This window comes from Mustela putorius, unplaced genomic scaffold (assembly GCF_011764305.1).
Source record: "Mustela putorius furo isolate JIRA1106 unplaced genomic scaffold, ASM1176430v1.1 tig00000561_pilon_pilon_pilon, whole genome shotgun sequence".
Classification (NCBI taxonomy): Eukaryota; Metazoa; Chordata; class Mammalia; order Carnivora; family Mustelidae; genus Mustela; species Mustela putorius.
Window position 1 is genome coordinate 994,436 of NW_025421415.1, and position 288,358 is coordinate 1,282,793.

At 41.6% G+C, this 288,358-nt stretch overlaps 3 protein-coding genes across 3 annotated transcripts; 2 read left to right on the forward strand and 1 right to left on the reverse strand.

Moving 5' to 3' along the window:
* Positions 1–4,808: 4,808 nt before the first annotated feature.
* On the forward strand, positions 4,809–60,903 carry SNX2 (sorting nexin 2). Its single transcript, XM_004761355.3, is given in 15 exon segments — positions 4,809–4,998; positions 25,445–25,562; positions 30,363–30,526; positions 31,863–31,929; positions 32,280–32,323; positions 33,687–33,828; positions 39,886–39,964; positions 47,585–47,660; positions 48,617–48,730; positions 48,985–49,078; positions 50,499–50,704; positions 57,662–57,805; positions 59,228–59,308; positions 59,404–59,475; positions 60,746–60,903. Coding segments are annotated over 15 exon segments (1,560 nt in total). The 5' UTR covers positions 4,809–4,890; the 3' UTR covers positions 60,797–60,903.
* Positions 60,904–78,298: 17,395 nt separating this feature from the next.
* Positions 78,299–236,211, forward strand: SNX24 (sorting nexin 24). The gene is made up of 7 exons (XM_045081416.1): positions 78,299–78,431; positions 162,626–162,709; positions 176,843–176,947; positions 226,917–227,011; positions 228,453–228,485; positions 228,981–229,045; positions 234,683–236,211. The coding sequence occupies exons 1-7, from the start codon at positions 78,372–78,374 to the stop codon at positions 234,748–234,750; spliced, it is 510 nt and encodes a 169-aa protein (XP_044937351.1). The 5' UTR covers positions 78,299–78,371; the 3' UTR covers positions 234,751–236,211.
* Positions 236,212–250,355: 14,144 nt separating this feature from the next.
* PPIC (peptidylprolyl isomerase C) lies at positions 250,356–266,068 on the reverse strand. The gene is made up of 5 exons (XM_004761354.3): positions 265,851–266,068; positions 258,698–258,811; positions 257,893–257,986; positions 255,165–255,349; positions 250,356–251,020 (listed from the first exon to the last, which is right to left on the reverse strand). Exons 1-5 carry the CDS (start codon positions 265,965–265,967, stop codon positions 250,892–250,894), a joined length of 639 nt encoding a protein of 212 aa, XP_004761411.2. The 5' UTR covers positions 265,968–266,068; the 3' UTR covers positions 250,356–250,891.
* Positions 266,069–288,358: the final 22,290 nt, after the last annotated feature.

Below are 288,358 nucleotides of genomic sequence, written 5' to 3' on the forward strand. Positions count from 1 at the left end.
CAGAAAGACACACACACATGTGTGTGTATGTGTATATGTGTGTGTGTGTGTGTGTGTGTATATATATTTATATATATAAAATGGGTAGACCAGCAATCTGGAGACCCAGGGAAAAGCTGCAGTTCAAATTCAAAGACGGTCTGGTGGCATAATTCCTTCTTGCTTAGGGAGGTCAGTCTTTGTTCTATTAAAGCCTTCAACTGATTGGATGAGGCCCACACATATTATACAGGATAATCTGCTTTACTGACAGTCTAGTGATTTAAATGTTAATTTCATCCCAACTACATCTGGGGAAAACCCAGAAGAATGTTTGACCGAGTATCTGGGTACCCATGGTCCGGGCAAGTTGACACATACAATTAACCATCACAATTTGCTATATCCTTTTTTTTTTGTACTCAGCAATGATTCACTCTTTTCAGTTAACATCTTATTAATATACTGAAGGCATTTGATACAACCACACACTCTTTGTTCTTTTACTTCCTTTGTAACCCTTTCTAGACTACAGTCCTAGACTACTGCTTTTCTGTTTTCTTCATAGCACCTCTTCCTTTGCTTGCTTCTTAAGTGGTCTTTAGGGTTGTGCTGCCCCGACTGTCTGGATTCTTGCTGCACTAGTTGCTTTACATACTGTATGTTATATCTTCCACTTAGCTCTCTATTTTGAGTCACATGCTCATTCATTTATTCATCGAAGATATCTATTTTGGGTACTAAACACTATGGCGGTTTATGGCAACCTCTAAAATGGCCACCAATGGGGTGCTTGGGTGGTTCAGTGGGTTGAAGGCTCTGCCTTCAGCTCAGGCCCTGATCCCAGGGTTTTGCGATCAAGCCCCACATCAGGCTCTCTGCTCAGAGGGGGGCCTGCTTCCCTCTCTCTTTCTGCCTACTTGTGATCTCCGTCTATCAAATAAATAAATAAAATCTTTAATATAAAATGAAATAAAATAAAATGGCCACCAAGACCCCTCCCTCCTGTTATTTATACCCTTGTTTTGCCCCTCCCCTTTATCCCACAATAAATAGAATACAGCAAAAGCAAGAATATGCCATTTCTGAGATTTGGTTATAAAAAGACTCTGGCTTCTGTCTCGCTTGCCCACCCTTGCCTTTCTTGGTGCTTCCCCACTCTCTGTCCTAGAGTAGTTGCTCTGGGGAAGGATGCTGAGATATCCGGTGTAGGAGGCCTTATAGAGGGGCTTGTGTGGTGGTGAATTCACATGTCCAGGCAACAGCCAGTAAGAACTTGAGGCCTGCCAAAGTAGGCCTGGAAAGGGAGCTTGGAAAGAGATCCTCTTCCAGTTGAGTGCTGAGGGGACTGCACGCAGCTCTGGTAGTTGCCTTTATCGCAGACTGGTGAGACACCCAAAATCAGAGGCACTCGGCTAAGATGCACTTGGATTTCTGACCCACAGAAATTGTGAGAAAATATACATCTGTGTTTTTAAGTTGTTAAGTTTGGTGTAATTTGTTTTACAGTGATAGATAACTAATACAGGGTTACCCAGGATCCAAAGTGAATTCAAATATAGCCCCTAGATGCAATAATCCTCTAGACTACTAAGGGTGATAGAAAAGAGGCCATGATCACAGTACAATATACTAGGTGTTATAGAAATATACACCCCAGGATGCCTGGGTGGTGCAGTGGGTTACATGTCTGATTCCTGCTTTTGGCTCGGGTTGTGATCTCAGGGTTGTGAGAATGAGCCCCACACTGGGCTCCATGCTTAGCGTGGAGTCTGCTAATGACTCTCTCTCCCTCTCTCTTTGCCCCTAACTCCCCTTAAATACATCAACTAAATAAATAAATAATTTTTAAAATTATTTATCTGATAAAAATGAGGAGAAAAGGTGATAGGACACTTGAGAGAAAGGAAAGTTTTAGAACCTCTTCTGGGAAGAATCACTGAAGGATTTGACAAAGAAACAAATAATGGTATCCAGGCAGTGTGGAGCTGGGATCAAAGATCATGGACTTCAGGACCTCCCGTCAAGATTGGGTTTATGTATCAAATGGTCTTAGCACTATGGATATAAGACTAGAGAAGCTGGTGGTTGAATTTGGGACTTCAGAGAAGATTATACAGAAGAGCCAAAAAGCCAATGAAGAGAAACAGCTGAGAAAAATAGATAATTCTTAGAGTTCTGGCTCACGGAATTCAGGTTGAATAAGGAAAGAGAGATAACCAAAGCTGCTGAGAGTCTGTGGGAAATGCAGCTGATTCTGACCTCCTACCAATCCCTAGGACTAAGGGAGTGGGTGCTATTGGGTTTAAGCCCGGGGCACGCCCTCCATTTCGGAGTTGGAGGAGACTTCCAGCCGAGTGTGGGAAAGGAATGGTTACCAGAAGGAAATGCCATTATGCTACCATGAAGATTGAACCAATGTTTTATAACAGAGACTGCTGGTTCCCTACCAAAATTTCCATTTCTTCCAGAGTATGAGAACCTCTAGTTTTTAGGAAGTGAAGTAACAACTGCCTTTCCTCCTGTGGCTAGGGATAGCCATGTAACTAACTCGCTGCTCAAAGGATGCGGACACAAGTGTGTGTACAACTTCTGGACTTGGCCCTTAAAGGGAAGGGGATAGCGTTCCATTTCCCTTTTATTCCTCTTCCACCAGCTGGAAAGTGATTGTGGGGAGCCAACTTGGACCAGGAGGAAGAGATTACATCCTAGGGAGGACAGGACAACAGAACAAAGCTATAATCCCTGGATGATCTCATAGAGCTTTCATGGTCCTATATAAGGGACAATTAAACTACATTTTTGAAGCTGCTATGTGAACCAGACTAATGCCATCTTGGATAAATCTGCCATGATGACCCCTCTGTGACCTGAAGCCTTTGTGAGCACAGCCCTACCAACACCCACCCCCAACACATTCTTTCTTTTTGTTTAGCCACACCCTTAAGTGTACCCTCAGGGCATATGTCCCCGATCTGCTTTGGAGATATGAATATGACACATGACTATTTTCAAACATTCTCCTCCTGGGTAGTCCCCCAGCAAGTATTCCCCTGCCTCTAAGGCTATAAAAGCAGTTTTATGGGAGGTGGGGCTGCGGAGATCTACAGGTCCTGCTGCCACCGAAGACACGAAGACACGCTTCTGTCTGTAAGTCCCCTTAATAAAAAACCATTTCGTGTCAAGCTGGACTTGTCCGGCCTTTTTCTTTGGTCTTACAGTCCCTTCAGCCTTTGCAGATTGTTCTGCATATACCTTCCTTTTACAAAACAGCTACTTTCTCTGTCACAAGTGGCTGGAACTATATTTCAAGTAATTCAGATGTGCAGTACAAAAAATAATCTGGGTATAGAAATGACCATAGCAGAAAACAGAAAGTAGTAAGCAATAAGCAGAAACAGAGGCAAAAAGTAGGGATGCAGAGAAGCATCACCTCACCCTGGGCTGTGAGCTTTCAGGAGAGGTTGAAGGGTCTGATCAGTGACAAACTCCAGACTAACTGTAAGCTGGTGGGGTGCAGGCCAAGGAATATGCCTCAACAGCATGATTCTTCCAGAAAGGGACGCAGCAATGGTTCTAGGTAAAGCAGTGATGATGGTGGTAAGATGACCCAAGCAATTTTTGAGACTTGGTATACTTACTTAAATGAATCATGGTTTGGGCTAATGCTTCTTGATAATCATCGTGGAAATTTAGAAATGTAGGAGCGAAAGAATTCTTAGCCAAGTAGAAAAACCTGTTGTAATGCAGCTTAAAAAATAAGGCCAGCGATGCTAAGTAAGTTTTGGGCATAGCCGGTAGAAGCTAGACATAATTCGCAGGCCAGTGAGGGCTGAGAATTTGTACTTAATTTGTAAAGAATCCCATCGAAGCTTTTTATTCCTTTGGCAAAGTTATAACCTCAGGTTGCTATTTGTGATGCCCTCTTTTAATTTTCCTTGGGCATACTTTGCATTAACATAGCACTTTTTAGCTTTCAGAATATTTTAACATATTTTTTCATATGATCCTGAGAATAATCCTGGGCAGTGAAGTGTGAGTGGAGAATTAGTAACACTTCCGTTTTGCTGTTGGGGAAGTTGAAGCTGAAAGTCTTCAAGAGATCTTCCCATGATGAAGCACTAGTAACTGGCGGAGGCATTTAAGTATCACGCTCTTGCCAATCATCTGATTTTCCTGTTATTTGCTCAGCCTTTCTCTTCTTTTATGCGGGAAAAGTATGTTGCGGCTCATGATGAAACTGGAGTAAACCTCACACAACAAATTATTCAGGGCATTTTTGTTATCTAGAGCTGCTCTGGGCCAGTAGGTAGCCTCTAGCCCCATGCGGCTATCTAGATTTAAATTAAATAAAATTTAAAACTCAGCTCCTCATAGTCAGGTGAAGGGGTCGGTGGTTACACTTGGCCAGCGGTTACTCTGCTGATACAGAACACTTCCATCACGTCGGAGAGTTCTGTTGGACAACCTAAAGGTGTCTATTTCTCACCAATCCTCCGTCTTGCCCTCAGTGTGTGCATAATCCAAGCCCAAACTCTTCCACTTCCTAAAGCAGATTTGCAAAGTGGTAATCCCCAGTTTTACAACTGGTAACACCGAGAAATCGTCTGACCTCGACGTGCTACGAAAGAAAGGGTAATAAAAGCCCCAAAGCCTTCCACCCAAGTCCCGCCAGCAAGTGGGCGGCGAAAGACAACCCACCCAGACGCAGACGAGGAAGGAGAGGCAAAGGGGCGGAGCCGAGCGCAGCGCGTTCGGGGCGGGCGCCGTCACGAGGCCGGGGCGGGGCCACGAGAGGCAGGCCCGTGGGTGGAGGGGGGAAGCAGGGCGGCCGGCGCGCCAGCACTGCCGTGCGTGCTCACGTGACAGGTCCGCGAGGCCCCGCTCGCGCAGTCGTCTGGACGAGCGAAGATGGCGGCCGAGAGGGAGCCTCCTCCGCTGGGGGACGCGAAGCCCACCGACTTTGAGGAGCTGGAGGACGGAGAAGACCTGTTCACCAGCACTGTGTCCACCCTCGAGGTGAGACCGCGTCGCCGTGGGTGCTGCGTTCCGCTACTGCCGCGCGTCTCACCTTTAGGTGCCTTTCCCCTGCCGGGACTTGTCCCTCCCCACCCCCCCGGGTTTGCAGGGACCTGCTCGGGGCGACACCTGTGACGCGGGTCCCACCTCAGGTACCTGTCAGCGGGCTGGAGCTTGGCCTGGACGGCTAGGCTTCCTCGGGAGACCAGCCCGCGGGCCGGGGGTTGACCAGATCCTCTCTGGGGGGGCAGGGACCGGCCCGAGCATCTCAGCGCCCTTTCCCGGCTCAGCTGGCCTCCCTCCGTGTCACTTGCATCTCTTCTCCAGACCAGAAATGGGCTTGCCCAGAGTCCTGGTAAACCTCACCCCCCTCCCGACGACCTCCGCACCCGCTTCGAAGAGGTGCTTGCTTTCCCCTTCCCAAGGGAGGGTGTGCCCCTGAAAGGAGAGAGCAGTGAACTGAGTGTTGAGTGGCCCTGGCGGTCCAGGGAGCGTGTGGATGCACTTTTCCCAGTTACGACCCTTCGTGGACTGCCGGTTCCCCTTGAGGGAGGTGCCTCAGTATTCGACTGTTAAATGCATTTAACCGGTTTTGTCTTCTTTAGTTCCTAGACTTTTTAAGAATAAGAGTGTTAAAAAAAAAAATGAGTGTTTATAAAATATTAAGTTGAAGGGAGGGTGTAGTCCAGGAAAGTGCTGGTTGGTTGTTGGTTTTTTTGTTGGTTTTGTTCTGTTCTGTGTTAAAGTTATCTCGGAGAAGTAAAAACAGATCCTCACTCCCTTTTTCCTCTTTTCTCGCATGGTCAGCGGTCTCTGAAGTTGAGTGTTCCTGTTTTTGTCAAAGGAAACACTGTTAACTGTATTGGCCTCCTAGATGCATTTCGGGTTTGAATTGCTTTGCATTTGGTGAGGGCGCCCACACCTCATAGCCCAGTTTTATGCGTGTATGTGTATTAAAATGTATGCAGATTACCCAGAAGATTGTTTACCTTGGGCTGTATTTCCTTATAAAGTGCTTTTTAGTATGCATTTTTGGGGGCTTGTGCAGCTAGACACTGAATCAATTGGAAATTACAGTAAAAGACCTTTTATTTGAAAATCATTTACTGGGAACTTACGGGAACCACTTTCCACAGTGACCATACACTGCAAATTGTGTATACAGATTCTCAGTCAGACCCCACCTCCCCTCAGATTATGTGCTTCTTGGGGCTAGGGATAGTACCTTGATCATCTTTGTGTTCCTTCCAGTCCTGAATATTTCCATTTGGTAAATATTTGCTGGATTCATTGTCAAAACATCATCTCCTAACAATTAGTAAAAATTGTCTTGCGTAACAGATTAACCTTTTGGGTTTAGTATCTATTTAGCCCTTTATACTTACTGTATAACTATCTTAAAATGTAATGAGAGTTAGTGTCTGTCCAGGATCCTAAGATCTGTATTTCCTTGAGGGCTGCAGAGGTTTTCCGCCAGCTAGGATCAAAACAAACTATTGACCTAGAGTAAACTTGACACTGTGAACAGTAAGCATTCTGTTTAATTGAGGCTTTTAGGAGTTGAGTAAAAGGAACTATAATCTACCTCCCAATTGGTTGGGTCTTTTTAATAGGGTCTTTGCCTTTATTTATTTATTTTTTTTCCCAATAAGAGTCTGCAGAACTTTTGAGTATGAATCAATTTATCTTGGTTAGTACACAGTGGAAGTTGTAAATTTGATTTTGATAGATCATCTAAACCCTGTTTGTTATAGATTCATTCAGGTTATTAACTTTAAGGTAGTATAACTGAGATTTATAAATTCAGAATGTTTTTTGCTTTCCAAACTCTTACAGGAAGGATATATAGCACTGTTTTTTAGTTTACCAAAAGTGCTGTAAGAGAATTTTCTTTTTCAGTAACTCCACTTTTGTTTTTTAGAAGTGCTTCTCAAACCTCCTGTGTTGGAGAAACCAGGGGATTCTTGTTTGAAATGCAGATGCCCCTAGATCAGTGCTTTTCAGAGTTTATACATAAGTTACCTAGGGATCTTGTTAAAGTGCAAATTATGATTCTGTAGAGCTGGGAAAAGTCTGTTATTATGCATTTCTAACAGACTCCTCATGACATTGCTTCTGGTCCACAGACAGTAATAAATTCCCAAGCCCCAGATAATTCTGATGTAGATCATCTGCTTTGAATAGTTATTATCTAAGCTGTAAATTGAAAGACATATAAATTAATGTCTTTAATTAAAGAAAAAGTAAGTCCGAGTTTTAAAAATTATACATTTATGTAGAAACTTTTTCCTTTGAGGACATTTGGAGGGGAAAAAAATCAATTGAAATCCATATAGGTGAAATAAGATAATAGACATTTTCAGTGTCATCATTGTTAGGCTTGTAATGACCGTACAACTTAGTGTATATTTTTAATATAGTATTAGACTTCTTTCATTTCATAATTAAGAACAGTCACATAAAGCCAAATTCAGTGAATGAAACATATTTAAAACTCTTAGTGTTTGTTATTGTTGTGACTATGAAACAAAAAGTAGGCAGAGCTGGCATAGGGGGCTGGGAAGAGAAAGAGAAGGAGAAAGAATCTAGTGAAACTTGTTCTTTTTGGTACCTGAGAGGCAAGGCTTTAATATTTAAGAATACTGCTTTTTCCTTAAATGATACAGCCCTAAGCTTAAAAGGTACTTGCCCTAGAGCAGTATGGAGTAGTAAGATCACACCTTAAAGAAAATAATAAAGGGGTGTCCGGGTGGCTCAGTTACTTAAGTGTCTTCCTTTGGCTCAGGTCTTGATCCCAGGGTCCTGGATAACGCTGCTCAGGAGGGAGTCTGTCTCTCCCTCTGTTCATTCCCCCCCCTCGTAGAGCGTGCACATGCTCTCTCATGCGTGCTCTCTCAAATAAATAAAATCTTTAATACAAAAATAAAGTTGGGAAATTTATATTATATGCCTTGTTCTCTATCTTAAACAGCTGTATTGAGGTATAATCTACATACCATGCAATTCATTCATTTAATGTGTACAATTTAATGGTTTTCTAGTACAGTCACAGATATGTGCACCCATCACCACAGTTAGTTTTAGAACATTTTCGTCATCTCAAAATGAAACCCCGTACTTTTTAACTATGACCCCCATCCCCATTCCCCAAGCCTCTCTGTCCCAACCTTCAACAACCACTAACTAACTTTCTGTCTCTGTGGACTTCCCTGTTCTGGACTTTGTATGAATGAAATCATATAATATGTGGTTTTTCATGATTGGCTTCTTTCACTTAGCATAATGTTTTCAAAGTCCTTTTTATAGAATGGGATGGAATAATATTTCATTGCGTGGCTGTACCACATTTTGTTTATCCGTTCATCAATTGTTGGACATGTGGATTGTTTCTACATTTTGGCTGCTTTGAGTAATGCTGCAGTAAAAGTTTGTGTACAAGTAGAACTACTGGGTCCTATAGTAACTGTACTACATTTAATCATTTGAATAACAGCCAGACTGGTTTCCCAAAAAAGTGGCCACACTGTTTTACATTTCTACCAGCCATGTGCAAGGGTACCAGTTTCTTCATACCCTCATCAACACCTGTTAATATGACTTTTTTTGGTTCTGTTCATCATAACGAATATGAAGTGGTATCTTAGTGTGGTTTTGATTGCATTTTTTTGATAACTAAAGATATTGCACGTCCTTTCATATGCTTTTTGGCCATTTGTATATCTTCTTTGGAGGTGTGTCTATTCAGATTCTTTGCTTATTTTTTACGTGAGTGGTTTATTAATGAGTTATAAGAATTCTTTATATATTCTAGATACATTCCTTATTACATGCATGATTCATAGATATTTTCTCCCATTCTCTGGGTTTCTTTTCATGTTCTTTTTTTTTTTTTTTTTTTTTTAAGATTTTATTTATTTATTTGACAGAGAGAGACCACAAGTAGGCAGAGAGGCAGGCAGAGAGAGAGAGGAGGAAGCAGGCTCCCTGCTGAGCAGAAAGCCCGATGCGGGACTGGATCCCAGGACCTTGAGATCATGACCTGAGCCGAAGGCAGCGGCATAACCCACTGAGCCACCCAGGCGCCCCTCTTTTCATGTTCTTGATGGTGCCCTTAACAATTTTAAAAATCATTTAGCAAGGTCCAGATTATTTTTAAAATTTTGTTTCTGATGCTTTCATTGTCATGTTTAAGAATCCCCTGCCAAATCCAAGGTCATGAAGATTTACGTGTATGTGTTCTAAAGAGAATTTTTTTATTTGGCTCTTACTTTTGGGTCTTTGATCATTTGAGTTAGTTTTTGTGTATGGCATGAAGTAGGGTCCACCTTTACTCTTTTGCACGTGGCAGTTCAGTTGTCCGAGCACCATTTGTTGAAAAAACTATCCTTTCCCCATTTGAGTGGTTTTGGCACCATTGTTGAAAATCGCTTGACCATAGATGTTCATACCTGGTTCTCATACTAACCTCCAATACAAGGGTCAGTTGAAGTTAAGATGAGGACCACAGTTTGGTCAGTTGTGTCATATGATAGAGATTATAGAGCATTTCATATTCAGTATCTAGATGGTCTTAAAATTCTATAGTGCTCAGAAGACATCTTTTCTCTACTGTGCTCAGAAGACATCTTACTTCATTGACTCCAGCAAATACCTGGGTATTTACTCTCTGCGGTACCATTTAGGTGATAATCGTAGTGCAAATATCAGCGAATTATTGCAAATCTTGGAGGACAAAAAATCTCTAGTGGAGAAGAAAGAGGTGTACGGAAAACTCATACAGGTGTGATTATATGGTGTGAAAATGCATTTGTTTTCAGTGGAAGTACCAATGAAACATTGGGGAGATTCTAATTCCTTTCAGTGTTTCTGATACATAATAGATGAACAGTAAATGCATCTCTTGGCTGGGAGAAGCTCACTGAAGAGGTAATATTTAAGAGAGAACTTGAAGGGGTGATGTAGTTTCAAAGTGGGAGAATAGCAAGTCTCACTCGAGGGTCAGTCCATTTTCTAGGAAACCATAAAAAGTTGTGTGAGTGGCTGAATATGGGGCGTTATATGTTTACTATGGGTGAGATTGTGAAGGGCTTTGGAATTTGTTACGTATGTTGGTGAGATCTATGAAAGATTTTGATGGCTGTTACCATGATCACCTGGGAAGATAAACGTGCTAGCAGTCTGAGAGGTGATTTTGAGTGGAAGGTATTACTGGTAGGTTGATGAGTTGGAGACTATTTTAAGCCTGAAGTTAAAGACCTCAAGAAGGAAAGCACAAATAATAAAGGAGAAAAGGAAATTGATGGAACAGTAGCTAAAAAGTTAGACATCTAAAGACATCATTTATGTCTCCCTCTCTTGAGGTGATTCTTAGACAAAGGAATTTTAAGTTTCATTTCACTGAGGGTTATATTAAACCAATGAGGAGGACGCCAAGCAGTTAGAAATGCTGGATGAGCTAGAAATGTTGATTTAGGAATCTCATGAATTTGTTGAATCATTACATTAAATCAGATTGTGGACATCTAGTCCCTGCCCTAGGGAGTATAGGAAAGGAGTCTGTAATAAACAGCTGTGTGAACAGACACCTGCAATACCAGGTGACACATGTGTAATTGAAATGCGCACATGGCACAAAAATGGTATGGAAGACTGGAGAGACTTAATTGCATAGAAATGATCTTTGATATCCTGAACTTGGGTGAAATTATGAGGAGAGAATAAGTTGAGTAAGACAAGGGACTGTTGATGAAGAGCTACTAAATTAGTATGTACTGTGCTTTTGCAATAGGTAGTAATAGTGCATAAGTTGTTTTCTTAATTCTGTTTTCTGATCTCTGGGTGGGCCTCCAACTTTAAATGTACTCATTTTTTTGAAAATTCCAATGTGAGTTACATCTGTTTCAGAGAAATATTTTATGATCAGGTGTTTAAAGGAGGTGTGCACTGAAAATTACTAAAAATTTTTTGAAGCAGTAGCATTCTAGTTGACCACTTGCCCTTAAAAACCATTAAATTTGAGGATTTTAGAATGAACTATTTTTGTGCCTCTAAAAAATGTTATTAAATGAAGTTGCTTGAGATAGAGTTACTTTTCTGTAGACTTTTTTCTTAAAAAGAATAAAATTGGCCTTTAGTGTAATTTTACAAGTACCCACTTTCCTACGAAATGAAATTGTGTTTTTTGGTTTTGTTTTGGGTTTTTTTGATTTTTGTTTTTGTTTTTTCCCCTCCTGTGATGGTAGTTTTTACTTGGGGCAAAATTAACCTCAATTTAGTAAAATTCACCTTAATCAAGATACAAAATACTTCTATCACCTAAAAAAATTCTCTCACATGGTTAACACTTCCCATTCCTAATCACTGGCAACCACTGTTCAGTTAGATGGAATCATACAGTGTGAAACTTTCTGAGTCTAGCTTCTTTAATTTAGCCTAAAGTATCTGAGACTCAGCTATTGTTTCCTGTTATCAATAGTTCATTACTTTTTTATTGCTGAATTTAGTATTCCATTGTAAGTGTACCACAGTTGTTTGTTGTTGAAGGACTGTTCTGTTGTTTCCAGCTTCAAGCATTAATGAGTAAAGCCAATATAAACATTTTTGTGCAGGTTTTTGTATGAACACAGTTTTCATTTCTTGTGGGTGAATATTTGGAAGTAGGATTGTTGGGTTGTATGGTAAGTACGTTTGAATTTGTAAGAAACTGCTATACTTGTGCCAGAATGATTTGCAATAGGTGAAGTCACTTGCTTTTAGTCCCATAAGTTAATGGCTGTAGTAATAATACAACTCAAGAACATATCCATTAGAACACTGTTGTCCAAGTCTGAGAATCGTTAATCTGTGGTTTTATTTTATACAAAGTATGATGCTTCAATACAAAAGCATGTCACTCTATTTCCTGGTATCGTAAAAGTTATTTTAAAGATTTTTATTTATTTATTTATTTGACAGACAGATCACAAGTAGGCAGAGAGGCAGGCAGAGAGAGAGAGGAGGAAGCAGGCTCCCTGCTGAGCAGAGAGCCCGATGCAGGACTCAATCCCAGGACCCTGAGATCATGACCTGAGCCACCTAGGCACCCCGTAAAAGTTATTTTAATACAGAAATTTTACCCTTATCCAGAGTCATACTTTGTATGTATTATTGAACGTTTGAATATTGAAAGCTTGCCCCAGGGAACCTTTTGTGCATCTAGATTTGTTTTAGTCTCTGGTCAGGTTTCTATCCATTCCATCTTTGAAATCTAATGAAATTATAAAAGATCCAAGGAAGGAAGGGAAAGAAAGCAAAGAAAGAAACTGCCAGACTCTTCCAAATCAGATGTATTATTACATTCCCATAGCAATGAATGAGAATACTAGTTGACATCCTGTGTGCACTTGTTAGTGTCATTTTTGATTTTAGGTAGTGGTAAGCTTTAGGGGGGGATTACATTGTCTTGTAAGAAGTGATTGTTAAACTGTCAAGAATTTGGAAACCGGTTATTAAACATAGCCATTGTTAAAAATAAGTTCCACAAACATATTTAAATGAATTATATTAAAAATGAAGGTGGGTCGCCTGAGTGGCTCAGTTAGTTAAACAGCTGACTATTGATTTTGGCTCAGGTCATGATATCCAGGGTCTTGGGATCAAGCTCAGTGTCAGGCTCTGCACTCAGTGGGGAGTCGGCTTCAAGATTCTCTCTGCTTCTGCCCCTCCCTTCACTCACTGTCTCACTCTCTCTAAATAAATAACGTTGAAGTCTTCTCTCTCAAAAACATGGTCTCTCTCTCTCTCCCTCTCTCAACATTTACCAGCACACCAATGATTTTTAGCCCTCTCACAGGTTTGTAGTGTTAACTCATTATAGTTTTAATATACATTCTGTAATGATGAGTGATGTTGAGGTCTTCATGTGCATATTCACTGTCTGAAAATCATCTTTGGTGATGTCCTTTCACATCTGTTGCCTGTTCAAAAAGTTGGATCTCCTTATTGAGTTTTAAGAATTCCTCATGTATTCTTAGTACAGATCCTTTGCCAGATGTATGTTTTGCAGATATGCTTACCCAAACTGTGGCTTGTCTTTTTATGCTGTTAATACCACCTTTACAGACAGAAAGTTTGTTACTAGATGAAGTGCAAGTTACCCTTTGGTTGTTGATCGTATGTTAGATTTCACTTGTAAAATTCTTTCTTAATGCTAACCCAAGGTTACAAAGGTTTTATGTTTTCTTCTAGAAGCTTTATTAATTTTAGCTTTTACATTTAGGCCTAGGATTCAGTTAATTTACATGTGCATTCAAGTTATGTTTTTTTGCATATAGATATCCAGTTGTTCCAGCCCAATTATTGAAAAATAGTCACCCCGTTAAGGTTTGTTTTATGGATCAAAATCTGGTCTTTGTGGTAAATATTATGTTTGCACTCCAGAAGGTTATATAGAGTCAGATGTGGATGGGTGGAATGTTCTGTAAATGTTATTTCAAGTTGTTTCGTTGTATTTTTCAATTTTTTCAGTATTGTCAATGAATCTCATATGCTTTATGGCAAGTTATGCTAGAATTGAAAAGTTTCTTGATGAGCTGTCTTTGAGCCTTTTTAAAGGTTTTGATTTATTTTGATCTTTTTTAAAGATCAGTTGAGCATATATATGTGTATACATCTGTTTCTGGACTCCATTCTGTTTCACTGATCTACTGACTCTTTACCAGTTGTATGCTGTCTTACTGTAACTGAGTCTTGAAATTAGTAGGGAGTCCATTGACTTTTTTTCTTCTCAAAATTGCTTTCCCATTTCTACTTCTTTTGCCTTTCCATGTAAGTTTAGAATCAATTTATTGAAGTTTAGAATCAACTTATTCTACCAAAACTTCCACCTCATATTTTGATTTGGTATTGTGATGAGTCCATAGATTAGTCTGTGGGGAATTAACATATTAACAGTATTGCGCCATTAAGTCATAGGTTTACTATTTTTTTAAAAAAGATTTTATTTATTTATTTGACAGAGGGAGACACACAGCCAGAGAGGAAACACAAGCGGGGGGGGGGGGTGCAGAGGGAGAGAGAGAAGCAGGTATCCCGCAGAGCAGGGAGCCTGATGCAGGGTTCGATCCCACTCAGATCATGACCTGAGCCAAAGGCACAGACCTAACAACTGAGCCACCCAGGCGCCCCTAAGCCATAGGTTTACTATTTCTTTCCATTTTTCCTTGTTTACTTGATTTTTTTCATCTGTGTTTCAGCATACCAATCTAGCACATACTTAGTTAGTTCATATTTATGGCTTCTTTTTACATTTGTTTGTTGGTGGTATATTGACCCCGTATCCAGCAACTGTACTAAACGCTCATTAGTTCTAGTAGGTTTTTTGGAGAGTCCGTGAGATTTTCATGTATTTAATCCTATTGTTTGTGGTTTGGAGTTTTATTTCTTTGTTTCCTGTATGCCTTAATGTAGTAGCTAAGACCATCAGTATAATATTGGATAGGAGTGGTAGAAGTGGTTCCATTTTCTTCCTTTTTATGAACTTAGGAGGGAAATATTCTCTCTACATATGATGTTATCTGTTAAGTTCTTTTTATTTTTAAAGGTTTTATTTTTAAATAATCTCTTCACCCAACATGGGACTTGAACTCAAAACTGAGATTCAGTGTCCCATGTTCTACCAACTGAGACAGCAAGGTGTCCCTTAGGTTTTTTTGTTTTGTTTTAGTTTGGTTTGGGTTTTGTTTTTGTTTTTGTAGATGTCCTCCAACAGGTTAAAGAAGTTCTATTCTTAGTTTTCTGGTATTTTGTATTCATGAATGGAGGCTGGTAGATACTAGATTCTTTTTCTGTTTATTAAGATGATTGTGTAGTTTTCTTAATGATAACATGGATTATATTGCTTGATTTGAAACACTAAATAAACCTTGACTTCCTGGGATAAGCCCATGACAGTCATAAATGTACTTCTTTTCCTTTCTATATGTTGCTGCATTCAGTTTGTTAGTATTTCGTTTAGGCTTCTATGTCTGTTACAGTAGATATTTGTGTAGTATTTTCTTTTATGTGTAATATCCTTGATTTTGGTACTGGAAATAACTGGTTTCATTAAGGGAATTGGAGAGTGTTCATTCCTCTTCTGTGTACTGGAAGAGGTTGAATGGAATTAGTCTTACTGTCTTCTTTAAAGGTTGATAGGACTCACTAGTGAAATCATCTGAGCACGTACTTTTGTTTTTAGAAGACTTTTAACTTCAAATTCATTATCTTTAATAGATACAAGGTGATTTCTTGTTGAACTTCTGTAGTATGGGTTTTTCAAGTAATTTGCCCATTCAGTCTAAGTTGTGAAGTTTATGGGCATAAAGTTTTTCATGATACTCTTTTTTATCCTGTGACCATGTTTGTGGGGTCTGTGGGTGTTTTCCCTGCCTTTTCACTCCTGGCATTGTCAATGTATGTCTCTGCTTACTTATTTATTCATTTATTTTAGTCTCTCTAGAGAATATCTTGGGATCTTTTCAAAGAATCCACTTTTGCTTGATTTTTTTCTCTTGTTTGTGGAGGCTTAAATCATTGATTTGAAAGTTCGTGTTTTTTTTTTTTTTTTTTTTTTTTTTTGCTTGTTTTGTTTTGTTTTTGAGTATTAGCTATATATTTCTTTGTAAGCACAGCTTTAGCTGTATCCCACGAATTTTAGTGCTGTGTTTGTTTTCATTCAATTTAAACTACACTCTGGTTTCCCTTCTGACGTTCTGTTTGACCTGTGGGTTATTTAGAAATGTGTTAATTTCCAAAATTTGGGGATTTTCTCAATATGTCTCTGTTATTTCTACTCAAATTTGATTATGGTTAGAAAATGTTTTGTGATTTTGGTACTTTTAAATGTGTTAACATTTGTCTCATGGCCCAGAATATGGTCTCTTATGGTGAATATTTTGTATGTTTTTGAAATGAATGTATATAATCTGATGTTATTTTTGAAGTGTTGTATAAATGTTAAGTCAAGTTGGTTAAAAGTTTTTCCAGGTCTGCTCTATCTTGCCTTGCTACCTGTCTATTTTTTTTTTTTTTTTTTTTTTTTTTTTAAGATTTTATTTATTTGTCAGATTGAGAGAGAGAACACACAAGCAGGCAGGGTGGCAGGCAGAGTCAGAGAGAGAAGCAGGCTCCCCGCTGAGCAAGGAGCCCAATGTGGGACTCAATCCCAGGACCCTGGAATCATGATCTGAGCCTAAGACAGTGGCTTAACCAGCTGAGTCACCCAGGCATCACGTTACCTGTCTATTCTATCAATTATTGAGAGAAGAGTGATGAAGTTTCCAAATATAATTGTTGATTTTTGTTATTTAATTACTTTTAGTTCAGTTTCATCTTCATATTGAAGCTCTGTTGTTAGACACAGACTTAACATTGTTATGATTTCTTCATAAATTGGTGATGCTTTTATCATATGATGTCTCTCTTCATTGCTGATAATACTCGTTACTGGAAGTTTATCTGATAATTATGTAGCACTCCATCTCTTTTTTGATTGTTTGCATGACATAGTTTTTCCATTCTTTTACTGTTAACTATCTATGTCTTTAAAGTATGTATTTTGTAGGCAGCATATTGTTCTGTATTGCTATCTTTATATCTAATCTAGCTATGTCTGCCCTCTAATTGGTGTGTTTAATGTAATTATTGGTGTAACTGGATTAGATCTATCATTTTATTTGTTTTCTGTTTTTCCCGTTTCCCCTTTTCTTCCTTCTTTTGTATTAATGTCTGTGTTTAATTTATCTACTGGATTTTTTTGCTTTATCTTCCCTTCCTCTTATAAATATCTATATACTTACATATATTTGTTTATAACATATTTAACTATATTTTAATATATATTTATATATGTATGTGGTTACTGTAGGGATTATAAGATACATACCTAATAATTTATCATCTAATTAGAGTTAAAATTATACTTTACAAATAAAATGTAGATCCTTATAACTATTTACCTCACCTTCCTCTATGTTTTTAGTTTTCACATATATCTCCATACATTGAAAACCTTACCAGACAGTGTTGTAATTATTGGTTTCTTAGTCATACATGTTTTCAATAATGTAAGAGAAGAAAAATGGTCTATTATATTTCTCCAGTTAGTTAATTCTTTTTGTGATTCTCACTGTATTCCTGAAGACCCAAATTTATGTTAACTCTTATCATGTATCTTCAGGCTAAGATTGTCTTTTGGTCCCCACTATTTTTTTTTTTAAACAGCTGGCCTAGTGATGATAGGGCCCTATAGTATTCTTTCATTTGAGAATATCTTTATTCCATCTTTGTTCCTGGAAGATATTTTTGCTGGATATAGGAATTACGTTGACTATTTTTTTTTTAACCTTATAGAGATACTGTGCCACTGTTGTCATCTATAATTTCTCATGAGAAATACAGTCTTTGTAATTGTTTCCCTGAATGTGATTTTTTTTTTCTTTATTAGCTACTTTAAGTTTTTTATTTTTACTCTTTGTTTTTTCAGCTGCTTTTTATGATGTGGCTGGATAGGATTTTGTTTGAAGTCTCAAATCTGTAAATTTAGGTATTTGGGACTTTTAAAAAATTTTATTTGACAGATCACAAGTAGGTGGAGGGGCAGGCAGAGAGCGAGGGGGAAGCAGGCTCTCCGCTGAGCAGAGAGCTCGATGGGATGCAGGACTCGATCCAGGACCCTGGGATTATAACCTGAGCTGAAGGCAAAAGGCTTAACCAGCCACCCAGGTGCCCCAAGGGACTTTTAGCTATCATTTATAGAAATATTTTTGTGTACTTCTACTCCAGGAGTCTTTTGAGGTCAGTGTTAGACTTTTTAAAATTATCTCACACTTCCTGCCTTTGTTTTCCCTCTATTATTCAGATTGGATATTTTCTAATGATTTTTCTTCAAGTTCACTGACTTTTTCTGTTAGGAATTATAGAGTCTGAAATTGTATGTTCCTTCTAAGCTAACAAATTAACTTGGAAGACTTGATTAAGCGCTTTCACTTAAAACATAGCAAGCAGCATGAGTATCATGTTTGTGATAATTTCCCCTATCTCTTTCTTGATGGGGTGGTGTGATAGGAATAGGAGTGGGGAGATTAATATTGCGTCTGCCTTTGGTCTGTGTTGCAGCTATAGAACTTGAGCTTAGGGAACCCAGATCATTAAAAGAGGCAATAAGTGTGCCTATTCTTTGCTCCAGAGGAAACATTGTCTTTATTAGAATGGACACCAAACAAATGAAGTCTTTGGGAAAGAGACATTGACCTCTGTTTTCTAAGGCTATTTCCTAGAAACATGGCTTTCTGTCAGAGTTGTACCTGCCTTCACTGGGCACATACTCTTACTCAGCTTGAGGTCAGTCTTAGGGAAAAGCAGTGAAAGAAAGGAGAGAAGATACTAATGAGGATTTCTGTCCCCCTTCTTCACATTTGTATGTAGGTCCTCTTTTCCTGGTTCAGCTTGCCAGAAAAGTAGATTTTCTCTTGGGATTTTAGCTGTCAGTGCTGTCATCATTGCAGGTTTCGTGAATCTAGCCACTGAATTTAGCCTCAGGGAAGAGCCAGGAAAGAAAATGGGGTAGGAAGAAGAAGAAAAGAAATTTTTCCACTAACATTCTCTTGGTAGCAGGGGCCTTGTGTTATAATTAAAAGATAAAGATTTTTCTCAGAGTGATTGCTGCACACACTACTAGTCTAGTTCTACAGTTGGAGCCATTCTCAGGAAATGCTGAAAGAGATTAAAGAAGGGGGGAGAATCATAAAATTAACCCTCACATTTTGTCTCCTTACCCAATCTATCTGCCGTTATTTAATTTAAGTCTTTGTTTTTTGTATTCTGTTCAGATCTTTTAGTGCTAATCAGTGGGAGAGAAAGGTATGATATACCACCACCAAATGCCGGCAAAAGGAACTCTCATTCACTGCTGGTGGGAATGCAAAATGGTACAGCTAGTTTGGCAGACAGATTGGCAGTTTCTTATAGCTTAACTCTTACATAGTCTGCTAATCACTCACTCTCTTTAGTATTTATCCAGAGAAGCTGAAAATTCATGTACACACAAAAAACAGCACACGATGTTTACAGCAGCTTTATTCAAAACTACCAAAACTTGGAAGCAACCAAGATGTCCTTCCATAGGTTAATGGGTAAGTAAACTGGTGCTTCAAGTCAGTGGAATGTTCTTCAGCACTAAAAAATGAAATGTGTTATCTAGCCATGAAAAGACACAGAAAACTCAAATGTGTATTACTAGTTAAAGCACCCAGTCTAAAAACATTACTTATCATAAGATTCCAACTATATGATATTCTGGAAAATGCAAAACTGTGAAGACAGTAAAAAAAAAAAAAATCAGTAAGTTAGAAGGGAAGGAGGGATGAATTAGCAGAGCACACATGATTTCTGGACAGTGAAACTACCTCGTGTAATAGCACGAGGGTGGATACACATCATGTCATTACACACGTTTCCAAACTCACAGCACATAAAACACCATATACTATAAACTTTGGTAATTACAATATGTCATTGTAGACTCATATATTGTAACAAATATACCATACCACTCAGGTGGAGGAAGTTGGCAATGAGAGATTTTTGAGCGTTCTAATGTGTATAGATACACTATTGTGAGGTGTTGTGGAACCTTTTTAATTTGCATTTTCCCTGATGATAAATGCTGTGGGGCATCTTTTCACTTTTATTCCAGTCTGTGGCTTTTTAAAATTTTCTTGACAATATTTTTCGCAGAAAATTTTAATTTTAATAAAGTTTATCAATTCTTTCTTTAATGGAGTGTGCCTTTGTTAATGTATCTAAAAACTGCCAAATCCAGGGTCATCTAGATTTTTCTCCTGTTACCGTCTAGGGATTTTAAACTTTTGTGTTCAATTTTTAGGTATGTAATCCACTTTGAGTTGATTTCTGTGAAGGGTATAAAGTCTCTGTGCAGATTCATATTTTCGCATGTAAGTGTCTAGTTAGGCCAACACTTTATGCTGAAGAGACTCTTTTTTTCTCTATTGTGCTCTTTGTTTATTTGTCAGAGATCTGTTGACTGTATTTATATGGGTCCATTTGGGGGCTTTTCTATTCGATTCATCTATATTTTCACCAGTACCACATTATGTTGATTACTATAAGGCTGAAGTCAAGTAGCTTCAGTCCTCCAATTTTATTCTTTTTCCTCAGTGTTCTTTTGGCTATTCTGGGTCTTTTGCCTCTCTGAATAAACTTTAGAATTTTATTGATATCCACAAAATAATTTTCTGGAATTATCAAAATTCCATCATCAAATGCATCAGATCTCTATATCAAGTTGGGAAGAACTGACATCTTGAGAGTATTTAGTCTTCCTATTCATGAACATGCAGTATCTCTCCATTTATTTAACTCATTGAGTTCATTCATCAGAGTTTTTTCTCATGTAGATCTTACATATATTTTCTTAGATTATACCTAAGTATTTCATTTTTGGGGGTGCCAATGTAAATGTTACTGTTTTGAACTTGAAATTCTGTTTTCATTGATGCTGTGTAGGAAAGTGATTAACTTTCTGTGTACTAATTTTGTATGCTTTTACACTGCTGTAAGTGCTTAGTAGTTCTGGGAGGATTTTTGTTTGGATTTTCTACTTAGACACTGATATAATTTCTGAACAAAGGCAGTTTTATTTTTTCCTCCCCAATTTGTATACCTTTATTTTCCTTTTCTTGTCTTACAACATTGGGTAGAACTTTCAGTACAGTGTTGAAAAGCAGTGGTGAGGGTTGATGTCCCTGTTTTATTCCTGATCTTAGTGGGAAAGTGTCTAGTTTCTAACCATTAACTTTGATGTAGGGGATGCCTGACTGGTTCAGTGCATAGAGCATGTGACTCTTGATCTCAGGCTTGTGAGTTCAGGCCCCACACTGAGCATGGAGCTTTTTTTTTTCTTTTTTTTAAAAGATTTCTTTCTCTCTTTATCAGAGAGAGAAATCAGGTACACAAAGCAGCGGAAGTGGCAGGCAGAGGAGAAGCAGGCTCAGGACCCTGATGTGGACTCAGCCCTAGGACTCTGGGATTATGACCTGAGCCTAAGGCAGTCACTTAACCCACTGAGCCACCCAGGCATCCTGAGGAACGTACTTTTAAAAAAAAAAAAAAGTTGATGTAGGTTTTTATAGCTATTCTTTCTTAACTTGATAATGTTTCCCTGTATTTTTAGTTTGGTTAGAGTTTTTATCATGCATGGTTGTTGAAATTACTCTGCTCCATTTTCATGTAGATGTATTATAGGCTATTTCAAATTTTTCAGTATTATAGATAATCTCATTGACAAACTTGGGAACAATTATTAGGCATATTCATAATTATTTTCTTGGAATTCAGTTAACAGATAGTCATTGAGTGTTTGTGGCCCAGAACGGAGTAAAAAATTAGTAAACAAAAGATAGTCTCGGGGCACCTGGGTGGCTCAGTGGGTTAAAGCCTCTGCCTTCGGCTCAGGTCTTGATCCCAGGGTTCTGGGATCAAGCCCCGCATTGGGCTCTCTGCTCAGCGGGGAGCCTGCTTCCTCCTCTCTCTCTCTGCCTGCCTCTCCGCCTACTTATGATTTCTGTCTGTCGAATAAATAAATAAAATCTAAAAAAAAAAAAAAAAAGATAGTCTCCTTTCCTTATAGAGTTTATAATTTATAAACAGTTAATAATTACAGTGTGGTAAGAGAAATTATGATAGGGGAAGTAGCTCTAATGTGGGAGCATGTAGGCCATTCTCGTAACCAGACTCAGCTAGAGGTGAGGTTGAGGTTGTCAAGATCTTCCAGAAGAAAAATGTATAAGCTTAGTTATTTTTAAATTTCTTCAAGTGAAATTACTATGGTAAATTAGGAGGCCCACCTTTGTGAGAGTTGGAGACTGTAAGAATGAGGCTCCAAAGAGAAAAAACAAACACCTTTCCTTTAAATTCTATAAAGAATTGAAACTGGAGTGGGTGGCTCAGGTGGTTGAGTGTTGGACTTGGTTTCAGCTTGGGTGTGATCTCCCAGTTGTGAGTTTGAGCCCCACATCGGGCTCTGTGCTCCGCATGAAGTCTGCTTCAAATTCTCTCCCACTTGTACTCTTCTCTCTCTCCCAAATAAATACATAAAATCTTTTTGTTTCAAAAAAAAAAAAAATTGAAACTTTTTGAAAGGTGTTGAGAGGGGCCTGGGTGGTTCAGTTGGTTAAGTGTCTGCCTTCAGCTCAGGTTATGATGTCCTGGGATCAAGCCCTGCATTGGGCTCCCTGCTCGCCGGGAAGCCTACTTCTCCCTCTCCCAACTCCCCCTGCCTGTGTTCCCTCTCTGGCTGTCTCTCTGTCAAATAAATAAAGAAACTATTTTTAAAAAGAGAGAGAGAGAGAGCTATTAAGAAATGTCATTATGCCATAGGGGATAGATTACTTAAAAAGCTTATGAGAAAATCTTAAGAATTAGGAATGACTTCAAAAGAGTATCCTACAGGGCACCTGGGTGGCTCAGTGGGTTAAGTCTCTGCCTTCCGCTCAGGTCATGATCTCAGGGTCTTGGGATCGAGGCCCGCATCGGGCTCTCTGCTCAGTGGGGAGCCTGCTTCCATCTCTCTGCCTACTTGTGACCTCTCTCTCTCTCAAATAAATAAATAAAATCTTAAAAAAAAAAAAAAGAGTATCCTACAAAAAGTTTACTAATCACAAAAAGAAAGATTGATTATTTACTTTAGTAAAATTAAGAATTTCTGTTCATCTAAGTCCACTATTAAGACAGTGGGTTGGGGATGGGCAGCTGGCTGCCTCAGTCAGTGGAGCATGGGACTCTTAATCTCAGGGTTGTAGATTCAAGCCTTACATTGGGCATAGAGATTACTTAAAATTAAAAGTTTTAATTAAAAAAAAAAAAAGTTGAGGGGCGCCTGGGTGGCTCAGTGGGTTAAAGCCTCTCTGCCTTTGGCTCAGGTAATGATTGCAGGGTCCTGCGATCGAGCCCCACATCAGGCTTTCTGCTCAGCGGGGAGCCTGCTTCCTCCTCTCTCTCTCTGCCTGCCTCTCTGCCTACTTGTGATCTCTTTCTCTCTCTGTCAAATAAATAAAAAATAAAACCTTTAAAAAAAAAAAGTTGAAACACAAGCCACTGATTGGGAGAAATTACATATCTCGCAAAGAACTTGGCTCCAGAATACATAAATAATTTGTACAAGTCACTAAGAACTCTAGCAAAATGGGCAAAATACTTGATCAGACTTTTCACAAAAGATGCTTATCAAGGGGTGCCTGGGTGACTTAGCTGGTGAAATGTCCAACTTTTAGTTTTGGCTCAGTTCGTGATCTCAGGGCTGTGGCATTGAGCCCTGCATCAGGCTCTGTGCTCCATGGAGTCTGCTTAAGATCCTCTATCCCTTGCCCCCTCTATCTATATGCATGTGTGATCTCTCTCTAAATAAATGAATAAAACCTTTTTTTAAAAAGGTGATAGTGGGGCACCTTGGTGGCTCAGTGGTTTAGCCTCTGCCTTCGACTCAGGTCATGACTCCCGCATTCTGGGTTCCAGCCCCATATCAGGCTTTCTGCTCAGCAGGGAACCTGCTTCCTCCTCTTTCTGCCTGCCTCTCTGCCTACTTGTGATCTCTATCTGTCAAATAAATAAATAAAATCTTTAAAAAATAATAAATAAAAAAGGGGGGGATAGTTAATCTTTCGGCCATTTGCCATGAGAAATTGTTGAGCATCGTTGTTTGGCAGGGAAATACAGATTGAAACCACTAGATACTCTAAAGTGTACCACCATAATGTCTAAACTGGAAAAGATGGAATATTTTCAAAATGTTGGCAAGGATGTGGAGCAATTGGTATTTTCATATGTTGTTGGTAGGAGTGTAAATATGCAGCCACTTTAGAAGATTGTTTAGTGATATCTTCTAAAGCAAAAATGTTCACCTACCCTGTCATCTAGTTTTTCTACTCATACATACCAAACACAAATTTGTTCACATGTTTATTAAAAGATACATATAATAGGAAGTTTATACAGTGTTGCTGATAGTGGTACAAAACTCAAATAGCCATCAATAATAGAATGGATCGATTGAAGTATATTTACACAATGGAATATTGTGCAGCCACAAGAATATGTGATACATTAGTACACACAACAGTATGGACGTATCTTAAATATATAACATTAAGAACAAAAACAAAATGTATTCTGTATGATTCTACTTTTATGAAGAACAGAAACAGGGAAAACTGATGCATGCTGATAGAAGCTTTGGTGGAGAGAGGATAAAGAATTAGAGTAGAGTTTCTGGGGTTGATGATAATGTTCTTCTGGATCTGGATGCTGGTTACACAGGCATGTTTGGTTTCCGACAAAATTATTATCTTCAAAGGGATGACTGAAAAAGATTTTTTTACTCTTAAGTGACTTTTGTTAAGAAGGAAAATTAATAAAAATGTGGTTTTGGTTTATTCTTACCTTTAGAGGAGATACTATGAGTGGCTGTTCTTGTTCTTTTTTCCCCTTTTTATTAAAAAAAAATCATATAAAAATCCCTAGCTGTATGCTTTTGACATACACACTGTCATTTTTATATGATTTTTTTTTTTAAGGATTGGTTTTAACTATTAGAAGAAAACTATAATAGGAGCGCCTGGGTGGCTCAGTGGGTTAAAGCCTCTGTCTTCGGCTCAGGTCATGATCCCGAGGTCCTGGGATCGAGCCCTGCATCAGGCTTTCTGCTCTGCTCGGCAGAGAGCCTGCTTCCTCCTCTCTCTCTCCCTGCCTCTCTGCCTACTTGTGATCTCTCTTTGTCAGATAAATAAATAAAATCTTAAAAAAAAAAAAATGAAAGAAAAAGAAAACTATAATAAAGCTAAAAGATTCATAGTCTCGTTCTCTTATGTTGGTCATTACACTTTAAAGTTAAGAAGTACAAAAAACAGCCCGAAAGTTCAGTTGAAATGTTAATGTTGGGGAGGAGGGCATTTTTCTTAGTTTTAAACCATGGAAATTTTATAATAGTTTAGTGTTAATTCAACTACTGTTAAACTTTTCAGTTATAGTAAAGGAATACTTTGAACTTCTTATACCTGCAACATGTTTTCAAGATCTGATTTTTTTTTTTTTACTTTTATAAAATAATCAGTGTTATTTTATATGGCTGTAAAGCATTAAATTTTTGTTAATTATAACAACATGACAAAATTATTATCTTCAAAGGGATGACTGAAAAAGATTTTTTTACTCTTAAGTGACTTTTGTTAAGAAGGAAAATTAATAAAAATGTGGTTTTGGTTTATTCTTACCTTTAGAGGAGATACTATGAGTGGCTGTTCTTGTTCTTTTTTCCCCTTTTTATTAAAAGAATTTTCTATTTCTATAATGTATAGAGATGTAATTATAATAGTTAAACATACTAATCCATCATCTGTTACTGTTCTTTTAACAGTCGAGTCCATCATCTCCAGAACCAGCCAGTTTTAATGCAGAAGATGTCAGTACAAACTCTAATGGCCCGAAACCTGCAGCGGTGGTGCTAGATGATGACAGAGAAGACCTTTTTGCCGGTAATTGTGAACATCTTTATTTTTTTAGGAATAGTACACTCTATTCTGTTACAAGATATTTCCCAAAGTAAAACTGAAATTTTGTGTAAGGTGTGAGTGGTAGCTCTTCTTAGCAACTTGGAAGGACAGGAGATTTCCAGTTAGATCACTATGAAAAATATAAACTGTTGAGAGAAGGAAACCCGTGATCCTTTTTGGTTCTAAGCATTTGAAAATAAGTCACATATTATAATTCCATGTTTTGATCAGTACTTACTTTCAAAAAACTAGTGGTTGTGGCATTCATATTTTGAGTAATACCAGGGATTGTAATCTTATTCCTTACAGGTGTCACAAGCAAAATTAAGCTCTGGATTTTTAAATCTGTTAAAATGTCTTTGTTTTAATACAATACTTCAGTATTTATGACCTGTTGTATTTGACTTACTTTTGTGTGAGTAAATTGATGGTTGAGGAATTTATTTTCCTGGGAAGGACTTGGTGTAGTCCTACCTTTTAAAAAAAAAAAAAAAGCATTCTCTTCAAGACAATTACATCTACTTTAACATTAAAACTTAGGTAAAAATTGTTGTTTGGATATTGAAACAAATCTTTTTAGAATTAATGACTCAAAAAATTAAAGTAGTAAATCCTTGTCTGCTTAACAACTTAATTTACCTGAACTGGTTTTCACTGCGTTAAAATTCAGTAGTATGTCTTCAGCTTTTATGGTAGTTGCATATTTGAACCATTCTCTATTTTTTGTATAAATGTGTTTGAAGATATGATTCTCTATCACAAAAGTCCATGTGAGTTCCTGCTTGATTCATTTTATGAGAAGTTTTTACTACAGATGAATTCATGTATTTCACCTTGTCAGAAAAATTAAAATACTGTACAAATACTAATTGTATTTCCCATTTATTTTTTAGTTAGTAGTTACCTAACGACTTATAGTTTAACCAAAGTTATTAAATTCATTTTTGTTTTCTTTTATGGACTTTTTCCCAGGCAGCCCTTAAAAGTTTTTTTATGGCATTTATGTGTTAAACTAAAAGACAACCTGAGTCCTTTCTCTCCTGAGTGGGTACTAATCTAAAATTGTGTACAATCCTATGATAGTATAGAGTAATACGTAGAAGTTTCAGATTATCTATTTCATAAAAGACCCTTTTATCTTGAAGTCTCAGAATTAATATATAAGGAGTATCCTAAAGCTAACAACAGAATGTTGTGAGTGTTTTGTTGTTGATTTCAGTAGCATGCACAAATGTTCAGTTTGCCAAGTGAGTACTATACAAAGATATTTGCCCACTTGGCTTGATTAGAAAAGTCTTCATGTTTTACTCTACCTAGCAGTCTATACTAAATACTGTCATTCAGTTATGGTCAGTTAGTATTTGCTTTAACAAGTGGAGGGGGGCGGTGCGCTTGGTGGCTCAGTGGGTTAAAGCCTCTGGCTTCGGCTCAGGTCATGATCCTAGGGTCCTGGGATCAAGTCCCACATCGGGCTCTCTGCTCAGTGAGGAGCCTGCTTCCCCCTCTCTCTTTGCCTGCCTTTCTGCCTCCTTGTGATCTCTGTCTGTCAAATGAAGAAATAAAATCTTGTAAAAGGGGGGGCGGTTTGCATGGGTGACTCAGTCAGTTAAGCATCCAGCTCTTGGTTTTGATTCAGGTCACAGTCATGATCTCAGGGTCATGAGATTGTACCCCCCATCGGACTCTACACTCAGCAGGGAGTCTACTTGAAGATTTTCTCCCTCTCTCTGCTATTCCTCCCACTCAAGCTCACACTCACTCTCTCACAAATAAATAAAATCTTTAAAAAAAAAAAAAAAGAGAAAAAATAAAATTATTAAAAAATAAACATAGTCATCTGTTTCAGTTTCCTTTGCTGTCTACAAACATAGAAACTTGCTGGGGGTGGGGGGCGGGGGGACTCCATCTTACAACCCTGAGATCATGACCTGAGCTGAAATCAACAGTCAGATGCTTAACCGACAGAGCTACCCAAGCACCTTTTATGCTTGATCTTTTATATTAAACCCAGGTGCATTTCAAAATGACATCTTTAGTAGTTCTAAGACCTAATCTGGTCACTTGTATGTGAATGGATTAATACTACACTTGCCTCTTATTTTAATGCCTTTAAGCAGTTGTATCATTCATCCTCCTGTGGAAGAGTAGGATTCTTAGAAACCAAAATAAAGAGTAGCATATGTTATCAGAAATGGTGAAGACTAATTTTCAGGTAATGAGGACATGTACTTAATTTATTTCCCCTGTATTAGAGGAGAGAATATCAATATCCTCTAAGGATCTAGCCATTTTGGTTTTAAAACCATGAAGAGATTAGATAGAGTATTGGTACATTAGATAGAGTATAGGTAGCATTTCAGAAACTCTTTTGTGAGACATCGTATCAGAAAGAGTTGGCGTGTGACATCTTACTTGGAGAGCCTTAACCACATAAGTAAGCTTGACTACACAGCCCCTCCACTATTTGTTACCTCCTTCACACCAGGCTTTACCGTACACCAAGAAACGACCATAGAGGAGTAAGTGAGGGTGAGCAGACTGCCAGTGTTGAAATTGTTCTGGACTTTTAAACTTGTTTCTGCCAGGGTCCTTAGCTTATTTCACTTACACATTTCAGCAAACAATGCAAATAATAAGTTTAATGAATAGTCCTTTGTTTAAAAAAATTCTTTGGTATCTATGTTATGAGTGAACTATTTCTTCCCTGGCATTGACATCATCAATTTATACTTGTCCTCCAAGTATCTCTTCCCAGGAAAAGTTCATCTTTATAGTTAAAACCTGTGGGGCATCTCCTGGAACTTTCAGGTCTGGTTTAAATTAAGATTTCTGAATTTGTAGTACGTTTACTTAACTAAAAGTTATAAGAAGACTTTAAGGCAGACTGTATATTTGTATGCTAAATCTTAATATCCATTTTCATTTTTTTCTCCAGAGTAGCTTAATTCATATTTAGCTTTTTTTATTTTGAGGTTTCCTACTATTTATGAAACAGCCTATCAGAGCCCTTGCAAAGAACACAAAATCTGGTATCTGAACTAAAATGGGATTGAAAACTTAAAAGTTACATTATCTGTCCTGACACATCAATCAAATTAATATGCCTTTCCCTTTGTCTCTGGGTCTGTTGCCAATAACCGTACCTCTTAGAGAATTTTAGATTTCTTTGTGTTTGCTCCTTGTTGTTTTGCTTGTTTGTAGATAATAGCTTTCACACCTCCTACCTCTGATACGCTGCTTTCTTATTTTATGTTGCTCATTAATTTCATTTCTTTAAAAAACAAACAAATACTTGCCGTCTTAACAGCCTGAAAGCTTTTAGTTTTTTATATTAGGGTCATTTATTGTGTAATTGTCTATTTTATATCTTTCATCTGTTTTTCTTCTCTGGTTACCACAGTTGGAAAGATTTCTGGTTTAGTATAAAAATAAAAAGAGACCTGTGTCAAGTAAGGAGATCTCATTATCATGAGAAAACCAGTAAGAGCGTAGATTGATAAAATGTTGACCTGTTTACATTTAAATGTAAATGTTAACATTATTTACCTTATTTCAGGTAAATATGTTGTTACTGCTATACTTTTTGAGGTATTAAAATGGATCACTGACTGCCATTACTACCTTCCCAAACCTCTGGGAATCTAAGAACCTCAGGTTAGAAACCACCGGTCTGATTCTGTTTCCCTTATAGCCCTGCCTTTCTTTTCCTGTTATCAGTTCTATAATCCTGCAGAACTGTGGTTTTCTTTATGGCCACTGAATGTAATTTTTATTTTTCTGGTTATGCTTTTCATTTGTGCTGTTGTTTCATTTTTCTAGAATTCTTCCTCCATTTTTTGTCTACCCATTCAGATCCTCTCAGATCAGTTTCATAAACTATTGCTGATTTCCCCCAGCCTAAAGTATCGTCTCCCATCTCAAATTGTACTGTTTGTTCTGTAGTTCATAAAGCAGTTAAATGTCTTGTAACATTCTTTTTATTGTTCTCTTGGCTATTATTTGTCTTTTATTATTATTTAACATTCCACATGCTTGTGTCTTATTTTCCCAACTAGATTATAAACTCCCTGAGGGCAGGTATGATATTTTATGTTTCTTTGTGTTTCTCCATTGCATTTAGCAGTGTTACATAGCTTGTAGACGATCAGTTTATTGATTTGATTTCATTTTAAATATGTTTAATACTAAATTTTTCAAGTGGATGAGCATTTTAAATTCAAACTTAAGCAGCTGTTTGCTTTGTGTCATACTCCTGTATTCAACTAATATTAAGGAATATTTAGCAGTTAATTGCTTTATATTACTAACTTTGTGGATTTTCCATAACAGATTTTTAATCCCAACTGGGATAGTTCTGGGCAGCCTATTGCCATAAAATTTGTGTTTGTATGTATAAAATAATCATAATGTTAGCCTGAATAAACAATTTTGAAAGGTAAGTTACCCCAAGCAAAAGATATATTACAAACCCAGCACAAATGAATGTGGAATTATCCACATCATTGCTTTCCTGCTAGCTTTATCCTGACCACTAGTATAGATAATTAAGCTGACTTTCTGTAATTCTTCCTAAAATCAACAGTCCTCACTGTTGGTTTTAAAGTATTGATGAACAACTAAGGAAGGATTCATTAAATTATTTATAGTAATTATTTTTAAATAACATTATTTTGATATTTTTTGTGGGCAGTCTAAAAATATTTTCCATAACTCATTAACTGCAGATAGATTACTGGGGTTTGTTATCAGTATCCTTAACTAACTTGTTTAATTTGTATCTAGAAGCCACAGAAGAAGTTTCTCTGGATAGTCCAGAAAGGGAACCTATCCTGTCTTCAGAACCTTCTCCTGCAGTCACACCTGTGACCCCTACTACAATCATTGCTCCGAGAATTGAATCCAAGAGTATGTCTGCTCCTGTTATCTTCGATAGATCCAGGGAGGAGGTATGGGAAAATGTTTGTTCTAAATTGATATGTAAATAGAAAGCTTTTTGTTCCCCCACCCAGCATCACTCTCCTATTAGTCATCTCTAATCAAAGCCTTTAGACCCTTGGGGGAAAGGTATTGGACTAAGAAGTCAGCTGATTTGGTTTCTAATTTTATCTTCATCACATTTTAACCCAGTGACTTCGGTACATTACCTTTCTCCTTAAATCAAGGATTTTATCATTTGTGATCTCATGATGCTTATTTATGACTCTCAATATTTCTTTTAGTCGAATGAGAAAAATATATGAAAGTTCTTTAAAAACTTTAATAAAGTAACATTTGGAGTAATTTTTTTTGATGAATCATGCAGTAAATATTAGTGGTTATGTTGGCAGGGTATAGGATGGCTTGTGAACAGAGAGGAAGCACAAGAGGGCCTTCCTGTGAATAATGATGGTGTTTGTGAAAGTTACTAAGCTGTATACTTAGGATTTATATAGTTTATGTTATAATTCAAATATGGTTTAGTTTCTTAAAAATCCATACAAGAAAAAGGTTATTTACAAAGAAAAGATTGTGGTTAGAAAAATTCATTTTCTTTTAGGCAGTCGTAGGCTATTAATATTACTCTAAAATAGTTCCAAGTTCTAACAATTTCTTTGCTCTCTTCTTGAAAATAACAAGACTTTCCTGCAGAGCTGCTCCTAGGATTGCTTATTTATAATGGCATTAAAAAGTGCTTCTCTGCAGTCTCATAGGATTATCATTTTTCCTCCTTGCTGCTTTTTTCAATGAACTTTATAATGCTTTCATTGGCTTCAAAAACAGCATGTGCTTATTAGGTTATTGGAGAAATCATGGTGCTAAAGATTCTAAGTGTAGTTATTTCTACAGATATATAGGGTTCTACCAGCAAAAATAATGGCTACCTCCTGGTCATTAAAGAGTAGAGTTACAACTTTGGAATGTTAATATTAAAATTAATGGAGGTGTTAATTTAATGATCTGAATATGAAGACTTGGTTTAGAGAATAGCAACAACAACAAAAAAATTCCTCAGTATTCCTACAGAAAACTAAATTTGAGGAGTTGTGAGAACGCAAGATTTTCTGTAACTTCTCCAGATGATCCTTTTCCTATTGTCTCTTGTCTGTGCGAGTTTTATTTTTGTTTAAATGTTGTCAAGGAAATATGGAAGCTTTATTGTTTTTCAGAAACCGAGTGCTGAGTGTCTTTTTAAATTGTTATGACAGCGACCCTAATAAAAGATAGATGGTAAAATTGAAAATATTAGTGTTATAGCAATTACATAAATTGGAATCTTTAACATAAAAAAATTACCTTTTCTAGATTGAAGAAGAAGCAAATGGAGATGTTTTTGATATAGAAATTGGTGTATCAGATCCAGAGAAAGTTGGTGGGTCAATATTTACTGTATTTTAAATTTGCTTCTTTTTGATAAGTACCTTGTTTGTTAGTATACTGTTTTTCTTTATCAAGTGCAGTGTTAAATATTGAAATAGTTCTTCTGTTTTCAAGCGTTTGGGGCTTTTTTGCTTCTCATTTTCTTTTGTTTTCTTTTTCAGCTTTATTGAGTTTATAATTAAATAATTTTATATATAAGATGCATAGTGTGATGATTTAATAGATGTACACATTATGAATTGACAATCACAAGTCGGTCAGGATATTACTTCACATAGTCGCCTTTTTGAGTGTGTGGTTAAGCTTATTATTTTTAGTAGTATTGTTTGACTTTTCTTATAGGTGATGGCATGAATGCTTACATGGCGTATAGAGTAACAACAAAGGTGAGTCTTTGCTCCTTTAAAAAAATAGTGAGCCCTCACCGTGTGTAGTATGATCTTACAACAGTGATTAAGGTTTAAGGATTTCCTATCTTTACAAAGGTTACCATCCAGTGAGATTTCAAATAAGTAGTTACAGTGAGTTATGAGCAGTTTGTTAAGTGTAAATTCTCTAAAGTAGAGGTAAAGTGTTCTGTGACTGTATGCAGGCAGGGACTTAATATAGACAAAGGTGGGTGAAAGTCATGAGGGGCGGGACAGGGAGAAAGGAGAAGAACGCTACTTCCAGGCAAAAGGGTTTGCTTTTACAAAGTCCAGGAGTCAAGAAATCATTGTGCTTTCCAGGATCTGCAGGAAGTGGTCCCTACTGAAAATTGTTTGGCGGTGGCCTCCCTGTATTATGAACAGCCACATTAAGGAGTCTGGGCTTTATCCTGAATATATTGGAGAGTGTTTGTAGAGATTCAAACAAGAGTGTGGCACAATTGGATTTTTGTTTTAAAGAGATCTTTCTTACTACTAAGTTGGGAATGCAAAATAGAGGTCAGGATTTCCATATAATTCCTTTGCAATTCCTAAAGGATTGTAGGCCTTAGATCTTGAAACGAGAGTGATCTACAGCAGTACAAGCTGCGAGAAGTAATATTTTATACTAAGGAAGGAATGAATAATGGCTTCTTGAGTTGTTTAGGAGGAGGTAGAATCAGTAGGGCTTGGATGTAAGGAGTGAAGCAGAGATGCCTGAGTCACTGATTAGAGGATCTCTGTGGTTGTTAGAGGGATCTCAGAGATAAAGCAGCACAGTTTGGATGGGTGTGAGATTTGTTAATTCATTGAACAGATAGTTATTAAACACTTACCATGGGGTCCAGCTCTGTTCCAAGCACCATGGCTTAGTAGGAAAACAATGTAGACAAGTGCCCTTCCTGCATGGAGGTTATGTTCCAGCAAGAGATGTGGTTGAGTTTGAGGTGGCAGCAAGATTTTAAGTGCAAGTGCACCTTGGGCATTTTGATAACTTGGACTAAAGCTCAGAGGAGATCTGGACCAGAGGAAAAGATTTAAGAGTGATTAACATAAATGTAATTAGAGTTGATGAGATGAGTCAAGGATAGAATCAAGCAAACATTTTGTCCTTGTAAGCTTCTGTTAAAAAAAAAAAACAAAAACAAACAAAAATCAAGGGTACTGTAGGTTTTTTTCAGTTAGAAATATATCAACCACATTAGTGAGCTACTGTACATTCTTTTGCAAAGTAAACCAGAGTGTGAGTGTATATATATATGTATGTTCACAGTTATGTGTGATACTAACTTCTAAAAAATGACAGTATTCAGAGTCTGAAATACCTCTTCTTCACTTGTAGACCTCTCTTTCCATGTTCAGTAAGAGTGAATTTTCAGTGAAAAGAAGATTCAGTGACTTTCTTGGTTTGCATAGCAAGTTAGCAAGCAAGTATTTACATGTTGGTTATATTGTGCCACCAGCTCCAGAAAAGAGTATAGTAGGTAAGTATGAATGACTAAAAGAAACTTGTTACTTAGTTCAAGTTTTACTGTAGTTTAACTATACAGATTAGAATATCATGATCTTTCATTATTGTGATAACTCATAATGTCTAACGATACTGAGTTTAATAAATATTCCATTTATGATAATCGTTCATCAACTAAGGAATGTGTAAGCTAATAGTTTTATTTTCTAACATCGTAGGATTTTGATTTATATAGGATCAATTTAGGATTTGATTTATATAATCTAATGAGGTTAAATATTCGGACAGAATTTATCAAGTTGAAAGCAATTGATGACCCTAACATTTTAGGGACATATTACTACTGAGTAGCACTCAAAAGATATTTAATATCAGTACCATATTAATGTCTAAGGGTTGGAGGTATTTGACTTTCAATTCAGTGTCCAAAAAGAAGATTCCATCCAGTCTGGATCTTCTAAGACCTATCATGTTAGTATATTTCATCTTTAATTTAATGTTTAAAAACATTTCTACTTGTGCAGTGCCTGGCTGGCTCAGTCAGTTTGAGCATGCAGCTCTTGATCTTGGGGTTATAAGTTGGACCCCACATTGGGTGTAAAGATTCCTTAAAAAAGAAAATCTCAAAAAAAAAAAATCTACCTGCACATGTAATAAAGGCTTATTAAGAATTTGCAGAAGGGAGTACCTGGTTGGCTCATTTGGTAGAGCAGGCGATTCTTAATCTCAGGGTCATGAGTTCAAACCCACACTAGGTATAGAGCTTATTTTTTAAAAGGGTGCTGGGTGTGAGGGTACCCCTGGGTGGCTCAGTCGCTTAAGTTCCTATTCTTGGTTTCAACTCGGGTCATGATCTCAAGATCATGAAATGAAGCCCCTAGTCAAGCTGTGTTTTTATTGGGAAGTCTGCTTGAGATTCTCTCCCTCCCTCTCCTTCTGTCCCTTCCCCCAGCTTGTGTGTGCTCGCGCACACACTCTCTCTCTCTAAAAATAAAGAAATAAATCTAAAATTTTTAAAAAGAATGTGCAGAAAATTACAAAAGAGGATGACTTCCATTGTCCCATTAAAAGACATCTGTCATCTCTTAAAATTTTGTAGTTTCTTTCCCAGTGTTTTCTGTTGCAAGTTTTTATTTACTATACTTTGTCTTTATATGTAAGATTATTCAGAAAATATAAAAATGAATTCTGATCATTTAAATGCATTTGTTATATTCTCTGTGTTTTTTTTTTAATTATCAAATACTTTATAGGGGCACTGGCTGGCTCAGTTGGTAGAGCATATGACTCAATCTCAGTTGTGACCTCAAGTCCCACATTGGTGGTAGTTTCCTTAAATTAATTAAATTTTTAAAAAACTTTTTTAAAATGTGAAATAATAATAAACTCAATATTGGTAAGACAAAATAAGTTTAGGAGTGGCTTGCATTTTGTTTTAGTTTTTATAGTTTTCCAAATTTCTAATTTCCAGCTTGATAGAAAATAGGTATGTTCTCATGTGTGTTTCTGTATTCATTCTGTTGTGATATAGTACACATGTTGGTAAATGTCCACTGAGTTCTCATGAAAGAGAGTAAAAAAGACAGTAGTTTAATATTATTATGAAAATAGCCTTTGGTGAACACTTCCCCACACCTGTACAAAAAGGGTCTCAGAAACCTTTCTGGTATTCTGACCATACTTTGAGAACTGCTGACCTAGTTAATAATCTTCTCTCTTCTAAACTTTTGCAGTGGTATCTTTTGATATCCTTCTGTCTGTGTAGGGAACTTAAGTTTCATGTATCACAAATGATTATCTTTTTTCCTTTGACTTTAGTTGTATAACTATTTTTATATAGGAGAGGGAAAAAATATTTTTCTCATTTTGTTAACATGCTAACCTAGTCCTTAAACAGTGAACACCCCCCCCAAAACAGGAAATTGAAAAAAGTAAATTTTAATGCCCATGTTTATTATATTTCAAACTAATATTTTGCCTTAGTCAGCCTTTCACAAATTATTACAATATAATAAGTAGCATGTGTAAAGTTAAAGTAGAAGTGAGAAACTAAATCCTAAGCCCATCCTTTTCTGATACGCTTCAGAGAGTTAATAGGGACAATGACACAATTTTGTTTGAATTACTCACATACATGGCCAAGATAGCCCATTACATTGTAAGGCTATCAATTAAACTATAGGAATAATTAACATTTATTGAGAGTTTACTGTATTATGGTGTGTACTAAATAATTTATGTGCATTCTGTCATTTAATCGTCACAGCAATTTTATGAAGTTAACTTATTGTTATCTTTATTTAATAGGTGTCAGGAAGCTAAATTCATCAAGGTTACATAACATGTCCCATTCCATTCACCTACTAAGAGGTAGAGCCTGAACTTTGAAAACAGGCCATCTTACTCTAGAACTTAACACCTTTAATCACTATTTTGTTCCTCCTCTAATTTTGATATTTTTAAAAATACAGTTATGGTTTGCTTTTATTTTTTATCCCAAATAGAAAACTTTCCAATTTTAAAAAAATAATATAATGCTATGTTATTGTAGACCTGTCTAATGTATACTTAAGGTGGATTGAGTTGTTTCAAAATTATTTTTTGATAGACCACTTTATTGCAGAAAGGATTTGAGGCAACTACATATAGTGCAGTTCAAAAAAAAAAAGAGAGAGAAAAGAAAAAAGAGATCAAAATAAAGAAATTCGCAGGAAAGATAAACGTAGTCAAATAATAAGGTGAAGTCAAGTTTAACATTTTCTTTTCAGTGTATGTATACAGTCTGAACAATTACTAAACGTGGTTAAAAAATGAGCTGTGAACTTCCTGGCAGCCAACCAAATAGAGAAGCAGTCTTTTTTTTGTACTGACCATCAGTTTTTTTTTTTAAATCAAAATGAATAGGTTGTCTAAGAAACTGTTGAAACAAGGGAGGCCTTTTTGATTATGTAGGTAGTGGTTTTCAAGTGACGAACATTTAAAGTGGGATAGCAAAAAAGGAATAGTAAAAGAGTAACTTGCCTTCATTGCTGAAAAGTTTTAACTACCCCTAAAGGAAGAAGACTCTTTCATTAGCTCTCAGTTGTTACCCCTTTATAAGTTTAGTTAATGTAAAAAAACACCATTTCACTAAGTTTTTAGAAAAGAGCAAAAACAAAGTTGAAAAGTTGCAAGAGTTAACTGATCAGAGTGTTTTTTATTTGCCACTTTGGCCTGTATTGGTTACCTGTGGGAAAAGTACCATGAGCACCAGATCCTTAAAGGGAAAAATGCAAAGAACTGCGTGGTGGTAAAATATCTTCAGAGAAATAATATGTGTAATAATTAACACTCCACTTCTTTTGGTCCATTCAGAGTAGATAATTTTAGGTGCTTGGATTTTCTTTTTCAAAGTTGTATTTCAGAAGAACTATGTTAAACAAAACAGTATTGAGTGATACGTTTATTTACCAGGTGTACCAGCCTGAATAAGAATAAAATATGTAATCTTATTTTTAATGGCTTTGTTGCGATATAATCCATATGCCATATAATTTACTCGTTTACAGTGTATGTAATTCGAGGCATCTGGTTGGCTCAGTTGGTAGAGCATGTGACTCTATCTCAGGGTTGTGAGTTCAAGCCCTATGTTGGGTGTAGAGCTTTCTTAAAAAATAATAATAATAACAAAGTGTATATAATTCAGTGTTTTATATAAGGCTTTTAGTATATTCAGAGTTGTGTACACCCTACCACAGTTGGTTTTAGAATACTTTTATTACCTCTTAGACATCATCCTCTGATTTCCCCAAACCCCTAGCCCCATGCAATCACTAATTTACTTTCTCTATTGTTGTGCCTATTCTGAACATTTCATATAAATGGAATTAGACAATGAATGAGCCTTTGTGACAAACTTCTTTCACTTAGCATATTTTTTTTTCCAAAGATTTTATTTATTTATTTATTTGACAGAGAGAGAGATCACAAGTAGGTAGAGAGACAGGCAGAGAGAGAGAGAGGGAAGCAGGCTCCCTGCTGAGCAGAGAGCCCGATATGGGACTCGAGATCATGACCCAAGCCAAAGTCAGCGGCTTAACCCACTGAGCCACCCAGGGGCCCACTTAGCATATTTTTTGAAGATTTTTTAAAAATACAATTTTTTTGCCAGTGTTCTAAAAGTCATTGTTTATGTACCACACCCAGTGTTCCATACCAACCACCAGGCTCACCCAATCCCCCGCCTTCCTCCCCTCCAAAACCTTCGGTTTGTTTCTCAGAGTCCACAGTCTTTCGATTCATCTCCCCCTCCTATTTCCCCCAACTCAGTTTTCCTCTCCATCTCCCAATGTCCTCTGTGTTATTCCTTATGCTCCACAAGTAAGTGAAACCATATAATGATTGATTCTCTGCTTGACTTACTTCACTCAGCATAATCTCCTCCAGTCCCGTCCATGTTGATACAGAAGTTGGGTATTCATCCTTTCTGATGGAGAAAGATGAATGGATAATCTTCCTTATCCATTCATCTGTTGAAGGGCATCTTGGTTCTCTGCACAGTTTCACGGCTGTGGCCATTGCTGCTATGAACATTGGGGTGCAGATGGGCCTTTTTCACTACATCTTTATCTTTGGGGTCAAATACCCAGTAGTGGAATTGCAGGGTCCTAGGGTAGCTCTATGTTTAATTTCTTAAGGAATCTCCACACTGTTTTCCAAAGTGGCTGCACCAACTTGCATTCCCACCCACAGTGTAAGACGGTTCTCCTTTCTCCACATCCTCTCCAACACATGTTGTTTACTGTCTTGTTAATTTTGGCCATTCTAACTGGTGTAAGGTGGTATCTCAGTGTGGTTTTGACTTGAAATCTCCCTGATGGCTAATGATGATGAACGTTTTTTTTGTGGGTCTGTTAGCCAATTTGTATGTCTTCTTTGAAGAAGTGGCTGTTCATGTCTTCTGCCCATTTTTTTACATAATTACCTATTTTGTGTGTGTTGAGTTTGAGGAGTTCTTTATAGATCTTGGATATCAGCCCTTTGTCTGTAGTGTCATTTGCATTTTTAAAATATTTTATTTATTTGAGTGAGAGAGGGCACGAGCACAGGGAGGGCAGAGGGAAAGGGAGGAGACACCACTGAGCAGAGAGATGCAAGGCTTAATCCCAGAACTCTGAGATCATGACTTGAGCTGAAGGCAGATACTTAGCTGACTGAGCCACCCAGGCACACCTCATTTAGCATATTTTTAAGGTTCATTCATGTTGTAGCCTATGTCAGTACTTCATTTCTACAGAATTGATGTTGAAAGAGCAAACAAGGAAAAAAAATCATCTGCATTACAGAAATGATTAACATGATTTTTATTTCTTAAAATATGAAAGCATTTGTTCTTTCAGGTGTCACAGAACCAGCAGTGATTAACAGCTTGTTCTCAGACTCTGCATTGGTGTAACATATACCAAACTCATGGATTACACTTAACTTTTCTAGTCCCCAAATGAAAGAACCTTAATTATTGCTTATAAGAAATGAAGACATTAATACAGGGACGCCTGGGTGGCTCATTTGGTTAAGCATCTATCTGTCTTTGGCTCAGATCATGGTCTCAGAGTTCTGGGATCCTAGGATTGAGCCCCGTATAGGGCTCCTTGCTCAGCGGGGAGCCTTCTCTCTCTACCTCTGCCTGTCCCCCAGTTTGTGCTCTCTCTGTGTCTGTCAGATAAATAAATAAAATATTTAAAAAATATTAATCGAACTTAAATTTGCTAATGTGAATCTCTGTGCATACTGAAATGCAAACACATTTTAATTTACCAAGAGTATAGCAAACAAACAGGTGCGGAACCCAAACGGGTGTAAAGCTCACCCTCCGCTTTATCTAGTTTTGTGTTGTAAGTACTTACCAAGTTGAGATGTTAGTGTATCATGAGTTTTAATTCCTCAGAAGTATGGATACTAGTGATAAATTTAGGAGCATTTTTTGGTCAAGTTCAAATATTAAATATATTTTAAATTATGCCGAAATGACTATAAAAGATGTTTACAATAATATAAAATTATCATGAGTGTCATTCAATTTTTTTCAAAGGCATGACCAAGGTCAAAGTGGGTAAAGAAGATTCTTCATCCACTGAATTTGTGTAGAGAAACGGAGAGCAGCTTGAAAGGTAATTGTGGACAGCTGTGCATTATAACTCATGTTTTTTCTTCAGTAATAGGAGTCTAATTCTATTATATGGCACACTGTATTTTAACGATTAATTTTTTTCACAGTACCATTTCATGACTGTTTACTAAGAGTGCTTTAGACTTTTAAGAAAATTCTTTTAACAACACAATACTATGTTCTGCTTTTATGAATCCTCATAGTGGATTAATATTTAGCAATAGTGTATCTAATAAAATCATACCTATTTTTATATGCTGTGACATAAGCAATAGTGTAAATGCATGAGTTTGTCAGAGATAGAGGTATCATGCGGTGCCTGGCTGGCTCAGTAGAACGTGAAACTCTTGATCTTGGGATTGTCAGTTCAAGCCCCATGTGGGTCTAGAGATTACTTAAAATCTTTTTTTAAAAAAGGAAAGAAAAGAATTTATGTGTCATAGGTGTCATCCACATGAAAAGTAAGAAACTGCCAAGCTTGTAAAAAGATTCACTTGTGAATGGAAAGAAAAGAGTGATAAAATATTTGGATTTTTAATATTTAGTATGATGTAGGTTCTTAGGAAATTCTGCTTGTATTCAAATTCTGTCTTGGATAATTTGGCTTATTATAGGTAATCTAGAGTAATTTTTCTTTTGAATTATTACTTCATGAACATTATTAAACAATGAAAAATTGGGTTTGTGCTCCCTCTAATTTTGTATAATTGTTTGACTTGAGTGCATAGTAGTATTAGTCATCTATTGAGTTGACTGTATACTTAAAATCTGATATATTTGCTCTACCTTCCTTTAGAGTACTTGACACATTTCTGTAGTTTTGAAGACTTGGGTGTCACAGACTAAAAAGAGAAATGAATAGAGGGAACCGAAACCCAGAATCTTAACATTTATTCCTTAATTACTTTGCTGAAAATTGAGAATATAAATTTGAAACTCTCTTTAAGTCCAGCTTTTAGAACATAAGGTGGTAATCACCTAGATATACAAATTTTCTAACTTCATAGGGTTTTTTTGTTTCTTACTTTAGTCAGATTTGTTTATCTTAATTGAATTACTTATTCTTTATTTTCTCTTTCTGCTTAATATCAGTGGGTGTGGTTAGGTCAGACAGATTTTAAGGAGTAGTGTATTTATATCCAGAATACACATTATTTTTTAAACTCTTTAAGGCATCTTATTTCTGGGTTTTAGTTATAATTTGTATACATTTTAAGAAAATGCCACAGAAAAATCAGGTTTGAACAATTTATAATAAGAAAGCTAAATATGCAGCTTACTGTTAGAGAGGACTTAAAAGATGAGATTATTTCTGTGAGGATTGCAGTTACTCAGGAAAAGGACTTAAATTGTATCAAGAGAAGTTTAGGTTAGGCATTAGAATTGTTTATGTTGTGAAAGAGGTCACAAAGACTGAATGTTTTTAAGAGTAAAGGGTAGATAATGTTGCATTTTGATTTTGCTTAGTTCTTCTGAAAGTGTAACCATGACCCTTTGAGAAACCTTTCAAGTCCTATTTTTCTATGAGTAAATTTGAAATATTTCAGATGGCATGCTTGATAAGGAACTTAATGAAGATTTATTGTACCAAGGACATATAATTTGGTTCTACATTCACCTTTCTTGCAACTTGAATGCATTGCATAGTACTTACCATAACATCATGTAGTAGGAAACATTGAGGAGAGTTGTAAGGAAATACTGAGACTTGACCTGCTGGATATTTGAGTAGTTTCTTCAGTTACTTGTTACTTGTTAAATGCCACTTTAGTTGACTTTGCAGGTTAAAAAAAAAAATAATGGGAATGGTGTAATATGAGGGAGAAATTTATTTTACATTAAAAATTATGACTTAAAATGTAAGTGTAAAGGTCTAGAAGCAGAGAGATTGGAATGCTTCTTCTAAAGGCAGTTTTCTGTGGCATATCTTAAAATTTAAAAATTAGAAAACGGGCTTATTTGTGGAATACCCAACCTAGTTGAATCTAGTGGGTCAGGGAAGTATTTCTCTTTGTGTATGCTATACCAGCTTATGTATTCATTTGTTCGTTTCACTCAGAAAATCTAGATGACTGTCTTGAGTGAAAGGATGACCATCTAGTATTAAAATACTGGAAGAGAAGGAATGGTTAAGAAAGTTAGACTTACTAAAGTAACCAGAAACTACTAGGAAGAGTGTCCATAAGATCCCTCTTGGTTTTCTTGAGAGTGCTTCACATTTTACCTTAAGACCATATTGAGTTTATTTCATAGGTGAGGACCCAGTTCTACAGATATATGCAAAGAAGTATAGAGTGGCATGAAAGAGTTGTAGAATCCTTTTCTTGTTGATCCTATACTCCACTACACGCTATACACTATCTGTGTGACTTGGGGCAAGTTACTGAACTTGAATATGTTTTTACTTGTCTTACAATGTATCAGGATTGTGTTCACTGCAAGCATGGAAAAATTCAACTGGCTTGGCTTAAACAGTTAGCATAGGTTAATTAGTCTACTCTTTCATATAAGGAAATATTTAGTATTAGCCAGTTCATCAGGAAGTCTTGTTGCTTCTTTCCACTATCTGTATTACAACCATTTCTCAACCAATACAGTACTAGTCCAAATGCTGGAATTAACTTCAGTGGACTCCTAATTGGCCTCTTTGTTTCCATCCTTGAACCTCTGTTCTTTTAATACAGCAATCAGAGTCATCGTTTTGAAATACAAATCAGATAATATATCGCCCTCCCCATTTCACTCCGTAAAAGCCAGAATCCTTACAATTGCCTATAGAACTTTACGGGGACATGTGACGTGCATTGCTCACTCTGTTACCTCCTTGATCACTCTGCTCCAGGCCATGCTGATGTTTTGCAGCTCCTTAAAGATTCTAGGCATTTTCCCACCTTATTAGTTTTCTCACTGGCCTCTCCCACTGCCAGAAAAGCTTTTGTTCCCAGGTATCTGCATGGCTGATTCCTTTATCTCTTTTAAGTTCAGGTGTTCAAGTATCGTCTTTCCAGTGAAGTCTTTTCTGATGGTTGCCTCCATTCTTAACCTCTTCTCTTTCACTTGCCACCAACCATACCTTATATACTTGATCATATTTGCTCTATTTTTCTATCCTTTTTTTTTCCCACAGCGTTTGCCAACTTGTCACATAGCATATAATTTATGTGTTTATTGTATTTATAGTTTATTATCGGTCTTCTCTTACTAAAATACAGTTTCTGCTGATACACTGAGTGTTCAGGACAGAAAGTGGCATGTAGTAGATGCTTAATAAATATTTGGTGAATGAACAAATGAATGTCATCAAAGATCAGGCTCTTTCTGCCTTTCTGTTATCTCATTGTTAGCACATGTTTCAAGCAGGAGAAATATTTTTAACTTTCTTCCTCTGAATTTTGTATAGCCTGATTTATTTTGTCTTATTTTCACTTTCTGTCCTGAACACTCAGTGTATCAGCAGAAACTGTATTTTAGTAAGAGAAGACCAATAATAAACTGATTACCTCTTGTTGAGTGTGATACTAACATTTCATCAGTTCCTTTATGTCTTCCATTTCTTTCTTCCTCTTCCGCCCCATGCCTCTTTTCATGTGTTCTTCCTGTATTTTCCTCTCTCTGTTCTGCATCCATCCTTTATATATCTATAACCTCTCTGACCTTAATACTGAATTGGTGAGTATTTACAAATACTCATTAATTTGAAAATGTATCTTTTGTGCAGTATCACTCATTACCAGGTAATTGCAGATTAAAACTATAGCGAGATACCACCTCAAACCTGTTAGAATGGCTAAAATAAAAAACACAAGAAACAAGTGTGGACAAGAATGTGAAGAAAAAGGAACACTCTTACACTGTTGGTAGGAATGCAAACTGGTACAACCACTCTGGAAAACAGTGCAAAGTTTCCTCAAAGAGTTAAAAATAGAACTACCCTATGATCTAGGAATTGCACTGTTGAGTGTTTGCCCAAAGAATACAAAAACACTCATTCAGAGGGATGCATGTACCCTTATGTTTATTGCAGCATTATTTACAGTAGCCACATTATGGAATTAGCCCAAGTAACTATGGATAGATGAATGGATAAAGAAGGGATGTGTGTGTGTGTGTGTGTGTGTGTGTGTGTGTGTGTGTGTGTGTGTGTAAAATGGAATATTACTCAGCTATTTAAAAAAAATGAAATCTTGCCATTTGCAGTGATGTGGACTGAACCAGAGAGCATTTCGCTAAGCAAAATAAGTCAGAGAAAGACATGATTTCACTTTATGTGGAACTTAAGAAACAAACGGGGGGAGGAAAAAGAGAGAACTAACTAAGAAACAGATTCTGTAGAGAACAAATTGATGGATACCAGAGGGGTTGTGGGTGGGCTGATGGATTAAATAGGTGATGGAAATCAGGCAGTGCACTAGTCCTGATGAGTATGGAAGTACTGAATCACTGAATTGGATACCTGAGACTGTTGTACTCTGTGTTAACTGATGGTTAGCAGAGTAGGCTGGTAGGTAGGGGAATGGGTGAAACAGGTGATGGAAATTACAGAGGACACTTAACTATGATGAATACTGGGTAATGTAGAGAATTGTCAAATCATTGTATTGTACACCTGTAAGTATTATAACACTGTATGTAAGTAGACTATAATGGAATTAGAATTAACTTAATGAAAAACGTGAAAAGATACACGTAAGTGAAAAAATACACATATGTCATAATATATGAACATAAGGATTATGAAGATAAAGGATAGTTTCATGGCCTGTAAGAAATGCAGAAATTGATAATGATACTAAGATTGATTTGAAGGAAGGAAAAAAAATGCAAATCTCTTCCTTTAATTGTCAGATTTTAAAACACACCACTTTCTAAAGAATTTTAGAATTTTCTTTTTTTTTTTTTTAAGATTTTATTTATTATTTATTTGAGAGAGAGACACAGAGAGAGAGAGAGGGAACACAAGCAGGGGAAGTAGGAGAGGGAGAAACAGGCTTCCCGCCGAGCAGGGAGCCTAATGTGGGATTCAATCCCAGGACCCTGGGATCATGACCTGAGACGAAGGCAGATGCTTAATGACTCAGCCACTGAGGCACCCTAAAAAAGGGAATTTTCATTTAAAATGTGAAATTGAGGAAAGCAAAGTAGACACATTAGGTACAACTGCTTTGAAGACTAAAGTTCCATTGAATGTGACTACTGTCACATTTTGCAGATTATAAGCAAGTAATGGTCATTGTGGTATTAAAAAATAATGACATTATAGTACATTTATATAATAGAATTCATGTGGTAAATGAAAATGGCATTAGAGAACAATATTTAATGCTAAAGAAAGGTATCTACAACATACTGTTTTGTGTAAAAGGATACACAGTTACAAGCATAACTGTAATATTTTTGTGAAAACCAAAGTATCTGAGTTTGTGTGTGTGTAGATAATCACACTCCTAGAAAAAAAATATTAAAAGGTAATTTTCTCTGGAACAAAAATCTTCTATGTTTCTGTTCTTAATTTTGATGTAAATTTAGTACTTTTAAAGAAATGGTTATTTCCTCTTTGTTCTGTGTAACCCTTAAGAAGTAAAATTTTGTCTTTTTTCTAGAATACTATTTTCCAAAATGATTCCTCAGAATACTAGTATGTGGTAGGGTGAAAAAAGGAAACACTGTAGACTGTTGAGTCTTGTTAACATATGGTTTAACAAAGTTAAACCAGGTTTATTTCCTGCAGGACTTCTCACACTACTTAACATGCTACTGTCCAGGGGCACCTGGGTGGCTGGGTCAGTGGGTTAAAGCCTCTGCCTTAGGCTCAGATAATGATCCCAGAGTCCTGGGATTGAGCCCTGCATCTGGCCCTCTGCTCGGCAGGGAGCCTGCCTCCCTTCCTCTCTCTCTCTGCCTGCCTCTCTGCCTACTTGTGATCTCTGTCTATCAAATAAATAAATAAAATCTTAAAAAAAAATGCTACTGTCCATTATAACTCAGAGGGGTATGTATTTAGTATATTCCAGGCTGTCTTGATTGTAGAAACATTGTTTTTCCTGGAATACTGCATAAGACTAGTATTCCACAGAACTCACTTTGGAAAGCTGTTTTAGAATATAAGTCATTTTAGGTAATTACATTTAGGTTTGAAATACTGGGATTGTTCCATGTTTGGGTATGACATGTTTTGTCTTCTACGACAAATAGCTTACACAAACTGCTCTTAGCTGTATGCAGTCTACACAAGTAAATAATAGTACTGGAGAACTTGGGTCTTAAAATTGTAAGTAAAGTTTCAGTGGGAAGATACCAACATTTCTTTAATACAAAATTAGTGTTCCTGTTGCATCTCATTTTTAGTCTGGTAATATAGGTAGTTGTTTATTTTAAGCCCCAGTGTAGTTGTCTTGCACGTATCTATTAAATGCTCTATTTCTGTGATAATGTTTTCATGTGTGGGCTAATGACTTGAAGTTTAATTTATTTAAATATATAAAAACAGAAGTTAACGTGTAAACCGTGATAAAATATTCATCTTAACCATTGTATAGAATTTGACTTTATAGAAGTCAAATGTTTTTCAGAAACTTTAGGCATATTTCATAATCTTACAATGAGATTGAAGAAATTACTGCTTATATTTGTTCCACAGAAAAAAAGGTACATTAAATGAAGTAAAGTACTGTAATTGAAATGTAGTCATTAAGGAAAGAGTGGTATTTTTTGAAAAATAGGATTAGATAAGTAATCAAGAATCATTAAGTGGTGGGCCTTTTTTCTTTTTATGAAAGAATGTTAATTTTTTATGGATGATGGAAATTTGGCCTTTTCCATTTTCTACTATAGGAAAACTACTGAAGTTGGGCTAATAGTGATTAATAATGATGTTTCCCTTATCATTTTTATTTTATGTGGTGTCATATTAAAAAAAGGAGTCAAATTTTTAGCAAAAACCTTTTAAAAGTAGAATATTAAAGAAAATTTAGCCACTGTCAAAAAAGGATGGGGCGCCTGGGTGGCTCAGTGGGTTAAGCCGCTGCCTTCGGCTCAGATCATGATCTCAGGGTCCTGGGATCGAGTCCCGCATCGGGCTCTCTGATCAGCAGGGAGCCTGCTTCCTCCTCTCTATCTCTGCCTGCCTCTCTGCCTACTTGTAATCTCTCTCTGTCAAATAAATAAATAAAATCTTAAAAAAAAAAAAAAAAGGATCAAAGCTGATTTGATAATTTAAGTCTCCTGACAAAAAAATTGGTAGTCTCTTCTGTGTTTGGGTAATAATAAGAATAATCAAAAATAGTTGATTGAAATATGTATAGTGATATGTTTGTTGGAACTCTGAAATAATAGCTGGAAACATGGTGATGCCACTCAAAGATAAAATTATTCAACAAATTCATGTACCCTTTTACAACTCTAATACTTTGCAGTGTGAAGTTTGGTAAGTTAATCACCCTCCTATGTCCCCCACCTCCATGACCTACTGTCTCTTTTTACATAATTACGAATTTGCAAAAGATAAAAAGCTTTTTAATCCTTAAATTGCTTTTAAGAGTCTAAAAATAAATTAATGTGAATGCAGACTGAGGATATTGTTTTACCTAATTTTTATTATTATTTATGTTATTCTTAAATCTAGGTATCTTCAAAGAACAGTAAAGCATCCAACTTTACTACAGGATCCTGATTTAAGGCAATTCCTGGAAAGTTCAGAGGTATTATTTCTACTTTAAATTTTTATATGATATGAATGTTCTCATTATTTGTGTTTGTTATTAACTTTTGTAAAAATATATGTCCAGTAAATAGTTGGATTGGTAAATGGAATAAAATGATTTTTTTTGGCTTAGTATTTTAATTAGCTTTAATTATTTAAATTACTACCAAAATATCTTCTTTGCATTGATAATTGTAGGATGATCAGTTTCTTTTTCAAAAATTTTAAACCACATTTAGAAGAATGACTTATAAGTAGTTTAATTCTCAGTGCCCAAGTTGTTGCTTTAGGCATTAAGTTGAAATAAGTTTATTTGGGCCTTCTTTTAGAGACATTTGAGTGTGTTCATTTGTCTACATTCTAATATTCTTACTGAGGTTCTGAAATGCAGATTTGTGACTTGAAAGAGCTTAAATTATCACTGTGCTTCCCCTTATATTTGAGCTGCTTGGTACATTTGGGGCTTGTCACAGTTTAGAATTTTAATTACTACCCTTTGAATTTAAAAAAAATTTATTTGAATCCCAGAATTTTTGAAAAATACAAAATCACACTGTCCTGACTGAGCCTAAGGAAATTTTTCTCAAGACTTTCTTCTTTTCTTATAAACAAGTTTATTTCTGCAAGCGAACAGGTGGCCAGTGTTAAGGTAGTTGGCAATTTCTTAATATATTTTGACAAACAGAGTGTTGTTCCATCTAAATGTAAACGTGCAGAAGAAAAGCAAATGGAAAGTCTATTTTTTAAGTTTTCCTTTGAGAGTGTACAAGTGGTATATTTGAGAAATTAGATCTCACTATTGAAACGTATGAGAGTGAAGAAAATACAACCGCCTTTTTTCCTTCTCTTTTTTTTTTTTTTTTTTTTGGTGGGGGTGTGCAGTCCCTTTTGTGCCCAGTTAAACCTCCAGCCTTTTAACCGGTTTGTTTGCCCTTATTTGTCATTCAATTCCAGCTGCCTAGAGCAGTTAACACACAGGCTCTGAGTGGAGCAGGAATATTGAGGATGGTGAACAAGGCTGCCGACGCTGTCAACAAAATGACAATCAAGATGAATGAATCGGATGCAGTAAGAGCTGATTTTTCGACTTGAATAATGAGATGAATTAATGAGCCCAACAATTGCATTTTAAAGCTGTACAAGTAGAAAATAGGATATTAATTTGCTTATTGAGTTTAGTTCTCAGCCACATCAGTTGACTACCATGGTTATACATGGTTAATTTGTTGCTTTAAAACAAGGAATGTGCCTTGCTATTGGTAACCTAATTTACAGTGGTTTGTTCTTGCTAAATTAGCTCCATTTTTCATTTTTTTTCTTAGTGGTTTGAAGAAAAGCAGCAACAATTTGAAAATCTGGATCAGCAACTTAGGAAACTTCATGCTAGTGTCGAAGCCTTGGTCTGTCATAGAAAAGGTGTGTTTGCCTTGTTTTTTATGTGTTTAACACTGTAAGTTAATTCAAATATTTTATTTAAATTTTATTAAAAAGAACATTCCAAGGTTTCTATAGAAGAGGGAGAGCAAAAGTTTAAGAGAAGGTTTTCTATTTGAATCTTGTTAATGTTGTTTTTTTTTTTTTTTCTACTTTAGCCTCACTTGTAGTTGAGAAATAGAAAAATCCTGAGCTTGTAAAAATATATTTTGAATTTTAGGTTAAAACTGTTGTTCATTTAACTCTGTTAAGCATACTTAGAGTTTAATGAAGATGTCTTATTAGTAACTGATATAATTAAAAATATCAAATTAAAAAATTGATATTTGAAATTTATCTTTAAAATTTTTTTGTGTACCTGTATTTCATAGAATACTCTGAATTATTTTCTTCGTTTTTGAACAACTATATTGGAAAGTCTGGGGAGGGCAAGTTTGAAAAAACTGATAGAAAATTTAAGTTGTGATTTTATAAATTCTGCCATGAAACGTTTGTTTTTTTAAGAATACAAGGATCTTAATGTTAGGTTTCTAAAATACTTAATAAGTAATTTACTGCCATTACCAGTAATCCATTTTAGTAAAAATAATTAGAGAAATACATCAGTGCACTCATTATTGAAAGTAGTTTATAACAGCTTTTGCCATTTGTACTGTCTCTTAGGGGAATTGCTTTATGGTTCTTAGAGAATTTTATGTAATGCAGAGCAGTTTCTAGGCAATGTCAGTTTCTGAGCAGTGTATTATTAGTCATTGACATTATATATTCTGTAAACATCTGTTTTTCTTTATTCAAAGTGTCTGAAATGATAATGTTCAAAAATCTTGCAGATATTTTTAGTATTTCTACTGAGCATAATGTTTAAGCATTGTTGTACATACAAAAAAAAATAAGATTTCCATGAATTGTATGTATAACTTACCTGGCTTAGTCTTGTTAGCTAAATGATATTTTCATTAAAAATTATAGACATTTTCAATTTCAAATAAATGTTTAAAGACCAAAAAATGTAGTATAAATTGATTGTAAGTGTTCCTGTTGCATTCCATATTAAAAATAAATCTGATCTTTTGCAAGAATACGTAAAAGCAGTGAGCCCTTTAGAAAGAAAGGGGAGGCAGATTGTTATATTAAATTATTAAACATCGTTCCTTCCCTGGGAATATAGGCAGTAGTTCTTCTTAGTTTTTCTTTAATGTTCTTCTTAACTCTAAGTAGAGCTCTGAGCACTTGGCATTTATGCCAAAGGCATTTTAATGACTGGTTGTTTTATGTTAATTATTTTAAAATAATTATTTGAATGATATAGGAACTGATAAAATTTAGGGGAAAGGTGGAAAAACCACAGCAATATTTAAAAACTTTACTAGAGAACACTAAAAGTGAATACTTTCTGTTTCAGAACTTTCAGCCAACACAGCTGCCTTTGCGAAAAGTGCTGCCATGTTAGGTAACTCTGAGGACCACACTGCTTTATCTAGAGCTTTGTCTCAGCTTGCAGAGGTAGAGGAGAAGATAGACCAGTTACATCAAGAACAAGCTTTTGCTGACTTTTACATGTTTTCAGAACTACTTAGTGACTACATTCGTCTTATTGCTGCAGTGAAAGTAAGCTTTATTTGCAATCTTCCCTTGAGTTCTTCTCACTTCTGTGGTTTGGTTAGCTGTAAGGCATGTATTTAAGTGTTTAAGTTCTGTATTCTACCAGTACATATAATGGGTTCAAAATGATGATTCATAGCCAGATGTTTTCTTCTACTATGACTTGGACAGTGTAGTAGATATAATTGATGTTTTTAAGAGATCCAGGAAATGCCAAATAAGATAAAACTGGTAACATTTACTTTCATATTTACATATATAAGTTTACAGCTAGGTGGTAGCATTTATTGTTCATTGTAGCATGAACTGAAACTAGCCATGGGCTCTTAGTAAAGGTATAATAGGAAGCAAAACAAAACCAGAGGTGATTGGTGCACAAGTATGTTTTAATGGTGGCTTTTAGCATGTATTTGGACTATAAGTAGACATTCTATGCATACACGGAAGGGTATAGTTACTGTGTATTTATAGATGGAATGGGACTAGATTAGATAATAAATTGTGTTCTCTAGTGGTAATGTTTAAGAATAAACAGTTTCTGAGAATTGGGAGAGTAATCGAGTTAACTAGTAAAAATTGGTACTTTGTAAGTATCTCCAGCAATCAGACAGTTAAACCAAGTATTACTTTATTCTGTGTTTCAGAAGGTACTTTAAGGTCTTGTTGCATCTTTTAATTATTGTTATGAGCATTAATCATCATTGGGTGGAGGAATTGGGAACTCACCTTTTATTGAAAGTTAATGAGACCTTGTTCTTGCTTTCTTATGCAGAATTTTTTCAACTAAAGTCTGTGATCAAGTTAGTATTCATCTGTAGTCAGAACATTGATACACTGCATATTCATTTATGATCTTTTTCTCAAGCTAATTGTAACAATTATTGTTACAATTGCTAGAGGGTTCTTAGCACTTCAGAATGGTGATACCTTGGGTTTGGTAGATTACCAGTTTTGCCTGTATTTACTGTTAGATGTTACTCTTTATATTCCTGATGGTTAACTTTTCTTTTCAGTTATTTGAAGAAGTTAATATAGAGGTACCTGGGTGGCTCAGTCAGTTAAGCCTCTGCCTTCAAAAAAATCATGATCCCAGGATCCTAGGGTCTAGTCCCACATCTGGCTAGTGGGGAGCCTGCTTCTCCCTCTCCCTCTGTTGCTCCCCCTGCTTGTGCTTCTCTCTCTCTGTCAAGTAAATAAAATATTGTAAAGGAAGAAGTTAATATAGATAACAGTTATTAGATTATACTTGGCTATATATCAGCAGCTTGTGATAAACGAAAATCCAGTTCACAAATAATGGTTCCTGCTTCTCTCCTGCCCGCTCTCAGCCTCATTCCAGAATTTGCACTATCATGAGGGCTGCTGTAAAAAAGTTTGAGTGCCTTTCAAAATAACTGTGGGTCTACAAAGGCAAGCTGAGCAGTGTCTGTGAGAAGTGCCAGCTGAGAAGAGCTAACCTAGGAGGACACTCCATGGTGGGAATGGCCTGCTAGCGTCCTGGGTGGTGAGCCCCGACCTGGGCAGGCCTCGTGCTGCCTAAATCTTGCTGTGTATTTTTACATTTTCTGAAATTACCCTTACCCAGTGTAAGTTTGTCCCTTGGATTTATGTTTCCCAGAGTAACAGTGACACTAAAAGAGGTACCACAATCAACTGAGTTTGGGAGATAATGTACAGTATCCCTGTCTTACTGATTCACAGAGCATTAAAATGCTCAGAACTCTCAGTAAAAAATAAAACATTTAACTTTGTTTAATCTAGAGCCTTCCAAATTCATACAAACAGGAGTTGTTTTCCATTTAATATCTTTTTACATGAATGGAACAGAGTTTAGAAAGACCTGAACTAGTGATTCATTGACTAAAAAAAAAGTTAAAAAGCTGTGCTCAAGCTATACCTTGAGGTTAACTGAGCTCTTTTCATGTTGGCTTTGTGTTTTCTGCTGAAACCAACCCAGGTCAGCTGCACCAAGGAGTTGAGAAGTTACGGAATAGTGTGACAGGGAATTTTTGTGCTCTTTACATTTGGTTTGGTTTTTGTTTTAAACTGATTCGTTTGTGTTTGAAAAAGTGATACATGGACATAATAAATCCAACAGCCCAAAAAGTTCAAGTTCTCTACCCAAGACTGCTAGACTCTCTTTCCTTTGTCAGATGCTGTTACATTCTTGTGTGTCTTTACAGAATTAGCTATGCACGTATGAAGGCTCTTTTTTTCTTCCCATTTCTCTCTTTCTCTTCCTCCCTCCCTCCCTCCATCTCTTCCTTCTTGAAGAAGGAACATACTATATGCACTGTACTTTGCCTACTTTTTTGATCCTTTATATTTTAGAGGTGTCCATGTTGGGATATGTTGAGATGTTAAATTCTTTTTATGTTTACATGGTTTTAGATAGCATATTAAAGTACTTTACATTATTTAATGTCTAGTTGTAAATACTGTTCTTTGAAAATAACTCTTTGGGCATAAAATACCCAGAAGTGGAGTCACTTGGCCAAAGGGTATATGAATTTTAAATTTCAATAGATACTCTCATATTACTGTCCAAAGAGATTATACTTCTTTGTACTCCCATCAGCATACATGTTGCTTCTTCTCTCACCCAATGATGAAGGTATTTTTTTTGTATAAGCATACATTTCTTTGGTTAGTTTGAATTTAAGCATCTGTGTAGATGATAAGCCATTTGTATTTTGTGTGTGTATGTGAACTCTTCATGTCCTTTGTCCAATTTTCTCTTGTGTTTTGTCTTACATATTTCTTAAAGTTCTTTACTACTACTTAGCTCTTTTGTTTTTAATCATATCAAACATACTTTACTTTTTAAAAAAATACTTATTTGCGAGAGCAAGCATATGCCCAAGCATCGGGTGTGGGGGGGTGGTGTGCAGAGGAAGAGGGAGAGAAACTCAGGCAGACTACTCGCTGAGTATAGAGTCTGATGCAGGGCTCGATCTCACAACCTTGTTGAGATGACCTGAGCTGAAACCCAGTCAGATGCTCGACCATCTGCATCATCCACGTATCCAAAAATACTTTTCTGATGATAAATTTGAAACTTAGAGTATTGAGAATTAGAGTATAGGGCCAAAGCGGGGAAGGAACTAAGACCCTTTGAAATTCGGACCCTGAAGAAAGATAAATTTCAGCCATTTACAGTATTACCTAGGCCTGGCCTTATATACAGGAAACACCTATTTTCCTCTTTGTACAGAACATGGCCTCCCATTTCCAGGACTCCATTTTTTTACTAGCACTATTAAATAGTAAATTCGTTGCCTGCATTCTCATGTATTAGCCTTCTGTGAATCACTAAAGTAGGGAGAGGGGTTGACAATAATGGTTTTCAATGTGTTTAGCACTAGAACTCTTGATAAAAAGAATTCTTGCAGGGAATCTGAATTTATAAAATATATCAAATACATTTTTAAACCAACCCTGTAGATGGGTTTCCCAAGAAGTTGAAAAGCCTCATTGTTCAGCTGTAAGTAATCAGCATCCTTTCGGGACTCCAGGAGCCTGAGCAACATACTTTCAGATTCACTGAATTGCAGTGTAATATTAATTAAAATTACAGTCGCAGTGTCTTGATAGGCCAGGGAAAATGTTTCACAACTACAGCCTTGTCTAAACTAGACCAGTTTGTATACAAATGTGTAACATAAATTGGCAGGGGTGGGGGAGGTCCAAAGTGTGTCCTCAGTGTAAGTTTGTCCCTCTTAGAGGAGTGGCTGGGTTCTCTTAGAGCAGACTAGCATCTTGAAATACAGTTATGACTTATTGATCTTTAAGGTAGCATTTTTAGATAAAGTATGCTTTTGATTCTTTTGTATGTGTGTTTATGTGTTCCAAGGGTAGGAAAACAAATGAAAAAGTTATTTCTTACAGAGCTAAGATGAATTTTTTCTTTCTGTAATAACCTGACTTTAGTAATTTTGTCTTTATTTTATAACTCCTACATCTTTGCCATAATAAACATGTGATAATTCTGGAATCTTAGGAGTTACTAAATTGGACAGGGAGCAAATTAGTTTAAATTAGTGTATCACCGGGCGCCTGGGTGGCTCAGTGGGTTAAGCCGCTGCCTTCGGCTCAGGTCATGATCTCAGGGTCCTGGGATCGAGTCCCGCATCGGGCTCTCTGCTCAGCAGGGAGCCTGCTTCCGTCTCTCTCTGCCTGCCTCTCCGACTACTTGTGATTTCTCTCTGTCAAATAAATAAATAAAATCTTTAAAAAAAAAAATAAAAATAAAAATAAATTAGTGTATCACCAAAAAAGCCAGTTTATATATATTGAGAACTTAAGCAGATATTAAAATTAGAGGGCATTATGGTTACCTTTTTGTACTGGTACATATTTTAGTAATCAAATTGTTGTTACAGAGGCGTCTTATAAATGAGGAGCTGATACGGCCCTCTTCCCCTAAAGACTAGGAATTTAAATTATTTTTTGGTGTTGTATATGTGTGTGTGGAAGGGGTGAGGAGTGAGGATTTGTTCTAAATGCGAGTGACTTTCGCAGTCTAGTTATGGTGGCTGTTTTTGTTATGTTTGTGATTTTTGTCCCAAATTAACTTGGCTGAAGCAAAATTAACTTGTAATAAGAAAGGTCTTGAGGAAGATGTTACCTCATGACTATAAGAAAACCAACAAAGGAGACAGTAAGATGTGCTTAGTAATGTGAGAAGAGAAGTTATGTGAGACGACAAATGAAAACTAACAAAGTGGATTTAAGTATCGGTAGATAAAAGTGTTTTGATTTATCAGTTTGACCAGTATATCTTTTTATCATGGTTATTATGAAATATGCACAGTCTTTGGAAAAAAATACTTTTGTTTCTGGTGGATTTGAAGTTTTCAGTGCAGTTGCCTACATTTTTAAAATATGCAATATGATATAAATATGCAGTCTGATACTGTTTTTTATCCATGTTACTAAGCTGTTATTATTTGCACTTTTAATATAAATCTTGAATTTATCAACTCTAATTGATAATGTGTGTGTTTAGAAGTCATCTGTAATAGTACCTGCTAATTATTAAACATCCACTAGATGGATGTTTGGGCATCTGCCTTCGGCTTGGGTTATGATCCCAGGGTCCTGGGATCGACTCCCGCACTGGGCTCCTTGCTCTGTGGGGAGCCTGCTTTTCCCTCTCCCTCTACTGCTTCCCCTGCTTTTGCTCTTTTACTCACTCACTCTCTCTCAAATAAATAAATAAAATCTTTAAAAACAAAAAACAAAACCCACATACAAGATGCATTTCATGTGCTACATTTTTTTCATTTTATTTCGTGGCCACTAATATAGATCTCATTTTCTTCCTTTTTTATGGGAAAACTGTGGCTTATAGAAGTTAATTTATCCATGCTCATAGAGTCACGAAGCTAGGATTTGAATCCAAATTTGATCTGTTCCAAAGTCTACATTGTTTTTAAAGATTTTACTTGTTTCATATGAGAGAGTGAGCAAGCAAGGAAGAGAGAGCAAGAGCATGAGTTGGGGGAGAGGGAGGGAAAAGCAGACCCCTTGCTGAGCAGGGAGCCCAGTGTGAGCAACCCAGGACCCTGAGATCGTGACCTGAGCCAAAGGCAGACGCTTAACCTACTGAGCCACCCAGATGCCCCAAAAACCTGCGTTTTAAAAATAAATTCTCTGCATGCTTTTCTCTTATTAGGACATGTATTTATTTACTGTTTCTTGGTCTAAAAAGTTCTTTTTGGAATAATGAAAATAACTCTGGTGTAGTGCTTTCTGCTTCACCTAGTTTATTAACGCTTGCTTCATGTGTTCAGTTAGCAAATGCTGACAGAACACACATGTATCCCCAGCATCAAATTAGGAAAGGAATTACTATGGGGTTTCTCCCATCCTGTCCATCCCCTTTTCTCCTGAGATTCGAATTACTCTAATGGTCATAATTCATTTCTTAGCTTCCATCAACCTCCTCTTGTGCTACCAAACCCCTTGAAAGCACTGGTGGATTTGGTTGACTTGGTCTGTTATGCTCTTTTTGTCCAATTCTTCATTTGGTCCTGCCTACTAGATAGGGGTGTGTGTGTGTGTACGTGTACACACAGTAAAGCCATGCACAAATACCCCTGCTTGTTTGCCCTGTTTATTTTTGTGTAGGACTATCTCTCCTTTTTTCTTTTCTTTTTTGATTTTCTTTCTTTCTTTCTTTCTTTTTTTTTTTTTTTGAATTGTGTTATACTATTACTTCTTAATTACTTTGCCTTTGTTTTATTTGCTTTTGGTCTTCACTTCCTCTTGTTTATGGGTTTTTCTCATTTTATTTTAATAATTTCTGACTTATTTCCAACATTTAAATCTGCTTTTAGTATTACTAAGTAGGAAAATTTAGAATATAGGTATGATACTGGCTTTTTCTTATTAAAGAAATCTTTGTTGAAAGCATAAAACTCTGTTAGGAATCTTGTTAGTCAAATATAAAACCCAAAAGGCTAGTGAAATGCATCTTGTATATGGGTTTTGTTTTTTGTTTTTAAAGATTTTATTTATTTATTTGAGAGAGAGTGAGTGAGTGAAAGAGCAAAAGCAGGGGAAGCAGTAGAGGGAGAGGGAAAAGCAGGCTCCCCACAGAGCAAGGAGCCCAGTGCGGGAGTCGATCCCAGGACCCCGGGATCACGACCCAAGCCAAAGGCAGATGCCCAAACATCTGAGCCACCCAGGCGCCCCTTATATGTGGTTTTTGTTTGTTTATTCAGAGCTGTTCTGTTTCATCCAGTCATAGGAGCCTTTTTTAATTTTTGTTTTTGAGCAAATGAAAATGGATGTTTCTTTTATATCGGCATGTTTATTTTCATTATCCCAATATCTGAGATTAGTGTGTTAAGTACTTGCTTTTTTGTGTTTGTTTTCAGTAGTATCACAGCACTTCTCGTGTTTTGAAAGTATTTCGGTGTTACTGTCACTTACTAACATTATGTCCTTCACTTACAGGGTGTGTTTGACCATCGAGTGAAGTGCTGGCAGAAATGGGAAGACGCTCAAATTACTTTGCTCAAAAAACGTGAAACTGAGGCAAAAATGATGGTTGCTAACAAACCAGATAAAATACAGCAAGCTAAAAATGAAATAAGAGAGGTGATTAATATAAAATGCTTTACTTACCACTTTACTCAAATTTTTCATGAGTCATTCATATATGCATAATTTTTCATAAATTCTTTTCTGAACCATTCAACACTAGTCATTTTTCCATAATTTAATGAACTGTGTTGGAATTACTTTAACATTTTGATCATCATTAAAATCTCCAGAGCCCTTTGGTATTTCCACATGATTATGGAATGGATAAAGAAGCACACAAGGAAAAGATTTAAATTAACCTTTAATAATTTCTTTTGAGATGGTCAGTTTGATTTCAGTTGCTTATTTTATGTCTAAGAATAGCTTTAGAGCATAGACTTACCCACATTTAGCTTTCCAAGCAACATTATCCCCCATATATATAGTACTATATATGGTATTTTAGTAAATTTATATAAGTTTATTATAATTTATACACTTTTTTTGCCATGCTTCAATAAGGAAATTGAAGAGGTAGGATAACCTTTATATTACTAAAAGTAAATGTACCTGCTCTTTGAAGAGTATGTACCACTGTTTTGGTTACATAGTGGGAAAATATCATTTCATTGCTTTAAGTCTTCAGTTATTTTATTTTAGCTACTCCATTGGTCACTAATCATAATGTTTTGTTGTTTCTGTACTGAACTTAATGTTTACCAGTAGGTCTTCAGACCATAATTCCACGTTTTTTTTTTAATCTGAGCATTTAATATAAAAATTGATTTTAAATGTTTGTTGTACGGTTTTCTTAATTTAAAGTATTTCCATGGGCATATAAATTGTGGTGAACATGTATTCTTGAACTTGGCAGAATGTTGTTGAGACATTATGAAACAATGATTTCAGAAAGAAATGATAAAACTACCCCAACACTGCAAGGTTAATAGTGAATTTTATATTCAAAAATCTTTTCATCTGTCTTAGTCATATTTAATTAAGCTCTGAGGATTGTAATTGATTAAGTACTAGAATATCCTAATCTTGAGTATGTGTCTGACAGTGAAATATTAATGAAAATTAAGCTGATAGGCATTTCTAGTATTGAAAAGTTAGATAAAAGTTTGAATGATCCTGGGGACGCCTGGGTGGCTCAGTTGGTTAAGCAGCTGCCTTCAGCTCAGGTCATGATCCCAGCGTCCTGGGATCGAGTCCCACATCGGGCTCCTTGCTCAACAGGGAGCCTGCTTCTCCCTCTGCCTCTGCCTGCCAGTCTGTCTGCCTGTGCTCGCTCTCTCCCCTTATCTCTCTGATAAATAAATAAAATCTTTAAAAAAAAAAAAAAAAAAGTTTGAATGATCCTGAATTGGGCTTTGCCCTTATGGAGCTTCCTTAGGGTTGACAGAAATTAAATTAAGTGAGTGATCGTGACAGCTAGTTCTATACTATTTTCCTTACAAAAATTAAAAATTGTGCATTTTTGTTTGTTTCTATTAGTGGGAGGCAAAAGTACAACAAGGAGAAAGAGATTTTGAACAGATTTCTAAGACCATTCGAAAAGAAGTGGGAAGATTTGAGGCGAGTATAATGACATGGTCCTAGTGTGCTATGATTTTGTAGTAAAATCAAACTTAGTTTTGTACTGATGGACTTTCTTCTTTATTGTACTGCAGAAAGAACGGGTGAAAGATTTTAAAACTGTTATTATCAAGTACTTAGAATCATTAGTACAAACACAACAACAGGTAAGCTAATTTTTTTATATCTTATTTTATAACATACAAACTTCTTCTAGAACTTACTTTTGGTATACTTTTTCATTTTAAAGATAGCAGTGAAAGAAAGTTTTTAAATTTAATGGAGGAATAAGGAACAGAGTAGAAAAAAAACTGATGACCACAGAGGAAAACATGGTAGTTAAATTGGAAACTTTCAGGTCGTTTTTGCCTTTACTCCTAAACTCCAGTTGAGATACATTTTTCCCAGATTAAGGTGAGGAGAAACTTGCTGAACAGCGTTTCCCTTTTTCAGTCTTCCTAGGTTTTATTTCCCCAGTGATCACACCTGTTTGAGTAAATTCTTATAATAAGTTCTCTTCCATAACAGAACTTAAAAACTGGCTTTTCTTAAGCTTGGGGGTGGGGTTTTTTATTGTTGTGATTTTTATTTTATTTTGTGTGTAGTAGGTGGTAATTGTATGCCACAGATGGTATTTGTTTCCTTAACTAGAGAACAGAAGACCACAGATTTTAATTAAAATCTGTAATAAGATAATATAAATTTGAGTAATCAGATTATTTGATGTCATGAATTGAAGAATTTCTTTATCCAGCTTTAAAATATGTGGATTAGGAAGTTGCTTATATAATATGTAATAGATTGATTTTTAATTGAGAGATGACATTATACCTTAAAATTATATTTAGTCTTTAAATACTTCATAAGATAATTTATGTGAATTCGTTTTTAAAGGAATTGTTTTAAATGTAACTTTACTTTGATTAATTCTGTGGACTACGGAAGAAACTGGCAGCAGATTCCTTTTACTCTCAAACACATGTCTGTTTCTTGCCTAATACTTTTTTCTTCCACCTTTTTGCCATTGTGTTTTGCTAGAGTAACATAAAATGTGAATATCCTCTGAATTAGAATATGTTATCACTTTAAATTGGAAAAGTTCATTGCAGTTTTATTTAAGGTATTCTCACTTAATTTACATTAACAGTCTGCTTACAGAGTTTTGCATAAATTAAGAAGATCTTAAGTTGTGAAGTTTTTTTTAAAAAATTTTATCATTTACATCAAAAACTGAAATTAGCCTTTAGTAATTAACATTTTTAATAATTTATACTTGAATTACATTGACAGACTTCAGAATTAAAAGTTTAAATAATCCCTCATAGAACTAGACTTTAGTAAATGTTATTCATTGTTAGGTTTTTAAAAAAATGCTGTATGGTATATATGCATGTAAGTCACAAAAAGATAATTAGAATATCTGGTTATGATCCGCAGCTGATAAAATACTGGGAGGCATTCCTGCCTGAAGCCAAAGCCATTGCCTAGCAAGAAGATTTCTGTTACGAAGATCTTGGATGTTTGTTCCAGTTATGCTGAATTCCGCAGTGAAATCATTTAAAACCATCTAAATAAACCACTCTATATTTTATGAATTACATGTGGTTTTTTTATATACATATATATGTGTGTATATATATATATATATATATATATATATATACTCTGACATTTTATTACAAGCTGCATGTCCTGACCCTCTTGGAATTAAGCGGACTGTGGCATGACGTTCTGCAGTACTTTGCTGAATTGAACACTATTGTGTCTTAAATACTTGCACTAAAAAGTGCACTGCAAGGCCAGAAAATTTTACAATATTTTTTCTTTACATTCTGTAGTGTGTTCACCCTCTTTATGAAATGAATTATCAATGCATTGATTAATGTTCACTTATACATTCCTGTACAGAAATTATGATTTTGTGATTACAGTAATAAAATGATATTCCTTGTGAATTATTAGTAACAAATTATTTGGGTATGTAAATATGTTAGAAAGCTTTTAAAAGCATTTTTAATCAGGAGAAACTTTTGCTTCTAGATGTACATAGGTGATGCTGTGATCCATTAAGTTTTTCTTAGTTGACAGAAAAAGCTGAACTCTTTCATAAATGATGAAATGAGGGCTAAGTTCTCTTCTGAAATCATCATAAACCAAAGAACTTTTATCTTTTGATTCTGCTCTGGGGAATGCTCTTGTCTTGAGTAAGGGAGAGAATGAATACTTCCTTTGCTTGTTTTACTCCCATCCCTGTTACCAGTGTCCAAGTTAGGAATTAGGAAAAAAATGTATTTCTCTGCTTCTGTTACAAGTTCTGTGATTTTGCTCAACTTCTTATCTTCAAAGTCCTAGACTTTGCGTGTATTTGATTTATTCTTTGCCTTTTCTTTGTTTTTCATTTTAAAGTAGGTAAGATCATCTATGGTCATACCTGACAAAGAATGGTACCATGCTGAAATTCCCCATGATTTGTTGAAAAACAAGGATAACATAAAGTACATTTGAAGTAAAATGAAATTTGCCTTTGGCACCCTTCTTAGTGATTCTGTATCTTGTTCAGATGGCTGTTACCTCATCCTTGATGCTAGGGAAAGCTTTGACTTGTGACTGGCATCACAGTTTTCATTCTTTAGAGTTCTTAAAGATGCCCCTCTTAAGCTTACCAGCTCCATCTCCCTGCTCAGTCAAGTATGGTATGTGGAACTGAGCCCTCTCTAGCACTTTACTGGATACATATGTCAGAGTATTCTCAGGATATGTTTGCTTCCACCTGTTCCAGCTGAAGTTTAAACCCTGCTGTAGACATTACTGATTTTTAGACTCCTGGAACTCAGAAGAGTACTAACACATAATATGTTAATAAGAAAGACTTGATGAACAGGAAACGAAAATCCTAGAAGATGCAAAATTATACATGCTCCCCTAAGAAGAAGAAAATTAAGCAGAAATAGGACTTCTCCTGTTGCTTCTGTTACAAATAACTTAGAAACTTTTGAGAAATGAGCAGTTCATTTTAATCTATATCATAGGCTATCTTGTTGGACCATTAGTACCGAGCAAAATCTACAGTGATGTTCTACTATTGCATCCACCATCACATTACTTCCAAAGGTACAGTTTACATAGTAGGTTAATAACTTAGTTATTCCCGTCAAGATCTTTCATTCTTCCGTGGTATGTTCATTAGAATATTCAGTACCTCCAAATAAAATAATATTCTCATTCTTGATCAAGCTGAAGAGAGTAACAGACCCTGAACCCGTTCCAGACTTCATTTCTCTTAACAGCCTTCGCCAAAAAAAGGAGTCTGTTGGAAATATCAAGTAAATGATACGATCCTCCGGTAGTTACCAACCTTTTTAGTATCTTCAACACTCAGCCCACCTCCACCTATCAATCTCCACATCCATTCATGTGACTAAAATACTTTCACTCCAGTAAATAGAACAAGGGCATTAATATTGCTGATAACATAGTCTTTAGTATAGGTCTGATTTTTTTTTTTCTTAAGCCAGATAAAGAAGGACTAAACCCGTTTAAGTGGGACAAGCTGAACCTGGAGTCAACATACATGTGTACAGTCTTGGTTCTGTCACTTTGTAGCTACGTGATTTTGGCCTTCTCACATAAAACTCATCTATAAAACAAGGGTATAAGACTGATTTTCCTGAAGTGCCTTTCCACTTTAAAATAGTTTGCTTAAAATACCAAACTTCAGTATCAATATTATTCTATTAGGAAATCAAATTTAATTAAAATCACCTATTAATAAAACAAGGCTAGAACAAAAATAACGTCAAAATAAGATTTCTAAAACCAAAAACGATGTTTTCCTGATGGTATTTTGACAAGCTATTTTCAACTATCCAGCTCGTTTTATACATGCATATATATTTATAGTAACCTCAAAATATCCTTGTTTCATTGTTGCTCTTCTTTAAACTTTTAAATTACCTGGATCTAGTAAAGTTTTACAAGTTCCTTGCACAAGTTGTTTCATGATGGTCTTTTAAGAAGCCTTTTAACAAAATCAGGTTTTCTGGAGGAATAGAATCAGATAAATAGGGAGGAGTATGTATATTCTCTTAAAAAATGCTTCTTAATGTCTAAGGGAATTATGAAGACTTACATTTTTCTGTCTTAATGCATATGACTAGTTACAAAGCTGATGGCTACTTCACTTTCCTTGTTGTGTCTCCCTGCTTGGGTATAGTCCGTGACTCACAAGAGTCAAGGATGGACAGCAGAAATTCAGTAATAGTAACTACTACTGATAGGTTGAGCATAAGTCTTCTTGTTTTCAGGGTAGTGAGGAGGAAAGAGAACACGTGTAAAAAGTCAATTATTCACTGGCTTGGGAACTGTGCAGGCATTTTCGTATCCTGTTCCTTAGTCTGGAAATGTGTGTATTTCTCCATGGGACATAGTGTGTGTTTCCAAGTATTGAAAAAAGACTTTGCAAAGAACCACCATTCCCTTCCTTATCTGAAATCTAGAGTCTGATTAAGTATCATTGCTAACTTTCACAGTGAAGGATTTGGTTTCAAGTAATAATGAAGGTAAATGGTTGACCAGACGGAATTAGCAAGAAGAGGGGAATGACGAGAGTGATGTAAATACAAGCTGACCCTTCTCTTTGTTTATAATCAGGGTTATTAAGAGAGGTCACAGTCATCTGTGGATGAGGTCCATAAGAGTTGAGACTTAAAAAAATGCAACGTGAGCCACATAAGTAATTCTGAGTTTTCTCTAGTCAAACTTGAACAAGAAAAAAAAGTTAAATATTTAAACCCAGTAGCTCCAAAATACTATTTCAGCATGTAATCTGGTATATCAAGGATTACTATGATACTTTACCTTCTGGTTTTCATGTTAAATCTTTGATATCCAAAAGTGTTTTACCCTTTCATTACCTCTCCATGCACACTAGCCACATTGTAAGTGATGAGTTGTCACACGTGGCTAGTGGCTAGAATACTGAACAGTACAGGTTTGAACAACGCCTGTGGAGATGGGGGCTAAGTCCCAATAGCTGGTTTATTTACAATCTCATACGCAGTGAAGAATTTGAAGTGAGATAAAAGGGACTAGTCGCTGTTGCTCTCAGGTATGATCTAGGTGCAAGACTTTGCAGCTTAGTTCTTTGCAGATACTGGATACTTGGTATCCACTGTGCATAAATTGTAGCACTGTGTTGCCAGAAGCCACTAAAGACTGTAGTACAACTTCTTTTACTGATGAGCAGATCCAGAGCTTGAATCCTTAGGATTGAGTTGATTTTTCCTGTTTTCCCTCTGTTAACCATCTGTGAACATTCATTCTTGAAAATGTGTGATAAGCTTTTCAAGATTCCTGTTCTAATCATTAACATATATAATTTGAGGAAGTCCTCTGGCATACAGAGAAGTCATTTCTTCAAACTGTTAATTCAGAAGTGGCTAAGAATAGAAGATTGTACAAACAAGAAAGTTGTGGCTTGTTGTCTAATCTTTTAACGTATGCGAAGAAATTAAAAATGCTCACCTTCCTTTCTCTTGTCACATACTTTTTTAAAAAACTTTAAGGATTGAATAATTAAAAGTATTTTTTTTTAACTAACTGGGTCAAGTGGAAACTTTGTAATTAAAGCCAATTAAGGTGAAGCTGCCTGTTAATACATAGGAAGTTTTTTGTTTTTATTAAGGCCAGTTAATGGGATAAACTGCTTTAAGAGGGAGTACTTTGAGAAAAAAGAAGGTTCTATTTTAAATTTATATATATACCTATGTAACTGTTTAATAAAAACTAAAATCAGACAAAATTTAACAAAACTAAACAATAAATTGCCTTATTGCTTCCATAGTCAAGTCTCGAGTTATCTCTTGATTTTAACTTAAATTTTCCAGATTTGGGGGCGCCTGGGTGGCTCAGTGGGTTAAGCCGCTGCCTTCGGCTCAGGTCATGATCTCAGGGTCCTGGGATCAGAGCCCTGCATCGGGCTCTCTTTTCAGCAGGGAGCCTGCTTCCTCCTCTCTCTCTGCCTGCCTCTCTGCCTTCTTGTCATCTCTCTGTCAAATAAATAAATAAAATCTTTAATAAATAAATATTTTAGAAAAATAAATAAATTTTCCAGACTTTTATTTCAAATGTTCTCACTATATAAGTGTGTGTGGATTTGTATGTGTACATAAATATTTGTGTACATGCATCACTGTAGGCTTTTCAAACAACTTAGTTTCTAAATTTCAGTTTAAAATGTTTCCCTGCCTCCTATAGTTGAGACATAAACTTTTTATGCTGTCATTTACGTTGCTTGGTACCATTATTTTACCAAGACCGACTTTAGTTGATTCTGTTTCTGAAATGTATTCCCTTCTTTCTTTTTCTCTCCCAGAGTCCAGATCTTATGACCAGATACCAGAACTGTCTTAAGTCTGTGAAACATACATTCTTTCACTCCCCATATACTGTCAGTCCTGCAATCTGCTACTAAAATTACCTTTCTAAAGAATTCTTGCCACAGTACCATTCACAGAATTCCCCAGTAGACCCCCCCCCCCTTTACAGACTACAGATACAGTTCCAAATGATACAAAACCTGGTCTCAAACTACTGCCTGTCCTGGCCTTATTACCCTTTACCTTTGCTTTAATCGCATGATGCTGCTGTCTTTGTGTGCATGCTCTAAGCTTTCTGGGTCCTTGCTGCTGTTGATGTTACCTTGTCTTGAGTTAAACTTTGCCCCTTGACCAGCAACCATTTAAATCCTATCCATTCTTTAGACTAAGGTCAAATTTTAAAAGTCCACATCTTCCATATATCCTTTTTAGACTCCTAACTAGAAGGACTCTGGGAACACCTTGTGCCTTTCAAACTGTACTAAACTGTTGGCTTTGTTGCATTATAGCATTATAGCTTTGTTGCATTATAGATGGGCTATCTACTTTGATTAGTCTGTGTGCCCCTTGAGGAATGACTATGCCCTTGTTAGTTCTCATAGAACCTACAATGGTACAGTCACAAGATGTGTATAGTGCTGCATCTAGCCCATGAGTTTAAACCCTAGCTCTAGAATCTACGTGATTGACTTTGAGCTCATTATTTTTCTATAAAACCTAGTTTCCATCATCTGTAAGGGGAGAGTACTGATAGTACTTGTTCAGGTGCTCCTTAAGGGGATTAAGATCATTGATGCAACTTTCTCAGCAGTAGCAAGTGCTTAATAAATACTAGCTATTTTATCCAGTAAGTGTTTACTTAATATCTCCATCTGAATGAAGTACCTGCATTTTGGCTATTTGGGGCTTCTATGATAAAATGGGTGTGAACTTGACTAGATAAATGGGTTTACCAGAAGGATTTCCTCGAAGAACACTGCCCTTGAGTGTTGGAGCCCTGGGGCTCTTGGAGATCTGGGGCTGAGAGTTTATCGTGGGGTTGAGGTGGGGGGGGCGCTTCTAGTTAAAATCAATTTGTATTCAGCCAAGAAAAGTTCAGAACTACAAACGGGTCTTGTCAAGAAATGAGCTAGAGAACTTTAAAGGAGCCTGGGGACAAAGAACAGAAGGGTGCCAGAAATGTGGGACTTGCTTAGGGAAAGAAGTTATTTCCACCCACAAGAACTTTGCGGAGAACTTTGTAAGAACTTTGAATATGTTGTAGACTAAAGGAAGTCATAAACAATGAAGAAAAATCACAGAGAATACAAATGTGATCATAGTTGAAGGAACAGGGGTGGGCCAGCCAGGCGTCAGTGAGGGTTTGACCACTCAGTGGAAGAAAGGAGTTAGTCGAAGCAAATGGGAGATATAAGTGGGTAAGTTTCATTCAATAAATATTTGTTCAGTCTCTACTTTGTGTCAGGCCCTGACGCAATGGATTGAGATCAGGAAAATAGAAGGAAATTGCCTACAATGATGCCCAGAGTTTGGACTTTGATGACTTCAGATACTGCTGCTTTGCTTAACCGAGATCTTAGAGGAGATGTAGGTTTGGGGAAAGTGAACTTCTTTGGGGGTGTGTTGTCTTTGAGGTACTTTTGGACATCCAACATGAAAATACGAAAGCAAGTCAGAACTAGATATTGTATCATTATAGAAATGCAAACATGCTCTCCCTTCAAACCATGACTGTTCATGAAAGCGTCAGAGAACAAACAGATTAGTTTGTGAAGGACAAGTCCCGGGTAAAACTAATCTCTCAGGTGAAAATGAAGTTAAGAAGTCTGGTAGATGGAAAGAGTCTCAGTAAGAAGTAAAGATATTTCTGAACGAAAAGGAAGGGAAGGTTGCATGTATTTGGAAATAAAGACTGAAAGCTCTTTTCTTGGGGAAGTAGGAAATTAAGCCCTCGGGGTGTTATCAACAGGAAAGTCAAAGATTGCTGGTCAAGGAAATGGTACATGTTTGGAAAACAAATGCGATGAGTAAGGGGTAATGACTCAAAGTTGGAGATCATGAATTTACAGGGAAGCCAACCAAAGAAAGTATCCATTTTTTCAGCCATGAGGCCTCACACAGATGATTGGATTCATTCAGAACTAGGGATTGTTGACAGGTGTAAGAGAAAGTTAAGGGGCAGGGGCTTTCAAAAATCAGTTTAAAGGACTAGTGAGACAGGCACAAATTGGGAGATACAGATGCGATGATAATGGTAAAAGGAGAAAGTCAAAGAAGGAAGCCTAAGTTACAAAAATGATATTAACTATTAGTAATATTGGCATTAAAGATTTTATTTCTTTATTTGACAGAGATCACAGGCGGAGAAGCAGGCAAAGAGAGAGGGGGAAGCAGGCTCCCCACTGAGCAGAGAGCCCAACACTGGGCTTGATCCCAGGACCCCGAGATGACCTGAGCCAAAGGCAGAGGCTTAACCCACTGAGCCACCCAGGGACCACCTCTGCTGTTTATTTCTAAGTAAATTGCATGTTCTATTTTTCGAGGTGTCAATTTTAGACATCATCTACTCTTTTTTGTGGCAAATGGACATCTTGGCCATCTGTCTTACTCAACCTTTTGCGCAGCCCCCCCTCCCCAGTGTAATTAGGTTAACAATTCCCAGTTAAAACAGTATTTAATACTTGGAATATTGTGCCTATACAAATATTGTTTGTCTACAGAAAGTTGTAGTATATTTAATGATTTTTTTTTCTTTTTTTAAAAAAAAGTTTTTTGGGGATTTGCTTTGTGGTTTTTTGGTTTGATTTAAATTCAAGTTAGTTAAAATATAGTATGTTATTAATTTCGGGGTAGAATTCAGTGATTCATCAGTTGCATGTAACAGTCAGTGCTCATTACGTCATGTGCCCTCCTGAATGCCTATTCCCCAGTTATCCCCATCCCCAGCCCACCTCCCTAAACTTTATTTTTCAGAACAATATTAGATTTATGGAATCTTGTGAAAGTAGTATATATAGAGTTCCCCTCTCCATCTCCTTCACTCATTATTAACATCTTCCATTAATATATACATCGGTTAGAATTAATGTAGTAATTATGCTGTTGTTAAATAGAGTGCATTATCTATTCACATTTCTTAGCTTTTGCCTTAATGTCCTTTTTCTGTTCCAAGATGCAGTCCAGGATGCCACATTACATTTAGTCTTCTTGTCTCCTGCTCTTCTTGGTTGTGACAGCTTCTCAGACTTCCCTTGCTTTCAGTGATTTCCTACTTTTTTCCCGAGGTAAAACATGCCTTGATTTTTTCATTTGGTTGGTGCGTTTCTTAAAATGTATTGCTAATCTTCATGCCTTCAAATAGTCTCTTCGTCCGTCTTCCCGTCTTCCCACATCCAGGTTATCTAGCCTGATTGTTTTCCGTAAGCAAAGTCTCCTGGGACCTTCTGTTTTCCCTGGACCTGTTATCTAATTGGATGTCCCTTGCTTTTGATTTTGGAAGTACCTTTAGCTTTCTCCTGGGGTTTATTTCCTACATCCTGGGTCTTGTGCCTTCCTCTTTCTTCACTTACGCTCCTCTGTTGGTGTAGTATATTTTGCAGTACTTTTGTAGGTTGAAAAGAAGATCTGTTAGAAAACATTGTGAAGACAGCTTTCAAAATGTCTGTTGCTGGAAAGAGGTTGCTCTAGTCTGGACCTTTTCATACCTGGCCCACAGTGGTAATTCTGAGGATTCCCTTTGCTTCTCCCTAGGTTTTACCTCCTGTTCTCGATAGCCCATGCCTTCCTCTTTCTTGGTTGAGCCCTCATTTTGGTGGATATACAGAGTATCCTGGAAATGGATACATAGAAGCCATACTTCGAGACTTTATTTTACCTTAGTTTTTCAATGATAATTTAACTGAGTATATGTTGAAAATCATTTCCTCTAAAATTTCGAAGACGTGGCCTCATTGTCTTCTAGCTTCCAGTGTTGCCGCTGAGAATTCCAAAGCCATTCTGTTTTCTGATCTTTTGCGTGTAAGCTGTTTCCCACCCCCACACTGCCCACCCCTCTGGAATCTGTAGGATCTTTTATCGCCAGTGTTCTGAAATCTTACAGAGATTTGCTGTTGTGTATGTCTGTTTTCATCCAGTGTGGGTGCTTTCAATCTGGAAACATGACATTCAGTTCTGGAAATTTGCTTGAGCTGTTTTGCTCATGATGTCTTCCCTTCTGTATTCGTCTTCTCCTTCTGGAAGACCCATCGTGGATATTGGATGTCCTGGACTAGGGCCATTGTTTTTCTTATATTCTGTCCCTGTCATTTGTTCCTACTCTCTGATTGTACTTTTTAAATTTCTGACCATTTCTATTTTTAAGTCCTCTATCGCTCTGAGAATATTAGTGACAGTTTACTTTTAAAATTATTTTCTTACTTTTCTGTTTTTCTGTTTCCTCAAAATTATTTTCCTATTTTGGTCTCTCTTCCATGTTAGATGGTTTCCTCAGACATCTGTTGATTTTTTGGATATCTCTTCCTGTTTAGCAATGGGAATTGAAAGCTAATTAGATGGTCTGAGCATAGTCATGGGACCTGTGAAATTTGAGAGTCACTGAAGAGTGGTATCATTGGGCTCTTTGTAGGGAACTTCAAATGTGGGTGTCTCCAGGTTTTTCTTCTTGGGCTGCTCAGATTGCCCAGAGAATACCTTTCCTGTGTCCTGCCTGGAAGGTAAAGGTACACAGCTGCAAGCCTCTGTACGCGTTCAGCACTCATCATTCCAGATGTGTATCATCATCAAAGCCCAGACCCCAGCTGTTTGGGGGTAAAAGTTTTCATGCCCTCAGCCAGGCTATCAACTTTCAGTGCAAAGACTCTCTTTTACCCTCTTTTGTGGACATACTCTCCAGAACAGCGTGGAGCTGGGGAGGGGCCTAAGGCATCTTTTGATTCTCAGCTTTCCCTCCATCTCAGCTTTCCCTCCATTTTCCTTATTTTAGCCAGCTACCTCCCATTCTAGAGGTACCCGCTCTTCCCTATTCCTTGTTACTGGGCCTTTTGACTTGTGCTGTGTAAATGAGGTTGGTTTTCAGCTTCCTCATTTAAATTTGGCTTTTTCTTGTTTGCTAAAACAGTTACTTCTCATCCATCTGCTTTCTAGCTTACAAAAATCTTGTTGCTGTTCCCTCTCTTCCTGTTTTCCCTATTTTTATGGGTTTAAAAAAAAAAAAAAGGTAAAGGAAAAGTTCCTTGTCTTATATTGAGGCTGGAGGAAGAAGTGAAATTAGTCATGGATATTCAGTTTGCTATCCTAACTCAGAAATCTCTACATGGGGTTTTTTAACAGCAACATTATATTCATAGTATAGATACACTAACATTTTTAAATCCATAACATGATAGAAACATGATAGAATTTGTTTCCAAATTTTTGCCATCACATTCTTGTACATACCTTTCCTAACCTGCACATAAAGAACTACTTTTAAAAGTGAAATTTCTTTTTTATTTCTTTTCTTTTTTTCTTTATTTTGTGGTGTTGTTATCATCATCATCAACGACATCATCGTCGTAGTCATGTTAAATGCTAAAATAATGCAGAGCACCTTGTGGCTCAGTCAGTTAAGTGTCTGACTTGGTTTCAGCTTAGGTCCTGATCTCCAGGTTGTGAGATGGAGCCCCAGGGAGCCCCAGCAGGGAGTCCAAGATGCTTTCCTTTTCCCTCTCAGTTGGCCCCTCTCCTGGCTCATGTGCACTCTCTCTCTCTATCTCTAAATATAAACAAATAAAATCTTTAAATAAATACTTAAATAATACCTTGTCTTATTTTTTAATTCTTTTTTAAGTTTTTACTTAAATTCTAGTTTGTTAACACAGAAGTGAGATTTCTAGACTGACTGTGTCCCTTTGGAACTGTAATAGCTACTGTCAGCTTGTCGTTGTTCCGAGATGGTCCCAATGTACGGACTTACCAATAGTACTTACTTCCCCACATCTAATAGTACTTACTTCCCCACATCCTTTCCGATACTGGAATAACCTTTGAAATTTTGCCAATCTATAAGTTGCAAAGTGATACCTCATGATTCAATCTGCGTTGCCTTGATTACCACTGGATTTGAGCATCTCTGGTGGCTAGCCTCCGGGATGGCTCCATTTAATTTCCTGCCTCCTGAGACTTAAGCCACTGTATAGTCTCTTCCCTCATGGAATGAAGCCAACCTGGGTAACCAGTAGCATGTTACAAAAACGATGGAGTATGACTTCTGAGGGTAAGCAATAGAAAGTCATGGTGGTCTCTCCCTTGAGCTTGTGCAGATTTCTTGCCTTTGGGGGAAGCCAGCCTCCCTGTCTTCAGGACATTTAGAGAGACTGATGGAGAAGTCCAAGTTGCCAGGGATAGAGGTCTCCCACCAACGACCAACAGTAACTTGCCTGGCATGTGAGTGAACCAACTTGTGGCCTAGTAAGTAGAGTCTGAAAATGACTGAGTCTTGGTGGACATTTTGACAATGGCCTAAGCTGCTCCCAGATTCCTGACCCACAGAAACTGTGGGAGAGAATAAGTATGTATTGCTTTAAGAAGCTAAATTTGGGGTAATTTGTTATGTGTTCATAGATAATTCATGCAGACTTTTGGGTTTATTAGCATTCTTCTGGGAAATACCTGTTCAAACTGTGTCCATTTCTTATTCTTCCCTTAAGAAAATATGTATTCTTTCATATAAAATACACATTAATCCTTTGTTATACATGTTGAAATATTTTTCTCTTTTATTAAATGTTTTTTAAACTTAGCAGTCTTTGGTTTACACTGCAGTTGACCTTTGAACAACGTGTGTTTGAACTGTGCGGGTCCACTACCATGTGGGGTTTTTTTACAGTACCGTATGTGTATTTTCTTTTATGATTGTAACAATATTTTCTCTTCTGGAACTTACTTTATTGTAGGAATAGAGTACATAATACATCTAACATAGAAAGTACGTGTTAATTGAAGGTTTGTGTTTTGGGTAATGCTTCTGGTCAGTTGTAAGCTATTAATAGTAAAGTTTTGGGGGAGTCAAAAGTTATACATGGATTTTCAACTGCAAGGGGGAGGGGGCCAGTGCCTGGACCCCACTTTTATTCAAGTGTCAAGTGTAATTTTAAATCCTTATATAGTCTAAAAGATCTTTCCATTAATGCCTTTGACATTTTGTATATTGCAATTAGAAGACGTTGTCCACATTAAGGTTTTATAGCTTTAGTTTTTCATAGAGATTTTTTACTATATATGGAATTCATTTTTAAAACCCATTTTATTTTTCTTTCAAATGGATAGCCAGTTATCCATAAACTATATATTATACCTTTTATTTAAACACCACTTATTTTTAACATATAATAAAATTTTACAATTTAAACATTTATGAAAACTACATAAACACCATATATTGAATACTTTTTTTTTTTTACCCCCATGAGTTTGAAATAACACAGTTGTTCCATACTATGTTGCCATATAGTCAGGGTTATGCTTCTGCATTAGTTGGTTCCCTTGATCATTTGTCTCATCTGTTCCAGGATCACACTGATTTCATTACAGACTGTCCCTGACTTACAGTGGTTTAACTCGAGATTTTGGGACTTTACAGTGCTGCAAAAGTGGTTCCTACTGCGTAGAAACTATTCTTTAAGTTTTGAATTTGCCTCTTCTTTCCAGTGACGTGACATCCAGTAGCCTGGGTGACGCTGGGCAGCTGCAGGCAATCAGAAGGGTAAACAACTGACACACTTACAACAATCTTTTTTTTTTTTTTTTTTTTACATTCAGTACAATATTCAATAAATTACATGAGATACTCAACAGTTGTTTTCTAAAATGGGCTTTGTGTTTGATGATTTTGCTCTAATAGAGACCAACAGAAGCATGGAGACAACTGAGCGTGTCTGAGGTTGGCTAAGCTAAGCCACGATGTTCAGTAGGTTAGGCTTATGAAGTCCATTTTTTAAAAAATATTTTTTATGTATTTATTTGACAGAGAGATCACAAGTAGGCAGAGAGGCAGGCAGAGAGGGGGAAGCAGGCTCCCTGCCGAGCAGAAAGCCTGATGCGGGCCTAGATCCCAGGACCCTGGGATCGTGACCTGAGCTGAAGGCAGAGGCTTTAACCCACTGAGCCACCCAGACACCCCTATTAAGTCCACTTTTTTACTTCATGTTATTTTCAACTTACAGTGGGTTTATTGGGACAAAACCCCATCATAAGCCAAGGAAGATCTGTATTATGGCTTTATATATTTTGATGTCATATAAATTAACTTATCCCCTCATTCATTTTTCTTCTTGTTCAAACTTGCCCTGACTATTCATTCTTCAAATGAATTTTAGAATGTACTTGTCACTTTTCTTAACCTGTTGGGGTTGTAATTGTATTCTCTTAATAAATCATGTTGGTGAAAACCCCTACCTTTAAAATATTGATTTTTGAGGTACCTGGGTGGCTCAGTGGGTTAAGCCTCTGCCTTTGGCTCAGGTCATGATCCCAGGTTCCTGGGATCGAGCCCCACATTGGGCTCTCTGCTCGGCAGGGAGTCTGCTTCCTCCTCTCTCTCTGCCTGCCTCGCTGCCTACTTGTGATCTCTCTCTCTCTCTCTGTCAAATAAATAAATAAAATCTTTAAAAAAATATATTGATTCTTCCTATCCAGTAATGTGATATAGCTATTTTCAGATCTTCTTTTATGTCCCTTAATGAAGTTTTTTAGGTTTCTTCAGAAGGTCTTGAATGTTTGTCATAAAGTTTATCCTTAGACATTATGAGGCTTAAGTGTTAAAGAAATTGTTCGGTTTTTCATGTTATTTTTTAACTGATAAATGTTGGTGTGTAAGAAGTCTGTTTTATAGGAAATCTATTGAGTAGTATACATTGATTTAGTATATGGCACCTTACAAAACTTTTATTAATTCTAATCATTTTTTAGTTGACTCAGTTCTGTGTAGATCACTTCATCTACAAACAGCTTTAGTATTCTGTCTTCCTACCCAGTATCTGTACCTCTTAGGTCTTTTGCTTGTCCTATTTCACAGGTGAGGGCCTCCAGCAAAATGTGAAAGAATAATTGTGGTTAAGAGGTGCCTGGGTGGCTCAGTTGGCTAAGCATCAGACTTGGTTTTGGCTCAGGTCATGATCTCAGGGTGGTGAGATGGAGCCCCGTGTTGGGCTCAGTGCAGAGTCTGCTTGAGATTCTGTCCCTCTCCTTCTTCCCCTACCCCTTGCTCATGCTCAGTCTCTCTCTAGGAAATAAATAAATAAAATATTTTTTTAAATAGTTGTAATAAAATTATCGGCACTGTTAATAATGTTTTCTCAGAGGAAGCTGAGTAGGATATTTGCTTTGGGATTATGGTAGCTAAACTTTATTAACTTAAAAATGTTTCTTGCTACTTCTAGCCTGCTAAGGATTGCTAGGAAGAGGCAGACTGATGTACTAATGGTTTTTTAGGATTCACTGAGATATTCATTTATTTTTCTAATAGGGCAATGTTGAGAAGTACATGATCAGATCTCCTAATGTTTAGCCATCTTTATATTCCTGGGATAAATTTATTTGGTCATGATGTATTAGTCGTACAATCGAATGTTGAATATGTAATATACATTCCTGACAGATTTTGCTCTGAACTTCTAATATAGGGGCACCTGGGTGGCTTAGTCATAAAGCATGCAACTTTTGATCTCGGGGTTGAAAAGCAATATAAGTTGATATTTAGAGCAATTTATCATTAAATTTGTTGAAATACGTTTGTACCCAATATTAGGTAAATGTGGCATTTTTAGTATAAGGATTTTATACCCAGATTCTAGCAGAATTTTATTATTTTGCTGATGTAAATTTTTTGCTTCTATTAGCAGATACTAACTGTTCAGTGTCTTACATAGGTATTCATCTTGTATTTTTGTTAAGGTTCTGAGAAGAAATCTAGCTAGCTTGTCTCAGAGAGTAGATTCAGTCTAAAAGTTGTATAGGCACAACACAATAATACATTTGCCATGGTCTCTGTAGCACTATTCTTTTCTCCCCTTCTTAGGGGTCACTCACAGAACTTGGATAGAAATTTAGCTCTTCTAACTATTAGGTAGTAATTTCATAGTATTTATTTCCTCTGAGCCTCAATTATGCCTCTGTAATCATTGAAATAATAACAGTCCCACTTATGGCTGAGAGCTTACATAGATTTTCAGCAAGGCGAAAGTAAAGTACACACTGCTATTAGTAGAATACAACAAATATTGTTACTAATACTCACATTAATGCATTTAATTATATATTATGTGATAATAGATAATTTTGTAATAATGTAATTAATATTAGTAGGATCCAAAAATTAGAATGCAACAAACAGGCTTCACTCGGACCATCTGTCAGATCTTCATAGATCCACACATTTCTGCCTTTTAAGTTCAAATAAGTGAGCCATGCCAGACAAAAAGGTATATGCCAAGCTATCAGCAGACTTTGGGGAAAGGAAGGTATAGAAAGCATTTTAAAAGCTCAGTCAGGGGGCAGCTGGGAGGCTCAGTCAGTGAAGCACCTGCCTTCAGCTCAGGTCATGATCCCAGGGTCCTGGGATGGAGCCCAATATCGGGCTCCCTGCTCAGAGGCGAGTCGGCTTCTCCCTTTCTCCTGCCCCTGCTCTCTCTCTTTCTCTCTCCATCACTCTAATAAATAAAATCTTTAAAAAAAAAATAAAAATAAAAGCTAATCAGCAATCACTAGCGAAAGGACTTTATGATTACATAGTCCTGTGTTACATTACCCACTGAGACTTTTTTTTAAAAGACTTTATTTTTAATCTCTGAACACAACATGGGGCTCTGACAATCCCAAGGTCAAGTCATACGCTCCACCGACAGCCAGCCAGGCACACCTAACCACTGAGACTTCTAACAAGTTGTTTCAACCAATCTGGAAATTGTTTTTGGTCTTCTGCCATCAGCAGCCATTACTATTTTATTTTATTTACTTTTTAAACTTTAAGACTCACCATTTTTTAATTTTAATTTTTAAATTTTATTTATTTATTTATTTATTAAAGTAATCTCTGCTCCCAGTGTGAGTTGTGCCCTCTTCTGACCGAGGATTCTTATTCTAACAATAAAATACAGGAGCACTCCTCCTTAGTCCTTTCCAGTCCTACTGCAGGTAACACTTCTTCGTGGGGTTATTAGAAAGCTTCGTACTGAAACATGCTTGTAACAGTATCTGCTACAGTAACTGCTGCATTCTACTGTTTTTGTAAAGATGGAATATTCTAATGCTCCTATAAAGCTTTCAAGAAAAATGTGCAGGCAACAGGCCAAGCAGTGGATTAAAAAAAAAAAAAAGTTTTTTTTTTTTTTTTAAGCTACACGCTGAGCAGTAGAAAAGAGGAAGAGAGGGTCTGGTCACAGAGCACAGCTCTCTGCTGAAGCAAGGAGTTCTGAGTGGCAAATCCTGGAGTTGCAAGTGTGTGGACAGGGAGGATGGCTCTTCAGACGAGGCTAAGGGAAGAAGACTCTGCGGGTCCCCATCAGGCAAGTTCTTAAAGCAAAGGACAGGATTCGTCCTCTTCTCCAGGACTTAGGGACTCGGCGTCAGCTTTAGAGGTGACCAAGTTGCAATGTACCCTGGCTCAAGAGCAAGCTGAGTTAGAAGCAGTTGTACGCCTGCAGCCCTAAAGATCACTGGCCCACAAGTCACCTCCAAGTTTCTGTTCTGCTCCAAGCTCCGACCTAAGGAAGAAACTCAAGAGTTTCCAAAGGTAACCTGATCAAGTTTCCTGAATTGAGACACTTCATCTTTTAGGTTAACTTTCAGGTTATTTGGTCCTGGCCTGACATTTGAAAGAAAAAGAAAACAGGCCTTAAAAATGAATTCCACAGATAGTAAAAAATCTCTGGGAAAAACTAAAGCTATAAAACCTGAATGTGGACAAAGTCTTCTCATTACAGTATACAGTTAACAGTTAAAACACGCAGCTGCTCAGAGGCAGCATTTTTTAAAAACTGGAGCCAGAAGCCAGAGAGTGCGTCTCCGGGACCCGCTGACGTTCGGGTTCTGTATTACAAACACCATTCCCAGCTCCGTCGGCCAACTGAGAACGAGACGCCGACCTTGGACTCAAAGGCAAATAGAAAAAAGTCTTGGTACAAGTTGGAGGGTTCACTGCTGTTAATGCTAGTCCAGAGTTAAAAGACGAAAATCCTAATCTCGGGAAGAGAAGGCGCTCCATGCTTTTCAGCTCCCCGCCGTCCTGCACATCGCTCAGGGTAGCGTCTGGCGAAATGCAAACGCAGCGCCCGCCGGCGCCCGAAGGCCACGGAGCGCCCGGGTGCGGCCGGGCCCCCGGCGACTGGCGCGGAGGCGCGCACACCCCTTTTCTGCAGACTCACAGGTTTTCAGGCCCCGCCTCCTCCGGGCCCAGCTCCGCTCCGCCACCCTGTGGGCCCCGACCCAGGGGTCCCCAGCCCCGCGCCCTCCGCCGTCGCGCCCCCGGCACCCGCCCCGAGCCCCCAGGGAGAGCGGCGCGCGGCGGGGGCGGTGGCGGCGCCTCCGGTCCGCGCGGCGCAGCGTCTGGGTCCCGGGGGCGCAGGGCAGGGAGGCGGGGCGCTCGGCCGGGGGCGGAGCTGCGGCCGCGAGCCCGCCCCCCGCTCGCCCTCCGCCGGCCGGCTGGAGCGGCCATGGAGGTCTACATCCCGTCCTTTCGCTACGAGGAGAGCGACCTGGAGCGGGGATACACGGTAGGCGCGAGCCGCGGCCGGACAGGGCCCCCGAGGCGGGACCGCGGCTGCTGAGCGCGGAGGTGTCCCCGGCCGCCGCCGGCCCTACGCGGGGTGTCCCCTGGCTGCCCTCCCTTCCGCGGGGCCTGAGGCTGGGCTGCGCCCCGGCGCGGTTGTCAGGGAGACGCCCCCACCCCCATCTGCCCCTCGCCCGAGCTCGGCGGCCGCGGGCGCCCGGGGCTCCGCCGGTTCGCTCCCTTCCCCCTCCCGGCCTCGGGGCAGCAGCGGCGGGACTCAAGCCCCGGCTCGCGACGCTCGCCGTTCTCTCCGCCGCCCGCCCTCTGCAGCCCGGGGTGGGCTGCGTCCGCGTCTGGCCCAGCTGCCCCCGCTGCCCAGGCAGGAGTGGCCGCGCCGCGCATAGATGTTGGCTTCCAAGTTCTGTGGGATTCATTCAGATGGAAAACATGCTAATCCAAAAAAAAAAAAAAAAAAAAAAATCATCATTTGCAGCCCTTTATTAGCCAGAGTGAACACATGCGTTGCTTTGAGATGGCTTCCAAAGTTTTTGTTGTTGTTGTTGTTGTTGTTGTTGTTGTTTCCTAGTTCTGGTAGGCCATGAAAGGACATAATCAGCTGCTTATTGCGCACCTGTTCCATACCTAAGCGGGATCCCTGAGAACTAAGAACAGGGCCCCTGATCTCCAGAGTGGAAGAGAGGGTCGGGATGGTGAAGACCAGGGCCTGGGACCTTTGCGCGAGTTAGCAAGTAAACTGTAGGTGGTTGGTTTCCCAGTGAACTTAAGACACCTTCATCTAGACGGTTATTGCCAGAGGGAGACGTGCCTCACCCGGGCGCGACCTCGGAAGAATCTGTTTCCAGTTGTTAAAGACCAGGTAGGAGGAGAAGATTGCAGAGGGCAGACTGAAAGGACTGATGGAATGTTCATTTCGAACTCACTCACTTGCTAAACAGCAGTTCTATTAATTTGGCAGAGTATTTTAACCTTTCTTTTCCCTAACTATTTGTGGGTTTTGGTGACAGCCTGTTTGGAACCTTCCGTGTTTTTATAGGGAGAATTAAATCTCCCTCTCAAGGGAGTTTTTAGAATTAGGAGTGGTGATTGAAAAAAAAAGAAAATCCAGGGAGTATGTGGATTTTTAGGATTAAGTAGACCTCTGGGTTCAAGTGTTCAAGTGTCCTAAGAGAAGTACTGAATGCCTTCCTTTGGGTTGGAGACGGGGGCGGTGGGGGGGGGGGCGGGCAGCTGAGCTCTGTTTGGCCATTATTTATATAAGCTTTATATAAATATCTCTTCCCGATGAATTAATAGTTGGTTAAACATTCTGCATCTTCTTTAAAAAGGGGGGGAATTTAACTTAAATTTGAACCTGTGCGAGGCCTTTTCCTTAAAGCCTTGAAACCTTGCTCGTCTTTCATTAATCCAGGTGTGTCAGCATCAGCAGCCTAGGAAGGCCTGCTGTCTTTGGGGCATTATTTAGGATCTGAAGATTACAGCCTGCTTGTTTAGTCTTTTGATGTGTTTAGATGAAGGTGGTCTCAGTAGTCCAAACTAAAAGTTACTTACCTCCGCAAATAAGGACTTTGAAGTAGATGGGAATTAAGGCTTTTTGGCCATTACTGGTTATTCTTTTCTTACAGGATCTGTGTTTTCCCACACTGTTTTCCAGTATCTTTTGATTACTCGTATTACGACCAGGCGTGTGCTGGCTTGTGACTTAAAATTGATTTGGAAGGAGCCCTTTTCTTGGCAACCGTGGTAGTCTGGAGATTGCTTATATGATGAAAGTTTGTGTGCTTTGTAAAAGCTTACTTTTTAAAAAAAATCCTAACTCATTTAGATTGATAACCACATTGTTGAGATACCTCTGCAAGTGATTTTTTTCCCTATGTGCGTCAATGAAACAGCTGTTGGATACCTTGTTCCCTTTGAGCAGCTGTTTTATCATTGCACAGAATAAGACTATACTTTTGGGGATCATTTCCTTCAGGGATCATTACTATAGTTTGTTATAATTGCACAGCAGTTTTTATTCATTTAGTAAATATTAACTGAGTACCTGCTTGGTGTCTGTATTCTAGGTCCTAGGAATTTAGCGGTGAATAACATTTCATCTTTTTAAAAAACCCTTAGAATTTACAAATATAATCTCAGTTTTCTGTACAAGAAACTGGTGAAATAATGTATACTTCAGAGTAAAAAGCATCTTTTTTCTAAGGTGATTATGTGTATTTAAGAATATGTAAGGAGTATTGCATTAGAGCAAATTCAGTGATTGGAGGATTATAGTAAAGAAGTGTGGTTCTTCCTTGCTTCTAGTCCCATGCCCTCAAAACATAAAACATGGGGTTGCATTCTTAGAGACTTTTTATGCCATGAAAACATATGGGTTTCTTTCTTAGAATAAATTGTAAGATTTGACTATAACTGTCATCCTGCAACATGAATATCTTTCTGTACCGATATGGATAGGTCTGTCTCCTAGCTACTAGCAAGGGGATCCTCCTCCTAAGGAACATGCCATCATTTGTTTACCCAGATCTCTTGTTGCTGGCCACTAACACTTGCTTCTAATTTTTAGCAACTGTGTCAGAGATGTTGAAATGAGACATCCCTATACATGGCTTTTTTTTTTTTTTTTTTTTTTTTTTTTTTTTATGGCTACGGCTAGGATTTTTGTAGAGCCTTAACTAGAGTTGGTACTTCTGGGCCTTTTAAAGTTTTCATGGGTAATGCTCAGTTGTTACTCAAGAAGTTTATACAAAGTTATGCCCAATGTACAAGGTAATTTACCTTTAAAGAGTGAATTTTTGCCTTTTGAACCCTTAAACATTGACTGTGGGCTTGTGGGATGTCAGGTGTGGAATTGAAAGGTAAAGGGATGTTGCTCCTGTCCTTAGAATTCTCAGCCAGCAGGGGCAAGGTAGGGACGCGCTAGGGTGCCCTGGTGTTATCTGGCAATCTTGAGGAGGAAGAGGGCTCTTCTGCACTGCCTTGAGGTCATGTGTGGTGTGGGGTTGGGGGTTGCTTAGGAATGCTGACTTTTGAAATCTGGCTAGGTTTTTGCTGGCACTGTGAATTCTAGAAGGAGGAAGTGTAACACAAAATCTCATCTCAGGGGAAAGGCATTTTAAACTCCCAGATTCATCCGAACTAAAAAAGAAAAAGAAAGAAAGGTGAGGGGGGAACCCTTCTAAATCATCTTAATATAAAGAATCAGGAAAGGATCTGCTACCCAAATTCACATGAACTCAGATGTACTTTGTGGGAAGGTTATTCTCTACCTGCCCTCTGTCCCCATAGCTTGGATGTTAACTGTTTCCCAGCTAGGCTCTAAACTCCTTGAGACTAGCGCAGTGCCAGTTTCTACTGCTGTATTCCAGCGCCAGGGTCTATCCCACAGTAAGAATTCAGCACTTGTGTGATGAATAAATAATGAATGCATGAGTCTTCTAATAGGAGAAGGAAACCCAAAGAGCGGTGATTATGAAGCATGAAGCAGCTCGGTGGGTAGAAAGGGGTCAGGGGGCAGACTGGAGTTTCCGGTAGCAGAAAGGATTGTGCAGGCACTTGACAGAGGAAGGTGGAGAGAGATCCACTCTCCAGCCTGAAGAGCTGGAAAGGAGTATGTATGGACTTCAGCCGCAGACACTGGGTTTGAGGAAGAAAGTTACATGATGAGCTTTGCATTTAGAAAGATGACCCTGGAGTTTTAATCATTTAAGGGATGGTAGCAGAAGGAGAGAGAAGGTGTGAGGCGGAACTAAGGCCACTGTGAAAGGAAGATGACAAGAATCTCCAGGATCTGGTGACCAGACGTGAGGCAGGAATGTGACTCCCCTGGGCGCGAGTGCCGTTGGCCTACTCAGAGCTGAAGCAAGGGGGAGATTTCATGTGGGGACCTGTTGTGTTTTTCGTGATTGGTGAGGCTGTTTGATTTTGAAGCTCAGGATAGAGGTCTGGGCTAGGAATATGGCTCTAGAGGGTCATTCAGCACAAAGGATGAGAAAAGCGTAGCAGTTAATGCTATTCCTAGGAGGAGAATATAGAGTGAAGAAAGATGATGGACTTAAGGTAAAATCCCACAATTTGCCTGAGCAAAGAATTCTCAGCACCGGGTGCTGAGGGAGAGGAGAGAAGGACAATGGATGAAGGACGGGCAGGGGTGAAAAGTGGGAAGACAGAATGGTAGATGCTTTACAGGAAGGAAAGGGCTGGATGTTGCTGAGTGGTCTTGTAAGGTGACGATGGAGAACAGTCCGTTGGATGTGAGAGTAAGCAGGTCTGGGGTGTGAATATAGGCTAGTATTTTCAATTTTCAGATACGTTTTTGGGAAAGAACAAAAATAGAATTACTCCCTAGGTTGCAACAGAAAAGTTTGAATGTATTAGATTTCACTATTTTATAGCTGTAAAAATCAAGGCATTGGATTAGATGGTGTTTCAAGTTCGTTTTAACTGTCTGTGACTCTGTTATGGTTATACAAATATATCTTTTTTTATATTCCGGTCTCTTTGATTTACTTGATGTATCATGCTTTTCACTATGTAGGGCAGCTTCATATTTACATGATCATAATGCTGAGACATATGCAGGGATCATTGCTTTAATATTTTATGGATTAAAATTCAAAAATAGGACAATACAAGGAACCATTTACCAATTCCTTATCTTCAGTCTTTTAAATTGTTACTTCATTTATCACCCCTTATTCTTCCACTTTTTAGGACTATTTTGGGGCACCTGGGTAGCTCAATGGGCAAAAGCCTCTGCCTTCAGCTCAGACCATGATCCCAGAGTCTTGGGATCAAGCCCCATAGTGTCCTGCTCTCTGCTCAGCGGGGAGCCTGCTTCCCTTCCTCTCTCTGCCCGCCTCTCTGCCTACTTGTGATCTCTGTCTGTCAAATAAATAAATAAAATCTTTAAAAAAAATTCTGGAATATTTTGAAACAAACCCAGGACATAATTTCACTGTAGCTTTCACTTTGAATACCTGACAGGCACAGACTTTTAAAAAATAAATAACCAAAATGTCAGTCTTGTCACAAAATTAGCCATGCCTTCAGACCATCCCAAGTCTCACTTGTTTTTGTTGTTCTTAGCGTGACCACAATGTCGACATTTCCTTGGAATTAACAGTGATCTGCAGGAGGTATTTTTAGTGCCATTTTGTATTTGTGAGAATGAGAGGTTGAGTAAGGGCACTTCTCTACCCATGAGGAGCCCTCCTCTTTGCTTTCATCCTCAGAGTGCTCCCATCTGGAGCAAGTTGCAGAGAAAAAATTTGTGTATGTGTGTGCTACAGCTAGCAGAGGAAGAGAGGGCATTTCTTCAGAGTACTGGCCCTGTTTTTACCCAGAAGCTCTGAACAAACCCATGCCCTTTCGTATCTTGTTGTCCCCAATGGGTTTTTCAACCAATCCTGTTGCCAGGGGAATTCTCTGTCCTGATTGGCTGAGGCTGGGGCGTCTGAACCAATCACCGTGGCAAGGACACATTAATTAGATGGAGTTAAAATAATGGGCCTTTCTGGAGCCGGGAGTGAGGTCAGCCTCTTCCTGCCACCTAACCCTGCAGGCACGACAGTGAGACCACAATGTCCGCCACGATGTCTTCAAGTCATCCATTATAAGCATCTATGATGAAGAAGGCCTTTGTGTGACAAGGACATAGCTGCCCCAGGGCTTACTCACAGTAAACTGACAGCATAAGCAAACATTAAATGTGTGTCGCATAATGAAATCAAGCACGTGTAGGGTATGTTCCTTACCCTTAAGGACAGGAAATACAAGTGTGGAAATATATATATTTTTAAATTTTGATTTATTAATTTGAGAAAGAGACAGAGTGAGAGAGCATGAGAGGGGAGGTCAGAGGGAAAAGCAGACTCCCCATGGAGCTGGGAGCCTGATGTGGGACTCGATCCTAGGACTCTGGGATCATGACCTGAGTTGAAGGCAGTCGCTTAACCAGCTGAGCTACCCAGGAGCCCCACAAGTGTGGAAATATTCTTAAAATCCTTCTTAATTCATTTATTTAAGAGAGAGGGAATTCATTTATTTAAGGGAGAGGGGATGAGAAAATGCATGCGTGGGGGCTGTGGCCCCCTGCAAGTAGGGGGAGGGACAGAGGGAGAGAATCTCAAGCAGACTCCCCACTGAGCTCAGACCCCCACCAGAGGCTCCCTCTCAGGCCTCATGAGATTAGGACCTGAGCCAAAACCGAGTCCCAGGCTTAGCCCACCCAGCCACCCAGGCTCCCGAAGTGTGAAAATATTCTTGAACATTAGCCAATAGAATGCTACCTTCACTTAAGAATCAAAATAGGTACCAGGGAATTGAATTTTGCAAGTTCCTTGCTTAGAAATTTAGAGACAGATGTAAGTTTGTTTTCACTGAGCAAGAAATACATTGTAATCTTTTTTTTAGTAGTTTGTACTTTGAAATTTATGTTTTTTAAAATAAACTTTTAATGTAATTTTAGATTTGCAGAAAATTTACAAAGTTAGTAACTGAGAATTCCTGTATAGCCCCCAGCCAGTTTCCCTTGTTGTTTTAACATCATATATTACCATGGTAATGTCAAAACAAGGAAACTAGCATTGGTGCATTACTAAGCTCCAGACTTTATTTGGATTCCACTAATGTCCAATCCAGGATATTGTGTTGCATTTAGTTTTGTCTGTCCTGATGTGAAACTAAGTTAATAGTCCAAATCACAGCACAGTGTCTCAAAAATGAGGCAGGAATGGCATTAGAAATAAAGCCATACAGATCAAATCAGAATTTGTCTATTTTAGATACTTTATGTGTAACTTTTGCCATTTGACAAAAGCCCCTTAGACTGTTATACCCATTTATGACAGAGGCTGGCATAGTCTAAGGGCAGAAGCTCAGGCTATAGATTCATGCTGTCTGCATTCAAATTTTGCCTCCAACATTTAGCTTGAAGTCTGACTTTGGACAAGCCACCCAATCTCCTATGGTTTTTTTCCCCCTCTCAACTGTGAAAAAGGAGAATACTAGTACCTACCTTGTAGAGTGGCTGGGCCATTAAATGACATAATTCTTGCAAAGTGCTAGGAAAGAGGTTTGTGATTTTTTTTTTAAGATTTTATTTATTTATTTGACAGAGACACAGCAAGAGAGGGGAAACATGCTGGGGGGAGTGGGAGAGGGAGAAGCAGGCTTCCTGCTGAGCAGGGAGCCCAGTGCGGGGTTCTCTCCCAGGACCCTGAGATCATGACCTGAGCTGAAGGCAGACACTTAACCACTGAGCCACCCAGGTGCCCGGTGATTTATTCTTATTATTTTGAATAAGGACTGCCTTCAAGTTCTTTTTGTTTTTTTTAAGATTATTTATTTATTTGACCGACAGATCACAAGTAGACAGAGAGACAGAGAGAGAGAGGGAGGAGGAAGCAGGCTGCCCACTGAGCAGAGAGCCTAATGTGGGGCTTGATCCCAGGACCCTGAGATCATGACCTGAGCCGGAAGACAGAAGCTTTAACCTACTGAGCCACCCAGGTGCCCCCTTTTTTAAGCTTTTTAAGTCAGTAGTGTAAACGAAAGTCCAGGAGAAATATTCATGCTGTATAAAATAAATTCTTTGCAAATACTTTGAAGTATTTCAGAAGTAATTCACATGGAATCAACTGGTACTCTTATAACAACTTTCAGTTCAGGTTTAGTTTTGTAGCGTTATTTACTACTTGTGTGTGTTTCTTTTTCCTTCAGGATGCTGAAGGCTACTATATTTATGTAAGTGAGTGGTATATATTACAGAGAGTACCAAGACACCTGCTTCTCACCTCCTGCCATCTCTTCCATCCCCCAGCATCCCTCCAAAACACAGGGACCATCAAGCTCATACCTTGAATTCTTAAGATGGCTTTCCAGGTGTACGTTCAGATTTTTAAAAATAATTTTTGAATAGATTTTATTTATTTGAGAGAGAGAGATCATGAGTGGGATGGAGGGGCAGAGGGAGAGGGATAAGCAGACTCCCCACCAAGCCAGGAGCCCAACATGGGGCTCTATCCCAGGACCCTGAGATCATGACCCAAGCTGAACGCAGAGGCTTCACCGACTTAGTCACCCAGGTGCCCCCACATACTCAGATTTTTAATGGAGTTTTCTGTTATTTTGCTTCATATGTGTCTTTTCTGTTTCAATTTTCTGTTTTCTTGCTCTCCTTCCCTTTTGAAAGTATGTGTTTTGTTATGAAAAATGTCAACATATGGAGAAGTGGAGAGACTGACCCCTTTACTCAGCTTTTAAAATGATGAGCTCTTGGGGCACCTGGGTGGCTCAGTCATTTGAGCATCTGACTCCTGATTTTGGCTCAGGTCACAGGTCCCAATGGAGACCGACTGAACCACCCAGGCATCCCTCCCTATGTCATTTTTAATACTTTTTTCAGTTCCTTATCTTGTATAAAGGTAGAGATTTGATCATTTTCAGGTTTGATTTGCGGTGCCAGCAATCATTGAAGAACACTGCCTAGATTTTTTTCATTCCTTAGTGGTTGCTAAGTATTGATAGTTTAATTTTGTCATTCTTTCTTCATTTATTGGCTTGGATACATGTATACAAAGCAACTTGGCCTTAGTTACTGTGAGGTTTTTAATAGGAAAAGCAGGAGAAGGGCCTGATTCTTTCTTTGGTTATTTACTTTTCAAAACAATGAGTTGGCTGTCTCCAAAGATAAAGATTATCACAGAGGCTCTTTTAAAAAAATCAGTATTGGGGTGCATGGGTGGCTCAGTGGGTTAAGCCTCTGCCTTTGGCTCAGGTCATGGTCTCAGGGTCCTGGGATCGAGTGCCGTATCGGCTCTCTGCTCGGTGGGGAGTCTGCTTCCCTTCTGTCTCTCTGCTGCTTGTGATCTCTCTCTCTCTCTCTGTCGAATAAATAAATTAAAATCTTTTAAAAAAATCAGTATTGTTAGGGATCTGTGGCTATTAGCATATTTGATGTAGTTGGGTCCCTTGCATTTATTATTCTTGGATACTTTCTGTTCTTCTTTGGCCATTTTCGTATTTGGCGTTTTCAAGTTGGGTGCTGTGTCCTTGACATAGCCTTAGTGGTCTTTGGTAACTCCTTGCTTCCTGGCATCACAAGATACATCTTTTACCTTTCCCACCCCAGATCTGGAATTGGGTTTTTCTCTAAAGATCCCTGGTTGCTTTTAGTGGGAAATGAGAGAGACTATGATCTACAGACAAGGTACTTGTGAAGGTTTTGAGATCTTTTCCGTTCTCACCGTGGAGGAATGTTTCTCTTCAGACCAAATACACGGTTATGTTGAGGACAGCAGGAATTTTTGTCTTGTCTTTTATCTTCAGCTCTGTCTTTCTCCTGCCTTGAAAATCTCAAGACTTTAGATGCTGAGATTGGTGGAACATCGTATGGTTAGCGGTTTACTTATCTCCCATCATACCTATCAGTGTGTTTCCATTATAACCAGTACTACCATCAACACCACGATTATTGAATACAGATTAAACATTTTTTTAAGAAGTTCTTTTGTTCTTTGATCCATCCCTCTAGAAGTGGCCAGTCAAATGACTTTCAAAATCACTTGGTTTGGTTCTTCCCTGCTTATAACTCCAAAGAGCTACCCAGGGTCATTTTCTTTTGTGTACTTAGGGATTTTTCTAGAAGTTGATTTTGTTTTATATTGTGTAAAGTATATACTGCGTTAGGTTTATTTGCTGAAATCTAGCTGCTTTTTATATTCCCTTCATTCTGTTTTCTTCCCTTGATGACCATTAAAAAAAAAAAGTTGTGGGGGTGCCTGGGTGGCTCAGTGGTTTAAGCCTCTGCCTTCAGCTCAGGTCATGATCCCAGGGTCCTGGGATTGAGCCCCACATCGGGCTCTCTGACCCTCGGAGAGCCTGCTTCCTCCTCTCTCTCTCCGCCTGCTTCTCTGCCTACTTGTGATCTCTGTCTGTCAAATAAATATATAAAATCTTAAAAAAAAAAAAAGAAAAAAAAAGTTGTGGTTTATCTTTCCATTAAAAAAATAGAAACACGGTGCACCTACCTGTTCAGTCAGAGGAGCGTGCAATCTTGATCTTGGGGTTGTGAGTTTGAACCCCTCCCCATGTTGCATGTAGAGTTTATTTAAATGAAAACTTAAAACAAAAAGAAACAAATATGGTACATTTGTGCCCTTGGATTAAACAGTAGTCTAAAATTAAACAGTAGTATATGAAAACATTTTCTTCCACCTGTTTTGTGGGTTTTTTTGTTTGTTTGTTTTTTTCAGATTATTTTTACTTTACAGTGCATCCTGTTGTTCACTCCCAGGGGCCTATAACAAGATGCAGACTCCTTTCCTATAGCTTAATTCTTTTGCATTGTTGTCTGCAGTCACTAGCCTTGTGTGTCTGGTTCTTGCATTTTTGTCAGGGTATCTTTAGAATAGATTCTTAGCCGTGGCTTACTGGATCAAAAGGTACATGCATACATACTTAATTTTGCCAGATATTGTCAGATCCCTTCCTGTGGGATTGTGCTACTTTGTATTCCCATAGCAGTTTATGAGAGTGTGTATTTCCTCACAAGCTTGCCAACTGAGCGTGTTGTCAGGCCTTTCGGTTTGTGCCGATCTGATGAGGGGAGCAGTGGTGTCTCCTTGTAGATCCATTGTAATTTGCTAGCTCAGTTCTGAGGACTAGCTTCCACATTTTTGAAACATGCTAGTGTCCCTTGTAGTTGTGTTGCATTGCTTTGCTTTTTTCTTTTCTTCTCGTCCCTCCTCCTCCTCCTCCTTCTTCTCCTCTTCCTTTTTTTTTTTGGAAGTAGGTAGTGGGTAGGTGAGTATTTGAAATACTCAAGTATCCTCTTGTTGATTTTTCTTAAAAAGGCAAATGACGGAGAGGAGGAGTCAAGAGGGCGGAGGAGCAGGAGGCTGAGACGACATCAGGGAGCAGGAGATCAGCTAGATAGTTATCAAACCATTCCGAGCACCTACAGATCCAACAGGAGATCGAAGAGAAGAAGAGCAGCGGTTCTAGAAACAGAAAATCGATCACTTTCTGAAAGGAAACAACTGAACCAGAGAATAGTCTTGGGGACCTTGGACACACGAAGTGCCATTCATGGAACAACATCACTTCCTGATCTTTAAGAGTCTTAAAGTATTTTGTAAATTTTGAAACTTCCTATTTTTTTTTTTCTGCTGACTGAATATCCCCACTGTGCTAAGGCAGGTAAAGCAAGCGTTCATTCGTGTGATTAAGTCTTATGGGCTTATGGGCTTACCTATCCCATAGGATAGGACCAATACAGTCACTGTATTGGTATTGTGGGCTTCAGGCTGGCTCACAAGGAAGCTTGCTCTGGAAGGATGAATGAAAGTTAGCCAGTTTATGAAAGGGAAGAATATTTCATTGATAGCCTACAACTTCAATACTATGATATAAACATTAACAGTGCTTAAATTCTATGATATAAATACATGATAAGGTGATAAGAGAAGAAAGAAAAAGATATGTATATGTATATATAGGTATATATATACCTATATACATATATACCTATATACATACATATATGTATGTATATGTATATAATATGTATATGTATATATATATGTGCCTGGGTGGCTCAGTGGGTTAAGCCTCTGCCTTTGGCTTGGGTCATGGTCTCGGGGTCCTGGGATTGAGCCCCGCATCAGGCTCTCTGCTCAGCGGGGAGCCTGCTTCTCCCCTCTCTTCTGCTTGCCTCTCTGCCTGCTTGTGATCTCTCTCTCTCTGTGTCAAATAAATAAATAAAATCTTTTTAAAAAACCATGAATATGTTAATAGAGATGCACATAAACATACGAGAGACAAAGTAAGGGAATACTTGGCACAATTACAGTCCTCACTCCTGTAACTCGTCACATGGTCAAGGCTGGTATTTATAACTTCCTTCTTTTACTACTTACTTGTATTCCCTTTGCCTTCAGCAAGTACTTCCCTGGTTGTGGATCTTTGCCATGTAGGGTGACTCGAGCCATTAGAATCTTTGAATTGGGTTGTGGGAGCTTTCTGTTGACTTTAATCACAGGGCATCTTACACTAAGAGACACCGTCAGGGCTCTTCTGTGGTGTAGACAATCTTCCTTGCCCCCTCTGTGCTTTCGCAGTCCACTTTACCCTTGCTAGGCAGGATCCATCATACCAGCCAGCACACTCATTCTCTTTCTAGCTGTGTGGATTCAGAGACACAAGGAGCTGAAAGTGGCCAGTTGACAGTCTTGACTTTGAGTTCACTGAAATTCCTGCTGTGTCTCCTGGTGGAAGTGTTCATCCTTTTGGAACTAAGACCTCTAGACCAACAGAGCATCAAGTCACAGAGACTGGAAGCAAAAAATTGGGCCGGTGGGCCACTAGGGGTAACAGTGAATGATGTCATTCCCATTTCCACCCCTTGATTATTTGGCCTATGAAGTCTGGGTATGGGGACACAGCATCATGTTGCCCTCCAGAGGGTCATGTACCTGAGTCTACAGAAGGCCGTTCCACTGTTCTGTCAATCTAGGTGCTGGAGGATGGTGGGGAGCTTGGTGAGACCAGTGAATCCATTTTTGTGGATCCACTGCATCATTTCATTTACCGTGAAGTGAGACGCTTGATCAGAATCAGTGCTGTGTGGAATACCGTGGCAGTGGGAAGGCATTCCGTAAGTCGATGAATGGTAGTTGTAGGGGTGTAGCATGCAGGGAAAGCAAATCTCTATCCAGAGTACGTGTCTATTCTAGTAAGAACAAAACACTGTCCCTTCCACAACGGAAGTGGTCCAGTGTAATCCACCTGCTCCCAGGGAGCTGGCTAATCACTTCACAGAATGGTGCCATATTGGGGGTTCGGAATTGGTCTCTGCTGTTGGCCGACTGGGCCAACAATCAATGTTGGTCAGAGCCAGATGGGCCTCAGTAAGTGGAAATCTGTGTTGCTGGACACTGGCATTACCTACATCCCTCTCACTGTGGTCACTTTGTGAGCCTGCTGGGCGATGACAGGAGTGGCTGGGGAAAGAGGCTGAGCAGGTCATCCTATCCTCTTGATTAGTAAAATCGCCCTTAGCTGCAGTCACTCTTTGATGAGCATTCACATGAGACACAAATGGCTTCACTTTCTTCTCTTTCTCCTTCTCCTCCTCCTTGTGCCTATTCAGAGAGGTCTACTTACGTACCTCATCTTCACCTTTCCACAGAGCCAATTTTCCAACCATGTTCTTTTCCATTTCCCCAACCATCCACCCAAACCATGGACCATAGCTGGTGCCTTGGTATCTAATCTCACATCTGGCCACTTCTCCTTTTAAGCAAAGTGAACAAGGTGCATTGCTTGAAATCTGATCCCAGAGAAGATTTCTGTTGACTGTTGTCTTTCACAGCTGTCCCAGAGAGAGAATAGCATGGTACAGGTGCACCCTCACAGGTGGTGTTTGCTTATGTTGCAGACTCATCTGCAAACCAGGTCCAAGTCTTCCCTTCCTCTGTCAGCTAATTCTAGGGAATGCCTCATGAGGCCACAGGTGCAGGCTGGAGAGAGTAAGTAGTATAGCATGGGCCACTTCTTTTTTTTTTAGAATGTAACTTTTTTAAAAATTTAAATTCTGTTTTTGCGTATAACACCCAGTGCTCATCACATCACATGCCCTCCTTGATTGGGCCACTTCTTCATGCAACTTACTTGTGCCTTCAGGGCCTGCTTGGGCCCAATCACATGTATGCCAATTCCATTTGGTAACCAAGTGTTGCTGTCCCCAGCTGTGTAGCTTGGTGGGTCAGATAACACCTAGTTCATGATGTGCAGCTCAGGTCACCTGATAACTTGATAGTCTCTGGTCAAATGTCCAGCCCTGCTAAGGTGCAGTAGCAAGCCAAGAACTCTTTCTCGAAAGAAAAATAGCTATCCACGGAGGATGGTGGGGCTTTGCTCTGAGGTCCTAAGGACCTGCCCTGCCCTTCACCCGTGGAGGCCTGCCAAAGTTTCAGACAACATCGCTATGTATTTCTGTCACTTCATGCATTATTGGATCTGGTGGATCATAGCCCAAGTGGCAAGGCAGCTTGGACCTGTTGCAGAGCCTTCTCTTGGTCTGGACCCCACTCAAAAGTCATAGCTTTTTAGGTCCTTTGGTAAAAGGGTGGGAATAACCTACCTGGACCGTTTGCCTCCAGAATCAAGAGAACCACCACATTATGGAGGGCAAACTGCTTTGCTCCGTCAATCGGTTTAAATATTAATCTCACCCAAAACCACTTCACAGAAACACCCAGAACATTTGACCAAATATCTGGCCACCCCACTGTAAAATTCACCAACATATTTCCTTCTAAAATCGCAATCCACACTTCATTCGCCAATCAACCTTGTGGTATTTTTCTCCCTTTTGTAGATAACATGAGAAAATATGTTTTTCTATTTTAGTATCCACTGTTTATTGTAAACGAGGTTTAGTCCTCCTGGCAGTTGGAAGTATTTGGTTTGTTTGTTTTTTTCCTTCAGATGCATGCCCACCCATGGAAAGTTTGCATCTCCGTTTTGCAAACGTGATCAAAGTGCAGGGAATAAAAGTTTACAGAAAAGGTCTGTTTTCCTTGTTTATTATTAGTGGACAATTAGATCTCGTTGTCAGTAATAATTGATGGCTGCAGCTTCCAAATTATTGAGCCTGTGCTAATAAATGCAACAGTTGTTCATAATTTGGTGGTAAATGACCTTTAAATGTAGATGTTTACGGAGGCAGTCCTTGGGGAACAATTTAACTTCCAAATGACACCCATGAGTCCTTGTTATCATTTAAATATGCTTCCTTTTGTCAATAACAGAATAACAAATACTGGTTAGATTTCTAATGTTGATTCAGATACCAGGGAACCTGCTGAATAAATTAGTGTACATTTGATTCATATTGACCAAAATTTTTTACATTGCTGTGTTACAGGTCAAGGTGACATGCATTTAAATGCATTGTAGCGCAGAGGTCATGCTTGACTGACAAGAATGCTTACACGGTTTTTAATTAACTTTTAAATATTATCCTAAAATTCCTTCTCAAATACCAACTAAATGATTAGGAACAGGACTGAAATTAACTTAGTAGAGAGAAACCTTATTTTGAAAGTCAATAATCTTGATCTTTCCCATAAAAATTATTGGAGTAAATCATTGCTACATTTTTATCTTACAATTTGTGAGGAAATCAGATCTGCTTTTTCCGTGGTAGACTCTGAATTCATTATCTGTGGGTTTTCCATGGTTAATTTAGCAGAAATAACCCGAGATAGTACTGAAACAAATTTGTGAAATACTCAGCAGTCTTACCTAGTGCAGGAAGTACTTTATCAAAGGAATGCATTTTCTTAGTGCTATGAACTTTTTCACTGATCTTATTGTTATGTATGTGGAAGGAGGATGCTTTGCAGGGCGAAGGTGTGAATTAATTTCGTCAGCCACTCATTAGTAGTCCAAAGTAGTATATGTTTTAGGGAAGCTTTAATCAACACCTCATTTGCCCTTTAAGAGAATATCTTCACAATCAATGTTGCTTCTTTCGCACATAAATATTATTAGCTAAAAAGCATTTTGCTATCAGTGTAAAATTTATTTCATGTGTGACCCATGCAGGGAGGTTTACCTAGTTAAAAAGTTTTGAACCAAAATGCACAAAGGTTTTTGTTCTTTTTTTTTTTAAATCATGAAGATCTTTGTAGTTAAGCAAAAAGTGTGTTTTGGGAATTTAAGATAACCTTCTGAGCTTTGTTTCTGGGGGAGCTGCGTGTGATCAAAAGGCAGCACAGAGCTCCTCTCCTTTAAAACTTTGCATCCATCTGAACTTTTTCATGTAAAAAGAGCTCCCCTCCATGGGCTTCTGGGTGGCTCAGTGGGTTAAAGCCTCTGCCTTCAGGTCGGGTCATGATTTCAGGGTTCTGCGATCGAGCCCACATCAGGCTCTCTGCTCCGCAGAAGGCTTGCTTCCCCTTCTGTCTCTCTGCCTGCCTCTCTGCCTACTTGTGACCTTTCTGTCAAGTAAATAGATAAAATCTTTAAAAAAAAAAAAAAAAAGAAAGAAAAAGAAAAGAAAAGAAAGAGAGAGAGAGCTCCCCTCCAAAGCCAGAAAGGACATCATCTCAGCCTGCCTGCAGCTAATGGTATCCGTCCAGCCTGGATACCATTATCCAGGTATCCTTAGATTGGAGCTTTGTTCCTTGGCCTGGAGCTTTGTCCCTCAGTTTCTTGTACCCAGAACAGCATTAATCCCAGCTTGTCCAGAACAGCAAAAACCGTAACAGTGTGGAAAATAATAATAAGAGAGACAAAGAAGTGGACATTGGAAAATTGAAAGTGGCGAGAGAATGACAAATGTTGCTTGTGCACAGGGCATGAATCATTTATTCAGAAGTAGGAATGCTTCTGAATGACAGAGGGAGAGTCCTGTAGCATTCCTCTTAAGTGGGCATGCACTGGGAGCGCCTGGGAGGCTCAGTGGGTTAAAGCCTCTGCCTTCAGCTTGGATCATGATCCCAGGGTCCTGGGATCGAGCCCCACATCAGACTCTCTGCTCAGCAGGGAGCCTGCTTCCCCTTCTCTCAATACCTGCCTCTCTGCCTACTTGAGATCTCTCTCTCTCTCTGTCAAATAAATAAAATCTTAAAAAAAAAAAAGGTGGGCATGTACTGAAGAAGCGATTGGCGAACGGAAAGGCTTCTGGGTGTCAGCCTGATGCTGAGAGAGGAGGCATGGCATTGGAGAAAACTGGCTATCAATGTGATGATGCCATTGGTAGATGCACCTGGTGGATAGGATGTTGGAACTCCATCCAGAGGAGGGTGGCTTCTGATGCAAATACCCAGCTGCCAAGGCTCTGGTGCCCGGCCTATGCTGCGTGCTAGGGATCGTCACAAAGTGCCAGTGTCTGGGTCCCACCCTTGGGGAGTCTGATGGTTCTGGCTTATGCATTGAGCTTGAGAACTTTCAAAAGGCTCCTGGATGAGTCTAATGAGTAGCAGCAATAGAGCCCTGCCATGAAAATGTCCCCAAGATGGTTGTTCAGCTCTTTAAGGCAGCTTACTTGCCCCAGTACATCTTAATTGGATAAGTCATTGCTTCTTGGGAGTGATTAAATATACAAATTTTCAGGCTCTCTGCCCGAAGATTCTCATGTCACTGGGGCTTATGCTCTGGGATGGTTTGAAAGTTCTCATGTTGATTTTACTTTGTAGCCCAGCCTGCAACTTATAGAGTAGGTGACTTACCCTCTTTTGAAAAAGGCACCGAACAGAGTGCACAGTTAGCATGAAGGAGAATGTCAGTGTTGTTTTAAAGCTTTAAAGGACTAGTTCACATTCTCATTCAGCGGAAGAGCATTGAGGACCTAGGACCTGAACCATGAACCACTCTTGAGTCTTTGAAGTCATAAACCAAATGAACTGAGGCTTTTCTTCCTGTCCCCCAAGGCCCCCCAAAGATTTCTTTTTTAAAGCCATCTCTACACCTAATGTGGGGCTCAAACCCCGAGATTAGAGTCACATCCTCTACCAACTGAGCTAGCCTCGTGTCTAACTTTCCTGACCTCCACGAGTTTGAGCAACTTCTAAAGAGGGTCATTACTAAGCTTTGGAGCCAGACAGACCTGGTTCCACATTCTGGGTTTGTTACTCACTAGTGAGGGCATTTGTGCAAGTCATAAACCTCCCCCAGTCTCATTTCCCTAAAATGCTTACTTCATTTTTCTCTCAAGCCTCCCCTGTTCCAGGCACATGGTAGGAAGTCACCACATGTACAGCTCTCGTGATTGCTAGTACTTGTAATTAAGTTTTTGCCAGTACAGACTAATACATCATGATGTATTTTACCTTCCTTTCATCTAATAGGAGAATTTTCCTTTCTCACTTTTGAATAAACTGCACATTGAACGCTTTAAATGCATTCTTTTTAAAAGAGTAATATCAGCAGATCCTTGCAATGCTTTCACATTAGGGGGTGACATCTGAAGTGTCCCAGTCACCTTGTCTAGAAGAACACAGGAAGGACGTTGATAATGTGATGAAATGACCAATTGTGAAAAACTGCTGTTTCTCCATCACAGAACCCCTAGGTGACATTCCAACCACTCTGCTTTGCTTTAAATGCTTAACAGTGTTCTCAGGTAAAACTTTGAAGTGGTTTTCTACATTCTTGAAATATAAAGTCTTCCCTTAGAAGAGGCCAGACAATCAAATTTCTGTTTGTAAGTGTTTGAGTATATCGTGTCAGCTTGGTAATGGAAGTGAGGTGGTTCTTTGCTCTGAGCAGGAAGTAGAACTTTTTCTTTTAGGATTTTACTTATTCATGAGAAAGAGAGAGAGAGCACGCAGGGGAGGGGCAGAGAGAGAGAGGGAGAAGCAGACCTCCCACCAAGCAGGGAGCCCCTTGAGGGACTTGGTCTCAGGACCCTGGGATCATGACCTGAGCCAAAGGCAGAAGCTTAGCTGACTGAGCCACCCAGGTGCCCCAGCAAATAGAACTTTCATCTTATCACTCATCTGAGTTTAGCTTGAGGCAGATTCAGGTAAGGCCAGCTTTAACCTGGAGTTTTGTTTTTGAAGTTGTGTTTTGTAGTCAGGATTTGCTTCTTGGGTGAGCTCTGGGTCTAGGAAAGTTCTGTGGTGCCCACTCTCTGTGGCCCAGAGGATTCTGAAATGTGCAGCAGGGCAGGTTAGCAGTCTCTTTAATGGGAAGTTGAGTTCTAGTCAACGTGACCTGCCGGGAGTACATTTGAGCACTGGGTACCATGTGTGGTCTGAAGAGGAAACTGTCTAGGAGAGCCAGGTAGAAAGGCCAAGCAGGAGCTGTTAAGAGGTGGTGGTGGAGTTAGAATGGCCCAAATTAACAAGACAGGAAACAACATGTGTTGGAGGGAATGTGGAGAAAGGGGAACCCTCTTCCACTGTTGGTGGGAATGCAAGTTGGTGCAGCCACTTTGGAGAACAGCGTGGAGATTCCTCAAGAAATTAAAAATAGAGCTTCCCTATGACCCTGCAATTGCACTCCTGGGTATTTACCCCAAAGATACAGATGTAATGAAAAGAAGGGCCATCTGTACCACAATGTTTATAGCAGCAATGGCCACGGTTACCAAACTGTGGAAAGAACCAATATGCCCTTCAGTGGACGAATGGATAAGGAAGATGTGGTCCATATACACTATGGAGTATTATGCCTCCATCAGAAAGGATGAATACCCAACTTTTGTAGCAACATGGACGGGACTGGAAGAGATTATGCTGAATGAAATAAGTCAAACAGAGAGAGTCAATTATCATATGGTTTCACTTATTTGTGGAGCATAACAAATATCATGGAGGACATGGGGAGTTGGAGAGGAGAAGGGGGTTGGGGGAAATTGGAAGGGGAGGTGAACCATGAGAGACTATGGACTCTGAAAAACAATCTGAGGGGTTTGAATTGACAGATGGGTGGGAGGTTGGGGTACCAGGTGGTGGGTATTAGAGAGGGCCAAGATTGCATGGAGCACTGGGTGTGGTACAAAAACAATGAATACTGTTACGCTGAAAATTAAAAAAAAAAAAAAAGAGGTGGCAGTTGGTGAGGGCTGGGGAGAGGCAGTGATGTGGTGTGGGACACAATTTTATCAGTCCTAGTATTTACTTACATTCATTTATTCAGCCCGTGGCTCTTGAAGACCTGTAGTCCCCCAAGCTCCGTGCTGGGCCCTAGGGATGCCATAATCTCCCTCCTTTTCTCTCCAAGACCCTCAGGACATTCTGAAACTCTTTCCCAAAGGGATTCTTCCCATGTCTGAAAACAGGATATGCTAGAGCTGGGGTAAATGAGTCCTGTATTGCTCCATGAGGAGCTGAATGTGTGAATACAGTTCTATTAACATGCTTAAATAGGAACACATGGTCAGCCTTCACTTCCTTGTCTTCAGAATGGGCTAACAGTACTCCCTAACCCCGTGGTCATTGCCGAGTGCCTGCAGGGTCATAGCCAAGGTGACGTGAAGCAGCACGTGTGAGATGCCTGGCAAGGGGTCCGCCTCCGACGACAGGTAGCTTTTTTTCCCTGCAGGCCAGGCACTAACGCACAGTCTGGAAACCTGTGTGAAAGACTGGAGGGCGTCTGGGAGAGGTGTGTGGCACTGGGAGAGCAGGGCTGGAGCAGGAAGTAGGAGAGCTTGTTCAGCCTCAGTGGGCTTTGCTGCATTTGCTGCTGAAGCGTTTGGCCTCGGTGCCAGCTCTGGCGAACCAGGCGGGAGCTGAGGTTGCTCTTGGGGAAGCTGTTCTCTGGGAAGGGAAGTAGCATTGTGGTTGAAAAATGCACCTGGGAGCTGATCACCCCTGACCCCTCCCTAACCCTGTGTTTAATGTCACCATTGCTCAAATGCTGAGCCTCGACTCCTTAAATAATACCTGCTTCGTAACCAATAGGGGATGTTAAAGCAAATGAAATAATAGATGTAAAGCCCTTAACACGTAGGGTTAGTGCTGTAGTACTTCTTGTTGGCATTTATTTCTGAAAACTGAAATCCTTACATTGGTTTCTTTTTTTTTTTTTTTTTAAAGATTTTATTTATTTATTTGACAGAGAGAGATCACAAGTAGATGGAGAGGCAGGCAGAGAGAGAGAGAGAGGGAAGCAGGCTCCCTGCTGAGCAGAGAGCCCGATGCGGGACTCGATCCCAGGACCCTGAGATCATGACCTGAGCCGAAGGCAGCGGCTTAACCCACTGAGCCACCCAGGCGCCCCTTACATTGGTTTCTATAGAGAGTTGCCCCACTGAGGGTTGTGTGGGATTTCTGACTGGAGTACCGTTGAAACTGTAAATTCAACTCCTGCTCCTTTGCTTTTCCACCAAAGTGAAACAGAAACACCAAAAGAAATCTGATAGAAGTTTCAGTATGACAAAGAGATTTGGGATTCATGAAGTTGAGTAGAGTTTGGCCTATGTTGATTTTTTTTTTTAAAGATTTTATTTATTTATTTGCCAGAGAGAGACAGAGCAAGTGGGGGAGAAGCGTGCTTGCCACTGAGCAAGAACTCTGACTCGGGGCTCGAACCCAGGACCCTGGGATCGTTGACCTGAGCTGAAGGCAGAGGCTGAACCCACTGAGCCACCCAGGTGTGCCATGGCCCATGTTGATTTTATCCATAAACTGTGTAGAACTGTTCCTTGTGTCCAGTAGACACACCTGATCAAAACCAATTAATGATAAGAGTTGTAACAGATGAAATATACAGTACATAGAAAGAGATGACAGAGGACATCAGGGAACTCACATATTAAGCTTTCATTTTTATTGGGGGAAAAGGGCACAAGACGTCTTCTCTTTGAATTTTTGCCATCCCTTGCTTGAGGCTTATGCCGTCTACTGGGAGAACCTCAGAGCAGAAAGTGCCTGGGCTTGACCTGACTTCTCACCTTGGCTCCCCTTCTCAGGCTTCATTCTCCTTATCCGTGAGATGGGGGTGGTGGGGCATTGCTAGCATGGAGAGCCTCGGGGATAAAAGAGGAATGCAGATAACAAATGACTAGCTCCTCTACAGGGTGAGGCGTGGTCAGAAAGGTAATTGCTGTTCCTGTCCCAGACCTGCAACAGGTAGGAGAGTGGTGGTTTCTCCTGACTGCAAGCAGGCCATGAAACCGGTCATTTCACTTTCTTGGTGGCAGCTCTGTCTCCAACCTGGACATCCCTGCTCTGCTCCCAGCCACTTGCTCTGGGGCTCGCAAGTCTCATGGGTTTATGCTGCGTGGCAGTGGGGGGAGTGGGGGAGCTGTTGAGCCTGCTAGACCTATTGCACGTGGTGGACTGTGTGCTCTGGAGATTGCTGTGATTCTGGGGGCTGTGCAGGGTTTCTCTGGACAGAAGAGCCAGCAACCCCAGAGACCAGGATCCCACTGGACCTGTCTGGGTCTGGAGGGCTCTGGTGTTGCTGGTGCCTGAGTGGTTCTGAGGGGAAGGTTGTGCCAGTGCCTGATGGAGGGTGTCCCTAGGTAGCCCAGAAACCGATTCGGGGGTCAGATTTGAAACATCCAGCCGGTTCATTAAGAGTTAACTTCAGCGATCAAAGAGAATTTTCCAGTCTTGTCATTAAGCTCTAAAGAGGACCTTAACCCAGAAACTCAGTCCGAAGGCTGACCCATGGTACAGTGGTTTTGAGAAATTTGACAAAGTGTTCTGCAACGTGAAATGTCCAATGATGTATAGAGTTAAAATATAGGAAACATTTTTATATAAAAAATGAATATAGAACCAAATGCCAAGAACTGGCTCATTAAATAATAATGGCCCAAAAGGATTTTATATTGATATGGACTTTAGCACTTCTCTTATTTGATTTGCCCCGTTTTTGCTTCCTTCGGCTGCCCTGGGTCTGTTCGAGAGCAGCTCCGTGTAGGACGGAGCCCTGTAGGACTACAAACTTGCCTCTGAACTTCCCGTGTACTGTTTTGTGTCGAAGCCTTCATACACAGTTCCGCTGGTTTTCTTCAAGTGATGTACAGACTGTTATTAAATGAGTGTGGGTGGACACTGGGTTCTTAAGTTGACTATAGTGCTGTCGGCATCATTGCCTTCTTCTTCCTCTGCCTCTTCCTCCTCCTCTTCCTTTTTTTTTTTTTTAAAGATTTTATTTATTTATTTGAGAGAGAGCATGAGAGGCGAGAAGGTCAGAGAGAGAAGCAGACTCCCCATGGAGTTGGGAGCCCGATGCGGGACTCGATCCTGGGACTCCGGGACAGTGACCGTGACCTGAGCCGAAGGCAGTTGCTTAACCAACTGAGCCACCCAGGCGCCCCATCCTCTTCATTTTTTAAGCGAGGCTCCGTGCACAATGTGGAGCCCAATGCGGGGCTTGAACTCATGACCCTGAGATCAATACCTGAACAGAGATCAGGAGAGTCTGACACAACCACCTGAACCACCCAGGTGGTGGTGAAAGGGTATATTTATTTTACATGTGTTTTTTTTCTTTTGTTTTGTTTTTAGGTTTGGAGGGTTTTTTTTTTTTTCTTTTTTTGAAGCAACATTTGTTTTATGTTACAGATGCATTCATTTTTGTAGGCCACTGATAACAGCATCAGGTTATAAAAATGAAGAAATACTCATCTTTGAAGGCACCATAATGTATTTCGAACTGATCATTTCCTTAATTAATATATTTGTCATGTTCCCTAAGAGATGGATGGGGAATTAGAGATTATCAGTGCCTCTTAAATTCTATGCTGTTAGTGTCAACATACAGTGGAAGCAAAGCCTTTCTCTGTTACAAAGAAGGATAATTAACAATATAACTTACTAGATCAAGTATCTGAATGCCTGCTTGGGGCCGAACACCTGTATGCGGACAACTGTTAGGGCCTGATTCTAGCCCATCAAAGCCTTTGCAGTTAGACACTCGCACCCACAGACACAGTGTTTATGAGGCAGGAATGAATGCTCTTTGGTAACAAATACCAAATAGTAAACTGCTATTGAATGGAGATTTTGAGAATGAGATCAGAGGAGTAAATACCTTCAAGAAATCATGCTTAAGCTGCATGAGTAGGACTTAGATAAGCAGCTGGAAAGGATAAGGCTTGCTCCAAGCACCACCCCCCTCCGCCTGCCCAGTGGGAGAATATAAATGAACATTATATGATGGGGGTTGGGAAGGAAGCCATGTCCTGTGTGCAGGGGTCGGTGGTGGGAAGAGAATGAACGTCTTTTGGACACATGGGACAGAGCCACATGCAGAAGTCCCCGGGGGTGATTATTTTTGTTCTCTGTGTTCCTGGAGGCTAAGCATTGACCAGGATGGAAGGTGTCCAGATCCCTTCCACTTATGATCAGGAGTGGGGAGAGTGGGTGCATTCTAGTCGGAGAAGTGTCTTTGTTGTTCTGAAGGGAGAGGTGCAGAGGAGAGAATGTCCTTCCCTGGCATCAGACGAGAGTGGGGTCAGAAACTCTGAAATCTGTGCACTCTGTGCAGAAATAAGCAGGGCTGCATGGTGCGTTTCTGAAGAGCCAAGCCAGACGGAAGTGAGGCCATCAGGCTGATCACACTTAGCTTGGTGTACAGACTGTTTCCAAAGGGGGTTGTTGATGTCCCCTGGGGGACTGTTGCTGTGGCCTAGGCTAGGCTTGGGGATTGGAAGGAGGGTGGGTGCAGATGACCAGGATGGAGGGCTGGCCTGGGCCAGTGGCACGGGGTGGACCTGAAGGATTCTGAAGAGCATGCCAGTGGGCTTGGGAAACTGTCTGGAATTGGCAGCTAAAAGAAAATTTTCATTTGTTTTATGAAAAATAAAATGTAATGGCCTCTGTCTCACCTCTTCACTCCCCACCCACGCACACAGCTGAACTGCTCCTCCCTCCCCTTAGTTCCTGGAGGTCCAGGCCATTCCTGTCCCCCTGAGGGCCAGAAGCCTCTCCCACTGGCCCCATCCTGCCCTTGATTAGCTGTGTTTTCCCTTCCAGAACCAGTTCTGGTTTCTCTTACTTCCTCCAGGCAGTGCTGCAATTTTCACTTTTGCCCAGAACCTTTCTTCTTACTTCCTTGTCTTCAAGCCTATAAACCAATGAGCCACACATAATTCTCCGAGAGAGCCCCCTGGCTGTGCTTGAGCGTCTTCCTAAGTCCATCTTTTCCTAGCGGGAAGGGCAGCGGGGAGGGAGAGCACGCTGCAGAAGCAGGGCTGAGCAGGGACGGTCTGTGACCAGCACAGCTGCAGTGAGCTACATCTGCCTGGAGCAGGAATTCCCAGATAATGAGAGAACATCCTGCTCTGGACCAGGGATGGGAGAATGGGGTGGGGAAATGGGTGTCCCTTCCGGATGCCTGGGTAATAGTGCAGGGAGGCACAGGGTAGCTGAGACCCCTGTGTGCTCAGGGGGTTCCTGAGAGGACAGAGCGTTGGAACCAGATGAAAAAGGAACCTGTGTAGGAGATGGGGGGCCTTGGAGGAGCAGCAGGAAGGGAATCAATCCATCAGGTAAAGGCTTTTTCTCAGAAGAGCGCAGTCAGTGTTTTAAGGTCATGAAGAGGCAGGGGTATGAGAAAGGAGAAAGGAGAGGGAGGGAGTGGGAACACGGCTGAGCAGGACGGGGCCAGTGGCAGCTTGTGGAGTTGCTTTTCCTGTCCGGGTACAGATTTTGTGTTGAGGATTCTGCCCATGTCAAGTTGTGTTTCAGGGATGAGTTTCAAACAGCATTGTCCAGAAATACAATGCGAGCCACACAAGAATTTTATATTTTCTTGTAGACATGTTTTGCCTTATTGTGTTTTTTTTTTTTTGAAGATTTTACTTGAGAGAGAGAGTGAGTGTGATTTGTATGTCCAGTCAACCTGAGTACACTCAAGGCTCTTGATTTCAGCTTGGATGAGGTATATTGTGCCTGTGGTTGACCCGCACACAAATAGGTAGGGACGTGGAACTGGGAAGCAGTACTGAAGGGGGTTCAATTCCCAGCCCCGCTGTTTTCCAGCCGTGAGTTACTGTGCACCTTAGGTACTTTTCTGTGCCTCAGTTTCCTGGTCTTTAAAAGTAATAACATAGTAATAGCACACCTTATTGGAAATTCTATACCTATGTTAGGGTTGTTGTGAGAATTATGTGGAGGGCTGACCCAGTTAAGGCTTAACAAATAAGTTTCAGAAGAAGAAGTTTAGATTTGTTAATCTGAGTCCGTGTTCCTCATCATTATAGATCAAAACAAAAACCAAAAACCAAACAAACAAAACCCAAAAAACCAAAACCAAAAATCTTATGTAGGGACTGTAACTTTATGAAGTGTTATTTGAGTTTGGATTTTATTTTATTTTATTTATTTTTAAATGAGCCATTTATTTTTTCATATGATATGAAAAATATGAAAAAATATGATAAAAAGCCACATTTTTCATATGATACACATTTTTTAAAAATTTATTTGACAGACAGAGATCACAAGTAGGCAGAGAGGCAGGCAGAGAGAGAGAGAGGGAAGCAGGCTCCCTGCTGAGCAGAGAGCCCAATGCGGGGCTCGATCCCAGGACCCTGGGATCATGCCCTGAGCCGAAGGCAGAGGCTTCAACCCACTGAGCCACCCAGGCGCCCCTACACATTTTTTTTTAAATAGTCCATTCACTTATTATGGAGAGAGAAAGAGCCCAAGCAGGAGGTGGGGCAGAGAAAGAGGGAGAAGCAGACTCCCCGCTGAGCAGGGAGCCCTATGGGGCACTCTGTCACAGGACCCTGGGATCATGACCTGAGCTGAAGGCAGATGCTTAACCGACTGAGCCACCCAGGTGCCCCTGGGGTTGGATTTTAAACAAAAAACTGCCTCCTTTAAAACATGCATTTTCACATCTAGCAAATTAAAATACATGGAGCAACAATCGGCATGTTATTCTTAGGAGCTGCCCTAGGGTGGGTGATAGGTTCTTTACAGTCTTCCACAAATGGAGTAGCAGTCTTGAATCTGAGACTGGGGTTTTGGAGAAATGTGCCATGGAAACAACACGGCTTGGTTCTCAGGGCATCCCAGGTTAGAAAAACGTTTTCATTAAGAATATCTGATGGGGGCACCTGGGTGGCTCAGTAGGTTAAAGCCTCTGCCTTCGGCTCAGGTCATGGTCCCAGGGGCCTGGGATTGAGTCCCGCATCGGGCTCTCTGCTCAGCAGGGAGCCTGCTTTCCCCTCTCTCTCTCTGCCTGCCTCTCTGCCTACTTGTGATCTCTGTCAAATTAAAAAAAAAAAAACAAAATCTGATGGAAAAGGCTGATAGAATGGAGTTGGGGATGAGGGGAAGGGAACAGAGGAGTTACTGCAAAAACCTACAGGGCCACAGCCCATGTGCCCTTTATCTGTCAGTCAATGTCCCATTTCTCAGATGAGCTTTTCCAGTAACTGCAGGGCTGGACCACATCCCTACGCGAGGAGGCAGGAGCCTGCCTGCCTGCCTGCTTATGTCCAGCTCGAGCCTTCCACCTGAGCCCACAGCTGACTTTTTGCCTCTAAAAAAGTGGAAAATGGGCCTGACAAAAATGTTGAGTCTGCAGAGCCTCGTTTTATTTATCATATCAGGAAAGAACAATGTTTTGTTGTGTCGTGGTCAACATGGAAGCCGACCTTGCTTGTTCACACAAGCTCCACTCCTGGAGATAAGGGGGGCAAAATAATAGAGTACAACAGAAAGAGTGGAGTGCAATTATTTGTAGCTTGTCAAGTGAAGCCCTTTCAAGCCCCGAGTGATTCAGATCTGGGAACTCTGCGCGATTCTGCAAGCGAAGCGCAGCCGGCATCAGAGAGATCTCCCCCGGCCCACAGACAGCCCTGAAATTGCTTCAGTTTGTCAGCCTCACACAATATCATTTGGTTGCAAATGGGCCTGCCCCCAAAGCCCCGCAACGCATTCTCTGGTATCTGACTCTTGGCCTGCGATTCGTCATGTCCCGGCTGCTATCAGTGTCCCGTAATTTTAATAGATTCTGATGGTTTCCTTGTCGAAGCACAGGGTGCGTCTGGTTTGGGCCTCGGACGGTGGGAGAGAATCCCGCTGAAGACGACAGGGGCGTGTGCAGAACCAGAGATGCATTTTCTTTCGTTAAGAACTGGTTTTAGGGTGGTGTGATTGAAATTAAAAAAAAAAAGAAAGAAAGAAAGAAAGAAAGAAAGAAAAAAGTGATTTCCCTGCCCAGTTGAATAGCTGTAAGACCATACTGCATTTTTTAAAATTTTATTTATTTGACAGACAGAGATCACAAGCAGGCAGAGAGGCAGGCTGAGAGGGGTGGGGAGAAGCAAGCTCCCCGCTGAGCAGAGAGCCTGTTGCTGGGCTCGATCCCAGGACCCTGAGATCATGACCCAAGCCAAAGCAGAGGCTTTAACCCACTGAGCCACCCAGGCACTCCCATACTGCATGTTTTTATCCATAAAGCAGTTCCCTCCTTAGGAATGGGCAGCTGGCATCCGTCTGGGTGTTCAGAAGTCACAGTGTACATGTGGAAGCCGTTGCATGTCATGGTTGCCAGAGCCCCTTGCTCCTCAGGGCGAGGTCCAAGGATGAGGAGGCCGTGTTGGGAGCCTGTTGGAATGCAGGCTCGCAGGCCCCAGGCCAGACCTACCCGAACCTGGGAATCTGCGTTGTCATGAGATCCCCGGGGCATACGCATTAAAGTGTGAGAGGATGAGAAATTCAGGCACAGAGCACAGGCTTTGGATTCTGAGAGATCTGTGGTTAAAGCCTATCTTTCTGACTTCGTTATGTTTGTTTGACTTTCTGTCCATTGTTGGTTCTCATCTAAGTGGGGATTGCATGACCACATCCTACAGTTCCTTTGGTGATTAAACTACAGATAGATGGAGATAGAAAGATCTCTTCCTATACCTCTCCAATTTTTTGTAAGATTTTATTTATTTATTTGAGAGAGAGAGAGAGAGAGAGCATGAGAGAGAGCACAAGCAGAAGGAGGGAAGAAGGAGAAGCAGGATTCTTGCCGACCAAGGAGCTGGATGCTGGGCTCGATCCCAGGGCCCTGGGATCATGACCTGAGCTGAAGGCAGACGCTTAACCAACTGAGCCACCCGGGTGTCCACGTCTACCTATTTGTATATACACAGAGGTTGACATGGGAAAAGTATTCAATAAAGGGAAAGAGGTATGATGCTACCTCCCAGAACTTTACCTTAAGTACATGAAACGTCCACTTGTGAAATAATTCACCTGCAGATAATTTCCACAGTCCAGGGATGGTGAATTTTACAGACGAACTGTAGCTGAGTATTGATACATTCGGTGACCCTTCACACATTACCACGTATCTCGTTAACCTTTGTCCCACAGCCTCATCCCATCACGATCAGAGTATGTAATAGAGCCATGGACAGTGCCAGCTCTTGGAGGCTGGGCTCAGTACCATCACAGCTTCCATGGGTTCTGGTTTTAGAGCCCTCCCCTGGCCATGGAAGAAACTCCTGCCCTTGTCCCCGTGTGCAGTGTTGTGGTCCCACACTGGGTGCTCAGGGTTCTCTCTGTTCCTGAAACCCCCTGATTGCCACAGACACTTTTTCCTAGTTTTGACCTCAGGGGAGAAATACAGAGACAAAATTAACAGATTTAATGGGACTTTTTTTTTTTCTTAAAAAGCACACTTTTCCCCTTCTTTCCTCTCTGTTTTTTTTTTTCTCATCATAAATCTCTCTCTTTTTTAAGATTTTATTTATTTATGTAAGAGAGTGGATGAAAGGGAGGAAAGGAAGAAGCAGGCTCTCCGCTGAGCAGGGAGCCTGATGCGAGGCCGATCCCAGGACTCCAGATCATGACCTGCGCCTAAGGCAGACGCTTAACCCACTGAGACCCTCAGGCACCCCTTCATGATAAATCTCTTAATATCTGTCAGTAGATGTAAAATTTTCAGCTTACCGACGTATAAAATTAGGAATAACAACATGAAAATTCAGTTTGTTGAGCCACTCAAAAATAGGATTTATTTCCATATCTGGAACAGTTAAGGAATTGGAAGTGGGAGAATATCTACAGAGAACCGGGGGTGGGCCAGGAACTGGGAAAAGCAGGGCTGAGCAACAGAGGGATGGGAAGTAGGAATAGAGGTTGCAGATCAAGGTCAAGGGGAACAGGAGAAGGTGAAATGGAGTCCAGAGCCTGGGATTGTACGGGCTGAGAAGAGGAATCAGCTCAGCTACTAAGGTTTGTTCGTAAGAATCAACTAGCTCATCAGTGTTTCAAAGATAGGAGTTAAGTTCTTCAACACAGGTTCCTCATCTTGTGATTGCATGGGAAATTTTTTTTAATTTTTAATTTTTTAAAATATTTTATTTATTTATTCATAAGAGACACAGAGAGAGGCAGAGGTAGAAGAAGAAGCAAGCTCCCCGTGGAGCAGAGAGCCCAATACGGTGCTCGATCCCAGGACCCTGGGATCATGACCTGAGCCAAAGGCAGATGCTTAACAGACTGAGCCACCCAGGCACCCTGCATGGGAAATCTTGCGTGAATGTATGTTTCCACGGAGATCCCAGATTCTCAGATCTGTAATGCCAAGAAGGTTTGAAAGTCCAAATCACAGGTGCGAATGACCTTCCTGTGAAAGATGAAACTGTTCTCTGAGTTGTATTTCTGTGTATTTAAGGATTTCCTTATTTGATAAGCACTGTTACTAATGCGGTAACACCTTTCTGTATTTGCTCATTGGTTAGTATCTGGCAAAATCTCCTAATGTGTCTTAAAGTGAACAAGGGGCATATATTCCTGAATATTACATATTTTTCTTTAGAGATTTTAAGCTACCGTGATTAATGGGTTGCTTTAGTGATGGTTTGCTTCTGCCATTACTCTGTGAACTTCTATTAATGTTTATGCATTGCATTAAAGTGTTAATGCATCCAGTAAGCTTTCAGAACTGTCAGAAATGTATTACTCAAGAATGTCACATCATTGATTCTTAACGTTCAGACTTCACTTGGATGGATTGATAAATATTTTCTGTGGTAATGTCATTGGTTCTGGAGAAGAAGCAAATTTAGTGTCAGAGCGTTAATGAACAGTACTTGATTTATTCAGCTGAATATATAAATGTCCATTTTAACTTATGAAATTAGAGTTCGGACGTGTTAGATAGGAAACACATTTTCTAACTTTTCCTTGGGTTCCTGTAGGAATAAGTTGGTGTGGAATGAATTATGGATTGTCTCTCTACTTATTATTGCTCTATCGAATTACCCTCGGTTTTTTCTTTATCTGACAAAACATATGTCAGACAGCTCTTCTCTCTCTCAGTCAAGTCTGTATTCAGTAATTACAGCCCCAACAGTGCTTGACTCACCTTAAACTTAATAAAGAATATGCAGTGGAGACGGTAGAGGTTGTCAGGTGAGGGTTAAAAAGCAGGTTCTGACTGAAGGGGGGCGGGGAGGTATGAGGTTGAAGAACCCATGTCAAGGAGTTAGGGAGCTGCATGGTGACCGGGAGCCAAGAGCATGTCCCTGCTGAGGGGTCTGTGTTCCAGTGGAAGGGACGGAGCCTCTCTGAGTGGAGAGCTTAAGATTTACACCCAGCCTCTCAGAAAAATACATCCACTGCAGACAGTGAAATTGTTTTTGCTCTAACCCTTCTGCTACTGACAATGGTAGCAAGTGACACACATCTTCTTACAACTGCATTGGCCATTGCAGAAGCATTTCTGCTTCCCCCCCCTCCCCAGCCCTGGAAAAGGACATATTTGAAATGGGAGTCATATAAACAGTTTAGAAGTGAACAGGTCAAAGAGTTCAGTTTTTAAAAGGCACAAGCAAAGGTCTGGCTTTGAATAGTGGGAGGGTCTCCCTTTGTGAGAAGAAAAGGAAAAGATGCTCCAGGGCTGGGTGGGGTATGCCAATAGCCAGCCCACTGTCCTGTGGGGGCTCCCCGTTTTTCTTGGGTGTCACTGCCTTCCTGACTGTCCCCTGCCTCCTCTTCTCAGGCTTATTGTCTGTGTGCCCACTGGGGCAGACATCTGTTGCTCACAGCCTGGCCCAAGATGGCCAGGGCCCCAGACTCCCTCCTGTTCCAGGGTCTTCTGCCTCTGGCCTTTGAGTCTCTTGCCACCCCTCTCCAGTTTTATATCCTCCTGTTTCGTGTATGCTCTGAGAACCATGGTTTTCTCCTTCCTTCTTTGTAATGGTATTATCTGTGACAGATGTTGGCCTGTTGAGAGTACCTGTTCTTGTTTTCTACCATGGGTATGGATTTGTCATTCTAAAATCCATCTCTAATGTCATTTCCAGGAATTCAGGGCAGAGGCGGAGCCCACAGCCTATGGTCACTGAGCCCACCCATGTAACCCTGTACCGAGCAGGTCCTCCTTCACTTGGCGCCCTGGCGTTCATGGATGAGCAGGCAGTTAAGGAATCCATGGCATTTGAGGATGGAGTGTTTGGAGGATTCTGGGTTTGAGCAAAGTAAGAGCAAAGGCGCTGTAGTAGAACTGGATGTAGTGTGTGCCAGAGAATGGGAAGGGAGGTACTCAGTGAAGGATAGACCTCAGAAGTGTCAGGAGTGTGGTTGTAGGTAGGAAGAGTGCAAGGAGCTGCTGGAAGCTTAGATTTGATTTAGAGTAGACTAAAAGATAGTTAATTGATGATTGACATGGGGATAGCCCTGCTTTCTAGTAATTTACAAACGTCTTTGTAGAAGAAAATCAACATTGAGTTGATCTCAGTCGACTTATAGAGTTCTCCCTTTACTTTGATCTTTTTTTAAAGATTTTATTTATTTATTTGACAGAGATCACAAGTAGGCAGGGAGGCAGGCAGAGAGAGAGAAGGAAACAGGTTCCCTGCTGAGCAGAGAGCCTGATGCGGGGCCCGATCCCAGGACCCCGGAACCATGACCCGAGCCGAAGGCAGAGGCCCAACCCACTGAGCCACCCAGGCGCCCCCATTTCCATCTTTTTAACTTGTGTTTTCTGCTCATTAAGCTTCATTCCCGCCCCTTTCTCTCCTTTCCTGTCTCTTATTGGATGGGTAGTTTTCTTTTTCTCTCCTTTATGTGCACCTCCCAGATATTTTGCAAACTATAGATTTTAGAATATTTAATATTAAAGCTAACGTTTATCCTTTGTCTTACATATTTCCAATAAAATTAAAAATTTCCTATTTTTGGGGCACCTGGTTAGTGCAGTCGGTTGATTTCAGCCCAGGTCGTGATCTGGGGGTCCTGGGATCAAGCCTGCACTGGGCTCCTCGCTCAGCCTGAAGATTCTGTTTCCCTTTGCCCCTACCCTGACTCATATTCTTTTTTCCTCTAAAAGAAATAAATCTTCAAAAGACAAATACCTCATTTTTCTCCTGAGCAAGGGAAGAAACTTCAGCATCCTTCACACCTGTACCCCCCCATCCTATTTCCCTTTATATTCCAGGGAGGAGGAGGGAATCTAGAATTTTTGTTCCAATTTTTTTTTTTTTACATTTCTTTCTCTCTCTCTCTCTCTCTTTTTCTCTCTCTCTCTCCCTTCCTTCCTTTCTTTCTAGAATTTTATATATTTGAGAGAGAGAGAAAAAAAAGAAGTATGAGCTGGGGGTAGGGGCAGAAGGAGAGGGAGAAGCAGGCTCCCCACTGAGCATAGAGCCCAATGCAGGACTCCATCCCAGGACCCTGAGATACTGACTTGGACCGAAGGCAGAGGCTTAACCGACTGAGCCACCCAGGCCCCTGTCTGTTCCAATTTTTAAACAAAATTATTTTAACATTTTATCAATCTCTGTACTCAGTCTTTTTTCTTGCATCCTAGTTTTTCCCTCTGAGTTTCCATTTTATTTGCTGTGAAGTGTAGTTCATTTAATTTTATTTCTGGATGGTACACATTAATAAAACTAAAATAATAAAAAGAGGTCTTAATTTTGCTGGTACTCTTGGATGACAGTTTAGTTCCATTCACAAGTCTATTTTATCTGCATCTGGGATATATTCCTTGGTTATCTTTTGCATTTTTGTTGCTGATAAAGTCTGCAGTCAGCCTAATTGTCATTTAGCTATAAATCTGATTTTCTCTCTAATGGTTTGTGAGACTTTCTCTTTATCTTTGCCACTTGCATTTTCACTACACTATGTCCAAGACAGAGTTTATTTTTATATATTCTTCTTAGACTTTGTACTTTTTTCATTCTGAGCATTCATATCTTCATTTAATTCTGGAAAATTCTTTGCCCTGGGAACAACTTTTAGATGTCATAAGGGCTTCTCAATCTCTCCTTCACACCCTTTCGTTACTGTCTCAAACTTTTATGTCATTATCTTCCTGGCTGGGATCCGATTTCTCTGTGAGGTCACCCGTTCTCTTTACATTGTTGCCTAATGTGTTATTAAGCTGATGCACCGAGTTCTTAATTTCAGTGACTGCATTTTTTATATGTGGAATTCACATTTGGTCCTTTTTCTTGCTTACCTGTGTACCTTTGGTTTGATGTGCTTTTATTTTTTAATTCCATTGTGCTTTTGTGTTAAAAATTTTTTATCTTTTCTAATGGTTATTGTTCCTCCCTTTCTCCATTTATTCCGTTAAGCATATTAAGTGTTGTTTAAATTTTGGGGGTTCTTTTGTTTGCATTTTCCCCCCAGTCATGGTTTATTGGTTTCCCTCACATGTTTTAGAGTTTAGTCCTCAAACTTACTTGGAGAGAGGGCCCACCTTCCCTTCTACTATCCAAGTGTCATGGTTTGGGGGACTCCTATCCCCTCTGCCCTGCCCCATCATCTCAGTTTCCAGTTCACTCCAGGCTGCTATCATTTAGTGAGAAACAGTGTAGCACAGAAACACGCTAGAGCTTCACTTGTCTGGAGCCGGACATCCTGAGTTCAAATCCCGGTACTAATGATTACTCATGTATTATCTTGGGGGCTATTATTCAACATTTCTGTACCTCAGTTCCTCATCTGTCAAATGAGGATAATGCTAGTATCCATGTAAAACGGTCCTCTTGAGAGGAGCATCTGACACATAGTATACGCTCAGTAAATGTTCTCATGTATTGGGAATGTTGGATATCCAGAGAAAGCCAACAGGACTTTTCCCAGTGGTTTGCTTGACTGCCCCCGTTATCTCCTGCTACTTTGGATATAGAGCTTTGTTCAAGCTGTAGCTCTGGGTGGTAGTAGTAATGATCTTCAGCTGCAAGCAGTGAGTGATCCTCGTTTCCCTGTTTTCTCATTATGGGCTTCTGATCCCCATTACGTCACAGGAAAGGAGCCATCAGCCGCCCCATGTACCTGCCTCTGCTCTCGGCATTCAACAAGTAGATCTGAGGGGACCAGTCAGAAAATACTTTTTTTTTTTTTTTGTAAAGATTTTATTTATTTATTTGACACAGAGAGAGATCATAAGCAGGCAGAGAGGCAGGCAGAGAGAGAGAGAGAAGAGGAAGCAGGCTCCCTGCTGAGCAGAGAGCCCGATGCGGGGCTCGATCCCAAGACCCTGAGATCATGACCTGAGCCAAAGGCAGAGGCTCAACCCACTGAGCCACCCAGGCGCCCCAGAAAATACTTTGAACTGTATTCTGAAATAATTTCAAGTGTACAAAAAAGTTGCTGAATAATACAAAGAATGCTCATTTCTGTGTGACCGGATTCATCGTTTTTAATGTTCTGCTGCTTTTGCTTTTTCCTTCTTCCCTCTGCCCTCTGTCGTGTGTATGTAATTTATTTTCTGAACCATTTGAGAGTAGGTTTTATGCGTGCTACTTCTTTACCCCTCATGATTTCAGTCTGTATGAGACAAAAATCTTCTTTTCACCACAGTAAAATGGTCTAAACTGGAAATTGAGCATTTTGTAGTTTATATCCCAGATTAGTCACGTGTCCCAATAATGTTCTTTATGGCATTTTTCCCCCTCCTGGCATAGGACCCCAGGTGCACATTGCATGTAGTTTGTGAGGTCGTTTGGTACCCTTTAATCTGAACTGTCATTCTTTCTTTGCCTTCCGTGACATTGGGATTTGGCGTAACAGATAGGGCACTATTTCAGACTGTCCTTCAATTTGGCTTTTTCCTGTGGTTCCTGATAGATAGATTCAGGTCATGGGTTTGGGGCTGGGAAACTCCATTCGGGTTACTGTGTTCTCCTAGGGAATCTCATCCAGAGGTTGTCTGCTTGCCTGTAATTGGTGACGCTAATTTTGACCCCTTGGTTAGGTTTGGGTGGTTTTCGTTATTGTGTATCTACTATTTTTTTCTTTTTGTAATTCGTAAGTTACATTTGGAGAGACACTATAGGATGATGTAAATACTCTCTTCCTCATTAAATGTTTCCTCCTTGATTCAGCATCCACTGATGATTCTTGCTAAGTTTTTACTGTGATGCTGGCCAAGTGGAGATTTTTGAACTCTATCACTCCTTTTCTGTTAAGGAAGTTTTACTTCAGAGAGGGCTTTTTCTTTTTCACCCTTCCCAAAGAGGATTTTAAACGCCTGAGTTTACCGCCAGGTCTTGGCCATTGAGCCCCCGAGGGTGACCCTTTCTTTGACTATCATTGCTTATTTTTAAGGAAATGAGCCTTAGATGAGCAGTGAGTTTAATCCTGTTCCTTTTTGTACCTATCAGAGACATTCATTATCAGTTGAAACCTTTATCCCTTCAATAACTTTCTGTAAAAATGAGAAAATAAAACTTAAATAATATAGAAGTTTGTGAAATAAAAACTCAAAGCCCCTTTTCTTCCCCTTCTCTTATTTCTCTGGGGTAATAGTTGGGTATATGCCCTTCCAGACAAACGTATAGTCATGACATAATTACTATTCTGCAGATTGTTGTGTTTTTTTGTTTTTTTTTTAATTAAAAAATTATTTGAGTGCGCCTGGGTGGCTCAGTGGGTTAAGCCACTGCCTTCGGCTCAGGTCATGATCCCAGGGTCCTGGGATCAAGCCCCACATCGGGCTCTCTGCCCAGCAGGGAGCCTGCTTCCCCCCCTCTCTCTGCCTGCCTCTCTGCCTACTTGTGATCTCTCTCTGTCAAATAAATAAAATCTTTAAAAAAAATTATTTAAAGAGAGAGAGTATGAGTGAAAGTGTGAGAATGCAAGTGGGGGTTGGTGGGGGAGAGGGAGAAGCAGACTCCCTGCTGATCAGGGAGTCTGATGTGGGGCTTGATCCCAGGACCCTGAGAGCATGGCCTGAGCTGAAAGCAGATGCTTAATAGACCGAACCACCCAGGCACCCCACAAATCATTATTTATTTATTTATTTTTAAATATTTTATTTATTTATTTGACAGAGAGAAATTACAAGTGCACTGAGAGGCAGGCAGAGAGAGAGAGAGAGAGAGAGAGAGAGAAGGAAGCAGGCTCCCTGCTGAGCAGAGAGCCCGATGCGGGACTCGATCCCAGGACCCTGAGATCATGACCTGAGCCGAAGGCAGCGGCTTAACCCACTGAGCCACCCAGGCGCCCCATAATTTTTTAAATGGAGAATTATGTATCACATATCTTGACTTAGATATTTTTTCCTGGTTAAAATTGTTTTAGAGTGTTGACTTGAAATGCTTATTTTATTTGTTCTAATATTAATATTTTTGTCAAAATACTGATTGGTAGGTAACTTAAAAAACTCTCTAAGGCGGGGTGCCTGGGTGACTCGGTCGGTTAAGCACCTGCCTTTTCGTTGAGGTCATGATCTCAGCATCCCGGGATCCAGTCCTGATTGGAGCTCCCTGCTCAGTCGGGAGCCTGCTTGCACCCCTGCTTGTGCTATTCCCCCCTTCTCTCTCTGCTGCTCCCCTGCTTGTGCTTCCCTGCCCTTTTCTCTCAAGTAAATAAATAAAAAAAAATCTTCAAACAAAACAACTGTCTAAGGCAAACTGTAAAATAGAAAAAAAAGCCAGTTACCAAATGCTGTATACCGTGTGAGTCTAGTCGTGGGGAAAAGTACTGAATCAGCTTTCTCTCTGCGGGTGGGCACACACCAAGTTGACAGTCAGGTTTGCCTCTAGGGAACATATTCTTTTAGGGGAAGGAAGATGTGAGCATTTGAATGTCATTTGGTTTGCAGTTTTTGTAGTGGTAATTTATCCATATTCAAAAAAATACAGGGGCATCTGGGTGGCTCAGTTGATTGAGCATCTGACTCTTGGTCTCAGCGCAGGTTATGATCTCGGGGTCGTGATCTAGAGCCCCATGTTGGGCTCCACGCTCAGCGCAGAGTCCGCTGGAGAGTCTCTCCACCTTCTCCACCTCCCTCCGCCCCTCCCCCGTTGGTGCGAATGTGCTCTGTCTCTGGAATAAATAAACCTTTAAAAAAAAATACAGTCCATTTTTTGAGAGTATAAGTTTGGGTTTATTACCTGAAGTTCTCCGTTGTGTCCTACCACCCTTATTGGTATTCCAGCAACAATGCATCTCCCCCCAAAATGCCTCTCATTATTCTGGAAGAGTAGTACACCATACTCAAGTTTGATCACATTACACTGGGTCTGAGTCATCTCTGTAGAATGCGTTGCTTCGTTCAGCAGTGTTCTTTTTTGAGTAGCCTTTTTGGGCCAGCCCGGAAAATTGATTCTGTGCAAAAGTGTGTGTTGCGTGTTACTTATTGACTTTGGAGCAGACTTGTGCAGGGCGGAGACTGTCCAGTAAGCAAAATGGCACTTCTGTCGGTGAGATAGGAATGGTACGTGTAGGAATAGAGGTGTGTCATGAGGTCAGAGGTGTAGGTCTGTGTGCCGTTGTTAGCTCGTTCTTCCTGCAGACTTCTCTTTGTTTTTTTCCCAGTGATTAGTTTTGAAAAAATTTCAATCTACAGGACTGTTGAAAGCCAAATACAAGGGATACATTTATTCACTCAAGTTCACCACTTGTCACATTTTGTCACTTGTGCTTTATATATTCTCTGTGCCTCTTTGTCTTTTTTTTTTCACATACGCCCTTTATTTTTCTTGGATGAATCCTTTGAAAGTACTTTCACCCTTAAAATACAACATTTCATTCCTTTGACTCACTGGTTACCCAGAGTAATGATCATTGCCTGAAGAAGGTACTATGTTGTTAGTTGCAAAATGGTGGTTTTCTAATTTTATCATTTTTTCCACATCTGTTATTTGGCATTCTTTTGTCAGGAAGAGCTTCTTATTCTGCTTCTTCACTATAGACTCATGGCTTTTCTTTTTTTAATTAAAAGTTTTTTTCTGGTAATGTCATTATTCTTCTTAATGCCAGATTGTCACACATTTGTCCCACGGAACCTCCTTCAGTTTGATTCTTTTTTTTTTTTTTTCTGTTTAGAGTTTATTTATTTATTTGACAGACAGAGATCACAAGTAGGCAGAGAGGCAGACAGGGGGGTGAAACAGGCTCCCTGCTGAGCAGAAAGTCCGATATGGGGCTTGATCCCAGGACCCTGAGATCATGACCTGAGCTGAAGGCAGAGGCTTAACACTCTGAGCCACCCAGGCACCCTCTTCAGTTTGATTCTTATGTCCTTTTGACATGACCCTGTTTGTCTTTGATCAACATTTCTTTCTGTCCAATGAGACATGCGGGCTCAGTTCCTACTTTCCCAATTCTGGGCTTTTCCAAGGACCCTGCTTCCTTTTAGTAGGGAATGGTATTCAGAGCTAAGTGTGCTGCTGGATCCTTCCAGTAGGTAGAAGTGGGAAAGAGATATATTGACATGTGAGCATATACACATTTTAAATTAGGACTGCATTATTAGGACTGCATTTTTTGGTATGGTTCTTCTTCATACCTAAAAATTGTGGCTTCTTAAGACCAACATTTTTCTAACAGTAAACTTAATAAATTGTAAGGCTTTGACGCAAGTCTTTATGTCTTATAGACTATTTCCCTTTATGTTTGTGTCAGTACTATTTTTTTTTTAAGATTTTATTTATTTATTTGACAGAGATCACAAGTAGGCAGAGAGACAGGCAGAGAAAGAGGAGGAAGCAGGCTCCCTGCTGAGCAGAGAGCCCGATTCGAGGCTCAATCCCAGGACCCTGGGATCATGACCTGAGCTGAAGACAGAGGCTTAACCCACTGAGCCACCCAGGCGCCCCTGTGTCAGTACTATTTTTATAAGGTATTTATTATACATCCTGTGCTCCTCTTCTGTACACGCTCACACACTTATCTCTAAATATCTCCACCTCTTATTATATCTCTGTTCCTTACTTTCCCTTTCATAACAGCTAGTATCATGCTAAGTATGATCTTTCTTCCATGATTATTTTTTAGTCCATATATCCTGGAAAACACTCCATCTGCGTTTGTAAGAAACCTTCTTTATCATGGCTGCATGGTACTTCCTTGTTGGGGGTACTGTATTTGACCCACCCGGTCTCCTGTTGGTTGCGGATTTGGGGTTTGCTTTTACAGATAATACTTCCATAGCAAATGTGTTAGGAGCAACTACTGCAGACAAGGCATTGTCTGAGTATGGCTTGGTGACATTAGTGAAAAGTGAGGTGTATTTTCTGCCCTGGAAATGCTCACAGTCTTAGTGGAGGGAAATTGTCCTAAGTGTGCTAGCCAGGAGAATGGGCCATATTGAATAGCCGAATATGATTTAAATGTTATCAGTAATTTGGAGTCTCTGCCTACCCATGCTCATAAAAGCAGGATGAAACAGATACATGGGAGTATATCCTATGCTGGAATCTGGCTTCCAAGGAAAAAATAAAAAGAGACCTTTTTTAAGTAGGCTCCATGGCCAGTGTGGAGCCCAACATGGGGCTTGAGCTCATGACCCTGAAGTCAACACCTGAGCTGAGATCAAGAGTTGAATGCCACCCAGGCAGTCCTTATAGAGCCGACTTCTAAAAAAAATTTTATTAACATATAATGTATTATTAGCCCCAGGGGTACATGTCTGTGAATCCCCAGGTTTACACGTTTCACAGCACTCACCATAGCACATACCCTCCCCAATGTCCATCACCAAACCACCCTCTCCCTACCCCCTACCCCCAGCAACCCTCAGTTTGTTTTGTGAGATTAAGAGTCTCTTATGGTTTGTCTCCCTCCCAATCCCATCTTGTTTCATTTTTTTCCTTCCCTACCCCCCCAAGCCCCCACGTTTCCTCTCAAATTCTTCATATCAGGGAGATCATATGATAGTTGTCTTTCTCTGATTAATGTATCTCGCTAAGCATAATACCCTCTAGTTCCATCCATGTTGTCGCAAATGGCAAGATTTCATTTCTTTTGATGGCTGCATAGTATTCCATTGTGTATATATACCAGTTTTTCTTTATCTGTTCATCTGTTGATGGACATCTAGGTTCTTTCCATAGTTTGACTATTGTGGATATTGCCTATAAAGCAGCCTTTTAAGCAGGGTAAATAGTCTTCACTAAATCAGTGTTTCATAGCTCCAACTGCTAGGTTTCATTAAGTCACTTCATTTTAATAGCACTTTCTAAAGGTAAATAGTGTTAGGGGAACGTTTCTCTTACTGGTATTATCTAGCTAAAATACTAAGTCTGTTTTATTGATTTTATCTTTTTTTTTTTTAATATCTACTTTTTACTTCCGCCAAGTAAAAACAAATATCATTCCACAGCCCATTCATGGTTCTGGGGCACCTAGTTACCCTGGTTTTCAGACAGCTTGTTTGATTTTGTTTTAGAGTCCCCACGTGTAATGCGCGCTCTATCAGGATTCCTTTTTCGTTCCATGCAGTTATTGTATGGTGTTGTAGAATATTTAATGTAGGCGTAGAAACATGTAATGAATATGTCGGCTTTGTTACATTCATTGCAAATTATGTTTGTTATCCGTATATGATGATTACAATTTTGGGGTTTTGGTTTGTGGTTATACCTGAACTATATACATCAGGGTTCAGGATTGAGCACAGGGACTCACGTGGCCTTGATGACCATTTTCTAACAGACTTGAGCAGCATTTGGCCTCTTGCTTTTTACGATCCCCTGCCTCATTGTGTAGGTTTGTTCCACCTTGGAAATGCCCATTGACTATATTCCCACCTTGACGTTCATTCTGCTGTGGTCAGCCCCCTAAAACCTGCAGGTAGTCATTTTCCGAGAAAGTTTCAGATGAACACTTACTATATCTAAAGGACAGTTTTGTAAATTTTTAAAGTTTGTCTCAAGGATAGCTTACATTTTATTCTAAGTAAGCCCCCCAAAATATCCCACAACCCCCCCCCCAAGCCCCACGTTATGACAAAGCTAAGAGTTTATACAGTTTTTAATAATTGTGCAAGAAATGGTCATCTTTTGTTTCATCACATATTAATATGTTTTCCCTGCACTGCTTTCTCGTAATTCTTTTTGTAATACTGTCTTGCCTTTATGGTACTTAATCTTTTAGTATATTTTTAAAAGATTTTATTTATTTATTTGACAGACAGAGATCACAGGTAGGCAGAGAGGTAGGCAGAGAGAGAGGAGGAAGCAGGCTCCCTGCTGAGCAGAGAGCCAGACCAGGAACCCGATCCCAGGACCCTGAGATCATGACCTGAGCTGAAGGCAGAGGCTTAACCCACTGAATCACCCAGGCGGGGCTCAATCCCAGGACCCTGGGATCATGACCTGAGCTGAAGGCAGAGGCTTTAACCCACTGAGTCACCCAGGCACTCCGGTACTTAATCTTTTAAATGGTTTGTGTAAATCTGGCATGCTACTCTGTTTTCCATACATCTCATTTCAAAACATTGCAAACCCTGCTGATTGGTTTTCAGCTTTCAGAATCACTGTATGGATGAATGCAGACTTGCTGGTGGTGGTAAAATATCAATGTTAAGAATTTCTGAGACTATGAAACAGTAGCTGTGGGTGACAGATAAGGAGAAGTTCAGGGGAAAGTTTGAAAGTACTGATGAGTTTGGAGTTATTTAAAGTTACAAAAGTAACCAGCAGAAGAACTAGAAATAAAATAACTTTCTGACACTGGGGAGGGATAAGCAAAGTGGGGAGTAATGTCATGTCATGTCATGTCATGTCCTCATCTTTCATAAAGAGGTCATTAGATGCTTTTTAAGGTTGGCAAATCAAAAAGGAGAACCAGATGCCTCTTGGTCCACCTCCAGAGGTAACTACCAGAGTACCTAAAAGTAGAAACCTTTAAAAGTTGTCTCTTGCTGGAGTAGCGAGCTTTTGCTTTCCCTCACAGTGCCTGGTTTACACATTTGTGTGCTACTATGTATACCAGTTACTTTACTAAAAAACAAACAAACAAACAAACAAAAAAACCCTAGATATTTATAATAGGCTCTAAAACAGAAATATACAGAGGAGAAAATAACCTAGAGGACAGGTTTAGCTGCTAACTTATCCGTGATTAACTTATTCCATTTTCATTAATTTTAAGTAAAACACGTTTTCCTTGTAACATGATGTCATCTCTAACTCATGGGATATTTTGCACGCAGGCTTAGAGGCCAAGCAACATGCTGGTGGCAAGTTCATTGACATTGAGATTTAGGACTCCGTACTGCTGAGGCAGCTTTCGGCCATCTCATGTCCTGCACCAGGGTGCAGGTGTCTTTGCTGTCTGGTGACCAGACACAAAGCCTCGCCTGTGTTGTGTGTGGCGTTAAATGCCCTCCACAGAGGGGCCACCTGTCACTCTGGTAGAGGACACTTCTGTGGAGTGTGTCTCATGAGCACCCCCCAAACCCTCCCTCTCCTGGTTAATGTGCCCACTTCATCCCTGCCACCCTCCCTGTGCCTCTCCAGCCAGCCAAGGACAACCTCCCCTGCCGATTTCAGCCCAGGTAGGGGCTGTTTTCACAATCAATTTCCCTGAGAAACAAAGGGAAAGGCCAAATGCACAAGCAAAAAATGCAACAGGATGGAAATGGCTGAGGTTATGAAACACAGCTCTTTGTTTTTAATCTTAGGATAATGAGGTTACAGATCTTTGGCACGCATGGTGTCCTTTCCCTCTCCCTACCCACGACAGATGTGGCTGATTGATCCCAGCACTCATTCTGGTGACTCAGCCTTGGAAACCTTAGCAGTACTGTGGACAAGATCTAAGTCAGTCAGATTTGGCATGGGGGGTGTGTCTCCTATTGTTAAGATGGTTACATTCTGTCAGCAAGTAGACTTTGTGGAACTTCGCCCGCCCAAATCCATGGCATTCTGTCTGGTTCCACCGGGTCTACCCTCCCTCGTACCTTGGTGTCTCTGGGACAGCCACCGTCCTGTATTCTCGGCAACCTCCTGTCCTGTCCCAAACCCTTCTCTTTCTAAAGATTTTTTTTTTTAAGATTTTATTTATTTATTTGACAGAGAGAGATCACAAGTAGGCAGAGAGGCAGGCAGAGAGAGAGGAGGAAGCAAGCTCCCCGCTGAGCAGAGAGCCCGATGCGGGACTCGATCCCAGGACCCCGAGATCATGACCTGAGCTGAAGGCAGAGACCCAACCCACTGAGCCACCCAGGCACCCCCAAACCCTTCTCTTTCTGTTTTAAAGTTAGACCACCTATAATTTACCAGATAATTGATGGGCACTCTGCTCACTTGTCCATATTTTTTCTACCGGATTTCTCTTGAGCTTTCCTTATAACTAACACTTGCCCTTCTATAGTCTGGGGGAAAAAAAGTCTTATAAGTCTGGTCTTGTTTCTGTGATAGACTATAGCTTATTTATAAAAGGACACCGTTTATTTATCATGGGCCCCACCTTGTTTATACAGCAGCTAATGCCTCCCAGCTACGACTTTCTTGGTTTATATGATTTTTTAAAATTATCACGTTCTGTGACTCCTCTCAACCAAACATACCGACTTTAGTGAGGTCTGAGGTTTAACTCTAACCACCAAAAATATCTGCTTATGGCTTTTGGAAAATATGAACTGAATGGTGAAGGAAAGCCTCCAAGTCCTGTGTGTGTCTTTTTCCCGTGGTGCTCCCCAGCCTGAAACTGAACACCAGGAGTGTAGGCTTTCCTGGAGCTTACTTCCATCTTAGTTCGATACAGTGTTTCAGAATAGTATACTTAACTCAGTGTCATTTAACATAAGATGTGTCAACATAGTATCTCGGGGGCCCCTGCCTGTGTGTGACTTTTCAGATCTTGTCTGCTTTGCCTCATCATTATGCCAGTAGGTGTCACTGTATACATTAAATGGAAATTGAAGATGTCATTAGTGAGAAGTTTCCAAAAGTATCATTACAGGTCTTTCCCAGAGCGCTCAATACTAAGCAAGAATGTATTTTCCCCCTTCCTATTTTTATGTTTGAAAATTGCCCTCTTAGGCTATTTTAAGAAAACATGACTGTGTTCTTTCTTTGCTCCATCCGCTACCTTACAACCTTGCATACAGGTAAAAATATCTGGTTGGGATGAATTTGCAAGACTCAGATGACAGTAGATAGTCATATTAATGGAAAGAGTGAAATGTTTTGCACGTGTATGTCACTCTTAGAGCTTTATTGCTAAGAACTTTTTTGGCAGGGGAGGGGCAGGATTTCTTCCCTCCAAATATTTGATCATCACCATATAAGAGTATCCTGTAAATAACTGCAGTGATAAATCTTGTTTGCCACCTGAAGATTTTCTTATCAAGTTATTTTTAATACTGTGTAGATTAATTGGGGTTCTCTTCAGATTTCTTAATTTTTCCATAGCAACAACAACAACAACAAAAAAAAAAAACCTGTTTCGTGATGATGTATCATATAATATTAGTGAAACTTAATTATGTAAATGTTTGAGGCTCTCTTGTTCTTCTACTTATCCCTTCAAAAAAAGAGAAAGTATTTGACTTTGTGTCTTCTGTTGATTTGGGGGGAGAAAAGAAAGATAATCATTATTCATTTATAAGTCTTTGATGTTAAGATCAGCAGTATCATAGAATATATTCTTCATTTCAGTCCTACAAATTGAGACTCTACAAGTGTTTAGGAAGTTATGTGTGTGAGTAGGGGGGTACGTGGGGGTGTGTGTGTGTATATGCACATGCGTGTGTGAATTTACTGGGGTCCGTTGTCAGAAATACTTCACTGTGACTTTTGCATTCTGAAGAAAGTGGATGTTATTTTCGGGCAGTGTCTTAGAGAAGATTCATGGTGACTCAGGGTACCTATGTGAAACTTGAAGGCATAGGCGTGTTGCTGTAGTGTCAGTCTTAAATCATCTTCAGCCTAATTGTCCCCCTTGTACGTAATACAAATAGAGGTGTGTTCTGTCTGAAGGCAAGGGGGAAATTGACTGCTAGACATAATATATACACATTTAAAACACAGTGCAGCTTATTCAAGATTCCTTTTCATTTATAATTTTATAAATTAATAATTAAAGTCCGAGTCTCTGTAGGCAGTGTGGTGCTGAGCAGGGAGCTGTGTGCTGGGGGCAGGGGCATGGAGTTCAGACCAGTCTTTAAGCGCTCGCCATTGTCTGTTGATGGGCAGAAAAGGGGAACAAGTGTTGTGAAGGTTAAATGTGGGTTGTAGGACACCTGGGTGGCTCAGTCGGTTAAGCATCTGCCTTCGGCTCAGGTCATGATCCCAGACTCCTGGGATCCAGGCCCATGTCTGGCTCCTGCTCAGCAGGGAGCCTGCTTCTTCCTCTGCCTTTGACACCCCCTGCTTGTGCGCTCTGTCCCTCTCTCTGATAAATAAATGAATAAAATCTTTTAAAAAAAAATGTGGGTTGTAGCTGAATCAATGATACATCATTTCTTAAAAGACAAAGTGAAATCAAAGTAAATATGAAAAAATATAAACATCTGTTAAATCTTGATACTGGGTAGATGTATCTCTTTGTACAGCTTTCTACCCACAGACTGATCTAATCGGTCTGGTTGGGGGTGTGGACATTGATCTCTTCGAACCATTCTGCAGGTAAGCATTGTGCAGCCAGGAGGGGAAGCAGTTGGTGTCCAGAGCTTCATATTATAAGCGGGTAGGCCAGACGTGGTTGATGGAGCCGTTCCCACATCAGAGTCCACGAACTGGATTCAAAGAACCTGTGTTTCCCATCCTTTGGTGAACATCACATATTCTTTGTTGGCGAGAGGCTTGCCGTGTATATACACTGGGGTGGTGGGAGGGGGGCTGTCGGGGCCATTTTTTGAGAGTTGCTTTCTCCTGATGCTGTTGTCCTTGACTTGAAAACTTTGCTCTTTGCCATTTGCACTGAAATAGCTTTCACCGCCTGCTGCCAGCCCTCACCTGGACATCTCTGCCCCACCAGAAGGAGCACAGGCTTCTCTGCTCTCCTGCTGCTAGTGTTCACAACCACCTGGCTGGGAGTTGTGTCACTTTGGAGCTAGAGGAGTAAATCCCTTGCCATCCCTGGCAACAGAGGTTCTAAGTAGAGGGTGGGCACTAGCTATAGCAACAGTAGCTTGATGGACCTTATTTTTGTAGCTATCATAAAGCGAATGGAAATTTGCCATTTGCACCGGAAAAATATGTGTCTGTCCGTGATGCTTCTGTTGACTAGTATAAATTTCCTTCAACACTTACTTGGGCATTGACTTTGCTAGGCGCTTTCTACAGTGATGAAGGAATTCAGTGAGATCTCGGTTTTAAGGACAGCATATGCTCCTAGCATAATTCTCATGGTCGCATGAGAATTGGTTTTAAACCAATGATTCACTCACAGGTAGAAAAACCGTTGGCCTTAGTAGAAGCAGTTTTTAAACTGTTAAATACAAGAACTTTTTTTTAAAAGATTTTTATTTACTTATTTGACAGAGAGAGAGATCACAAATAGACAGAGCAGCAGGCGGTGGGGTGGGGCGGGGGAGCAGACTCCCTGCTTAGCAGAGAGCCTGATGTGTGGCTCAATCCTAGGACCCTGAGATCATAACCTGAGCTGAAGGCAGAGGCTTACCACACTGAGCAACCCAGGCACCTCTATAAGACCTTCTTTAAAAAATTAAGAGCATGGGGTGCCTGGGTGGCTCAGTCAATTAAGTGTCCTACTTGGTTTTAGCTCAGGTCATGATCTCAGGGTCATGAGGTTGAGCCCTTATTGGGCATCCATGCTCAATGGGGAGGGGTCTGGTTGAGACTCTCTTTCTCTGCCCCTTCCCCCCACACATGCACTCTCTCTCTTTCGGGAGATACATAAATCCATCTTTTAAAAAATTAAGAACTGAGACCGTGCAAATATATGCATTAGAAAGTATGTTCAAATTTAATTCTGTGTTGCCATATGGAAATGGGTATTGTGTGGTGTTAGAAAGTATAACTGGAGAAGGGTAAAATCTTATCTGTCAAAGACCCGAGAGCATGATTTTATTCCTTTGCTAATAAAAGTATTGCTCCTTTATTTTTTTTAAAGATTTTGTTTATTTATTTCTCAGAAAGAGAGAGAGAGAGTGTGCGCGCACATGCTGGGGGGAGGGGGCGGCAAGCAGAGGGAGAAGCAGGCTCCCTGAGCAGGGAGCTGGACGTGGGACTCCATCTTGGGACCCCAGGATCATGACTTGAGCCAAAGGCAGACACTTAACCAACAGGTATCCCATGCTGCTCCTTAATTTGGGGGGGAAGTGATCTAGATATTTTACAAAGACAAAATACTGCTAATATGTGTTATGAGGGGTTATTCCATGTTACCTTGGTTTTGGATTGCTTGAAATTGGGCTTGTTTTCTTTTCATTGAGCGAGATTCTCTTAGGTCCTCACTGTCTGCCGTGTGCTGTGGGTAACACTGAGGGGGGTGTCAAAGATATATAAAATGCAGTTTCTTTCCCACAAGCATATAGGCTGTTTGAAGAGATTACAGTTGCAACAATGAAAACTAGCTTATGGCTGGGACTAAAATACAAAGAGATAATACGGGGTCTTGGAATTTAGGGAAGACCAGCCTGAGGCAGAGGGGCTGGCGTGGAGTAAGTAGGTGTTTGGGCATTCTGGCCCCATTACTGCCCAAATCCTGGGCCTCATTCCTCCTGCTGTGTCTTTCACATACTCTTACTCCACACTCAAGGTTTCCCTGACCTCTGACTCGTTCTCCTGTCACTGCTCTTTGGAGTTCATAAATTTATCTTCCAGAATCTTGACCCTCTGCCCTTTCCCTTGGAGCATCTTGGGCTCCTGTTCTATCTGACCTCAGCCTCTGGAGGTAATGACAGAGGCCAGCTGATGCCTGATCCAGGACTCTCCCCTGTAGGGGCTCATTTGGAATCATCCTGTCCTGTCTTCCTCTTACTCCCTGCCTGCCTCTGGGTATCTTTCCAGTCTCCGTTCAGGATGTCCTCCATGCATTTCATTATATCCATTCTCTCTCTCTCTCTCTTTTTTTTTTTTAAAGATTTTATTTATTTATTTGAGAGAGAGACAGGGAGAGAGAGCATGAGAGAGGAGAAGGTCAGAGAGAGAAGCAGACTCCCCCTGGAGCTGGGAGCCCGATGCAGGACTCGATCCCGGGACTCCAGGATCATGACCTGAGCTGAAGGCAGTCGTCCAACCAACTGTCCCTGTCCATTCTCTCTTTATCTCTTCCAAAAACAAACCAAAAAAATGTTCTTTTGCTTTCTATATCTCTGAGTCTAGGCACCATCGTCTGCTCGGGCGCAGCATAAAACAGGAGGATAATCATTGTCTTTCCATGTGAGCCCTGTATATGGAGAACCATTGTCCAGCTCACAGACTTGCTCCTTTGAATCTCCTGCCTCCCTCCCCCCGATGGAGTTGGTTGCACTCACCTCTGTGCTTTTCATGTTCCCTGCTTATGTCTCTCTCCTACCAACTCTTGCACTGTTGTGACAATCACTGAACAAGCCTGTCCGCCACTGGTCTGCGAGCTGGGACCTGCAGACTGTGCTTTATGCATCGCGAGCCGAAGGCAGAGGCTTTAACCCACTGAGCCAGCCAAGTGCCCCCAGAGTTCATTTTGTAAACAGCATGTTGAATTGGATTAAATACACGAAGCTGGGTTATCTGATGACTATGTAAATCACTAGTAATTTAAGAGTCTATAACACAGAGACAAAAGTATAACTTTAAGATCATTTTTTCAAGCCAAGAAGCATATAATTTTAGATTTATAAAAAGGCATGAAAACATTTTGTAACCTGGGGCACCTGGGTGGCTCAGTTCGTTGAGCGTTGGATCCTTGGTTTCCACTCAGGTTGTGATCTCAAAGTCGTGGGACGGAACTGTCTGTGGGGCTCTATGCTCAGCAGGGAGGGTATCTGAGTTCTACCCTCCAATCCCGAGCTCTCCCTCCCTCTCTCTCTCTCAAATAAAGAAATAAAGGAGCACCTGGGCGTCTCAGTCAGTTAAGCATCAGACTCTTGATTTTGGCTCAAGTCATGATCTCAGGGTCATGGGATTGAGCCCTCAGTCATCTCCTTGCTCAGCACCCAATCTGTTTCAGCTTCTCTCCATCTGTCCCTCCCCCGACTCATGCGTGCACACTCTCTTTCTCTCAAATAAATAAACCTTTAAAAACATGTAATAACCTTAAAAAATTAAGAAACAGACCCATATTTTTTAATGATGGGATGGAATTTAATGATTCCATTTGGAAATTGTGTGATTTCAACAACCTATCATTCTCAAGCTTTTCTTGCTCTAGTTTTTAAAACTACGTTACACCTGGGACATCTGACTAACTCCATAAGGAGCATGTGACTCTTGATCTGAGAGGGGTGAGTTTAAGCCCCACACTGGAAACAAAACTTAATTAAATTTTTTTTTAAAGTTAAAACTATTTTAGATTTAACCCATGTAACTCAAGAATTTAGGATGCAAAAACCAAACATAGTATTTCCTGTCCCTACTATACTATTTAACTCTAGGACCAACTAGATACAATATTCATAAATTCTTGTTTTTAATTTAATATACATTATATTTATACATCTTTTAATGTAGTTATTGGAAAGTACTGTATACCTAGGAAAAGAAGAAAACCAGAACATACCTGCAGAGAAAATGGAGCATATTAATTATAAAAAAGAGTCCACCAAATCGATTGATGCCACAAATGCAGGAGGTTATCAAAAGCATAAAAATTTAGAAACATTCTCTCTTCAAACAGATTCACAGAAAAATAATGTTTTTAATTATAGAACATGGGACAGATATACTATGGTGCACCAAAATGTAAGGATCATTAAGAAATAAAATTCAACATTAAACATATGGACAAAAACTTCCTGGGTTTGAAAATTCTATTCAGGATAAAAAAAGATGTGAGATATATATATATATATATATATATATATATATATATATATATTGGAATACTATGCAGCCATCAAAAGAGATGAAATCTAGCCATTTGCAACAACATGGATGGAACTAGAGGGTATTATGCTAAGTGAAGTAAGTCAACCAGAGAAGGACAATTATCATATGATCTCCCTGATATGAGGAAGTTGAGAGGCAATGTGGGGGCGTAGGAAAGGAATAAATGAAACAAGATGGGATTGGGAGGGAGACAAACCATAAGAGACTGTTAATCTCACAAAACAAACTGAGGGTTGGGGGCACCTGGGTGGCTCAGTGGGTTAAAGCCTCTGCCTTCGGCTCAGGTCATGATCCCAGGGTCCTAGGATCGAGCCCCTCATCAGACTTTCTGCTCAGCAGAAAGCCTGCTTCCTCCTCTCTCTCTGCCTGCCTCTCTGCCTACTTGTAATCTCTGTCTGTCAAATAAATAAATAAATAAATATTTTTAAAAATTAAAAAATTAAAAAAAAAAATGAACTCTGTAAGGTGCCTGGCTGGCTCCCTTGGAATATCATGCATGAGTCTGAGCTCCACATTGAGCATAGAGCTTACTTTAAAAAAAATGAAATGAGGGGCGCCTGGGTGGCTCAGTGGGTTAAAGCCTCTGCCTTCAGCTCAGGTCATGATTCCAGGGTCCTGGAATCGAGCCCTGCATCGGGCTCTCTGCTCGGTGGGGAGCCTGCTTCCTCCTCTCTCTCTGTCTGCCTCTCTGCCTACTTGTGATCTTTGTCTGTCAAATGAATGAATAAAATCTTTAAAAAAAAAAAAAGAAATGAAATGAAATGAAATGAAAAACAGTACAATACTTTGTGGCCAAGGGAACATAATTAAGAATGCTAAATGTTTTTTCATCGATATTAAATCTGAGGTTTGTTTTTTGTTTGACTTTGACTTAAACTGCCTGGAGTTTCATTGGGAAAAATGCCTCTGCTTTAGCGGTTTGTATATGTTGAAGACATCCCAGTGCCCCGGGCACACTCCCAGTGGCCATCAGCATCTACACCACATCCCCCACCCCCAACTCTCACCAGTCACACAGTCAGCTCTTAGAGGCCTGGGGAGGGTATTAGCTCCCAGGAGGCATTTTAAGAAAGTGTGGAAGAACAGAGATGTTTCAGTTCAGACAACTTCCAAGTCCTGAATGTCCTCTGTGGAACTGTATGCTAGAACACACAGTGTATATATAGCCCCATTCTGGCCGTATGGATGTAAAACAGGACTACCATAGACAAGTTTGATTTCAGGATTAGTTGGCTTATTTTAATAGGTAAGAATCCTGATCTCATCTTGAGGGCATCTGCAAGGACTGGAAAATGGAAGGAGATGGGGGACTGGCAGGTCAGTGCCTTAGTTCCTGACATTTGGGTTCATGGTGCCAGTGCCCATGAGAAGCCCGTGATTCTGGATCTTCACTGTGTTGGTTAGGGTTTGCCCTGAATCAGCTACTCATTCAGGAGTTTGGTAAATACAGGTACTTCCGGTTAACTGCATCCAAAAATCTTTATAATAGAACATCACAGCTTGGCCCTGGAAACACCTGCTTGGAGATCTGTCCGGGTTTTCTGAGCACAAGTTTACTGTTCTCATTTTCCAGCTCAGATGTTACTCCTGTCTGTCTGTACGATTATGTGTGTAATTATGGTTTTCAGGTTCCGGGACATTCCTTCAGATTTCAAATGTAGATGAATTTCACCTGACCATTCTTTTTGCCTTTTTTTTTTTTTAAACATTTTATTTATTTATTTTGTTAACAGAGATCACAAGTAGGCAGAGAGAGAGAGGAGGAAGCAGGCTCCCCGCTGAGCAGAGAGCCCAATGTGGGGCTCCATCCCAGGATCCTGGGATCATGACCTGAGCCAAAGGCAGAGGCTTTAACCCACTGAGCCACCCACGCGCCCCCTCTGTTTTCCTTGTTAAACTCAGACCCATCATCTGGTCCACAGAGTTGTAGATGTCTCAGGATTAATCATTCAGCCGCAATTAAGTAGCTACTCTGTGGCAAGGCCTCTGTTATGCCCTGGAGAGAGAATCGGAGTAACGGTTAAGCGTCAGGGAGTGGATGTGTATATAAAGTCAAATGCACGTCAGGCAGGGAGTCCCAAAAACAGCATGTATCTATGAAGAGCTCTAAGCACGGGGTGGCGTTCTTCTCCGTGGTTAGGTGACCACATAACTTACCATCTAAAGTGACGTACTTTTGGAAGTAAAAGGTGGCAGCACGGATCATTGTGTTGGGTTAGTAGTGGAAAATCGGGGGCGGGGAAGATGGGGTACATGGTCACTCTGCCCACTTATCACCCCACGCCTGGCTTGCCCTGCCTTCCACCATGCTGGCTATGTCTATCGTCTGTCATCATGCCCGTTCCACGGTTATAACCTCCAGTTGTTTTGTACCGTAATCATTGTGAGTACAGCGAAACGGATTTGATTTGAGTCCATTTTTTGTTTCCATTCAGGCTTAGGTCACAGTGTGCGTGAGGCAAGAGTGTTTGGAAAATAACATGTGGTCTGTGGTTCGGAAGCCCTGAGTTTACACGTACCTTAAGGCGTATGCTTTGGCGTGGGTGATTGAGAAGGAAGATTTTCTGCTTGTGATCTCACTGTACAGAAGAATGCAGCTGAAGCATTTTATATGGTGTGATTTATGAAATGGCAAAGCTTAGACTATTTCTTGAAACGTTTAGCATGTTTGAAATAAACACCCTTCACCCTTTTCTGCTTTTCTGTTGACTTTTTCTCCTGAAGGAAGCTGATACTGTAAGTACAAAGTCAGCTATAGTGGAAAGTCCCTTGTCCAGACCCCTGTAACTTCCCCGCTGGAGTCCTGGTGGTGCGGGCTTGGGTTTGGGCGGGGGATTGGTCGGTGTGCGATCACCCAGCCAGCTCTGCTCTGTGCATGCTGGCCGGGCAGTGTGTCTCCAGCCAGGCTCAGGTCTGAGGGGGAGGCCCCTGCACAAAGCAGGTCACAGTTTGAATGGAGTGTTACTGGAGGCCAGAGGAGAGCAGTGGCCTTTGCCTGGAAGAAAAAAGAGAAAGAAAAAAAAAGGGAGAAAGAAAGAAAGAGAGAGAAAGGGGAACAGAAGGGCCAGAGGGAGGGATGGAGCTTGGTAAGGGGACAATGGGAAGCTGGTGCAGTATGTCAGAAGACCCTCCTATCGCTCAGACTCCATTTTTTGGTTAGTCTATGGGGTTTTCTTTGCTTTTCTCTTCACTTCTTTCTTTTCTTCCTGTGCTCTATGCCTTGAGATTCTTTTGCTCTCTACCCTAAGGGGGAAAAAAAATTTTTTTTAGAGATTTTATTTATTTGTCAGAGAGGGAGAAGGAGAGAGCACAAGCCGGGAAAGTGACAAGCAGGCTTCCCGCTGAGCAAGGAGCCCAATGGTGGGACTCCATCCCAGGACCCCGAGATCATGACCTGAGCCAAAGGCAGAGGCTTAACAGATTGAGCCACCCAGGCATCCCTAAGAAAATGCTTTTAACTGAAAGTCTCTGTAAGGAGATAGGAAGGAATAGACCATAGTGATTTAACATTTATTAACCACTTTCTTAGGGTCGGAAAAGATGGGAGGTACTTTATATGCATGATCTCATTTATTTCCAAAAGCCATTCTTTAAGGTTCATCTGCTCTCAGCATCTCCTTTTATAGATGAGAGGCGAGTAGGGCAGTCCGTGGAGGCTAAACAACTTGGCTAGGGTCACACAGTAAGTGGGACGGACAGGATTCGAACCTACGGCCAGCCGTGGGCACCTGCCCATTCTTTGTCCTACAGCTGCCTTCCCAGCACTTGGATACAGGCCGCTGGTGCTACAGGCAGAGATCGGTGGGGTCTGTGTTTTAAATCATACTGATTTGTAAGCAAGAAAGTTACTCTTTCTCATGTAACTTTTCATCCTATACTGTGTCCTCTAGTCCCCTAGAAAATTCTCCAGAAGCTTTAACTTGGCTTCACTTTCAGCCAGTCTCTCTATAAGGAAAAGAGCTGGCTTCAGCCTCAGAACGTTCAGCAAGAAACACACCTTAAAAATGAATATTTCTTGGGGCGCCTGGGTGGTTCAGTGGGTTACAGCCTCTGCCTTTGGCTCCGGTGATGATCCCAGGGTCCTGGGCTCGAGTCCCACATCCGGCTCTCTGCTCAGCAGGGAGCCTGCTCCCCACCCCCCTCCGCCTGCCTCTCTGCCTACTTGTGATCTCTGCCTGTCAAATAAATAAATAAAATCTTTAAAAAATATATATTTCTTTTCATACTCATCTTAAAGTTATTTTTACATTTTATTGAACTAGAAAAGCGACTTATGGAAAAATAAGTCCAAAGAGGATGCAGATGTGTCCTGGTTGGGAGGCGCGCGGTGTCTGGGAATTCGTATATCGGGAGACCACTCCCAACTCAAAGGAGGAATTAAAAAGGAATGATAAGGGCCAGACAACTCTCAGGGTGAAATTTTCTTTTTTTTTTCCCCCTAGAAGTCCGGGAGGACTGGTAATTTTGTCCCTTGTGGTGTTTTCCTTTTCCTGTGTGTATGACAAAATATTGGGAGTTTGGCTTAATGACCCCTATCCCAGACATGTACTGATTTAAATTTCACACTCATCTGTCTTCAATGCCGTGGAAATAGCAGGTAGTTACAACCGTTCTCTTCAGAACTGAAAGGAACAATTTGTATGCAGAGGGCCTTAATCTGGTATTTTAGTTCTTAGAAATTCCTATATTCTCTGGTTTATAAGTTTTAAGTGTTTTTCAAGGTACCCATTTTTTCCCCCTGACAGTGTAACAAGCATCAAAGAAACACCCATTTAAACTTCTTTACCCGGTGGCATAAAAGTTTTCCACTGAGCAGTTACAGCTCACTAAGTGGTAATTCCATTTTTCTTTTGGAAAGGACAGCACAATTAGATTTTAGTAAGATTGAGATTTCAGTGTCTCTTGGTGCATTTATCAGGACAGATTCACAAGTAGTTTGCAAGTGTTCATGGACAAATCAGCTTAGGAATCCATTGATACCAGCACAAATAGATTGTCCTCATCACCACGTAGACAAAACAGTCAGGAGATGGGGTTGGGGCGGTAAGTACTAGTGGCAGGATATAATGAAGTTGTATTCCATTAAGCTCTTGTGTACGGGGGGCAAAATGTCATCACCTGAATGTGGCTGCATTTCTGTGATACAACCTCATCTGTTCCGTCAACTAGTTTTGCTCTGATCAATAAGCAGTTTTCTGTGGCCTTTCACTGCTGTCAGATGTCATTGAGTGATGTAAATGCACGTCAGAAACTAGAAACTTGACAGCTCACCCGGAGTGGGAAGGGAGAGAGAAGAGGGAAATTGCTGCGCGAGACGTGGTTGACAGCTGACATCTCGGGGTAACTGATTGGATGCCAGCAGCCGGCCCTTTTCCCGTATACACACGAAGGAAAATGATCCTGGGACATGTAAAATGCAGAACAGATGTTTTAAAATAATTGAAGGGAGAAATTATTATTGTAAACGATAGCATAGTGCTTGTGTAGATTGTTTATATGAGTTCTACCAAGAATAATTGGTTGCTGTTAGTTTTTGACTAAGAACAATGAAGTCAAGTGAAAATAGGGTATTTCTGTCCATGTTCTCCATCACCTACTGCCAAAACTATAATTAGGAAACTTTGTGTCGGTCCAGAAAGAGATGTAGCCAAAAAGACATTTATTGTAACAGTACCCACGCAATGGGCTATTAGGGAGCAGGAGAAGGAGGGAAAGTATATGTCCTCACACGGAGAGACTGCCGAGGACCACTGCTAAGTTAAAAAGCAAGAGAGAGATGAATGTGGAATGTGGGCCTTTTGTGTAGAAGGGAAGCACGTAAGACTGACTCGGTTCACAAATGCACGTAGCTGGGCTGGAAGGACTGTTCGTGGTCAGTACCCAGAGACAGAGTGACACGTGTGATTTGGTCGAAGCGTGATCCGGGTTTCAAGGGAGATGTCACTGTTTAGCATTTCATATCTTTTTTTTTTTTTAAGCTTTTAAAATCAAAAGAATGTATTACCTGTGTGAGATACTGAATTACTAAGACATTTATTTATTTCACGTTGAAAATTGTCTTCAATGCTCCAAAAGAAAGGCAGTCATTACCCTATGAACCAAGCACATTCAAAGAGCACCCTGGGTACGTTCTTCATTAACAAAGCTAAAGAAGGGCATTCGGGTATATTAGAATGAGAGGTTGTTAAATACTAGCTTATATCATTTTAATATCATTGACTAAAACTCAGGGACACTCAGGTGATAAAGTCATGACCTATTATTTGCTGAGCGCTTACCATGTGCTAGACACAGTACTGAGTACTTTATAAACATTATCTTATTCAAATCCTCACAAGGAAAATGCTATCTCTATTTAACAGGTGGAAAAACTGATGTACGGTGAGCTTAAATAATTTACAGTGGACACATGGCCAGTAAATGGGAAAGGTGGGATTTGAACCCACGTCTTTGGTCTCCTGAGAGAAGTGTGGCATGAGTATCAGAGTGGAGAGAGCTATAAACCACAGGGCTGTGTGTATCCTATGGGGATGGTTGCCTTAAGCTGGTGCCTGCCTGCATCAGTAAAGTGCAGTGTGAAATCTCTGGGTGTCCTTCACTGTCCCCAACAGGCTGGTTTCCTTTGTAAGATGACATTGACATGGAGCACACTCCTTCCAGCTCCCACTCCCACCTTAGTCTTGTACTTACCATGGGTTAATCTCTTTGTTTGCTCTGAATTCCGTGGTGGAAAGACCAGGCCTCTTTCGCTGCCCCCTGTGTTCAGCTCAGAGTCTGGCTCATAAAAATATTTAATAAATATAGCTGAGTCTTGAACACCACAGGGGTTCAGGATGCCGGCTTCTCCCACACAGTTGAAAAGCCACCTATATCTTTCAACTCCCCAGAACTGAACTCCCAACTTGCCTGTTGAAGACCCAAAGTCTTACCGGTAACAGTCAACTAACATATTTTGTCTGCTCTATGTATGACATAGTATATTATTACAATAAAGGAAGCTAGAGAAGACTTTAAAGAAAATCATAAGGAAGAGCAAATAAATTTATTGTGCTGTATTTGAAAAAAATCCACAGGTAGGTGGACATGTGCAGACCAAACCCGTGTTGTTCCAAGGTCAACTGTACTTGCGGGGTGGGGGGTGGGGAATGACTTATATTCAGAGGCAGACCCTATAGTAGTCACGAGATTACACTGGGGTGGTTATCTTGTGCAAACTACCTAATGGAATAATTCTTTCTAGGGCATGCCTTTTTCCCTAATGAGGAATGCAGCATTGAGGCCAGAATGGACTGAGAGCTTGTAGGTTCAAGGCTAAAAGATATCAGTTTATCCTATAAATAGTCGACCATCACTTCACTCTTAGGAATAACAGCTGTAAAGGCAGAAGATTAGGAAGTTAAGAAAATCACCAGAGATAAGGTTTACTTTGACGATGGGAAACTTAATTGAAAAAATCCAGCAGAACAAAGTTGCTTTAAGACATTAATCCTGCCATTGTGACGTTCAGGATTTGAGATACTCTGCCTAGTGTCTGAGTGCCTTGAGACCTTCCCCTTCTGGGCTACAGGCCAGGCTGTTCTGTTCGTGTCCACTCCATTTCTCCTCTTGTGTATTTTCGTTTTTACTTTTGAGATTCTTTTCCTCTTAATTTCAAGACCAAGGTTGTAAGAATATGGGAAGAGATTCCAAATTAGGGCCATCCCCACTACTTCTCCATCCTGGAATCTGACAGGCTTTGATGAGCAAGAGGATGGGGGTAAGGGGTTTAGGTAGGGGCAGCTCTAGTGAGGATAGAGACAGGGTGGGCAATCCTGACCATGTTCCCCTTCAATCAGATTTCAGTGGAAGTGGGGTTGGGGGGGAAGCCGCTAACACACACATGGGAAACCGCTTTGGTTATTATATTCAGTCTGCTCCCTGCCGGTCCCCTTTCCTACGACTGGCCTCCGAACCTTCTCCGTGCTTTGAGGCAGTTTCTACAATGCATGAATAGGCTGCAGATACGTTTGCTGAATCTCCACAACCACGTCACCTTCTCCCAGCTTGGAACCGGGATCTTGGTTGGAACTCCCCTCTTAGGCACTGGAGGCCTGTCACCAGCCTCGTCATTGCAAAGTTTTGACTGGAATCCAAAGTTGAACATTGTAACATGTAATCCCTGTCACTAATAGATGACATTGCTTTAGCCTGATGAACCCTAACTTGGAGATTATAGATTATGGCCCATCTCTATATAGAGCCCTATTGTTAGATTAGCCTGTGGAGTTAATCTGGGGACATCACTGTTCTCCCGCACAGTATCTTTCATGGGACAACTCAGATAGTTCCCCTCATTCACAATTCTGCTCCCTCAGTGGGTTAACCTCGCTGGTGATTCTGGCATTGCTGTGTCCATTTGCTTTGATGAGGCAAATGGTGATTGTCCCTCTGCCTTTCCTCTTCCTTGTTCCCGCTCTCGCGCTCCTAGGTTTTCTTGATGTTTCCTCTGTGAACACCTGCAGGCAGCTGAGTTGCATTGCTTCTGTTGCCCAGGAGGGGGCTCCACACCTAGCGGGTGAGCTGGAGGACCCCTAGCTCCCTCGCCTCCCCTCCTCAGACTGGAGCCCACAGACCTAGAGTGGTTTGCTCTGTCCTTTCCTCGTAACTGCAGAGCAGCCTTCTCTCCGTCTTTCATGGATGAGGAAGGGAGAGAAGGCTTTGACGAGAAGGCTCTTAAAACGTCCTCCAGACGTCATTTTAAAAATATCTAGTTATCTAGTTGGTTTGTTTTGTTTTTCAAACTTTTAAAAGCCCAGGGTTTTTTTTTTTTTAAGATTTATTTATTTATTTGAGAGAGCGAGCACAAGCAGGGGGAGCTGCAGGCAGTGGGAGAGGCAGGTTCCCCACTACGTAGGGAACCTGATGTGGGGCTTGATCCAGGGACCCTGGATCATGACCTGAGCCAAAGGCATATGATTAATCGACTGAGCCACCCAGATGCCCTAAGGGCCCAGTTTTAAACTTGTTGTATGACTGAGTCCATTTTTAATTCACCATGGTGTAATTACTAAGTGCTTACATGAACAAGTTAAGAAATATTAACTTTTTGATGTGGACCTTTGGAAAAGACATCAACACCTTCATACTCCATCTCCTCCATCTCTCCGAACTTCTTAGAATCCATTATTTTGCAGTCAGAGGGATTCTTGTGGGTCATCTCAGCCAGGCAGCTCCTGCTCATTTGGTAAAGGTCAGGGGGTCATTAATGTGGCCCAAGAGGCCCAGCATGATCTGGCCCCTGCCTCCCTACGGGCTGCTCTCGGTCCTTCCACCCCGGGTCCCAGTTGCTCAAGTGCATCTGCTACTTTTGTTAAATGAACCTTCCCCTCAGACTCAGCTCCCCCTTAGGTCTCTGGTCTTTTTGGCTTTCTCAGAAACTGAGGCCTATCTGGCTGTGGTGTTAGATGCTCTCTTGGCCATCTGCCCTTGCCTTAGGAGCTTTTGTAAGACTGCGTGTCGTGCTGTTAGTTCTGTGTCCCCAGCATCTAGCCCATGGTGACACGCAGAAGTGATCCATACGTTCTTACTGAGTAAGTAAACTGTAGCCAGAAGTGAAGGCAAGTGATGTGTCTCTTATCTATGGCTACTTAATATTGGAATTAAGACAAAACTCACAGAACTTTCCACTGTCTGGGTTTTGTTTCTTTATTAGTAGTCTGTGTCCACGCATGTGACTTGCTCATTCTGATTGCCTGAGGAAAATGTGCTCCCGACATTCCTTCCAGGGAGACCTGGATCTCTGTGTTCTGTCTCCTGCTCCTCTGTGGGATTGGTTCCTTCTGGCACATTCCTCGTGCCCTTTTTTAGGGATCATCCAAAGCCCTTCTCTGCTGTCTTGGTGTTTAAGGCTAGAAGTTAATGTTGACCCATTTGTCTTAATTCTCTCAAGCGACTCTTTCAGGTTCCGTGTTTATAATTGCTAGTGCTTTTGTATCTTAGGAGCTTTTACGCTGAGTCCCAATCTCGGTGCTTCCTTGTAAAATGCTTTTGTTTTGAATAATAGATGTGGGGCCTTGACTCTATCCATCTCAGTTTCTACGTTGGGTGTTCCTATGGCTTAATGACACGCCTGCCCTGGTTGACTCACTTTAAAGGAAGAGGCTGTTTACTTAACAGTGGCATGTCGTCTGTTTTCCCAAAATACAATCTCTGGCCAGAAACTGGGTTGAATTGTAATCCCTCCTTACATAAGCTGCCTAGAAACTGTCAGTTCAGCCTTATCTGGTGGGTGATTTGGGATGCTGGGTCATTATGCTTGCATGGCAAACTCCAAGTCATGATTCTTTTTCTTGGTCCTAGACTGTACAGAAAATTTACTGGCTGGTCTTAATTTTGTTATTGGGATCGACAAAACTTCACAGCAATCCCTTCTCATTTGCTCTACAAATACTTACAGTCCACTCCCCCTGGGCTAAACATACCTCCTTGCTCCTCAGGTGCCATAGGGATAAACCTCAGGCCTTGTGGTGGCTTCTCCACAGAAAAGACTGTCTCATGTGACAATGACATTCTGAAACTGTGGCATCCAGACCCAGCACAGTACACCTTTAGATGGGTGACTCAGTACGGACCTGGTATACAGGTTTTCAATTTCATTATAGAATTAAGGAAGAAACATATTGTTGGCTTGCTTGCTTCTGTTTTTAGTTTTTTTTTCCAGTGGTTCCACACTTTCTTTCTTTTTTTTTTTTTAAGATTTTATTTATTTATTTGACAGAGAGATCACAAGTAGGCAGAGAGGCAAGCAGAGAGAGAGGGGGAAGCAGGCTCCATGCTGAGCAGAGAGCCCAATGTGGGGCTCGATCCCAGGACCCTGAGATCACGACCTGAGCCCAAGGCAGAGGCTTTATCCACTGAGCTACCTAGATGCCCAGCTCTGCACTTTCTTGTCCCACCTTAATGGAGAAGGATTTGAAGAAACCACTGCAGGCTGGCTTTCAGTTTGCAGATAATGGTGGTAGTGAGAACACTCATCATCACTTTCCAGTCCTTGATGTTGGATTCTGTCCAAAATCCATCAGCCTACATTCTAGAAATCATGAAGTGAAGTTCTTTACGTATCATTGAAATTGATCTAAAATTTAGAATGGTTGCTGCCACTGTATGGTGTTCAAGGTAAATAATCAGCACTATTTTGAATGATGCCGACAAACCAAAATGTTAAGAACAATGAAGATTTTTCCAGAAAGTGGAAAAAGTCGCAGGGACAAGGACTCCTATGGCTTTATTCAATAATTAATTTTGCAAAAAGGCTACCCATGATGGTATTGTGGAGAGCAGACTGCTGCATGGTTATGAGGCTTTTGAAAAGTCATTTATTTTTCTGATCCTTAGTCTTCTTTTCTGCAAAATGATGACATTCACCTGCTCCTTGTGCCACTCGTGAATTATTAAATAATATCACCATAGTGAGATAAGGACAATTAACTGATTGGTATGTGACTGTTCAATGTCTCAGAGGCATTTTAGCTTGGGGATGGTGGTACCATTCACAGAATTTGTTGTTTGCCCAAGACCAGTGTTAACTGACCCATAGTGAAAGCTCCACTATTTGCCGATAAATGGAAAGCCAAAGTCTGTAATTTGGATGACTCCCAAAGAAGTTGTATCCCCCATTTTATATCTACAGCTATTGCTTAATAGGCATTTTGGAAAATTTGGTTTATATCATTGGGTTAACAGTTCCATATATTGGTTTATATTAATTATATCTTTCTTCTTGTATCAATTTTAAGCCTTAGAAGTCCTGTCCTGTGTGTGTTACTGAACTTAGTAGGAATTAGGAATTTAATAAATTTAATAATTATAATAATTAAATTAATAAATTTAATAAATATTTCGTAATAAATATTTCATAGAGCTGGAAGAATACTTGTTGGCCGTCTAGTTTAACATTCTCACATATTTACAGATGGAGGGAAAAAGGAAATCCAGGAAATGAAGTGGTTTACCAAAGTCACAGAGTCCTGAAGAAAGAGCAGAGGGACATTTCGGAAATGTCATTTCTTCCTCTTTAGAACTTCCTCTTTAGCACTGCCTTTGAATAAAGTTTAAACAAGGATGAAGACGTGCATTTTAAGAGAGCACACTTTATATGCTATTTTAAATAGGTCTCTCCACGTAGAAATCCAAGGGTCCCTATGTCTAATCTGTAGAAAAATTTATTTTATGCTCTAGGTGCAGTTACAACTTTTTGCCACTTATTAAGACTTCAGAGATACAAACCAGTAGCTCAGTAATTGCTTTCTTGAATCTGCCTGTAATAATTACATTTAGTAAAGCTGTATCGAAAATTAGAAAGGCAGAGACTAATGGAAAACTAGATTTTTCACTGAATTAGAAAGCAAGACAATCCATATATTGACAACACTTCAAGTTGAAACAGATCAGGAAAACTGTTTTGGACTGTTTGTGCAAAGCGGCAAACCCAGGCCTGATGGGCAGTGGCATCTGCATTTTATGGAAGCAGAGAAACTCCAAGAGATCTCATGTAAATCAGCATGTTGCAAGGAGAGAGTCCAGGTCTGATTTAGATACAAGTCTTTTGAATCCTTTAAAGCCTGGAATTTCCCCCTTGGTACTAACCAAGAAGTAAAAAATGAAGAATTGTGTTAATGAAGTAAGAATACCTTCAAATTAAAAACAAAACTCACTTGGGGGTCCTATCTTGCAATCAGGAAGATTACCTGGACAGGAAAATGGCGGACGGGCTTCCCATGGCTTGCTTCTGTGGTGGTTGGTGTTGTGTTTTGACTTAGTGGCCAGAAAAACTAGTCATTTTAGTTTCACTGCATTTGAGAAACCATATTAAAGATTTTATTTATTTATTTGACAGGCAGAGATCACAAGTAGGCAGAGAGGCAGGCAGAGAGGAGGAAGCAGGCTCCCCGAGGAGCAGAGAGCCCGATGTGGGGCTCAATCCCAGGACCGTGAGATCATGACCTGAGCTGAAGGCAGAGGCTTTAACCCACTGAGCCGCCCAGGTGCCCCTGAGAAACAATATTAAAGAGATCCCAACAGGATATCAACTCAGAATGGTTTAGATATCAGGGAAAAAATTACAGCTGAGATACAATATGTTAACTAAAAAAAGCAAAACAAAATTGATAACTCTTTTTCAACTGTGAGGTGGACAGAACGTATTTGCACAGTAGCCAAGACAGGGTCCCAGTGGCCTCGGATGCTTCACCTCCCCACCTGGCACCAGAACGGCCACGGGCAGCAGGTCATTGAGCCCCTGTACTGTGGAGGTACAAAGTTATGAGAGCCTTAGAAGGGCTAAAGGGCTTGCTTGATGCTACATGCCACACTATCTCTATCACTAGGTGAGTCCCTCTGATAAGGAACTGATGGTCACGTCCATCCCGTCCTGAGAATGAATGCATGTGTTTGTTTGCTCACAACCTGTGGCAGTGGGTTGTGTCTCATTACCATAAGAAGAAACCTCTAGAAACTAGGGAATTCGGGCAAATAGTCATATACAGATGATAGCATTTGCTTTCAGACCAAGGAAGAAAGACGGGTGAGCATTTTGTAGAAGGAAAGGTAGCCGGTGGAACCTGAAACTGGCTAGAAGGCGTGTGTTCTAGTCTCTTTGAAAACCACAATCTGGTCCAGATCAACCCGGAGCTTCCATTTCATGGTCCCCTGATTTCAGAGCCAGAAGCTGTGCACAAGGTGGAGGAGGAGTAGGGGAGGAGCAAGGTTGTCTGCTTTGAGAACTGATTTGCTGTTTGGTTAAGGGAGAGGTCATGGAAGGCAATTCACTGAACAGAATCTGATCCTGAAGATAGTGGTTTTGAACAGTGAGGTGAGCATGCCCGGTTAGTTGCAGATAAGTTACCATTTGTGGGCCCTCATCAGCGTGTAAAGCATGGCATGGAAATGTGCACATTGTACAGGCTTTGCCTCAGAGCACATTTGGAGAAAAACACCTCTGCAAGCAATACGCAGGGGCCATACATAAGAAAAATAGTATGCATGGGATTGAGCTGAGAAACGACTTTCCTGTCTCTTTGGCTGATCAATGCCAGAGAAGGACTTGGAACCCAAGACATTTGTTTTACAATTTTTTGTTTCTCGTTTAAGACATTTTCACTCAGAGGGCGCCTGGGTGGCTCAGTGGGTTAAGCCGCTGCCTTCGGCTCAGGTCATGATCTCAGGGTCCTGGGATCGAGTCCCGCATCGGGCTCTCTGCTCGGCAGGGAGCCTGCTTCCTTCTCTCTCTCTCTCTGCCTGCCTCTCAGTGTGCTTGTAATTTCTCTCTCTGTCAAATAAATAAATAAAATCTTTAAAAAAAAAAAAAAAAAAAAAAGACATTTTCACTCAGAATTTTAGAGAAGGCTGTGAAATACCCATCTTCAGTGAGGAAAAATTGCTAGGGGAAAAAACCCTGAAAAGTGAACAAAAAAACTTTATCTGTTCCTTGAAGACATCTGGGTATTTTTTTTCCCCATCTTTTTTTGGTACATATGTACATACATTGTTATGATCATGTATTTACTTTTTTTGTTTTGTTTTGTATTGTTTTTATTTAAGTAATCCCTCCACCCAGTGTGGGGCTTGAAGTCAGAACCCTTCAAGTCATATGCTCCTCTGACTGGGCCAGCTAGGTGAGTCTTTCAAAACGCAAAACACTGTACTCTTTTATAGGCAACTCATGAATCACTGAACTCTACCTCTGAAACTGACAATACATGCTATATTAATTAATTGAATTTAAATAAAATAAAAATTTTTAAAAAGTGTACTCTTTGTAGCCTATGCTTGTTTAAAAATTTTAACAAGGTTAACAATACCATGTTGTGTTAATAAATCTGAGACATGATATGAATGTGCTGTCATGTATCATCCCTTTAAATACTGGGTCGTTATAGTTGTTTCTAATTACAAATATGTGTTTTTCACTTTTTTAAAAAAAGTAATCTCTGTACCCAATGTGGGGTTCAAACTCACCACCCTGAGATTGAGAGTCACATGCTCTACCCACTGAGCCAGCCAGGTGTCCCTTACTTTTTCACTTTTAAAAGTCATATTTTGGGGGCACCTGGGTGGCTCAGTCATTAAGTATCTGCTTTCGGCTCAGGTTATAATCCCAGGGTTCTGGGATCAAGTGCTGCATCAGGCTCCTTGGTCACTGGGGAGCTTACTTCTCCCTCTGCCTGCCTCTCCCCCTACTTGTGCCCTCTCTCTCTTTCTCTCTGACAAATAAAATCTTTTAAAAAATAAAAAATAAATAAAAGTCATATTCCAATTTCAGTTTGGTGCTGGTATGTTGAGCAAATAATTCATATCAGTATGTGTTCATATATTTGTTGAGAAATAATCTTCCTTGTGCATTTTTTTATTCTCTTTCCACTCTCCGTGTGTATCTTTTCAGATCAGTTTACTTTTGCAGTAGAGCTCATGAAAAGTTATTTAATGGAACTAAAATAACTCTTCTTTCCTTCTGCCCAGGATATTTAAGTTGGGTGTACTATTTATCTCTGATGGCCAACCAGCTCACCTGTCTGGAAATGTTTTCACGTGCTCAGATTTCATTGCTTTTATAAATTTTAGTCTGTAAAGGAGTAACCTTGGCAAGAGCCATGGCAAGGAATAATGGAGACTTTGTGAATATTTGGTTTGTAGCAAGTGAATATTTGCTTTCCGAAATGAAGCTAATGAACTAATCATGTTTGGAGGTATTAGTTCCCTATCTTGTGCACTTTTTTTTTTCTGTCCAACATCCGGAAGTTGTCTTTAAATCTGTGTGTTGTGCCGTGTAGGAAATACCTGGCAGAAAGTTTGGGGTTGCACTGGCGCTTTGTGCATGCAAACTAGGACTGTGGAGAGAGAAAAATTGCTCATGTATAGGTGATGTGGGTGATTTCATAGTGCATGTCTAATGCACTAAACCTTGGAGAGGTAAAGTGTGCAGAAAAGCATTATCCTTGCTACTCTTTGGAGGAGTGTTACAAGTCTTAAGGTGTAGATTTAGCACAGGCTTTCGGGATCAGCGAGAATTAAGAGTTAACCTTTTTCATTCTCTACAGACACCACATAGGGAAAATGGCCCATACCGGCCACAGAAAACCTACAAAATGATTGTATTTTTGGCAAGTCAACACTTTTTCTTCAATTCATTTTTCTTTCTTTCCCTTTCTTTCTTCTTTCTTTTAAAGATGCTGTTTATTTATTTGACACAGAGAGAGACAGCGAGAGAGGGAACACAAGCAGGGGGAGGGGGAGAGGGAGAAGCGGCTTCCCACCGATCAGGGAGCTCCATGCGGAGCTTGATCCCAGGACCCTGGGATCATGGCCTGAGCTGAAGGCAGAGGCTTAAGGACTGAGCCACCCAAGTGCCCCACTGTTCCATCTTTAAAGGACTCAACAAATTAAGTGATTATGATATATCCTGTAACTAGAAGAATCTCTTTGTTACGGGTAAATGAAATCAATAGGAGAAGCTCTTGGAATGGCCTTCCCCCACCCCCTCCTCTTCAGCAGCTCCTTAAGTATGGGCTTAGAAAAGCTGATTCTTCATGAAGAATGTCCATGATGATACATGCAGAGGCCCAGGCTCGTTAGACTCCAGACTTCTCCTGGAGTGTCTTTGGCACTGGTGTGTGTATGTTCTATAGATTTAGAAAAGATGGCGATTGGTTAAATACAGAAATTTAGCTATACATTTTTCATGAGATAGACTTAGTTTGTAAACATTAGTGTGCCAGTACATTTTAAAAAGTGGGTTAACTTAAATTTAAGATAAACAAGAAATTAAAAAAAAAAAGATAAACAAGAAATAAAAGATACTACTGAGTTAAGTGCTTTGATACAACTTCAATGTCTGGATTTCCATCTTCTCAGTGATGCCAAGTCTGACCATTTTATTTAACATTGCAACTTAAAAAAAAAAAAAAAGATTGTATTTATTTATTTGACAGAGATCACAAGTAGGCAGAGAGGCAGATAGGGCGGGGGGAGGGGGAGCACGCTCCCTGCTGAGCAGAGAGCCCTATGCAGGCTAGGCTAAGATCTCAGGGTCCTGGGATCATGACCTGAGCCAAAGGCAGAGGCTTTAACCAACTGAGCCACCCAGGCCCTCCAGCATTGCAACTTACATGCAGCATTCCCAGTGCTTTTTCCTGGCTCTGTCGCCACCCTCCCCACACCAGATAATCACTTTCTAAAACACACAGTATCTGTTGTTTTGTATCTTTTGTTATCCATCTCCCCTGCTGGAATGAATGTTTCTTGAGGGCAGAGCTCTTTGTCACTTTACTTCACTTATAGACTTCAGACACCTTGAACAGGGCTTAGCACACACTAAGTCCTCAATAAATACGTGGATAAAGAAGACCACCATCATCATTGTCTTTACAGTGTGACAGCTTTATTTTTTTTTAAAGATTTAATTTATTTATTTGACAGAGATAACAAGTAGGCAGAGAAGCAGGCAGAGAGAGAGGGGTGGGGTGCGGGGGGGGGGAGCAGGCTCCCTTCTGAGCAGAGAGCCCGATGCAGGCTCGATCCCAGGACTCTGGGATCATGACCTGAGCCAAAGGCAGAGGCTTTAACCCACTCAGCCACCCAGGCACCCAACAGCTTTATTTATTTCAGAGAGAGAGAGAAAGAGAGCACAAATAGGGTCAGGGAGAGGGGGAAGCAGGCTCCCCACTGAACAAGGAGCCTGACACAGGGATGTCCCAGGACCTTGGGATCATGACTTGAGCTGATGGCAAACGCGTAACTGACTGAGCCACCCAGGCACCCCAAGTGTGACAGTTTTAAACCAAGCTTATATTGGGACAATAAAACACTTGATAAATATATTTTTTCTTAAGAAGAACTGAAATTCTGAGCTTGGAAAGAAGGCTGAGAGTTCTAAAATCTTTAAGAGCTTGCTTGCTTCTTGTAGGAGGGCATTTCAAAAATATGGACAGATCCTCTCTAACACCTGTCAGTAGAACAGAAGCCTCTTTGCCCTCAACAGGAACAACAGGGTGTCTTTTTAGGATCTTCAGTTGTAGAGTTGACAAAATGGTCTGCACCCTTTCATGGCCATAGATTTCATCCATCTCCACCTCCTCTCCACCCATATTTCAGTGCCAAGCGGCAGAGCTTTGAAGCTGGCACGCATATTGCAGACTGCCTGTGGCCAAGCAGCCTTCCCTTTCTGAGGTCTAATAAATATATTCAGTATTGAGAGAACTTAGGAGAATCTCATCTTCTTGGTGCCTATAAAAATATGGAACCCCACTCATCTTAATGAGACCAGTAATTCTCAACCGCTCGAGCTTACTCTTTACACCTTTTTTGGTTAAAAAATTCTCTCTCTCCATATATATATAGAATGCTTTAAAGTTTTTGATCTTTTGAATCATGCAAATTTTTTTTTTTTAAGAATATGTTTTTAAGAAATAAGCCTAAGGGTGCCTGGGTGGCTCGGCGGGTTAAAGCCTCTGCCTTCGGCTCAGGTTATGATCTCAGGGTCCTGGAATCGAGCCCCGCATCAGGTTCTCTGCTCAGGAGGGAGCCTGCTTCCCCCTCTCTGCCTGCCTTTCTGCCTACCTGTGATCTCTGTCTGTCAAATAAATAAATAAAATCTTAAAAAAGAGAAAGAAAGAAAGAAGCCTAGTGCATCATGGTACTTCATGGTGTGTTAGAGAAACAAAGGCAATTAATAGGCTCAAATTCCATTTAGATTTGTAAGAAACCCAATGATATTCAGGAAGATACTGGAATGTATGGGGTACCAACCATATGCCAGGCTGGGTGCTAAGTGCTTTATATGTTTTATCTTATTTATTTACTCCATCACCAGCCCCAAGCAGTAGGTATTATCTTCTTTATATTACAGATGAGGAGATTAAGGCTTGAAGTGGATAAGCAACATCTATAAGGAAACACAGCTAGCACGTGAATATTTGCTTTCCCTCCCACTTCCCTGCAAGTGGCAGGTCTGGATGTCAGGTATGTCTGACTCCGGATTGTTCTAGCTGCCATATCGTGTAGCTTCTACAAATGGTAGTCATTATTAATGTATTATATATTAATGTATTAAGTAAAATACAAACTAGAAATACAAACTAGAAAAAAAAGGCTACCAGTTTCTTATAATAAAAGAGCTCTATTTCAAAACTATTTTCATCGCTTTCAGATCCTCATGAACAGTATGCTTTTGACCATCTACAACCAATTTTCTGTAAGAAACCATCTTATTCTGCACAGTCTGACTCTGTCATGTCTAACTTACTGATTGTTCTTCCTAACAAAAATAACCCATCTTACTTTTTTTGCCATAAGACTGCTGAGTTGGCCTAAGGTGTAGTCATGTTCATCCTAGTGTGTTGTCCTCCTGTGGATGACTTGTTCCCTTTTTCTTTCTCTCTTTCCTTCCTCATTTACATCGTAGACTCAACCTGTTCTGTTGCCAGGTGCTGTTGAAGGCAGTGGGGCTCTAACAGTGAACAAAACAGGTGAGGCACCTGTCCTTATAGAGCTTGTGATTATTGTGGAAGAACAGACCGTAAACCAACCCCAGCAACATGTATGTATGTGTGTGCGCGCGCACGCTGACCCATAGTATGTGCAAAGTGGAAAAGTGAGGCCAGGTCTGAGGATCAAGAACGGGGAGGGGCAGGACTAGAGTCCCTGATTCAGATGGAGTCGTTAGATAAGACAGACCCCTCAAAGAAGATGGCCGGGAACAGCAGTTGGAAAAAGTGAGGGGGCATCTTTTAGGTAGAAGCACTTCAGATCCTAGAGTTGGGAACATGCTCCATACGTCTGATAGTCAACAAGGAGGCTGGCACAGCCGGACCAGGGGGAGGAAGAGGGCTTGTGCTAGAGGAATGGAGGAGAGGGACGGGCCCCGGAGCTAGGTGGTGTGGAGTCTGGCAGTGCAAAGGTAAGGACCTGAATTCTGTTCTAGGAGTGATGGATGTCCACCGGAAAGATGTCAGCAGGGGAGTAGTGTGGTCTGATGGAGGATGGCCAAGGGCCGCTTTGGCTGCTCTGAAACAGATTGTTAGAGGGCAAGCGTGGGGCAGAGAGAGCGGCTGGCAGGTTGGGAGGTGAGATCTCGGGCCAGGATGGAGGAAAGCACTTCACATTTGTGGAAGACCCAAAGCTTCGTGACGACAGTGGCTCATGATGTGGATGACAGAATTGGTTTTTAGAAAAATTATGCCATCCTCGTACTGTGGTTTCTCAGTGAGCGTTGACAAAGGAGGGCGTGGAAGCCCACCACCGCGTGTATACACCGCAGGGTGTACCAGCTCTGGTGAAGGAGAAGAGAGCCCCTCTTACCTGTAGGGACGGATGGATATAGTCAGCGAGGTGATCTCACGTAGGATCATCTTTTCCCCCTTTCCGTCCTGCAAGAGGTCTCCCTTTCCCCGTGTGGATAGAGAAACACTTGTAGCCGTGACTACATGTTGATACTGACTTCAGGAGGTGACACTCTTGTTTGGATTCCTGCAGAATGCCAGACAGTGGGGCAAATTATATTCCTGGATCATCACATTTCATCCTTATAGTAAACCTGTCTGAAAGGTACCTTTGGAAGCTCTGTGTTGTAACTGAGGAACTTGAGATGGGGACATGTTAAATAACTTTCCCCAAATCATGGAATGTTTGTAGAGCCCAATGGAGAGCAAGAGAAAACACAGGATTCAAACCCAGGCAGTTTGACTGAAGACCTAGAACCTTTAACCACTGTGTTATACTGCAAATCTGATGAGCAAAATAATAATGTTAGTATTGTAATTTATGCAAATTATGGGCTACTTATGGAGGGTTTTTTTTTTCTTTTTTTTAATGGGTTGGAACCTTTTGGACTTATTCTATAAGAAAAATCCTGCTGAGTTTTATACCGCTTCAACTATGGACTTTGGAGATGCAATCCATTCATTAATTGGGGAATATCTGTATTTCCTTACATCCTGGATTCAACATTTTAGAAGAAACAATGCCAAACTGTGTTTTTTTTTTTTAAACACTTTATTTATTTGACAGACAGAGATCACAAGTAGCAGAGAGGAAGGCAGAGAGAGAGGGGGAAGCAGGCTCCCTGCTGAGCAGAGAGCCCGAGGTAGGGCTCGATCCCAAGATCCTGAGATCATGACCTGAGCCGAAGGCAGAGGCTTAACCCACTGAGCCACCCAGGCGCCCCCAAACTGTGTTTTGTCCAAAAGGTGGTCGAGGTGCCAGACCTGAGCAGCAGGTCGTCTGAAGGACAGTTCCATGAGCTGGAGAAGTTTAATTTGGAAGAAGGCTTTTAAAATGCACCAGAGGCTAAAATGCTAAAATGGTAAAACCATAAATCCCATTATGATCTTGACACCCCTAGATAAACATCCTACATGTTCAGATCAGGTCTTGTGGCTTTAAATTGCATTCACAGGGCGCCTGGGTGGCTCAGTGGGTTAAAGCCTCTGCCTTCGGCTCGGGTCATGATCCGAGGGTCCTGGGATCGAGCCCCGTATTGGGCTCTCTGCTCAGCAGGGAACCTGCTTCCCCCTCTCTCTCTTTGCCTGCCTCTCTGCCTACTTGTAATCTCTTTCTTTCAGATAAATAAATAAAATCTTTTAAAAAATAAATAAAAAATAAATTGCATTCACACTCTGATGACTTCCAAATTTCTATCTCTGACTAAGACTCAGACTCCACATTCATCGCTGCTCTGCATCTTCCCTTGGTGTCTCACAGGCATCTCGAACTCACCGTGGCCGGTACCGAACTCCCTTCTGCTGCTGTAGATTGGCTAACGCCCAGTCTTCCCAGCTCAGGATGGCACCACCGTCCGTCCACTTGCTCAGACCCCAGACCTCCCTGTTATATTTGATTCCTCATTTGGTAAACAGACTCCGTGTTCGGTTATCAGTCTGTCCTCCTGTGTCTGCTTTTACTCACCGCTCCACACCACTACTCAGATCTCTCTAACTAACTCTCCTCCCTCCTGATCGCTCTAGGCACGCAGATATGGCAGGTATTTACAGGGACCCCCTCTGCCCACCCTAGAGAGTCTCACTTCAGACCTCCAAAAATGTCTACACCCTGGTCCCCAGACCTAGGAATCTGTCATCTTCTGTGCAAAAGGGACATCATAGATGTGGTTAAGGTTAAGGACCTTGAGTCACAGAGCCTATTTTGGATGATCTGGCTGAGTCCAGCATCATCATGGGAGTCCTTCAATGTGGAAGAAGATGCACACAAGCAGATCAGAGAACACCTAGAAGGATTGCTGCTGTTGGCTTTGGAGATGGAGAAAGGGGGCCCCAAGACAAAGAATGCAGGCACCTTCTAAAAGCTGGGAGATGTGTACTCTGCTAACAGCCAGCAAGGAAATGGGGCCCCCAGTCCTGTAACCATGAGGAAATGGAAACCTTTTCTCCCAATGAACCCCCAAAGGAAACACAACCCCATCAGTACCTTGATTTTAGCCCCATGAGACTTGAAGTAGAGAAACCACCCAGGCACACTGGACTCCTCACCCTGACAAATGTGAGAGAAGAAATGGAGCATTATGTTTGTACAGCAGGAAGAGAAAACTAATACAAGGTCTCTGCTCAAATAGGACTTGATCTGTAAGACTTTGCCTGACCACCCCACATGATGCTTTCATCCAGTCCCTCTCTGTCCTCATTACCCAGTTCTGTTTTCCTTGGTAGCACTTACCAGCTAACCTGCATTTACCTGTGTGATTGTCTGTGTCCCTCTTCAGTGTTTTAAATGGAATCTTACGGTCCATCACTGTTGCGTCTCCAGGGACTAGAACGAAGCCTGGCACGTGGTTGGTAATTATCCTTGTTGAGCCACTGAATGGAGCTTGCTATTTGTCTGCCATCTAGTGTCTTACAGAGATGTTGTCTTTCTAGGCTGGCTGCACTTACACTCAGCTGCTCCCTCCTGTATCTGCTACCTCAGGCCCTTTGCACTTGCTCTGCCTCGTGCGTGCCCTTCATCTTTGCCTACCTACACTCTAGGTCTGTTCAGAAACATCGGCTCTTGAAAGAAAGCTTCCTAGATTCTGGAGAGCAAATCCTATTTTCCCTTAATGCAAACAGATTTTTTAAAATATGTATTTTATATTGAATATAGCTCAGTTAGCTTTTTATTACCTTTATGAATTGTATCATACATCAGAATTATACATTGTTTTGGCTACTTTAAATTGCTCTCTTTCTAATGTGTAGGCACCATAAAGGCTAGGATGATGGGTTTGCTAACCACCGTTTCTATAGTAGTTGATGGGGGACTGCGGAACCAGACTATGTGAGTTTATAAATCCACTCCTAGTTCTGTGTCTAGGTTATGGGTCTCTGTATGGTTTGATTTCCTCACATTTTGAGTGGGAGTAATAATAGTACCTACTCATAGGGTCTCATGTGGGTCAAGCCATTTAATAAATGAAAGTGCCTTGAACACTGCTTAGTATGTAGGAAGCACTCAAAAAGCAAGCATCTCAGAATGCACCAAGACATTAATTATCCCACAAACTGAAATCATGTGACATGCTTTTATCATTCGTATTTTAGGAATGGAGATACTCTGACTCTGAGATGTTTAGAGATTTGCCTAAATTAGTAAGTAGTGCAGATAAAAATTAATCTCTTCTCCTGCTTTCAAAGCAGGATATAAAAGAGAATAGTAAAGCTCATTAAACATCTGTCTTTCACACTGCTTCATTGTTTAACATACTGTTTGATGTATTGTCACAACAGGTAAGCAAAGAACCACAACTATTCACTTTCTACAGAAAGTCTGAGCCAAAGTTATATGATACTGAAATTAATGAAAAACTGTGTTAGCCCATCAACATGTATGACCTGATGTATTTGAGTGCATTTTTCCCCTCACCCTGAATTGATTGATTGAATTTGTGTCATATAGATGCAGCTTAAGAGGAAAAGAAAAATGAAGACTTCATAATCAAATAATCAGTCAGAGAGCTGCAGCTAAAATTAGTACTAGGGTTTAGACTGAAAACCTGTAATTTTATAAATATCACTGAACTCAGGAAAATTTTCCCTTTATAACAGGAGAGATTTAAAACTAAAACATTTAGCAGAGACAATGCCATTATTAGGACTTCTGAAAAATTATATCTATATACACACACACATATATATGTGGAAAAATTTCTAATACTACATAAACATGTAAAAGGGAAAACAAAATATATCTAACACATTCTAGAATCATAAGTGAGTTGAAACCTTGCTGATTTAAGCACCCAGACTCTAAATAGTACATCCAAAGCTCTGTTTCTTGACGTCTGAATCTTGGAAAACCCTTAGTGTCCCTCAACTTTTAATTAGAAACTGAGTTTACGCACCCCTGTCCTATATTACCTCCCCTCCATACTCGGTTCCCACTATGCATATGATTTCAATTTCGTCATTAAAAATGAACATCGTGGCTTTATATTTAGCACACTGTAACTTGAAGCACTTTCCTGACCGATTTTTAGCGGCATTCTTTGCCTTCTCGTTCTATAAGATGAAAACAATTTGTACCTCGTTTGGTTTCTTTCCCCACTCACCCCCTGTTTTCTGCTAGTTACTTCATTACCTTTTATACCGACAAAAAAATGTTTACAAGCTGTTCTGTGAAAAGAATTGTCTTAGGTTGTGTAGATTGATTCTAAAACCCGAGTACAATAGTTAGTGTTCCCAATAGTATAATTATAGGTCTGTGTATGTATGTTTACGTATATTTTCACTGTGTAATCAAGTGTTTGGAAATGTGGAGGATGAAATGTCTTCTTATAAATTATGAAATCTGCTCAGTGGAAACTGTTCCCAGCGCTATCTTAAACAGCCACTCTTTTTTTCTTCTCTGGACCATACCAAATATTGTTTCATTTATTTTGCTTTATATTTGGAATTGTATCCATTTTGTTTGGTTGGTTTTCTTGGACTCTTTAAGCAGCTTTTTTTTTTTTTTCCTTCACAGACCATCACTAAAGGCTTATTTTCTGAAATTCCTATTTCTATTAATTTCTATAATTCTATTTCTATAATCAATATTAATCATATCAGTTTTCTTCAGCATGCTTCTTGGAACCCTTTGGCTTCTTATTCTAATTTGAATATTGTTCAGGCTACCAAGCTGCCATTTTAGGATTTTTCTAGCATTTTCATTCATGGTTAGGGGCACAGTTTTTTGGCTTCTTCTTTACATTCTTTTTTTTTTTTTTTCAAGATTTTATTTATGTATTTGACAGACAGCGATCGCAAGTAGGCAGAGAGGCAGGCAGAGAGCCAATGGGAAGTAGGCTCCCCGCTGAGCAGGGAGCCTGATGCGGGGCTCGATCCCAGGACCCTGAGATCATGACCTGAGCCGAAGGCAGAGGCTTTAACCCTCTGAGCCACCCAGGCACCCCTTACATTCCATTTTTAAGAAGTAACTTCAGAGAATATTTCACCAGAGTCTACATAATCCATAAAATGATCCTGCGTATCTGGAAAGAGCCCTTTACCTTCTTGGTTTGCCTGGGTGGGGGGAGGGTCCTTTTGGTGTCATGAATTTTCTTTGCAAAGAAGCATCGTTTTTAAAAAAACACATTTATTAGTGCCCAGTTCTTAGAGAGCTGTTCTCTAGTGATGATTACTTATAGAACTGTTCTTGTTCCTTAAGCAGTGGTTTATTTGAAACAGTCTTTTTTTAAAAATATTTTAAAATTCATGAAATTTACATGTTTTCTAAGGCATGAAGAAAGCTCTTAGCAGTTTCTCTGCAACCAAGTATAATAAAATTAATAATGTCTCTCAACTGACCCGTGTGGCATCTTGGATTAGAAGAAATATGATTTAAGCCTCAGAATAAGAACAAATTAAATTTTTACACTAGTTTTATTGAACTGTATACCTAGTCATTGAATATCATAATAATTTATAATGAGAGGATTTCTTACCATGTTTCCCTCCTAAAAGAACTGTCCTATGAATTCATACATGTTAAGAGCCTGGCTCCCTTGGAGACCCCTGAGTGGCTCAGTTGGTTAAGTTACTGCCTTTGGCTCAGGTCATGATCCTGGAGTCCTGGGATGGAGTCCTGGGATAGAGTCCCACATCAGGCTCCCTGCTCAGCAGGGAGTCTGCTTCTCCCTCTGACCCTCCCCCTTCTCATGCTCTCTTTCTCTCATTCTCTCTCTCTCTCTCATATAAATAAATGAAATCTTTAAAAAAAAAAAAAGCCTGGCTCCCAACAGGCACACAGTAAATGGCTCTTTTAGAGGTGTAGCTTTTTATAAGTGAAATAACAATCTTTTAAATTTTATTTTATCTTTCTTGTTTGTTCCAAGTCAAGAAAGAGAGTATTTCAAGCCCAGAGTTGATTTTAAGCCTAGAGTTAATATTCAGGGCATGTTGTTCTAATTGAGCAAGTATTAAAACATAAATAAGAAAAGTCATATTTGAAGCTGGTAGTTGTCCTTTGTGGGTATTTCATGTTCTGAGCATAACAGTTTTGTGACCCAAAGTACTTGGAGCTCTGGACTTTAAGCTTTATTTGTTTTGTGTGTGTGTGTGTGCTTTTAAAGATTTTATTTATTTATTTGACAGAGAGAGAGAGAGACAGAGAGCCTAAGCTGGGGAATGGCAGGGAGAGGGAAAAGCAGACTGCCTGCTGAGCAAGAAGTGTGGCATGGGACTAGATCCCAGGACCCTGGGATCATGACCTGAGCTAAAGGCAGATGCTTAACTGACTGAGCCACCCAGGCACCCCCAGCTTTATTTGTATATAGAATCCCCACCGATAGTTGGAAGGCATTTAAATTATTTATTAGATATTTTTAGCCTGTTACAGGAAAAAATTTGTTTTTGGTTTGCTTAGAAGTGAGTAACTTTGTAAAGTATGAGCTTCTGAAGTCAGGAGGCTGTTCTGCCTGGAATATGAGTTAATTCCTTCGTTAGCTTAAGTTTATTTTATCTCTTAAAACACATTTCTGGAAAATTGGGTGTAGACCCAAATTTTGAAATATTTTATTATGGACTTCCAGATCGCAGAGATACTATCACAAAGGAAAAAAAAAAAGTGGCTCTAATGTTTAATGAAAACTACAATTAGGAAAGGAAATCTTGTCTTTAATGTATCTCTTTTCCTTTTCAACTAAAATGTAATGACTTAATAATGTTCCCAGGACTGTGGCTAGAATTTAGTCACATGAACAATATAATTTGTGTATGTGTTCTTTTTTTTTTAAGCAAACCTAAATGGAAATCTTATTATGTTTTTTTTAGTTACATGAAGTCTTCCTTGCTTTATCCAGAGGGATTTCTGGAAATCTTTGAGGACAAGGATATCTCCAAGAATAGAGGGTTAGACAGGGAGGTGGGACCTCTGTGTGATTTTATGTGAGATAGTTGGAATGGAAACTTGTGCCACTCTACACACTGGTTAAAATACATACAACTAATTCTCATTGCACTCTTCAGCTTGCCAAAGTGACCAATAGCCAGTGTTGGTTAGGATGGGCCAGACATTCCATATCCTGTTAGCTGTTGTGTAACTTTGTGAATTGCAGGGGGGCTGGTAAATTGGCAAAGTTTTTGGTAATTTATCCTGTGTGTGTGTGTGTGTGTGTGTGTGTGTGTAAGTATGTGTACAGAAACAAAGATGTCTATAATTATATATAAATAAAATGCATAAACATATACAGTTGGCTATTGAACAGTGTGGGTTTGAACTCTGTGGGTCTACTTTTATGTGGATTTTTTTTTCAATAAGTATAGTACAGTACTCTAAATGTATTCTTTATGATTTTCTTAACATTCTTTTCTCTAGCTTACTTTATTGTAAGAATACAGTATACAATACATGTAACATATAAATAATGTTAATCAACTGTTTATGTTAACAGGAAGGCTTCCAGTCAACTGTAGGCTAGTTTTGTAGCCAAGTTTTGGGGGGGTCAAAAGTTATATATGGGTTTTTGGTTACATGTTGTTCATGCATCAACTATATAAACATCCATATATACTTGAGTGTGTATGGTACAAAAAATTACAGTGACTTCATATCTACCTTAGGGTCCTAATTAATTAAAGTTTGGTAACAAATATACATAGGAGTACTAGGTAGCCATTAAAGAATTGGGCATTGCAAAATGTGCTGATAAGATGTTCAACATGTACTAAATAAATAAAATAAGGTAAAAAATAAAATTCATAGAAGTGAAGTAGTAGGAGCCTATGATATGGCTACAGTTAGTGTAAGAAAGTAACAACTTATGTATACATGTGTACATAGAGCGCTTATATGTCTGGGGACAATTTGTGAAAGAATTCTTAAGATCCCTCTTGAGTTGGCACGGACTACACAAGTCTCTATGTAAGAAACTTAAACTTTTAAGTTTACAGTCTTTGGAATTTTTGAAACCTTTTTTGATAAGTCCATACTATTTTTTTTTTTAAGTGAAAGCCATACAAGTTAACATTTGGAACCACATTATAAGGAGATTGAGGGGGTAGTGTGGGCACAGATCCTCACAAGAGGAGGTAATATAAAAAAGTATCCTTCTACTCTACAGAGTTGTATGCTTTTTATAGGGATTATTGGTCTGGTTCCATTGAAAGGGTCACAGCCTCCAAAGATTTGAGAATAAAGACCTCATGACACCATGAGCCCTGTCCTTGCCAGGTGTCTTATGCTCCTCAGAAGCCCATCTAGGGGACAGAACCTCCAGGGAGGAATGAATGGAAGGTGTTATCCTAACTCCAGAACATTTCCTCCAAGAAATGGGACTATCTAAACTCTGCTCATTGAGAGTCAGTATTATGCAGTGGTTAGAAGGGCAGGTTCAGAAACCAAATTGCTGGGTTCAAAATGCAGCCCTGTTATGGTCAAGTTACTTAATCCTTGCCTCAGTTTCCTGACATGTAAAATGGGGATAATACTACCTATTCCATTTGGAGTGGTGAGAACCAAATGAGTGGTTATTATGAGTAAAGAGCTCAAAGCTGTGGCTGCTCATAAGTACTAGAAAAATCCTTGTTGTTCTTGTCCCCTTGTTATTACTATTTGACTGGGCAGAAGTACTGAAATGCTTTAAAAATAATGATTAAAAATTTGGCCTTAACTTTTACATTTTATTTTACATAAGCTGCATTACACAGAACATATTGCTATGACAGTAAAACATAAGTGGAATATATATGCATTGACTCACTCTTATACACTTACTTATTTATGAAAGTATTGAAGAAATATGGTATCCAACTTACCTTTGTTTCTTTTCTCCTTAATGTCTCTTTTTTCCCTGGCTGCTTTTCAGATTTTTCTCTTTCTTACTGGTTTTAAAGAATTTGGTTGTGATTTGCCTAGGATTATGGGGTTTTTTTTCCCACCATGTCTCTTGTATTTGGATCCATTGGGTTTTTTCAGATCTGTGGTGTTATAGTTTTCCATCAAATTTGGAAAAATTTTGGTCATGATTTCTTTAAGTATATTTGTCTTTTCTGCCAGCCCCAGTCCCCTGTCTCTGCTCTCCTGTGGGGACTCCAATTATACATATATTCTTCTCTTTCAAGTTGTCCCATAGTTTACTGATGCTCTGTTTAGCTATTTTTTAGTTTTTGTTCCCTTTTTTTTTTCATTTGGGACAATTTCTGTTTCTGCATCTTTAAGCTCACTTAGCTTTTCTTCTGCAGTGTCTAATCTGTTTAAACCCCATCCAGTGTATTTGTTTTAATTATCGATGTTGTTGATTTCATCAGTGGGACCCAGACTTCCTGTGTGTCTCTTTAGTATCTCCCATCATCATGGTCACGCTTTCCTCTGGATTTCTATATAGAAGAAATTGCCTTGTAATAGTGATTTTAATGCTTTTGTCTATTGATTTTATCATCTGTGTGATTTCTGGATCAGTGTCTATTGACTGGTTTTTCTTCTTATTGTGAGTTGTATTTTCCTGCCTCTTTTTTTTTTTTTTAATTTTAGGATTGTCTTTATTATTTATTTTTTATTAACATATTTTATTAACATTTTTTATTAACATATTCTTTGCTTCAAGGGTACAGTTCTGTGAATCATCAGTCTTACACAATTCATAGCACTTACCATAGTACATACCCTCCCCGATGTCCATTCCCCAGCCACCCCATCTCTCCCACTGCCCCCTTTCCCTTCTTCTTTTTGATGGGATGCCAGACCCTGTGAACTTTATCTTGTTAGGTACTAGATATTTTTATATTCCTAAAAATATTCTTGAACTTTGTCCTGGCATGTGGTTAAGTTACTTGGAAATAGTTTATATTCTTTAGGTCTTGTTTAAAGCATATATATATATATATATATATATATATATATATATATACATACTGGACTAAAAGGGCCATTAGTCTACTGTTAATTTTGTCCTACTACTGGGGCAAAACCTTTTTGAGAACTCTAACTAATGTTTCATGAATTATTAGGTTTTCTACCCTGGCATTTGGTAACAGGCTGTATGCCCAGTTATCTGTGAGCTCTGAGCACTCTTCTCGCTAAGGTCTTCTTGTCCTTGGGTAAGTTTCTCCAATGCCATGTGTTGACAAGGGTTCAGCTAAATGCTGGAGGGAGACCTCTGGCAGGTCGCTGAAGTCATATCTGTGTGCAGCTCACTCTGGCCCAGTACCCTGTCCCATGGAACTGGCTTCCCCTCACTTCCCCTCAGGGCTCTGATTGCGTAACCATAGGGCTCAACTTCATTTCTTTTGTCTCTCACTCTTCTTCATTTCCTCATGTCTGGTGTCTTGAGAGCCATCTTTCCCACATATTTTGAATTGTTTCTGGTGGGAGAGTGAATATGCTCCCTGTCACACCATCTTGACCAGACTTGGAAATCACCCTGCGCTAGGCTTTAATTTTCAAAAAAAATCTGTAAACAGAAATTAAAAAAAAAAAAAAAAAAAAGTCCTTGTCCACCTACTCCCAGTCTGAAATTCCAGAGGAAGCTACATTCAACTCTTCCAGGCATTTGTGTCCACATGTTGCACCTCTCACTGCCACTCTGCCTGGGGAGACGTTCTCTGACACTATGCTGTCTGAAACAACACCCTCGTTCAGCTCTGTGCCATTACCCTGCTGCCTTGTTCTCCCCAGGGCTTTTTATTTCCCGACTTCATTGTATTCATTCATATATTTATAGTCGACCTCCCTCACCAGGTGGGATAGATGCACCTGGAAGCCAGAGCTCTTGCCTCTGTTGTTCACTGCTGAATCCCCAGCAGCAACCCCTGAGTGCTTTGCAGCCCCTCAGTAAATATCTGCTAAATAAATGAATGAACGAATGAATGAATGAATACCAGATACTGTGTTGCATGCTTTCCCAGCATTTCTTGTGCTATCCCTACCTTAGAGGTAGGTAATAGCTACTCAGAGTTTGCCAAAAGAATAAAGCAGGAGAAAGATTTTCCAGGGAGCAGAGACAACATGTATCAGAAACTTACTAAAACAAAAACAAAACAAAAAACCCCAACAACAACCACAGAAAGAAACTATGGCTATGGAATTCAGGAAAATAAGATTTATTACATTGGTTCCATTTCTTCCTTCACTTTGTCCTGGAAATTCTGATTAACCAACTTCCTTCTTTTAAGAAGTCTGAACAATATAAGGGATATGGTACATTTTTGAAGTAGCAACAAAATAAAAATATTAGCATGAAAACGTACCACGCAGGTACGTGTGGTGTGTGTGTGTGTCCAAATTGTCCCCCCACCCCCCATAAACTGAGTGACTGAAGAGTAACTGTGGAACTGGGTAATGGAGCCATCTGGTCGATAGAAGGGATGACATTCCATGAGGCAGCTGCTGTGTAATGTGTCTCATCCCTGGCCTTCAAGAGGGTGACCCGGTAGGTTGAGCCTTTCCGAGTCTTCAGCTTTCTACTTCTGTTGGCTTCTGCCACAAACGTGCCAATTAAAGTGGTGGGTTTTATGATGACACCTCCCGTAACTGGACTCGGAGCATAACTTCATTTCTTTCCCGCTGTTCTGCAGATGGAAAGTACTTCTCCTGCTCCCACATTGTCCTGATTTAACTCTGGGGCCTGACGCTAAAAAGGCACTCTGTGTCCTATTAACCAAGCCTGTGTGTTGAAGCTGATCTTCTCATGTCCGTGTTTCTCAGGGTGTTTCTCTCCTCCTCTTCCCGGCAGCGTCTTGGAGGGAGAGGAATTTTCTTTGGTGAATTAGTGAACAGAATATTTTTCTTAAAAATGGTAGACAGACATTCGAGACTGGGAAGCATATGGATCTGTTTTTAGAAGAGAGTATTTTCACAAATTGACCAAAGGAAAGTATTTTTTAAGGAGGTTTCTTAAAAAAACCAAATGTTAGTATAAGATACTGATTGAACTGGTAAATATTTACCAATTGTTTTAATAAAAGCAGGTTTCTGCAGCTGAGTCATAGGACACAAGATTTTGTTTCTGATTCAAAAAAGTACCAATCTACAAATATATTATGCGTTTGATGATATAATTTTGTCTTTTCAAGAAAAGTCAGACGAGTCAGGGAAGAAGGTAGAGCCACAGGGAATGGAATGTCTTTTCATAATGTCAGTGTATGCCCTTGTGTTTCATGAGCTAACTTAAGTTTTCTTTAGAATTAAAGTCAGCATGCTTCTAATACTTTCTGCTGTCCTGTGACCTCAACTCTGGCTTTTTCCAGAAGAGCAACTGAAACAAGAAATTAGGCTTACGAACCCGTTGAACAATATCCATCATCTTGGCGTCGTCCACAACTTGCTCAGCAAAACAGGAGTCAAAGACACCCTCTTGAAAATAACAGATCACCTTCTCTTCCATTCTCACCCAGCGTCCTGCCCTTACCCCAGCTGAACATTGTGTTTTCATCAGCATTTCACAATGCTTCTCATCCCTTGCTCCCAGTCTTGACCCGCTGACCTAAGAAGCAAGAAAATGTCATGTTAGTGCCTACTAATTAGCACACTCAGAGAGCCTTTTCTTCTGGCCTTTCAACCTCCTGTCACTGGCATCATGCCGGGAAAATGAGCCTTTACTACATTTTCCCTGTTTTGCAAACAGCAGAATAAGACCCAGCTGAGACTAGAGATGAATATGCAGGTTAGGAAGGAATTAACCTAAAATGCACTGCCGTTTGCCTGATTGTCTTAGAGATGACACAGCACGGCCGTCATCGTCCTCATACCTGAAATGCTGGGGCCCGTCCCTTCTCCCAGGCTCTCATTCTTGTCCGAATGCTTTATTTTGATACCATCATACCCATTTGATGAAACAATCGTAAAGGGAGGAATGCGCTCTGATTAGGACGTTAAGGAGTCCGTGAACGCGTTTCGGTTTCTGTTAGACACGTTAAGGGGATACTTCAGTTTGTACTAACTAAAGCATTTGGCCTGAGCACTCATTAATCAGTGCTGTTGGCCCAGGGTCTCCTGAGCCTTCTGGGTTTTGGGGGATCAGCTACTGTAATTAAAGGGATGAAATATATCATGGTCACAAACTTACCACATCAGACGATTGAGGGTTTTGAACGGGTGGAATTAATCTTTTTTTATTTTTTTTTCTTCCTTAGGTGTTTAAGATAGAAGTGCTAATGAATGGAAGAAAACACTTTGTTGAAAAAAGGTACAGCGAATTTCATGCCTTGCACAAAAAGGTAACTTCCCCCCCCCCTTTTTCCTTATACGGTAGATGCTGTACGGTTAAAACTGCTTTCTTTATTTTCTGAGAGCACGAATAGTTCTTGGCACAGTAGGATTTCTTTGATCGTGGATTAAGTTTTCTTTTCAATTATTTAGTCCCCTAAAAGTGTGCTTCCTGAGGAGGTGGGTTTTCTGTTCAGATCTTTTACATAAATCAATGAGATTTACAAGCTTTTGCAGGAATTTGAGAGGTTCACAGAGAATCAGACTCAGACCTGACTCTTTCCATCAAGTAGACCTCAACGTGCTTTACAAGAAGGAGAGAAGGAAGCAGATGGTGATTGTATGGGGAGAAATTTATTAAAAGCAATGGACACTTACACGTTCCTGGAAAAGATAACATGTGGCGCGTATATTCAAGGACTCTTTGGTGAATATGTGTAAGGAGAACATATATCATTCTTTTGCATTGTAAAGACTTGACAAGATGGGTGTTCGAGTTCTTGGATTCATATTGTTACAAGTCTTAGAGAAAAGATACAAGAATACAGGAAGAGTGGCTGAGTTTGGGGAGAAAGAGTAAAGAATAGAAGGGTGAATATTTTTTTGTTTTCTACCAAAATTTAATGTTTTGCAGGTTAGGAATTATTACTGAGGGGCTGACATTATCTTGATAACTGGACCTAGTTCATGAATATGTATACAAGTGTAAGTGTGTGCACGCACATGTAAATGTATGCCCTGATTCATTTTCTTCACTTCTGTCACTTTATTAGGTAAGAAGTTAGAAGGGAAGAAACTAAGTAAATATGTTAAGAAAGATAGTCTATTCTTTTAATTTCATTGAAGACCTCTTAAAGTTTCTGGGAACTGTTAGCACATAAATGACATGACAATGTGCTTATTCTGTACTAAAAGTTTTTTAGTGTTTCTTTAAAAATTAGATTTCCCACTTTTTTTTTTTTCTTTAAGTCAGGAGAGTGGAATATTGAGTATAAACTTTAACAGGATATTACAGAGAAATTAGTGAAACTCTTTCCCTCTGTATACTTTTTTCTTATGATGGCAAGGGGTAATATACATGTCATTCTTCCGTTAAAATTTTGTTAAATCCAGCTTTGCTTCCAAAAGAAACAGTGCAGGTGGATATGGATTTAGACCAGATGTTGCCGTTAGCCTTTATAAAACTCCTACCCGGGGGTCTTAAAGGGGAACAAACTTGGAATCTGGGTCTCCATGCCTTCTTGAGGGATTGTTTTTGCTTGCTTGTGTTTCAAGGAACAGATTCTAGGGAGGTTTCTGCAGGGTACTGCATGAACTAAATTCCTACACTAAGATTAAAACCAGAGCCGCAACCCCTGCTCAGCCTTTCAAGAGCCAAGAATGGACCAAGGGGCCTGTCAAAGGCAGGCTCCCTTCCTCACCTCCCAAATCACCATGACCTTGACACAACCTTGCGGTCCCCACCAGATACTCCTCCACCAACTCCACACCCTGCACAGCAGGTGACTGACAGTTAGGCCCACTGTGCAGCAGAGACTCCCATGCCACTCACCCCTGCAGGGTCCTTCCTCCTGTTCTCTAACGGGATTTTATTTTCTGCCCAAGATTGATAGGCAGTTCTCAGAAAATCAGAGTCAGAAAAAATTTCTAGGTTGTCTCAGACTCTTCCCTCAAATTCTGCAGTTCCTGTTAATAATTTTAGCTATTCCTGTAATCATATCGGTAGGCCTATCAGAGTTGAGAGTAGAAATTCTCAAATTTCTCAATTTTGCATGTTTAAAACATCCTGACAGCCTGGTGATGGGTATTGAGGAGGGCACGTATTACATGGAGCACTGAGTGTGGTGCATAAACAATGAGTCCTGGGACACTGAAAAATAAAATAAAATTAAAACATAAGATATAAAAATAAAAATAAAACATCCCGAAAAAGATGTAGAGATAAAAATAGCTTCATAAGTAGAGATAAAAATAGCTTCATAAGGCGGAGTCGTAGTTATGTGTTTACTTACTTCTACATTGTAGCACAGAAAGCAGCTGCCAGATGTCTCCTTTCCTTGTCCCAGTGCAATTGTATGTGGTCTGGCTTAAAGGTGACTATAGAAGATAGCTAAGTATAAATCATGGCAGGATGTGAAAAAAGCAGAAATCTGTAGCCTTGACTGGAAAACTGTGTTACGGATGAAAATCAGCAAAAAATTTGCTCAGGTTTTATTGCTTGCTACCATGATATGTATAGTTTGACTGTTTTATGACCATTTGGATACTCCTGTTTACATATTTGAATTTTGTGATGTGTTTCAAGTGTTATATTTTTATATGTTTATGTTATTTTTTATATATGTATATTTCCTTTTTACATTCAGTCAAATCTCTTATTTAATCTTCCGGAAATACTCACCCTTTTTGGCAGTCTGTGCTGTTTGCTGGGTGGTCAGCGTCCTGGTCTTTCTGACATTTTACATTGTATTTCTTACTTGGTAAGCGTGTTTGGCCTATGTCCCCATGTTAATTTGAAAATGATGCATGAGTTCTTTACCAAGCGCTTTGCATCTTTAGAATAATGGGCACATAGCTCTTCTCCATACTCTAGAGGCAGACAAGTGTGCCTCCTGGCTTCTTGTCAGACTAATTTTGAGGCAGAAACTAAGACCGTTAACCCATTTCACAGTTCGTGTGGTCATCTAAGGAAAGTTCTAAATGATTATTACTTCCCCCCAATTTTTATAATTGTTGATATTAAAATACAAAGATAATATCCCAGTTGTTTACACATTTCTTAGGATTTCTTTCTATTTGTTGAAAACATTCAAGAGGTGGTTTTTTGTTTTTTGTTTTTCCTTTCCAATAAATTTTAGACTATAAACCTAAACTTTGCAAAAAGTTTGGGGTCAGGGAAGTTATCCATTGTTACTGACACATATTTCTACTATCCTACTATATATAATTCCTCTTTTCCTTTGTTTCTTGAAATTTTATTTTAAGATTTTATTTTTAAGGCTAAAATTAACAACTCAGGGAATGACAGATGCTGGCGAGGATGCAGAGAAAGGGGAACCCTCCTACACTATTGGTGGGAATGCAAGCTAGTGCAACCACTCTGGAAAACAGCATGGAGGTTCCTCAAAACTTGAAAATAGAGCTACCCTATGACCCAGCAATTGCACTACTGGGTATTTACCCTAAAGATACAAACATAGTGATCCGAAAGGCCAAGTGCTCCCGAATGTTTATAGCAACAATGCTCACAATAGCCAAACTATGGAAAGAACCTAGATGTCCATCAACAGATGAATAGATAAAGAAGATGTGGTATATATACACAATGGAATACTATGCAGCCATCAAAAGAAATGAAATCTTGCCATTTGCGATGACATGGATGGAACTAGAGGGTATCATGCTTAGCGAAATAAGTCAATTGGGGAAAGACAACTATCATATGATCTCCCTGATATGAGGAAATGGATAGGCAACGTGGGAGGTTTGGGGGGAGGAAAAGAATAAATAAAACAAGATGGGATCAGGAGGGAGACAAACCATAACAGACTCTTAATCTCACCAAACAAACTGAGGGTTACTGGGGGGAGGGGGGCGAGGGGTGGGGTTATGGACACTGGGGAGGGTATATGCTGGGGTGAGTGCTGTGAAGTGTGTAAACCTGGCGATTCACAGACCTGTACCCCTGGGGCTAATAATACATTGTATGTTTATAAAAAAATTATTTTAAAAAATCATCACAAGGAAAAAAAAAGATTTTATTTTTAAGCAATCTCTACACCCAACCTAAGGCTCAAAATTGCAACCCTGAGATTAAGTCAGTTACTCCACTGACTGAGCCAGCCAGATGCCCCTCTTTTCTTGAATCTTTTCTATTAGTAAAGTAAATGCTTCTGTACTAACCGTGTTCCGGCATGGTGATAATTCTAGTGCAGAAGTTCAGTGTGTAGTTCTTTAGAGCCAGAATGTTCCTGAGCCTGCCTTTACCTCTTCCTGGATCTTAAGTCCTTGGAGCAAATTGCATGGTCTTCCTAAGTGCATGTGTAGGATAGGAATAATGACAGTACTAACTTCATAGGGTTACTGTATGAGCTAAAGGCGATTGTATGCATCACCTGGTTCATTTTCAATCATTTTTAAAAGATATTTATTTGAGAGAGAGAGAGTAAGAATAAGAGAGCACACGCAGGGGGAGCGGCAGAGGGAAGAGCAGGCTTCCCCGCTAAGCGGGGAGCCTGATGCGGGGCTCTATTCCAGGACCCTGAGATGATGACCCAGCCAAAGGCAGACACTTAACCAACTGAGCCACCCAGGCTCCCTGGTAAATTTCCAGTTCTTGATAGCCTTCATAAGATCTAATCTTTTCTGTACTCGGGATGGTTTCCTCACACTCCATGATAAAAAGAAGCATTCTCTATCAAAGGGTTTGCATGTTTTTATAGCCCCTGATGTATATTGCCAAATGATGCTTCAAAATGGTTATAGCAGATTTATATTGCAACTGGCATATTTGAAAGTATCACAAAATCTTACCAGGTTTGAATATTACCCTCCCCCACCCCCGAAATTATATTGTGTATGTAGCCTTGCTGCTGTTTTCCTTGGTAGGTCTTCAGGTTGTTGATTAGACATTGTCCGCCCTCGTTTGGAATTGTCTTTCTGCGGCGGTCTCCTTTGTTCTTGCCCATTCGTTTGCGTGGCTTGTTAATAAAACATTCGCCATTGGCTGAAAGTAGTTTTCATGCAGGACCTCGTGGCTATGACATTTATTTTAACTTACAAAAGCTTTAAATTGGTATGCTATCTGTTAGGTCAGTTCTCCCTCTCTGCGATTTTGGGTCACATCAGTCATCCAGAGCTATGAGGAGTATTTGATTCCTTTTTCTTTGAGCTTTTCCTGGTGGGTGTGTTTCATGGCAGGCGCTTTGAACCCCCGGAATCAGCACAGCATTGACGGACGTGCAGATTCTGGGTATTACCCAGCCAAGCCCAGTTGTCTGCCTGTTCAACCAGCATCCCACATGACGAGGCATCCCAGTGCCTCTTGAAGTCTGACAGGTCCTATTGTGTGGTTCTATTTTTAGTCGCTTCTCTTCAACAACCCTCCGCACCCACCCTCTCCCCATTACAGGCACTGAAGCCACAAGGTCTGAAACCCTGAGGTGTCTCTCACGCCTTTCTCTTACCTCCTGTATTCACAGGGTCATCAAGTCCCATTGATTGAGTCCCCTGAGTCCTCAAAATTTGTATACTATGCACCGTTTAACTTATCCCTTTCTCCTCTGCCCTCCCAAGCCAATGTCTTACCATTTTATAAGCATTGCTCTGTTTCTGATCCTTGTCTTCTGATTCACCCTTTGGTGCAGATCAGTTTCCCCAAAGCACCATTTCATTCCATTCTTCATTCTTTCCTTCTTCATTCCCAAATACATTGCAGTGGGTCTGTGTTGTCAACCATATCATGGACCTTGACCCTCAAGGCCAGTAATCTTAGACTCTCTATATTAGTTTCCTAATTAGTTCCTCCTGGGAGGCTCTGGAAGAGAATTGTTTCCCTGCCTTTTCCAGCTTCTGGAAGCTGCTCAGTCTGCGGTTTGTGGCCTCTTCCGTCTCGAAAGCCAGCAGTCAGTCCCCTGCAGGTTCTGTTTCTGTCTTCTTCTGTCCCGTCCTCACATCTCCCCTCTCTGACGGGGACACTTCAGCCTCTCCCTTGAGGTTACCTTGGCCGTACCTGCATAATCCCAGATAATGTCTCCATCTCAAGAGGCTTGATTTAATCCCACCCTTCAGCCACATACTGTGACACGGTGTCAGGTTCCGAGGACCCAGAGTGGACATCTTTGGGGAGAGCCATTATTGTGTCAACCACAATCCTGTTTTCTGGTCGACCTTATTTCCCACTTTCTCATAAGAAGACAGCAATGGCCACCAAGGCAATCTCCCCATTCACTCCAGTGTATGAAAATCACTTTTTCTGCCTTTGCTATGCCGTGTGGCAAAGAGGTCATTAAAACTTGGTTGTCCCTAAGTCTTGTCCAACTAGAAGACTCATTTTTTATAAAAGGAACCACATCTTATCTTTTGTATCTTCCTCACTGCCTGCTAGTGTTGGGCTCTTATTGGGCAGTATTTGGCAAATGGGATGTTTGGAGGATATTATGCATATTTATGAATTACTGGAGGAATAATTGGGGTGAAAATCCTGGTGACACGGAGAGCCTTCAGCTTGCACATGCTTCCCCTGTGCCCCTGCGACCTCAGCCCACATCCCCTAGAGACAGGCAGTTGGAGTGGCGGTCCTTGAGAACAGCTCGACCTCCTTTAGCTCCCTAAGCCTACCATCATGGGAGTGGGGAGACCAGCCTCGCCGGCAGGACCAGCTGCTGAGTCTGTGCCTCCCCGGCTGTTGGCTCTCAGCTCCAAGCCTGGAGGTCTCATGGAAATAGGGAGCTGGTTCATTTCTAAATAAACTGCCCTCTTTCTTGCCTCCTTTTGGCTTGAATAAAATGTTACATTCTTGTATTCGAATTAACGAAGTACACATTTCAGAGGAACCCCAGAGCTGCCTTATGGGGTTAAACCAGGAGCATGACACCATGGCTTGTGTTTCTAGAGGGAACTCTAGGGGCAGAGGGAGGCCAAGGTGGAGTGAAAGATTGACTTTTACCCTAAAGGCTCCCCCCTCTTCCCTTTTTTGTTCCATTTCCATCTTTTTATTCATGTGCTCTGGAAAGTATCTGTGTTCCTTTCTGGAAAATGGTCACTCTTGGTGTGCCTGGGTGGCCCAGTCCATTGAGCACCCCACTCTTGGTTTTGGCTCAGATCATGATCTCAGGTCCTGGGATCCAGCCACACGACCGGCTTGGAGCTCAGCAAGGAGTCTGCTTGAGATTCCTTTGCGCTCCTGGTTCTTCTGCTCCTCCTCAACACTCATGCACTCTCTCTCTCTCTCTCTCTCTCTCTCTCTCAAATGAATAAATAAATAAAATCTTAAAAAAAAAGAAGAAAGAAAGAAAACGGTCACTATCACCAGTGTGTAAATGGCACATCTGCGTGGAGTAAGTTCTGTGTATTCTCTTCTCATGGTATGAAAAAGAAAGAGAGGGACGCCTGGCTGACCGGCTTGGTCTATGGAGCCGACAGCTCTTGATCCCCGGGTTGTGAGTTCAAGCCCCACGCCGGGTGTAGAGATGACTTGAAAATAAATAAATATATAAAATCTTCACACACACACACACACAAAAACCCCAAAAAAATACAAAGGAAAGGGAGTGATCGCCCCACGTGAAGGCGACAGCTTGCTGTATTGTGGAATTTGGGGACTGTTGTTGAGGACCAGAAAGGCCACGTGGCCGGACGCAGCCTGGCCGAAACAGTAAATCATCGGAGGGAGTGGCAGACGAGTATTTATCTTACGAGCAGCTGAGCCCTGCTGGAAACATATTGTCTTGGGTTTGTCTCTCCTCATCTAAAGCCATTCATTACTCACCTACAAATGCTGTCACAGGTCCCCGCAGCTACGATGATCGGTTTCCTGCACACTCCTGACGTAAATAAAAAGGAAAAGTGTTTTCAGGACTGTATCTTCAAGATTTTTTTAAAAAAGAGAGAGAGGGAGAGACAGATAATGGAGTTGATTTTCTATTTTACAGTGTAAGCCATGTCATGATTCAGTAGTTCTAAAGGCAGTTTCCTTTAGCTTTACCCTGGAACGGAATAAGCTTATTACCACAGAATAATTGAGCATTTTGGGCTTTGTTCCTGTTTGAGAAATACCTCAAATGGTAGAGAGGTGAGAGAAGTATTTATTTCCTTACAGACAGTCATAAATTGTTTCTCTCTCCTCTGTTCCTCCTTCTCCCCCCCCTTCCCCTCTTACCTCAATATTGGATCAGTCTCATCAGTAAATGAACATGGCATAGGATTTTCTATTTAACACAATAAAACCCACCTTTGAGGGGCACCTGGGTGGCTCAGTGGTTTAACGCCTCTGCCTTCAGCTCGGCTCAGCGGGGAGCCTGCTTCCCCCCCCCCTGGAAGGCAGCTATGCTCACCACTATACCACCAACGCCCACCCCCCCCCGCCTGCCTCTCTGCCTACTTGTGATCTCTCTCTCTCTGCCAAATAAATAAAATCTTTAAAAAAAAAATTTAAAAATAGAAAACCCCACCTTTGACTCCACACTTCTCTCCCATGTTGCCCCCCATTACTCTCCTTTCTTGGCAGAATTCCTTGACAGAGGAGGCTCTGGTTTCCCACTTCTTACTCGCTCTTTACCCTCGCTGGGTGCAGCCTGACCGTGCCCACTTCTTGGAACACTTTGCTGCCCAAACCTGTGGTTTCCACCCCTGCTCCGTGAGGGACTGCCTGCTTTTCCACCCTGCCCCTCGACGTTGGGGGCTCTCAGCCCTTGGATCAGTGCCCCATTGGAGTGGAACAGATCACCACACACTCAGCAACATAAAGCAAGATGACTGTATCCGCTCGGAGTTTCTTTGGGTCAGGAGTCTGCAGTGCAGGTTTATTGGGTTCTCTGCTTAGGGCCTCATCATGCCGACATCTGGTGTCGTCGAGGCTTTGTTCCCATCTGGGCTCAGGGTCCTCTCCCAAGCTCATTTTGGGGAGACTCTGTTTCTTGCTGTTGTGGGACTGAGGCCCCTTTTTGCTTGCTGACTATTGGCCAGGGGTAGCTCTCAGCTCTTTGAGGCGACCCCCAAGTCAAAGCCATGGGGCTATAATATGGCAAAGCCTGAGGTCTGCTAGGACTGCATCTCATAAAAGGTAACCTGCTCAAGGGAGTGACTATCCCCCACCACATTCACAGATGCTGTCTGAACCCAAGGGAAGGGATACTATAGCACATGGACCAAGAGACAGGGGTCTGGGGGGTTGTTCTTGTATTCTGCCATTGCTATAATTTTTTTTCTGTCTGTGCCAATGGAGAAATTCACACTGTCATCTAGTTCCATGGTTCTGGATTCCACTTAGAGATCCAGTGCCCAGATCTATGAACCATGAAAGACTATGGACTCTGAAAAACAATCTGAGGGTTTTGAAGGGGTGGGGGAGTAGGAGGTTGGGTGAGCTTGATGGTGGGTATTATGGAGGGCATGTAGTACATGGAGCACTGGGTGTGGTGCATAAACAATGAATTCTGGTACACTGAAAAGAAATTTTAAAAATTAAAAATTAAAAAATAAAAAAAGAAGAGTAGAAAAGTAAATCTGTCTTGTTTTTTATCTACCTGCCTACCAGTTCTCTCTATTTGTGTGCCGGTGGGCCTCCTGTTAAAATCACCAGAAGCAAACAATGGATTCCTTTATGCCAAGATTATTTTTGGTTGGATCTATCAGAAAGTTGACTAGGTTTCTTAAACAAGTGAGAGATGATTCTCATCCAGCAACAAAACTAAAAGCAGGCAGGTCAAGTTGATGTAGTAATTCCGCAGTATCCATGTTCCAAGCTCCTTTTTTTTCTTTTTTAACCTTTGCACCTGCTTTGCATCCTTCTGGTTATAATGTAGCTGCTGTCCCTCCAACCTTGTTTCTGCATTTCTGTCAGGATGAAGGGCCATTTTCTTTTTTTCTTTTCTGTCTTTCCTTTTTTTTTTTTTCTTTTCCTCTTCTTTTTTCTTTTCTTTGTTCTGAGCATCTTTTCTTTCTCCCTACCCCTACAGAGCCTCTACTTGTCCTATTTCCACTGTCAGAACCATAGATAGCATAGATAGCCTAAATCACCCTGGTCTTTTGCCTGGATTTCTTCAGCAGAAGCTTCTGACCGGTCTCCCCACATTGACTTCTGCCCTTTTACAGTGCATCTTGCTTATGAAATCTAGCATGACCTCCTTAAAGTAAATTTCTATGAGGTCATTCCCTTGTTGAAGACATTGACTAAGCTTCCCATACAAAATGAACACAATTTCCTACGTAACCTCCAAGGCCCTACAGTGTGCAGTGCTGCCGCCTCCCTGGACCCGTCTCCTCCTGGCTGTGTCCCGAATACCAGGCTTGGCCCCTGCTTCCCATTGCTCCATCTGCTGTAACGTTCCTTCGCCAGCTCTTTGCCTGGCTCCCCACCTGCGTGATTCCCATCACTCCTCAGACATTCCCACCTCACACAGTCCTTCCGCTCCCACCCCTTTCTGTTACTATCTGCGCCCACCCTGTTTTATTACCTCATGTATTGTTTCTCGTCTTTTCCTGGTATGTGAGCCCCACACGCACCAGGAGTGTCTCTAGCACTGGACTGACATGGAGGAGAGGCTCAGTGTCTTCTGCTCCATGACTGCCTTCAAGGGCTCTTGCTCCCCCCTGGAACTGATCTTTTCTAATAGAGGATTATCTCTTTGATCATTCGTCTTCCCCGTATTATCTACTGCACGAAAGCAACCTTCTCCCAGAAAGTCCTCTCTCCAAATCTGCTGTCCGGCGATTCCCTTCCTCACACGGATGGGGCAGAGCTTTGAGTCCTGATCCTCTTCTTTTTCTTCTTTGCTTTCAGCTGTTTTCGGGAGTTACAGCCTCAGCGTCCTTTGTATAGAAGAAGCCGTAGAAGGTCAAGGTGCCCAGTGGGTTCTTAATCTGAAGATCTGTATGAAGTCACATGATTCTTCCATCATTTCTTTGAGAATTTCTTTTCTCCTTTATGGAATGCTTATTGATTTTTTAAAAATTAAACTTCCTGGATTAATCCTCATGGTGTTTTTCTTTTCACCTAACTTTGCTCTCACTCTCTTTTGTTGTACGGTTTGAGAGACGTCCATGATTGTATGTTCTACCCCTTTTAATTTTTTACGTCCATCTCGTGTTTTTTTAATTTTCTAAAAAAAAACTCATTCTTTTTTTTTTTTGTAATAGCAACCCCTTCTTGTTTTATAGAAGCAATATCTTCTCAAAAAAAATAAATAAATAAATAAAAAAGAAGCAATATCTTCTCAAATCTCCCTGCAGGTACTAAGTAGATATCAAAGATCTCCTCTGTTACTTGTTTTCTGTGGAGTTCATTGTTCCACTTGTTTTTCTTGTTCTTTCTTCTTTGTAGTGCTGTCTTTGCTGAAATAGCTAGCCTCAGTTGCCCATCCAACTAGAGGAATTATTCTTGGTCTTTGTCACTGGTACCTCTGCCTTGGGTATGCTTGCCTGGTCCCTCTGTAGGGTGTGTTAGCTGGAGGGGCGTCATCATAGGGAGTGAGAGGAGAGAGCCAGCTGTTAGAGTGGGGTCCCCACGGCAGGAGGAGTAGAATGGGATGCCATCATTCTGCCCGTATCTTTCATTTGTTTTCCTGAGGGACACTGCCCCTTTTTTATGGGGTAGGGGTATGAGTACTAGAGATGCAGCCTGGTTGCTAGCCCCTTGCTTATGGAGGGTAATGGTAGAGTGTCCATTGGCACAAACCATGATGTTGTGTCATCCCAGTTCTTGGCTCTGCCCTCCTCTTACACCAGTCCCGAGCACAAATCTCTCAAGTCTGCTGAGCAAGGGTCTCCACTCTTTGCGATTCCTTTCTTGAGGTGGCCTGGCCAGGGGCTTCCTCCCCTCTGTTTTCTTCATTGACATACTCCTGCTTTCTGTCTTGTAGAAAGTTCTTAATCTCCTGGTAATTACTTCTTCTCTGCCCCTTTGCTTTCATTCTTCTATGTCCCATTACCTTTGGCTTTTTGCCTTTTTTTTTTTTCCTTTCTTTTTTGGAAGTCTATCAGAATTAAATTCAGGTACATAAAACAGAAAGTCCAAATACCAGTACCCCTCCCTTGCTTCTAGGACCTGTAATAAATCTTGTGACTCTGTGTCCCTTCTGTGGGTATAATGAAACTGTACCTTTAGTCAAAATAAGCCTGTGGGGTTCATTTCCCCATTGTAGGAGCTCAGATGCTTAGGGCTTGTGCCCCTCCCTCAGCAGGTCATAAGCTATATATTCTTTTTTTTTAAGGTTTTCTTTTCTTTTCTTTTTTAATAAGATTTTATTTATTTAAGCATGTGTGAGAGAGAGAGAGCAAACACAAGCAGACAGAGAGACAGGCAGAGGCAGACAGAGAGAGAAGCAGGCTCCCTGCTGAGCCGAAAGCCTAATATGGGACTCCAACCCAGAACCCTGGGATCATGACCTGAGCTGAAGACAATGGCTTAACTGACTGAGCCACTCAGGCATCCCTAATCTGTATATTCTTTTTTTTTTTTTTTTTTTTTTTTAAGAGAGATCACAAGTAGGCAGAGAGGCAGGCAGAGAGAGAGAGAGAGAGGGAAATAGGCTCCCTGCTGAGCAGACAACCCTATGCGGGGCTCCATCCCAGGACCCTGAGACTATGACCTGAGCTGAAGGCAGAGGCTTAACCCACTGAGCCACCCAGGCGCCCCACTAATCTGTATATTCTTAATCAGCTCTGGCTTCTCACTGCAGTCTCAGTAAGTTTTCCAAGTTTTTAATTAGAACATTAAACTTCATTCTGCTTTAGTGTATCAGTTTCAATATTGCTGCTGTAACATATTAACATAATCTTAGTGGCTTAAAACAAGACAGATTTACTTTTCTACTCTTCTTTTTTTTTTTTTTTAATTTTTAATTTTTAAAATTTCTTTTCAGTGTACCAGAATTCATTGTTTATGTACCACACCCAGTGCTCCATGCACTACGTGCCCTCCATAATACCCACCACCAGGCTCACCCAACCTTCCACCCCCGCCCCTTCAAAACCCTCAGATTGTTTTTCAGAGTCCATAGTCTTTCATGGTTCATCTCCCACTCCAATTTCCCTCAACTCCCTTCTCCTCTCCATCTCTCTATGTCCTCCGTGTTATTCCTTATGCTCCACAAATAAGTGAAACCATATGATGATTGACTCTCTCTGCTTGACTTATTTGACTCAGCATAATCTCCTCCAGTCCCGTCCATGTTGATACAAAAGTTAGGATGTTTATCCTTCTTGAGGTCAAAAGTCTGAAATGAGTTTCACTGGGCTAAAATCAAGGCATCACGAGACTGAAGGGAAGCATTCGTTCCCCTTCCTTTCCAGCTACTAGAGGTCACCGGGGCTCTGGACCCTTCCTCTGGGTGGAAGCCAGCCATGTGGCATCTTCCAGACTCTCCCTGACTCTGACCTCCTGCTTCCGCCTTACAAGGAATTTTACTATTACACTGAGCCCACCTGGATCATCTAGGAGAGTCACTCCATTTTAAGACCCCTAATTTAATCACCTCTGCGAAGTGGCTGGCCTTGTAAAATAAAGTAACATTCACAGATTAGGGTGTCAATGTCGTAGACAGGCTGTGCCTACCACAGGCAGCTCTAACTCAAGTCCCAAAAGAACTTTCCTTTTTTATGTGGTTCCTTCAGACTGCTGCCCAGAAAGGCTTAGCAGAGAACCATGATTTTTCTTGAACAGATTTTGGACCTAATTCTTAGGAGCATTGGAAGCATCAGTCTTTCTCTTTTAAAAAGCTAAAGTTCATTCTGTTCCAGACTTTTGAGAAACTTTCCAAATGGTGTGGTCTAGTTTGCATGGCATTTCCAGCAGGATGGTTATAAACATTGCATTTTATTTGACTTTTTACATGAACTTATATGTAGAAAGTCTTTTCATCAGAAAAGTATTTCTTCTGAGCAAAATTTCTTTCTATTAATTGATTTTGGAAATTCTAAACTACTTTACCTCCATATTGATGCACTCACTAAACTTTTCTTTTTTTGCATTTACTGAACATAAAATTTTTCAGAAAAAAATAATTCTAGTGTGAAATACTAGATGATACCCAACCATAACTACTACCAGAAACCCCAAACTCTTATTCTGAAACCAGAACATTTAGGATAGCTAAATAATTTTTTTAAAGATTTATTTTATTTTATTTTATTTTATTTGAGAGAGAAAGAGACTCTCCGGCAGGCTCTGCTGAGCAGGGAGCATGACACAGAGCTTGATCCCTGGATCCTGAGATCAACCTGAGCTGAAACCAGGAGTCAGACCCTCAACCAATTGAGCCACCCAGGCGCTGCTGAGAACTTTTTAACAAAATTTAAATATAATTACATTTTCTTCTGTCTTTTTATTGGAGATAGTAGTGGTTCATTTTCTTTTATTGGTCTTCCCCCCTCAAAGAATGTGTTTATAGCTGAGACATTTTTTTCCCCTGTTTCTGTCTTTATAGCTGAAGAAATGTATAAAAACTCCAGAAATCCCTTCTAAACATGTTAGGAACTGGGTCCCAAAGGTATTGGAACAACGGCGACAAGGTTTGGAAACATACTTACAGGTAAGACGTGTTTAGATCTTCAGTTAATACAATGTAGCTTAAATAAACTTGTATCTCAATATTCTCACAACTTATGGTGAGATGCTAAGTACATCAAGCAGTCAAACATTCTCGATTAAAATAAGAAAGGCTTAAAATTATAAATATGTTGTTGGTTCTTTTAGCTTTAATCAGCTTCTAATTGTAATAATGTGAATGGAGGAAGTGAAAAGTGTGTGTCACTGTAAAAACCAATGGAGAGAGGGTCTGTCCATTTTTTCAGTTCAACTCTACACATTACTGTGTCTTTGGGGTTTTGTTTTGTTGTTTTGTTTTGTTTTCTCTCCAAGAATTGTTGCTTTCTCCTAGCATTTGCCGAGCTATGGGGTTTGGGTTGCTGGGGACATAGAGAAACTGAATTTTCATTGGGTCTGGCTAGTCCATCTGTGGAATCATGTTGAGAATTGAAGTATAAAAATTGCCTCTGATGAAGGACCAACCTTGAAAATTAGAATGTGTGCTTTTAAAAGAATGTGTTCACGTGAGAGGAGCAAGCAGAACTATGGAAGTTGGAGGATAAGACAACAACTTGTCTGGAGTAAAAAGGAAAAGCAAAAGGAAGGTTAGAACAATGTCATCTTCACTGTTTTGCTTTTTTTTTTTTTTTTAAGATTTTATTTCTTTATTTGATGGAAAGAGAGAAAGAGCAAGCACAAGGGGAACACAGGCAGGGGCAGTGGCAAGCAGAGGGAGAAGCAGGCTCCCCGCTGAGCAGGGAGCCTGATGCGGGACTCGATTCCAGGACCCTGGGATCATGACCTGAGCCGAAGGGAGAGTGTTAACTGATGGAGCCACCCAGGCACCCCTGTTCGTTTCTCGGCTTTAAAATACAAAGGGCAGGGGCACCTGGGTGGCTCAGTGGATTAAAGCCTCTGCCTTCAGCTCGGGTCATGATCCCAGGGTCCTCGGATCGAGCCCCGCATTGGGCTCTCTGCTCAGCAGGGAGACTGCTTCCTTTCCTCTCTCTCGGCCTGCCTCTCTGCCTTCCTGTGATCTCTGTCAAATGAATAAATGAAAAAAAAAATCTTAAAAAAAAATAAAATACAAAGGGCAGAGGCTTAGTATGAATATTCTATGTCCTAGTTGATCCGCAGAGCACCACAGAGGGCAGGTGCTGGGACGGCTCAGGCCAGGTGCTCAGCCACGACACTGATCCCCTGAGAGAGATGTGTGGGACCCAGTGAGTGTGACCGAGGGGATGAGGAAGAGAAGAGCTGGACCTCACCCAAGGATTACGGCTTAGCCATGATGATCTCTCCCTCTGAGACATGTGATGTCGCAGAAACAGCAGCTCATACTGTGCTTTCCACGAATAATACCGCGCGACCCCTTTAAACTTTCACGCCAGAATAGATGCTGTGTAGACCGGTCACTGTTGGCTCTGGGAAGCCAGCACATGGTGCACGTGACAGACCTTCTGGGCGGTTGTGCCTGAATCGCTCTCTGTTAGAAGTTGTGGAGAAGCTGGCCCCGCAGGCTTGTACTCGGTGGTAAATTCAGATGACTCTCTCCCAGTACAAAGATGCCAGGAGTCTCTTGGTGGCCTTGTCTAGTCTTCCTGTCTTGACAGCGTTCAGCAAGGAAAGCTGACGCGCTGAAGGCCTGGCGAGCATCTGAGGAGGGTTGTCTGTACTGTTCTTGTGCTGCTTTGGGGCGCTGTGGATAGACCCTTCCATGTGTCTCTCTGGAAGCGGGAGAAGAAAGGAGACAGGGCCACAGATGACAGGACCGTGTGTGGCGGCATTTTTGAGGCTGTGTATACGGGGCTGTGAGACTTCCAGAGATCCTGGCAACACTGTCGGGCAAAACCAAACCCAAAGAACCACGAGACTTTAGATGTTGTATGCAAAGGGTAAGAATTCATGTTCTCTGTAATTAAACGAAATAGGTAAACAATGCATGCTTATAGGCCACATTTTCCACAGATATTGTATATCTTCAGGCTTTCGCTGTGAAGCGTGCTCCTCTTTTTCGTCCCGCTGAATTTGACACATGACTTCCATTACCCCTCAGTGTAAACAGTTTAAGTTTGTACTTTGGATGTAAATATGCAGATAAAATCATCTGGCACAGAGAGGAGTTTACAATGACTCTCAAATTGAGCTTAGAATTTTCTATTCTCAGAAATAGGGCTTGAAAGATGTGGTTGGGGACCGAGAGGGCTTGCTTCCTGTCGTGCATTTAATATTCATTTTCTTGTCGCTCGGGTCCCCGAGGAGGTCTAAGGAGCTCTCTCGTCTCCCTTCTCTTCCTGATTCCGTTTGCGGGCAGTGGGCGTTGGATGGAAGTTGTTGCAAAGATGAGTGGGAATGCTTTATCAATGTCAAATGAGATGAAAACCCTGGGTCGCATGTCAGTTTGGGATACCTTTTGATGTCCAAGTCTCTGTAGGAGTAAGACAGTCTCGGCGTGCGCTGGACAGGATGGCCCTGTTCTGGCCTGTAAAACTGAGAAGGTGTTCACACCCCACTGCCGTAGCACCTAAAGCTCCCGGTGACGTTAGAATGTTTTCTGTTCCATGGGGCGCCTGGGTGGCTCAGTGGGTTAAAGCCTCTGCCTTCGGCTCAGGTCATGATCCCAGGGTCCTAGGATGGAGCCCCGCATCGGGCTCTCTGCTCAGCAGGGAGCCTGCTTCCCCCTCTCTCTCTGCCTACTTGTGATCTCTGTCTGTCAAATAAATAAATAAAATCTTATTTAAAAAAAAAAAAAAGAAAAAGAATGTTTTCTAGTCCAGTCTGCCTCTTGCCCCTTATGCTCAGGATTATCCTTCTGGCCTCAGTTTCCCAACGATAGAACAGGCAGACTAGCACTTGAGAGGGCCACAGAAAACAACTGTGCCCCTTGTCCAAAGATTGGCTAGTACCTTCAGGACCACGGGGGAGTGTGACAGCATTCCCTAAGGTTGCCCACACTGATCTTCTATTTTAGCGATGGAAAAACTGAGCTCTGGTGTGGTTACGAAACATGCCTCGCTCCCTGGAGTTCATCAGTTAAAGGCTGGACTGAAATTTTAGTTTCCTAACTCCCTAGAGGCTCTTTTCATTCTGCATTGTGAATTTCCTAATGTCTCAGCCTTGACATAGTTTCACGTAAGGATATATTTATTAATAATCATAAAAGAAAAGGCCATATAATCATAAACGGTCACAATTTAATTAACTGCCCCTCGACTCCTTTGATAGATTGGTGATTTTTTTATTTTTTGTTTCTGTTTTGTTTTGTTTTTATTTTGATTGGTATTTTTTAAATCTGTAACTTGAATATGTAGAATCCTGTGAAAACTGTCAGCATACATGTTTTCCCTGTTAAGTCATCTGCAGAGAAACCCACATCTTAAGAAGAATATATTACATGGGGGGGGTGGTTCCAAAGTGATTTGGCCCTCGGGCATGGTTTATAGAATACATCCTGCTTGTTTTTTGTTTTTTGTTTTTTTTAGGATTTTATTTATTTGATAGAGAGAGCACAAGCAGGGGGAGTGGCAGGCAGAGGGAGAGAGAGAAGCAAGCTTCCTGCCAAACAAGGAGCCCATTGTGGGGCTCAATCCCAAGACCTCTGGGATCATGACGTGAAGCCGATTCCTAACCAGCGGAGCCATCCCAGAATATATCCTGCTTTGAGATGACTTCCCATTTTTCTTGAGACCCCCTCTGAAATAAAAGTACAAAAACTCCACAAGGAAGAACCTCCACAGGTCCATGCATGGATAGGCAGGGGGGAAATGGATCAGCATAGGACAAAAAATCTTTAACAACTTTCCAGAAGATGGAATGTTCCGCTGGTGCGTGAATGGATACAGCAGAGAGCAGAAAGCAGCAGCCCTGAGAGCCTGTGGTAGAGGCAGGAGGCTACCTGCCCGTGGCTTTGCTGGAGAATTTCTAGATTCAGAATTGGCAGGTGCAACTGAGAATCAGTGGGGCCATTCAGAGTGTACACATGGGACAGGTGGCCTGGCCACTTGTTCTCTATAGAATATAGGCAGCTTGATGTTGGTGACTGAACAAAAAATATTTTCAAAGACTTTTCTGTGCAAAACAAAACAATACACCGAGATATTAAGTAGAATGACCATGGAAAGCTAAGGCTTCTCGTATAGATAGTAGGGCCCCCAGTTCACAACCCTGTCTCTGCCAACGGAGCCGGGAGGACAGCTGACCACGTTGCACGCTCCGCCCACACTGTTGTTCCACATGGAAGGAGGTCCGACAGAGCCACAGAGGAAAACCCACACACGCCCCGCCCCCCACTGCTTTCTTCAGGGAGATCTGACAACCGGGGATCACCAGGCCTTTGAAGAACAAAAAAGACTGAGATGAACTGAACCACTGGCTTGTCAGCATAGAGATAATTCACAACACAAAACATGTCCGCAGAATTGGTTTAATAAATCTAGAGAGCTGCCCCAAAGCCTTCCATCCAAAAGATGACACTAGGAAATTATAAGTCGAGCGGGCGGGGACACAGAGGAGTTCTTGGGATTTGTTGTGTGCTCCCACTGGCACTATTACATAGCTGCCCTCCATGTGGGAAGCCATTCCCAAAAGTACAGCTACAAAATCTCTCCATCAAAAGAAAAGACGCTGCGGATCTATCCAGGTCTAACATCCTGGAGTCCTAGAAAGAAAGAAGAGGGGAAACTACCCAAGTAGAGGAGGTGATAATCAAAGAAAAATCGTTGACCATTTCCCCAAGCTTGGGGGCTGGGAGCTTTTAACGGAGACAAGGTGCAGAGCATCAGGAATGATGGAAACCCACCAAAGCTTGGACACATTGGCAAAATATCAGTATGTCGGAGATGAAGATCCATCCATACTCTTCCAGAAAAGGAAAACAAAGTGTGGGCGAGGTTGAGGTTCATTGGTGGTTCCATTTCCTTCTCCGAGGCTGGCTTCCTAGGCGGATCCTTCTCTGTTCTTCCGTAGCAACGTGAAATTGCTAGCTGGCTTGGTTTTTAGACAGCCATGGTCTGTGGGAAGTTTGCGTTCAGACCGTGTTGCATCTGTTGCAATACTGAGAGATTTATGTTTCTGAGAAAGGGACCCACGTCGTAGGTCACTTCCTTGAGAACAGCAGAGGCTTATGTTTTCCTCTTTTTCCTAAGGAGGGAACCACAGTTAAATACACAGGGAGGGGCAGCTGGGTGGTTCAGTCAGTTAAGCGTCTGACTTCAGCTCAAGTCCTGGCATCGCCCCTGTCGGGGCGCCCTGCTCAGCGGGAATTCTGCTTCTCCCTCCCCCCCCCTCCTCCCCCACTCATGCTCGCTCTCTCAAATAAATAAAGTCTTTAAATATATATATATACAGGAAGTGTTGGGAGGTAGAGTGAAGTGGCTCGTAGAAATCGTGATTGAGGATGATCTAAGCTAAAAAAAAAATAAAATAAAAGCCTTAAAATTCACTGGAAGAAGACATTTGCCCAGCTGGTGTGGGGCGTGTTATCTAGTTCATGCAGACTGCAGTCTTCAGAAGACCTGACTACCTAGCTAGCCTGCCCCTCATGTGTTTTTAAAATCATGCAAGACGGTATACTGTTCAGTTGAGCCAGGAGTCTGCCGTGGACCAGAGTTTTGGTGGTTTTTTGTTTTTGTTGTTTTTTGTTGTTTTTTTAAACTGGGCCAGTAGTACACAGAGCATTTATTAAAATTGACGCTATGGGCTTGACAGTATGTCCTTACTAATTCTTGAGGCAATGAGCTAGAAGTTCTATATAAGTGAGCTATATGAAGTTTGCTAAGCACGCTAATCAATCAGACTTGGTTGCTGATCTCTAAGAAGAAAGGTGTGTTAAAATGTCCCACTTCCATTTCTGTGATTGCTCCTATGATAGAGCAAAGGGCAACCATCCCTGCTTTCTCTTGGCCCCTCTCTTCCTGAGTTTTTGCTTTTCTTGCCTGCTATTGGATTGGTGGCAGATTCCCCACCACCCAACCCCACCTTTTTCTCTTTCCATTTTCTCTCCTCTGTTAGTTTGTATCTGTTCTTGTTCAAGTTACCTGTTTTCTTTAGTCTCCTCCTGAACATGACAAGGACCTTGGGATGTTTCAAGTCTGATCAGTCTAGATACGGGATGCTAGGCTGACAGCCTTTTTTTTTTTTCCCTTTAGCACTTGGAAACTATTGTGCTGCTCCCTTCTGGTTTCTGTGCCTTCTTAAAAAAAAAAAAAAAAAAATTCCCCGGCCATATTATTGTTTCCCCTCTCTATGTAAGATGCTGTTTAAAGATGTTTGTTTTCAAGATTTTGTCTTTGTCATTGGAAGCTTAATTATGGTGTGTTTCCGTGCATATTGCTTTAGGTTTTTCTTGTTTGGAGTTCTCTTCTTTCTTTCCCCTTCCTGCTCTCTCCTCTCCCTCCACGACTGTGATAATAGGAATACGTGGCTTTTTGCTCAGGTCCCACAGAGACCTGGGTCTTCTCTGTGGTTTTGTTTCAGACTTTTTCTCTCCATTGGTCAGATAAGGTCACTGATGTTTTTTCTGTCTTTCCATTTGCTGTCTTTTTCCTCCGCTCCTTCCATCCTGCTATTGAACCTGGTCCACGGGGCTTTTTATTTTGGTCACTGTATTTTTCAGTTCTAAAATTCCCACCAATTCTTTTTTATAGCTTTTATTTCTTTGCTGACCCTTTATATTTCTTTTTTTTTTTTTTTTTTTTTTTAAGATTTTACTTATTTATTTAACAGAGCATGCACAAGCAGTGGGCGGGGCAGAGGGAGGGCGAGAAGCTGACTGCCAGTTGAGGAGGGAGCCCGACACGGGGCTTGACCCCAGGCCCCTGGGACCATGGCCTGAGCCGAAGGCAGATGCTTAATAACTGAGCCACCCAGGTGCTCCCCTTTATGTTTCTTTGTTGAGTTTTCATATTGTTTCTTTTGTTTCAGACGTGTTCATAATTACACACTGAAACATTGTTACCAAAGCTTCTCTACAGTCACTATCAGATAGTTCTAACATCTTTGTCTTCTCAGTGTTGGCATCTATTGATTGTCTTTTTCATTCAGTTTGAGATCTTCCTGGTTTTGATATGATGAATGGCTTCCCTTGATTCCTGGACATTTTTGCATTATGTTACGAACTCCGGCTCTTCTTTAAACCTCCTGTCTTGGGGCTCCTGGGTGGCTCAGTTGGTTAAGCATCTGTCTTTGGCTCAGGTTACGATCTCAGCAACCTGGAATCGAGTCCCACACTGGGCTTCCCTACTCGTCAGGGAGCCTGCTTCTCCCTCTTCCTCTGCTCCTCCCCCTTCTTGTGTTCTCTTTCCCTCTCTCTCTGACAAAATAAAATCTTAAAAAAACATATTAAAAACTCCTGGGTTAGTTGCTTTTCTAATGACACTGCTCAGTCCAGAGAAGGTGGGATCTGGAGGACTCTGGCTTCTTTTGGCTAGGTAAAGACCAGATTCCCCGTCGTTGACTTCTGGGCTGGGCGGGGTGTCTTTCATGACTGCTAAGAGGACGGGAGTTCTGGCTCCCCACTGTATATTCAATGACCCTTGGATAGAGCACATTACCAGCTTGGGCAGGGGATGAGAGTCTTGGCTTCTTGGCTCCCTACTTGACATCTCCGATACCACCCTAGGATTGAGTGCCTTGTTGCAGCTTTATGAGGATGGAAAGCTGGGCTTCCCACTGGGCTTCAGCTTCCGACTAAACCATCCCAGCACCCCCCGGCTTGAGTGGCAGTGGACCAACAGTCTTTTCTGTGTTGCTTGTGTTGAGTAGAGTGGTCAGTGTCTTAAGGTTTTCTGCCTTGCTAGGTAGGCTGTCTCTTTTCCAGGCTTTTCGCTAGAGGAAATGGGCTCTTATCGAGGCTTGACCTGTCTGCCTCTCTTGGTATTGACTGGCTTCTGGCTTTTTCTGCTCCAAGTCAAGATACATGAGGCAAAAGGAAAACCCAGGAAAGAGAAAAACTCACCACTGTGTCATTCATTAGGTGCTGCAGATTTCATTTCTTCCCTCAACCTTAGATATAACATCCAGTATAATGCGTGAGTTATATTTGGTAGGAAGAGTGTGAAAAGTGTATCTCTTCCATGATAATAGAACTAGAAGTCTATCCTTTGACTTTTAAGGGTTTTTTTTTTTTTTTCCCTATAGGGGTGCCTGAGTGGCTCAGTGGGTTAAAGCCTCTGCCTTTGGTTCAGGTCATGATCCCAGGGTCCTGGGATCGAGCCCCGCATCAGGGTCTCTGCTCAGCGGGGAGCCCGCTTCCTCCTCTCTCTCTGCCCGCCTCTCTGCCTACTTGTGATCTCTGCCTGTCAAATAAATAAATAAATAATTTTTAAAAATAAATAAATAAATAAATAAATAAAGATGTATTTATTTGACAGAGAGAGATATCATAAGTAGGCAGAGAGGCAGGGTGAGAGAGGGGGGAAGCAGGCTCCTTGCTGACTGGGAGCCCAATGCGGAACTTGATCCCAGGACCCTGAGATCATGACCTGAGCTGAAAGCAGAGGCTTAACCCACTGAGCCACCCAGGTGCCCCATCTTTTAAGTTTTAATATTGTGCTTTTTTGCTTGAGAAATTCTCTTTGCTTTATCCGCCCCCCACCCCCGCCTGCCAAATCTGCTGGATGTTTGTGTAGGGGTCAGTCTAATCTTTTTGAGCATATTAACTCTCAATTTTTCATGAGAAAAATGGTAATCACCATTTGTTATTTGAATCCAGTGGTCCATTTTTAGTGTTTTTATAATTTTAAGATTTTTTAATGAATAATTTATGGAAATTCAAATAAGGAGAAAAGTGGAAGACAACGTCACTAGAATTTTGATTGGAATTTCAACATGGCAAACTCAAAGTCTTAGTTTCCTCTTTTTTAAATGGGCAGCAACATCCTTCAAACAGTATACTTAACTGATGAATGGGTCATGAATTGTTACACATGAACCTGAAACATAAATCATCTTGTAAGCACTGTAAAATCTTCAGATTTCACATATATCTCTAATTTATATATACAGATTATGTGTGTGTGTGTGTGTGTTTATAAAATATGTTCCAGTTTATCATTTCTTCTGGTTCTTTTTCTTAGTCATGATTGTTGAAATCCATATCTTTGGAAACCTTGGTGGTTAGTAGATTTGTTGAAGAGACATATCTTTGCTGCATTTTTGCAAAATACTTTCCTTTTTCGTTTTACAGTCACAACTAAAATGACTAAACTGTTTTTTAAAATCTCTTCACTAGTGTTTCCTTCTATCTACCTTTGTATATGCTTTTGTCAAATAAAAAAAGCATTTGTTAAATAAATCTTGGTACACAAACACCACAAAAAGTGGAAAAAATAGTGTTCCACATCCTTTTAGCAAAATGAAATGGTCCAGGTTCTTGATGCAAAATAATGTATGGTAAGGTTCTTCCTTTTGAATGAACAGCTCCAAGAGAATACTGGATTTCCTTTTTCATCATTGATCCCTAAGTATGAGAAAATTCGTCTGAGATCGCATCTGAAATCTCACGATCTGTGATTTTACCTATGAAAGGAATTTTGCTATATATCATGGAAAAAACTAGTCACATGTGGCTAAAGAACATTTGCACATTTGAAATGTAGCTGGTCTGAATCAAGATGTTCTACACAATAAACACAGATTCCAAAAACTTAGTACAAAAAAGAATGTAAGATATCCCAATAGTTTTTATTTTTGAAGTCATATTTTAAAGTCATATTTAAAATAATATTTTGTATTTATTGGGTGAAACAAAATATATTTACTTGTTTCATTTTACTTTTTTCTTGTGACTACTAGAAAATTTAAATATTAAATATATATTTAAAATTATTATAAGGTATATATGTAGTTTATAGTGTACTACTTATGGACTGTGGTGCTCTCGAGTATTCCTGTCTCTGTTGTCATTGTCTGAGTCTCCTAACAACTGGAAAACACTTTCCTCTGTCAATTTTTTTTCTTTCCTATTTTGAGTATAAAAATTAAAATTTGAATATTTAACTGTGCTCATTGAAAACTTTGCCAGTAACTTCAAAGATAATGTTTCCAGGACACCTGGGTGTCTCAATCAGGTAAGCGTCTGCCTTCGGTTCAGGTCATGATCCCAAGGGCCTTGGGATTGAGTCCCACATGACGTGGGGTGTGGGGGGGGATTGGGAGGGGGTCCCTGCTCAGCAGGGAGCCTGCTTATTTGTCTCCCTTTGTCTTTCCCCCTGCTTATGCTCTCTTCTTTCAAATAAATAAAATTTTAGAAAAAAAATGATGTTCTAGACACTGAAAGATGTTGAGTATTTTGGCAACATAGTGAGAAAGCTCAAGTGTGTTATAATGTTTCAGTCACTCTGTGAGAAGTGTAGGATAGGCAGAATTGAGCTGAGAGCAACAGAGTAAGTGAAACTGAACTGAGATTCAAGTCTCTTGTTTTCAAAATTTCACTTACCAGAGAGGGGCTCCCTCTTGCTTTATCTCAGCAAAATTGCAGAGCACTACAAATCGTAACCTACTGGGATTGTGAGTGGTCAGAACGGGAAAGGTGAAGTTTAGAACAGGTTTCTGTTCAAGATCTGAGCATTATCATTAAGTCAGTTTTACTTCGTAAGCGGTTTTCTCGTCATTATTCTCATTTATATAATCATCAATATTTACAAAGATGAAAATTGTCTTCTGTAAAATATTTTCTTTTTTTTTTTTTTTAAGATTTTATTTATTTATTTGTCAGAGAGAGAGAGCGCGCGTGCGCACACGCTGGCAGAGTGGCAGACAGAGGCAGAGAGAGAAGGAGGCTTCCCACTGAGCAAGGAGCACAGTGCGGGACTCGGTCTCAGGACCCTGGAATTAGGACCTGAGCCAACAGCAGCTTAACCAACTGAGCCACCCAGATGTCCCAACTTCTGTAAAATATTTTCATCCTTTCTTATTCCCCACCTCTCACTTGGGCGCTTTTTTTTCTTCCCCCCCTTTTTTTTTAAAGATTTTATCTATTTGAGAGGGGGAGAGAGTGAGTGAGAGAAAACATGAGCAGGGAGAGGAACAGAGAGAGAGGGAGAAGGAGATTCCCCACCACTCCCCACCAAGCAGGGGCTTGATCCCAGATACCTGACAGAGGGCTCGATCCTGGGACTCTGGAATCATGACCTGAGCCGAAGGCAGACACTGAACCAACTAAGCCACCCAGGCTCCCCCACTTTGGTACTTTTAAGTTATTCACATGTATCTCTTCCTAGCCATCCAGCGCTGAGGAGTAATTGAAAATTTCTGTTTTCATCTACCCGTGACAACAGGGTAATGTTTTAATGAAGGTGTGTGATGTTAGAGTGTCGCACAGAAGCCCTATGCTGTGCCCACGACTACCCCACATCCTAGAGCTTAGGTCCTTAGAGCTTTGAGTTTCATTCACAAATGAAGAAGTGGTATAATGGCAGTTTGGGTTCTTACGAAGGCGTTCCTTTAAAATGCAACTGAAGTGAAGAACAAGATCTTACGTCTTGGAGGTGTGTGGGGGGTGCACTCGTGAAGAGGGATGTACAGTTGGAACTTGGCAAAATCGCCGGAAAAGCCTATAGAAGTAACAGTATCTATGAAGGTCCTGCTTATAACATGAGACACACTGTTCTTTGTTCTCGTTAAAGATTGTGAGCGGTGTGTTAAATAATATTAATGGCTGGAATTGTCAGTACTTAACAGTACTTTCCCTGTACAAGTGATTTTATTGATCGATACCGACTCAATGTAACGGGGGCAGATTATTTTTACTGATTTTATTGAAACCTTAACCAAGTTTGTTAGTGCGCCACATATCTTTAAATAGATCTAGATGATGATGTAGATTAAGAAAAGCAAACCACCATCCATCTCCTTTTGATCTGTTAATAACTGAAATCCATCATTGCTAGAGAGTGCTTTTAGATTGTCTTGCGCATACGTTTCTGTGGTGCCTGCTTAGAAATCCTGGAACCCTGTTTCAGCGGTTGGTTGCTCGTACAGGAAAACCCTAACCAGAATGTGGCAGACAGGTTCGTCATCATAATTGGTGAAATAAAAGACAAAACGGGGAGAAGAAAAAACTTCGCAAGTCTATTTCCTAAATTTCGTTTTTGTGTACAGTGACCTATAGATTCTTGGGCTTTGTGATAGTTCTTTAAGACTTTTTTTGTGTTAAGCTGAAGAAACTGTGAAAGCTGTAAATACTTAGCACAGTATATGCTATTTCTTCTCATATGATTTAAAGATTTGCATTTTAATTATAGAGAGTTCTGGTACTTATTCTCAATTGTGTTTTATTTTTCTCCGTGATTTGCTTGCTTCCCCTGATCTCAACATGACATGGACTCCATTTAAAATAATTCTTAGTACAGAGAAATTTTTTAAATTTTTGTATATATTAATTCTTTAAAGAAAGCAGTACCCTTTACATTTGATGGAATAAATTAAACCGTTATTTTAAAATTTTTTATTAATTTTTAATAAATATTTTATTTTTAATAAAGTTAATTAAATGTTTAAAATTTTTTATTTATTTGAAATAAGGCATTCTTGCTTCCTTTGGGTGGGTAAGCCTGCAGAGAAGTGTGATTTTTCACGCTCTTAGTGAGCTATGGATAATGAGCTTTAGAGGTAATATAGGTCAGTGGACTTAAGGTCAGTAATGGCAACTTGAGAAGCTCTTGGAACCTCAAGAAACGTCCATGGAGAGGAATCTGTGTAGAAGGGAATGGATTGGAAATAAAGCACTCCAGTGTACTGGGGACCCAAAGCTTGATCAGGCTTAAAACTTAAAACTTTGGGAAGTTTAAAACTATGAATTATCAAATTTTGATTAAATATTTTATTGACTATTATTCAATATAATACAATACAAAGATGATATAATTAAAACTTATTAAATATTTTAAAAAATCCAACGTCTCAATGGTCTTAAAGTTGGGTTTAGTGCCCTAACCTAGAGTTCTGGGTTAACAAGGTGACTGTTTGCAGCTCAGTCCTCAGTAGTGATGTCTGGGCTTCTTGGCAGGTTCACGGCTGCATGTTTTTTCTAGAAAGGGGGCAGGGGAGATGTGGAGGTATTATCACACAGACTTGGACTCGTTTCTGGAAAGCCAGCTCAAAGCATAGTCACTGATGTCATTTCCTGTGTATGGACACAAAGCCATATACTGCTTTTTCTTCACATTCAAACTTCCACGAAAATGCGGATGCTTTTTTTCTGATAAAAAAAAATAATAATCATAACACCCTGAGCTAGCATTCTGTTTCTGTGAGTATTAGTTCTTTTAAGATGGCTGCAGTGGGCTTGAATCCCTCTTTGGTACTACAGTTTTTCATTCGCAGAAGGTTTTGGGAAAGCTCACATTATTTTTGAGACTTTTCTGGTTTTTATTTTATCAAATGTGTGTGTGATGGACTCCTGAGTTTTAAAAGAACTGGCTTTTTTAGTGAGGTTCACTTTTAGCTTGAGGACTCCACCTTAATCAAAGAAAGATCACTACCTCTCTGTTCCACAGTAATTTATTTTCTGATATAAATCATCTTTTTCTTCACAGACATCAAGAGTTCTCCCCTTGCAGATGAATATATTTTTACTATGTCAATATTTTTGTTATTGTTCTGATTTATATATGTGTGCCTATTCAAAAGCTTGGAAAAATGTAAAGAATAAAAATAAAAATAGGGATGACTGGGTGTCTGCCTTCTGCTCAGGTCATGATCCCAGGGACCTGGGATTAGGCTCCCTGCTTGGTGAACAGCTCGCTTCTCCCTCTCCCTCACCTTCTTCCCCTGCTTGTGCGCTCTCTCTCTCTCTCAGTCTGTCAAATAAATAAATAAAATCTTTAAAAATAAATAAATAAAATAGAAATAATTGTCTGTAGTTCTTCTCCTCAGACCACTGTTAAGGAACCTGGGGCAGTTTTTCTTCATAGAGGACATTAGATGATATGTACAGATAATTTGGGTTTTCAGAATTTGAGGATGGGGTGCTCATAGCTTCTGGAGGGTAGAGTCAGGGATGCTGCTAGAAATCTTACAGTGCAAAGGACAGCCCTCAACAAATAGTCGTTTGGTTCAGAACGTTCATAGTGGCATGGCTGAGAAGCCCTGATAGAAACATCTCAAAATCAGAATGTGCTTCCTTTGCCTTTTTTCTGTGTGTATTTGTAATCCTATATTTTAATATATTTGGTATGTCACCTCTAATGCTTGATAAGTTCTTCTCTTAAAAACCTGTCACAAATCTGCAGTGAGGAGAAAAACAGAAACATAAAACCATATCATAGGCATTTACCGTAACTGTGTTAAGTATTCCCCTAAGACAAGGCTTTTAAAAATATCTTAACTTTTTTATTGCCAAAAATTCTCAACATATAAAAAATAGGATAATATAATAAAATTCCAGATACTCATCATCTGTCTTTAATAATTATCAATTCAGGGACAGTCTTACATATATTCCCAAACATACCCCACCTTCCCATATTATTTTGAAAAAAACTCACAGATGTCTTTTATCTATAAATATTTCAGTATGTATTTCTAATGGATAAAGGTTCTTATAAAAAACTATTTTAATAAAGGCTCCATAATATTCCATCCTATGGATGCATTATAATTTGTTTAAGAGCCAGCTCTTAAATTTTTGAATTGTCTTTAATTTTCAAACTGGAGTGTTTGGGGTTTGTTGTTGTAGCTCTCCATATGGCATATTCTCCTTGTTCTACAGGTGAGGTAGAAAGTGTGCAGACTAAGCAAGGGAAGAATGAGCGCGAGACCCTTAATTTCATTAAACACTGTGTAACTGGTAAAGATTAATGTCCATATCTCTTGCTAATTCTTTCCAATTACTTAGTTCATATAAATTCCCAGGCCTGGTTAATTATGCTGAAGTCAGGTAGTAATTTTGAACAGTGTTCCGACAACAAGGGAATTTTCCTGGTCTAACCTTGCCCTCTCCCACAGACTCTCAGCAGATTAGGCCCTCAGCCCGGAGTCCATTCATTTTCTGCTCAGGCCTAATTGCGGCCGACTGGCTGCCACAGGTTCCTGGATATCCGCATGGAGGCAGGCAGGACTTCGGAGAACAAATAAGGAAAGATTAATTGTTTGTTTGGGTTCCTCCCAAGAGAAATGTGGGTGCTTAATCAAGAAAAATAATTTCTTCTGTTGATTTGGCTTATTTGGAGAAAAGATAATTGTGTAAAGGTAGGTGCAAAATGATGCCTTTTCTAAGAGGTATTGCCACTTACCTACACAAGAGACAAGGGTACAGGGAAATAAATGTAAGACACGGACAAAATGGATAAGGATGGCCCACATTTCTCATAGTAAGTAATCTGGCTGTTGGGGTTTCATTTGGACCAATAGTGCTTGCTAGAATTGTCATTTGTTTTCTCTGGATCTTTGGAAAACTAATCAGGGAGACAATAGTGGGGGGAAAAAAATCAACAACCCTTTTCCAAATTGTTCTTAATTGCCGGAGTACAAAGTGAGCTAAATGCTGTGATGTTTCTAATTAAGGAACCTGTTTCAAGCAAGCACTATTAAATCTATCTTTCCCAGTCTGATAAATAAGCAATCAAAGAGGGGAGGAGATTAATTGAGAGCAATTAGTTCCGGATTCCTTAAAACAGGGGATGTGAACCAGCGTTAGTAATGGTTTTTGACAATTTTGGATATGTTAACAGTCTCACGTCTTCTAGCCAATCAAAAAAGGAAATTGATGAAATGTTATATTGTTTACTATTTTTAGTGTCAAAAACCGTTTACTTTCCCAAATCTCAAATTATGTGAGAAAGACTTTTGATACGTTCTAAATCATTAAACTGACCCTTGAATTTAGTGAATGCATTGAAAGAGAAATGTATATTGTCCCTCTGACAGGAAGAAGTGAGTTGTAAACACCAGAGGGTCTACACTAGGCGGAAGTCAGCATAATTCTTCTTTGAAAGACCAGCTGGTAAATATTTTAAGTCATTCAGGCCATACAGTCTTTTTCACAGCTACCCACCTCTGTCATTGTAGTGTAAAGGCCTCCATAAGATGTTACTAGAGGGTACTTAACAAAGGAGAGGGCCTATGTTCTAATAAAACTTTATTTAGAAAAGCATGCAGCCCATCACATTTGGCCCTTGGGCTGTGGTTGATCCTTGCCTTTAGAGGCCAGTGCAGATTGGGGCACATGGCCAACAAGAGAGGGCTGGAATACAAGAGCAAGGCCTGGCATCAGGGGGATGTGGGTTCAGGTCCTAAATCGCCGCTCACTCCTGTCTCATCTAGGAATGCAACTGAACCTCTCTGGTCATGGGTCACCTAAAAAGGCAGACCTTGTAGAGTTGTTCAAGAGGACCACATGAGCTAATAGACACACATAGCACCATCCTTAGGACGACGTGGGGTGTTGTCACTAGGAAGTTCTAGTGGAGGTCTTTTATCCATTCGCTCACTTACTCATCGATTCATAAAATAAACAGCTTTGAAGGACCTGTCCTTGGCCACATACTCTACATGGTGCTTTGCATGTATCCCTTCCACGTCTTTACTACCAACCTAGCTGAACAGCATCCTCTGGTATTGAAGTCATTCTTTTTTTTATTTTTTTCTTTTCAGCGTAACAGTATTCATTGTTTTTTGCACCACACCCAGTGCTCCATGCAATCCATGCCCTCTCTAATACCCACCACCTGGTTATTGAAGTCGTTCTGCCTAAATATGGACCGTTTTGTATATGCTCACATGCACTAAGCCTGTGTGTAAAGCGCCTCTGATTTCCTCCATTGACCAAGTAGTAGCAAGTCAATCAGGTAAATCGGTTTGAACCTTTCTCACAACCTGCTGGTCAAGGGGAGATAATTCGAAGAGTGCCTGTGTAGGGGTCTCATCCCTGAGGGGCCAATGTGTGCAGCCCTCTTCCCAGCAAGTGTCCAAGGCCACGTGTGCATGGTCACCCCCACTTGAATGTGGAAAGCAGTTGTGAAACTTGCAATTCTTTTTATTTTCTGTATGGCAGGGAAGTGAAGTGGGCTTTATTAATATTGCTGTTCATACAACTTCCTGCTCTTTCACGAGTCCAGGGGTCAGACAACTTGGAGTCCAGCACCAGGAGCCTCCCATGGGTGCCCTGGTGTGTGTGTTCACGATAGCCTCTCGTACTCCGAGGTGCCTGATGAGGTGGTATTAGCTAATTCCCACTAAACCCAATGGGTTGCATGACCTTCTTCCACTGAGACCTCTCCGAAGGTACGAGTCACTTAAAAAGATGCCTTGCAAAGGAACTATGGACTGAAGACAAAACTGGAAGAACGGCAGGAAGGGGGCAGCCTTGGTGTCCGTGCCCACCGCCCCCCCCCGACCCAGACTCCCCCCAGCTGGCCTGGCTATAGCTCTTGGCCTGGCCCACCCCCTCCCCCCTGCCCGCTGAAAGCCCTGAGAACCCCAAGTGAGAAAGTCAGTGACTTTTTGAGAGAACACAAGCTTAGGAGAGAACATTCTGGAAGTGGATGTTTGACAAAGTTTCTGTCATTATGGGATTTGGTTGCCAGGATTAATGTGTGTAACCTAAAATACTCTCTACTTCCCTGAAAACTTGGAAACAGAATTTTCTAGCCTGTTCAAAAACCTTTCACAAGAAGAGTTTCAGTGGGTCTTGGGTCCAGATTTTTCTAAATGCAACATTTTCCACTTGTTCTCCAAGAACAACTGTGTGACATCAGGCAAGAAGGGAATTTCATGGCCAAACCTCATTAAAATGTCTTTGTGTTACTGGAGATCGGAATTGGAAAATTTGGTGTTATAACTTCGTAAGTGCAGCTGCTGGGTCTACCTGTGTTTGTGAGATAACTGTTTTTGACAGAAGCAGTTCTTGACACTGAATATTTGTGAAATAAACTTCTCAGTCACTCTTGAATACCATGGAGAACAGTCACTGTGTCCCACCTTTAAACAGCTTACTCAGGGGCACCTGGGTTGCTCAGTGGGTTAAGCTGCTGCCTTCGGCTCAGGTCATGATCTCAGGGTCCTGGGATTGAGTCCTGCATCGGGCTCTCTGCTCAGCAGGGAGCCTGCTTCCCTCTCTCTCTCTCTCTGCCTGCCTCTCTGCCTACTTGTGATCTCTGTCTGTCAAATAAATAAATAAAATCTTTAAAAACAAAAACAAAAACAGCTTACTCAGTCACGCTGCTCTCCTGTTAAAGTGTCATTATTCATAATTTTATATAAAAAACATTCTATCATGGATAAGCACAATAAAATAAAATTTGTTTTAAATCTTATTTTGTGTTTCTATTACTTTAAATTTTCCTTTTGGATATGTTTTATATAGCACTTTTTTTTTTTTTTTTAAGTAGGCTCCATACCCAGCTTGGAGCCCAACATGGGTCTTGAACTCATGACCCTGAGATCAAAACCTGAGCTGAGATCAAGAGTCGGACACTTAACCAACTGAGCTTCCCAGGCGCCCCTACATAGCACATAATTAAAGCCGTGATAGCTTTATATGGTGTGTGATTAAGTAAACACATGTATTTCAGGGTAAGGGCTGAGCTCTTTTTCATTTGGGAGGCGTATGGTGAAAAATGTTTGGGAGACACTGCTCCCTCTTTAGCACATCCTCTGTTCCATCCATGCCAAAGTGTTTTAAGTAAGTAAACGCATGTCATTACAGTGTGTTTAGAACTTTCAAAATAGATGTATAGTCTTTCTGTAGGACTTACTTGTAATTTATTAAACAAAGTGCTCTGTTTCCCACAATAAATTTTTTTTTTAAAGGCCTTTCCCAATTCAGAGCTTGGCCAACTCCCATCTTGCTTTTGGACTATGAGCAGTGGGTTATTTTCAGGCTAGACGAAGAGCCTTGCCGCCACATCCCTGCATCCTGAGTTCTAGTCGTGGCAACATGTTAAGTCTAAAGAATGTCTAATACTTTCAAAGCCATTCCCTGGCTTTGCCTTCTCTTGTCCTCGTTTTCAGAAGGGGCAGTGTCTTGTCTTGTTCTTAATTTTACCTTTTCCAAAAAGGATGTTTGCTTCTGTGGTGGGGATTGTGGCTTTTATCCCCATTTTCTGTATTTCCCAACCCGCATAGTGGTTGGAGAAGACTTGTCATTGTCTCTTGCCCTGGAGTGCCTTTCATGTAGCAGATACAAAAATATATTGATTTTTCTCCCTCATCCACCTGGGCAGGAAGGTAGGTCAGTGGCATCTGAGCAGAGGGTATGTGGTTGGAACGAACTCTCCCTCTCTGGCTCTGTCGCTGTTCCAAACCATTCACTGCAGGAAACTCACCATGGATGCCTCATACTCGGCTGAGACCTTTTTCCTATTCCAGATCCACAGCCAAATTCAGCACCATTATATCCAGGATTATCTGGCTTATTTCCAATATTACTCATCATTGCCTTGTCACCCCCTTGGTGGAGACTTTCTCTACAGAGCCTCTCTCATCCTGTTTACAGAAAAATCTGGGCCATTCTGGGCCATTCAGAGGTTCCTTTGCAAAAATCATTCTTTTCATTAGTAATAGTTCCATGACTGTGTCCGGCAGGCTCCTCAGAATTAGAGAAGTACTTTCCTCGGTTGTCATTGCCAAGCCGTTGTCACGGTTCACAGCTCTGTTCCCTTTCTCCAAGATCGTCATTGTAGTTTCCTCATTAGCTTGAGCTCCTTGAGTTCACCCTGAGGTAGATATTCCTACTCAAGTTCATCTCTGGCCATGATGCCCGCCTGCCAAACTGTAGTTCCAGGGTTTCTGGTCAGGGACCAGACTGTGCTGTTCCTGGGCCAGGTGTCCAGAATTCTAGCCTTACTCTGCCTGTCTCTAATGTGCCAGCCACACTGGCTTACTTGCCTGCCCCCTCGTCTTGGTCCTCATGTTTTTCATACCCCGGGCACATCCCTTTTTCTTGTGTCTGTTTACCAGAACGCCCCGAAAAGCTCATTCACAGCACCCCCTCTTTCATGAGACCTTTCTCAATTCTCCATACCCAGATGTGATCTTCTAAAGCCCTCGGGTACCTTAGCTGACTGAGATGCCAGCATATCTTACGTTCTGTTACAGCTCCTAGGGTACTGGCCTTACTCCCCCTCTCCCCCAGATTTCCAGGCCTGTCTGCCCTGCAACAGCCCGCCGCCCCCCCAGCATCTTCCAGGTTCAGCTCAGTCCACCCTGACTGCTCTCCGAGCCTGCTGGAGGGATAGTTTGTTTTAATGATACCTGATACTATTCTAATCCTTTCTTTTGTTTGGGGTTTTTTTTCTTTCTTTCTCTGATAGGAAGATAATCTTATATTGAAATAAAAGTATCCCCACTTTCTTCATGCAATATTATATTGCATTATGTTCTCTGGGATGATAGTGGTATTTCTGTGTTATTGGGTATGTGCAACCTTTAAAATTGGGCTGTGTGGAAACTTTAAATTGTATACAGCAAAGAAGTCACCACGAATTCAAGTTATAAAACAAAATGACTGAAAAAATAGGCACCATACATAAGACAAAAGTCCAATTTCTGCAGTATGCAAAGAGCTTTTAAAAATCACTAAGAGGAAGATAATCCACTAGGACAGTGGACAGAATTCATTCATTTAAAAAAAATTTGAAAATGCTCAGGAAACAAGAGAAAAGGATACCTCATTATTAGTTACAGAGTAGTAAATTAAAATGAGATATTTACTTATGGAACTACGAAGATTAAAACAAAGCATTTGTAGTCAGCATTGGTAAGGAATAAACGTTTCCGTGTACCTTTAAGGCGACTGGCAGCTGTGGCAGCCTTTTGGAAAAGCAGTTTGGCAGTTCCCTCTCTATGATTTGATACTACAGTATTCCTGCCTAATTGGGCTACGCTGTATATAAGACATGTATTTCACTGCAACGTAGTTATAAAAATTGCCCAGGAAGGTGGGAGTTGTTTAAAAACCTATTGGCCTATCCATACATTAGAAAGCTAGACAAAGGGCGCCTGGGTGGCTCAGTGGTTTAAGCCGCTGCCTTCGGTTCAGGTCACGATCTCAGGGTCCTGGGATCAAGTCCCATATCGGGCTCTCTGCTCAGCAGGGCGCCTGCTTCCCTCTCTCTCTCTCTGCCTGCCTCTCTCTCCATCTACTTGTCATCTCTCTCTGTCAAATAAATAAATAAAATCTTTAAAAAAAAAAAAAAAAGCTAGACAAAATACTCCATAACTGTTCAAAAGCATGTTGTAACTGTCTGTATATAGTGACAGGGAAAGATGTGTAAGACTTATTGATAAGAAATAAGGAAGGGTTTCCAGAGACAGGAATTTTTTAATGCTTTGTCTTAAGATGGGTCACATTCACCCTTTAAAGTCCTGTGAAGACCAAAACACAGGAAGATCTTGTCATCGGTGGGAGTCAGAGACAACAGACAAGTGGAAGATCTTATCCTCTTGTGGTTGAAGTTTTTAAAAAGCCTTCGTTAAGCGTAAGAAATCATGATACTTAATTTATTCTGAGAACCACCAGTTTCTCTTGCTATTCTTACCGGCAAGACAGAGCGCGTGAGCTTCGTATCCTGCCGTAAGACACCAGCTGAATAGGAAAATTTGCTGTAGACGTGCAAGGCTGACAGTCAGTCTTCTGGCTGGATGCTATTTCTTTTTCATTGGCACAGAAGAGGGAGTTGAGCATCCCCTGGTCAGCTTCTGCCAGGCCTCTGAAGCCGTAATTGCATTGTTCCACGTCTTTATCAAGGCATCCCTTGCCAGTAAGTTTTTGGGAGGGACGAGTGTCAAGAATGAGAAGCCACAATGAAGTCCTCGAGACGGAGCAAAGATGACACTGCTCAGGTCATTCTACAGAACTTGTCAGTTTGCTGCCCAAATAAATGCGTAGAGTGCGTAGAACATGGAGCGGAGTGACCCCAGGAAGAAAAATCAATTGCAATTCATAGTTCATACATCTATAATTGCTTGTGAAGGCATGGCACTGGTTTGTTTGCAAGGCAGCTTTGCCTCTCCTGTTGTTTCTTTCCTCATCTAATGGACAGGTCTCTCCCTGTATGCTCTGATTTTCAGTGAAGCAAAATTTGGGGCCCTTTTATTTTTTATTTTTTTCCCTCGGCCGCATTACCATCCTTATTACCGGCGCCCAGCCCTGCATTTGATCCGTGCACTGAACTGTAGACAGACAGAGCCCATGCACTAGACATGGCTCTTTTGATGGGAGGTTGTTGAAGGTTTGGGTGCTTTTATTATTTGTGGATTCATTTTGCCTGGAGGTCGGGGCCGGGGGAGCAGGGGGTGGTGCAGGATGGGGAGCTGCTGTTAAAGAAATCATCGTTTGTTAGGAGATGTGTTCATCTGTTAGGATTTTAAGCATCCCAATTGGATTTTTGGGTGTGTGCTTTCTTATCAGGGCAGGGGCCCCAGAACACTTGCTAATTTTGAAAACCACCCAGTCTGTCCCGTCAACCCGCTCCTGCTCCCGTCTCCCCCCAGCCCAAGTCCTTCTCGTGGGCTGCTCCTTTTGGATTCGTAGCCCTTCTGTGGACTGAGATGTCATAGGCATGGAGAAAATGCTGCTCACTTTATGGATTACTGTTAGGTCAACAAAACTTTGGCAGCATTGATTAACTTGACAGTGAGTAGAGCAGTACATTTATCACTTATGGCTGTGCTGTAGAAAATCTAATAAGAGGCAAACAATTCCCTTTAGAGCAATAACAGGTTCACTGTGGCTAACGGTGCATGCACTGGAAATTTCTGCCTCTAAATTATACCCTTGCCGCTGGTTGGGTCATTGACTCGAGCTACTACACTTCTAGAGTCATGCTGTTGTTATTAATTGCATCACTGTGATCTGACTTAAATAAATATTTAAATGGTTCTGCATACGTGGTGTTTGGAAAATGCGTGGATGTATTCGATACAGTTCTAGAATGATGATTTTAAAGTAATGGCTAGAAACAGTCCTGGGGTATGAAACAAGAGGCATGACAAGGAACAGTACTTTCCGCCATCGGTGCCACGTAACTTTAGTTTGTCTCATAATGGAGAACTTTGGGGACCGGTTAGCCTCACCTAAATACTTCGTCAAGAAAAGTCTTTGTGAACTAGTAGTCTTCAGTGTGGGTCTAGGACAAACCCATACCGACAGAAATTTGGTGGGATTTTTCTTTGTTCTTTTTTTCATGTGAAAGATACACCATTAAGGCTTTTCATATGTATCTTCCTTCTACCTATTAAACAGCATTAGTCATTTCCCTCATATATCACTTGGATTTTTAACGGTGTGCTTCAGTGTACATGGGAAAAATAGGACACAATTATGTTTATTGGGTTGCACACATTCTCTCCAGTGATCAGAGTGCTATGTATAAAGTGCAATGAGTTCAGTAGATCGCAGTAAGTAAGAAAAGGGTTAGGTATTTAAACTGTTGCCGTAGTTATCTGGATGACATCATTTGACCGATGGGTAGCTTGTCACTTTCATGGTACAGTATACAGAAAATCCGAAAACATGGTGAAAACAAAGCCACCTTCTAGGGCGTTTCTTATTTACATGACAGTGCTTTTCTGTCTCTTAAACTGCTTTTTTAACTTTCTGGAAATCTGTCCAATTTGTCTTCATTTTTTTCTTCTTCCCCATGCTATGCTGAAATTCATAATTCAGCTGGAGAGACCTGGTGGAAATGGCAAAAAAGCAAATCCAGCTTTTTGTTTTGTTTTGTTTTAGTGCTTTGTGTTTTGCAAGCAAACTGTCTTGAATGGAGGGCTTTTACATGGTAGCATCTGTGAGATGATATAGTTTTCTTTGTTGAGAGAAAAGTCTTCTGCCTGAATCAATTGTCAAGAGGTTTAATATAATAAGGCAGCTTGTGGTATGACTAAAAGAAATACCGCACACAAGAAATTCCCACGGCAGTTTGTTTTTAGAAGAAAAACTGAGCTCCGGGGAAACATGAATACATTGAAAAGCAGGACTTAATAAGACAGACCTTAAGAAGGAGTGGAAAGGGTTGCTGTCCAAAGGTCCGTGTCAGTGATCTCATCCAATATTTGTCTCTGAGATCCTGAAAGACATACAAACCCACATCACTTTTTTTTGAGCTTTGAGAAGGCCTGGCTTTGAATCAGTAACATTCAAGCCTGTTGATGTTAGTGTTTTGATTTAATTCCACGAGGCTGCGTTCTCCTGCTTAATCTAGAGGGTAAATGTAACGTATCTCCCTTCCAAAAACCGTCTTCTCAGGAAGAGCCCCGTCTACCGCTGTGGATTTCACAGGTTACAATAGGCGTCCCCCCGCCGCTTGCCCTAGTGAACAGAGGCCGGGTATTGATTAACTATCACGCTGGCATCAGAACTACTCTTAGGATTCAATTTTTTTGTTGTTTTGCATATTTTATTGATCACGGTGGTAAATGAGCATCAAGCGTGCAAGAAGACGATGAATTGTTTACTTGCATAAAATAACCTTTCAATAAGGGAAGATGCATGGCTTACGCTTTGGTTCTGTTCTGCGGCCCGAAGCAGATGGCATTCAGCTGTTATTGATCTGCTCCCATAGTTAAGGAGCAGCCTGTAACCCTGCATGCCCACCGCATTGTGAAAAGGGGTGTCGGTTCCGGGACCAGGATGGAAGCCAAGAAGGACTGACTTGCCCTCCCTAAAAACCTACAGAAGGAAAAAAAAAAAATCGTACTTGAAAAACCACGAACAGCCACTTAAAGGGAAACTTGAATTAACGTAATCCGATGTGTGCTGGTGTCCTTAGAGAAAGAACATTTGCGGTCATCACTTATGCAGATGTCTACAGCGGATAACAAATTGGGAAATAATCAGAGAGTACTCATTGTAAGCTGCTTGTATCTCAAGAAAACTGAATAACATCTCTCCTCCTGCCTTTGGGGTAGAACGAGGTGATCTTCAGATAGATCACGTCATGTCACATCCACGGCTGGCACGTCCAGTAGGTTGTGCCGGCCGGCCATGTCTTCTTGACCAGTTGTGCTTGTCTCTCTTTATGCCAGAGTCCAGCCAGACCCTGGGTCGGCCATCACATTTGCTTTTGAAATGTCTTTCTATAATAGGTGGTTACAGATGTTGAATTTCTAAATATGTTCCTTGCAGCCGCATCCAACAATGACTTTACGTCTCAAAAACTAAGGACAGGCAAACCTACCCAGGGTGGCATTTTTTTTTCCCCTTCCAGACTTGCGAAATACTGAAAACCATTTGTCGAAAACAATATGAGCCATAGCAAATATGTTTACAGAATAAAACATGTCAGATGACTGACGAGCTAAATAACTAATTTTTTTTGTAATTTATAATTTTAAAAATAAGTGAAATACCCACAACAAAAATTTATAACAAAGCTACTTGCCCATAAAAGCAGAATTTTGCAGATTTACTTTGCTGGGTTCTTTCTCATAAATAAACTGTTATTACAAATGACAGTTCTGAAAGCATGCCCATAAGTGTTATTCTGTATCATGGAAACCTTTGATTATGGACTGTTTGTGGGGGGAAGGGCAAGTTCATTTAGTTTGTGGGGAGAGGGGAAGTTCACCTCGATGGTCCCAGGGGAGTCTTGAATGAACACAATCTCCCTCCTCCAGCCTCTCCTCTACCTTGGGCATGAAAGTTTGGGGGAGGTGAATTTTATTCGCTTCTGTAACAAGGAGCATTTATTCTTTACATTTCTTTCTCTTTTTCTCGTGTGAGAAGCGCCACCCTAGAGAATAGGAGAGTTTAGGGGGAGAGAGGTGTTTGTGCCGTGCTGGTGTGTTGACTGAGTAATGTGTCCTGATGTGTCATCTGCACATTTTACTTACTCCGAGTCCCTTCCACTGTCCAGTATGAGGCAGACAATACCTGCTCGGTGCTTCTTGCTTGAAAAATATGCCACAGTCATGATCTCAGGTCATGAGATCGTGTCCCACGCCTTTGGGCTCCATGTTCAGCCGGGAGTCTGCTTGAGATTCTCTCTCTCCCTGGGCCCCTCCCTCCTGCACATACTCTCTCTAAAATAAATACGTGAATCTTAAAAAGAAAAAAAAAAAACATTGTGAAGCTTAGGATTGATAGACTCTCTTAGGCAGTTAGACAATAAGTTATTAAAATCCGCTACAAGTTTCTCGTTTTGGACTTGTCCTAATTTGAGGAAAACCTGTAATGTGGACCAATTTAGTATATTTGTATTAGGTAAGTACTCTTTCTTTCAGACATACAGTTATGTATACAAAAAGTGATGTGTTTGATTCGTCTTTCGTTGGAGAAACAAGTGCTTCCCTATTCACTCGGCAACAGCTATCTACCATATTTAACAGTCTTTCTGCTGACCCAAGGAAGACTTGGTTAGCATACAGTACTTTTTTAGCCAAATCAGCTGACAGACACACTCTTGAATATCACCTGCTGGAGAGTGAAAAGACAGAAAACACGTCCTTTTTAATGACCTTACTGAGGGAGGTATCTACTGCATACTATGAAACACACATAATTTATGTGAACAGTCATTTTTTAGTAAACTGACTGAATTGTGTGACCGCCAGCACAATCCATTTCTTAGGACACTTTTCTCACCCCCCAGATTTCCTTCATGCCCACCGGGTCTTTTTTGTTTCCTCCACAACTCGAGCAACTTTTATTTTAAATTTGGAAAATTCGAATGCATGTTAACAGTTGGTGCTGCCCGCCTTTTCTCACTCAGTCCTCCAAATCTCCACTCGGTGGTCTGCTTCAAGTTCAGAATGTGACTTGTCTTCACAGGGGAGGTGGGAAGGTTGTAGCTGCATCTTGAAATGCAGCTGTTGGAACTTGTACTCTGGAGACAGAAGGTAGGAAAGTTGGGCAAAGGAAAGATAGGTTGAAAATCGTAGAGCTTTTCTTTTATTTGTGTCTTGGTCATTTCCTGTGGCACACACGTGTGTTTTCCAGGGAAGAATGGCTGGTAGCTAGTAGAGACCTCTTCCGTGTTTATTTCCTCCCTGATTCCTCACTCCCCCAAGTCCCCCCACCTCGCCCAGTCCCAGCCTAGTGGTTGGAGCAGGAAAGGGAAGGGGAACTTACTGCTGTGTTTCAAGGACTCCGGTAGCTTCCTACATGTGGGATTGACCTGAAGGAGCCCTTGTGTCCTACCCATCCCCTCACCAGCTCCTTACCCCGGTGGTGAAGATTGCTGTCCCCTTCCTTTTGAGCTATTCTTTCAGCTCATCTTTGATCATCTTTAGTGTGCCTAATGTCGTGTTCGGCAAGTTAAACTGGTTTAGGTATGACAGATCTTTAGAATTATAGGCAACTTAATTATTTGTGCTTCTGAAAAGAAAGAAGACCTAGGGTCATCTACAATAGAACTGATAACAGAAATGTTGCTCATGGCATGAATTTTGTAGTTATCTAGGTAGTACATTGTCAACGACTGGGAAGAAGTTGCTAGTGTCAGTAGATATTTATTGAGTGCCTATTGTGGGAGCTGCCTGGCACAGAGCACATTATTAGCACAAAATCCTTGTCTTTGAGAAGTTTGGCTTGGCCATTCGGATTGCTAAACAGGTAGCACAATGTAATATGTGTGTTTGCACTGAGGGTTGCTGGGGAGAGGGGGTTGGGAGAGGGGGGTGGGATTATGGACATTGGGGAGGGTGTGTGCTTTGGTGAGTGCTGTGAAGTGTGTAAACCTGGTGATTCACAGACCTGTACCCTTGGGGATAAAAATATATGTTTATAAAAAATAAAAAATTAAAAAAAATATGTGTGTTTGCAGGAAATGTGTACGGTACTACACAGATACTACAAGGAGATCATTTTGGTTTCTTTTGTGGGTGGTTCAGAGAAGTTACTTGGCTTTCAACAAAGGATCTTAGTAGGCAAAAACTGGTATTAGATTTAAAAGTAAGATTAAGGGACGCCTGGGTGGCTCAGTGGGTTAAAGCCTCTGCCTTCGACTCAGGTCATGATCTGAGGGTCCTGGGATTGAGCCCTGCATTGGGCTCTCTGCTCAGCAGGGAGCCTGCTTCCTCCTCCCTCTCTTGTCTGCCTCTCTGCCTGCTTGTGATCTCTGTCAAATAAATAAATAAAATCTTTTTAAAAAAATAATAAAAGTAAGATTAAAAAGATTAAGTCTATCCACAGGACATTATCTTATATTACCCACAATGGGTATATAATCTTCATTAGATGTGTCAACTTGGAAAACTGTTAACTTTTTCTTTTAAAGCTATTTCAGTAATAACAGTAGTATCGACGATGATGATGATACAGGGTATCACTCGTTACTCATCTGCTTCCTCAAATAAAATTTTCATTATCTACTTCTAAAATTTGCCCATCAGCTTCACTTAGAAATTGAGGAAATCAGACTAAGGGAAGGATGTATTTTCTTTTTTTTCAAAAGATTTTATTTATTTATTTGACAGACAGAAATCACAAGTAGGCAGAGAGGCAGGCAGAGAGAGAGGAGGAAGCAGGATCCCTGCTGAGCAAAGAGCCCAATGTGGGGCTCAATCCCAGGACCCTGAGATCATGACTTGAGCCGAAGGCAGAGGCTTTAAACCACTGAGCCACCCAGGCACCCCAGAAGGATGTATTTTCAATAAGTAATATTTTCCTCTCAATCTTTAAAAGAGTCCCAGAGACAGAAATAAAAAAAACTCATATCCATTCTCAATAAGGAGCTCAAGTGAATATTGGTTACGTTACTGTTTACAAGTGCAATAATTTAGGTTGTATTTTGATCATTCTTTCACTTCCCCTCCCTGTTTCCTCTTAAGTGGAATAGTATTTATTTATCTGAGGAAGAGAAAGAGAGAGAGAGTAGAAGATGGGGAGAGGGAGAGAGAGAATCCTAAGCAGGCTCCGTGCCCAGTGCAGAGCCCACTCAGGGCTCCATCTCCCAACCCTGAGATCAAGACCTGAGCCAAAATCCAGAGTTGGACTCTTAACCGAATGAGCCACCCAAGAGCTTCTTAAATGGAATAGTAATTAAATTTCGTCTCTCCTCTTGACTTTTGCGTAACTAAAAGGCATCTTATAGTTAATCTTCTCTTCTTCTTTGACTCCCTTCGGGCAACTAAAACCTGTGACGTTCTAGCATTCTTGAATGGTTCGCTCTACCATATACCATATACATAAAGTATAAATGATTTTCTTTAGATTCTGTTTGTTTTAGTCAAATCCACTTAAGTCACTGATCAGGGCAAACTTTCAAGCCGAGACCAGGAATTAGCTTATAGTGTTAGCATAAGCATAGTAGCGTAGCTACTCAGATTTCAATCCATCCAGAGCTTTCAAATACAAGCCAGCACAATAACAAGCAATTACGTGACAACTATTTTCATATCGCTTGTGTTTTTATGTTTCGTGAGGTTGATATATTTGAAAGGGGTACTTTTGGGTACATATTTTTAATATGAACAATATTCATGTGAATTGTGATAGTCAGTCCTCATATCAATAACAGAAGACCACTGAGAAATCATGGAGATCATTGGTTTGCAGTGGCATCAGTGTCATTAGTTTTTGTTGTTGTTATTGTTGTTGTTTTTCCAGAGTAATCCCTGTTCTGCATTAATTAGTGAAGAAATGCCTATCAAAAATGTCGTATCAAAACTGGGTTTACTTGTAGAGACTTTACACACAGGTGTGGGTCTATCACCCTTCTGTGTCACCCTTACCCTGTGACGTCTGTAGGATCATCACAGCAATCTGTTGAAAGACTTTAACTTGAAAGGTAGTTTTTTTTTTCCCCCTGAAAATATAATTAGCCAATTTGTTTTGACGCCCTTAAACCTATCAGAGTGGATTTTAAGAGCAGCTACTGCACACCCCCCAAAATTGCATTTTATCATTTTTTAATTTCAATATATCAGATTGATCCTTCTTTGCTCTCTACACAAATGACACAGTTAGTGGAATTGGGGATATCTAAAGAGGATCCTAAAAAATGAGAGCATTAACCCCGAGTGCACTGAATTCCCTGAACGTCTCGCATTCTCCTGCTCACACTTGAAGTGGGCACCTGCTGTTTAATGTAATTAGTTTCAGAGGGAATATGTCAGATCAATCCTCAGGAGTTTACTCTGACCCGAAAACCATCGTAAGAAAACATCAGGGAGACAAAACAAGAAAAGTTAGCACAGTTGGGAAGCTGCTTCCCACCACGTCATTCGTTATTTGGGGGCATGTTTTAAAAGATTCCTATTTGCTGTCTGGCTCCGTTATTTTCTGGTTGCAAAATTGTGCTCAAGATTGCTGTAGCAAGAAGCTGTTTTCCTTTGCCCAAAATGAGGACACGGTTGGCTGTGTTTAAAAAAAAAAAAAAGAAAAGAAAAGAAAGAAAATTAGAAAATATTAGGAACTGCAATGATAGTTTTTTTGCACTTGTCTGCTAGATTAAAAAAATTAAAGACACATTAAGCTTGTTCATTTTCAACCTGCCCTTTCCCATTAAAACGTGTACTGAACAAGACTGTTTCCCATTTCCCTTTTTATCCCTATTGATGTTTGGCTTATAATGAGCTGTAATAAAGGGTCAAAAAGAGTCTCATTTGAGTAGCAGGGTAAATCTGAAACAGTCCATGGCAGCATCCCTGGTCTGTTTGGCTTCTTTTTCACAGGTGAGCGGTTGCTTATTTTGTTGGTAGTTTGTAAGGCATCTCATCCAGTCCTGAGAACATCCTTTGTGTTTTTTTTGTTGTTGTTGTTGTTCCCTCTGTCATTCTCCTTGGTTGAATATTGCTTATATATTCAGCCACACTGTGACTGTGCTCCAGAGCTTAAGGGAGGGGCTCTGGGCCCATCTCTAGCCAGAGGCTGAAGGGGGAGCCACTGACCCCCGCAGGATCAGACAATTGTGGACGAACTCCAAGAACCCTTAAAAGAGAACACAGCTGGGAGTTAGTGCAAGACCTGGATCCTTGCCTCTCCAGCTCCGGGGGGCCGACTGTCCACGTTGGAGGATCTGGGCAGGTGCTGCTGAGAAGGGAAGCAAGTCATTTAACATCTCGGTTAGCTTTCTCATTCACAAATACTTGCGATCTGGGCGCCTGGGTGGCTCAGTGGGTTAAGCTGCTGCCTTCGGCTCAGGTCATGATCTCAGGGTCCTGGGATCGAGTCCCGCATCGGGCTCTCTGCTCAGTGGGGAGCCTGCTTCCTCCTCTCTCTCTCTGCCTGCCTCTCTGCCTACTTGTGATCTCCCTCTGTCAAATAAATAAATAAAATCTTTAAAAAAAAAAAAAACAAATACTTGCGATCTGTCGACCTCAGATGTGGTAGTGAGGATTAAGTGACCTGGATATGTGGAGCCCCTCGGCAAGCCGTAAAACCTTATGCAAATATTAGATTTTTTTGTTTTTTCTTGACAAGTGCCTTATTTCATTCCATCCTATTGATAAATCCTCGCTGCAGCCTTCTGCAGCAAGTGGACCTCCAGCGGCTGTCGGTGACAGAGCAGCTGCCAAGGTGCAGGTTTCCTCCAGCAGGCACAGTTCCCGGCTGGTTTTAGCCGCAGAGTTTTCCTTTATATTGAGCCGAAGTTTGCCGTCTCCATATCTACCTTTGCTGACTCACACTGGGTGTGTGGAATGACCCTCATGCAGCCAAAGCTAGGTCCTGGATGGAGAGATAGAAGATGGATGAATGACCCAGTCTGCCCCTTTGGAGCTGGAGTGGATTGGGCAAAAGCCAAATAAACCTTTAAATGAACTCCTTGCGAGTGCTGTGCACGGAAGGAGGCAGAAGAAAGTTATCAGAGACTGAGAGGGAGTGCTTGGCCCCAGGAGCACCCCTCCAGGGGGGCTTCAGGCTGAGCAGTGTTGGGACGCCTGGGTGGCCCTGTTGCTCAAGCAAGCCCTGGTGATTTCAGAGTGGTGGGACCAAGCCCCATGTTTGTGCACAGTCTGCTTGAGACTCTCTCCCTCTTCCTCTCCCCTCAAAAAAAAATAAACAAGTCTTTAAAAAAAAGAAAAGAAAAAAGACAAGACTGAGGCGCGTGTTCATCTTGTTGAGCATGCAGAGAAGGCCAAGGGAACAGTGCAGGGAGGGGCGGTGGGAGGAAGGGGCAGAGGCACATTTGTGGCTCTGGTGACCCCGGTGGCTACAGTTTTCTGAGTGAGTGGCGCAGGAGCTCCAGAGGGTGCTAATGAAAGTCTGAACGTGGAGCTGAGGGAAAGGAAGCTTTTAGCTTCGGCAGCCGGGTGGATGGTGCTGTCACGTGCCGAGATGAGGAAGGGGATGGAGGAGAGGGTGGCAGCTGGGGGTGGGGTTTTTTGGGGGGGCTTTTTTGTTATTTATTTATTTTTAAAGGAAATACCAACTTCTGCTTTGGACCTTTTGAGTTGAGGATGTCTGTTAAGAAATTCAAGCAGAACTGTTAAGAAGGTATTTATTTCCAGAAGAGAGGGCCAGCCTGGAGCGGTGAATTTGTACCTCACCACCATAACGGTCTTAAAATCCATGGCAGCTGGGAGAGTGTGGGGAAAACAGAGCCTGCTGGCTAAGCTCTGAAACATCCCAACATTTCAAGGTCAGGTAGAAAAGGAAGAAACAACAAAAGAGGGTAAAAATAAGATAGGAGAAACAGCGGAGGAGTTGCAGAAACAAAGAAAAGTGGGTGAATGGTTGTCTGGTGGAGAGCTGGCTGCCCAGAAGTTGAGTGGGGTCGGGATAAAAGTGGCCGTTGGATTTAACAACAGGGAAGAGATCTGTGATCTTGACCAGTGGAGAGTGGTGGAAGCCAAAGACAGTTTGTAGAGGGTGGAGTCGTGGATGACTGAGATAAGAAAGGGAAGCAACATCTGCAGAACATTCTTGAGAACTTTGGCCACGAAAAGAGGCAGAGAAATAAGCTATAATCTCTGAGGGGGGAATTTGAGGTTTGTTTTGTTCTGTTGTTTCAAAATGAGATACTAGAGTATGTTTATATGCAGATAGCAGTGGTTCAGTAGAGATGATAGAAGGATGGATGGATTCATGGGTGGATGGATGGATGGATGGATGTTTGGTTGGATGGATGGAATTAGATCCCGAATACGCAGAGGAGAGAAGGACTGTAATTAAAGAAGCAAATGCTTGGGAAAATCAAGAAATGGATTGAGAGCCAGAGCATAAATAGAGGAATTGATCTCTGATTTAAGAAGGGACACTTTTTCCACAAACACAGAGAAAGAGAGTTTGATGGAAGAGGGATGTAGGTGGGGTGAAGATAAGACACATCAACTCCTCACACAAGCTTTGATGGCAATTCAGAAACCATCAGAGTTGATGGAAGAGTTTGACTCTGCCTCTGAGAGGGAGGGTGGAGGAAGGGCTCAAGAAGATTCAAAGAAAAGAGAAGGTATGAAATGGGTACAGGTGGTTCGTCTATAGCAGTGGTTCTCAAAGTCCTGTTTCTGGCTGGCAGGGTCCACATCACCCGGAAGTATGGAAGCTTTTTTGAAATTCCAATTCTGAGTGCTCACCCCCAAACCCACTGGATCAGACAGTCTGGAAGTGAGACCCAGCACTCTGTGTTTTAACAAGGCTTCGAGGGCATTCTGCTGCTGGCTGAAATTTGGGAACCACTGTTCTAGTGAAAGGTGGCAAGATCATATTCTGTGGGTTAGAGCTTGAATTTAGAGTGAAAACAACTTGTTGGTATTGAATGGTTTTCTTGCAGTGTTTAGCACCTGGGTTGAGGGATGGGTAAGAGATGCTAGGATTTAGCCACAACTGTGGTGTCCCAAGTACAACAGAAGGAAGGGGAGTCCTGGTGTTGGAGGTGTTTTAGGGAACTGATTATGATGGTAGATTATGGAATCCTAAGCTGGATAAGGAGGGCAGAAAAGTCAGAGGGGTCTGATGGAAGTGAGAAAGCCCCAGATCCATGCATTAGAGGTCTCATACGTAGTAGAGGGGCGACACCATGGCCAGGAAGGGCTCTACATAGCAGCTCAAGGTCGTGTGTGAGCTTCCTGGCCCATGGAGGTAATACTTTGAAGATCTGACTAAATGAGTTCTGCATAGAAATCATAGAAATTCCTTAGAACAAAAGTTGGCCCGTGTGCATGCTTGCATTAAGAGGCCAGGAAATTACAACATAGCTGGATTACATACAAAGCAAAAGCTTTTTAAAATAATAACACAATTAAAACCATGTAAGAAAATGCTTCCTTTCTTTAAATCCACGATTTCAATTATTTAGCTTCTGCGAGGGTCTTTTAGAGTTCCCAGGTCGAGTTCCATCATGAGGGTGGGGGTTCTTGCCACACACAACACTGAGGAATTCTCAGATACCAGCAGGGCACTCTACAGTTCAGCTCAGTTCTGAAACTACCTCTGCAGGGATATGTCAGATCCCACAGGGTAAGGATTCCGTCCTACAAGATGGATCCCCACCACATACTTCAGACATCAGTTATAAAGCTTCAGGCTCTTACCTGTACTTCGGAGTGACTGGCTATGGATTGGAGGTTCCAGCGACCTCCTCCTTAAGTTCACTTAATTTGCTAGAGTGGTTCAGGGAACTCAGGGAAACACTTACAGTTCCTGGCTTATTGAAGGGTATGACAAAGTCTACCTATCAGCAGTCAGATGAAGAGGGATGTAGGGCGAGGTCTCAAAGAAGCTTCTGTCCTCTTGGGTTTTTTGGGAGCTTCATGACATAGTCATAATGGACTAAGTCATTGGCTGTTGGCTGATTCGGCCTCCAGCCTTTCCTCCCACCCTAGAGGTTGGGGCGTGGGACTGAAAGTGCCAACCCTCTGATCATAAGGTTGGTCTTCCCGCAACCAGCCCCTGACCTTGGGTGGATCCAAAATTCACCTTCATTAATAACAAGACACCCATTTCAACTTTATGTTTATGGCTCTGAAGCATTTTCAGGAACTATGAATAAAAACCAAATATTATCTAAGAAATATATATTTGGTCTTCTGAAGTAGAAGTATGTGATGAATGTAGATATAATGTATATATTAAATCTATATTTCTTATAAATCATTATAGCACCAATTGGTTTTGCTCATCTTATACTCCTACTACTACTAAGGAAAATAATAATAAATATTAATTTTTATTTATTATGCTATATCAGGTACTGCAGCAGTTTCTTTATGGGCATGAGTCGTATTTCATCATGACTACAAGGTCTGAGACAGATGGTTTTTTGTTTTTGTTTTGTTTTGTTTTGTTTTAGTTTCCAAACCTGTTTTATTTATTTTATTGACATATAAGGTATTATTTGTTTCAGGGATACAAGTCTGTGAATCATTAGTCCTCCATAATTCACAACACTCCCCATAGCACATGCCTTCCCCAGTGTCATCACTATCCCTCCCACCCCCCTTCCCTTCCAGCAACCCTCAGTTTGTCTCCTGAGATTAAGAGTCTCTTAATGGTTTGTCTCCCTCTCTGGTTTCATCTTGTTTCATTTTTTTCTCCCTTCCCCTGTGATCCTCTGTCTTATTTCTCAAATTCCTTGTATCAGTGAGATCATACAATAATTATCTTTCTCTGATTGACTTATTTCACTTAGCATAATACCCTCTAATTCCATCCACATAGTTGCAAATGGCAAGATTTCATTTCTTTTGATGGCTGCATAGTATTCTATTGTGTGTGTGTGTGTATCACATTTTCTTTATCCATTCATCTGTTAATAGACATTTAGGTTTTTTCTATAGTTTGGCTATTGTGGACATTGCTGCTATAAACATTCGGGTGCATGTGTCCCTTCAGATCACTACATTTGTAACTTTAAGGTAAATACCCAGTAGTGCAGTTGCTGCATCGTAGGGCAGCTCTATTTTCAAATTTTGAGGAACCTCCGTGCTGTTTTCCAGAATGGTTGCACCAGCTTGCATTCCCACCAAGAGTGTAGGAGGGTTCCCCTTTCTCCGCATCCTTGCCAACATCTGTTGTTTCCTGACTTGTTAATTTTAGTCATTCTGACTGGTGTGAGGTGGTATCTCATTGTGGTTTTGATTTGTAATTTCCCTGATGCTGAGTGATGTGGAGCACTTTTTCATGTGTCTGTTGGCCATCTGGATGTCTTCTTTGCAGAAATGTCTGTTCATGTCCTCTGCCCATTTCTTGATTGGATTATTTGTTCTTTGGGTGTTGAGTTTGATAGTTCCTCATAGATTTTGGATACTAGCCCTTTATCTGATATGTCATTTGTGAATATCTTCTCCCATTCTGTCAGTTGTCCTTTGGTTTTGTTAACAGTTTCCTTTGCTGTGCAAAAAAAGCCTTTGATCTTGATAAAATCCCAGGATTCATTTTTGCCCTTGCTTCCCTTGCCTTTGGTGATGTTTCTAGGAAGAAGTTGCTGCGGCTGAGGTCGAAGAGATTAATGCCTTTGTTGAGACAGATACTTTTTTTTTTTTTTTTAAAGATTTTATTTATTTATTTGACAGAGAGAACACAAGTAGGCAGAGAGGTGGGCGGGGAGGGAGCAGGCTCCCCGCTGAGCACAGAGCCCAATGCAGGGCTCAATCCCAGGACCCTGGGATCATGGCCTGAGCTGAAGGCAGAGGTTTTAACCCACTGAGCCACCCAGGCACCCCGAGACAGATACTGTTATTGACCCTCTTGAAGCACAGAGAACCCAAGAAACTTACCTAATCTGAATTGTAAACAATTCACATACATGTTTAGAAGTGCATACAGTCCTCGTAAACTGAAACTACCTCATTCTCACCTCTCAGGAGCATCTGTTAAATTATGGGTGTAGTTTTCCCTTGATCATCGGCTGTCCCCAGGTGATCACACCTAGCTGAACCTTGTGGAAACACACCCAAAAGATTTTTTTACAGAAAAATGGAAGCTTTCCTGTCAGCTACTCCCAGATACCTCCCTGGCTCCTTTTTCGGGGCACCTATGGGACAGTCTGGGGGTGAGGGTTGTGGAGTAGACCACAGCCTGGGATGGTTGGTCAACTTGGCTAGTGTGCTTAGTGCATAGGACAGAGAAGGTATCTAGGTTGTCTCCATCAGTCCCTCTGTTTTATTTGCCACCACCCACCCCGTGTTGCATTTCTCCTCCTGCATTTCCACCTACCCCACTTATGTCTGCCTCCTTCCTTAGGCACGTCTGTATCAGGGACAAGCCATGGGCAGCGAGAAGAAACGAATGCAAAAGTGTTATCTTTGGACACAGAAAAATAACTGTCAGCCTCTTCTTCCCTCAAACTTAGCTAAGATCTGGAAGATACCAACTGCTTGAAGATGTATGTGGTCATTTCAACCTGCTAGAGTATTAGTGTAAATCATTACTATCTCCCTTTAATTGCTCTTAATAGAAAGCTGTTAAAAGATCATAAACTTTGTGATTAAAAGGACATGTTTACATAGAATTGTATTTTCCTCCACCAGCCGATGCTAAATTATTCCCTCTGGCTCATTCTACAGTGATTTGGACAGTCCTTTGTAAAATAAGTTTAATGAAACACTTTCCATTTCCACAGGCATGGTGCCTATGATTTGTTTAATAGACCCAATTTGGTAGGATATTTTTCTGGATAATCAGCTTACGTTTTTCTTTGTTTAGGTTCATCTCATTAGGTATATGCTTGATTTCTTCCCTGTTCCATAATATGTGTACTTGGCACCTGCTGGGTTAGGCAGACAAGTTTTTCATATATTGGTCCATTTCTTGCATTTTATAGATTGTGCAATATATGTGTGAGCCTAATTGCTTTTTCATTTTTCATAGGCTGTTCTTCATGGTATAGACTTCTCTAAAGTCGTAAGTTAAAAATAGAATATCGGGTTCACTTGGCCGTCTCTTCTCCCTTTCTTCTTCCCTTCCTTTCCTACTCAGTACTGAAGTAATAAATTAAAGGTAGCATAGCAGAGTTGGGTTTTTTCTTTTCTTCTGTCTTCCCTTTAAAGTATTCTACCCAGGACTCTGTTCTCTGGGCCAAAAATAGGGCTTTATGATCTGCAGAAGCAAGAGGCTTATATCAGCAAGAGCTTGTATTCTACCTCAGATATCAGCCCAAATAAAAGGGCTGAACTAAAAGTAGGGTTTATCTTTCTCAAGCATATTATTTCTCAAGCACTACCCATGGTAGATAATTGTGGGTTTGGGTTCAGTGGCTCAAGATTATCAGGGGTTGAAAGGACCAAGATGCCCTTCAACGGACGAACGGATAAGGAAAATGTGGTCCATATACACTATGGAGTATTATGCCTCCATCAGAAGGATGAATACCCAACTTTTGTAGCAACGTGGACGGGACTGGAAGAGATTATGCTGAGTGAAATAAGTCAAGCAGAGAGAGTCAATTATCATATGGTTTCACTTATTTGTGGAGCATAACAAATAGCATGGAGGACAAGGAGTGTTAGAGAGGAGAAGGGAGTTGGGGTAAATTGGAAGGGGAGGTGAACCATGAGAGACTATGGACTCTGAAAAACAATCTGAGAGGTTTGAAGGGGCGGGGGGTGGGAGGTTGGGGTACCAGGTGGTGGGTATTATGGAGGGCACGGATTGCATGGAGCACTGGGTGTGGTGAAAAAATAATGAATACTGTTTTTCTGAAAATAAATAAATTAATTTTTAAAAAAAGATTATCAGGGATTGGATCTCTTTAATTCTTTTGGTGTCTCCCTCATGAGAATCAGAGGGCAGCTGAGCTCAGAGCTCATGCTCGTGTTTCAGAAGAAGATGGAGAAAGCGGGTGAAGAGATGAGCAGAAAGCTGAGGGAGAGCCAGCAGAGCCTGACCATTCCCTTTTGGGCAAGTTTTTGGATCTTTCCCAACCAACAACTTCCACGGGCATCTTCGTGGCTCTGTCTTTGTCTCCTGCCAAGGGACTTCGGAAAATGTTGAGGGGCAGGGCTGTTGTGATGGTTTTTTTGTTATTGTTGTTTGCTTTTTTAACCTTGGCTAATTGTCACCTGCCCCCCTCCCCCACCGCCCCAAACTGACATTGCATTAATAAGGAAGAAGGGAAGAGTGGATCTTGGGTAGCAACTGGCAGTCTGAACCATGGCCTCCAGGGGCAGAAGACTGAGCAGAGATTTTGTGTTTCTGCCTAAGGGTAGAGGAGCTTTCCATGCAATCATTCCGTTCTTGCTTTCTGGGGATGCCTGGGAGTTTATCAGAAAACACCTGCTGTAATGTGAAAATCTACAGGAATGGGTCTGTGTTTTTTGTGGAGTGTGAGTCCCTGAATGCACATCTGTAATTTAGTTCCAAGATATGGGAACATTTCTCTCGGTGTCAGATTTGGGAGAAGGGCTAGAGTAGAGAAGTTCTTTCCATGGACGCTGAGACCGGGGTCTTACTGGGACATCCTGTGAATGATTAACAGCCATGTCCACAGAGGTCTCCTTTCTCCTGCTCTTGCTATTGTATTCCGTCTTCCTTGGTGTGGTCCTGCTGGGCTTCTGTTAACCCACCAGTGTGTTTTCGGTGAACAGCTTTATTGACTGCATTTTTGTTGTTGTAGCCAAGAGGTCAAGGGCCTCTTTCCCCCTGTCTTTATTATTTGCTGCCTAGATGTGTTTTTAACTTTGGACCTTGGAGCTGTGTCCACGAGGGCCACTTTCCATTGTTGGTATCGGTTCTCTGAGGACCCGTTCCTGCATCTCAGAGCAGTCTCTGCTCAAGCTCTCGCCGCTTCCACGCAGGCTTCCCGCTCAGTCCCATGCATCACATGTTGTGCTCATCCACGGGTCTGAAATTCCCGTTAAACACTCAGTGTAACACAGTAACTGTAGCATTTAAGCAGGAGATTCAATGCAGTATACTATTTGACAGATACATGATCAGATTAGGAGTCTTCATGTAGATATACAAACCAAAAAAAAAAGATACTTGCCCGGTACCCTATGTCTGAACTACTATGCCTGCTGTAGGAACGTTGAGATCTAGGAATCCCTCATCGATCTGACTCCACCACCTGAAAACCCCAGTGCTGGAGCGGCTCAGAGTGTACAGTACGTGACGAAGGAGAATGCTGAATAAACCAGAGGGATAAACTAGGTAGTGGGAGGAACATTGAAGGGACTTGAGAGAGCAGATTGTTTTCAAGCTCTTTAAACACTTTAAAAACATCAATTCATCAACATGCAGAGGCTATGCTAATTGTAAATCTTTCATTAAAAACCAGTCTCCTGAGGCTGTCTCCAGCCAACATCTTACAAGCCCAGTTCTGATTACTACTTCTTCCTTAAAGTAGTAAGATCACCTTTCCATAAGCATATCCTCTGATTTGTATTTAAATGAGTGTTGTACCCCCGCGTCCCCATTATTTGAATTCCTAAATCCATTTTGGTTTGCTTTGTAATAAGCTGTTTTGTTCAAATGTGTTCATAACTTCTGTGGTCTTAACTTTGGCCTTAGAGGCAAGAAGTTAATTTATAACAGCTTTTAGAATTTGTTTTATTTGTTTGTTTTGTTTTGTTTTTATTGGATCATCAGGGAAATGCCTGATAAAATTCTGTTGTTATCTGTAGTCTATTATTGAGTCAAATTATTATTCAACATTTAACTAGGTAGTTGGATCAGAAGTACATAAAATGTGGCTTTAAAGTCTTTCAACAGTCAAAAAAGAATGGAGTTGGTCAGAGATTGTCAAATAGATTTGGAAGTGTTATGAGGCCAGATCCTTTTGAAGTATGCTTTTGTTTTTCTTTTTTTTTTTTTTTTAGGTTTTGTTGTTGTTTAAATATAGGGAAGAGATTTGATGGAATTTATTGCCTTTCTTTGAGTTTTTGTATACTTTTAAGACTTAGTTGAGATGTTAAGATACATGTAAAATCCAAGGAAAATTGGGAATGTATTTTAAAGGAGTCAATTTCATAGGCACCTTTAAATTTATCTGTGGGATAAATTAAATTTATAAATACAGTGGGAAGATATATATTGGGAAAAACTAGGATTCTGGTTGAATTCACTAAAGAAAAAAAATCACTAGGAAAAGAACAGCACAGTGCTGTTGCGTATGCTGTAAATATCAGTAAATACTTATGGAATGAATAAATGAATGAATGAATGAATGGAGACTTCAGTTGAGCAGTAGTTTTGGAGCTAGAGAGCTGATCCTGACTGCCCTCTGCCCTCTGAGAAAATTTGCACAGGTATTTAGCCTTTGCGAGCTCCCAATTTTTCCATCGATAGAATTTGGTCAATGATAGCCTCTCACAGTATTGTGAAAATCACCTAAGATAAGGAACTTGGCACAGAGTAGGCATTAAATAAATATTATTGTAGTTTTAAGCCATTTCCCTATTTGGTAGGTTAAAATTCTTGGAAGTTAGTATGACTCAGTCCACTATTAATCATCAACAGCGCATGAAATGATTCTGTTTTTTCCACGAAGATAACTTAGCCCATACCGAGGGTTTGGGGAACATTTCCTAAGGGAGGTAATGCTGGAGCTGTGACTTGAAGGCCAGGTAGGAGTTGCCCAGTTGAAACGAGGTAGGAAGGGCATTTCCAGTAATGGAGCCATACCCTTAGGGAAAGATAAGCTCAGTAGACTACTTCAGAAGTGTTGCTTGGAGAGATTATGTCTCACCCTCTCTTACAAGCTCTACTTGCTACAGTTGGGGGCAGGGTCCCCTGGCCCAGGATCCTTATCAGAAAAATATTTGAGGGGCGCCTGGGTGGCTCAATCATTAAGTGTCTGCCTTCAGCTTGGGTCATGATCCCAGGGTCCTGGGATCGAGCCCTGTATTGTGCTCTCTGCGTGACAGGGAGCTTGCTTCTCCCTATACCTCTCTCTCTCTCTCTCTCTCTGACAAATTAAAATTATATATATATATATATATATATATATATATATATATATATATTTGAGCGTAATGCTCCCATATATGCACATTTAATAATGACTTCTATACCCATGCTCCTTTATGAATCCATCCATCAAAAATTAGAAAAGATGAATCTGTTTATTTGTTAAGTGAAAATAAACAGAAAGTCTGATACCTGTTTTCCTGGATCATAGTTGATGATCTTCCTTAATTTCACACATGCCTCTCACCTACTTTAGAGACTGCTGGCCTAAGAAGAATATACTGGGCGTTGGCACAAGTTTTCCTCATGCTTCCCAATCATGTTTTATGAGAGTTTAAGGTTTATATTTTCAGTATCTGCTGGGTCTCATAACTTCCATTCTAAAAAGTTAACGTAATCATTGGCTCCCTGCTGAGTATATCCCAGGGATCCCAGTCAGGGATCTGTTTCCTAGGAGCAGAAACAGAACTACTCAGAAAGGATGTACCTTGAACCTGGGCTGACCTGTCCCACAGGTGAGCTCAAGAACCAAAACTACAGAACACAGAAGGAAATAAACAGCTGTGACTGAGAGTCAGCACACACATAACAGCAGGATTAAACCCCAAGAATTTGAAGGAAAGGACAATTTGATGAAAACCAAAAATTAAAATGGTGACATAATTGAAGGCATAGGGAAAGAGCTAGCATCAAAGGAAAACAGATGAGGCAGACGTGGAAAAGTACCAGTAGAAATGAAAACAGTCATTGACATTACCTCCACAGCTTGACTAAGAAGTGGTTTAGACATAGCCGGAGAGCAGATTTAATACGTGGTCACTGGTCATGGTGGGGGGAGGGGGCACTATTGCTATTTCAGTCGTGGTCAACATACCATTCAGATCATGTCACGTGTACCCAGGTTCCCCCACCTACCGCTTACCACTAACACCACTCACTGCCCCTAAATCCATGGAGGAGCAAGAGCCAAATCCTTGACATGACCCAGAAGCCCAGCCCAGCCTCTCCGGACCTGCTTTTTTATCTTCTCAGGCACAGCCACACCAGCCATGGGATTTTTGATACCATCAATGGTTCCACCATTCAGTTTCCTGGGCTTTGCGTCTGAACTATATGTCATTCCCTCTACGCATCATCTCGCTTGTCCTCCAGTTCCAGGATCACCTTGCCAGGGAAGCATTCCTTCTCCTAACGGGTTCATACAGTGCTTCCTTACGAACGTTTGAAAAAACAGCTAGTTATGTCCCCGCGAAGTCCTGATTTCAGTTTGTAACCCCACATTTATGACTGTGGTTATTTGAACACCGTTCATTTTCCTCACTGGACCCCACATCCTGAGTGGGCAGGACCATGTTTCTTTGGCCAACCACCGCGCCAGTGGTTGGACCTAGGAGGTGTTAGATAAATGTTCCAGCAATACACAGAACATAAACTTTGATGTTAAAATAGCTCAAAAGATGGTTGATGTTTCTGTTTCTCTTGTTCCATAATTAGTTTTGTCTTTTTAGTTATATTATCAGAAACGGTATTTCTTCTTTCAAATCTATCTTGAGCCGTATGACAGTATTTCTTTGCACAGACTTTTTTTTTTTTTTGCCATTTTATATAGGCCCTTGTCAGCATTCAGCTTTTGGTGCAGGTCTTCAGATTCCTTGCAAGATAGACCATAAAACCCTAAGAAACCACAGCAGCTGAATTCGTTGAATAGTGCAGTTTTTTCCAGGCACAGAATTAGGTGCATCTTAACAATGGTGTCACCTACACACGGAAGGAAAGAACGGGGCATTCTTCAGATCCACCTATGATTTGGACTTTTTAGGTGGCCATCTGACTTTTTAAAAGTATTCCTTTGATAACCTTACTGTGGCTCATTTGGTGAGATTGTGAGCGAGGGCAGGGGCCGGGGGTTGAGCAGGAGCCTGCAGACTGTGAAGGCTCTGTGCACCGGGAGCCTTCCGTCCCTGAGGACAGGGACACCACCGCCCACTTACTTCAGTGAGGAGGCATTGATTTTCTCGCTCTCTGTTCTTCACTGCACCTCTGAAGCAGGTGTGCTAGGAAGCAGCTTTCCTGGTGGGCAGAGGAAAAACCGTCATGAACTTTGTCACCCCCGCGATCGGGCATTTCAAACCCAACTAGGTAGAAGAGGAACAAGGCTTTAAAGACTCCTGAAAAACCTCCCAACTTGCTTCAGCGTTCTGGGCCGTTGTGACAGAGAGGTTCCCCACAGTTTGCAACAATCCTTGATAGACAATGGGACAGAAATGTGTGTTTTTTTTTTCTTCTTTCCTATTTTGAGGAGAGAATAAAAGGATCAAATCGGTGAAAACAATGCAGCTTTGCCCAGCAGTCTGGGAAGGTTAGCAAAGTGGTCTTGTCCAAGTTTCCAACAAGATGTTCCGTTCCTGTTATAATTGGCTGCTGGGTAGGTTTGGACCTAACTAGAATGCCAGCGTTCGATTTTACCGTGTCCTCGGTGGACACGTGTCACCGTTTATGCTCGCCTTAGTGACAATTTTCTAAAATGGAAACTCGTGGGAAATCATTACAGTGTTTATATGTCTCCCTTGTCGGACGGCGTTATCCTGTGATATTTTACCAGTGTTTTCCACTGCATGATGGCATCTAGCGAAGGTTAAGGCAGAACAGGTCCCTCTGTAATTTTGTGACTGCATTTTACTTACTGAAGAAGAAAAGATAACTGACAATTAAGTATTTGGGATGTCACAGAAAGAACATGTGCAACTAATCAATGGTATCCTTTGGGAACATGATTTTATAAAGCTGATAAGGTAGAAAAATCGGGATTTTGTGATTTGTGTTACATGATGATAATTGCACCTTTTCAATAAAAAAGACATTTCTCCTCGAGTAAACATTGAGCTTGCAGTGGATGCCGGTAGAAATGCTCTTGTTTTTCTGCCCCCATCCAGGCAATTTTTTTGGAAATGTTGTTGTAGACCAGAAGATTTTTTTCAACATTCTTTTAGAGTGATGTTTCTGAAGGAATATCTGGTGTGTTTTTAAGGAAAGTCATTTATTATCTTGAAAGCAAGTAACACTATATGAAGAATGATAATTATTTTTTGCTTAGTACAAGGTACGGTTTCCTAGTTTTAATGTTTATCAGAGTTGGATACAGTAATAACAGCCTGTTATATAGTATATCACACACTTGTTACAGTTCTTTATTTAACCCCATTTCTCATGTGCATCTTAATAATAATAATAATAACCTGGTTTTTAGTCTTCATTACTCCCAAGGGATAAACATGGAAATTTCTTTGATGCATTCTTCCGTTTGTTCTTTTGCTTCTCCCATGTGCATGTGTATCAAAGAGCAACTAAAAGACATTCAGAACCCAGGCTTTTTTTTTCTTCCTCTTCTTCTTCTTTTTTAAGATTTTATGTATTTATTTGACAGAGAGAGACAACAGCAAGAGAGGAAACACAAGCAGGGGGAATGGGAGAAGGAGAAGCAGGCTTCCAACTGAGCAGAGAGCCCAATGCGGGGCTCGATCCCAGGACCCTGGGATCATGACCTGAGCTGAAGGCAGATGCTTAACAACTGAGCCAGTCAGGTGCCCCGGAACCCAGGCTTTTCTAGAAGCTCTTGCAATGCAGGTTTTCCCATGCGTGGGAGACTTTCTCTTGTTTTTTGCAATGGCTTCAGTTAGATATAGACACCTTCTTTGCTGGCTAAGACATTCCTAAGTTACTGTCCCAACAACTTGGAAAATCTCCACTCTCCTTAAAAAACATTAGTTAACTAAAAGACCATGCTCCTGGGCCCTGGAACACCTCATTCCATGCTCAGTACCTGCTGTTGGGGTGACCTCTTCTAATAGAAATGATTTTGAATCTTTTCATTTTCATTGCTCCCCTGTAGGCCATACTGCATTTATTCTTATTTCTCTTTCTTTGGGGGCCAGATAATATTGCATTAAGTGCAGCAAGAGGATTGCTCAGCTCATTTTTCTATACCTTCCAGAAGCAACACTTTTGCTGACCTACCGCTTGAGACCAACAACACTTGTATACAAACAGCTACTTTTCATCTCACACCTGGGTACTTAATTCTGCCTCATGTAGTATTTGACTCAGGACTTAACACCTGTAAAATATATATTTTTTTAAAGATTTTATTTATTTATTTGACAGAGATCACAAGTAGGCATAGAGGCAGGCAGAGAGAGAGAAAGGAGGAAGCAGGCTCCCTGCTGAGCAGAGAACCTGATGCGGGACTCGATCACAGGACCCTGAGATCATGACTGAGCTGAAGGCAGCAGCTTAACCCACTGAGCCACCCAGGTGCCCTGTAAAATTTAATTTAATGGGATTTTTTTTCTGATTTTTTTTTCTCGAATTGGTCATATTCATTTTGAATTCTGATGTTTTACTATATAAATTAGTTGTCCAGCCATGGGTCCAAAGTTGTATCTAGTGTCGGAACTCTACCATTAATTGATTAGACAGTCTGGGACCCATCACTGCCCTGTGTTTCAGAATGCTCTTCTCCTAATAAATGTAGGGTACTTGTGCCTCCTTGGCTGGACTCTGACCTGGCAGTGATAGACTTTATTTATTTTTTTTAAAGATTTTATTTATTTGAGAGAGAGATAAAGAGAATGAGAGGGTGAAGGTCAGAGGGAGAAGCAGATCCCCACTGAGCAAGGAGCCCGATGTGGACTCGATCCCGGGACTCTAGGATCATGACCTGAGCCGAAGACAGTTGCTCAACCACCTGAGCCACCCAGGGGCCCCCCTGGCAGTGATAGAGTTTAAATAATATTTTCTCCATGTTTTGCTAACTTTGGGAACCATCAACAGTAGCCATGAATATGATTGACTGTCTAAATTCAATGCAGTTGTAGATTTTTGACCTACCTGAAAGAATCCTGCAGCCGGGTACCCTCCGGCCAGACACGTATTTTCAACCACAGCCCGGGGCTGAAAACACTAATGAATTCCAGTCACAAGGCACCACACACTCCAGTGGGGTCGTAATTGACAAGAAAGGTAGAAATCTACAACGGGTAGGGTTTGGGGGGCTGGCTGGCATCCAGCACAGGCCCAGCAGTGAGGACTTCAGGCGCCAGGCAAAGCAAAGAGGGTGCCCAGCAGTGTTGCTGCCGCACTGAAGCCGAAAGCAGGTGTCCTTGGCGGGGCTGTAAGGGCTCTTGAACCCTCTGCCACCATCAGCACAATTATGTATGGATGCATATTTTTCAGCCAGCAAGATTCTCAGCTTTTATCCATTTTCCAAAGGGATCCATGAATCATAGAGAATTAGGAAGCCCTGTTTGCTGGATGGACAATAATCCAAACTTCCAAAACCGATAAAATAGGCTGTTGAGGATTGATAGAACAAAGAGATTGTAAGGAAACACTGAACATTTATTGAATGCTAAGTGTGCACCAGAGACTCTTGCGGACATTGTCTTACCCTCACAGTGACCCCACGAGGTGGCCGGGGGTGTGGGAACCCAGCTCTGGCTCTAGAGCCCTGTACTTCCTACCACACCATCATGCCTCTAAAAAATGGAAATGACTAACGAGTGAAGGTTAATAAAAAATCATGGTACGCAAGCTAGGACAAAAGGGAAATAGGATTTGACATTCAAAATATAATTTATATATATTTGTATTTATTATATTTATTTATATAAATTTTAATTTGTTTGTTTATTATATGTTTATATTTATTTACCTGTTGGATAAAGTTGGGCAATTAGACCAGACCAGGGTCCCAAGAAGATGGAGTGGACCAGGGTGCAGCTTTAAGAGGGAGGGATCTTCTTGAGGGAAAGCTTCTCAAGAAACAGGAGAAGATGGGGCGCCTGGGTGGCTTAGTCAGTTAAGTGTCTGCCATCAGCTCAGGTCACAAACCCAGGTTCCTGGGATCGAGCCCCAGGGCAGGCTTCCTGCTCAGTGGGGATCCTGCTTTTCCCTCTCACCACACAGCTTGTGCTCTCTCTATCTCTGTCTCTCTCTCTCAAATAAATAAATATAGTCGAACTGTAAATCCTGAAATCCATATTGGTGACTTTCTTATGAAAAATATTTGAGAATTTTCAGGGAACATTCAATGAAAATTCTCACAAATTTCTGGAGTTATATATATATATATTTTTTTTTTCTTTTCTTTTCTTTTTTCCCCCAGTATGTCTTACCTAAAAAAATGTGATCATCTCTTTGGAGTGTTTCGTTCGGGGAGGCTGGACAGGATTAATTCCCGTCCTGGTGTTGCAGTGTAAACAGCTTTTTGCCTGTCTTTTGTCATTAATGATCATGCTGTAGATGTAGCCAGTGCATTGTAAGCCGATCTGTCAAGGCAAATAAACAATTCACCTTGTTAAAATTCCCTAAATCTTGCATTAATAAAACCAAACTAACCCCCTGAACACTCAAGAGATGTCTTCCTCCATACTGCGGTGATGGATGACATGTCTAAGGATCCTGGAAATTAAGTAGTTCAGGTCATTAAAAGTGTCCCACACTTGTTATTGATTTAATTTATTTTAAAAGGTGGGGGTGGAGATAAGAGTGTTACCCCCCCATTATTTTATTTTTTTTTTTAATCTGAAAGCCACTTGTACACATAATGAAAACTATTGCCTAGGTGAACAGCTCTGTTTTTGTTACAACATTAAGCTTTATTATTCAAATAGGTGTTGTGTCATTCTCCTAAACAATGTCAAGAAACATGGAGATAATCATTACAACTTACTTTATGGCAAAAATTCCCTGGAGCTTCATATATACAGTGATTCTTACAATCCTTGAGTTGTGGGCACTGAAATAATGACCTTATGGGCACCCCCTCAAATTTCTCTGAGTAGATGGAAATTCAGAAGGTCAGTGAAAATAGTAATGAAAGCATGCCTCTAGGAAGAAGAGCTTTTTTCTATTTTAATGCACTTTTTTTGTTTCCCTACCTTCTATTGCCTTTCCTTAAGCCTCAGTGGGTACCATCAGCTAGGTAAGGAATAGGAAGAGACTGAGACAGAGCTGGGTTTTCAGATGACTCCTCTCCAGAAACTGAACATCAGGAGGCTTGAGCGCTGGTGTAGCTTGGGGCTCAGCCTGCCTCCCTCAGTCCATTCACATGTCCCGAACTGGGTCACTATTTTAAAACTCCGCCAGAGAGGGGACCACGCAGTATGTAAATTATGACAGAAAGCAATAGGCTATATAGAATCGCGTATTTCAGAATATCCATAATTTGACCTTTTGTCCTTGGTGCCTCATGCATCACATTGCATAGCTGTGCCTGATCACGGTGTGGGTGACGCCTCAGCATCCCTTCTCATCGTTCTTTAAACCACACGTGGGAGGAGGGCCACGGTAAATGATAAAAATGACCTTTGAAAATAATTCTCTTACTTTCCGAGACTATCATGCAATCTTTGATGTTTTTTCCATGGTCTTCATAAAAATAATAATAAAAAAAAACTGGGGGAGAGTGGTGGGAGAGGGGGGCGACTGTTTAATCAGAACATACACTGGGGCTCTCTTTTTTGAAAACAGATGCCCATGAAAATGCACTTGCACTTGCGTGACTCGGAGAGCCAAGAGCAGGCATGGTTATAACATTGTCCCAGCTCTTTAACAGAGCTCCCTAAATGGAAGAACCGTATAGATTTTTTTTTTTAAGTATATACACTGATTTACACTTAGGGGTAGAGTTATTACTGACCCTTTAAGTGGAGCTGTCCAAAGGGCCATAAATGTCACTTGATCCAAATGCCGAAAGCGGTGATAGCCAAGGGATCTTGGCTAAATCTTCCAGTTAAAAAAGCCATGTGTAGTATTTTCTAAACAATGTGGTCTCTTGTAGACACACACACACACACACACACACACACACACACCACCCCTACCCCCGACCACTTAATCATCCAGTAAGGAAAATTTGATGCACGTTTCTTAGCAGTATTATTGATGCTCCCAGGTTTTTAAAATCCTCTCCTCAGAACCTCCACGAAGGCAAGAATTCTGTCTACCCGGTGGCCAGCTGCCTTTCCTCCTAGTCAGCATCTGATGTGTGCTAGATGATCCACAAATGCTGGTTGGATGAGAGGGTAGATAAAAAAGAGTATTTGGGAACACTGAAGAGTGTGCCTGTCTCCTGAATTCTTGGTGGATGAGATGGGGACCACCTCCTCCCCCACCCACCCTTACAGACTGTGATAATGATGCTGCGAAGAACTGAGATGGGTGTTCATGACTTCTGACATAGTTCATTTGATGATTGGTTGCTTAGTAAATTTCGCTTTCCGGATTCTCTTTTCTCCTTTCACAGGCTGTCATTTTGGAAAATGAAGAGCTTCCCAAACTGTTCCTTGATTTCCTAAACGTGCGACACTTGCCCTCGCTACCAAAGGCAGAGAGTTGTGGGTAAGAGGCGTTGTTCCCCTATCGGACGTGTATCTGAAACTACCCTACAGTTGCTAGTTGGCCTAACCAATAACCACTGCCCCCCACCCTTGGGTGGTGCTGGAAGGGCCAGCCTGGTCACATCGGTTCTCTCCGCTGGGACAGCACTCCCTCGCCCCCTGCCTGTGGTCAAAGGAATTCCTCTGTGGTCTTCGCCGGTATACTGCGGCCCACCGGCAGGCTCAGGTTTAGACTTAAGGAATTGACTTATTAAAATATGCTGCTTCCTGGAGTGATGTTACATGGTGGGAATTTTGAATCTAGATAGCCTATGGAGGGACTAATAGGTTTTTTTGTGGGTACTCGAGCAAAGTCTACATGCCTGTGCATGTGCGGTTACATCATCTAAGAGCTGTGAATGACCTTGGAGGTGATATTAGCCAACTCCCTTATTGTTGACCTGAGCAAGCTGGGACACAGGAATGAAGTGTCTTTCCCCAAATCTCTCATCTTGTAGCTGGCAGAGCCCAGGCTTTCCCACGTGAGCTCTTTTCCCTGCTGTCTTTCTGCCTCTCCCACAGGACCTTCTCATGTGGGGCTGTAGCTCCCAGTCCCCGTGTCCCAAGAACCAGACATTTGCTATCACCATCAGTTGGGAAGTGTTCTTCTGAAGAATGAACTCTGAAACAAGCCCCTTGCCCAGCTCTGGGCACCTGGCTCAGGTTGAGCTGGCCTCTGAAGGCCATCAGCATCACCCCTGACATATCCAATCCATTTATGGGGAAACACATCATTACAAAGACTCTGCAAACCCACGCAGGGGAGGGGGTTTTGTTCATCCTCCTGCCACCTCCAGAGCCCCCCGAAGGACGCACACTAACTACAAGATGGTCATGGGGACCACACCCAGCATCGGGTTAAAACCCGGCTGTCTGCGGGAGGAAAGGCTACAGACCCTCAGCCCTCCACCCCGCCCCCCACCCTGGCAGTGTTGCTCAAGGCCCCTTTCCACTCACCCCACAGCAAGAATTATATACTGAGCTCACCAAATAATAGGCATTGTCCATGTGGCCTGTTCTGACTGAGTGCATTTGCTAGGACCTTGGGGAATGTTTTTAAGAAGAGATTTTAGGAATGACAGAATGAAATCTTAACTCTATTATAGAAGCCTGAAAGTAAAACCATAGGGTTTGTAAGTGATCCTCAAGAAAACTGAAGTTCAAGAATATGGCGGTCTTAGATTCTTTAGAACGAGGCATCACAATCACTTCTCGGCCTTTTGGCTAAGATCAAGTGTAGAATGTAGTCATCAGTCATGCTGTGGCTTTGTCAAGGCACCTCTCTTTTCCTAATGTTTCCCAATTTAGAACTTTAAGAATACAGACTTTTTTCCTTGGTTTGCAACAACATTTACCCAACTGACATGGTCTTCCTCTTCTTCTTTTAAAAAAAAAAATTCTAGATCTTTTGATGAGACGGAATCTGAAGAATCAAGGTAAGAACTAATACTAGTCAATCAAGAGTTACATGAAACCAGAAACAGGACCGTGGTTTTGCTAAGTGGTGAATTACTGTGGCGTAAGTGTATCCCGTCACAATCTTCTTGATAATATGTGTTAGGCAGTTGATTTACAAATATGTGATAGAAAGTGAGAGAAGTCACCAGTTATATTGAACCCTACATTGTTTTATGCCAGTCCTAAGAATACTATTTTATCAATCATTGTGCTCTGAAATGGTGCACTTTTCATCAGTGATTTGTCAAATAGATGGTATACCCATTTCAGATTCCTCAAAGAGATGTTGAGAAGGTGAACGCAGGGCTGGTTTGTTCCCTGTAACTCTGCTCACTATTATTCACCCACGCGGTGAGATACATAGACCTTGAGATGTCCCCACACAGCAGTTTGATCCCCTCAAAGCTAGTTTGTAGTGTTTTCTGTTTACCGTCGTCCCCTGATGCTGACATGCCTGTTCTTGACCTTTCCAGCAAACTGTCCCACCAGCCCGTGCTGCTCTTCCTCAGGGATCCATTCGTCTTGCCTACAGCCAGCGGTAATCAAACCTGTCATCTGCTAACAGCTCTTTACTGATCTGACCCTGCACCACATAAACCACGTTTTTAATACAGGTCTAACAGAGTGACATTGGTCCAGGGCTTAATAATCTGCCAATAAACCGGCGCTCTTGGTGTCGGAGACATTCAGAATTTTAATTGGGGCAGGCCTTTCTGCACGAAATGTGATTTTTCTTTCTACCTGACCAGGCAGTTTTGAATGAGAGTAATAAAGAGGAAAGATATTTATTGGCTTTTCTTTTCTTTTTGTTTTTGTTTCTGGTGGTGTTATGTTTTGGTCTCTGCTTGTTTTTTATCCAGATGATAAGGTTTGAGTCTAAGGCTCTGGTTCTTGTTTTTTTTTTTTTTAATGCTTTTTCCCCAAAGCGGTGTATCTATATTACATGTATATCTTTACTTCTGTTTAGGTTATAGCATCTTAGATGGTCAGCTGTGCATTTTTAGAAGTTATATACTAAAATAGAATGAATTTATGCACACATGTAATCAATATTTTATTTTTAAAGATTTTATTTATTTATTTGACAGATCACAAGCAAGCAGAGAGGCAGGCAGGCTCCCTACTGAGCAGAGAGCCCATTGTGGGCTCGATCCCAGGACCCTGGGATCATGACCTGAGCCGAAGGCAGAGGCTTTAACCCACTGAGCCACCCAGGTGCCCCTGTAATCAATATTTTAGCCTGGGTCCTCTCTTTATGCCAAGAAATTTGAATTCTTCAGAGTTCCTCTCAAAATGGCCTGCTCTACACCTCCTCATGAGTGCCTTCTCAGACGTTACTCCTTTAGTTTTATAATAGCCTCATAAAATAGGCAAGGTGGGTATCCTCATTGGCTAATAAGAGAGTTGGAACCCCAGGAGGTCCCCAACTTGCCTGGTGTCACATGGCTGATGGGCAGACCCCCTTGGTGCTTAATTTCTTTACGTTAATTGAACATTCAGCCCTTATTAGTAGGAGTAACTAAATAGCAGAGCAACTCAATGGCAGTAGATAAGTGATTTGTTGAAACCGTACCTACATTCTGACAATAAAACCCTATCACCAGCAAGAGAGAGGGGACCATTCTGTGGCAATGGCGCGTGCACGGAGATCAGTGACTTAGCTGGCAGCGTGAAGAAGGCAGGCCAGGACCCAGCCCAGCTCCGTGGAGGGACCATTCTTAGCACCCTGATCTGAGAGAGCTGACATTCCTTTGCAATATGGGAATATGCTCTCAGAGTATGTTCCCTGTACAGCCCTTTCCGTAAGACATAATTGCCTTTCTCTAGCATTTGCTTCCTGTGTTTTAAAAAAAAAAAAAAAAAAAAAAAAAAAGGCATATTATATCAGTTGACTTTAGGTCAACAACATGTTGCCTCACGTAAGCTAGGCTAGATGAAATGGGCGATGTTCTGTAAAGCATTCTGTTTCTCTTCGGAGCATGGTTCTACTAGTGCCCTGTACGGTATAGTACTCTGTGCAGGTATGACGGACGGTCAGAAGTTTCCGGCATGGGCCCGACGCTCCTGTGGAGGTGGGGGAGCACGGGCTGATCGCTGTGAAGCCTAGTGGCCAGGGTGCTCAGGGGTCAAGGAAGGCGTTTTATGATCCTTGAGTCCGCATCGTCCCGCCGACTGAGCTGCGTGTGCTGTGCCCCTGGTGGGCAGCAAAGAACAGGAGGCACTCAGGGTCGAACTCCAGGGGCAGATACCTGGAGCAAGAAAGGGCAAAAGTAGGGATCCTTGGTAGAACATTGGCGTGGACGGAGGACTCGCGCAAATGGGGGATAGCAGTTCAGAGAGGACACAGGAATCACGGGTTTTATGGACAGGATGGCCCCAGGCGGGGGAGGGGCGGGCACCAGATCCGGTTTTGGTGCAGTTTGGCTAACCCACCTTCCTGAGTCGGATCCCCGTTGTCTTACAGGCGTGACGCAGCTGATAGGCTCTTGCAGATCTTAAGCTTTTAATCGAGAGGTCAGTTTTACTGGCATCGCATTTCTGGGTTATTTAGGCCTCTTAGCAAAACGTGGGGATACTCTTCCAGAGGATTCTGACTGTGGAAATACCATCGCAGGTGACCTGACAGTCAGACGCTATCCTCCTATAAAATGTTAATCATCAGTCTTCTCTGAACATAGGCTCTTTGGCCTGAGTTTTAATTTCTCAGGGGAATTCGGAACAGCTCTCGCGCTGGTCCCCAGCATCATCTCTGGCACAGCCACACTCCAGATATTTCTCCATCAGCTTTCATCAGACCTCCCATCATCTTTGGCCACCATTGACCGCTCTCTCCCCTGGGCTTTCCCACTCTCTTACTTTTCTGCCCATCCCGGGCAGCCTACCGGCGGGCTCTCATAGACCCTCTTGTCTTCTCCTGGGCTTTCTTTCAGATCAACTCCTTGCTTGTGGTCTTGATGGCCTTGTGTATGTGTAGCTGGGACACCGTCTTGGGTTTCCAGCCCCACTTTCTCTCTGAGTTGGACTCTACCAGGCTCTCATAGCCCTTCTAAGAGGACTCCCTCCTGTGCTCTGCCGACTTCTTTCTGGGTCTCCTAGGTGTGCACTCCGTTCCCCCTCAGGGCACTGCTGTTTCCCCCCCCCCACCCCCCGGAGCCCTCTTCTCGTCCCCACACGGGCACTGCCTCCGCACCTTCCAGGAGGAGCTTGAGAGAGCCTTTGCCCGCTCTGCTCTCAGGGGGCTCTCAGGAGTCTCCCCGCCCCAATCCCATTCCTTTTTTTTTTTTTAGAAGGTCCACGTAAGCATTTACCAGCATAAATGAGAACCAACAAAAGACGACAAGTAAATCTTTCCTCAGTCACATTCCTTGTCATCCCCTCTCAATGGGAAAGAAAGGCCAGGGCAGTCTTCAAGTAACAGCGGACGTGGAATTAAAATCACACGTATGACAAGACCAAAATCCAAAGTGTAGCATGGAGTGGAACAGATCAGGGAGAAAGTGACCTCTGATAATCAGCTCGTTGGCCGCCAGTCGGTGGACCTGGTCATAAAACACCTCTGTTCCATTCACGTGGATCATTTCCTTCCTTTCCTGTCGTGATGACCCACACGGTTCCCTTATTCTCTCTCTGTCATGTTCACCTTCTGAATCTCCGGCCTCTGCTAGTTGCTCAGCACTTGCTGGACGGTAAACACACAGCGCCTTGGTCGGCCATCTTCCCTCTACCGGGGATGCCCGTCGCCCGGACACCCTCGCACGTGGCCACCGCACCCTCCTTCCCCTGGTATCTGCTCGCAGAGGTCTTTCCTCACCTTCCCGTCTCCTCACCCTCGAGCCTCGCGCCCTGCTTCAGTTTTCCCCTTTATTTATCCTTCTGTAGACTTATTTCTTTATTTGGGAGACAGAGGGAAAGAGAGCAGGCTCAAGCAGGGGGAGGGGCAGAGAGAGAATCTCAAGCAGAGTCTGTGCAGAGCGTAGACCCTGATGCAGGGCTCCATGTCACGACCTCAGGAGGGCGACCTGAGCCGACATCAAGAGTCGGACGCTTAACTGCCTGAGCCACCCCGGCACCCCTCGCCTTGCGCTTAAACTACTGCTTGACCTATTCAGGTGGTATAGCATTACTCAGAGTAATTAATGGTATTTTCTCCTCTTCATCCTTTTCCCCCAAACTTACTTAAATTCCTTTAAGCTGAACATGCTGATGATGTCATCACACTAACCTTCAAACAAACTGTTATGTTTTGGCTGGCAGAGAATAAATACCCACCTGCTAAGCACGTCAATGTGTTCTCTTTGGGCAAATAATTGAAAATTGATCAATATCTCCACTGACGGCTCTTGGTTTCAGTACACTTCTGTGGGGGAGGAATTCTTTTAAAATTCAAAGGAACTGGGGCACCTGGGTGGCTCAGTGGGTTAAAGCCTCTGCCTTCAGCTCAGGTCATGATCCCAGGGTCCTGGGATTGAGCCCCGCATCAGACTCTCTGCTCAGCAGGGAGCCTGCTTCCTCCTCTCTCTCTTCCTGCCTCTCTGCCCGCTTGTGATCTCTGCCTGTCAAATAAATAAATAAAATCTTTTAAAAAAAAAAAAATTGAAAGGAACTTTGGAAAATCATTGTTCTTGATTGGGATGAAAAAATATATAGGTTTAAGTCCTACTACAGATTATTAAAGATATGTTGCATGGAAAATTATGTTGTTTCATGCTGGATTAAAGCAAACACTAAGAAATCGAGTGTCATCACCCAGAAGTCATTGAGCTGCTTGTGTACTGAAGATATGTTTTAGGCATAGCTCATGGGTGTGTTCATTTGCTTGTGTCCCTCCTAGCGTGGAAATCCCATGGTATGGGCAGGGACTATTACTTACTTCTCTTCCCAGTGATTATACCATACTTGGTACGTGATGGTAGCAGGTACTAACCATGTGCCCAGCACAGGTTCAAGTGCTTTGCTTCACCCTCCAATTTGTACAACAACCTTTCAGGCAGGTACTGTTAGGAAACCCCTTTACTCCTCAAAGGGAACCCACCACCACTTTGAACTTGTCCCTCTGTATTCTGAATGGCAGCCAGAGCCATCTTTGCCAAACAGGATTTAGTTCTGTCACTTTGCTTAAAATCCTTGCGGGGGTAGGGGGTGGGGGTGTTGCTGGTGGTTCTCCCTGCTTTTTAGACAAAGCCAGAATTTCTGGGCTTGCATGCCCCAGGCTTCCTCTCTCACTCTCTTATCAACACTAACCTCCATTCTAGTCTTTGAACTTTCCTGACTCCCTCCTCCCTCAGACTGGTCACCTGCCTTGCCCCCCCACCAATCTTTCTGCCCTCCCTTTGCACATGGCTTTATGTAGTAGGTACTGTACAGAGGTTGGGTTCATAAGTGAGTGTCCTAGTTTCTGTCTGCAAGTATTGGACCAACTAATTTCCTTGCATAATAGCGATATTTATTGAAAGTGGTGGGCTTTCATGTAAATCCTAGATATAATTAATTACCTGCAGATTGAAGTTAAGAAATTGAACTTCTGGGTCATGTGATGGTTGGGGTTGGCCCCATGCAAAGTATCCTTTCATATTTTACCTCCCCTGATAACTGGAACGTGCCCCATTGGACGCACGCCTCCTCTAAAAACGTGGCTCGTTTTTTCCTGACGGGATGGCTTTCTTCAAAAGGTGCCCTTTTCAGTTAGGAAGACCGCCCCTGTTCCTCCTGCTCCCTGGATGCGTGCGCCACGGAATGACCGTCCTCAGGACAGCTTGGACTGAACGCTGCTGTAAACCACAATGGAAAAACTGCAGCCAAGTATTCCCAGTAGAAATCTTGGAATTCCTTCAAGTATATTGAGATTTTGTTAGAAATTGAATTGCCAGTGTAATCCATCTTCCTTGTGAGAAAACATTCAGATAAAGAGCTGGGGCCTAGCAGCATTAACCATTAGAACATCCCCTAAATCAATAAGCTACAAATCTGGCCGTGCATTCCTGCAGAGCCTGGTCGCGCACCCAAGCGGCTTTCGGCCGCGGCGACATGACAGATAGCGTGTCCTCAGCGAGAGCAGGCTGCAGGGTGACTCGGGTCCCCGAGTTGCTGGGGGCCTCGCCTTGTACCGGTCTGCAGAATGCAGTCGTTGCTTTTTACTGCTGTGCCTAAGAAAAGCCGTTTTCCTTTTGTTTTTCAGATTTTCCAAATGTGGTTATTGAAGGGGTCCTCCATGGGGTATTTTACCCCCATCTACAGCCCAGGTAGAAATCCTCCATGGCTAGAAGAAGCTGAAGCGGGTTTCACGGAAATCAATATCTGCCAAATTAACCTAAACTCTATGACATAACAGCTCTAGCTAGCAGTCAAATTCACAGCCCCAGCTTAAGGCAGGGCAGGGACATTTCCATTAGAATGGTGCTTTTAAAAATAGAACCTGAACCTGGGCGGTGCTGAGGTTAAGGCCAAGTGTTTGAGACATAGAAGGTAACTGCCAGTTTCGAAAACTGTAGGTGGTGGCGGGGAGGGGCAAGTGTAACAAAACAGAAGTTACTCTGTGCTTTAGTTGCACTGTTTGCTGATTGAACATCTTATCGGGAAGCATGGCTGAGACCTATCTGCGTTGGTAGCTTTTTTTGTTGTTCAGATTTTAGGATGCCGGTCTTTTCATCATGAGATTTTCTCGGTCAGTGATAGGTACATTCCATGCGAGGGTCACAGAAACAGCCTGTGCTCGATGTGAGGACGGACCTAACTGGAAATTAAACTATGCTGACGATGTTAGGGCATTTTTAAGACTCTTGTCTTTGCGATTCACACGGCAGTGGAGTTGCTTCATACCCAGGGCTTAGCTTCTAGTGTCAGGACCTAAGATGAAATGGAACGTGGAGAGCGCCTCCTTGACAGCCGTTTCAAAAGGCGCCTTATGGGAAATCTGCGCATCCAACACAACCAGGTTTTCCTCCGGTGTTGGAAGAAAGGACAGTTTCTTCCATTGAAGACCATTTGACATTGTCGGTGTTCGTTTAGGGCAATGTTGCATAGAACCGCATACCTTTCAACACTAGAATCAGTCACCCTGCGCTCTCCAGGATGCTTGTCTTCTGAGAGACCGACGTGAACTGACTTTACCTGAGGAGAAGCCACAGTGGTAGCGCTTGGTTTCCTCAAGGTTCTTCAACCCTCATCAGGGATTACTCTTTCATTCAACTGGTGAGATTTTCATGGGATTCATTGTTATTTTCCTTATTGTTTCCTTTTCGCTGACCTCCTATATGGAATTGATGTAAGTTCAACGAATGAGCTGACCCCACTGTACATCTCACTGACATTCATATTTTGAGTAGTAAAGGACAAAAGCATATATACAGACTTTATGTATGTGCTGGATGGGGGCATTTCGTCGAAAACTGATTAATAGCTAGCCTATTTATGGTTATTCATTTTACTAAGCATCTGTGTGGGAGAAAAATATTTGGGTTCAAAATGAATAACTAAATCATGGTTTTTGGTTAGGATCTAAATATACGGGTTTCAAGCCTGCTGCGGACTTTGAGAGATAATGTTTATGATAGATGTGTTACTTCATGCTAGAAACAGGCAAGGACTCTGTAATCTAGTGTCATGAATCAAAAATAACTGAATACTCATGTGTGGGAGATATTTTTTAAATGTTTTGTTGTTAGCTATTTTGAGTTAAATAAAAACAAAGAATAAGAAGTGTTTGAATTTGTCTTCTAGGATTTTACTGGAAACACAAATTGTGTCTTGTCTTTTTATACACACACACACAACTTCTCACATACTCATAGGAGCTTATTTCTAATCTAAGTATTAAGTTACCTCATCTTTAAGCCAATAAGTACTCATTCAATAGGTGATGACTTACAAAGAGGGCAGGATTTTTTAAAAGATTTTATTTATGTATTTGATAGAGAGGGAGAGAGAGAGCACAAACAGGAAGAGCAGCAGGCAGAGGGAGAAGCAGGCTCCCCGCTGAGCAGGGAGCCCGACAAGGGACTTGATCCCAGGACCCAGAGATCATGACCTGAGCCCAAGGCAGTTACTCTGAGCGACCCAGGCTCCCCAGGAATTTTTTTAAATATAAAAACCAAGCATTTTTGGTGGCACACTGCTCAGGAAATCTCTTCTGAGGATTTTTTTTTAGCGATGACTTTTATTTATTATTTAATAATTTTTAATATGTAATTTCATATTCCATTTCACTTCCATTATAAGAAATAGAGGCCACAGTAGGTATTTCAAGCAGAGTGGACTAATAAGAAACTGGATGCTCGTAGAATCTTTTGGAAGGATGAGGAGAGTGAACTCCTAGGAGATAATCCAGGAGTGACTTCTGGAATCCTCCAGCAACATCTGGTACTCTACCTGCCAGGAGAGCTACAGCCTCTGCCTTAAGTAGGAATTCAGGGAGGCTGAATTCAGGAGGAATTAGGAGGCTGCTCCTGGAGCTGCTGAGGTAAAGAAAAAAAAAAACACCACTGCACCTATGATCCAGCTACCAACAAGTTCAGGAAGTCACTGGGACCACCTTAAATGCCTCATAGCAGTACCCAGGAAGCTGGGGCCTGGGCCTGGAACAGTGTCCAGCTGATTGCACCTACACCACCATTGCCTCTGAACCCCCATGGCCCTGCTTGCCCACAACTACAGCCTATGCAGTGGGAAGATGGTGTTCACCCACTTCCATCTTCTACTCTTATCTCATGAACGCACATCCATTAGAATCTTGTATCGATGCCCAGCTTCAAGGGAGTCTGGAAGGGGCTGGAACTTCCTGGTCGCTGAAGTTCGGGAATGGACATTGGAAAGACGATGGACTATATTTCCACAGCTGAACATGTAGTAGCATATGAAAGGATCTATAGAAAAGGAAAATCTCCCACCCTGTCTCCTGTATTCCCACTCCCGCTCTCGCCACAAGCAGCTGCTGTGCTTAGTTTAGGTGTGTGTTTGCAGAGAGAGTTCAACCACATGTAAACAAATAATGGATATTTAGTGTACGTGTTCCAACCCCCTCCCACCCCCCACTTTTTTAATAGAACGTGGATTTTTCAAAGCACGGATTCATAGACAATAGAGCAGTAAAGGGTAGAGGGACATAAACAGAAAAAAGAGAAGGAAAAGAAACCCCATTGCCACTGGAGGTAGGATGTGGGGACAGCATATCTGCTGTGCTCCTCCACAGTGCATTTGGTGGTGTGCCTGGGCTTGGTCTTTGATTCCCCCAGGGCTTCATGCAGAACCCTTCTTTGGCCTCGCCTCCACCACACGGCCATTTCTGGACCAGCACCCCTGGTGTCCTTTCTCCCTCAACCCAATGTTTCAAACAACTGACCATCTCTACAACCCCGATAATGCTGACCATCCCAACCTGGGAAGTCTGCAGTCTCATTTCACTTCGAAAAGCATAGAAATCTCATGATCACAGTTCAGAAAGAACAAATGGCTTTCATCTCCTTGGTAATGGTAATGGCCACACAACGTGTTTGGCCAAGGATGCCGGATGCCGGCACAGGCATTAGGGTGGCAACTCTCAAAAGCAGCCAATGACAAGTGTCGGCGAAGATGTGGACACCGCAAAGCCCTCCTTGCTGGCAACGGTGTAAAATGGTGCATCCTCTGCAGAACGGTCTAGCAGTTCTTCCAAAGATGACCCTGTGAGCCAGCAGGTCCCCCTTCTGGGTGTATACCCGAAGGGAGCCAAGTCAAGGGACTTGAACAGATCATTTGCACACCCCAGTTCTTAGCATTGTTCACGAACACCAACAGGTGGAAACAATGCAAGTGTCCATCCGTAGATGAATGGCCAAACAGAATGTGGTCTGTGCTTGGAATGGGATGTTACTCAGTGCCCAAAAGGAAGGAAGTTCTCACACATGCTATAGCTTGGGTCAAAGTGAAAGGACCACTCCTGTGCGATTCTACTACTATGAGATACCTACAATAGTCCAGCTCCTAGAGACAGAAAGTAGAACGGTGGTTGTCAGTGACTGGCGGAAGGGGGAAATACACACTGATTCAGCAGGGGAAGATGAGAAGGTTCTGGAGATGGGGGAGACAGGGATGCTTGGATGATAGTGTGACTGTACTTTACGCCACTGAGCTATACTCTTTGTAACGGTCAAAATGGTAAATGTCGTGTCATGCATGTTTACCAAAAAGCTTTCCAAGTTTTACTTTTTAAAGGATTTTAAGTGAGTATGGATGTAATACACTAAAATGATATCTGCCGGGGAGCAGGAGGGATTTGGACACACATCCTGGGTGCCATGCTCCTCTCCCTCACAGCCTCTCCAACAGCAGTTCTCCCTCAGGGCTACGCCGGGTCTCTGAATCACTAAATCTGGGGTGGGTAGGGGCCTTTCTCTGGGTACTTCAAAAAACAACCGAGTTGATGCCGATAATGCACATATGGTAGGAACCCCTTTTGGGGGGATGTGAGGCTGTAAGACGCTTTACAAACTACTCTTCTTTCACGGCTGCTGACTTTCCTACCTCCTGCAGGACCCGCTGTGAAGAGAACATCCTTCGACTCCCGCAGGAGGCCACAGGGAGGTAGGTGTACCTCATAGTCCTTTAGAGTGTGTAACACACGCACTGCAGACTGGGCGACTTGTGAACGGCCTGATCCATTTCTCATGGTTCTGGAGGCTGGGAAGTCCAAGCTAGGGCCCATGCACATTGAGGGTCTGGTGTGGGGTGATCTTTCCTATGTCCTCACATGGTAGGAAAGGGGTGAGGAATTCTCTGGAGCCTCTTAGAAAGGCACCCATCCCTTACTATCTCCTAAAGGTCCTACCTCCAAACACCACCACACTGAGGATTGCGTTTCAACGTACGAATTTGGGGCTGGTGGGAGGGACACCGACATTCAGACAGCAGGACTCTGCAGAAGCAGCAAGAGCGACAGGCACCTGTGAGTCGTGGTCTCACTGATGCTCTTGTTGAACATGTATTCAGTTCCTCCTCCATGCCTCCGAGCTCCCTCACCGGATTAAGGCACTGTGTCAGGCATCTAAAGAACAGAGACAGAATCATTGCTTTTTTTGGAATTTGGGACCATTTACTAGAGTGTCTTTCTGTTTAATTGCATTGGTTATGAAGTTCAGGGAGTAAGGCTGTCTTCTCCAGCCTCTCCATAGACACAAATTTGAAGCTGTCCTTTTCATCCCGGCTTTGTTGCGGTTTTCATCCTTGATGATAATTACAGATTTTGAATTCTGCAGCGGAAACCCAGGGAAGAAGCAAACACTAACTCAAAACTGATATTTCTGCAACATTTGTGTTTCCTGCCCCGGGAGCATGTGTAGTGAAAGTCTGAACTCTGGTGAGGATGAAGAGACATTCATTTTCGTATGAGGGGGAGCAGGGTACATTGAAATGGTAAACCTCTAAAGTCCCTAGAATTAGGTAGAGAAGAATCTGGTTTTATATCCTAAGAGTAGAACTGTTAAGTATGACCTCTAGAATGTGAAACGTTTTCTGTCTTCAGGACTCTCCCGTCATCAGTCAGAGAGACACCACAACAGTGTCTCCAGCTTTGACCCTCTATTTGGATACTCCTGTGTGCTGAGCTCCTACTGAGTGCTACATAGAGTTGGATAGGGTTTTTTTCAGACCTCATCCCAGTATAACTTCACAAACTTTTTATGAGCTTTCATTGAAAAAGAAAGTAAAGTTCAGAGGGATTGGTAAGTAGCTACTACGTCTGAGTGCCACTTTGGGTGCCGAGAGGTACTAGGCTAAATTCTTTCCATAGATTGTCCCACTGAAGACTCACGACATCTTTATGAGGTCTGTATTCTTACCGTTCCACTTTTACAGAGAGAAATGAAAGCTAGAAAGACAAAAGACCTTTGCCAAGGCTACCAGTTAATAAAAGAGATCACATTTTGAAACCTTTATCCCCCAAATTTAGGCTCATGCACTCCCCCATCAGTTTCCCAGTACAGTGGTTCATATTTATGTACATATTTGAGCCACACGTGAGTACTCTAGTGGGAAAGAGCTGGGCGTATAGTGGTTGCTGATCTTTCTACAGGACGTTGCAAATTACCAGGCGCTTTCCCCTACCACGTGATGAAACCAGGCTCTGTGTGCCCAGCTGCAGCTCCTCCTGCATCTCCCTGTGTCCACTGTCACTGCAGGCTGATCGGCACACCAGAGCCACAGGTGTCTTTTTCAAGTGTCCATCAGATCCTGTCACCTGCTGCCGATCTTCCAGGAGCTTCCATTCCCCACGTAAAGCTGAAATTCCCGCCACCCTCTCCAAGTTCCTCCTTCAGATATTCATCCCATGGTGACACTGGTGTTTCCGTCCCCAGAACTTGCCAACCCTAGTCCTTCCTCAGGACCTGCTGGTCTCTGGCTGAAATAGACATTCTCCCTTGGGAAGATGGTCATTCTCAAACCTGCTAGGTCTCCGCTTGTACCTCCCCTCCCCCAAAGAACCCCTCTTTGGTCACGCCAGTCTGCACCATGATTTTTAAACATCCCTCGCACTGAAGTAGAGTTGACACACACTAGTTTCCAGTGTGCAACATGATTGAACAATTACCCAGTCCTCACCATTTGTGCAGTCACCATCTGCCACTGTACAACCTTATTACAACATTGTTGACGCTATGCCCTGTGCTGTACTTTTCATCTCCGTGACTTACTTATTGTGTAACTGGAAGTTTGTATCTCTGAATCCCCATTACCTACTTAGCCCATCTCCCCACCCCCTCCCCTCTGGCAACCGCCAGTTTGTATCTGTGAGTCTGCTTGTGTGTCCGTTCATTTGTTTTTTGGTTGCACATGTAAGTGAAATCATGTGGTGTTTGTCTCTCTCTGACTTCTTGTGCATCAGAGCAAACTATTACTTCATAGCAGTTTTCATCATCTGTAATTATCCTGTTTGTTTATTTGTTGACTTTCTTTCCCCTGCAAAGAACTTGAACTCTGTGAGAGCAGGGGCATCTCCTGACTTGTTTCTGCTCCTCCTTCAGTGCGGGGGGGTCAGTAGATCTCAGGAGACACTGTTGAAGGAGTAGGTGCCCAGTGCCCGTGTTCCCAGTGCCCAGCTCAAGGGCAGGAGAACCTTCATAAATGCATGTGGAGTCAGTGACCGTGAATGAGGATTTGCGAACATCTTCCCCAGTTCCTGTAACATTTCATTACGTCCTGATCTGAAAACAATGATTTCCTACAATTGCTCACTAATTTGATTGGGTTAGGTAACTACACACTTGGGTGATTTCTTAAACTATCCTACTTAATAAATGATGAAGCTAATTCAGTGGTTAGAAGCCATGTTTGGGAGATGCCCTAGGGCAGTGATTTTCAAAGTTTGGACCTGGAACCAGCAGTACTGGTATAACCCAAGAACTTGTTGGAGTATTATTTCTTAGGTCCTGCCCTAGATATACAGACTTCGGTCACTGCTCTGAGTGTGGGGCCTGGAGATCTGGTAAGCCCTTCAGGTGATTCTCAGGCACAAGGAAGTCTGAGAACCACACTAGGACATTTCAAATTGTTTTCGTAATTTTTTTTGTTGCCTTCTATTTTTAAAAAAATATTTTATTTTTAAATGTTTTTTTTTAATATTTAAACTTTAAAAAAATGTTTTTAATTAAAAAAATAACCTCACTATTTCTAGGGGGAGCAGACACAGAGTCAAACATTGTCAGTCTGGCTACAACAGAAGGCTGATGATACCTTTAGGACAACAGTCCAACCCAACAGCATCTCCACAAAACTGATAAGGTATTTTAAATGTAGTAAAAGATAAGAGCTGTCACACTTCGAAATTATCTTCTATCATATGAACTTTTATATCTGTTATTATGGTAATTTTTCTTCATAGAAGGCAACAAAATGTTTTTCTAAACCCTTGGTATCTTTCTAAATTTCAATCTGAATTTGAATGTGACTTTATGGAACTTACAGAATATTATGCTATTGGATAGATAAAAATCCCTGAAATTTGTCATTATGAAGTGTGTTCATTGCTATGAGGAAAAAATGAAAATTGACTTAAATTGCAAGGAAGCTACCTAATTTAGATCAGGGCAGGGCAGAAAACTCCTCTGAGGAAGTGGCATTGAACTTGAGACCTTAAGAGTACTGGAGGAATAGACAAAGAAAGGGGGAGAGGAGTATATAGAGGAGAGACGAGCGGGTTCCCTGATCAGGAGAGAACTGTATCAAGACTTGTAAATAAGTCTTCACAGAAAGCCAGTGAGTGTGGAGGACAATGAGGGGCTGATGCCATATTCCACAGCACTCCCCTTGAGAGGTGGCATTCAAGTCTTTGACTCCTAGCCTATGTGTGATCAGAAGCCATGGATGGGTTTTACACAAAAGAAATATGATCTATTTTATTTTCCTTTATTCAGCTGATGGACAATCTTAATTTTTACATTGATTTCATTTTTGATCAGTCATGAGACATTTTAAAATTTTTTTCAAGTTGTTTTATTATTTAGTTTGTCTCTACTCCCCACATGGAACTTGAACTCATGACCCAGAGATCGAGAGTGTCACTCTCCTCCCACTGAGCCAGCCAGCTGCCCCAGCATGAGACATTTTAAACCACGAACTTAAAAAAAAAAAAAAATCCTTCAGACAGCTTGTAAATATCAACAAACAATACACCACTTAGGGTAATACCCATGATGAATCACACTTGAGCCAATTTATTTTTAAAAGATCCTTCTGGGGGGGCTCCTGGGGGGCTCAGTGGGTTAAAGCCCCTGCCTTTGGCTCAGATCATGATCTCAGGGTCCTGGGGTCGAGCCCCACATCGGGCTCTCTCCTCGGCGGGGAGCCTGCCTCCACCTCTCTCGCTGCCTGCCTTGCTGCCTACTTGTGATCTCTCTCTCTCTGTCTAATAAATAAGTAAAAATCTTTAAAAGATCCCTCTGGCTGCTGATGAGGAATGGCCTGGCCAGGATCTGAAGCAGAGAGACTGTTAGGGAACCCCTTGAATAATCTGGGTGAGCAATGACCCTTTGTGGGAGGGTGGTGGCTCTAAAGAGGATGAGATGTGGATACCAAGATGTTTCACACAGCTTACTCATATTCTTAATGATGAACTTGGATGTAGTACGTAAAAGGAAGGGAGAAAGAAGTCAAGGATGGGTTTTGGGCTTGCAAAGCAGGGGAGTGGGGGTGCCATTCATTGACTGGGGCTGGGAGTGGGAGGTTGGGACCTGCTTTCTACTAAATGTTTGCCCCCACCCCCACTCACATTTATATGTTGAGACCTACTCCCCAGTGTGATGGTATTTGGAAGTGGGCTTTTAGGAGGTGGTTAGGTCATGCGAGCAGGGAATTCCCTTGCTCTGTCCACCAGGCAAGGACACCACAAAAAGACGGCAGTCCATGAAACAGGAAGAGGACCCTCCCCAGTACCCTCTTTGGCCACCAGCCTCTAAAAGGGTGTTTACAAACCACTCAGTCTGTGGTACTTTGCTGTAGCAGCCTGAATGAGAACAGAACCCCTATCCCCAGGGAGCTCCAGGTTTTTGGATAAACCCTTTTCCATCTTGGTCTCTTCTCCAGAGCATACACAGTGACCCCTCCTTCGTGAGTTACAGCTGCAGCAGGCATGAAAAGAAGACTAGGTGCATCACTGAGCCACCAGCAGAAGGAAACTAATCTGGATTGTTCCCATTGTGGTGGTAGTTGGGAGCTGAATTCTTCCCCACTTTTTGCACTAGGGTCTGTAAGATGCTGTGTACCCAGGAGCAGAGCAGAGCCCTGAGAGCAAACCTGTGACGCTAATGGCCAAGGGCACGATATCGATACCTGCCTGAGTTTCCAGGTGGTGTGTGGTGGGATCATAGACACTTTTCTCATGGGCCACCCCCACCCCCTGCACCATGCATGCCACAGGAATCCCCCAACAGATGAGGGTTCAAACGGGAGCCTTTCTAGGGTGGACGACCCGACTTCCATAGTATTTACGACTAGAGAGAGTATTTTCTCATCGCCTCTCAGGTCGAACCCAAACAGCTCGGCTCAAGGCTGAGCCTCCGCCAGCTGCCAACAGTCGGCCATGCTCTCAACCAAGGAATGACTTGGAAGTCAGCTAACACTGCCGCTTAAATCTTATCACCACCTGACCTTTCCTTTGACTGCTGTGCGCCCACCTCATCTTTGTCGATCTACTTCTACCCTACCCTTCAAACCTCAACTCAGAAGATATGTATTTTTTTAAAGGCAACAGTCTTTGAAAAAGCAGAATGAGTCAAAAGATGAATGCCAATGTTGAATGATCTTTATAGTCCTGGGAGATTTTAAGTACCTCATGGTATTACATGGTACATGTATGTTATACCTTATGGTATAACATGTTGTTTCTGGTTACTGGTTCTGAACACACTTACTAAGCATCAATTATGTGTAAAACACCAGGGGTGGGTGTTACAGTGAAGATGTAATCCTTGCCTTAGAGGAGCCTCCAGTCCCAGAGGGGATGGGAGACATCTAGAAGTGAGCAGTTAGAATCCCAGCTGAGGAAGTTTCCAGTGAAGGCTCACAGACGGAGCCTCATACTGAGTCCTGAAGAATCACGGGGAGCTGAAGAGGTGAGGGAGACTTGCAAGGCAGAGCATGTACAAGGTTTGGAAGCACCTCGGAAGTTCTGAGATCTTTGTAAGAGAACTATCCTTCCCAGCTGGTGGGGATAAATGAAGTCTTGAATCTGTTTGCTCCACGCTGGTTGGTTCTCAATCCTGTCCTCATGATATCCTGTCGCAGTGTGGCTCCCGGTGCTCAGAAGAGGCTCAGGGAGCAGACCCATCTCCGTGTCCAGGTTGGAAGAAAAGATTGTGGTTTTCAAATGGAAGTATCTATCCAAATTACAGGACCTGCTACTTAGCACCTGGGACGGAAGGAGACCAGAGTTTTCACAGCACTTTACATGCCCAGTGTGCTTGGAGAAGAAAGTCCTTCCCCCTCTCTGAAAAAAGTAATGGATGTGGGAACAGATGACTCCTAAGAAAACCTCAGAAGTGGGCGTCAGGGGGATATTGGCATGTTGGGTTCTCTCCCTATGCTCCAAATCCTGACTCCTGAGCATTCTGTGGGAACTAGTGATGGGATAAAAATTCCATGTATGGATTTTGTGATGCATGTGGTCTTGGCTTGAGTATTTGTCAGATGGACCTTTTTTTTCCTCTCTCTCTTCCAGAGACTCCTGTGACTCGTCACTGTTGTTCTGTGTTAGTGCCAAGTGCTTTTCCATCACTCAAGAATATCAGTAACACCAGCAAACCTTCAGGCAGGTGATGTTATATTACACCTAAAACCTATGCTTGGCCGAAATGGCAAGTCCACAAGATGAAGGACAGACTTCAGTAAAAGCCCTTATGTATTTAACAGCACAAAAATTTTCCATTACAAATACTGTTTTTACTCTTTCTTAATTAAAAAAAAAAAAATGCCTTGGGGGGCTTTGAATTTCCAAGCCTTCCAGATCAAAGATTTCTTCAGCTGTCTGAATTATAGGAATGTTGAAAAACAAAAACAAATCCTTTTCCTGCTATAAAATCCTTGCCATGTTTTTGTCTTTATGTAACTCAAAACGGCTGAACTTTTCAAAAAAGGAGTTTGGTGAGTTCTGCTCAAAACCCCAAAACTCATCAGAAATGAAGTAATGAATGCTTTTTCAAGTATCAGTCTGTCCCAGGAATAAATGTTACTAAAGTTTATCTTGTTGGACGATCCCCAGAATTGCTAAACAGCACTTGGAATAAAACAGCTCAGGGCTCAGGATACCAAAATATTTTCAATTGCTTATTGAAGCGATTCAGGACCAAATTTTAATAATAGGGGCACGGTGGTGGTGGTGGCCAGGATAATTTTCCTCTGCTTCTGCACATGTGTCTATGTGTCTTTCTCACAGCATGATTGCCCAAAGAGCAAACTGTTGGCTTCAAACACTTTTGCAGAAAGCATAGGCTTTTTGCAGAGCAGTAATTGATAGCTGTGACTTTGTGGATACTTTTGGTCTAAGGCGTGACCCTCTATGTTTGAGACACAAACAGCTCTGAGCAGGAGGTGTGTCGTTGAGGTCATTGGCTATCTGCTAGAACACACAGCCTGGCTGTTTTACTCCCTGGCGCGAAGTGCTCTCAGAGTTTCCACACTTCGAAAATGAACCCCTTTTTGCTTTGTCACTAGGGGAAGGTCATGATGCTCATACTAATTTAAAAAAGCAAAAACAAACAAACAAAACAACCCGAACTACATGGCCAAAGTCCATTTCCCCATGCACACCGGGAGCAGCGGCTCACATGTCCGCTTTCTGACACTGAGATTTGTGGCACTTTGTTGCGTCTTACACGTTTTTGTTTCCAATTTCTTCCCATGTTACCTTAAAAACATTTTTAAATACTTTTCTTCTAATTATTAATAAGAAATGCACCTTAGAGGAGAATTGGAAGACCAAAACAAGCAAAAATATACATACGTGTATGTATTTATATATATACTTAAGAGCTTAAAAATCCCACCATTTGCATTTGCTTTATGATAATTTATATTTTGCTACATTTGCCTAGTGAGAATGTATTTACCTGCTTGAGATCATGCTGCACAGAGAATTCCTACTTTTTTCTTGAAAAGGGCCATTTTCTTATGTTGCTCTAAGTTTTGTATCATTTGTCTTAATGAATGCATGCTAGTCTATTATGGGATGTATGACTTATAACCATTTTGGGAACATTCAGGTTGCTTCAGTATCTTGTTAGCATAAATAATTCTGCAATTCACATCTTTTCTTTTTTTTTTTTTAAACTTTAACTCTACTCCCAACATGGGGCTCAAACTCATGATCCCGAGATCAAGAGTCACATGCTTTACCAACGGAACCAGCCAGGTGTCCCTGCAATTCACATTTTTGTACATAAAACTTTTCAGTATTGCTCTGTTAAACAAAGACTTTCAGTTCCAAGTCACAAACATTCAATTTGCCCTGGCTCAAGCGGAAAAAAAGGGAATGTTTTAGCTTACAGAGCTAAAGAGTTCAGGGTAGAGATGTGCTTCAGGCATGGCTGGACTCAGGAGCTCATTGGCGTCTTCGGGAATATAGCTTTCTGTTTCCTGGATCGGCTTCCCTTTGTGAGTGTTTCATTCTCAGGCTTGCTCCTTTACAGCCTCTGAGAAGCAAGATAGTGACTCCTTCCCAATATTTCCATTGACAGTCCCACAATTAAGATTCACTACCATGATTCAGGTCAAATGCCGTTCCCTGAGCCAGTCACCAGGCCCAGGAGGACATCCTTCAGGACATTCCTCTTCCACCTCACTTCCCTACCACCCTTGCTCTGCACACCTGGACCCTGATCTTTCTTGAAACCACCAGCCCAACCATCACCCAGGGCCATGGCCTCACATACTCTTCGCTCCATGTCCCAGTGGCTAACTGCCCCCTCACTTCCTTCAGCCTACACTCAGGACTTCCCAGATCACCTCTTGACTCTGTTCTTTCTCCCTGCTGTTTCTCTTCAGAGACTATTACTACCTGATGTCCTGTTACATATTCATGTGGCAGATGTTTGAATCATTTGTCTTCCTTCATGGGGACCACAATGGCTGCCCCTGTTAGCAGCTCTACTCAGCACTCAATAAATAATTATCAAGCAAGCTAATGAGTTTTCCAGTACACGTATGTACCCATCCATAGGGTCTGCCTCCCCTACCAATAAGAAGTACTTGAGGGAATGCTCTGATTGCCTGAAGAAAATGGGTGGCCATCCCCAGGCCATGGGGACTGGATGCTAGACTGACCAAACAGCGAAGCCCATGACAATTTGACTTCACTTTCCAGAGCAACGTCCCAGGAATAGAACTTCAAAGGATGTGAATGTTTTGAGTTTCTGGATGTGTATGCTAGCTCCCCTATAAAAATCCTCCTTGTAGAAGAAATAGTAGTGATTCTTTTTTTTTTTTTTAAGATTTTATTTATTTATTTGACAGACAGAGATCACAAGTAGGCAGAGAGGCAGGCAGAGAGAGAGGAGGAAGCAGGCTCCCCACTGAGCAGAGAGCCCGATGTGGGGCTTGATCCCAGGACCCTGAGATCATGACCTGAGCTGAAGGCAGAGGCTTAACCCACTGAGCCACCCAGGTGCCCCCGAAGCAGTCTTTCTTAAATGAGGACCAACTCGTGCCCTTCCCCAACTTCACACTGATAGCTTCCCACTGTACTGTGCGTCAAGGAAGAACTCAAACCTGGCACTTAGGCCCAGAACCGTCCAGTCTCAGCCTGGGCCCTCTGACCTCTCAGGCCCCACTCCTTCTCACCTCAGGACCCTTCTGACTTCAGCTTCCCTTTCGGCCAGGTAGGCCCACAGTGCCGCGCTCCTGCTCTCTACTCTCTCAGCCCCTCAGGAGGCCTGCCCAGACCCCTCACCCAGCATTCCCTTCCCAGTCGCCCCGGCACACATGGGCATGCCTTCTTCATACCCTCGGCATGCTTTCTGTCCCCTTATTTATTCTGTCTCCACATCTAGAATGTAGGTTCCCTCAGGTCTTTTTCTCACCGTCCCCTGCCAGATTCCAAAATTAAAAACTGGTACCCGGCGTATCTAAGGCCTTCAGTAAATTTGCTAAAAATTTGCTAAAAATTGCTAAGAAGGTTGTAGTAAGGGGCTCCTGGGTGGCTCAGTGGTTTAAGCCTCTGCCTTCAGCTCAGGTCATGATCTCAGGGTCCTGGGATCAAGCCCCGCATTGGGCTCTCTGCTCATCAGGCTCCTGTCTTTCTGTCTCTGCCTGCCTCTCTGCCTACTTGTGATCTATGTCAAATAAATAAAATATTTTAAAAAAAGGAAGGTTGTAGTGATTAACTGAGACTGCCCATTTCATCTCATCTCCTGCTAAAACAGTTTTCTTAAAATACAGCTCAAGAGATGGAATTTTCCTTTTAAGATCTGAGAGAGTGAGTGAGAGAAAGAGAGTGCTCATGGCGTGGGGGGGGGGGGGGGGGGGGAGGGAGAAACAGACTCCCTGCTGAGCAGGGAGCCAGATGTGGGGCTCAATGCTAGGGCCCTGGGATCATCATCTGAGCCAAAGGCAGACACTCAACTGACTGAGCCGCCCAGGTGCCCCATGGAGATGGAATTTTTTTTTAAAAGGTAGTTGTCGGGGCACCTGGGTGGCTCAGTGGGTTAAGCCTCTACCTTCGGCTCAGGTCATGGTCTCAGAGTCCTGGGATCAAGCCCCACATGGGGGGGGTGTCTCTGCTCAGTAGGGAGCCAGCCTGCTTCCTACTCTCTCTTCCTTCTTATGATCTCTCGCTGTCAAATAAATAAATAAAATCTTAAAAAAAAAAAAAAGGTAGTTGTCAAAATTTATTTACTTCTTATTTCTTCTTTTTTTATTGACGAGATGGAATTCTGGGGGTCCTCACTCACTCCACAGGTCCTAGAGGAGAAGCAACGGGGCTGTTTTCAAAGATATCACTCCCACTGAACAGAGATCAGGCACTCTGTTCCAGCCAGGTATGTTACAGCAAGACAGTGGGGTTCTACTTTCCCATCTAGTTTAAGTACAGTCCAAATCTTCATGCTCCTTGTGTTAAAAAAAAAAAAAAAAATGCCCTTTTGTTGCAACTCGATTCAAGGGAACTTTGTATAAATGTTACAGTGAGTAAAAATTAGCAAATTAATCTGCTCAGGTATTTGGGATATGGTTAGACATCATTTCTGTGCCTTCCTATCCCAAATTATCCAGTTATGTTAGCATTCTGATTTATAGAACCCTCTCTAATCAGTTCATTGCTAGCATTACAGTACATATATTTTTGTCATCAATTTTTTTAAGAAATTTAACTTAAAAAAAGACTTGCAAAAAGAGAGTTGACCTATATAAAAAGCATTTAATAGGACACAAAAGCACCTTTTACCAGGTAAAAGTCCCTATGACATATCTCAGATTACAGATTACACTCATCAAATCTCCCTTTACCTGCAAAGAATTTGTTTGAGTACAAAATAGCAAACATCACTGTCTCCACCTTCTTCAGATGAATCTTCAGCATCCTCGATGTAATTCGAGTCCCCAACTTTGGGGATTACAATTAACTCAGCAAGATAATGACTGTGTTCTCCAAACAAAAATAGACAATACAAAGTTTTCTAGTTTAAAAACAGCACCGTTGGAGGAAGGGGCGAGGTCTTTGAAGTGCCAAGTCCCTAAACACAAGTGATTTACCAAAATTCATGCAAACTAATCTCTGAGTGGTTGATGTTTTGAACTTTTCTGTGATTGGGAGTGAAACACAGAGGTAAGAAAACAGAGCAAAACAGTAACTTTGGAAACTCAAAAGACACACATGAGCATGCGCACACACACACATCCCTGCCACAGTGTTTCTTGTTTTCCGCCTGTTGTATCACCAGTCAGAGATCTCAACCACAAAGGGGGTCTTCACGTCTATCTTGCCGCTGTTGACAATGGAGCAGTCAGTGAGCGGACGGTCGTGCCCATCAGTTGCCTGAAGTTCTATGGAGTGGACCACGGTCTGGGAAGAGAAAAGCAGATTCTGGGTTCACATCTCGCCAGCAACTATGACGATCGCAGGTGAAATCAGTGCCCAGTCTGAAAGGCCAGGTAGAAAACCGGGTTTGTGGCTGTTGTTGTTGTTGGTATGGTACAAAAATCATGTAAGCCAACTATGGAAAACTTAAAATATTCAGGAAATGTATAGATAACAGAACAAAATTTACCCACTGCCTGGCTACTGAAAGAACATACTTGTGTATTTTCTCACTTCTTTTAATTAGCATTTTATATTCTGGGGCGCCTGGGTGGCTCAGTCGGTTAAGCCTCTGCCTACAGCTCAGGTCATGATCCCAGGGTCCTGGGATCGAGCCCCGCATCGGGCTCTCTGCTCAGTGGGGAGCCTGCTTCCTCCTCTCTCTCTGCCTGCCTCTCCGCCTACTTGTGATCTCTCTCTGTCAAATAAATAAAATGTTTTAAGAATTAGCATTTTATATTCTAAAAATAATATTTTCATAAACACAGAGCTCTAATCAAAGGTATTTCTACCCACTTTCTACCCCAGTATAACAGTCAACATGGAATATGAGTCAGTTTCAACAATACCCTGTAAATGGTGTGGGCATAAGAAACTGGGTCAGAAGGCAGATTTAGAAGTGGACCTAGTTCTGTGTTTGCCCATTTTATTTTATTTAATTTATTTTTTTAAAGATTTTATTTATTTATTTGACAGAGATCACAAGTAGGCAGAGAGGCAGACGGAGAGAGGGGGGGAAGCAGGCTCCCCGTGGAGCAGACAGTCCAATGCGGGGCTCGATCCCAGGACCCTGGGATCATGACCTGAGTCGAAGGCAGAGGCTTTAACCCACTGAGCCACCCAGGCGCCCCTGGGTTTGCCCATTTTAAAGCTGACCCACGCCCAACAAGTGGAGTGAGAGACCCCAACCCCACAGTGATATGAAGGCCCGTTCTCTACCCTGGAGGACTACACATCTGAGGAAACCACCTTGAGCTTCACAAGGGAAGAGGGAGAACTGGTCCAGGACCAGGGACAGTAGCTTATGACCAGCTTCCCAAATGGGTCTGAGACAAAAATAGCAACAAAGCAACTCATTGCCTTAGACACGGTGCCACCTAACCCAGTCGCTGGCCAGTTTAGGTTAACTTAAGATAAAAGACCAGCATTCTTCTAATAATAATGATATATATTTCTAAACATTGTGTCTACGCAAACATGTGTACACATGTCTGCCTCAAGCAGTGGGTCCCCATCTGATGACTTGTGGAACATTTTAAAAAATGCTCATTTAGAGTTAAAATAGAAATTTCTATGTATATTTTCTCACAGTTTTTAAAAATGCTTATTTGTGGGGCCACCTGTGGACACTGTGATTCTGTGAGTCTGAGGGGAGCTCAAGAAAAGTGTAGCGTGGGGCACCTGGGTGACTCAGTGGGTTAAAGCCTCTGCCTTCGGCTCAGGTCATGATCCCAGGGTCCTGGGATTGAGCCCTGCATCAGGGTCTCTGCTCAACAGGGAGCCTGCTTCTTCCTTCTCTCTCTCTGCCTGCCTCTCTGCCTACTTGTGGTCTCTGTCTGTCAAATAAATAAATAAAATCTTTTAAAAAAAGGAAAGAAAAAAAGAAAAGTGTAGCGTTCACAAAGCAAGCCAGATGATCTCTGGGTTAGAATTCAGGAGATTCTGAAGATTCCTTGGAATGGTATAAAACACACACATACACACACAGAATCTTTTTTTCCACCTGGAGAGAAAACCTATAGTTTTCATTACTATCTCAAAGCAGTCTAGGACTCCTAACATGTTAAGGACTGTTCCTCTAAGACCAGGCAGCGGGTCTCCCAGGACGCACCCTAACGGGTGGAAGGAAGTTGGTACAGTCGGGTAGGGCGTGAAGACAGAGGATCTAGAGGGCGAGAAGAAAAACCATGACCGGAAGACAGCATAACACTTGCACTCTTCATTTCTCTTACATGTTTGTTAGTATGATATATTCACATATATGCATATATGCAAATATATGCATGAATGTTTGAACTCCATTACATTAAAAAAAATTTTTTTAAAGATTTTATTTATTTATTTGACAGAGATCACAAGTAGGCAGAGAGGAGGAAGCAGGCTCCCTGCGGAGCAGAGAGCCCAATGTGGGGCTCGATCCCAGGACTCTGGGATCATGAACTGAGCCGAAGGCAGGGGCTTTAACCCACTGAGCCACCCAGGCACCCCACATTTAAAATTTTTTAAACCCTGGTTAGGCCCACCGATCAAAAACGCAAACTGGTGGAGCACAGGCATATGGACGTTTAGCTCACTTCAAGGGCGTCATTCTGTGTGAGACTTGAGGGGTGCTGGCATTCATTACTGTGTGAGAATAGATGCCTTGAGGGGTGCCTAGGTGGCTCAGTCTGTTAACCGTCTGCCTTCAGCTCAGGTCATGATCCCAGGGTCTTGGGACTGAGCCCCACGTCAGGCTCCCTGCTCAGCGAGGAGTCTGCTTCTCTGTCTCCCTCTGCCTGCTGCTCCCCTACTTGTGTGCTCTCTCTCTGTCAAATACATAAATGAAATCTTTAAAATAAATAAAATAAGTAGGTGCCTCAAAGGAAGTTATGGCTCGTGAGAATATAGGTCTGTCCTTTATTGTGATAGGATGGACAGTGATCTATGAAGTGATATGTGTCTGCCCTCTTTCTCTCTCATTCCACTTGCCAATGAGAACCCTATCTTTGGCGGCTCAGGCTGAACACTTCCTTGCCTTGTGAGAGAGGTTCTTAATGGGTCAACTCAGTTCCTGGCTTTTCAATGGGTAGAATCAGGATGGGGGTAGAAGCTGTGGAAGAATTGTCACAAGTGAGCTTGGTTCACTTGCATTTGGATGGAACAGACAGAACAGCTCACGTGAAAATGATACAAAATCGGGCGCCTGGGTGGCTCCGTTGGTTAACCGTCTGCCTTCAGCTCAGGTTGTGATCTCAGGGTCCTGGGATCGAGCCCCACATTAGGCTCCTTGCTCAGCAGCAAGCCTGCTTCTCCCTCTCCCTCTGCTCATGCTCACTCATTCTGTTTCTCTCTGCCTCTCTCTCCCTCAAATAAATAAATAAAACCACTTTTCAAAAAAAGAAAGGAAAACAAAAGAAAAGGAAACCAAATCAAATATGGAAGAGGATGGGGGCTGTTCCGGAGTGGTCCAGGATTGGGTTGGGCAGACTTTCCATCTTCTAGTTTAGGAGCTGGGAGAGATTCTGTGAGCAGATGCTAAGGAGGGAAACTGTTGGGAGTGGAGGAGAATGAGGATTTTTAAGAAGTGTTTCTCTGGATTATGAACTGGACCCTTGAGATACTCTTTGAGACAGGTTATGCCTGCAGGAATTTAAATTCCCTTTAGCAACTGTCATCACTCTACTGACTATGTCTTTGGAGGGGACTTGTTACTGCACAGAACCATGTGGTCTTCAAGGGATTTTTAAAAATATTTTGTTTTCAACCGTGGTAAAAGAACCTAACATAAAATGCACCACCTTATCTATTTCAAAGTGTACGGTGCCATAGTCTTAAGTATATTCCCATTATACTGTGCAACTATTATTCCCATTATGTGCAACGCTTCTGCAGAACTTTTTTCCTCTTGCAGAAGTGCAGCTCTGTGCCCAGAGAACACTCCCCATTTCTTCCTCCCTGCCGGACCCTGGCAACCACCATTCTACCTCATTTTACATGTATCTGACTCCTTTAGATACCTTTTAAAAGTGGAATCGTATGGTCTTTTGTGACTGGCTTATTTTACTCAACATATTCAAGGTTCATCCATGTTGTACCATGTGACGGGATTTCCTTCCTTTTTCAGGTGGCATAAAACCTAATATATGCACGTAGGGGACCCGGGTTTTACTTGGTTATGTTAAAAAAGAGTTTCCATTTATATCAAGTAGCGAGATAAAGGAAGCCCTTAATTTTTCCACGTCAAGGCTCCATCTTCTGCCCCGGTAAGCCTCACAGTTAAAATACCACATGCAATTCACCTTTAAAGAGGCAAGTCAGCATGGAATGATGGATCTCTAACAAGCACATTTTAAGATTAAAATAAATCACTGAAAGTACTCTCGCTGTAAATATAAAGCTCTGAACGGGGCATAATAACCTATCACATTACCATTCCATCAAGGACTTTTCCAAATACCACATGTTTGCCATCCAGCCAGGTGGGCTTGGTCAAGGTGATGAAGAACTGAGAGCCGTTGGTATCAGGTCCAGCATTGGCCATGCTTACCCACCCAATGCCATAATGCTTCAGCTTGAAGTTCTCATCTGGAAATGTTTCACCATAAATGCTTATACCTGGGTGAGACAAAATTAAAAAAAGAAAAAAGAAAAAGAGGAGAATCACCAGATGTTATATGAAAGCAAATTCTTCAAAGGGAACCATAAGGTTTTAATAAAACTGGGGACATGGGGATGGGAAAAGATGGTCAAGCATAAGGAGAAACAAAGGAAGTGGTAGAATTCACTCCTTTGGGAATCAGGGCATCAGAGACCCAGATAAACACACAAAAACCTTAAAGATGGCACCATCCTCTGACCTCAAAGCAAGACCCCAAACAAGCAAGTCAACGATTTAGCTCTGAAATGAGAAGGAAGGGCAGGATGACACTGTTACGCCAATGTGGAAACCTGGGCTATCTTACTGGCACCATGTCTGTCCTGAGCTTCAAGTGGTCGCTCCGGCTTCAGCACCCAACCCTGGCACAATCAGCACTTGATATACACCCTCCGCTAATCCTCATGACCTTACAGAACAGGTCTTCTCAATCCCACTTGAAATGAAGAAACAGAGGTTACAGAGCTTGAAAACTGCATAGCAGAACCCGGCGCTCACGTGACATCCTGACCCTCCAGCGGCGGCTCTTGCCCGCCCCCGTGCTGGAGCCACGGCAGCCAGCCTGCACGTACGTAATGAGGCACAACGCCTTCCAGGCTCACCAGGCTACGGAAGGGGTGTCAAACGGGAGCACCCCGTGATCTGACCTTGAGCGGAAGAACTGGAAGCAGCCATGGGGACTGAGCTCCAGCCCAGCAGCAAGGAGGGCAGAACCCGTTGCTCCCCTAAGAGAAGGGTACACACCATGAGAAGTGTCTGCTCTATCCTCCAACACCTTGAGTGCATGTCATGCCCACCTCCTCCCTTTCTGCAGGGCTCTACCTCCACTGGCTGCCAACCTCGAGATCCTGGCTTGGCTGCATGGACCAGAAGTGGCTATCCAAGGCAGGCAATTGAGAGCTGATTGGTCAGTGGCCTGGAAGGAAAGCTCTGCTCATGGAGAGGTCTAGGCCAAAGGTAAGTGATCCAAAAGGTCTTTCCTCCAAAACTCAAGAGAATTTCGACTCAAGACCTATGTCCGCACACTTCCACATGGGTGCGTGCACACGCGCACACACACGGCAGGGAAGGCAAAGAGAGAGAGACGAGTCAGGAAAGAGGACACAGTGAAGCTCAGCTGTTCCTGCTGGGCTCCAGGATGGGAGAGTGGGACACCAGTTTCAAGGGCACTGCTACAGGGAGCTGCACACTCTTCCAGCTCTGCACCAGCAAGGGAGGGAGGACTGCTCTCCTGCGCATCTTCCCCCCACCAGCCCGCTGACCCAGTGTGTTTCTGAATGTGTTTCTCGGCTCCATTCTCCATCCCTGAACCCTTACATTTTTGTAAGGACTAAAAGTAATGCTCCCGAAGACCCTGGCAAATCCAAGGGTTTAACGGTAGCCATTTTCTTATAAAGAAATCATTGTAATCAACCTAAAATTAGCAGTAGTGCATGAAAAGTGGGCCTAAGGGTTTCTCCAAAAAGTTAGCCATTTCGTACCCATCAGAACACGTATTTGCTGAATTAAAAATCTTAAATCTGAAGTAAATTTACATCCTAATGTAGCTAGCTCTATTATGTGCATTCGGGAAAAGGACTCATGACACTTCTGAGCCCAGAGAGCTTGGGTACGTGCAGTCCCCAGGGAGGAACAATCAGCTCTGGTGTATGTGACAGTCCATAAATTTAATTATTTGTGCTTCACAGCCCTCTATCTTGGCTTATAAAAACATATAATATGGGGTGCCTGGGTAGCTCAGTGGGTTAAGCCTCTGCCTTCAGCTCAGGTCATGATCTCAGGGTCCCAGGATCAAGCCCCGCATTGGGCTCTCTGCTTAGCAGGGAGCCTGCTTCCTCCCCTCTCTCTCTGTCTGCCTCTCTGCCTGCTTGTGATCTCTCTCTCTCTCTCTGTCAAATAAATAAAATCTTAAAAAAAAAAACACCATGTAATATGGACAAGTCATTGATTACTTACTATTATTGGAAAAGCCGACAACAAAGTAAAAGAATTTGAAAAAGAAAAGGGGGGGGTAAATCCCCCCTGCAACCCCACCACCTCAACCCTGGTCTCTCCCTTCAGTGGTGCTGCCCCCAGCCCTCCTGCACCACATCCGTGTCTGGGGCCGGCTGCTCCCCCCCCACACACCAGCGTGTGCACGCTTTCTCATTCGACCTTTCCTTCCCTTGTGGGCCTCTTTCTCGACCACTGCCTACTGGGATTCTAGCATGTTAGTAACTGCAGAGCCATCTCCTGGATGAATGAATGTATCTCCACTATGGAAAGCTAACGAGCCAGAGCACTACTGTTTCCCGTGAAGGGGGCCTCACTCGTTTGTACGTGTGACTAGATTTGAGGAGCTGAGGCCCCCCTGCCAAACCCTGTCCTTCTGAAGATTAGTTTGGTGGTCGTGAGCAGTTCATTTCTTATGTCTGGGAATTCAGTTCAGGGGGGTAAATGCACGGACTTGATCTTGGGTTTCAGTGTGGTATAGAGAAAGGAGAAATATAAAAGACATGATTACCACCGGTGCCGTCCCCACTCGTGAAGTCTCCTCCTTGAATCATGAAATCTTTGATGACGCGATGAAATTTGCTTCCTTTATAGCCGTATCCTTTCTAAAGAGATTACGTCAGTTGAATATACAAGTAGATAGAACCTGTACTGCAAGGTGAACCCCACCGTTTTTAGTACATGAACTGCCGTAGTGAGCACTGAACCCCGCTGTTTATCGGGACATGACCCAATGAGAAAATGACACAAACTCTCTGTAGAATTAGGTCCCTGTGATGATGTACGTAGAAACACATCGAAGGACCCAAAACAAAGAAATAAATCAACCGTGGAAGTAGGGTATTAAGGTCAATAAGTCAAAAGAGTGCCCATCTGTATTCTCACGTGGTAACTGCTTCCCCTCGATTTCTAGGGCCCCAAGGACACGGAGCACCAGAACAGTAAGATTTTGTAGGAAAATAAAGTAAAATATTGTAAGAATGTCTCGGGTTCACCGGACCTGCCCAATCCACGCCCATTTTCCCAGCAGACAACTTTATGCTGGGCTTAAAAGAAAGAAGACCCCGGGGCGCCTGGGTGGCTCAGTGGGTTAAGCCGCTGCCTTCGGCTCAGGTCATGATCCCAGGGTCCTGGGTTCGAGGCCCGCGTCAGGCTCTCTGCTCAGCGGGGAGCCTGCTTCCCCCTCTCTCTCTGCCTGCCTCTCTGCCTGCTTGCGATCTCTCTGTCTCTCTGTCAAATAAATAAATGGAAAAAAAAGAAGAAGAAGGAAGACCCCCCTCCTGGGCGCATTTAAGGGAACCCAGACTGACACTGACCTCCCCTGTTGCGAGCGCGACAAAATTTTCCACAGTCTTGGGCACAACCTTGCCGAAGAGGCCAATCACAATTCTGCCGACATCTTTGTCTCCAATCCTCACATCGAAGAAGACCTGCGTTGTGAGGGAACGGCAGAGCAGAGGGTTACAACGGGAAGAGAAAGGTACAGTCTGAGAAGGCGTCCCCATGTGAAAGCCCTTCCCGCCTCCGCCAGCAGCGGACAAAGAAGCTCTAGATTCATCTCCAATCACCAGTGTGGCTGCATTCCATCTGCCAAAAAAAAAAAAAACCCAAAAACATTCATCCTGCCAACATTTCATGAGCACCCCCCTCTCGGCCAAGCACCGCACGAGGCCCTGCGTTTGCAGACTGACTCAGCACTGTCCCGAGTCCGCCGGTGAGGTCTCTGAGAACCCCACGGTCCCGGCAGCCCTGCGGTCCCCTCCCCTTTCCCAGCCTTGCGCTCTTCTGATGGGTGATGTTTTTGATCTTGGCAGGAGAGAACAACACATAAGAAGAGAAATAGTCTAACCATCCAGATTTATTTTTTTGTAACTTCGACCAGTGCCCGATTCCCGGGGAGTGCTCAGCAGTCACCTGCCGTCAAGGGAACTGCAAGACATCAAAACGCACGGCCAGACCTCTGAAAGGCCTGCCACTCACTTCGGACTCTTGTCAGGCTCCTGGTCCCCAGGCTTGTCCCGAGCCCCAACAGGGCCATCGGCCCTGCACACTCAGACACCCAGCTTAGTCCTCATGCCCCCAAAGTCCCACGGGGATGCTGGGTTCTCTTTGTGGCACAACATGTCAGGGCAGATGAAAGAAAGCACGTCCCCATGAGGGTGCATCAGTCACGTTGCACGCACGTGAACCCCATCGGTTCCCTTCCCTGAAACAAATGTTGAAAACCTGTTTCATCCAAATGAAATGATACCCGTAGTGCTTCACCAATCACCGTGTTAGGGTGACACCAACGGGATGCTTGAAAAGGCTATGGAGTCGAAGGGCATTCTATTAGCGGGCTTAGATTATATGAAGCAATTTACTGTTCGAATGCGTTAAAAATAAAAGAGAGAGAGAGACCTTTGAGAGATGGCTCTAAAAAATATAAGAAGGGCTGTCAAAGAAAAAAGATGTCTCGCAGTTTAGAAAAATCGTGAAGTAAAGACTGTCAAGCTTTGGTGCAAGACAAGGGCTTCTGCCAATACGTCAGCACGTCTGTCACGGGCTGATGTGATATTTAGTGCTCCGTGTGGCATTTTAGAATTTTCCCATGGCCACGGCAGCCGCAACTGTATTATTATTTATACAGGAGGACTTTATAGACTGTAACAAAGACCACGCCCTTGAGATGAGCCTGTGCACTTGAGGACGACAGTTGGCCATGGATCCAGGACAGGCCCCAGCCCTGACACGCCGGGACCGGGGTCACCAGGGCTGGTGTCAAAGAGAAGCACCTTCTCCAAAAGGATTTCCAAGCCCAGGAGTAAACTCAGGCACAGGCAAGGATGAGGCAGCCCCGGGAGAAGAATTAGGGTCCTCATCTTAAAGGAATGCCATACAAGACCCTAGAAAGGCCTGCCAGACTTCTAACGTACAGAAGAGAAAATAAAGCCTGTGGGTGTCTGGGCAGCAAGGAGCATAAAACGTGGGAGAGCAAGCCGGAGAAGGTGAAGGAAAAGTGTCTGTCACCCAGCAAAACTCTTCAATAAAAATCTGCTGTTCTGGGGCACCTGGGTGGCTCAGTGGGTTAAGCCTCTGCCTTCGGCCCAGGTCATGATCCCAGAGTCCTGGGATCGAGCCCCGCATCAGGCTCTCTGCTCAGCAGGGAGCCTGCTTCCCCCTCCCTCTCTGCCTGCCTCTCTGCCTACTTCTGATCTCTGTCTGTCAAATAAATAAATTTAAAAAAAAAAAAAAAAATCTGCTGTTCTGACGTGCGGCCTTGCACACTTACTAAGAAGATTTTTCTCCAAACTGCAGGGTCCTTCCACTTTGTGACTGGCAGCAAGAAAATACAGCAGGGTTTTCTGAGTCCGGTGGAAATGATAACATCACATCTTCTCTGTCACCAAGTACACAAGAACGCTGGCTCCCGGGCCCAGAGGGATGCTGAGGGCTGAGGGAAGGCATCCTCCATGGAGAAGGTGCGATGGGAAGCAGGCCTGGAGGCAAGGGAGAGGCCTCCAGGGACAGGAATGGGCCTGAGCCCCACGGGGGCAGAGTGCCTTCTAGAGACCAAACACCAGGGCAGGAAATGGGGCTCTTCGTGCCTTCCGACTGCAATTCCCAGGGAAGGGAGATTCTGACCAGTTCCAGAAGGCGGAGGAAGGCTGCTGGCTAGGAGACCTGGGGTTTTTTTGCTGGGCAGCAGAGAGCGGGGAAAGAACAGGGCCCCAGAAGACTTGGGGGAATATTACTCGTGTTGGGGGGAAGGAGGATCTGGGAGCCCTGAGACCAGTTCAAGGAGGAAGTCCTAGGGCCTGTGGTGGGGTGTGTGGCTGAGGGGACTTAAAGACAGGGGAGAGAGGCACTGGGATAACGGAGAAGAAACTGGAGGAGGAGGAAGAGGAGGGGGGAAAGACCCCCTGTGGGGTCTCAGGGAGCTCTGCCGAAACTGGGAGAGTGAAAGCCAACCGTGCAGTCCTGTCATTTATCCTGCATATGGCGCTTGCAGTCCAGGCAGGGAATCCTCTAAGGAGTCGAAATGGTGTTTTTAGATCCCAGGTGCCTGGCACAGCATCGTCGTTCAAGGAGGTACTCAAAAAATGGTGAGTACTTCAACGCCCCGTGAGAGGGGACGTGAGAAGCAGGGCAAACTACCTCAGTATAGGGAGCAGGGGACCCAAGGTGGCTGCCAGGCAAACACTCTCCCTCTGCACCGTGTCACCCTGAGATCATCTCTGACTGCGTGCGTGCCCTAAGGGACAGGCCCTGTTCTGGACACAGAGTGAGGCTGCAAAGCCCCTGGCCACATGGACGTTATAGTCCCCCAGAAAACACATATGTAAGTAGCTATAATATAATGGACAATCTGGTTTTATAACAAGATAAGTACTGATGAAATATCATGGGTAGAGGTGATAATTATCTGTGGAGATCAGGGTGGGCTTCCTGGCAGAGGTGGTAACTGGATTCCACACTGTACTTCAGGAGCAAGCTCAAGTCATTTCTGTTTTCCCCTTGAGGGCTGCCTTTGGAAGGTCCTTTGAAAATCATGGGTCACGGGAGGTAGAGACAAGAGGGAACAGGAAAGAGGCACTCACAGAGCCTGATCCTAACCCCGGAAGGGTTAATCCTGCTTCCACTTCCAGAGCAACTAGGGTAGATGCCAAGGACAAGAGCCAACCACCCTGCTCCACTGCTACTGGCCATGGGTCCTTGGGCAACTTAATTCAGCTCTGAGCTTCTGTTCCTCACCTGTTTCAGGGCTGCATTAATAAGGTCACGTAAATAACACTAACAATGGACCTCAGAAATCTTGGCTAAGCACTTTACCTGCTTTATCACATCTAATATGCAAAACAAACACACAAAAACCCCAGTAGGTAGATATTATCTATGATTCCACTAATAGAGAAGGAAATGGAGCTTCACACATTAAATCACCTGCCCCAAGGGCACCAGGCCATGCTCTAGGAAAGTGCCAGCAAGTTGGGCCAGGCATGTGTGCAGCTGGAAAGACAGCACTATTCTCTCTCATCTAGGTGCCTGATCTTGTGCAGAACCTCTAGCGTCTGCTCAGAAGTACAGGTTGGCAGATGTCTGTTCCGGGGACTTTGAGACCAGCGAGCTGGAGCGTGGACCAGAGGCTCCAGGGCTGGGCAGGCAGCAGAGGGGGTTGCTGGTGAGTGCCACTGAAGGGGGGGCAGTGCCTCGCCCCTCTCTTATTCCAGATTCCTAGTTTTTAAATGAAGTCAGAGGGAAAACAAAGGACCGTTGGGGAAAACACTAGAGCGATGGCCAGTTTATCTACTTTTGCGAACTCAGGGAAATTATTTTTTAAATTTAAAAATATATATATTTATTTATTTGACAGAAAGAGAGGAAGCACAAGCAAAGGGAGTGGCAGGGCAGAGGCAGAGGGAGAACCAGGCTTCCTCGCTGAGCGGGGAGCCCAATGTAGGGCTCGATCCCAGGGTCCTGGGATCCTGATCTGAGCTGAAGGCAGACGTTTAACCAACTGAGCCACCCAGGCATTCCTTGGGGAAATAATGTTTAATGTTTCTCTTTTCCCATATATTGAGTTGTTTTAAAAAGTCCACTGAAAAAGTCACTTGACAGGGCCGAATCTGTAGAAGACTCGCCTACACAATTAGCTTTTAGAACTTCATGATAGAGGCGCCTGGGTGGCTCAGTTGGTTAAGCTGTCTGCCTTCAGCTCTGGTCACAAGCTTGCGGTCCTCAGATCGAGCCCAGCACCTGGCTCCCTGCTCAGCAGAGAGTTTGCTTCTCCCTCTGCCTATACCCCTGTTTGTGATCTCTCTCTCTCTCTCTCTGTCAAATAAATAAATAAAAATCTTAAAAAAGAAAAAAACTTCATGATAAATTTGGTAGGAAGGGAAGGGAGATGCATTACTAATTCTGAGAGCAGAGTACAGGAAAATTTGCTGAATGACAGCACCCTAGCCGAGGGGCAGAGATGCTCCAACCTCCCCTCCAGCAGCTTTCTCTTGGCACCCCTCCTAGACATTCCCAGCCTGGGTGACTCACAGATCGTGACTGACTTGATCTAGCCTGGGTCTCTGCACTGGGTAGGTTTAAAAAGCCTCCCTGGTGAAGTCTGTTCCCAAACCCCGCAAATGACAGACTTATGGTAAGAAATGATTCATGTTTATCTGAGATTCACACCTCACTGGGAACCTTATATTTTATCTGGCAATTCTACTTCATTTCCCCTACCCCCCATCTAAACCATCAGCAAGTCTTATCAGTTGCATTTCAAAACATCTATTTCACATCCCTCCCCTTTGCTCCCCATTTCCACGGTTAGCACCCAAATCCACGCCATGGCCATATGGACTCTGACATGGAGCCTGAATGATCTCCCATTTCACTGTCCGTGGAGCGACCACAGTCTCTGTTTAAAAGCATATATGAGATGTCAATCCCATGCTTAAAACCCCAGGAGCTAACTGCACTTAGACTAAGACCTCAAATTAGAAGATTAAACTGCCTCAAAACCCGCTCCTAACTGTGGACTCCAAGACCCTACACGATTTTGCTGCTGCTGACCCTTCCTGCCTTGTCTCAAGACACTCCCCTCACCCCTGAGTGGAAGCCTGTCCCCCTCTCTCTGTCCTCTGAACTCTGATGGCTTTCCTGGCACGGGGCCTTTGCACATACAACTTCCTTTGCATCCCAAGTGCTTGCCAGGCTGATTTCTCTTATCCTCCAGGTATTTTTTTAGTATCACCAGGTCTATTAAAGGGTTTACAATAGTCCCCGCCCCCGTACTCTAGGTTTCCATTTTCCCCAAGGTTCAGTTATTCCCCTCAGCCCTGTGAGCTGTGGTCAGAAGAGGAGGAGGAGCGGAACAGCTCGGAATGCCCACCGCAGTCAGGTCACCTTACTTCATCTCATCAGGTAGACACTTTATCATCTCCCGGCATCGCAAGAGGAAAGGTGAGTGCCCTTAAGATGCTTCGAGAAAGACGGCATCTGCGTAATTTCTTACCGTGTAATGTTATAACTGTCCTATTTTATTATCAGTTATTATTATTAATCTCTTTCTGTGCCTAATTTATATATTAAACGTTCCCTTTATTTAATATATATATGTTATGTATAGGACAAAACACAGTGTATGGGTTTCAGTATCCACTGGGGCTCTTAGAACTTGGCCCCCGCAGACAGGAGGGGACTACTATATTTTCTTCCTCATTTTATGAACGTTACCTTTACGGTTGTATCCCGAAAGACCCAAACTGTATCTGCAGACTGAAAGACTCCCTCTCCCCCACCCTTTCAGCTCTATGGCTCTTGGACAAGCCATTTCTCAAAAATGGATACGCCTCAAATATCAAGGGGCAGGGCTGAGAATCAGTGTTCACAACAGTGGGGCTAGGTTTCCGCCTTCCACGCACACAGAGACTGCAGCATGGTATGGCCTTTCTGTTCATTCTTAGGCTACATCAGATGTTTGGGGGATCTCCCTCTCCCCACGAACTTCATTCTCCCCTACCCACACCCCAGGTGGGATCTGTGGGAGAGGACTTAAGCAGTCTACTTCTTGTTCAACAGTATCATTCCCACTGGCAAATACCCGACTGACTATTAAAACAACTTGCAGCTGCCCCTCCTCCCAGATTCCAAGACACTGCTGCTGCCGGTGGTTTTTTCTACAAGTAGTGATCAAGGGCACCAAATCATTCCCTTCCCTCCCTCCCTCCCTCCCTTGCTCCGTCTCTCCCCACACCCTCCATTATCTTCTAGCCTGGGTAAATATGCTGAAAAAAGCACGGTGTGCTTGGAGAGACAGTCCAAGGCAGATCCCCGCCCCCATCAATCCCCCCCCAACCCCCGCCCAATCCCCTCTAGAGATGAAAAGGCTGTGGGTGCTAGCAGCTTCCCAAGCTCAGGATGCAAACTCTGAAACAGTCAAAGGCTAAAGGCGCACCCCCCACCCCCGGGCTGAGGGGACAGACTCTCGCGAAAGCAAGGCTCCTAGTTTGCCCGGACGCCCCCCACCCCAGCGGGCTCCTCCAGGCTGGGTGACAGCGGTGGCCGTCTCCCACTGCACCCCCGCGGCTCAGAGCTCGTCTCTTCGCCACCTCCGACCCCCCCCCCCCCGCCCCGCGCCTGCATTCTTCCTGCTTCTATTCCACAGTCCTCGCCACGCAAAAGGAAGTACTCGGGCCGCCTCCTTCCTGGAGAGAGAGCCCGGTGGTTCCGGAAGCTTCCCGCAGCGCCCAGGGCAGGTCACGTCGGACCGCCGCCCCGGAGACTAAGTTCAAACTGCTGGGCCTAGCGCCCCCAAGTCGCCCCGGACAGGGCGGTCCCCGAGCCCTCGCACTGAGCCCCGCGGCCGCCTCGCATCCCCGGCTCCCGGGAAGTCCCCTCCTCGCCGCCGCGGACTCCGAGGACCCAGTCCCCAAAGCTCCCCCCAGCCCCCTGGCCCGCGCGAGGGCAGTTTGCTGCCCGCCAATCAGTTACCTTGGCCGTCACGGTGGGGCCTCGCCTGCTGACGCCCGAGGCCCCCGCAGAAGTCACGAGCGCGCCGAGCCCCACGCAAAGCGCGAGAGGTAGCAGCAGCTGGGGACCCGGGCCCATGGCGAGCGCCGGCAGCGGCTGCAGCGGCTCCCGCGCCACCGCAGCCTCCCGGACGGGTGGCTGGACTTCCCCGGCCGCTGCGCCTGCGCGCTCCGGGTTTGGGGAGGTGGGGGGGGCTAGGATGAGGCGGTCGGGGCAGGGCGGGAACCTGGGGCGCGCTCCTCCCAAGTTCAGCCCGGGGAGCCGCTGGGGACTGGGCGCGACGCGCTGCTGACGGACGCTCCAGCGGCCGGGGCGCAGGACGCCGGGGGCCGCAGCGAGCCAGCTCTGCTTCCGCGCGGTGCCCCAGAGAGGCACCGACCCTAAGCGCGGTGGAGCTGCAGGGTGAACGCGGGGCATCTCCCTCAACGTACCGCGTAGGCGCGTGTTAAACCTGGCGGAAAGTTCAGGACTCTCCGCGCTCCAAGTCCTCCTGGCAAATTGTGCGCTCCTCAGTCAGAGGCTCTGCAGACCGGTTGGTGTCCGTGACCACAGCTGCCCTTGGAGGAGCCCCCGCCGCACCTGTCAGGTTCTTGGGAGACCTTAGTTTGGTCATCAAAGACTTCAGCCTAAAGTTTTCGATGCCTATCAGTGCTTTGGAACCCCTGGATGGGCTGACTCGATTACATGCAATGAATGACCCATGAGATGATTCAAGTTGGAGATACAGTTTTTTTACAAACTTATGAACTGGGTTTAGGAAGACTAATGATATGGGGAAAGCTCGTACTTTTTAATGGAAAACTCAGGCTGCAAAATCATATGGAAATTCTGATCTCAACTGTGAAGAAGTGTATATAAAGCCTTTTTTTAAATGGAGAGAAAGGTACCAAAACATTCACAGTAGCTGTCGTGATAGAATTATGGGTTTTTGCTTTCTTTGTAATTTTCTGATTTCCCAGGTTGTTCTATATCGAACATGTATTTTATAATCAGGGAAGCGTTATTTTAAAACTCAGTGCTTTCCGAATTTGGACTTAAAACTTGTTAATTTTAGAGTCATAGCTCCAAAATTAACTACAAATTAATAATAGTATTCTCTTGGTTTTCTGAGTGGCTGCCATGACCTTCAAGCCAAGATTTTCCTTGGGTAAGCAGATAGGATTCCTGCATGTAAGTGTAGATCTAAATATTACACTGGAACTTTTTTTTTTAAAGATTTTATTTATTTGAGAGAGTGAGAGAGAGAATGAGTGGGGGGAGGGGCAGAGAAGAGGTAGAAGCAGATTCCTTGCTGAGCAGGGAACCCCAGGCAGGGCTCAGTCCCAGGACCCCAAGATCATGATGTGAGCCAAAGGAACTTGCCCAACTGACTGAGCCACCCAGGCGCCCCAGAACCATTTCTTATATATAAAAGGCATGACTGCCACTTTGGAGGAATGGGTAGAACACACCCAAACTACTTTGATAATTCAGTTCCCTGAAAGATCTAAAAGCTTTCTTTATAACCTACCACTCCCAATAAAGAAAGAGTCTTCTCTATTACATATACATATATATGTATGAGGGGAAAAAAAAGAGTCATCCTTTTGTAGCAATCCAAGGGTATGAAAGCACTTATCCCACTAAGTGATGGTATATATTTTTCTGTATTAATTACTGTAATTGTTTTTATTTGCCTGTGTTACCAGAATGTAAGCACCACCAGAGCAGGGCACATACCCATTTGTATGACTGCTGATGAGCCAGATCTAGTACAATGTCTGTTATATAGTGATTTCTCAGTACATATTTGTTCAGTGAATGAATGGGTCTGTCTACGTACTTTTAAAAAATCACTTTATTGGGAAGATTAATACAAGTAAAGGTGCACAGGATGTAAATCAATGAATTATCACAAAGCAAGAACAGCTAAAACCACACCCCCAAAGAAATGAATATTCAAGAATTCCCTGAAAAATCCTCTTGTATCCACTCCCAGTTACTAACATTTTCTTTTCCCCAAATTAACCATAATCCTGACTTCTCACATTGTGGTTTAGTTTTTTAACTTCCTAGAGATGGAATTTTGCAGACTATATTCTTTTGCTCAAATGTATGCTTGTGCAGTGCATCTATGTTTTTGCACATAGCTGTTTTGGTAAATATCAGAAGGTAGGGGACAAGTTCAGCTTTTAGGAGGATTGCCATTTATCCCAGCACAATTTATTAGGAAGTCTCTTCTTTACTGATGGCTCCATAATGACATTTCTATCATGGGTACAAGGGCCCCTACATGCCTGGATCTGTTTGTGGGCTGTCTCTTCTGTCCCACTGACATCTTTGTCATCATACTTTGTGCCAGTCCCACATTGTCTTTTTTGTTTTTTTTAAAGATTTTATTTATTTATTTGACAGAGAGAGATCACAAGCAGGCAGAGAGGCAGGCAGAGAGGGGGGTGGGAAGCAGGCTCCCCACTGTGCAAAGATCCTGATTCGGGGCTTGATTCCAGGACCCTGAGATCATGACCTGAGCCAAAGGCAGCGGCTCAACCCACTGAGCCACCCAGACACCCCCAGTCCCACATTGTCTTAATGAAAATAGCTTGATAGTAAGTCTTCATATTTAGTAATGCAAGTACTATTACTTTGCTTAGCAGATTCTGGCTCTTCTTGACCCTTTCCTTGTCCATATAATCTTGAGAATCAGCGTGTCAGTTTCTGTAAGCTGGGATTTTGATGAGGATTGCCTTGTATCCATAAATCATTTTTTAAACACTTAGCACATATGTACTATTCCAATTCATGAGCATGACATATTCCTCCATTCACTTAGGTCTTCTTTAATTTCAATAAGATTTTATCCTTGTCTTCTTAAAAGTCTTATACATATTTTGCTAGATTGACTTCAAGGTATTTAGGTGGGTTGTGTGTGTGTGTGTGTGTGTGTGTGTATACTATTGTAAATTACACCTTTTTAAAAAGATTTTATTAATTTATTTGACAGAGAGAGATCACAAGCAGGCAGAGAGGCAGGCAGAGAGGGGGGCAGGAAGCAGGCTCCCCACTGAGCAGAGAGCCTGATGCAAGGCTGGATCCCAGGACCCCACGATCATGACCTGAGCTGAAAGCAGAGGCTTAACCCGCTGAGCCACCCAGGTGCCCCATAAATTACACCTTTTTAAGCATTTATTCTCTTGTTTGTTACTATTGTGGTAAAATTAATTTTGTACATTGATTTTGAATAGACCAACGTTGTTAAACTTACAAATTTGAATCATTTATCTGTGAATTATTTAGGATTTTCTGCATAGACAACTGTATCATTCATGAGTTTTATTTTTTCCTTTCTCATCTTTATATCTTTCATTTCTTTTTCTTGCCTAATTGCATTGGCTAAGACCCCCAGCACCAAAGGAGGTAACAGTTGGGGGAGTCATTGTTTTGTGAGTTAAGTTGTGTTCCCCAACAAGATTTGCTGAAGTCTTAACCCCCAGAGTCTGTGAATGTGATTGTAGTTGGAAATAAGTTCTTTGCAGATGTAATGAGTTATGATGAAATCATACCAGAGCATGGTATACCCTACTCCGAGATGACTGTGACTGGTGTTCTTATAAAAAGAAGTGAGATAAAGACATATACAGAGCAAATCACCATGTGAAGGCAGAGACAGAAATTGGAGGGATACATCTATAAGCCAAGGGATACCAGGGATCATTGGCAGCCACCAGAAGCTGGGAAGAGGTAAGGAAGGTTCCACCCCTAAGCCCTTCAGAGAGAATGGAGCCCTGCCAATGCCTCGATTTCACCCTTGTAGCCTCCAGAATTGTGAGATAATAAATTTCTGTTTTGAGCTGTCCAGTTTGTGGCACTTTGTTATAGGAGTCCTAGGCAGCAAATAAACATGTCTTGGTCCCAATTCCAGGGAGAAAGCTTTCAATATTTCAACAGTAAGTCTGATATTTGCTGAGGTTCTTTTGGGAAAGGATATCATTTTTCAGCGTATGAAAAGTCCTTTCTAGTCCTAGTTTGTTAGGACTTTTGGTGATGAATTTGATCAACATCTTTTATTGAAATCAACTGAAATAGTGCTCCCCCTCAGTCTCTGAATGTGGTGAATTGCATTGACTTTTAAATCTTAACCCAAAGTTGCATTCTGGAATATTCTTACCACATATATTGGCCTTTTTATATATGGCTAGATATGGTGTGCTTTTTTTTTTTTCCCAACTTACTGAAAACTGGGAAAAATGGCATTTCTCCTGAGGTTTGGGGAAAAAACAGTGGGTAAAGTGGCTCTAGCTTTCAAGCTGATATCAAGCTGATCTTTAACATTCCATCTTGATGTTAATGAGGAAGTTTGCTAATCTTATTTTCGGGGTATCTGTGTCTGTTATTCATAAGTCAGACCAGCCTGAAATTTTCTTTTCTTGAAATTCCTGCCAGTTTTTATATCAGAGTTATTCTGGACCTCTTAATAGGAGTTGGCAAATGGAAGCTGTTTTTCCTGTGCTCTGAGTGAGTTTGGGAGAGATTACCTTCATTTCTTCTGTGAACATTTCTTAGAATCCCTCAGGGCCTGGAGTTTTCTGTATTGAGAAGTTTTAAATTATAGGTTTGATTTGTTTTAAATAGTTGAAGGATTATTTAAATGTTCTCTTCTTCCATCAGTTTTTACATATAGTATGTTTTGAGGAATCTCTGTATTTCATTTAAATATATGTATATATTTTTTAGAGATTTTATTTATTTATTTGACAGAGACCACAAGTAGGCAGAGAGGCAGGCAGAGAGAGAGGAAGGGAAGCAGGCTCCCTGCGGAGCAGAGAGCCCAACACGGGATGGGGCTCAATCCCAGGACCCCGAGATCATAACCTGAGCTGAAGGCAGAAGCTTAACCCACTGAGCCACCCAGGCGCTCTGTAATTTACACTTTTTAAAAAGCTGCATGTTACTTAAAAGTACAATCGTTTATTTCCAAAATATGGCTTAAAAAAATCTTTTGGTTAGTGATTCCCAGCTTGCCTCTATTCTTTTAAAATATGTGGACACTTGCTTAATGATGTAGGACTGGTCAAATTTTTCCAAACTGTTCTCTGTGTATTGAAGGGTATTATTCTACTCTTGGTAGATTCTCTAGTGTCTATGTGTCCATTGGATCACGTTTGTCAAGACTGGCTTTTATATCTCTCTCTTTACTTGACTCTCTATCTGCTTGTTATGGGTTACTGAGAAAAGTGTATTAAAATCTCTCATTATGACTGTACATAGTCATATTTCTCCTTGTAAGTTTGTAAGCTTTTTATGGTTTTTTTCCTTTGTATGTTTTAAGGCAATTTTACTGAGTGCCAACAAATCTAATATTATCTTTGGATGAATTGAAATTTTTGTCATTTTGAAGTATCATTCTTGATTGCCAGTAATGCTTTTTGCCTTAAAGTCTGATAACCACCCTTTTGGTTACTGAATGCATGGGTTGTCTTTTTCGATGACTGTACTTTCGATCCTTCTGTCCTTATGTTTTAATATATCTCTTGTAAATAGCATAATTTTTAAAATACAGTTATCTGGTTATCTTTTTCTTAAATAGAAGGTAACCTGTTTACATTTAATGTATTCACTTATATATTTGGATTTAAGTCTAACATCCTAATGCTTTCTTTTTCTTAGTGCCCTGTTTTATGTTCCTCTTTCCCTCTTCTCTTGATGGGAAAGATTTTGATAGTCTGTATTCTTCCTCTACCAGTATAGTAGTTACACTTTCCTTTGAATACTCTTTCAGTAGTTATAATAATAATTACAATGTTCATTCTTGATTTTCCAAAGCCTAATATTTACCTGTGACTTTTACTCTCTTTCTGACTAATCTGGAACCTCAGCACATTTTTCCTTCACTTGTCCTCTCTGAAATTTTACACAATTGTTGTCATTTATGATATTATTTTATTTACATCCCCATAGAACATAATTGCTATTGCCTAGTAAAGTCATATATACTTAGATTTGACCAGAAACTTACATAATCATTACTCTTTATTACTTCTGTATTTCTGACTTCACACATGTGGTCATTTTCCTTCTGCCTAAAGAACTCCATCTGGTATTTCCTTAAGTGCCAGTTTGCTTGTGAGAAATTATTTTTTGTTTATTTGAAATTGTCATTCTTTTTTTTTAATTTATTTTATTTTATTATTATTATTTTTTAAAGATTTTATTTATTAATTTGACAGAGAGAAATCACAAGTAGACAGAGAGGCAGCCAGAGAGGGAGAGGGAAGCAGGCTCCCTGCTGAGCAGAGAGCCCGATGCGGGACTCGATCCCAGGACCCTGAGATCATGACCTGAGCCGAAGGCAGTGGCTTAACCCACTGAGCCACCCAGGCACCCTGTCATTCTTTTTTTAAAAGATTTTTTTATTTATTCATTTGAGAGAGAGAGAGAGCACAAGCAGGGGAGGGGCAGAGGGAGAAGCAGACTCCTCACTGAGCAGGGAGCCTAACACGGAGCTCAGTCCTAGGACCCTGAGATCATGAATGAGCTGAAGGCAGCCTTTTAACTGACTGAGCCATCCAGGCGTCCCCTGCAAATGTTGTTCATGAATGATGTTTTTGGCCAGTGTAAAATTAGTTGCTTTGGTTTTTTTTTCCCCCAGAAATATGAATGTGCCGATTCTTTTAACTTAGAGCTTCCATTATGTCTAATGAGAAAACCACTCTTATTCTAATTGTTACCCCTTTAAAGATAATGTGTGTTTCTTTTCTAAGATTTTACTTTTAAGTAATCTCTACACCCAGTGGGGGCTCAAATTCACAACCCTGAAGTCAACAGGCAGATGCTGTACTGACTGAGCCAGCCAGGTACCCCCCCCCCATCTCTGTTTTTTAAACCCTGGTGATATTAGTAATTTCTCTCCATATTTGTTTTTTTTTAAGCAGTTTCACTAGAATTTGCTTAGCTGTAGATTTCTTTTTATATATCCTGCTTGGGATTCATAGGACTTCGTAAATCTTGTGACTTGATGTCTTTTACCAATTTGGGGAAATTCTGTCATTAACTCTCAACAATCAGTTATAATCAATCTCACTACCTAATACAGTTACTTTCATTTGTGTACATTCCTTTGTAGTCTCTTTCACGTTTCGAAAAACATTTGAAGCAATCATAGTGTAAATTATGTAATTAAAATTATAAAATTATAAGATTAATATTAAATTCATGCAAATATATTGTCTGTAGGAATTATAAGAGGGAGTAGCTAATCTGTTGACAATTATCTTCTATAATATCCAAATAAACCATGGACGAATAATCCTGTTATAGCTCACCACTTTTGTTCTGGTTTTCATTCATTACTGAGAAGGACTGCTTGTGTTCCATTTGTTAATGATTTGTGAGTATGAGAGAGTACAGTTTTATCATATGTAGCTTCTGTCCTGGTATATAAGAAGCAAATTTTAGCTTTCTGCCAGTTTTAAAATAAATGTGGCTCTCAAACCTACATTTCATTGTCTTCCAAAACCCTTTGTTTTTTGTGCACTGTTCATTTTTCCCTCATTTATATGAATAACATCTTAGTTGAGTCAGATATTACTTTATCTTCAAACTATAATGATACTGGCCAAATATCTTTCTTAAATTCAGTTTGTGCTTAGCAAATAAATGCCTAAGGCTTTTGTCAATAGCTAGCTATATGAATGGTGAGTTTTTGCCTGGACATTTCTTTCAGGTGTTACGATGAGGAAGGGAAGAGTCACCTTAGCTCATCAGAAGGCAGGAACTTAGGACTGGGGTAAAGTTTCTGGGGCTCTCCTACTATCCTTGTCTTCATGGGCACAGCGTATCTTTTTGGAGCTAGTCACTTTCCCAAGCGTTTTCCCCTTTGGCGACTGCCCTGTCAAACTTACGGTGACAACGTCTCCAAGGAATTAATAAGTAATCTTGCTTTTATTTGCTAACCTGAACAAAAGTGACCAACATATTTTTTTTAGTTTTTATTTAACTTTCAGTTCATTAAAGTACAGTATAATGTTAGTTTCAGGTTTACAATACAGCGATTCAGCACTTCATACCTCATCCTGGGCTCATCACAATGGGTGCTCTCCTTCCTCCCCATCACCTATTTCACCCGTTCTCCCATCCACATCCTTTCGCCTGACCAATTCTCCTTTTATTCGACAGACAGATCACAAGTAGGCAGAGAGGCAGGCAGAGAGAGAGGAAAGGAAACAGGCTCCCCACAAAGCAGAGAGCCCGATGCGGGGCTTGATCCCAGGACCCTGGGACCATGACCCAAGCCAACAGAAGCAGAAGCTTTAACCCACTGAGCCACCCAGGTGCCCCTGACCAATACTCTTAATAACAGGTGTGTCCCCCTTCTCTCCCTGCCTGAGCTCCTTCACCGACCAGAGAAGCAGCAGTACCACTGACATTTGTTGGCACATCCCCATGGTCGGCACTGGGATACAAAGGAAAAAGTGCATGGATGTCTGGTTCCTGCCTACAAGGAGCTTCAGGTAAGATGCGGACAGGAAGGGCTTAAACGATCGAAAGTCACATTTGTTGCAGGTCAGTCAATGGGCCAGGGGTATGAGGTGGGACATTCTGCCCCGTGAGAAAGATTGCAGAAGGGAAATCTCATGGTCACTCAGTTCCTACTGTGGACAAATCACCTTGGACACACTACCCCTTTTAAGCCTGTGAGGCAGCTACTGTTAAATAAAACTGAGGAACTCAACTGGACCTGGAACTTCAACAGTCCTGCTTCTGTGAATTTCAAGCGTCCGGGACCTCACAAATCTCTAACTTCAAGTCAGCAGTCAGAAGTGCTTAGTGAAGCGGTTGGCTTTGGGTATGAGAATTGGGAAGCCATGAGAAGTGGCGAGCCAGTGAATTGTAGTGCTTGCAACTTAGAGTGATGTCTGAGATTGATTAAATATTGATTATATTCCAAAAATTAGGGAGGGTCATTTGTGAGAGGGCACTACAATCAGCTCAGATGATTCCTCCTTCGTGCTGCATTGATCTGAGTGCTGGGTGAGACTACCCTGACGGTTCAGACAACCTTCTGCAAAATTCTCCAGAGACCATCTGTTATTTGGTTGATCTGTAGATTTGTGTTTTCTCCTCTTCTCTTTCTACTCTTCACCAAGGCTCCCAACTTTTAAACAGTCCTGGTATAAATGTGTGTTCTTAAACCTTTGTTGATAGATGTGTTTTATGCAACAGTTACAAAGTCCATTAACACCGAGCACTAAAACACAAAAAGAAACTGAAGAGGTTTCTAAGCATACAAATGCCCTCACCAGATCCAATTGAAATAATAAATCCAAAGTCGAGGAGATGTTTATGAAGTTACTATGAGCATATTTATGTACTTCAAAACATGTTCTGTGGAACTGAATCATGTTATATATGAGACTTAGTTCAAAGGGGAAAATACAAATTAACTCATTTACTGGTAATGAGTTACTGTGTTTAAGAAAACCACACCATTGTAGAAGAGAGAAATCCCCCTTCAAATACATTTACGTTGGTTGCATTCCTGCAGACAGAAATTGCCTGAATGATTTTTCTTTAAAAACTGGAAATTTGGGAAAGCTCAAATGATTTGTATTTTTAAAGAGGCATGAAAAGACTTCCAGCCTGACTGTTTTTGCAAAAAACACTGAATCTCTGGTAGCAGCAGGAGTCTAGAGGCCAATTTTTCCTTGGGTGCCATCTGAGATATAATTGGTGTCCTCAGACACATCCCCCACCCTCACCAAAAAAAAAAAAAAGTTGGCAGAGTAAAAACGGCAGCTTCTATCTCCTCGTTAAAACATCAGATAGACAAAATCCATGTACTCCTCCGTTTCAAAAAGTTCCAGCTCTTTTAAACACTAGCATTCTTATCATTTTGTGCGCTCAGTGCAGGCCACTGGCTACCAACATCTGTGTGGATTCCTCCTCCAGTATCTTTTCCTCTATCAGCTGATAAGCAGAAAGCAAGCCGATGGTACATATTTGAAATTGTTACAGAAAATGTTCTTCTCCTCTTGCTCTATTTGTTTGTTTGTTTGCTCCTGTTGGAAGGTAGGTCTGAAGGGCAGAGAGTTTTCAGGGTGACGAGGCCCCGGGTGCCGGTGTGGCAGTTTAACGTGCTTTCCTGGGAGAGAAAAGACACCGATACTGTAAATCTGGCCTGTACTCACTGTCATAGGGCTAATCCATGGCCATAAAATTAAAGTCAAATAGAAGATAAACTGCAGGCCACTGTTTTCATGTCAATCCAAACAAACACGCTCATGCATTATCTTAGGAGCGAAAACAAAATTCTTAATTATTCCTTAAACATGGGGCTCTCAGTATGGACCTCCTCTAACAAATAGTTTTGAGCAAATTAATTTTTCTTCTATGTAAAAAAATATAAAAGGCTATTATGGTTCAGGAAAATGAAGGAAAAAAAGATTTTTCAAAAGTCCCAATCCCCCTAGTATAAATACTTTTAATATATTGGTGTTTTTCCTTTCAGCCTTTTGGTTCCTCTGCTCATCTAACTTTGCTTTTTTTTTTTTTTTCCCCACTGAATTCAGTTAACACAATGTCCTGGGATGTCTTTTCTGATATGTATGTTATATGTTGAAAACGTTTTTGGAAAATGTGAGATGGGTTGCGGAAATGAAAAAGCAGTAAATATCGTCTCTCCTGCAATATAAGAACAAAAATTTTCTTTTTTTTCAAAAGACATGATGCTCAAATCTTGTCAACATTGCACCGTAGTTTCCAAATGTAGCAACTGAAAATGGAATTGGAGAAGGGAGCAGGCAGCAGGAAGAAAAACCTGGGCCTAACCAGGTAAGTGTCTGGAGCCTCAGGTCCCCCACCTGCTCCCAGGGCCACACCAGCCCCTGGCCAGCCTCCTGTGCCTCCCATGGTGCCACGGCCAGCCAGCCAGGCCGGGAGGAGGAATGTGGCCTGGGGCTGGCGGAAACGCCCTGTCCCATCTGCCTGGCTCCTAGAGTCTTCCCATATCACAGCAGGAAAGCCTTTCATCTCTGCCTGGGGTTTGACAGATAAGACTGTGAGGTCTGGACTAGGACATCAGTGAGGGGCTGGCTCTGCCACCGCAGGGCTGGGTGCCCCCCCCCCACCACTCCACAGCTGCTCTGAGTCCCTGGCTGACCCCATCCACGCTGTCCCAGCACTTGGGGCCACAGTCAGCCTGTCTGCTGGAGTCAGCCCAGATGAAAAGTTTGAAATCCGAGAGAAGGAGGCTCGTTAACTCTCCTTCTACCAAGGGCACATGGGAAGCTGTTGGGAATGATTCCGAAGAGCCTCTCGAGTTTCCATTCACCAAGGGAACGTGCCAGAGAAACTTGGACATGATGACATTTTCAATAACAGGACCCAATAAAGTCCCTCAGGGCTTGATGTAGGTGCTGGAGTTCTAGACTCTCTTGGCTTGGAGGGGCTTTTTTTCCGTGACTTTCTTGATAGGAGCAGATGACTTCTAAGCTCCAGTTCACAAGAAACCAAGGAGGTGGTTAATTCCATCCTCGGAGGTGATTAAGATTCCTGTCTTTCATGGCAATTATTACAAAAATAGTATTTCCAGGCTTCTGAACTCCTTAACAACCGGTGGAACATCAGTAATCACACTGATGGGTGTGTTTGCCTTGCAAGGAGGGGGGTGGAATTTCTGTACTGGCACTGAATGCCGAAACAGGTCAGTTTAACTTACCCACGTGTGACAGGTGGTTTGATGACGACAAATCCCAGCCCCCATCCCGGTCCGTAATGGCCCTCAGCTGCTCATCTCCTCCAGGCACGGGGTCCATTTCTGCGACTCTTGAAGGCGGGCTGGCCTTGTTTGCTTTCTCCAGCAGAATGTGGTGGAAGTGAGGTGGTCCCCCGAGGCTTGAGCTCCAGTGGCCTTGCACTTCTGCCCTCCTGTCTGGGGGCACCGAGAGACACTGCCACAGGACACTGAGCGGCCCCGTGGGGCAGAATCAGGCACCACCACCAGAACCAGGGGCCAGGTCCGGGCAGAGTGGGGGAAGGGGCGGAGCCAGCGGAGAGCTCCAGCCCCGCCCCCAGCCTCTGGCACCTACAGCTAGTGCGAAGGCGCAGCGTGCAAACTCGCCTTGGAGCTGCCCCACTGGTCCAGTGAGACCGTGGTGAATCGTCATTGTTCGAAGACACCAAGTTTTGAGGGGTCATGTGTCCTGTAGCAATTGATAACAGCTACACCCTGTCACAGCCTGGGATCTGTGATGATCATATCAGAGCTGATTGGTTTCAAAGAATCCTGAGCCATTTCTGCGCAGTCTTCCATTATTCCTCAGGCAGAGAGATAGACTCTGTGTAAGGAAACCTGTTCAACTTTCTTACTTTTTTAAAAATTTTATTTATTTGAGAGAAAGAGAGCATGGGCAGGGGGAGGGGCAGGGAGAGGAAGGGTCGGGGAGGGGGGAGAGGCAGACTCCCGGCTGATCAGGGAGCCCCATGGTGGGCTCCATTCCAGGACCCCAGGCTTATGACCCCCAGCCGAAGGTGCTTGCTTAACCCGTAGCCCCCCAGGCGCCCCTGTTCACTTCTTACTAAAAGAATACGCCAGCCTTCCCAGGTTAAGTACTAGGGAGAGAGTCTTATAGGAAGGGCTGTTCCTGTTCTCTGGTCTCAGTATCACCAGCCTGGCATGGACATAGACCCTTCCTCAGGGGAAACTGGACACCAACATCCGCCCCAACAGCACTATGCTCCACGGCAGCAAGGGGTCCTGTGCGGTGGCTCCTAGATGTGCCTGTCTCGGCTTTCTGGAGTGCCCTGGGGTGCACACCACCCACTCTATAGTGAATTTTCTGCTGTAATAGCTCCTTAACAATGCCTCGGCCTGTCTGCCTGGCCAGACATGCCCTCCACCACCTAGGAGCTCCCCTCCTGCTGCAGCCCAGGCCCCAGAGTGGGAGCATCTTTATCCCAGCTGAGTGATGTTGGGAATTCCTGCCCTTCAGGGCAGGATAACCTAAATGCCTCCCTCTCCTCCTCGCTAGCATCCCTGTCCATTTTCCTTCTGGTGTTGTGAAGGCTGGAATGCTGAAACTGCATTCCCCAAGAATTCCTTGTGGCGAGTGTCCACATGTGACCTGGCCGAATCCACACGCCAGACAAGACATGCCTTTTAGGATTAATGGCAGAGATGACAAACGTGAGTTGTAGTCCCTTTAGGGAGAGCTCAAATCTGGCAAGCGCCAGGAGTAAGACTCCTGGATTTTCTGGTTCACCTGTGTTGGAATCCGTCCCTGGAGTCTGTCCCTGGTGTCCGGGCTGTGGTCGATGGCAGTAGTAGAGACTTTTACTACAACAATCCAGTAGAGCGGTTTGCCATTTCCCCTGGCTGCTTTGAAACTGGCTGAGCCACCAGCAAGCCCAGTTCTCTAACCTTTCCAGAAATTCTATAAACTACGTTATACCTCTTAATAAACTCTTCTCTGCTTAAACTAACGTAAATTCTGTTGCCTGCAATCAAAAAAGATCTGACCAATATACGGTTATACAGCACCCCAACCACAGGAATATGCCCTACAAACAAAGCCTGTTGGAATGCAGTAGCCCAGTGTCCATATAAGTAATTTCAAGGCCATTTCCTTTTTTTTTTAAGATTTTATTTATTTATTTGACTGACAGAGATCACAAGTAGGCAGAGAGGCAGGCAGAGAGAGAGGGGGAAGCAGGCTCCCCTCCGAGCAGAGAGCCCGACGCGGGGCTCGATCCCAGGACTCCGGGACCATGACCGGAGCCGAAAGCAGAGGCCCAACCCACTGAGCCACCAGGCGCCCCAAGGCCGTTTCCTTTTGAGTCCAATTTCCACCTGCCAGGTCCACTGTAATGGTGGAAATTCAGAGGTCATACTGAGGAGAACAGGAATGGGGCCACAAAATGATTCAAATTGCAAATGTTGGGTTGGGAATAGGCTGAGGCAATGAGGTCAAACCCAGAGAGACCTCAGGTCTTAGTAAAATGAACAAGAGATGCACCTCTTAGCAAAAATGAACAAAAGAATGAACAAGATCATGTTGGGTGGAGAAGTAAAGCCAGGATACTAGATCTACATCAAGTTTCATGGGCAGAACTTGGCTGAGTCAGGAGCCCTTTATGAAGAATCCTATCCCCCTATTACAGGCTTGCATGTACTAATCTTAGTAGCATAAGAGATAGGATACATCTTAAAATGTAATTAGTGACCATTTTCCCTGTGGCATAAGGGAAAGAGGAAATGATATCTCCCACCCAGACATCAGAGAGATTTTTTTTTTAAGAGATTATTCTTTGGATGAATGAAGGAAATTTCATACTGAATAAGCTAACATCAGATGGGGCGTATATTTTGGTTTAAGATGTCAAATGAATCAGAAGGGATTTGACTCAGTCAGCCAAAGTATCATCAAAAAAATGTTTTCCAGCGTTCTTTAATTAGTCTTTGTAAGATCAAGTATAGTCCATAGAAAGAAACAAAAGCAAACCAAAGTGAAGATATTGCTTCCGATGAGGCAAACCATGTTCAAGGAAGTGTGAAGAACCAGCCCTTCCTCTGATTGACAGGTGGTGGGGGGGGGCTTTTAGAGGGGAGGAAGCCTTATGAGGGGAAAGAGGGTAGTGCTGCAGAACACAGCTTGCTTGTCGAGGTGGCGCTTTGAGCCCCAACAGCAGTCTCCATGTCATCCACCTTGGGACAAGCCCAGGCAGCTGACCAGCAGGGAAGGATCTCTCCATCATGCCTGGCATCGGCTTCATCTTTCTGAAGGGAGAATGTCATTCCCTAGGGCTTCCCCTTTATCGTTTTTGCCCCCAGCAATGCACTGAATACATTGAGGTTGTTTTTCTTCCTTCCTTCCTTTCTTTTTAAAGATGTATTTATTTATTTGAGAGAGAGACTACGAGTAGAGGGAGGGGCAGAGGGAGAGAGAATCCCAAGCAGACTCCCCGCTGTGGGCAGAGTCTGACGTGGGGCTCGATCCCATGACCCCAAGACCATGACCCGAACTGAAAGCAAGACTCTAACCCCTAACTGACTGAGCTGCCCAGGTGCCCCAAGGGTGGTTGTTGTTGTTGTTCCCTTAAATTTTGAGTATTAAGACCATTATATTTGACTGACAACTTTTCATAAAGTCTTTCCACTTGCCCAAATTCTTCTAGAGATTTCCATCTGGCAGGCCTTGTGGCCCAGGTGTCTGACACTGACTTTCTAGCAGGTGTCTTTGCCAAACTTAGGGGAGACATGAGAGGAAATATGACCTACCACAAGAGATACCAGTTGTTTGGCACTTCCAACACAAATTCCTACTATTTTAATGAACAAGTACTGAAAAAAATCGTTGCTTTGATGGCCCATCTTCCTTCAGTTGTCCTCATGAGGAGACATCCTTGCTAACCACAGGGCTATAGATTTCAATATTACAATAGTGACTTTATTTCAATATTGTAATTCAAGATTGCAATTTTGTAATATTCCAATATTGTGGTAAAGACTTTTGTTTTTTAAAGTAAAATACATGAATGGGGACTGATTAGGGTTTGTTTATATCAAATACTCAATAAGGTAACATTGATCAGTTGTCAGGTTTTTTCCTGGAGCTTCCTCTCTCCTTAGTGGTTAAGGGGTATTTAGTCTACATTTATCTTTTTTTAAGCTAGTCATTTCTATTTTCCCCGTTGGAAATTGGAACTTGAAACATCATGTGTAATACATTAAAATTCTTTCTCTTCCTTCCTCCTTTTCAACCATTGCTTGCTTTTAAAACTCACAACCTCTGGTCCTTCCTTCATGGTTTTATCTGATACCGTTTCTCTAGCTCGTGAAGATGGTTATTCATACAAGAATCACAGTTATCTTTATCATATAATCTTGGATTATACACTTTACACAGTTAGCATAAATATTTATAATGGAGTAGGGAAAAAACGTAATAGAGCTTTCTAGATGACATAAGAGATGGAACACACTTGTCTAATTTTGCTGCCTCCTGAAGCCCTATGAAAACTACAGTAAAGAGATTTAAAATAAAAGATAAACTTGCCAGGGGCAGGGTCGCTGCAGGAGATAATAATATTGTAAACTGCAAAACGGACAGGGGGCATCTTAGCAAATGCGGGAAACCAGACTCTCAACCTGGAGCCGGGCAGGCTGAGACACAAGCTCCCTTCTCTGCATAATGCTCAGAGGCTAAGAACTGGCAGCACAGGGGGCTTCTGAAACCAGAAGGGGAGAACTGGGATGCAGAGCAAAATCAGGAGGCCTGATGAGTTGTTATAGTTGTTATGGCAGTGAGCAGACCCCTCGTCGCTGCCCTGTTCATGCTGGGCATCAGTCCCTTTCCACCCTGGAAGAGCCCTGGAGGTTTAGTCCCTGTGAAGTCTGGACTGGGAGATGCCAGGTGGTGCTAAGCAAGAGGGCGGGGAAGGGGGCTACCATATGAAAACAGCAAAATTAAGCAAATGTTTGTGCACTTCCTCTCGGCCTTTTCTGCTCTTGAGCTCTCTGAATACAGGAAGCCAGTCTTTTATGTTCTAGGAGGGAGAGAAAGAAAAGTATTCCAGCTGGAAACTGACTGGCCCTAGAGGAAACACCTACAACTATGGAAATCAGGAGTCGTCCCCCCCAACAACACACAGTAAACCAGATCATTCAATGGTGAAGCTCAACATGGATAGGCCCAAACCAAACATCTCAAAACTTCCAGTCAGCTTTTGGGTTCCCCATGTTAAACATAAGCAGACAGCCAAGGATTGCCAAACATCTGAGGGATGTTGCTAACTCAGAAGATCGAAGCTAAAATCAATCCATGGGGAGAAAAGCAACTTGGAGACATTAGAAGTAGTGCAAAGAGAAGAAAAGGGCAACAAAACATGCCCCAAATCATGACTGTCCTCAAAGACTTAAGGGAAGGTACTGCATTTAGGGAACAAATGCCAAAGAACAATTGATCAAAAGAATAAAACAAAAAGTGAAACAAACAAAAAACCCAATAAAACGAAAACCCAAGGACTTCCAAAGAACAAGGAATAATTTTCAGAAGCTAAAAGCATAATAACAGCAGATAACAGGGTCGGGATTAGAAACATTGAAAAAGAGGGGCACTTGGGTGGCTTAATGGGTTAAACCTCTGCCATCCGCTCAGGTCGTGGTCTCAGGGCCCTGGGATTGAGCCCTGCATAGGGGCTCTCTGCTCAGCAGGGAGCCTGCTTCCCTTCCTCTCTCTGCCTGCCTCTCTGCCTACTTGTGATCTCTGTCTATCAAATAAATAAATAAAATCTTTAAAAAAAAAAAAAGAAAAGAAACATTGAAAAAGAAAGTTGAATAAATTTTCCAGGAAACAGAAAAAAAAAAGATAAATGGATGCTAAAAGATTAAAGACAGTAAAGTTAGGCAACAAATATAGATGTTTCAGTAAAAGGAGAGAAAATCTAGAAAAAGAAAGGGAAAAAGTCATCAAAACTGGGTATTTACCCCAAAGGTACAGATATAGTGAAAAGAAGGGCCATCTGTACCCCTATGTTTATAGCAGCAATGGCCACACTGTGGAAAGAACCAAGAACCAAAGAACCAATGCCAAACTGTGGAAAGAACCAAGATGCCCTTCAGTGGACGAATGGATAAGGAAGATGTGGTCCATATACACTATGGAGTATTACACCTCCATCAGAAAGCACGAATACCCAACTTTTGTAACAACACGGACGGGACTGGAAGAGATTATGCTGAGTGAAATAAGTCAAGCAGAGAGAGTCAATTACCATATGGTTTCACTTATTTGCGGAGCATAACAAATAGCATGGAGGACAAGGGGAGATGGAGAGGAGAAGGGAGTTGAGGGAAATTGGAAGGGGAGGTGAACCATGAGAGACTATGGACTCTGAAAAACAACCTGAGGGTTTTGAAGGGGCAGGGGGTGGGAGGTTGGGGGAACCAGGTGATGGGTATTAGGGAGGGCACGGATTGCATGGAGCACTGGGTGTGGTGCAAAAACAATGAATACTATTACGCTAAAAAGAAAAAAATAATTTAAAAAAAAACCACAAACCATTTTTTTTTAAGTTTTAAAAAGTTTCCCAGAACTAAGGAACATGGGTCCCAACCGAAGGAGCCGGTAGATATCCAGCACCATGAACGCAGGTGATCCACAGCAAAGTGTGTCATTTTAAAATGTCAACATAGGAGGAAGAGTCTTCAAGTTATTAAAAAAAAAAAGGGGGGGGAAAGAGTCATATACAAAGGTGCAGGGATCAGAATTCACACTTCTCAACTGTGTCACAGGAAGCCAGAAGGCAATAGGAGAATGACTCCAAAATCTGAAGCAGTTATTTCCAGCCTAGAATGCGTTGCCAGCTGAAATATCAATCAAGTGTAGAATAAAAACATTTTCAGACGTGAACGCTCGAAGAATCTTTACCTTCTGGGCACCCTTTCTCAGGAAGTTCCTGGAGATTGTGCCCTCCCAAGGCAAGGGAGTAAATAAGCCATGAAAGAGGAAGACACAGTATGCGGTGTGCGGAGCTGGAACACCGGAGCACGGTGACAGCCATCCTAGCATAACTGAGAGCAGAATGCCAGATGACAGCTGCACAACAGGTGAGGAGGGAAACCAGTCCCGACCGGAACAGCGTGAGTCAAGGGATAGACATCGTCCCTTATGCTCCCTTTTCTCCTCACGAATCTATTAGAGGCAGTGATCTGCCAACACAAGGGCATGTATCAAGCACAGGAATCAGGAGACAAGGAATCTAAACTTGGAGATAGGCAAAGGCAGTTCAAGGGTGGCAGCCAAGGGGAGAGTTTTCTAGGATATATATACAGATAGATAGTCTATCTGTATATAGTCTATATATAGATAGACTATCTATATATCTATAGACTATCTATATATGTAGTCTATCTGTATATATAGACTATCTATCTGTATATATCTCCTATATATATTTTTTTCTAGGATATATATAGTTTTCTAGGATACACACACACACACACATACACATACATATACATGTATGTATATATACACAGGCTTCTTTAATATATACACTTATGTATATATATCATTGAAATTGGTCTCTTTGAAGTGTTTTAAAAGGCTGCTGATGGTATGGGAAGAATTAATAAAAAACCAAGCAAGGGCAGTAAGCAAATGAAAAACATCAAGGCAATTATTATTTTCAGTAAAAACAAAGAGTATACAACATTGAATACATTTAACAAAAAATTGTACTCTAATGATACTGGGAGGAGGGGAAAAATGAAACAGATGGTTGGTGATGTAAAGCAAAACAAAACACCTCAATCCTCAATTCCCATAAACATAAAGATGCATGATAATGTCTAAAAGAGGAAGGAAAGATAGCATAAAATTTACATATAGTATTTAGGACTGAGGTATCATGATGGTTTTAACTTGTTAAAGAATTCATCAAAAATATGAGTGTAACTACATGGAGATATATAGATTGATAGATATATAACTACATGGAGATATATAGATCGATAGATATATACTTTTATATGCATATGTGTATACTTTATAATTTTTTCATAATAAAAATTTACAAATAAAAATATATGATATAGAAAAAGATGTATAGATGCTGGAAGTGACAACTTAAAGTGGTAGTCTCTGAAGACAGAGACCAGAGGTGTGGTGAAGGGGTTAAGTTAGGGACCAGTAGGGTTTTTCTGTGAGAACCCTTTTCGTTATTACTTTCTGACCTTGTGAACGACGAGCATGCTTCTCTTAGATAAAAATAAGAATTTTAAAGGAAAAAAGGACTCACGGTCCAATTACCTTCTACCACTACTAGTTACATGACGGGGCAAGTCCTTAACCGCAGAAGACGGCAGCATTTTGAACTGTTCTGTGAAGTTCAACTAGCCTCTGACTTCAAGTCAGAACCGCCACTACTCTCATCAGATACAGCTTGTTTGTTTATTTAAATGTTGTCTTTCTTCATTACTTCAAATTTTGTATTTCTAGAGGTCCAAAACTCTTTCCCAATTATCCATTCTTATTGAATTGAAAAGTAATTCTCAACAGTGATGACTTCAGCTGTTCATCACAAAAATTGGCACTGGTACCTGTTGATCATCTTTACCGTCAACAAGAAAACCTGGTCTTCCTACATTCCCAATGTTTAACGTGGAAAAAAATATGAAGCATGTGGAACAAAAATAGCTCAAATGTAGAATCACTCGGGGATTAATTTGGACTTACATAGTTAAATGAAAAATCTCCAAAGTCATATTCGCCAGAATTACATCCAAGAACAACGTTTTATTTAGCAACTAACTGAGATGAATAGCAGCTTCAGTAGCTCTAAGCAAAGGCTCTATTCATCAAATTTAAGGACACAGGCAAAGGAAATTGATTCATTTCTGGGCCTGATTGAGTTTCCACAGTTGGATGCATTGGAGGGAGACACGACCTGAATGCTTCAATTCTCTGGTCATCTGCATGTCATATGGTCTGGAACGCCCTGCCCTTGCATCCTTGGGTTTGACCAGTTTCTCCACATGGCAGAGACTCTTAGCAGCATACCAGCTTCATGATAATCAATGAGATCTTTAAGAAGTGCTGGTGATCTTTCAGTGGAAGCACAGCCTTCTCTGCGGAGATGCCTGTAGGTGGGAAACTAGAGATGTGTGAATTTTTGGAACATCTCGTGAAAAGGAAGGCTTAACTTGGTGCCTTGGACTCCGTTGGGTGTTCCAGCAAATGCTTGTTAAATCAATCGAAGGTTTCATGTTAGACTTTCTACATTTGACACAGTTACAGGATTTATTTCTTTTCACCTCCTCCCCCTCATCCTGTGAGTCTGCTTGGGAACCAGAAAGTCCATCTCCTGTGTCATGTTATCATGGCCACTTATGTAGTTCTTTTGAGTCCCTGAGTCACACTGGCTCTAGAGGTTGCTTACCTCATCTCTAGAGTATGAAGGCAGGGACGCTGTCTGCTAATTTACTCTTCACAAGGCACCTAGCAAGTGCTGGAAAAATACTTGTTAGAGGAACAGGTTTGGATCTGGCTTTGTATTCCTATCACCCAGGAGGCTTGTTGGTTGTCAGGATCCTAGGTTCCTTAGTTAACTCATTAACTTGGGTTTGGAAGCCTTGATGCTGGAGTGAAAAGTCCGTGGGTTTGAGCCCTAGCTTGACCCACTAATTCTGGGACCTCAGACCATATCCTTAAACTCTCTCAGCTTCCGTGTCTTCAGCTCTAAAAAGGAGGTGATAACCTTCCCAACATTTTGGTGAGAGTTTAATGAAATTATATATCTAGGATGGTCTAGGATAGAATCTAGTACGTCATAAGGACTCAGTAATGCTAGATCTTTTCTGTTCACAGATCAGGTTACGGATCAGTAGAACTTAACAGTAGTAAAAAGGGGCTGCAGACTTTTTAATAGCTCAGAAAGACTTACAGAATGGTTACAATAGTAACCATTTTGTTACGATAGTAACAAAAATGTTATGCTTTTTAGGGAAATGTATCAACTTACTGTCCCATGGTAATCTTCCTTGGTACATAGATGTCTCGGATTAATTACAAATGAACTATTCATAGATATAACTTCGTATGTAAAAGCTCAAAATTGGGATGCCTGGGTGGCTCAGCCAGTTGAGTATCTGACTCTTGATTTCAGCTCAGGTCAAGATCTCAGGGTCACGAGATCCAGCCCCACATCTGGCTCCACACACAGCAGAATCTGCTTGAGATTCTCTCCCCTTCCTTCATCCTGTCTCCCCACCCACTCGCATGGATGGGCACGCACATGCTCTGTCTCTAAAATAAATAAAAAGATAAAATCTTTAAAAAAATAAAAACTCAAAATTTATGAAATATCCTTGGTTCTTGGAACTTGGACCTTTGGTTCTTCAGAACCACCTGTTTTTTGGGCCTGGCTTTAACTCTGTAATTATAATGGACTTACAGAATTGGGGGGACTGAGTGTTCACTTTGAAAATATTTAATCATAAAACTAAGCTAGTTTTATAAAAATAAAAACATATTCTGACTAGAAGAAGCAAGTATAATTTTGTCCAAAACTCATAACAACTGCATAGGTCTAATTTTTGTTAGAGGATTTTATCTCAAATCACTAATAGTGTATAATGAATCATTTTACCACAGGCTTTTATTATCAGATGGCCCGAATCTCACAGCAGAATGAAATGACTGGCATTCTAAAGAAAAATAGAGTATATTTAAATAGTCCAGATTATTTGAGCAATCCTGGAAAACCCTCAACTCTGTGGCATTTTATTCTTTAAAATGTTTTAGAAATTACCAGCAAGAATACTTGGGGGAAGATAGCATAAAGATATAAAATCAAAGAAGAGTAACTATTTACCGGCCTCTTGAATACTCTGTAAAAATCCTAACGATTTCATCAGACTTCACCTGTTTACTACCAAATTCCAATGGGACTGTTTATGGCATGGGGGGAAAAAAAGCAAAAGAGGGAGGAAG

Excerpts from the sequence above, each read along its gene's own strand:
- SNX24 (XM_045081416.1), top strand. The coding sequence starts at position 78,372 with ATGGAGGTCTACATCCCGTCCTTTCGCTACGAGGAGAGCGACCTGGAG. Across the intron at positions 162,710-176,842 it reads TTCATGCCTTGCACAAAAAG|CTGAAGAAATGTATAAAAAC; the intron begins GTAACTTCCCCC and ends CTGTCTTTATAG. Across the intron at positions 227,012-228,452 it reads CCAAAGGCAGAGAGTTGTGG|ATCTTTTGATGAGACGGAAT; the intron begins GTAAGAGGCGTT and ends AAAAAATTCTAG.
- PPIC (XM_004761354.3), bottom strand. The coding sequence starts at position 265,967 with ATGGGCCCGGGTCCCCAGCTGCTGCTACCTCTCGCGCTTTGCGTGGGG. Across the intron at positions 258,812-265,850 it reads GCCCCACCGTGACGGCCAAG|GTCTTCTTCGATGTGAGGAT; the intron begins GTAACTGATTGG and ends CTCACAACGCAG. Across the intron at positions 255,350-257,892 it reads GAGTGGGGACGGCACCGGTG|GTATAAGCATTTATGGTGAA; the intron begins GTAATCATGTCT and ends TGTCTCACCCAG.